At 34.7% G+C, this 281520-nt stretch overlaps 31 protein-coding genes, 1 long non-coding RNA gene and 1 pseudogene across 42 annotated transcripts; 21 read left to right on the top strand and 12 right to left on the bottom strand.

The window, feature by feature from the left end:
* Positions 1 to 1616: 1616 nt before the first annotated feature.
* On the top strand, positions 1617 to 7771 carry LOC145575997 (riboflavin biosynthesis protein PYRR, chloroplastic-like). The gene is made up of 9 exons (XM_081633783.1): positions 1617 to 2092; positions 2226 to 2360; positions 2897 to 2996; positions 3137 to 3262; positions 3362 to 3675; positions 4926 to 5045; positions 5798 to 6043; positions 6520 to 6645; positions 7250 to 7771. Exons 1-9 carry the CDS (start codon positions 1733 to 1735, stop codon positions 7508 to 7510), a joined length of 1788 nt encoding a protein of 595 aa, XP_081489909.1. The 5' UTR covers positions 1617 to 1732; the 3' UTR covers positions 7511 to 7771.
* Positions 7772 to 25722: 17951 nt separating this feature from the next.
* On the top strand, positions 25723 to 31483 carry LOC145574274 (putative protein phosphatase 2C 33). The gene is made up of 6 exons (XM_081632027.1): positions 25723 to 26246; positions 26461 to 26999; positions 28076 to 28462; positions 28541 to 28658; positions 30466 to 30689; positions 30782 to 31483. The coding sequence occupies exons 2-6, from the start codon at positions 26748 to 26750 to the stop codon at positions 31202 to 31204; spliced, it is 1404 nt and encodes a 467-aa protein (XP_081488153.1). The 5' UTR covers positions 25723 to 26246; positions 26461 to 26747; the 3' UTR covers positions 31205 to 31483.
* Positions 31484 to 31713: 230 nt separating this feature from the next.
* LOC145574273 (serine carboxypeptidase-like 20) lies at positions 31714 to 41371 on the bottom strand. Its single transcript, XM_081632026.1, has 14 exons — positions 41150 to 41371; positions 40039 to 40202; positions 39812 to 39888; positions 39336 to 39458; positions 39106 to 39208; positions 35487 to 35524; positions 35005 to 35109; positions 33329 to 33409; positions 32987 to 33238; positions 32757 to 32822; positions 32515 to 32633; positions 32307 to 32420; positions 32138 to 32183; positions 31714 to 31995 (listed from the first exon to the last, which is right to left on the bottom strand). Exons 1-14 carry the CDS (start codon positions 41302 to 41304, stop codon positions 31912 to 31914), a joined length of 1527 nt encoding a protein of 508 aa, XP_081488152.1. The 5' UTR covers positions 41305 to 41371; the 3' UTR covers positions 31714 to 31911.
* A 3485-nt stretch (positions 41372 to 44856) lies between these two features.
* Positions 44857 to 45975, top strand: LOC145575996 (uncharacterized). Its single transcript, XR_014098304.1, has 2 exons — positions 44857 to 45003; positions 45808 to 45975. It is a non-coding gene; the product is annotated as an uncharacterized LOC145575996 (long non-coding RNA).
* Positions 45976 to 50177: 4202 nt separating this feature from the next.
* Positions 50178 to 52237, top strand: LOC145574272 (uncharacterized). Its single transcript, XM_081632025.1, has 5 exons — positions 50178 to 50501; positions 50645 to 50871; positions 51162 to 51242; positions 51346 to 51696; positions 51965 to 52237. The coding sequence occupies exons 1-5, from the start codon at positions 50339 to 50341 to the stop codon at positions 52064 to 52066; spliced, it is 924 nt and encodes a 307-aa protein (XP_081488151.1). The 5' UTR covers positions 50178 to 50338; the 3' UTR covers positions 52067 to 52237.
* A 145-nt stretch (positions 52238 to 52382) lies between these two features.
* On the bottom strand, positions 52383 to 60033 carry LOC145574271 (aspartic proteinase 36-like). Of its 2 annotated transcripts, XM_081632023.1 has the most exons (11): positions 59355 to 60033; positions 58073 to 58202; positions 57736 to 57983; positions 57363 to 57587; positions 56197 to 56353; positions 56064 to 56088; positions 54288 to 54336; positions 53410 to 53506; positions 53125 to 53200; positions 52914 to 52985; positions 52383 to 52652 (listed from the first exon to the last, which is right to left on the bottom strand). In XM_081632023.1, the coding sequence occupies exons 1-11, from the start codon at positions 59573 to 59575 to the stop codon at positions 52501 to 52503; spliced, it is 1452 nt and encodes a 483-aa protein (XP_081488149.1). In that variant the 5' UTR covers positions 59576 to 60033; the 3' UTR covers positions 52383 to 52500. The 2 variants fall into 2 exon arrangements, with proteins under 2 accessions (XP_081488149.1, XP_081488148.1); XM_081632022.1 differs by lacking the exons at positions 54288 to 54336; positions 56064 to 56088; positions 56197 to 56353 and having other exon boundaries at positions 59355 to 60027.
* A 4669-nt stretch (positions 60034 to 64702) lies between these two features.
* Positions 64703 to 66968, top strand: LOC145574270 (thioredoxin F-type, chloroplastic-like). The gene is made up of 3 exons (XM_081632021.1): positions 64703 to 65165; positions 66440 to 66539; positions 66646 to 66968. The coding sequence occupies exons 1-3, from the start codon at positions 64840 to 64842 to the stop codon at positions 66778 to 66780; spliced, it is 561 nt and encodes a 186-aa protein (XP_081488147.1). The 5' UTR covers positions 64703 to 64839; the 3' UTR covers positions 66781 to 66968.
* Positions 66969 to 69974: 3006 nt separating this feature from the next.
* Positions 69975 to 70805, top strand: LOC145577083 (uncharacterized). The gene is made up of 2 exons (XM_081634761.1): positions 69975 to 70582; positions 70706 to 70805. The coding sequence occupies exons 1-2, from the start codon at positions 69975 to 69977 to the stop codon at positions 70803 to 70805; spliced, it is 708 nt and encodes a 235-aa protein (XP_081490887.1).
* A 675-nt stretch (positions 70806 to 71480) lies between these two features.
* LOC145574267 (membrane-associated protein VIPP1, chloroplastic-like) lies at positions 71481 to 77653 on the top strand. Its single transcript, XM_081632019.1, has 11 exons — positions 71481 to 71821; positions 72220 to 72344; positions 72459 to 72569; positions 72684 to 72748; positions 72845 to 72926; positions 74598 to 74672; positions 75353 to 75423; positions 75596 to 75678; positions 76356 to 76420; positions 76683 to 76757; positions 77301 to 77653. The coding sequence occupies exons 1-11, from the start codon at positions 71692 to 71694 to the stop codon at positions 77406 to 77408; spliced, it is 990 nt and encodes a 329-aa protein (XP_081488145.1). The 5' UTR covers positions 71481 to 71691; the 3' UTR covers positions 77409 to 77653.
* A 382-nt stretch (positions 77654 to 78035) lies between these two features.
* On the top strand, positions 78036 to 78929 carry LOC145574269 (protein TIC 20-II, chloroplastic-like). Its single transcript, XM_081632020.1, has one exon. The coding sequence runs from the start codon at positions 78102 to 78104 to the stop codon at positions 78765 to 78767; it is 666 nt and encodes a 221-aa protein (XP_081488146.1). The 5' UTR covers positions 78036 to 78101; the 3' UTR covers positions 78768 to 78929.
* A 704-nt stretch (positions 78930 to 79633) lies between these two features.
* Positions 79634 to 88257, bottom strand: LOC145574266 (U1 snRNP-associated protein usp106-like). The gene is made up of 13 exons (XM_081632018.1): positions 88017 to 88257; positions 86920 to 86972; positions 84511 to 84679; positions 84360 to 84423; positions 83984 to 84063; positions 83701 to 83854; positions 83541 to 83602; positions 83382 to 83444; positions 82723 to 82781; positions 82316 to 82397; positions 80916 to 80959; positions 80512 to 80763; positions 79634 to 79978 (listed from the first exon to the last, which is right to left on the bottom strand). The coding sequence occupies exons 1-13, from the start codon at positions 88161 to 88163 to the stop codon at positions 79954 to 79956; spliced, it is 1254 nt and encodes a 417-aa protein (XP_081488144.1). The 5' UTR covers positions 88164 to 88257; the 3' UTR covers positions 79634 to 79953.
* A 1503-nt stretch (positions 88258 to 89760) lies between these two features.
* Positions 89761 to 94682, top strand: LOC145574265 (uncharacterized). Its single transcript, XM_081632017.1, has 9 exons — positions 89761 to 90318; positions 90843 to 90905; positions 90983 to 91078; positions 91629 to 91676; positions 91904 to 91975; positions 92685 to 92743; positions 93276 to 93363; positions 93446 to 93616; positions 94350 to 94682. Exons 1-8 carry the CDS (start codon positions 89776 to 89778, stop codon positions 93584 to 93586), a joined length of 1110 nt encoding a protein of 369 aa, XP_081488143.1. The 5' UTR covers positions 89761 to 89775; the 3' UTR covers positions 93587 to 93616; positions 94350 to 94682.
* Positions 94683 to 97196: 2514 nt separating this feature from the next.
* Positions 97197 to 101486, bottom strand: LOC145574263 (calreticulin-3-like). The gene is made up of 14 exons (XM_081632015.1): positions 101306 to 101486; positions 101044 to 101151; positions 100771 to 100963; positions 100310 to 100568; positions 100141 to 100197; positions 99985 to 100032; positions 99545 to 99631; positions 99391 to 99448; positions 99230 to 99297; positions 99011 to 99103; positions 98336 to 98392; positions 98134 to 98235; positions 98005 to 98040; positions 97197 to 97883 (listed from the first exon to the last, which is right to left on the bottom strand). The coding sequence occupies exons 1-14, from the start codon at positions 101442 to 101444 to the stop codon at positions 97872 to 97874; spliced, it is 1317 nt and encodes a 438-aa protein (XP_081488141.1). The 5' UTR covers positions 101445 to 101486; the 3' UTR covers positions 97197 to 97871.
* Positions 101487 to 102542: 1056 nt separating this feature from the next.
* Positions 102543 to 106617, bottom strand: LOC145574264 (acyl carrier protein 2, mitochondrial-like). The gene is made up of 2 exons (XM_081632016.1): positions 106284 to 106617; positions 102543 to 103021 (listed from the first exon to the last, which is right to left on the bottom strand). Exons 1-2 carry the CDS (start codon positions 106491 to 106493, stop codon positions 102845 to 102847), a joined length of 387 nt encoding a protein of 128 aa, XP_081488142.1. The 5' UTR covers positions 106494 to 106617; the 3' UTR covers positions 102543 to 102844.
* A 2292-nt stretch (positions 106618 to 108909) lies between these two features.
* On the top strand, positions 108910 to 113580 carry LOC145575995 (grpE protein homolog 1, mitochondrial-like). 3 transcript variants are annotated; one of them, XM_081633781.1, is made up of 6 exons: positions 108911 to 109160; positions 112013 to 112154; positions 112290 to 112486; positions 112571 to 112738; positions 113020 to 113148; positions 113299 to 113580. In XM_081633781.1, the coding sequence occupies exons 1-6, from the start codon at positions 109005 to 109007 to the stop codon at positions 113383 to 113385; spliced, it is 879 nt and encodes a 292-aa protein (XP_081489907.1). In that variant the 5' UTR covers positions 108911 to 109004; the 3' UTR covers positions 113386 to 113580. The 3 variants fall into 3 exon arrangements, with proteins under 3 accessions (XP_081489905.1, XP_081489907.1, XP_081489906.1); XM_081633780.1 differs by having other exon boundaries at positions 112013 to 112205; XM_081633779.1 differs by having other exon boundaries at positions 108910 to 109160; positions 112013 to 112486.
* A 1754-nt stretch (positions 113581 to 115334) lies between these two features.
* On the top strand, positions 115335 to 120428 carry LOC145575994 (uncharacterized). Its single transcript, XM_081633778.1, has 12 exons — positions 115335 to 115454; positions 115537 to 115589; positions 115676 to 115709; positions 116235 to 116333; positions 116417 to 116565; positions 117009 to 117047; positions 117174 to 117266; positions 117379 to 117477; positions 117696 to 117770; positions 118538 to 118621; positions 119389 to 119454; positions 120077 to 120428. Exons 1-12 carry the CDS (start codon positions 115385 to 115387, stop codon positions 120161 to 120163), a joined length of 948 nt encoding a protein of 315 aa, XP_081489904.1. The 5' UTR covers positions 115335 to 115384; the 3' UTR covers positions 120164 to 120428.
* Positions 120429 to 121970: 1542 nt separating this feature from the next.
* On the top strand, positions 121971 to 126351 carry LOC145574262 (uncharacterized). Its single transcript, XM_081632014.1, has 2 exons — positions 121971 to 122898; positions 124744 to 126351. Exons 1-2 carry the CDS (start codon positions 122241 to 122243, stop codon positions 125976 to 125978), a joined length of 1893 nt encoding a protein of 630 aa, XP_081488140.1. The 5' UTR covers positions 121971 to 122240; the 3' UTR covers positions 125979 to 126351.
* Positions 126352 to 127373: 1022 nt separating this feature from the next.
* LOC145574261 (peptide chain release factor PrfB1, chloroplastic-like) lies at positions 127374 to 131275 on the bottom strand. The gene is made up of 7 exons (XM_081632013.1): positions 131031 to 131275; positions 130576 to 130647; positions 129818 to 130038; positions 129326 to 129529; positions 128718 to 128933; positions 128102 to 128288; positions 127374 to 127785 (listed from the first exon to the last, which is right to left on the bottom strand). The coding sequence occupies exons 1-7, from the start codon at positions 131212 to 131214 to the stop codon at positions 127487 to 127489; spliced, it is 1383 nt and encodes a 460-aa protein (XP_081488139.1). The 5' UTR covers positions 131215 to 131275; the 3' UTR covers positions 127374 to 127486.
* A 1107-nt stretch (positions 131276 to 132382) lies between these two features.
* On the bottom strand, positions 132383 to 142756 carry LOC145575992 (endoribonuclease Dicer homolog 2-like). Its single transcript, XM_081633777.1, has 23 exons — positions 142640 to 142756; positions 142199 to 142304; positions 141565 to 141745; positions 141275 to 141388; positions 140947 to 141081; positions 140359 to 140443; positions 140176 to 140240; positions 139921 to 140058; positions 139562 to 139690; positions 139348 to 139480; positions 139078 to 139174; positions 137946 to 138141; positions 137622 to 137782; positions 137019 to 137237; positions 136692 to 136918; positions 136287 to 136561; positions 135744 to 136195; positions 135540 to 135643; positions 135092 to 135288; positions 134754 to 134963; positions 134214 to 134621; positions 133740 to 134018; positions 132383 to 132974 (listed from the first exon to the last, which is right to left on the bottom strand). The coding sequence occupies exons 2-23, from the start codon at positions 142267 to 142269 to the stop codon at positions 132627 to 132629; spliced, it is 4224 nt and encodes a 1407-aa protein (XP_081489903.1). The 5' UTR covers positions 142270 to 142304; positions 142640 to 142756; the 3' UTR covers positions 132383 to 132626.
* A 6290-nt stretch (positions 142757 to 149046) lies between these two features.
* Positions 149047 to 150141, bottom strand: LOC145577082 (uncharacterized). The gene is made up of 3 exons (XM_081634760.1): positions 150031 to 150141; positions 149284 to 149517; positions 149047 to 149214 (listed from the first exon to the last, which is right to left on the bottom strand). Exons 1-3 carry the CDS (start codon positions 150139 to 150141, stop codon positions 149047 to 149049), a joined length of 513 nt encoding a protein of 170 aa, XP_081490886.1.
* Positions 150142 to 153951: 3810 nt separating this feature from the next.
* On the top strand, positions 153952 to 159019 carry LOC145575991 (phospholipase A(1) LCAT3-like). Its single transcript, XM_081633776.1, has 11 exons — positions 153952 to 154315; positions 154540 to 154631; positions 155617 to 155744; positions 155864 to 155999; positions 156124 to 156175; positions 156293 to 156393; positions 156469 to 156654; positions 157047 to 157204; positions 157760 to 157814; positions 158126 to 158179; positions 158696 to 159019. The coding sequence occupies exons 1-11, from the start codon at positions 154099 to 154101 to the stop codon at positions 158861 to 158863; spliced, it is 1347 nt and encodes a 448-aa protein (XP_081489902.1). The 5' UTR covers positions 153952 to 154098; the 3' UTR covers positions 158864 to 159019.
* A 14578-nt stretch (positions 159020 to 173597) lies between these two features.
* On the top strand, positions 173598 to 180347 carry LOC145575990 (AP2-like ethylene-responsive transcription factor BBM2). The gene is made up of 9 exons (XM_081633775.1): positions 173598 to 173814; positions 174137 to 174761; positions 175110 to 175192; positions 175371 to 175379; positions 175586 to 175674; positions 176614 to 176687; positions 176951 to 177001; positions 178404 to 178480; positions 179127 to 180347. Exons 1-9 carry the CDS (start codon positions 173598 to 173600, stop codon positions 180008 to 180010), a joined length of 2109 nt encoding a protein of 702 aa, XP_081489901.1. The 3' UTR covers positions 180011 to 180347.
* Positions 180348 to 182569: 2222 nt separating this feature from the next.
* On the top strand, positions 182570 to 186498 carry LOC145575989 (uncharacterized). Its single transcript, XM_081633774.1, has 2 exons — positions 182570 to 185762; positions 185878 to 186498. The coding sequence occupies exons 1-2, from the start codon at positions 182777 to 182779 to the stop codon at positions 186228 to 186230; spliced, it is 3339 nt and encodes a 1112-aa protein (XP_081489900.1). The 5' UTR covers positions 182570 to 182776; the 3' UTR covers positions 186231 to 186498.
* Positions 186499 to 188009: 1511 nt separating this feature from the next.
* LOC145575988 (uncharacterized) lies at positions 188010 to 192500 on the top strand. Its single transcript, XM_081633773.1, has 2 exons — positions 188010 to 191194; positions 191296 to 192500. Exons 1-2 carry the CDS (start codon positions 188215 to 188217, stop codon positions 191634 to 191636), a joined length of 3321 nt encoding a protein of 1106 aa, XP_081489899.1. The 5' UTR covers positions 188010 to 188214; the 3' UTR covers positions 191637 to 192500.
* Positions 192501 to 193288: 788 nt separating this feature from the next.
* On the bottom strand, positions 193289 to 194970 carry LOC145575987 (mitochondrial import inner membrane translocase subunit TIM17-2 pseudogene; annotated as a pseudogene). Its single transcript, XR_014098303.1, has 2 exons — positions 194191 to 194970; positions 193289 to 193487 (listed from the first exon to the last, which is right to left on the bottom strand). The product of XR_014098303.1 is annotated as a mitochondrial import inner membrane translocase subunit TIM17-2 pseudogene (transcript).
* Positions 194971 to 197170: 2200 nt separating this feature from the next.
* LOC145575986 (gamma-tubulin complex component 2-like) lies at positions 197171 to 205589 on the top strand. Of its 2 annotated transcripts, none has more exons than XM_081633772.1 (21): positions 197171 to 197364; positions 197476 to 197513; positions 197654 to 197699; positions 197967 to 198101; positions 198270 to 198401; positions 199175 to 199258; positions 199368 to 199466; positions 199618 to 199709; positions 199905 to 199977; positions 200053 to 200205; positions 200324 to 200443; positions 200597 to 200650; positions 201345 to 201428; positions 201584 to 201658; positions 201758 to 201886; positions 203553 to 203678; positions 203775 to 203882; positions 204109 to 204171; positions 204776 to 204850; positions 205000 to 205166; positions 205248 to 205589. In XM_081633772.1, exons 1-21 carry the CDS (start codon positions 197281 to 197283, stop codon positions 205369 to 205371), a joined length of 2061 nt encoding a protein of 686 aa, XP_081489898.1. In that variant the 5' UTR covers positions 197171 to 197280; the 3' UTR covers positions 205372 to 205589. The 2 variants fall into 2 exon arrangements, with proteins under 2 accessions (XP_081489898.1, XP_081489896.1); XM_081633770.1 differs by having other exon boundaries at positions 197467 to 197513.
* An 88-nt stretch (positions 205590 to 205677) lies between these two features.
* On the bottom strand, positions 205678 to 217610 carry LOC145574260 (putative E3 ubiquitin-protein ligase ARI8). 2 transcript variants are annotated; one of them, XM_081632011.1, is made up of 16 exons: positions 217046 to 217610; positions 213878 to 214002; positions 213478 to 213583; positions 213225 to 213315; positions 212574 to 212746; positions 212006 to 212110; positions 211689 to 211777; positions 210746 to 210853; positions 210436 to 210526; positions 210238 to 210327; positions 207940 to 207987; positions 207205 to 207276; positions 207028 to 207127; positions 206821 to 206947; positions 206403 to 206560; positions 205678 to 206313 (listed from the first exon to the last, which is right to left on the bottom strand). In XM_081632011.1, the coding sequence occupies exons 1-16, from the start codon at positions 217211 to 217213 to the stop codon at positions 206303 to 206305; spliced, it is 1662 nt and encodes a 553-aa protein (XP_081488137.1). In that variant the 5' UTR covers positions 217214 to 217610; the 3' UTR covers positions 205678 to 206302. The 2 variants fall into 2 exon arrangements, with proteins under 2 accessions (XP_081488137.1, XP_081488136.1); XM_081632010.1 differs by having other exon boundaries at positions 205678 to 206560.
* A 1308-nt stretch (positions 217611 to 218918) lies between these two features.
* LOC145574258 (phosphoglycolate phosphatase 1A, chloroplastic-like) lies at positions 218919 to 223926 on the bottom strand. Of its 4 annotated transcripts, none has more exons than XM_081632008.1 (12): positions 223562 to 223926; positions 222682 to 222749; positions 222446 to 222538; positions 222295 to 222366; positions 221809 to 221880; positions 221070 to 221129; positions 220895 to 220947; positions 220233 to 220330; positions 219979 to 220078; positions 219588 to 219691; positions 219353 to 219491; positions 218919 to 219262 (listed from the first exon to the last, which is right to left on the bottom strand). In XM_081632008.1, the coding sequence occupies exons 1-11, from the start codon at positions 223842 to 223844 to the stop codon at positions 219385 to 219387; spliced, it is 1110 nt and encodes a 369-aa protein (XP_081488134.1). In that variant the 5' UTR covers positions 223845 to 223926; the 3' UTR covers positions 218919 to 219262; positions 219353 to 219384. The 4 variants fall into 4 exon arrangements, with proteins under 4 accessions (XP_081488134.1, XP_081488135.1, XP_081488133.1 ...); XM_081632009.1 differs by having other exon boundaries at positions 218919 to 219254; XM_081632007.1 differs by having other exon boundaries at positions 218919 to 219254; positions 219381 to 219491.
* A 1963-nt stretch (positions 223927 to 225889) lies between these two features.
* LOC145575985 (uncharacterized) lies at positions 225890 to 229627 on the top strand. 2 transcript variants are annotated; one of them, XM_081633769.1, is made up of 3 exons: positions 225890 to 226047; positions 226380 to 226844; positions 228954 to 229627. In XM_081633769.1, the coding sequence occupies exons 2-3, from the start codon at positions 226390 to 226392 to the stop codon at positions 229219 to 229221; spliced, it is 723 nt and encodes a 240-aa protein (XP_081489895.1). In that variant the 5' UTR covers positions 225890 to 226047; positions 226380 to 226389; the 3' UTR covers positions 229222 to 229627. The 2 variants fall into 2 exon arrangements, with proteins under 2 accessions (XP_081489895.1, XP_081489894.1); XM_081633768.1 differs by having other exon boundaries at positions 225894 to 226047; positions 226348 to 226844.
* A 1054-nt stretch (positions 229628 to 230681) lies between these two features.
* On the top strand, positions 230682 to 232324 carry LOC145574257 (protein RETICULATA-RELATED 3, chloroplastic-like). Its single transcript, XM_081632005.1, has one exon. It carries the CDS (start codon positions 230845 to 230847, stop codon positions 231901 to 231903), a length of 1059 nt encoding a protein of 352 aa, XP_081488131.1. The 5' UTR covers positions 230682 to 230844; the 3' UTR covers positions 231904 to 232324.
* A 5961-nt stretch (positions 232325 to 238285) lies between these two features.
* LOC145574256 (acyltransferase GLAUCE-like) lies at positions 238286 to 243675 on the top strand. The gene is made up of 2 exons (XM_081632004.1): positions 238286 to 238827; positions 242529 to 243675. Exons 1-2 carry the CDS (start codon positions 238369 to 238371, stop codon positions 243444 to 243446), a joined length of 1377 nt encoding a protein of 458 aa, XP_081488130.1. The 5' UTR covers positions 238286 to 238368; the 3' UTR covers positions 243447 to 243675.
* Positions 243676 to 244460: 785 nt separating this feature from the next.
* Positions 244461 to 247599, bottom strand: LOC145575983 (protein VERNALIZATION 3-like). Its single transcript, XM_081633767.1, has 4 exons — positions 247396 to 247599; positions 247110 to 247171; positions 246069 to 246109; positions 244461 to 244684 (listed from the first exon to the last, which is right to left on the bottom strand). The coding sequence occupies exons 1-4, from the start codon at positions 247597 to 247599 to the stop codon at positions 244461 to 244463; spliced, it is 531 nt and encodes a 176-aa protein (XP_081489893.1).
* A 24008-nt stretch (positions 247600 to 271607) lies between these two features.
* On the top strand, positions 271608 to 273450 carry LOC145577081 (uncharacterized). The gene is made up of 3 exons (XM_081634759.1): positions 271608 to 272431; positions 272480 to 272777; positions 273211 to 273450. Exons 1-3 carry the CDS (start codon positions 271608 to 271610, stop codon positions 273448 to 273450), a joined length of 1362 nt encoding a protein of 453 aa, XP_081490885.1.
* Positions 273451 to 281520: the final 8070 nt, after the last annotated feature.

The raw sequence follows: 281520 nt of genomic DNA, 5'->3' as shown, positions 1-281520 counted from the left end.
ACCTCTAATACCATTAGCAGTTCTATTTGAAAAACCTGTAATGTTTAGAGGTTCTTTAAATAGAACCTCTAATGGTATTAGCGGTTATATTTGAAGAACCTCTAATACCATTAGCGGTTCTATTTGAAGAACCTGTAATGGTTAGAGGATCTTTAAATAGAACCTCTAATTGTATTAGCGGTTCTATTTGAAGAGCCTGTAATGGTTAGAGGATCTTTAAATAGAACCTTTAGCGGTTCCATTTGAAGAACCTAAACATTAAGCCTAATAAGTTAAGTATTTTAAGTATAAACCGCTAATGACATTAGCGGTTTTTTTTTTAAAAATCCGCTATTGTTACTAGCGGTTTATAGCCTCGGATTTTATAACCCTACACTAATCCTACGTGTATGGTATCACGAGAAATAGTTTTAAAATTGACATATATATAGAATATTTTTTATTTTAGCATTATTTACGGAAATCGCTCTACTATATCATAATTTTGATGAAAATAAAAACTTTTAAAATTACAAATATTTTTTACATGTAATACTTATTTATATTCATGTATAATAGCCATATTTTAACATGTATAAATTACAAATATGTTTTATATAAATCGTGAATCGCACGAATTTTAGTCTAGTGTAAAGTAAAGTTAGTGAATATACTCCCTCTATTTCAAAATGAATCACACAGTTTGGCTTTTGCATTAATTATATACACTACTTAAACTAATGTTGGTGCTTCATACAAATGGTTTCAATTATAATTTTCAAAAACCATTTTTTACTAATACTTATTAATTAATAATTAAAAATATTATTGGTCAAACTTCACGTTGACAAATCTGTTAGTCAAGTTGAAACATTTGTTATAGAGTAATTTATTAATTTATAATTTAAAATATTAAAAAGAAACAAGAGGCATGTGAGAGTAGGAAATTTATGGACCATAATAAGCATGATAAATATGAAGTGTAATACACATAAGGGGAAAAAAACCGGAGTATGAAGTGTAATATAAACGGCCCAAGGAACAAAATATGTCTATTATTTTGAAATAAAAAGAATATACTCCGTATTAATTATACTTCGTATAAGTGGTTGTTTGTTGCATCAATTTGGACATTCAAACTTTCTATAAAATACACTAGAGTTATGTTGTTTGGTTTAACAAGAAGGAAAAAAAAAAAAAAAAAAAAAAAAAAAAAAAAAAAAAAAAACTGCATAGGAACCGCCTTCTTCTTCCTCCCTTTTCAAGTGTTCAAACCCGATTTATCCTTTAGGCAAATTCGCATCTATGGCTCAATTATGGGTGGTTTGGAAATTTATATGCAAGTACATGAGACCTAAGTTGATTAACATGATCTGACTATCCGAGTGTGTATAAGAGCAAGATTAGCCCCAAAACTTGGATGTGACATCATTTTTGGTGATTTCTATTGAAAATGATGTTATTAAATTATTGTTAAGACTCACTAAGATTTGTCCAAATTTATCATTTTAGCCCTAAAACTCAAATATATGACAATTTTTTTTTTTTTTTTGTTTTGTTTTTTGCTCTAAGAAATTGCTAACAAAAAAACACACGTGGGATGGCCAAAAACAGCGTGGGAAAAACCGTTGACGGTTCCAAAAACGGACACTTCCACACCATTCCAGTTTTCCTCATTCTTTAGGAGAGAGAAAAACATCATCCTCCTCCTTTACTACACTCACCAATTTTCAGAGCTCCTGAAAACCCTAAAATGGCGGCATTTATGGCAAGAGCTTGCATTCTCCCAACAATGTCAATCTCTTACCCTAATCCTAACCCTAACAATCTCCGTTCAGGCCGCTCACACTCAGTTGACGCATACTACATTAAACGCGCCGTCGAATTGGCCGACAAATCCGCCGGATTTTCATCTCCTCACCCGAATTTCGGTTGCGTAATTGAAGCCGGAAGAATCGTCGGAGAAGGTTATTTGTATGCTCAGGGAACTACTGCGGCGGAAGTTCAGGCTGTCGAAGCTGCCGGCGAGTGGTGTCGTGGTGCCACGGCGTATCTTAACATGGAGTGTGGTGATTGTCATGGTGAACGTACTGCTGTTTCTGCTCTTGTTCAGGTTTTGCTGATTTTTTTTTTCATGATTTTATCTTTCTTCAATTTGGTCGATTTTTTGCGGAATTTAGGGTTTTGATTTGTGGAATTGTGGATTTTGATTTTGAATTGTTGTTTGTGTGAATTGTGGTGAGTAGGCAGGGGTGAAGAGAGTGGTGGTTGGAATGAGACATCCGTTGAAGCATTTGAGAGGAGGAGCGATTCAAGCGCTTCGAAGTGAAGGAATTCATGTTGATGTGCTTGGTGAGGATTTGCAAAGCGATGTTGCCGAGGTTTTTTTTTTAAATCAATTTTTTTTTTTTTTTTTTTTTTTTTTTTTTTTTTTTTTTTTTTTTTTTTTTTTTTTGTTAAAATTCTTCATTCCTTGTTTATTATTTTTGGCTTTTTGAGCCAATTCATGTCGAGTAGAATAGAGTAGCTAGGCTGGAGTACTTATACAAGTGTTGGATGAAATGGAAGAACTTTTAGGTAAGCTGAGATAAAACCTCATACTACGAGAAGATGAATTTATTGAGTTAATGAGCTATAGAAGTTTGCCCTTGTTAAGTTGGAATGTATATCGACTCACTATTGCTGTGTGGTGGATTTTGTTGTCTGATAAAGACAAGGGCTTTAATGGTATATGAAATCTTTAATGGTTCGTTTGGTACAAAGTTTTAAAATTTCAGTATAGATGAGCTCCTAGGCAAGTCTGTTACTATTTCATTAGGATTGTACTCTTATGACCCATTTGAAATTATCTGATGATGTCTTGTAATTTTTCAAGTAATGAGGTGTTTAACCTCTAACTGAAGCCTGGCTCTTGCAGGAAGCTTTGAAATCTTGCCTTCTCGTGAATGCTCCTTTGGTCGTCAGGGCTGCTTCTCAAGTCCCGTACTCTGTTCTCAAATATGCTATGACCCTTGATGGTACATAACAGGTTTATTTTTATAGCAAACTTTCTTGACATTGCTAGTTACCAAAACTATCAAATGTGGACAAAAATCTGAATGGTGCTGTTGCTTGGCAATTATACTTCTTTACAGTCTTTTGTGTTGTCTCTTGTCAGGGAAGATAGCAACTAACAAGGGACATTCAGTATGGATAAGCAGCAACCTATCAAGGTGCCGTGTCCTTGAACTGAGGGGTCGAAGTGATGCTATTATTGTTGGAGGAAATACTGTACGGAATGATAGTATGGATCTGAGCTGTTAGTGCAATACATAATTCTTGGATTTATCACATATTTCTCTAATCATTCTTTTTTCCCTGTGTTTTCAAAATGTGAATGAAGATCCCCGACTAACTGCAAGGCAACAAGGTGGGCATTCGCCTGTACGGATTGTTGTGTCACAGTCTCTTGACCTTCCTGAAATAGCACACCTTTGGGATACTTCTGAAGTGCACACCATTGTGGCAACACAGAAAGGTGCTAGAAGGAGCTTTCAAAAATACCTTGCTTCCAAAGGCGTTGAAGTGATTGAGTTTGAGATTCTAAATCCTAGAGATGTTATGGAATACTTTTATGAGTGTGGATATCTTTCGGTTCTCTGGGAGTGTGGTGGAACATTGGCTGCATCAGCTATTTCTTCTGGTGTTATAAATAAAGTATGCATGTGATCTTTTCCCTCATCTTTTTCTTACTTCCCATTCATAATCTGTGAAGTGGTGTTAGACATTTTGTAGTGTACTAGTGTTGCTAAATTGCTGATTCTTATCAAGGTTTGACTTGTATGATTTTTTCTGTGTTGCCCCTCTATACATCAAATAGGATAATTTTGATTTGAAAGGGGCCTGCCTATTGGTTCACATCAATATAATTTAGGCAAACTTTTAGTGAGCTACCTTGAGCTTTAGAAAATATTACATTGGTATCCATTTTAATTAAGTTAGGCACTTTTATCGTTTGTTAGAATTGTGAATACTTTAGCATGCTCTTCAATAGAATCTGCCCCCCCTTCCCAAAACGATGCAAAACTGCATTATAGTAAAATCCATAGGATTGATCAAGAATTACCTCTCCTTCACTCTAACATATGGTGACTCCTTGTTTCCTCAACTCTTCCAAAGTCCGCTTGGATCTTGTGGATGAGTAGTCGCTACCTTCAAATGTTGTGTCTTCCTCTTCCTTGCTTTCTTGTTAGTGTTGTTACCTTCTTCGAACTCTATCTTGCATCTTTTGTCTTATCACTGTCCTCCCCAACTTATCCCCGAGGAACTGTTTGACAGCGGTGATGCTGACTAAGATAGGAGGTGAAGTTCCTTAGCAAAGCTGAGATTCTCTCTGTCCTCTTCCATTGTCCCCTCTTCAAAATCTCTCTCTCTCTCTCACTCTCTCTCTGCATGCACGATAGTGATTTCTTGAGGACAGGTGCACAGGTAGAGGAGGGAAGGTGCTGAAAGAAAATAATGGTATCATGGATTGGTGGTTTTAAAGGTTTCTCTTTCTTCTTTCTTTTTTTTTTTTTTTTTTTTTTTTTTTTTTTTTTTTTTTTTTTTGGACAAGTTATTTACATTAATTTTGATAAGTTTGGGGGTGAAGATATTCATATAATAGTCTGGATCAACTTTGAGAAAGGGGAGGCATTTTATTATTTAAACTTGATTAGAATGCGTCACTGAAATAGGTCAAACCTTATAGAACTAGCTTAATTAAAAACTCCAAATGTATTGCTGTCAACTAGCTTATTAATTGACGAGGTATATAAGAGGTGGTGTAATACCTGATTTTAAAACCTATTTTTATCATTGTCCTCAATGACTCCTTCCATGATCCTTAGTTATATATTTTTGCTGCAAGGATTCGTTCTGCAGATATTTAATTGTTATTCTCTAAGCTTGTTTTTTCATTATTTTAGGTCTATGCCTTTATTGCTCCTAAAATTATTGGTGGAAAGGGGGCGCCATCTCCTGTTGGTGAACTTGGCATGGTTGAGATGACTCAAGCTCTTAATTTACATGATGTCAGTTATGAACAGGTTGGTTATACTGTGATACTTTTGCCTACTGGTTATGATCCTTTGCTGTAGTTATTCTGTTGTTTTTTTTACCTCTGCCTCTGGTGATCTTGTCAATCATTATTTGGCTTTAGCTATTGTTTCTCTTTCAAATGTTAGTTTGATTGAGCGGGTGATGGTGCTTTTTCCTAACACTCAGAGATTCAGGGTGTTGATGAAGTTTGTGTTAATACTATCTATAGGCATGTAGCCTGTTTCAACAATATTACCGTGCATGGAACCGGGAGAAAGAAAAAGTCGTGTTTTGGGGGAAAGAGACTTGGGAAATTTGCTGTCATTTCTGATTGAGTTGTCTTCAGACATAGGTCACTAGCTACAATTAGTAAGATACTGATTGCGAAACATTAGTTCCACTTTCCTGTACATCTTAGACTTGTGTTGAGACGGGATATCATTTTTTTTTTAATTTTATGCAGAAAATATTTTGACATCATATATTACCTTTTAATAAAGATGAGGAAGCATAAAGTGTTGCCTCAAGTCCTCAACCATATTGCCCCACTACTGCAGTAGCTGAACCTTAGATATTGTCCACCGACTTTGATGCTCTGATAGTCTGATGTTGTAATATCCTATGCAAAAGTTAGATTGAAGGTGCAACTAATTATTGAGGAATGGTTAATTTAACTGGATTTTAATTTTAGAGAGGTATGATTTGTAGGGGAATGTCTCATTACTTGTTTTCTGATGCAGAACTATTTCTTTTATCTCAGGTTGGACCTGACATGCTTGTCAGTGGATTTCTTCAGCCCATTCCTGACTTGACACCGATCATTCCTTCTTTCTCTGAATTATCAAAAATTGATCCGTCAATTAACCCATATGAATCTAGCATCATATCCTTCTACAAGACTTGGGACCCTTACGGTTCTTTCTCCAATTTCTCACCTCACCCTATCCAGATGCCAGACGAGGGTGGCCATTATACAACCTGGTCAAGTGTCGAGCATTATTACCAGGTAATGCATTTTTATATCTTTTAGGAAATTCATTTGATCTATCTAATGAATATTTAGAAAATTCCTCTCCTTCACCTCATTCTGTATTACTAAAGAACATTTATCAGTAACTAAATTACATGTTTAAAACAATTTTGTTTTCTCTGAACAACCTTTAAAAGTTGTAGGCCTTTTTTCAAAAATGTTTTTCCATTTTCATCTATTTTCTTCCTAAAATTCTGTTATCTTTGAAAAGTACAGCTAAAGACCAGGAAAAAAAAAACTTCAAATAATATAAACTTGAAAATAAGGGTCTAAAGACTAGGGTATTGTTGGTGAACCCTAATTAAAATTACTGTTTGATGACTGTAGCCAGTTGAATAGTAGATAGTTTTTCTAAAAACTCCTTAGTCGTATTTGGAATTTTTTCCATACCATTTCTTACCTGTAGATGCATTGTATGGAATATGGAAGTTTTATATGAATTCCCTCTGCAGGCACACAAGTTTTATGGGGTACAAGATCCTCTAGCACAAGAGTGTTTTGAGGCTATTAAGTCAGCAAAAAGTCCTGAAGAAGCAGCCAGGATAGGAAGGAAAATGCAGAGACGAAGACCAGATCTGGTATGTTTCATGTATTTAGAGCTCAATGGAATTATCAAAACTGCTTGTCTTGCTCTATAATTGTGATGGTTATTACGGAGTATGGTTTTCTCCTGTGTCTATATTGTGAAAGAGAATGTCTAATCTCATCCTGTCCATTTTGGAATGTCTGAATTGAAAATCATATTCCTAATCCTTCTTAGGGGACCACTGCCAGTAGAAGCTGAATTTTCAGGATTCAGCCTTGGACAGTACCTTGAGCTGTCACCTATCAGCATAAATTCCCAAATTCGTTACAATGTGCTGTATTCAGTTTTATGTATGCCTAGATAGTGAAATTCATACTCCGTATTCAGTTTGTAGGTATGCCTGGATAGTGAAATTCATACTCCGTAGGCCCATAGCTATCTACTTATCCTTCAGTTTTTGTCGCATCTATGTGTAATTATCTTCATATTACATTCGAATTTTTTTTTTTTTTAAAATTATTGTCTGTGAATACACCTGATAGATATGCTAATGTTTTATGCCGTAGAACACATGATTTTGCTTGATCTCTGTTGTATTCGCATTCTAATATCCTCTATATGTTTAATATTTTTATGGCTTTATTTATGCTGTCCAGGTAAGGTCCGACTGGGAGGCCGCAAAAATTGATATAATGTACAGTGCACTGAAATGTAAGTTCTCAATCTACCCACACTTGAACTCCATGCTACTGTCTACTGTTGGGTCTATTCTTGTTGAAGGTTCACCGCATGATTTCTTTTGGGGCGGTGGACGTGATGGAGAAGGCCTTAACTATTTGGGGAGGCTGCTGATGCAGTTGAGGTCAGAGTTTGTGGGTGAATCCTCTTCACACACTGATAACCCCGATGAGAACTAGATTTTTGGAGAGTTTAGATTCTACAATCCACATATTTTTACATATAAAAGAGCTAAGTATGTACTATAATCCCCCCACAATACGCACACAAAGAACTAGGGTTGAGGGATGCAAAGTTTTGTATCGTTATCTACGGATTCACCTTCGTATATGTTACAGATTATGATAGATCATTCTGTAAGTTTGTGAAGTATTTTCTATGCAGTTATGTTTGATCTAAAATAAATGAGGGGCATAAAACTAAGTATGGCCTGATTATGTTTAAGTAATCAATGCAAGTGACTAATTGAGCACGATTACGGATTTTGTCAAATATGGGCCTTGATCCGGAGCTTCTAAGATCTAAACCCGCGTAACATTTGGATCTAGGCTTAAGTTTTTAGACACATTTCTGATATTTTGGTACCATTTAGTGGACTAGTGGTACCACTTTTAGGCCACTATGACTTTCTCAGTAGTATGGTTCTTACTTCTTACAACTAGTTACAACTTTCTAAGTTACAAGTAGATGATTTCTAGAGCTTAGAAAAACGGATCCTTGAAGGAATTTGGACATTTTGGGACGAGTGATTTTGTTTCCCAAGAATTTGCCATTTGCTACATAGTATCAAGGACTACCAACAAATGTGAATATGAAAATATATACTCTATACACGATGCAGTACTTCCTTCGGTTTTTTTTTTTTTTTTTTTTTTTTAATTTTGTTAATGTTTAACTTTGATTCTCAATAAGTAAAGTGATTTAGACATTGTAATAGTATAATACATTTATTTAGACTGTTCTATTAAGATCTCACATAATTATACTTTTTCATGCATATAAATCATGAATGGCTATCAAAACAGAATAGTGCAAAAGTCATATTGAGTCAAACGGTCAAGTAAAGAAAGCGGAGAAAGTAATATATAAAGTTAATCCTTTCTTTTCCTCCTATATGTCTTTTCTCTTTTTGATTTACCTCATTCACTGTAACATGTTGGACTGTTGGAGTAATAATCACGTACTTCCATTTTTAACTTCACAAAGAGATTTATGAAAGACCAGGCTAGTATACTACAAGAAAATGTGCCTTTGTCTTGATCGAGCAAATTCACGCTAAATACCAATTATTAATTAACCAATTAAGTATTTATAGTTATTTATACATGTATAATTGTAATGATTAAGTAAAGATGATTAACGTTATAGATCTTAATTTTATGCATTGCCTTAACATTATTTAAAGTATGATTGATATTCAAAAGTAGTTATACACTAGAAATTAATGATTATTAAGGGAGATTAAGAATGGTTAAGAACATGCAAAAAGATTCGTTTCAATAAAACTTTGAGAAGAACATGAATCATACTAAATTGAATAATAAAACAACTAATTATCTGCATAAAAATGATAAGCCAAATATACTTGTGAAAAAAAAAGTCGTGCATGAGTAGGATATGACTCATAGTCATAGCATACTTTGTATGTGTTACATGGTATGTTGGTAGGGACACATGCGGGAGACAAAACCTAATCTAGATTTTCTCGAATTTTTGTATCACTCCATTTGTTCCATGCTTATTTATTTTTTAATGAATGTATCATTTAGAACATTAATATCTTTAATTTTATTACTTTTTTAAATAAATATAATTGATTGTTAACTGAAGATTTCATATAAGTTGGTACTTCGTATTTAATTTTTGAAAAAAAATTATGATGATGTATTTGTTGAGAAAAGGAGATCAAGTTAAAGATTTTACCTTTGTTGGTATTCTATAAAAGGAAAAATTACTCCTATATATTTGTAGTCTTATTAAATTTGCAATAATATAAATTTCTATAATATTAATTAGTCTAATAAATCGAAGATATTGATGATTGAAGGTGTTCATAAAAAATATACGTATATGAAATATAAATGGGAAGAACTATATCATTAAAAGGAGAGAGTATTTTATTACTCCCTCCGTCCCTAAATTAAAAGATTTTTTCTTTTTTATTATGTAAGAAATGGTAGAAATAGGTTTTGTACTAAGAGACGAAGAGAGTAGTATTTCAATTTTTAGTTTTCAATTTTATCAAAAGATCAATTGCTGTGATGTCCAAGATTAAGTAGGCAAAGAACATGACAATAATAGCGCCGACATTCACAATATATAATAAATGGATGAGATTTGATCTGATGAAAACTTTAATATAGGTTTTATAAAATTTTGGGCAACAATTTTTTAGTTCAAAGTTGAAACTTTTGGGTGATCTAGCAGAAATGTTAGAATGTTTGAGAGAAGAATATGGATAAAGACAACTTAGGAAACATGATACGCAAAAAGGCCTTTCTGATAATTGCACAACCATTTTGTATGTATCATTATTACATGTTCTTTACCTAATTGACTAAAGGTTAGGCTACTTCTTTATTTATGTTTCTAGCATCAAACTTTATTAACTCATTAAATTATTAGTTTATTGCATAACTAGAAAGATTAGGATGAGAAGAAGCAAGTTAAAGGGATTCTTCCTTTATTTTAAGCTTGATCTTATCATCATTGTGTAAACAAACTCAACTGCGCTTGAAAATTACTTTTTGTTTGTTTGTTTGTTTTTCTTTTTCCTAGTTTTCGACTGACTTGAGACTACAAGTCTAAAAGTAAAATAAGGAGAGGGTTTAGGGCCTGTTCTAATTTACTAAACTGAACTGATTAGAGCTAAAGTGAACTGAATATTATATGAGAGAAAAAAAATTAGAAAATAAAGTGAACCGATTAGAGGTGAAGTGAATTGAATTGAAAATAATGTGATGAGAAGAAGCCCTAATTCGTTAATCATAATAACACAAGAACTATATACGAAATCTTGTATATATACCGAGTGTGGGGTACAACTTTCATGACTTGCGAGGTCGGTAAACAAATGATCTGACATGCATTGGACTGTTTCACTGAATAGTGAACAGATGCTCTGATCTAGGCGTTTGGATGTATGACCTTAATGAATAATCAACCCAAATTCAATTATACGAGTAGTTTGTATTGATGAAGCCAAAAATGGAGTAAGATATATTGGCACAACACCCCAAGCATTGCATACATGCTGCGCCTCGACGTAGCTGGCCATGCGCCTTAATTATCTACCGAGTTAACTATTCTCCATGCATTTTCACCAAAACACAGGGAACCTAGCTTAGCTTGCATATTATATTAGCACGGCCGTGCCATGCCGACTTTGATGCGTTTTTACAATATTACACATATATGTTGTGCTACTTGACATTGCTCGAGCACGCACTAATGTATAATGTAATATAATTTTTTACTGTATTTTATTTTTGATATAATAGTGATTGAATCGTGTGTGTTTTTTTAATTATATATAGCTTTATAAGTGATCTTAATTATTGATCAAATTAAAGATCTCAACAAATAACTCACTCTTTCGGTCCATCCTATTTTCCTATCTCTACACTACTAGTACTAACTATATATTTTAAGCCAAATATATTTTAATTGAGCCCTAAGTTTACTTAATTGCATATTTAAAAAAAATTAAAAAATAAAATAAAAAATAAAATAAAAACAAAAATAAAAAACTCCCATTGCATTATCTTTGATTATTTATCCTTGCTTTAAAAAACAAAAATTGAGAAATAACGTGTATAGTATAATATAAAATTGCTTCAAAAAAAATATATGTAATGTGAAAATGTATATAAAAAATATATGTAATAGTCCATATGCTACATTAATGGCTTTGTATGGGCATGAATTATTTGAGCATGAATTTATTTTTATTTTTTATTTTATAAAAATGTATAAAATAAAAAAAACGTGCAGTGGTAGACATATTGATCAAATTAATTAGTTGACAACAGCATAACATGCCTTGTAATTAAGTTGTAAAATTAATAATAATCTTTACTGATTATATTATGTCATCAACATGGATTATTATCTCATTGGTTCATCTATCTAATCACTTCAACTTTAAGAAATAAAGACTGTCATAATCCAAATTACTTCATCATTTATTCTACTTTAAAATGAGTAATTTGTCATTTACAACATTTTTACATCAAAAATAACTCTAAATACAATTAATATTCCAAATTTTGTAACTATTTATAGTAAGAAATGTATTAAGAAAAGGACCGTATATACCTTAGGTTATAGTTTCAACTAACTTCATAGTAAAAATGTAAAATTTAAACTTTGTAATCAATTCAATATAGTACGACTACTATATATTAACGTCACATACATAATTTATGCATGAACCACGCTACGATGACAAGCTCTGAATTTTTTGACAATTGGGATTATTTGAGAGAGATTTTGCATTCATTTCACACCCTTAATTCCTTTTCAACTTTTCTAACCAAATTAAAGGCTAGAAATAGGACCGTTAATTCACTACACCTCACCTAATTAAATTTGTGTTATATAATCATGGATAAATGCCACAAAATTCTCCCCTGGATATATACTTGTTGAAACCTCGTTGTACTTGTGAGTGGTGCACATTATTGAAAAAAAATATCCCGTTATAAGGTAGCGGATGAACTTATTACTGCTACTTTGTATCACCAATTTGTTTTAGAATCGAACCTCATTTAGACTTATATGTGGATTAAATATTCAAACGCAACAGATTTTTATTCAATAAGGGTCTGTTCATTTCAGCTTAATTTCAGTTCACTTCAGACCAATCAGTTCAGTCAGTTCAGACCAATCAGTTCTATTCAGTTCAACTCCTAATTTCCTTCTCTCATAAAATATATTCATTTCAACTTTATTCAGTTTAGTTCAGTTCAACTCTAATCAATTCAGTTTAGTTCAATAAATGTGAATAGGCCCTAAGTCTCACAACTACTTTTAATTTTCAAGTTTTTTATATTTACTTTTTTTTTAAATATATTTTTGGTCAGAAAAAATCCCTTGTATATAATGAAAAATTGAGGATCCCACTTCTTATTAAGAATGAGCGAGAATTAAACCCTTCTAATTCTTGTAGTGGTGAAAGAAGGGCCTCCAACCCCGAAGCTAATCCAACCTCGATTCTTATTTCTAAATTCCAAGTTGATGCTTCATAATTATTCTTATTACTAGATCGATCAAATCAACCATTTTGGACCTTTTTCTCATCACCATGATTCCCACACCTCCCCCGGAGTAACTTATGTGAGACAGATGTGAAGTGGTGCAGTTGTGAACTTTTCTTGTTCCATAAATTGAACAAAATATGCTTTCTTTCATTCTAAAAAAGAAAGGAAAATTAAATGAGTGAAAGGTCACTTCAAACTTTATTTTCTCAAATTATGAGGATGAAAATTATACAATGTAATGTTAGTTTCCATGCATGGTGGAAATATCGAATGTGAATGTGTGATTAAGCCGCTTACATGTAAGATTGTAAGCACCTTCTAAAGTTGTGTACCTATTTTAGAAAAACGTGTCAAATTTATTTATTTTATTTTCATAGATAATAGTATTAATTTTGATAAGCATTAATTTAGAATATTTAAGTTTAAATTTATAATTAATATAAGTTATAACGAAATCTAATAAGTTCGAATAATTAATTAGAAAAAAAAAGTTATGTTATACGAGAGTACTATTATACTTACATACGCATTTAACTACTACTTCCATTTCATATTATTTGCAACGATTTGACATAAAGTAGAGAGGAAAAATGTCTAATTGTTGCAAATAATATGAAACGGAGGTAGTATATTACAAGTTACAATATACTCTGACTAAGTGTTTAATGTCCTAAATGTTCTTAATGAGCAATTGATACTTAGGGTCTGTTCTGATTGACTGAACTGAGGTGAACTAAAATGAACTTATTGAAGCTGAACTGGACTGAACTGAACAAAATATTTCATGAGAGAGAGAAATTAAGAACTGAACTGAACTTATTAGAGTTAAATTGAGAATTGAAAATAATTTAAAGAGAACGGACCCTTATTAAGTATCAACTTTTCATCATTTATAAAAAGTTGCCTAATTGTAAGACAATTAACCAACATAATTATAAATGCGACGACTGCCCAAACTAGTTGACACCTTATAGTACCTAATGTCTTAATGAAGTCTAAAAACTACTGTACTGTATTAAAGTTAAATGAGAGTGCCAGAACAGCCATGTTGTTTGAGGTGTGAAAACTACAGTAATGCTCAATTATGATGTCTAAATCTCTCATTTAGTCACTTAGCAAAGTATCATAGTTAAATATCTTAGCTTAAATAAATACACTTTACATTATTCTGGCAACTAATTGTCCACAATATCTATTTCGTCAACGAGATTCACGTTACTTAATTGAGGACAAAACCGTCCATATCAAACTTCTCCCACTTGCAAACTTCGAACCACCCTAAAATGGAATTTGGGATTTGATTGTCATCACCTTAATATTCGTTTGGTTTAATATTCTCTCCCAATTCATACTAGCCTTAGGTCCACGGTTTTCTTTGTTCAAATTATCAAAAAAATATCCAATTTTTCATAATTGTTTGTTTATTTGTAATTTATATGGTAAAGTTAGGGAAAGATTTTTTTTAATTAAAAAACTAATATAAAATAAAATGCTAAGACTTTTTTTTGTTTAGTATTGGCCAAATACTTGAAAGTAGGATTGTATGTAGGGGGTAAGGTAAAGGGATCCCTACCTCGAAGAGTCTAAGTACCTTCAACTGGAAAGGTTATGACCCTAGATATACTCGTAGGATTAAAAAAAAAAAAAAAGACTCATACCAGGCTAAGTAGGTCAAGCTTTGTCTTGTAATAAAAATGATTCTAATTTCTAAATTGTTATAAGAAAACACTTTAATTTGTGTAATTTCTCGATGTATTATACTTCATTCGTATCAAAATTATTACAACTTTATTTTTATACTATTTACGTACTATAGTAGTGTAGCTTAAACCATACTTTAATCATTGCGACTTCTTATATTCTCTACTAATTAATAGATAATTCAAAATATTTATAATAAATATTGTCATGTACAATACAACACACCTTTAGAATGTTAATTAAATGTTGAAACTCTAAATTATCAACGTACTATAATGTAAATAGGTAATTGAAAATTACATGTTGATGTAACTACGTAAATTACAAATGTTATGCTAGCTATAAAATTGATATAAATTAACTATATGCATGCATCGAATTTGTAAATAGAGGACGTTATGATTATTATTTGTACTAACACCTAACCTTTTCAATTGAATTAAAATGATGATGGTGAATTGGTAATTATTATAATGAAAGAATATATAAAGTAATCACGATTTTCGAGTGGTACGTAATAAGATTATTTAAAGGTTAAAAAAATGAAATTTACTGTAATTATTTAATTATAATCTCTCTCTCTCCTTCAAAGTCATAAGCCATGAAGTCTTAAGGTTGAATAACTAGAAAAAGTACATCAAACCAATTATATAAATGTAAAATGTTATTGATCAAATTTTCAAAGATCATTTTGAGATCAAAAGACTCGTGAAAATGATACTAATTATATAAATAATATGGAATTTTGACTATAATCATGTTACCTTACTTTGTTTATAATGTAGCTTAATTAAAAATGGCGAAGTGCTAGTCAATATCGAATAGTATAATACATTAATACGTACTCTATCTTATTTGTTAATGTATGTTTAAGTATGAACAGCATCTTTAAGTTCTACCTTATGTTGCTTAACCTACCTTAAACAAACTGTGTTAGTTAAATTCATTGTTATAATTGACACACAAGGATATTTGCAATTGTAACTATTTGGCTAATAAATACTCCATATAATATACTACACCCGTTTTATAATGTCTTAACATTTTCTGTTAAAGTAAAGTTTTTATCATATTTGGTGATATTTTTTTTAAAAAAAAAGATAAAGGAAAAGGATTCTAACCGTACCTCAACCCTCATAGTTTTTTTAGTCTGATATTTGCGAATTAGACGCTTTGATAGTGAGGGGGCGAGAAAGGATAAGGGATCTCCATTCTCAAAGTGCCACTGCCACTAGTTGAGATTAAACCTAGGCTTATTAAATATATACATTAAAATGACAACACATTTTAAACGAATTTAAAAATTCATTACAAAATCACAGGCCGATATCAATGTTTTTGGTGCTTATAAACGATAATCTTTCATATTTAAGCCTCTTATAAATGTAGTTGTATTTATTACAGACTTACAGTATTATCATTACTCCACAACTCATCCACATGTTTATGTAACCCCACATTGTATTATATTTATTTATTCATTTAAAAAGAAAGATCCAGATGTATTCCCACGTGGCATCTCATATCTTTTGCCCTATTTTTGAAGCTTAAAATAAGCAATTAATATACACAATTGAAATCCCTATTTTTCTTACTCTTATTCAATCACCAAATGACATATATTGACCCATGAATCCATAATTATTAACAAAGTCTACGCATAATTAATAGCTTCAGATATTGTTGGGATCCGAATTAATTTTTCAACCTCAATTGACCCAAGTGGTCTTGGGTCAAGTCCAACCATTCATCACACAAATTAGAATCTCTAGTAAACCAAGTTGCTTGGAATAATAAATCCCATGATAAAATATATGAAGTATGTTTTAAAATAGACATATTTTACTACATAGTACTACATAATTAAAAGTGTGTCCACCTGCTTTAATTTTGTCATACAATTAGTTGTACCTTGTACTTTATAATCAAGGTTAATAATTTGTTTATTTGCTAATGTGCAAGAGCATCAAATAAGCAAATTAAATGAAGGTTGTATCATATATGGATGTTTTGATCAATGACTTAACCCCACTTAAAGGGCATGCATTGTCAAATTCATCACATATTTTCTAGAAGTGATCAACATCGGCCAAACTCGCTAGCCCAGCTTGAAAATAGCTAAGGTGGGTTTGGACAAGCCTAAAATCACATTTTTTTTAGTTACAAATTTGAACCCGGCCCGGAAAGACCGCTACATTTTTACGGGTTTGAACACTAAATATTATGTTAATGCTTGGGTTAGCCTAGCCTAATTTTTTTATCACCTCTAATATATTCGTCCTAACAATAACTTCAAATTGCTTTAACAACAATTGGTAAAAATCATGATAATTGACATTATTAAAGCTTAGTTGTTTACGAGTACAGGTAGCATGGAGGCTCCGTTACATTCACCTTATAATTTTCGATCCATTTATACAAAATATTAGAGAAGCTAAGTATAAGTTTTGATTAGTGTTGATAAGGGTTAATTAATATGACTATCAATTCCAATTCACAACTAAATAAAAAAGAATATAACATACCCTTAATTACTTGTCCAATTATGTACGGAGTACATCTCTTAGAAATAAATTCAAATACCGACATGCATGTAATATAAATTTTCTTACAACCACCAATATACATACTAAACATACATATATAGTTGACCTAAACTAGCTATATGGCTCTTTGAATTTTAATTTACAACTGCAAGCCAAACAAATTGATACCATTAATGTGTTATACTGAAGTAGTGAAGGACTAAACTATAGTGCATTGACTAAACATGCGCCCATTAAATATCTGAAATCACATAGTCTTTTACTCTTTTCCATTTTCATTTAAGAAAATATATTCTTAATTTCTGATATTTTAGCTCGCAAAGTTGCAATTCAAGCCTCACTTAATTAAGCTCCTTTTACACATGTTTTTTTTATCAAAAAATATATTCCATGATTCTTTTTTTTTTTTTTTCTTCCTCACAAATAGCCATTACACCAAGTAGAATCTAACGCAAATGTGCATGCATGCATCAATTCAACGGTAGTAGGTAATTAGGTATTAGGAATGAAGACTATATTTATTCTAGAAAGTTCTTAACGTCACCTTTAAATTATACAATATGTACTCCCGTAAACAAATTAATTTTGGGAAATTTTGTCAAGCTTTAAAACTATTTAGTACTATTTTATACGGATTATTAAAAATAAAATTAATAAATAATAATTAAAAAAAGGTAAGAAGGAATTATCATATGCTTTAAAATTATATGGATGATAATGTAGATTTTTGCATGCATAAGATAACAATTATATAAATTTTTTTTTTTATTTTTTTTTTTTTTGTGGCGATTGGTCAATGGGGATAGGAGAAACTAGGAAAAGTACACTTTATAAATTAAAAAGGCTTATTACCCAATAATGGTGGTAGATTACTAGACTAGTAGACGTATTATGCATGGTTCAAATATAAAAGTTCGTGGTCCAAGTTTTTATATAACAAAAATATCGATCACATGAATACTATTACTAATTACTCAACAACTTAATAATAATTTGAACTATTTCCTAAAAAAAAAAAAAAAAAAAAAACTACAGTAAAATTAATAAATTGGACTGTACTATATTCAAAATAAAGTAAAAAGTGATCTTACTTTACGATGATAACATTTCTACTACTTGTAAACTTTTTATGCTATAAAATTAATTTATTTAAAAAACCATTAATTTCAAAGATCAAACATTACATTGAATAAAAAAAATCTTATACTTATACTTGTATTATTCATGCTCTCTTTTAACTTTTATATTGTTGTTTCATACAACCTTTTACAAGAAAGTCAATTTACTGACCGATCTCAGTTTTAATTAGTAATCAATAATTGATTTTATATACTAAGCTGGTTGTAGGTTATATTAAGACTTTACACCAATTTATGTCATGCGTCCTTGTTTGCACAATCACACCTAATCGTCATGATTTTTTTTGGTCCAGATTTTACAAGCCAGGGTGCCGAGTAAATAAGGAAATTCACTCCTTCAAGCACCTTCATTTGATAAGATTTTATCTGAAGATTTAGGTAAGTATTTTACTAAGTAAGTCAAACATTACTTACCAAAGCACAGCTTGATCTGGATCAAATCCCACTAAAGGCACATTAAGGTGGCCGAGGGATTCCTTTAAATAACCCCCCACTCCTAAAGTATCTAGCCAGCTAACCCAGATTTCACTACCACAAAATAGGGAATAAGCAACACACAATACACAACTGTCAAGTTGGATAGGCAATCTCTAGAAATATACAGAGCGCCTATGTATGATAAGTGTTATGTATATCAAAACTTATAAAGCGCCTATCTAAGTTAACAGCTCTATATGATGTATCCAAATTTTACAATATACAATACAGATCGCCTCTCTTAATCAACTGTTCTATAAGTATTATAATATTAAAAAAAATGCATCATTTCTAATGACCCTAAGGCCCTGTTCTTTTGAGCTTTTGGGTAGAGTAGAGTAGGGGTCAACAGAGCAGAGCAGATTAAATTTTAGTAGAGCAGAGCCGAGCCGAGCAGAGCAGAGTAGATTTCAACATTATTATTAATACTATTATTAATGTTATTATTATTATTATTATTATTATTATTATTATTATTATTACTATTACTATGATTAAAAAATATTATTATTGATAATTATTATTATGATTAATAAATATTAATTATTATTAATATTAATAATTATTATAATTATTTAAAATAATTAATTATTATCATCAATACATTATTAATTATTATTGAAAATAGAGCAGAGCAGAGAAAATTTCTTTTGAGCAAAGCAGAGCAGAGCAGATTTGATCTTAGCAGAGCAGGGAAGGGCTCAGCAGAGCAGCTCTAAAGAACGGGGCCTAACTCCTTCATCTCCTTTCTAGCCGTCACTCACTTCCCTCTCCTCTTCCTGTGTTGGTGCTTTCTCTTCCTCTTTCAAATTTTAGAGCCGCCAAGAACGAACCAGAACAATTATATCAACCATCTTCATTCTTCTATCATCATTTTCAATTTCAGAGGAGAGAGAAATAGATAAGAAGATTGAGATGGGTTCCAATTCGGAGAAGAACAATTTCGAGGTTTTGCCATGACAAAACGTGGAGCTTATGCTGCCATTTCTTATATGACATGTGTTGGTAATTTGTTACTTTCTCTCTCCTATGGTTAGTTTGTGTGATTTTTTCGGTTTAATAGAATTGCTTTTTTTTATACTTAGGAAATTTTGTCAGAAAAACCCATTTATAACAACTATTTTGTTGGAAAAAAACTTATAAAAAAATTTTGGCAAGAAGAAACCAGATTGTAAAATATTTTTATTGAAGACAACCTAAGATCTCTAATCACTCAATTAATCACTAATTTCCCCTTAATTCTTCTAATTACTCATAACTCTCACTAACCATTTAATAATTAAGTTAATTAATAAATTTTTTAAAAAAAAACCACCCTCACCACCACCCTTCTCCCCTTCCCCCATCCTCAGCCGCCGCCTAGAACCCCTCACCCCCGCCGAACCGAACCCATCAGCCCCTCTCTGTCCCGCCGGCGACCCCGCTCTGACCTACCAGTTCAAACCCAAAGCTCTTCAATCTTCATCTACTTCCTTTCAATTTCATCCTCTCTTTCTCTCTCCTCCATTTCTCCCCCAAAAATGACATGCTCTACTAAAACTCCACCACCAACACTTTCTCTCTCCTCCACTGAACCCACCACCCAAAGGCCAAATCCGCCCCTCAATTGGGTCTCGCCTCAATTCCCCATCTCCTGCACTAATACACACTCCCTCTCCTTCACCTTCAACTTTGCTGGCTAAAACCTCCCCTGATCGTAGCTCAGGGAAGAAAAATCCGACCCACAAAAAATCCCACTCAATTTAGACGAATCTTCCCTTGATAACCCAGATGTATGCCCATTTCTTTTGAAGCTTATGAGGATGGCCCGATTAAGGCCCTAGATTTTGCAATTTAAGCGTTGAAATTGTTAGAGAGATGTGTAACACTCCGTCTAAAAACAGAAGGCAAGACGTTAGCGGAAATAACGTCGAGACGGTAATGTCACTCTATAGGTTACTAAAAAAAATAAAATAAAGGAAACAACTGAATAAATAAATTATTTAAGTGAAAGAAAACTCAATAAACATAGAAAACTTCAAACGAGGCAGAACAACCTCAAATCCATTTGCCCCCAAAAAAAAAATGGTCTAAAGATAACATAGGGAAGTCTATAAAACTGTTAAGAAACAAACTAAACACTCTGCTCTCAGCCCAGACTCAACAGAAGCTACTCTTCACCTGCAAATAACATTTAGGTTCCACAATCAGTGGGGAGTAACTAGCAGTTCTCCCAAAGACAAGGAGATCACATAGCAAGAATCAAGACAAGGTAAGAACAAAGAAAAAGGAATATGAAAACAAAGTCACAAGACATGAACTAAAAGAAAATAAAGATATTATAAAGAAACTAGTCAATGGAACATAGGGTTACTTAGTAATTTAAAACTTGAAAATGGAATAAAAATAATTGTTAAAATTCATATAATAATTCAAACAAGCAAGACAGGTTAAACAGTTTAGTAATAATATTTATATCATAGAAAATAAAATTTGACTAAAGTAGGATCGAACGCTAGTGGAAGCCCGCAGTCCACTTCCTAAGGTTTGTCAGGCGAACCTCCAGTCAACTCACAAGAGACTGTGTCTAAGAATGGCCAAACTCCCGGTGCCGGATAGAAGCCAAATATGGTCTTACACCTCCGAACCTCCCGGACGACAACAATTAACCCAGGTTATACTACTTGAATCCCGCAGCCAAGTAGTTGGCATGTTCTAACCATTGGAATCCCGCAGTCCAATGGCACCTAACTTACAGTCAATATAAGATTCGATAGAATAAAATAATATAATTTTAAATAAAATTATCAATGATCAGCAGAGATGCCACATATGGTCTTATACTCAAATATTATCAAATCAAACACCGCAATATGCATAGGTTAAATATTCTGTTACCAACACCATGAGAAGTCTTTTAATCACAAAATATGCACACTATACACATTCATATACATGTTGTCCAACTTATACAAATTTCAAATACATACTTCTATAAATCAGAATAATAAGATTGTTACTCTAAAAATTATCAAACTTGCACACATTGACCCACACATTGACACAAGTATAATAAGGTATAATAAGAGACATAACAAGGTTTAATCATGATTATACCCAAAACTGATCCCAACCAACAACTTACATAAAAGTTCAGATTTTAATACGACACAACCAAGCCAAAAATTCACATATTTTAATCACTAATCATAGTACAAATTACATACATGAAACACATCATGGTTTCTATGTGAAAATGACTTTTAAACTCACACTATGTTTATAAGAATAGCATACAGTAATTCGCTCCACTCACTCCACGAAACCAACAATACAACTCCTCTGAACAACAATCATGCTAGTTAAAATTATCACCAACCAAACTAGGAATTCAAACAATTAGATTTAATCATCATTATACATGAAAGTCAACTCTATAATACATATAGATTCAAAGGAAGTTGCAGGTCCAATATGATATAATGCACCAACACATGACGGAGAAGTAAACCGCAATCGAGTCCAAACAAATAGATATCTACTACAATGATCATTATTATACATGGGTTTTAATCCTTGAAATCAGACATAAAAACTAGAAGACAGTAGGCTCGTGATGCATATAATTCGCATAAAATCGGTAGGGGAAAACAGTTAATAATTCTGTCAAATTATAAATAGGCAACTAGCGATCGTACTAATTTTCGTCATACGACTTTCTCAATCGTTCTAGCCTAAGTCATGCATTCTAAACTAAGTGAAACCTAGTCTAAGGGATAGTACTAGTTACCTTGAAAGTAGAGTGCAAGATTGAGCACAAACGAGCCCCAAGGAACAAGAATCAATACTCCAAACGCCCTCCAATGGAACCCGCTACTTTGTGGACTTTTTTTGTGAGAAATTTTGTGAGTTTAGAGACTAGAATGCAGCAAGAATGATATAACATGGCTGGGCAGCGTGAGGTTAAAATAGAGGGGAAGGAGAGAAGTTTGAGGGTTAGGCAAAATTAAAGGGATTGGGGTTACAATCATCAATAGAGAGGTAATTGGGATGGGGGTTACAAGGAGCATTAGCAGCCAGCAAATCCCCTTTAATTCTCCCCTTTACGTGACTTAGTAAATGGGTCAACACTAGAGGCTAAAATAGTTTGGTCGGTCCAACACTCTATTAAACTAATTCGCACGCTTAACTTAAAATTACTACTACGACGAACTAGCACTAAGACGATCAATACTCAAAATAATATATATTATTTTTATTACTTAAATAAGAAAATAAAATTCATATTAATTTAAAGAAAATATTAGTATAAATATACATATTAAATAATACTTACGTCAAAAACAATATGGGGTATTACAGATGTGCGGTTGAAGGTAAACCCAGTTTGGATTGGCGATGGGTCTTCATGTTGTTGGATAATGCTTTAGCTGCGTTTAGGAAATCGGAGGTAGGGTTTGGCCGACGGGTTGGACGCCGGCATGGATGGGGGAGGAGGTTGTTGCCCTGGGAGGAGGAGAAGGAAAGGGTGGCTGACTGGTGGTGGTGAGGGTGGTTTTTATTTTATTTTTTTAATTTATAAATCCACTTAATTATTAAATAGTTAGTGAGAGTTACGAGTAATTAAAAGAATTAAGGGGAAATTAGTGGTTAATTAACTGATTAGAGATCTTAGGTTGTTTTCAACAAAAATATTTTACAATCTGGTTTCTTCTTGCCAAAATTTTTTTATAAGGTTTTTTCCAACAAAATAGTTGTTATAAATGGTTTTTTCTGACAAAATTTCCTTATATTTATTGGTAGTTTTTATGGCATGCGATTCAGTTTGAATTGTTAAACTGAATTTTGTTGATGAATCTATTGTATTGATTGTGTTGAGAAATATATGTGTGATTTGAATGTTTTCATTGTTTAAGCTTGTAATTCGCTTCAATTGATTGTTAATCCAATTTTTCTTCAATTGATCGAATTAAGCCATTTTTTAATACGAATTTTGGGGTTTTTTGGTCGAATTTTTGTGAGTTATATGGGTATTATTTCATATCTTGTTTTTTTTTTTTTTTTTTTTGCTTGATTTTCGATTATTTTGGGTTTGATTTTTGTTAATTTTGGTTTGTTTGTCGTTAATCTTGGGTATCATACGAAATTTTCGTTTTTTTTCATACGAATTTATAGTTTTGTTTTTATTTTCATATTAATTTGTGGTTTTTTGTTCAAAATTTTGTTGATTTTTGTGTGTTATATGGGTATATGTCAGGTCTTTTTTCTTTTTTTTTTATTGTTTTTTGTGGTTTGATTTTCGTTGCTTTTGGGTTTGATTTTGGTTAATTTTTGTTTGATTCTTATTAATTGGATTTGTGCTATCATGTAATGATGCTGAACTTTATGGCAGAAAGTAATCTAATTCTTTAATTCAACTTTGTGAATTTATGTGTGAGTAAATGAATTGTTCGTTTTAATAAGTTTCACTGAATTTTTGTTAATGGATTTGTTCTTATGTTGTTAAGGTATACCTTGCATGGCCGAAACCGTAGAGGACAATACATCCTGGAGTAGAATCAATTACCTAATTTTTTTTTTAAATCTAATTTAAACTTTATGTATATAGTATGTAATCAAATTTGTATTTTTTTTTTTTTGAAGGGAATGTAATCAAATTTGATCGTTATATCGAAGCAGAAGAAATTTGAGTATTATTATTATTATTATTATATAATTTTTTAAAAAAAAAGAAGGAAAAGAGAACTGTCATCTAAGATAGGCGTTCTCTATATATATGGATAGCGCTTTTCCAACGATGACCGTTTTCTTTCCCTTGTTTTTTATTTATTTTACACATGGAATAGAGAGCTGTTATCTTAGATAGGCGCTCTGTATCTATATAAATAGAGAGCGCCTAAAAGAGGCGATCTATAGACTTTATAGGGCACCCCCTCACAAGAGCGCCTCTAAGGCGATCTCTATTCCCTATTTTGTGGTAGTGTTTGGAGGACTTGTGAGAGATTCCGGCTTGATAGGACTATTCTCCTTAAATAAATAAATAAATCAAAAAAAAAAAAAACTTGATTATTGGTATACAAAATGAAGTTATGTATTATAGTTATTAATTCATACATGTTAATACTTGCAAACTACCAATGAACTTTCGGGAATATGAGGTGGATAGCGATACCACTAATCCACCAACTCAACCTCAAAGGAAGTGAATATCTAATAAGATTTATGATATTAAAAACACAAAACTTAGCTTAGCTAATTGTTGTATTGTATAAAATGCATAATAAATTATTCAATATGTCAATTACATTAGCTCATCTTAGCTTAGCTAATTGTTGATGGTGTTACTAAATTAATTATGGTAACACTAGGCAGATTTATAATAATTTATCATGTACTTATGGACCCTCTAATAGTTTCATTTCTCTATTCATCTTGTCATTTTACTTGGTTTAAATGTAGAGAGAAGTGTAACTTGAGGGAAATAAATGGAGTGTCGATTTAATTAGTAACAATTATCAAATTGACAAAAAAAAATTTATCAAACTTGCATAGCAAAGTTAATTGCTAAAATTCATGGTACATTATCAAATGGAATTATATGTTACTCTTATTTTACCAAATTGGCATTGCTTAATAATAATTCTTGATATTATTTACATATCATTATTTGAAATTGTAACAAAAACCACCGTTGAATCTTCACATGTTTTAGTAGACTATCTTACATCAGTTACATGACTCATATGTATAAAGGCCGTTGGAAAAACAAGGGTAACATGTTTCTTTGAGAAAAAAAAAGATGCAAAATGCTTCATATTTAAATAAGACGGTTAGATTTACACGTCACAGTTCAAAGTAAAATGTTATAAACCATATAACCTGAAATAAATCGTGTTGAAACCACTTTTTATACTTGATAAGAATTTATCATGTTGTAACAAATTTTCAACTCATTCACACAATATAAACCTTACAAATTGAAATACACGTTTTTTCAATTTTTCAAGTTCTGTCCGTTACAGCTCAATAATAAAATAATAATAAAAAAATCGTTACTAACCTTATTATTATTTCTCTCTCTACATATAATAATAATAAAAAAAATCACAAAACTATTCATCAATTTTTATTAATTTGATTTAACTCATCATTATCCATCCACATACACTCTTATTACCAAAAAAAAAAATATTATTGTTAAATAAGTTTTGGATAAATAAATATATTTTCTTAAAATGTTATATAAAAACATTTTCCATGGTGGTGAAAATAGAGAGATAGCAAAAAAAAAATATTTCTAGAGAGAGAAACCTCCTTTCTTCTTCCTTCTTCCTCCTCCTCCTCTCTCTTTCTTCATATATTCTTATTTTGCCTTCTCTTCTGATCACTGTTTTTTGGGTTGTTGCGATTTTCTCTCTCCTCTAATCTCCATTTTTCATTGAATTTTCAGCAATTTTTTCTTCACCATTTTTATTATTTTCTTCGAATTATCCATTTTCGTTTTCTCCTTTTTCGTGCTCCATGAACTCTTGTTGATTTCGCTGCAAGTTCTGAGCTCTGAATTTTTTGTGCTGAAATTTCAATTTATTTTGTTAATCTCTCTCTTAGACATTAATTGATCCGTGTTTAAAGAGGTTTAATGAATTAATTGCTTCATTGGGAGGTTTCATGATCATTAATTAAGTGGGGTTAATTGTTAAGAGAGATTATCGGAAGTTAGGGTTTCGAATTTGATTCGAAGAATTGCTGAAGAAAATTCGTCGCTTTTTTGTGAAGAATTTGGTGGAATGGAATGGTGGCGCTTCTGAAAAAGTAGGTGCTTCACTCTAACATTTCCATTGGAAATATAAAAAAAGTGAAATTGATTTTTGGTGATTTTTTAGATCTCTTACTTTATGCAATTTTTTGTGTTGTGGGAATAAAGGAAGAGAAATAAAAAAAGATTTTTTTTTTATTCTTCTCTTTTGGTGGAAGTTTATGATTCTCTGATTATTGTTAATGTTATAATTGTTATTATTATTTTCAGGAATTTGGGAGTATAAATTCGTAATTCTTTGGGTGTAAATTGTGCATTTGAAGAATCAAAGCATATGCTAAAGTTATAGTGGTTGATTTGATTGTATAGTTTGGTTTGTAATTGTTAGGGTTGAATTTGATTTGAATTCATAAATTCATAGTTTGGAATTTGATTAGAAAGTAAAAATAGAGGGTCATTTTGTAACATTAGCAGTGACGGATCCCTCAATTGAATATAGAGGGTGTGATTGTGTAGCTGGTCTGGAGTGCTTACTAAATATAATCAGGGCCCTGAGAATGGGGTCCTGCTTATCTGCGGAAAGCAGGAGCCCTCTCCCCGGTTCTCCGTCCGCGGGTTTAGGGGTTAGGAGGAAGAAGAATGCCAAGAAACGATTCGGGTCTCGGGGTAATTCCTTTGATCATAGGAAGGATGAGTACCTGTGCAAGATCCCGGGCCGGTTGTTCTTTAATGGTTCCACCGAGGTTGCCTCTTTGTTTACTCAGCAGGGGAAGAAGGGAACCAACCAGGATGCTATGATTGTTTGGGAGGTGAGGTTTTTAATCCAATTTTGTTTATGTTTATGTTTATGCATCTTTTTGTTTTGCTAAAATTTGATGTTATGAGATGTTGATTGTGATAACTATTGATTAATTGTTTCTGATTTACTGTAAAATTTGATTTTGATGGGTGAAAGTTAATTTATGCCTTTATGGATAAGTAGATTGTGTACGTAGTAATGAAATTAGAAGTGGGATAAGAATGTATGATTGGTTGTTTCGAAATCCGAGCTGTAGACATCTGGAATGACCATTTGTGTTTGGCTTCTTATAATTTGCTCATTAACTTTCATCACCTGGCATAATTAGCTCTTTGCTATGGCCCTCTCCAATTTTTTAAAACTAATTAATTTTTAGGCCTTGTTCTTGTTCAAATGGGTTTATTAAAATAAATTTATCATTATTCTGGTTGAAACATCACCTTCTCTATTTAAGCTTTATATTGTGTTTGAGTAATGATTTTATCATTATCTATAGTTTAGTATGCATTCCTTTTTGTATTCATTTAGTATTTTTTTGTATTATCCTATAATTCCTTGTCCAATTTTGTTTTCTCAGCTAGTTTCTTTCTTATCCAGTTTTTCCTCAATAATAGATAAGAAATAACTATATTCATCCTTATCCAACATGCATTTTAATATAGGTAATCTGCTATATCCGTTTGCCACTGAAACTCTAATATACATAATATTTCATTTTAGACCATGATTATTGCCACTGAAACTCGGCTACTAATTGCATACTAAGTAGAATTGACTTGTATGATTGGTAGTTTGACTGTGATGTGACATCCTGAATTGATTTGCATCTGACTAGATGTCTGAACCAACATTCTATTTTTCTATACTCGTATAGTCATATGTCTCTGTCTCCTTTGCACACAGTCTTTCCAAGTGTATTTCAATTTCATCTTCTTCTATGTCATAATGTGAAAGGAGATTCTTTTGAGATATTGTCTCTTTCACTCCAGACCTAGAGCTATTCTGTATGTGTTTGAGAATTGATGATGTTCCTGTAAAGTTAACGAGCTATCTTTGCTAATTACTTAATATTATCCTTATTTGCAGAACTTTTGCTCAAGAAATGATACTATTTTTTGTGGGGTTTTTGATGGACATGGACCATATGGCCATATGGTTGCTAGGAAAGTAAGGGATTCCCTTCCTCAGAAGTTACATGCTCAGTGGGAAGTGAATGCAAAAAGTGAAGAAGTTCTCAGAGAGATCAGTCTTAACTCTAGCAGCATGAATTCAGAAGATACTTCATTTATATCTGCTGATGAAGATTCCAGGGTCTCTGTTGATCTTGAAGAAACAGAGAAAGACCCAGAAATTTACCAGATCCTGAAAGAATCATTTCTAAAAGCTTTCAGAATCATGGACCGGGAATTAAGAGTACACACAAGTGTTGATTGCTTTTGTAGTGGAACTACAGCAGTGACATTTATAAAGCAGGTTTGTGGACAAAATTTTATTTGATACTTGTAGGATTCTTTATATAAATAAGTTGCTTAAGCAATTGACTATGATTAGGGGCAAGACCTTGTTATTGGAAATGTTGGTGACTCGAGAGCGGTGCTAGGGACCAGAGATGTTGACAATACTCTAGTTGCTGTGCAGTTGACTGTGGATCTTAAACCAAATCTGCCAGGTTTGTTTCTCCTTCATGACTCATTTTTTTTTAAAAAAATAATGCCTGCCTGTATGCTATGCCTATAATTTTGATTTAAGAAAGCATGCATCTCAATTCAGAAGCAGTAGCATGTGCTCTTTCACTGCTGTTTGTTTCTGTATATCTTAGCAACAAAACACATGCTTTATCAATTAAACGCTTGCATTGTTCATGATGTTCTTTATTCCTAAGAGATTCTTCAGTTGCTGTTATTTTGTTTGATATGGATCAATTTGAACTTCGCTACTTCTTTCTTTCACTATCTAGTCCATGAGATATGTGATAACTCTGATAAGTAATTTCTGTTGTTGAGTCCTGGTGGACCGGTGAACTGTCTCAAGATAAATGCTTTTTGATACGGTTTTTAATTTAATGTTTCGTTAGAAATGTTAATTTGTACCTTGATTTTGGTATTGTTTTCTGAATAGCTTAATGCTATGTGGCACAGTTTCTTTTTTTGTGTAACTTTGTTATCTTGGATGGATGCTATCGCTTTCTAAATAGTGTAAATGTCTAGGATGTATGCTTTTGTTTTATCTCTCCCTCTCTTTTTATTGATGTAATAAATGGGTTTTCAGCTTAGGAATGCTGTGAATTATTGAAATGGGTTGACTACTTGACTTCAGTGTTAATGCACATGTGGATGAGTTGATTTCGTTCTAATAAACCATATGGAGTATAAATATTTTACGATATCTTCAACATAGTGAACATGGCTTTTACCTATGATGGATTTGGTCAGGCAGTTGTTGAGATAGTGTGGTGATTTTTTGTGGTCCAGAAACCAGAATAGTAATTCTTGCTGATTTATTTTTCTGCTTTCTCTTTGACGATGCCTATTTTTAATATTATCTACCCTTGAAATCATTCTTTCAGTTAAGCATTTGTTTTATATCAGTCACATTTTTATATAGCTATTTATTAGCTATGGAGTATTTGATCAACAAAATCCACCGGTGGAGCCACTGACACTTGTCAGTTAAAGTTTGTCATGCGACACTTGGAGTTTTTAAGAATAAATTGTGGAACCCAGTACGCAATCTTAAGCTGTTATAGAACACAAACAATTTTTTGGTGTTTTGGCAAATACCTTAGTGTTTTCTGAGCTGATGCTTTGCATTAGATGGTTCTCTACATGGTTGTACTACCCTGATGCTGATGCTTTGCTCCCCATTTAGAAGACAATAATACAAGTAGTGTTTTTTCAGTGATGGTTTCGATGAACATGTCTAGTGGAGCGAGTTGCTTGTGTGCATTAGGTGTTCTATTAACGATGCACCTGTTTAGGAATAGTTTTTTGAAAAAAAAAATGCCAAGAGAACTGGATAGAAGTCTAGGAGCTGCAGTACCTCAAATCATCAGACCAATTAGGACCATGTATTTAATTAGTTTATTGCAAATCATTGATATTTGAATTTGAAAGTAGCTTGTATCTGGTATATTACTTGTACAGCTTTAAGCAGTATAGAGACTGCAAAGGAGCCTTCTTTATGCATTTTTGTGTAGGATGACACCGGGTGATAATTTAGTTGCCATTTGCCTTATAATTTGGCAATAACAAAGAGGGAGAGGGGGGAGGAGCCTGTGTGATGTGGCTCCAATTTAAGATAGGATATGCATGTGTTTTGGACATTGCAGACGGCCAAACATGATTGTTTCCTAGTTTCTCTGGCTTTTGTCGTGGAAGTCTTTCACTATAGGCTTACTGTGCCTTTGAAATTTAGCGTATTGCAGCATTTCTTGAAGTTTTTGTTGTTCATCATGTATTTGTTTTTCTTCATTTCAGCGGAAGCAGAGAGAATTAAGAAGTGTAGAGGTCGTGTTTTTGCACTTCAAGATGAACCTGATGTTGCCCGGGTTTGGCTGCCAAACAATGATTCACCGGGCCTTGCCATGGCACGAGCATTTGGAGACTTCTGCCTAAAGGATTTTGGCCTTATAGCGGTGCCAGACATATCATATAGGCGCCTCACTGAGAAGGATGAATTCATTATTTTGGCTACTGATGGGGTATGACTTATGTTCAATGCCAACCACTTTTCTTTTTATTCCTTTGTCTCTAACCTTTTATTAATTATACACCATATTGCAACTCCTGACAGATTTGGGATGTCCTCTCGAACAAAGAAGTGGTTGACATTGTAGCAGGAGCCCCTTCACGATCCACTGCTGCTAGAGCTCTGGTTGAAACAGCCGTCCGAGGATGGAAAATGAGATACCCGACTTCTAAGACAGATGATTGTGCTGTGGTTTGTCTTTTCCTTGACTCAAACACAGACAACATATCTTCTGCTTTTGCTTCCAAAGAGAAAGATCATCCAATTTCAGCAGAACCAGCTCAAGCTGGGGCTGATAAAGAGCATGCCAATGGCCCAACCACTGTTGATCAGCAAACTAGCGAGGTCGATGAAAAGGTTGCTACAGAGGATGACATGCTCTTGGATGACTATTCAGCCTTAGACGGTGTTACCCGGGTGAATACCCTGTTGAACCTGCCGAGGTTCACACCAGGGAAAGTAGGATAAGAAAACTTTGAGACGAAGGCTCTGAACAATGTAAGAGTAGGAGTGTCAGCTTGGCTGTAAACTTTTTATTTTTCTTCTCTTGCTCTTTTATTGTCGTCCTGTAATTTTTTATAGTTACTCAGTTACTATATCTATCTACAGAAGTTGTAATTTGAACAGGATAGACTTGCCCAGTAATATTAGGGTCCTGGGAAGTAATCCTCTATAGCTGTAGTCGGTTAGCCTTAAATTTTGTAAAATCATTAAAAAAAAATAAAAAATATTGTAATTTGTTGATTATATTTTGCCCTTCTGATATACTGTACAACCTGGTTTGATGTGATAATTGTTGCATATTGCAGCAAGCGATAAATGATTATGTGATGTGTGATGAGTTCGTGTTGTGAGGAGTTTTCTTCTAGACTTGTGTTGTGTAACCAGTGAATATCTTCTTGACATACGAGTTCTTGTTATATTTATCTTAAAATTGATCTCTAAACACAATTATTTTTCTAGTTTCGCCATTGTAATAGAGCAACACATGATTTTCATTCAAGTAAGAAATTTAAACTGTACCAACATTCTTTGGCACAATCTCAGGATACATCTTTGTATTTATACAAAGTGAAGTTTTGCAGCTATATCATTGAAACACAAATCCTAAAATCTTTGTTTCTTTTCATATTCTTTTTACCAAATTTAAAGTCTGTAGTTTTTGATGGTTTCCATCAAATAGACTTTCCTTCCAACCAACGGCTAAAAAAATCTAATGCCTCCCTTGGCTTGTACTCTGGAACCGTGTGTCCTGCTCCCTGCACCCATGCACAATTTGGACAAGAGAAATACAATTTGTCACAAAAACGACATTTCGAAGTGTAAATTAAGATATACTTCAATGGAAATTAGTCAATCTTCAACCATGTACGGAGTATAAGACAATAGATCGCGACTAACCTTAATGGTGATAAAGGTGAGATTGTGCTCGTATGCTTGTACATACCTGTAATGATATACATACACGAAAGAAATGAACATAAATTCTAAAGAAGCCATATTTACTGCTGGAAAAATACATCAATTCGACTTAAAGTGATTGATAACATAGAAATATATGAAAATTTACCCTGCTACTTGATTATTAGACGTCCAAGGTCTCCATTCATCCAAAATTTGATACCCTAGTGAACTAGTCCATGCTTGTGTGCCGGTGTAAGGAACACACAAATCATGATCTCCACTGTAAAAAGTAAAACAAATTAAAGTTGTTAACCAATCTATAGCCTTTGATAATCCAAATCATAATTAAATCAAGAAGAACCCATCTCATTTACCTATATATTAGTGCTCTGTAACCTTGGGTAGTGAGGTTTCGGTGGTACTTAATCATGCTTCCAGCGTCATGATTAAACACTAATGACATGCATAATGACCAAGAACCTATCTCATTTACCTATAAACACCATCATAAAATTTCATTATTAAGGTTACCTAATTAGAAAAAGTTGTAATCTAATAAATTGGAAATAAACTTTGTAAGAAAGACATTTTAACATCAACAAAATAACAATCATACCGATTTTGCATGGATCGCCTTCCTAACTGATTCATTGTTTAGCCAAGCAGCAGCAACTTCATCACTCTGCATAGTAATTTTTTTCATCACATTATTATAAGCTGTACTGTCAAAAAGTAGCTCATTAAGGTTATAAGTTGGTTATTACGAAGTATGTACTCGTAGTACAACCTACATAACATGTTACATGTGTACAACATTAGATTCGTGACAAGAAAATAGGGTCTTACAGTGCAAGGAACAGAAACTCGACGATCAGTTTGTAAGGAGTTAAGCTCGGGCCATGAAGGAACAAGGCCATCTTTGACAAGCATTTGGTAAGGCCAAGCACGGCCGAACATTCTTTTCCTTACAGGATGTAGTTTGTCTGTCACACCTAGTTGTTTGAAGCTGTTAGGCAAGCTCAAATTCTGTGTGTGCTCATTTCCTGGGTTATGGTAGCATGGCTCAAGAATATCATAGATATTTAAACCTTGTATAGCCTGCAATTTCAATTGGAATGATTTTATTTGCAAATTAATTAATTAATATGTATGGAAAAATACATTTTTTTTTTTTTTACAGAATTATACCTTATATAACTTGTCTCTGTAACCCTGGCACTCAGGAACGCCGTCACTCTCTATGTCCAATCCACAACTGTTTGTGAACTCCTGAAATAATGCATAACATAAACCATTTTACTTGCATTACGAAGTAATTATTAAAACGTTTTGATTTTTGCATCATTCTACTCCGTAATCTCATCGGATGTTACCATAGTGATTTAATATAATGCTACTCAAAGGAGGCAAAAGTAGTTAAGTTAGCTACCATTTTACAGTTTACTTTCCTCTTAATTTATTGTGTTTGGGCCTGCTTAAGTCTTGGTCCAATTACTAGTACATTGACAAAACATATCCTACCTTAACTTAATCAAGCTTATTTCACTAGTAATTTACTAATTCTCTAGACCTCCTCTCTTTCGAAATGACATTAAAGACTTGACTGTTGTATAAACGATACAAGGAATGTGAATACCTCTAAAGTGTTTAACTCTCTTTTCTTTTATAAGCCTTCAAACTAATTTGAAAGGGTAGCGTTCGTCTACACTAATTAAAACATCGAGCTAAGATTATCCCCCATATACCCCTCGTAGATTTCAACACACAAATTCCTATGCATGATGAGGCAACATCATCAGTAGGCAGTTCAGCAGTTTGTTAAATTGTACAATATGAAGTAAATGCAATTGACATCATATTAGTACCAGTACTCCTATTTTCTTTATATTTTTTCATATTTCTTTTTCTTGATAAATTGTAAAAATCTTTATTTTGTACCGACTAAAAGAGAAGTCAATTTCAAGATATCATGCTTATCAACTAATTTTGGACTTTTATCTAACAACTTGGTAGTGGGCCAAAACCTCTCTGCAATTGAGGCCAATGTCATCAAAATAAAGCTTAAACTAATTCAGTTTTTTGAGGTCAGTGCGAAAGTGAAAGTTGTCAGCAATTTCTATAAGAATTTTTTGGGGGTTTGTAGCAATTCTGCCCTTGTGGGTCAATTGAGCACAATCAACCATTCTTTCATACTCTCTTTTTTAGATTTGTGTATCTCTTTATAACCTTTTTCTACCCCTTTATAGATCCATCAACTTTGCATTATCAGACACCCGAATATGGATAGGACACCCCCGACCTTTCATATATAGGCAAAAATAATGAAATTTTAGTACAATATAGTCGAGTTTAACACTTGAAAACATATCCAAGTCTGACTAGTATAAGTTATATTTGAAAAACTACATACACTACTAAGATTTGAAAAATTACATGATTTCAAAAATATATTTAACCTCGTCTAATTTGATCCAATACAGAGTTTATATAACTAATGATTAATAATTTTTACAAATTAATTAGCAACAAAAATCAATAATGAAATTAAAAAAGGAACTAAAAGCAATACTCGCATGTTTAATATTATTATATGTTTTGGCTTATCAATGATTATGGTCTACCAAATTTGACTATCATTTTCAATAAGTCACTCAAGTTCGATCTAAAGGAGTACAAATTGGCAAAACTACTCATATAACATGTCAACTTTAAAAGTCTTAACAAATTTAATCATACATCAAAACTATTCATATTAAATTGACATAGTTTTGACATGCAATTAAAGTTTACCACCTAATTTTTCTAGCATGTACAGGAGGGTGTGGTCGTGTGGGTTGTAAATATTAGGTACATATTAGGCTTACCCTGTAAAGATCATCTGATATCAATGCCATCCCATGTGCAAATGGCAACAAAGCATTCCCATCATATTTTTGTTCTGCCGTTACACCGTTTCCTACCACATATCCCTGCATTTAAAAGCCGAATTAATCCTGATTAATGGTTACATTGATAACATAAATTGAACTAATACTGTGACAATTAAATTTGGACAGATAATGTTGTAGTGCAAAATATAATAGGGCACTTCTCGGCCATGAATGTGAATTTGTGAGTGAGATCAATGTCACCCACCTGGAAGTGGTGTAGTACAAAAATTAAAATAGTTACATTCATAATGTAAAATGAATTAATATCGTGACAACTGAATCTAGAAAACAGATGTATTATAAATTACTATATTGATTAGGCCACTTCTTGGTGATAATTATGATTGAGATTAATATCAACCACTTGGAATTGAAGTGGTGTTAGTCACAAAATGATGATATGACAATTTTATTACCTTGAAATTGATAGTGGGATTAACTTTAGCTTTAAGCCCTGCAATAATTAAAGAGATAAAATTGAATCATATGCGGTAGAAATTGATAAAATAGTGATTTGAATAAAGATTTTAATGACAAGTAAGAATAATGAGAAACTTCTTAATGATCAATCAATCAATCAATCAATCAAAGCCTTAATCCCAAAAGTGGGGTCGGCTAACATGAACCAAATTTGATTATTCCGTGTAGTCATCAACATAAATCTTTCTCCTCCATCCCTTACGATCCAAAACTTCATCCTCACGTAAATCCATGCACTTCATATCCTTCCTCACTCCTTCCAACCAAGTCATCTTTGGTCTCCCTCTTCCTCGTTTAATCCCTCCATGGTCCCACTCTTCCACTCTTCGCACCGGTGCACCCTCGGGTCTCCGTCTTACATGTCCAAACCAACGCAGACGATTTTCCCTTAATTTATCTACAATGCCCGCCACACCTACTTTCTTGCGAATAACCTCATTTCTGATTCTATCTCTTAAAGTGTTTCCACACATCCACCTTAACATGCGCATTTCCGTAACCTCCATCTTTTTAATATGCTCTTTCTTAGAAGCCCAACATTCTGTACCATAGAGCAACACTGGTCTTATGGCAGTCCTGTAGAATTTTCCCTTCAACTTTAAGGGAATGCTGCGGTCGCATAACACTCCCGTGGCCGCTCTCCATTTAAGCCACCCTGACTTAATCCTGTGGGTCACGTCTTGATCAATGTCACCATTCTTCTGGATGATCGACCCTAGGTACTTAAAACATTCACTCATGGTCAAATCCTTTCCATCCAAACTCACCACTTCATTGCTTGTCCCCCTCTGAGTGCCAAAACGACATACCAAATATTCAGTCTTACTCCGACTTAGCTTAAACCCTCTAGATTCCAACCTTTGCCTCCATTGCTCCAACTTGACATTAACCCCATCCTTAGTCTCATCCACCAAAACGATATCATCTGCGAACAACATACACCATGGAACCTCATCTTGAATTGGTCTAGTTACTTCATCTAGAACCGTTGCAAAAAGAAAAGGGCTTAATGCAGACCCTTGATGCAATCCGATTGTAATAGGGAAATCTTTTGTCAACCCTCCGCATGTCCTCACATTTGTTGACACATCCCGATACATATCCTTAACTAGGTCTACATACCTTCGTGGGATACCTTTCTTCAACATTGCCCACCAAAGTATCTCTCTTGGCACCTTGTCATATGCCTTCTCTAAATCAATAAAGACCATATGAAGATCTTTCTTCTTTACCCTATAAAACTCCATCATTTGTCTTATCAAATGGATTGCCTCCATAGTAGATCTCCCAGGCATAAAACCAAATTGGTTATCTGAAATGCTTGTGCATGCCCTCAACCTTTGTTCAATCACCCTTTCCCACAACTTCATAGTATGGCTCATAAGCTTAATTCCTCGATAGTTAGAACAATCTTGAGCGTCTCCTTTGTTTTTATAAACCGGGACCAAGGTGCTCTTCCTCCAATCTTGTGGGATCCTTGTAGCCGTCCATATCTTGTTGAAAAGGTTTGTTAACCAATCAATACCAATCTTACCCAAACACCTCCACACCTCTATCGGTACCCCATCAGGGCCAACCGCCTTCTTAGGTTTCATCTTCCTCAGTGCAATCTCCACCTCTACTCTCCTAATCCTTCGCACATACTCCATGTTGATTTCTTCATCACTCATAGAGGTATCTCCTATCACAACTCCATTACTTCCATTAAATAATTCATCGAAGTACCCCTTCCACCTGTCCTTGATGCCCTCCTCTTGCACTAGGACCATTTGGTTCTTATCTTTGACACACTTCACCATGCCAATATCCTTCCTTGCCTCTTGTCTTCTCTTTGCCATCTTATAAATGATCCTTTCTCCCTCCTTGGAATCAAGCTTTTCATAAACCTCCTGATATGCCTTTTCTTTTGCTTGGCGAACAGCTGCCTTTGCCTTACTCTTAGCCTCCTTATACGCTGCAAAGGTTTCATCACTCCTACATTTTCCTAAGGCTTGATAGCATTCCCTTTTTTGCTTAATTACTGCTTTCACCTCTTCATTCCACCACGAAGTATCTCTCTGTACCGAAGTTCTTCCCCTTACTTCCCCTAAGACCTCTTTGGCCACTCTTAGGAAACAGTTCTTCATTCGTAACCAAGTCATGTCCGGATCCACCTCTCCATCCCAATCCGCTTCTTCAATTACCTTTTCTGTAAAAACCTTAGCTTTTGCATCCCTTAGGGTCCACCATCTTATCCTTGGTTCTTCTTGTCTAACTTTTTTCTTCGCCTTCTCTTTCAGACGAATAGTCATTACCAATAGCCGGTGTTGGGTGACCACACTCTCCCCTGGGATAACCTTACAGTTTATGCAACTTTGTCTATCTATGCTCCTTGTGAGCAGGAAGTCTATTTGAGTTGCATTTGCTCCATTCCGAAAAGTTATCAAGTGTGAATCCCTCTTCTTAAACCAAGTATTAGCCAAAATTAAATCATATGATTGGGCAAAATCCATAATAGCTTCACCACCGGCGTCCCTCTGCCCATACCCAAAGCCTCCATGGACACTCTCATAGCCATCTCGGCTCGCCCCAACGTGCCCATTTAGATCCCCTCCAATATATAACTTCTCTGAGTGGTGGACACCCTGCACCACCTCGTCTAGGTCCTCCCAAAATTGTTGTTTCTCTTCTGCATCTAAACCCACTTGGGGAGCATAAGCACTGATAACATTCACAATCTCCTTGCCACATAGCAACTTCAGCCTTATCAACCTATCGTTCTTCCGATAGACCTCGATCACCTCTTTTGCCAACCTCTCATCGAGAACCACACCAACTCCGTTCCTAGCTCCACCATTCCTTGTTCTGTGGCTCGTTTCTTGCCCAACATACCATACCTTATACCCCAAAACCAAGCCTCGAGCTCCTTCTCCTGTCCATCTTGTCTCTTGGAGGCACATGATGTTCACGCGTCGTCTTTTCATTACTTCTACCAATTCTGCTGATTTTCCCGTAAGAGACCCCACATTCCAAGAACCAATCCGCAAACTAAATTCTTTTCTCCCACGCTCCCTCCTGATCCCAACTCCAAGCCCTTGATTATTTGACACCACAATTGGGCAATATGGCGCGTCGCTTCTGGGCGACGACCTAGCAACCCTTACATACTTATCACTGCACCCGGGTCTGGGAAGTGCAGCGCGTCGCTCAGTAGGGAACGCCCCAATGGCACGCCCTTGCTCATTTGACACCACACTCGGGCAATGTGGCGCGTCGCTTCTGGGCGACGACCTAGCAACCCTTGCATACTTATCACTACACCCGGGTCTAGGAAGTGCAGCGCGTCGCTGAGTAGGGAACGCCCCCACGAAAATATCTGTTTGGCTCATGTCATGGGATGTGACGAAGTTTTATACTGGCTGTCACTGGCCTACCGTAACCCTCCTCCTTTATCCAGGCTTGGGACTGGCAGCGGGAAACCCACTGGCGGAGTTGCTATTATTATCAATGATGATCAATGATAATTAGTACGACTAATCAAAAAATAAATAATTGCTATTATTATTCATCATTTACCTTCTACTATTTCGGATGCAAGGGTTGGAACATAGATTCCACCGTATGATTCCCCAGCTACGTAAAAATGATTTTTACTGAATTCCGGAAATTGCTCAAACCACTGAAATTAATTGTATAAATAAGGTATTAAAATCATCGTGACAACTATTTCCAAACAACACACAGTTAGTCAAGCTGATTATGTACTTATAAAAGTTACAAAGTTTATTTTAATATAATCACGTTACCTTTAAGAGAAAAGTATGAGTATCACGGGCTGTTTGTACGTCACCAGTTTGGTACTTGGTTTGATTTTCGGAATATGACAATCCAACTCCCGTTGGAGAATCCAAATAAATAATGCTCGCTACCTATAAAAAAAATAAAATTATGTCATATAACAATTAAACCATAATTTTAAATAAAGGTACACGTACAATAGCTAACGTTGGTCAATTAGTTTTAAATTATCTAAACAATATTGTCCATCAAATAAAAGTTAAAAGTTAATAACTCTAGTTTATTTTCCACCGAGTACTATTTTTGATGCATTAGGAGTTTCGATCCCTTGCTAAGAAGATCTCCTAACAATTTATTTACGATTATATGAGTATTTAATTTCATCACATTTATAGGAGAACATGCCTAGAATCAATTAAAATCATACTCCGTAGTACGAAGTATAATATAGTATAATATAGACAGTATAGTTAATATTTAGTACCTTGGACCAACTATATGGATTGGGATGCAACAAAGGAAGGCTGTTCTTGGTTTTACCAGCCTGAAAATTAAATGGTCCTGCAAAAACAAAAATTCAGAACAGAAAATGACATTACTATTCCCTGCAAAAAAATCTACATATACAAAACTATACCTCCTAGCTAGTTTATATAATAAAATTAATACTCGTAATAATAATAAAAAGGAACAGAGGGAGTAATAAATTACCGTGTTCATAAACAAACCCGTCAAAGCTCGAACATCCGGGACCACCATTTAACCATAATACAACAGCATCCTTGTCTGGATTTCTTTCTGATTCCACGAAATAATAGAATAGATTCTTTGGTGGTGATGTTTTATTATTTTGACGTCCGTCTAATGTGATGTACCTTAATTTGTATACAAGGAAACACAATTATGCTAAAATCGATGGAAGTTGTCGATTTCGAGTATAAATTATTACGTACGTAGTAAGTTGGTTTAGATGCAATTATATACATTATCTTAGATAATAATAATAATAAAAAAAAAAACTCGTTTTATTTGATTAATGGTAATTTTCTTTCCCGTCAAGGTAAGATAAAATTCGAAATTTAAATCAGGAGAATGCGATAAGTTGGTGACTTAACCTCGACTACTAAATTATTATTTTAAATTGAATTTGGAGTGTAACGAGTGTTTGATGCACACTTGTCTCCCCAATAACATGTATTATTACTTATTATTAACCATTAATCAAACAAATACAAGAGACTAGGTAGTTATTGAAAAATTACGGTAGTTACGAAAAAAGAACACTAAAATTTTGTATTTTAACATTTTATAATGTCACTAAAAATACAATACAATGAATTATTCAACTACTCCCTCCGTCCCCGAAAGAACGATCCAATTGGGTTGATTATGCGGGTATTAAGAAAGTTAAATAAAAAGAAGTAAAAGTATATTGAAAAGATAAATTTACGTGATTTTTGTAAAAAAAATAGAGAGAGAAAGTAATAAAATTACATGGAAAATCAAATTTTTATATGAGGAAGCTAATTTTGCACAAATATTGTTACAAATTGGTAGGTGTTTTAATGCAAATGGGTCATTCTTTTTGGGACTAAAATTAGGTCAAATGGATCGTTCTCCCGGGGCGGAGGGAGTATATAATAAAACTCTAAAAACACAAGAAAGTTTTATATAAGCCGATATTGATTATATCTCAAATCTATAGCACTTTTTCGATGATTTATAAAAAACGCTAAAACTGTTCGATGTACAATAAATAGATATATAGAACAAGAATTACATGAAATCGAAGAAAAGAGACATACATACAACATACACATACCCTGAGTAATGCTTAGAAGGGAAAGTGGCAGAAAATCCAGGAAGTTGAGTAATGAGAGAATTAGGAGGAGCAGCTTCAGTAATAATGATAAATTTACCATAATTAGAAACTATGGTAATTAGAATAACCATGCAAAATAGTACAAGTATTTTCATGGCTTTAATTTCTAAGGAGAAAGAATGTTAGAGAGAGAAAGAGAAGTTCGACGAAAACGAGGAGTTTAAAGGAAGAGCTAAATACTTGGATTTTTAATGAGTTGCATAAGATAGTGACAAAATGCCAAAGGGTGTGACCGTATTGTATTAAAGTTGGCAAGAATTTAGTTTTTTGTTGATTAAATTAAAATTAAAATTATATTAAGAAATTAGGAGAATTTTTTTAAAAGAAAAAGACTAAAACTGTCCATTTTATAGGGAGGAATATTCTAATGGAAAGCTGTGGAATGAGATAAAGTGCATTTAAAATAAAATTTGAAAAAAATGAGGTAAAGTGCATGCAAAGCACACATTTCTTGACCCTTGATTTGTTTTGCATACATTATTCGTCAAATAGTCATATGATTTTTTTCAATCCAACGGTTCAAATTCCGATTTTCTTTTCCAATTTCTCTCTTAAATTTTGATTAATGTACTCTGTAATATAAATATGTATATTGATTGATAAACCATTAACAAATTTTTAAAAGAAGCATTATTAGCTCTATCAATTATTAGTTTAAGAAAGAAGAACTCCATAGAAGTGATAAGTAGTTGATGATATATACAAATGTATGAGCTCACACTACACATTGATTGATGAGAATTGGAGTAGACAATAATTTTGAATATGTATAAAATGTTTGTATGAGCCCTATAAGATTTATACATATAATATATTGTACTGTTGTAGTACACCTTAACGGAGTAGCATCGCTCTTATCATATATCATAACTTGAGATAAGTTTGCAAGAATTCTACATGTGGTAGTAGTGATGATACACCGGTGACTTTTTTTTTTTTTTTTTTTTTTTTTTTTTTTTTTTTTTTGAGATTACGTAATGCAAAAAAAATTGTACTTGTATAAATTTATTTAAAATGTTAATAATTAATAATTATACTTCAAAACTTCCTAATATCCTATATGTAAGATTAACTAGGCGTAAGAGTAAAACATTTGTGGACCAATTCAATCATCTAAATAAAATGATTGAAGACTGAGGAGCAAGTATTAATAGAATTAGAGAAGATTCCTCTTTTTTTTTTTTTTTTTTTTTTTTTTTTTTCCTTTCTTGGGTTTCTGGTTTCTCTCTTTTTCTTCCACTATTTATGACCAAGTACTCAGTAAAACCGAAAATATTTCTGATTCCAGGATCACCCCTTGTCCTTTGCGTGGATGGTCAACACAGCAATACTCAATCATATAGTTCTTGAAATTTGTAGCATATAGTTCTTGAAATTTTCAGGATTACTTCATTTCTCCACCTATTTTTTAATTGGATCATCAATTTTATTAATGACAATTTTTTTTTTTTTTTTTTTATGGATTCAATTAAGAAGAACCATTTATATATGTTATAAAGAATGAAATGAATATTCATCTATCTATACTCTAATATGGGTATATACATTAAGTAAGATAAGTTTGTACTTATATCATATATATTTATATATATATTGGAGTTCAAATAAATATCAAAGGTTAATATAAACTATCGCGTAGTATTTTTTCAATAGTCTCGATAAATCTTGTTAATTTAAATTAAGTCGAAATAAAATCTATGAAACACGTCCACAATAAATCCACGAGTTACTCCAAGGTGCACCTAGGATGCATAAATATATGTAACCGTTTGGTATATGTCAAATAATGTGAGACACACCTCTTAAAAGTATTAATTTCAAAGATAAAGGCCACATCTTGACCTTGATGTGGTTGGTTACTACTATGTTGACCGTACGTATAGTATGAATTTTCTTTTTCTTGCAAGTTGGGGCAATCTCTCTTGAAACAAGAACCACAACATTTTCAATGAGTTTTTAGGTTTGTCTTTCTCTCTTGCTTCTCCTTGTTATTGGAACATTTTAGTACGTGATATTTAATTAAGGCGACGTTGCTTTGAATTTGTTTGTCTCACTTGTGACTTACCTTCGTTCTTCCGTGACATAGGCTGGAAACATCAGTTCCTAGCACTGTCAAAACGGTTTGACAGTTCGGTTTCGGTTCGGTTTGAAATCGGTTCGGCATTTAATCGGGTCGGTTTGGAATCGGTTTAATTGACTCACGGGTCGGTTTTGGTTCGGTTTAAATAGTTTTCGGTTCGATTCGGTTTCGGTTTATTCTTAAGCGGTTTTAATTCGGTTCGGGTTGTAAACAGTCCGGGTAGTAAACGGTTCGGTGCAGACGGGTTGCGGTTTGTTAACGGTGCGGTGTAAACGGTTTTTATCCCGGTTCAAACAGTTTGGGTTGGAAACGGTTTCGGGTTAGAAACAGTTCGGTTCTTTTTTGGTTCAGTTTATAACTGGTTCGGTTCTTTTTCGGTTCAGTTTTTAACTGGTTCGGTTCTTTTTCGGTTCAGTTTATAACTAGTTCGGTTCTTCGATTGTTTAACCACTTTAACGTTATTCATATCGGTTCCATTTCAAGTTTACTAAATTACGGTTCGGGTCGGTTTTCGGTTTCAAAAAATAAATTGTTTATCGAGTTGTTTGGATTCGGGCAGTTAAATGGTTTTGGTTTGAAATTTGATAGTACTTGCTAACCTTTTGCGTTCACAAGTTTTATATAAAGTCGCGAATCATTTCATATTCAGGCATCATATTATAAACAAATTCTCATTGATTTTATAAATACATATTATGTTCAATTTCAAGTTTAGTCATATTGATCTTACTAGTTTATTACGAAGTAGATTATAAGAGTTAGTGTATTAAACTATTAATGTATTATTGTTTTACAATTAGTTTATTATATGCTTCTTATTTAATCATTTATATACTACGCATAGTATCATAATCATGATTTGATGAGTTCTTGTGAAATGGAAATTTGTAATTTGGTAATTCGATACTTGATTAGTCAACAAGACTGTTAATTATGACTCGTTTATCATTATATATTTTCAATTTTTCATGAAATCATGAAGATATTACAAAGTGCTTTGATTTGTATAATGAAAGAAAACGCTAATGACTGATTAACAAGGTAATATTGATTAGTTCAATCGATCATATGTACACATTATTAACACATGGCATCTAACCATCTCATAGTTAAATATTCGTATCATCGTTATTCGTATGTATTAGTACAAAGTTATAGACTCGTTACTTCATTAGTGATCTTTTTAAATTTATCTATTTATACATTTCATTAATATAACGTTTTTATAATTTTTACGTGTATGAAAATAAAGATATACTAGTAGTTTAGTAGATGTTTTAATACGTGTCTTGGGCACTAATCCCGATCAAATGGAGCAAAAAAATACTAAAGATTTGAGGGAATAATATTTTTGTAGATGAATGTACAACACACAAGCACACACGGATCACCACTCTCAACCATAGATTAAAAAATCAATGGTTAGATGCTTTCTCCCACAACACACACGGATCACCACTCTCAACCATAGATTAAAAAAAATCAACGGTCCTCCTCATACTGGTGTTGAGATAGGGTAAAGCTTTTTTTATTTTTTGCTGTTGATAATTCCGCCTCATTCCTGATAACTCCCTCCTCTCATTTCAATCTATTGAGAGTACTCATCTCTTTCTCCCTCCTCCTTTTCTCTTTCCTTCTCATCCATTAATTTCCTTCATGTTTCTCTAAATTTCAATTACTGATATTTTCTCATAATTCAAGATCTATTGTCAAGGTGAGTTTGTATTTTTGTTTTTCCGTATTAAAGGGCTAATTTTCAAATTTTCGTTTTTCCTTAATGAAAATTTATTTTCTTATAATTGTATATAAATTTTGTTTTTTTTTTGAAAAACTTTGTTCGAATTTTCTTTTAGTTATGATAATTGAATTTTTTATTTAGTTTTCTTGTTAATAACGTGATATTAACAATGTTGCTGCTGAATATCGTGGTATTCTAGGTGAACTTGGAGTTAAACTTATTTTCTTCAAAATTTGTTTATGAGGTTTGAATCTTATGTGTTTTCGATTTTGTTTTGAGCTTTTTTGAAATCGATTTTTCTTTTTAATATTATTCCCTTTTTGTTATACATTTTTTTTAACTTTAGTTCTTTTATAGAGTTAGATCTAGTTTATAATTCTTTTTTTTTAAGCCAGATCTAGTTTATAATTAGTTTAGTTTATTTTCGATCACTTCGTTTTTTTTTAATTAATTTTCATTATTCTCTTTTTTTTCACTTCTTATGTGATAGTCAGATCTGAGATGTTGATGTATTTTATTTCTATTTTCATTATTCTCAATATCCTTTTTTAGTTCTTCAAAATTTTGTTCTGGTACTTTTTTTCGTTTTTAATATTTATTCTTTTGCTTTTCCTGCCAGTTCGTTATTATGCTCGTTTGTAAATTTATCTTTTTATTTCGTCGTTCGGTTGATTTTTTTTTTTTAATCTTTAATATCTGTTAGTATAATTTCTGATTTATATTACTATAGACTAATTTTGTTTTTTTTTTTTACTATGTCTATATTTGTTTTCTTTACAGGTAAAGATGTCTACAAGCTAAGTTTGGAGTGGAGAAATTTGTAATTGAAGATCTAGAAGATATCATTTACAATTTTTTTTTTTTTGCTTTGTGTATCATTATTGCTATTTGTATTATATTTGTAACACTTGAGATATACAAGTATGACATTTAAGAAATATTTTTGTATTTCGTAGGAGTATTTAATATTGCAAAAAAAATAAAAAAATAAGTAATATCGATAAACTTTTATAAATGTAAATGTAAAATGAAATAAGATTTTTTTTTTATTTTAAATGGGACTCGAGAGACCTGTTGAGCTTAATAAGCGGTCTCAAATTTTTTAAAAAAGAGACTGCCTATCTCTAGTACTTAGTCTTAGTTTTTCACAAAAAAGAGACCGCCTATCTTTAATAGGTGGTCTTAGTTTTCTGAATCTAGAGACCGCCTCTAGTCAAGCAGTCTCTTTCTCTTAGTTAGTGACCGCCGGTAAGATAGTCTCTTTGGCTAATTTGGACGGGTCTCTTTGGCTAATTTTGTAGTAGTGTTGCCTTGCTATTTTTAAAAAAATATTCTAAGATTTCTAATATTTAATCCATTTAATTATATCCCGTCAAAAAAAAAATCAAAAAAAAAATCCATTTAATTATATAAAATTTTTTGTAAACGGTTCGATTTAGAAGCGGTTTGGTTCATAAACGGTTCGGTTTATAACCAGTTCGGTTTACAATCAGTTCGGTTTTTAAATGGTTCGGTGCAAACGGGTAGCAGTTTGCTAACGGTTCGGTGTAAGCGGTTTTTTTGCCAGTTTAAACGGTTTCGGGTTGGAACCGGTTTCGGGTTAGATACGGTGCAGTTCTTTTTCGGTTCGGTTTTCATTCAGTTCGGTTTATATTCGGTTCGGTTTGTTAACGGGTTCGGTTCTTATACGGTTTAACATTATTCGGGTCAATTCGGTTTCGGGTTTACTAAAATACGGTTCGGGTCGGTTTTCGGTTTCAAAAAAATCGGTTTTTAATCGGTTCGGTTCTCATTTGGGTCGGTCGGTTTCGGACAGTTAAACGGTTTCGGTTTGAAATTTGACAGCACTATCAGTTCCTTATTTGCATTAGGTAGCTAAGCTAGTTACTCGACGATATTTCTTAATATTATATTTTATATCTGAAAAAAAATACTCTCTCTATTTCATAATGATGTTATGAAATCTTGATACTATTCATTAGATAGATGAGAGAATCTTCAATATAAGCCTATTATCGGCCACATATAAAGCCCCGTGATAACCTTGAGTCCAGGACGAGAGACAATTTTGTAATCAGCTAGATTGACGGTTAAGAGGAAGAGTAGATGGATCCAACTACCTATGCTAATTTAATGTAAAATTATGTATTATGACAAATATTGGCGGTCATTGAAAAACATAATTAACTAGGAAAATACTTTTTTTTTTTTAAAAAAAAAAAAAAAAGCTATGTAAAACTTATGAATGTAAGACTTAATTTAAATTCTCATCAAAATCATTAAATATTTGAAAGCAAGTATCTATTACAGAGTATTAGAGAATTCTTGTACATATAGACTTGGGTACAAGCTAAAGTTTATCCAATATGAGTAGTAATTTTTATTTTATTATTGAATAAAAAATACTCATCAAAATAAATGAGTAGAAAATAACTTTAATTAGGTGCACCATACACTTAAGTGTATATAAGAATTCGTTTTTCTGCAGTACCACACTACCACATAAGAACATGTTAATATCCTTTTACAATGTTGCAAGTTTTAAGAATAAGAATAAAAATTTCTGGTTTTCTTTAATGTAGTAATAATACCCAAAAGGTTCTTATCTAAAACAAGGATATCCAGTAGGATAGTAGTTCTGTAGGTGAACTTCAGAGTCGAGAGAAACAACCACTCAACAAATTTGATGATTCTATAATTGACCTTGCAATAATTTTGGAAAGCTTGTAGAAGCAAAGAATATACTCATTTATTTATTCCAAATAAAAGCTTCACTTCTCTTAAAATCTACTGAATTTTTCAATTGGATGAGATTGATTACCATTATCACCATTTATTTTATCTGTATTTAATTTTTATTAGCAAAACCCCTATAATTTCTCTTACTTTCCTAAAGATAATAAACTAAGCTACATTGTATATACATTATCTTATTTTGATTTTAATTTAATCCTAAAACTGTATATGACTTTTATTCAAAAAAGGAGAAAATGTAGTAAAATTATAATAACAATGATTTTATAAATGCATGCATGCGTAGTTTAGCTAAGATGGGAAATAACATGGATGCATCATGCATGCATGTAGTCATTAGACTAGCATAAAAAGGTTGCATAATATTTTATGTCGTGTTTATGCAACAAACCAAATTTATAATAATGTTGTTTGTTGTACTTTAATTATAAAGTTTTGTGTTTTTTCATCACCTACCTTTTGATGGAGCATCGAGCCTATCCCATTCTAAATTATTGCTATTGCATGCTTTTATTTGGCTCATATGAGTCAGAAATTGGTCATTATTTAAATAAGTGAAATAAAAAATTTAAATATCTTGTGTAGTAAAAAAAAAAAAAAAAAAGCTTATCCATCCACTATATTTGAATTAAGCTATTCGTTTGTTTTTCAAAATCTTTTGACTTTCATATCCCAATTTTTTTCAATTGAAATTTTAATTGCTTAGGATTTATGATTTTCTTTTTCTTTATACAATTATAGGGAAATGCTATTTACTCTAACATTAAAAAAAATAAAAATGTCAAATAATCAAAACATTATAGTATTACTTTTTTTTTAATGGAACATTATAGTATTAGGACCTGTTCTAACTTACTGAATTGGGCTAAACTGAACTGATTGGAGCTAAACTGAACTGAACTGAACTAAATAAAGTTGAAATGAATATTTTATGAGAGAAGGGAATTAAGAACTAAACTGAACTAATTTAAGCTATAATAAACTGAACTGAAATTAAATTGAATAGAATATACCCTTACTTTTACATAGATATCTTGACATTTGCATTAATTTTGAATTATAGATTAGTAAAAATCCAATTTTAATTATCTGTGCAAGACCACTATAAACTTTATAAAGTCAATCTTACTAAATGCCAAATTATCAATAATAATGTAGTTTGTTGTACTTTGTCCACAAATAAGATATGTCCCCACTCCTTTTAGCTAAGGATTAAGGACCCCCCTTACAACTTACCTTTTAAGTAATTAAAATTAAAGGGGTCGTCCCAAATTGGCACTCCCAATAATTCAATAAGGAATTAAGGACCACGTTATTATTTGTATAAAGTTTTTTGTTTTGTCATTGGTCACCTTTCTTTTTTAGGGGAGCATCTAGCCTATCTTGTTGCAATATTTGTAGGTATGATTCATAATTTCTTTATAGAATGTGTTCATGACCTAAAAATTGGCTAATATGAAACTTAGATTGTATAAATGGATGTCATGCACTCGTATGCATTATTTATGACCTTTATTGTGAGAATGTGAGTTATCTTCGTGTCATAATGTAAGATATTGTGTCATCTGCAATCCTATTTGTAATCCTACTAGTTAGTTTAGATGATATTTGGATGATGAGTCATTTTTCTTTGGCTTTAGTTCAGTTGTAATTTGGTAACATATGAACCTAATTTTGATTAATTTATTGGGATATCAATCAAATATCACTCACTTTTAGATGGGAATAATGTAAAATGGTGTCGAATTCGAGAATTACCCCCTAGTAGTATGTAGAATTCACAAAATTGGGAATAAAATCAATGATAGTTCTAGAGCTAGACAGAGTGGCAAAACCATCAAACAATAAACTTTACATCCACAACTTATGGCCCAAATATGTCATGGACCTTTTTCAAACTTTTTGAATCCTATTGTTTGGGGCTTGGCCCACATTTGAGGTTGAGAAATTAGGCTATCAAGATCTGGTGCTGCAGCCCAAAATAGCCTAAAAATTATTCATCAATTCACAACCAAAAAACGACATGAAAATTGGAACATTTTACAAATACATGACTAACATGAGTATTATTCCTAGAATTTTACTTAGGAGAGTGTTTACAATTATCCGTGTTGCCATGATTATAGGTCCTCAATTATACAAGATTATAAATGCTAATTTAATCTTCTTTTTTCCTTATGTATAAACATATATATAAGAAGAATTATTTCCGTAATTAATTATCGTCCTTGATCCTCAATTAAATGTTTATCAAGTAGTTAAAACTTCCCCCAGCACACCTTGATATTGACCTCTCACCCTCCAAATACCATATAATATATCATGGACTTCATATGAGCAAGTTGGAACTTGTTATGCCACAAAAATTAGTTATGACCTGGCGGATAGCCAAAGCCTTTCCACCACTTAGAATCCAAACCAACCCAACTCACCCCACCTTATCCTAAAAATAGAGCCAAAAATAATTAATCACAAAAATCACATACCCTAAAAAAAAAAAAAGTTAAGCAAACAAAAAACAAACTTGATCAACATTTTTTGAGGATGGATAGTAGAGATGACCACCCTTGCAACCACCACCACCATCAATTCAACCACATCCAAAGTCACGGCCTCCGGTACACCTTTTCCTACCTTCCCCGGCCACTACCAGTGTCGGAAAAATTTTCTCTCCACTCATCCTATCCATACCAATCGTCGAACAATTTCTCTACCACATGGTAAGCTGTTAACGCGTACAACATACCACTGCTAGCTAGTTTAGATGGTAAAATTCATTAGGATTTCTTTTAAAGCGTTACATTAAAATCTACTCGTATTAATTATAAGATTATATAATTGATCATTGGTATGATTATGGCAGTAACAAATGATCAAAGCAAGACAAAAGTGACCTCTAATTCAAGGGTTGGAAAATCAGAAGCAGATGAAATAGTGGATGGGATGGAATTTGGGGAACTATGCAATGAGTTTGAGTGCAAAAGTAGTCCATTGGTTGAATCAACTGCTAGACAACTTGTACGTGATATCTTAGAGCTTAGGGAAGGTAATCGTGCACTTGGCACTTTTGCTGTTTCTGTTAAATACAAGGTAACTACATTTTTATTTTTATTACTCGTATTTTATTTATTGTATTATACGAAGTATAAAGTTATTTAATCTGACTATTATATGCTAGATTCAATGATGATCATACAAAATATTGACTGTCATTTTTATATAAGATGTCTACTAGTTTAGTTAGTAAAGCGCTTATGAGTAGACCTACAATCAAGATCCGAGACCCATTTGCCTTCCTTTGTGACTCTCTATGAGCACCTCCCCTGCCTCGTGTCGAAAAAGGTGTGAGTACAGTGATGACCTCTTGATGCAAAATGCAGGATCCAGTTAGAAGCTTTACTGGACGAGAGAAGTACAAAAGACCACTTTGGATAACTGATGCACTAGACAATCCTAAAGTGGTAAAATTATTAAACTACTACCTAGCTAGTTTAATTCTGTTTCATATTAATATCAAATTTTTTATATAATTCTGTTATATTGTTGGTTGATCATAATATATAGACAGTGCAAGAAATGATGATGTTGTCAACAAGTGTGCTAAACATCAAATGGACTCTCAAAGGGAAGCCTAAGTCAATCTTGGCTAGCATAGGTGGAGATTTGATCATTAAGGTGACTTCTAAGTTCACCTTAAACCAGATTAGTGGCCAAGTAATCGAGCACGAGGAATCCTGGGATCTATCTGCATCATCACGTACAGCACAAGCATACTTCTGGGCATCACGCCGCCTCTATGCAACGAAAGAAGCTGGGAAGGATGTGGTGGATTCTGTTAAGGAACTCGGTAGCAAGGTTTCTGCCCCTAAGGAAAACATTGAGATATACCCTGATCCTTCTGGTGATCCCACCAAGGTAACTTCATTTCCTATATTATCGATTAAAACTTGTCCTTAATAATTTATCTACGATGTATATAAGTTGAAGATGACAAGACCTTAGCTGTTACAGTCTGTATTTTACTTGCTATCAACAATTAGACATTATTGGTCATAAATTGGTCATAGAAGGTAGAAATTGACGCGATACAATATAATGTAACTAATGGTAGAAGATTGATGCATGATTTTCTAGGGTTTTTTAGTTAATTGAAGCTTGACAATGTTTGTTTTTCATGTTACAGTTCTTTCAAAGGGATGACTCCTACCAAAGGGATTTGTACCAGATTGCATTATTCCTAGCACTTATTTACTTCGTTGTACAGTACTTGAGGAACACTTTGTAAAATTTACATGCTCGAATCGTTTATACTTTGTATGTCTTTTTTTTCGAGTAAAAGAAAATACGCAGTATATTACTATAAATAAGTATATAGCATATACTTGGTACTTATTTATTATGTATTTTCTATATTTCTAAATCGATTATAAATTACCATTTTTATATGTAAAATAAAGATTCAGAAATTGTTGCAAGTGCTAATACAGAAAGGTAAGCCCAAGGCCAGAAAGTGTGAAGGTAGCTGGAGCTTCCTCTTTGTCCACTCAGATCATAGGTATTCTTCGCCGCCATGAAAGCATGGAAAATAGAAGGCATTAGGAGAACGATGGTAAATCACATTATACATGTATGTAAAATTAATGAATTCGAATGAAAAATCAATTGATAACAGCTCCTTTGCAATATAAAAAAATTCCTAGAAAAAAATTAATGGATTTTTTAATGATCAATTGTGAAAAAAAGGTTAATTAGCACAAACAAAAACAATAAACTCCTCCCAGAAATTAAAGAGTTGGCTGAAGAAAGATCATGGGCGCCTACAGTATACACAGCTCCTGACTCTGAATCTTTTACTTTGATGCTCGACGAGCCTGTAATTCAGCAAGAAAACAGTTCAGACAGAGATACATTTATAAAGGTGACATTTGTATCGTTTTTAGAATTTTTCAGACAGCCTCGAAATTTTCGTATGAAATAATACGAATGGCTTTGAATAATTGGACCAAAATTATACAACTATTGGTCTGGAGTGAGACCGGTCTCATACAGATCTTTGCACAAAATGATACTCCTTATTTCTTTTTTCAAAATAAAAATCATTTGTGAGTTGAAGTGGGGGTTATGAAACTCACAATTGTATTCGGTCCATCCAATAGTTTGATTTACAAGGTCATAAAACACTACTTTGCCGGAGAGTACAATATCTGTAGCATAGCAACGAACCATTATTAGAAAAAGTAAAGAAGCTGTAAGAAAACAACCTTGTTTACAGGGGCAGAACTTGCAATATGATAATTAAACACTGATTTTAGAAATTGCTATGATATACAAGTATTATTATACCTCCCAAGATAGTAACATCTTTACCGTCTCTAGACTGTAATCCACTGTTCATCCAACCTACACACCACTTATTTTCCTGAAAAACAAAAATGAGCACATTTAATAACACAACTGATATGCAATGAGGTGTAAGATATAAACCTAAGTATTCTACATTTTAAAGTTTAGCACAAGCTTTGCATGATGAGTAGTACTACACACCATACAAAATAATGAAATATTACTTGCATTCTACAACAAGCCCCTTTTCCGAGATAAGAAAACATCCAAGGTACATATACTTACGCCTTCAGTGAGTGGAAAAAAATATTCATGGGGATGTACTGTCAAGGTGAGGGAATTTGCAAAACGGAAGATAACATTGGGGAATCCATCGTCAATTCTGGAACACAGGTGAAACAATTAGTTACTCAGAAAGTAAGTAAAGCTAAGAAAACTAAGAAGCATTTGGAAACAATTAGTTGTGTAAACAATGTAATAAACAAATCATAAACAGGTATTTACAACATGTGGAGAACTATTAGTCCACGGTTTTTTAAAATCAGAGTTTGACCACTATTTCCTCAACAAATATAATGGTCAAGACCTCAAAAATGTAGATGTCTTGCATTAACAAACAGAGGGAAATCAGTAATCAGAAATATTGATCTCAAGGAATCTTTGGCTTTGGCTGCAGCACTTCAATCTGCCTATAAGTATAATTTACTTTAAACTTGGAAAAAGAAAATCCCATATGACTATCTCATACTTAAATTAGGTACTACCTCCGTTAACTTTTAGTTGTAACTTTGGGGTATTATTTGTGAGATATAAAATATTCCAAAGTTGCAACTAAAAGTTAACGGAGGTAGTACATTGTTTGGAAGTTATTTTCTTCTATTACTTAGTTTAGACATAATTTAATCCTATTCAAGCTTGCACTATCATCTATCTTTGACTCCTTGTAGTGTATTCATCAAATTTCATCCGAACACACCCTTGTGACCTGGGTATCTTCCGGATTCAAAATAATAAGATGGAAATAAAATTTAAATTATGTTTTTCCTACCAAGACTTTTTACTCTGAAAGATAAAAAATGAATATAAAAGAGCACATAAAGAAACAAGTAGAGTCTCCAATTCAGAGAAACCCTATCATAAATTTCAAGCAAAATGAGACTTACTTTCCAGAATATTGAAAGCATTTGAATTGATCCTCTACAGTATGTAATTGTAGAGGCAAGGAAGGATATTGGCATGGTGAAGTGTGTCAAAGATAAGAACCAAATGGTCCTAGTGCAAGAGGAGGGCATCAAGGACAGGTGGAAGGGGTACTTCGATGAATTATTTAATGGAAGTAATGGAGTTGTGATAGGAGATACCTCTATGAGTGATGAAGAAATCAACATGGAGTATGTGCGAAGGATTAGGAGAGTAGAGGTGGAGATTGCACTGAGGAAGATGAAACCTAAGAAGGCGGTTGGCCCTGATGGGGTACCGATAGAGGTGTGGAGGTGTTTGGGTAAGATTGGTATTGATTGGTTAACAAACCTTTTCAACAAGATATGGACGGCTACAAGGATCCCACAAGATTGGAGGAAGAGCACCTTGGTCCCGGTTTATAAAAACAAAGGAGACGCTCAAGATTGTTCTAACTATCGAGGAATTAAGCTTATGAGCCATACTATGAAGTTGTGGGAAAGGGTGATTGAACAAAGGTTGAGGGCATGCACAAGCATTTCAGATAACCAATTTGGTTTTATGCCTGGGAGATCTACTATGGAGGCAATCCATTTGATAAGACAAATGATGGAGTTTTATAGGGTAAAGAAGAAAGATCTTCATATGGTCTTTATTGATTTAGAGAAGGCATATGACAAGGTGCCAAGAGAGATACTTTGGTGGGCAATGTTGAAGAAAGGTATCCCACGAAGGTATGTAGACCTAGTTAAGGATATGTATCGGGATGTGTCAACAAATGTGAGGACATGCGGAGGGTTGACAAAAGATTTCCCTATTACAATCGGATTGCATCAAGGGTCTGCATTAAGCCCTTTTCTTTTTGCAACGGTTCTAGATGAAGTAACTAGACCAATTCAAGATGAGGTTCCATGGTGTATGTTGTTCGCAGATGATATCGTTTTGGTGGATGAGACTAAGGATGGGGTTAATGTCAAGTTGGAGCAATGGAGGCAAAGGTTGGAATCTAGAGGGTTTAAGCTAAGTCGGAGTAAGACTGAATATTTGGTATGTCGTTTTGGCACTCAGAGGGGGACAAGCAATGAAGTGGTGAGTTTGGATGGAAAGGATTTGACCATGAGTGAATGTTTTAAGTACCTAGGGTCGATCATCCAGAAGAATGGTGACATTGATCAAGACGTGACCCACAGGATTAAGTCAGGGTGGCTTAAATGGAGAGCGGCCACGGGAGTGTTATGCGACCGCAGCATTCCCTTAAAGTTGAAGGGAAAATTCTACAGGACTGCCATAAGACCAGTGTTGCTCTATGGTACAGAATGTTGGGCTTCTAAGAAAGAGCATATTAAAAAGATGGAGGTTACGGAAATGCGCATGTTAAGGTGGATGTGTGGAAACACTTTAAGAGATAGAATCAGAAATGAGGTTATTCGCAAGAAAGTAGGTGTGGCGGGCATTGTAGATAAATTAAGGGAAAATCGTCTGCGTTGGTTTGGACATGTAAGACGGAGACCCGAGGGTGCACCGGTGCGAAGAGTGGAAGAGTGGGACCATGGAGGGATTAAACGAGGAAGAGGGAGACCAAAGATGACTTGGTTGGAAGGAGTGAGGAAGGATATGAAGTGCATGGATTTACGTGAGGATGAAGTTTTGGATCGTAAGGGATGGAGGAGAAAGATTTATGTTGATGACTACACGGAATAATCAAATTTGGTTCATGTTAGCCGACCCCACTTTTGGGATTAAGGCTTTGATTGATTGATTGATTGATTGCTGCTTGGCAAGAATCTGTGGAAAAACAAAAGAAAAAAAAAAAAAAAAAAGTCTTACATATTCAGCTTCCACAATAGCAAAATCCACCTTCCTATAGAATGGACATCAAGACAGAGCACCTACTGTGTTAACAATCTTGTCATAAACATCATCTGGGAGATACGCCAAAGTAGTACCACTGTCAATAATTGCTCCCCTATCGCTCCCAGTGGTATCGGTATCGAGTTTTACAACCTCGCCATCCACCTCTATACTTTTCATGACAACATTGTAATGTGCCCTAAGAGGGTAGTAGCAGTCTGATTACAACATACATAACAGGTCTCAATAAAAGCCTAATTAAACATGCAAACATGTATATTATTTTACCACAGAAGTGTAGTCAATCATGTTCACGTAGTCCTTCTAACTACATTATACATATTGAACTTGAGTAAAAACCTAAATAAATTTCCTCTATCCAGAATTAATACTCACTTATACCAGTGTTGGAATCTTAGAGTGATCCAAAGAAACTGTTACCCTATAATAGCAATGGAATATTATTGCCTTTCCTAAAATACCTCATGACGTCATGATGATAGACAGAGAAGAGTGTGGAAATGATTTAATTAATAGTGCCTGTAAGTAAGATAATGCAATTTCCTTGATTACCAGCAAAACTGGAAGGCTTTTTATAAAGAGTAAAAAATTTACACTGTAAAAGAATCATTTATTTTTAACAAGAACATAATATTTCAACCAAGAACCATTATTGCAAGAATTTAATCTGCAAACAATAAACTCAACTACCTCAAGTCCCCAATATCTTTCTCCATTACAGATATCATTGTCATGCAACATTCAAACAATACCTCAGGGATCATCCTCTCATAAGACCAAGTGATTCAAATCTAGCTTATAAAAAGAAGACTTAAAAAGGCCCTAACACAACAGAAAATAGAGATGGAAAGGAGGCAAAGTTTTTTAAGCAAGTAACACTTCAATCACATCCCATGCAAATTAAAAATAAGCATTAACACAACAAAGCCAATGAAATCACCACTTATAACCTATGTTACCCAGACTGTCCATTACATCTCAAGTATCCTTGTCAAATACTCAACACCCAGCATGAGTATGGACACTTCACAAGTAAATAATAACATAGATATGGAAAAATGAAGAAAAAAAACCCGAGTCAAACATTTACATGTGGACATGTACGAGCACCTTGGAGCAATATTATGCAAGTGATTCAAAAGCAAGTATAAAAATAAAATTTGACAACAATAGATAGCATGACATACTGGTTTGGAATTAATGGAGTATGATTCATCTTAGGCTCGATAACATGCCCAATGGAAAATATTCCACCACCCTTTTTATTGTCCAGGCAGTGAGAAAACATCTTCTGCACCTTTCCTGAAGCTGCGAGCTGTGACAGCACAGACGAGTTTGCTTGTCCAAAACCCATTATCCCATCAAGTGCTTCATCTGCTGTAATGAGCTGACCGGATTGTTTAGCACCACAACTGATAGAGACGATACAATATTCTCAGAAGAGCATCATTTGTAAATTGACAGAAAGAGAGCATAAGTAGTTATAAAGTAAACAATGTTTGACTGTTCCCATCCATTCACATGAAAAATAAAAAAACACAGTTCTAAACAAGTTATTACCCGAAAACAATAGAGCCATTCCCACTTGTTGTTTGCAAATTCCCAGAGACCCTATCATAATGAAAATCATCTTCAACAAAGTATCCAGAAGTTGTGCTCCCATCACCATAAGTTACTTCATATTGACAAAGCATATCTGGTTGGCAACCAGATAGAGTACCCTGGTATATCATGGTACATTGAGAATCATCACAGTTTACTAAGTTGGCCGTAGATGAACTCTTTGGATCATAGAGATTCAGCTTTATCTGCATGAACACAATAACATGAGTTTCCAAAGCTGACAAATACAGATTAATAAGGTCAAAATTGGTTCAAGAGATTACGCATAACATACTCCAAGCCCACTCTTCTTGGGGCACTTTTCGCATCCCTCACAGTTTATCCACAAAACATCACTTCCTGTATCAATCTGTACATGATACTCCTTGGGAGGCTTTCCAATCTTTATTTTCGTAAAGTACAGCCTACAAACATAAAGATATTCTAAATATCAATAATTTTCTTGTTATGTTAAGGATTTTATAGACCCATGAATCTCCATACACTTGAGAATATGATGTCATAAGTTTCCTACTATTAAAGCAGCATATCACTGGTAATCTTTTAAACAGTTTAAGGGTCAACTTGAATTTTTGAGCCTGTTAAAGCACAAAAGTACGAGTTAATCCATCTTCTCTACATTTTGTTCTTAAATTAACAGCTAGTGAGGAATTACACGTATTACCAGAATATCTCCAAGAATGAGTCATTTGTCCCACCTTAAGATACAGAGTACTTTGTATTATGCAATATGCATCATTTAAAATAAACTAAAGAGTTGAGCTATTTGCCAAAATCTTAGCCACCAAGAACTTGTAAGGCTAAAAATAGGGAAAGCAACTTTACCCTCACATGTCCATACCTCTTCACTTTTATGATTGATTGAAATAAGGTAAAGTTGATTTTGCTATCATTTAGCTCTTTATAATTTTCTTTACACGAAGATAGAAATACTTCAGTTCCACCTCTCCCCAAAATTCCAACCAAAGGTCAATTAATTTCCCAACTTTAGAATACCATCTACATTGCCCTAAAAGTTAACACAAATTCTTTAACTAGACGGTCTGAAAGATTCAATTCATTTTCGAAACACAGTCAATATTCAAACCTTCACCAAAATACAACTAACACCTAATTTACCAATTCTTGTATTAGATGGTCTGAAAGGTTCCATTCAATTTTCAAAACACAATCAATAAAACCTTTACCAGTTTACCACAAACACCTACTTTACCAATTCTTGTATTAAGCGGCCGAACGAGTTCCATTTCATTTTCGAAACGCAATTAATCAAACCTAAACAATCTACCACTAACACCTATTCAACCAGCCAATTCTTGTATCAGACAGTCTGAAAAGTTCCATTCCAATTTCGAAATACCATCAATTAAGTCCTTAATTTAACCAACAATAATCAAATAAAAGCAACTAAATGCATCAAATCAAACAACACATTAAAAAATATACAGTATAATATTTACAACTACAAATTCAAAACCAATTTTTTAAAAAAAAAAAAAAAAAAAGATAATTAAAATCATGATAAATGAGAGAGAAAATAAAAATAAAGAACAAACCCAGCATCAGAAGGCTGCCCATTACCACCAAGAGGCAAATCAACAGCATCAAGCATTCTACCATGGCGACGAACATCATGTGCTCTAAGCTCCTTCAATGTTCTATTCCCACCTTTAAATTTATGTTCAACCTCAAAAAAAGCATTGCCTGAAACCATTAAAATCTCATTGCATTGCCAAATACAAATTACACCCAACACCATTAAAACTCTTAGATCCATTGCAACCCAGAAAAATTCTGAAACAACCCACAAAAACCCAGATTCAATTTTCAATCTTTTTTTGTATTTTTTGATTTTTTTTTTTTTTTGAATTTTATTTTTTTTGGGTTAATTTAAAAATTGAGTTAAATTTGAAAATGGGATAATTTTGAAAATGGGTTATTTAAGTGGAGAAAAGGAGAAGAAGCTGGTGCTCCATTGATTGACCAGGTTCCTTAAATTTGAGGGAAGAGAGAGAGAAGAAAGACAGAGAGGAGAGAGAAAGAAGAAGAAATCAGGGGAATAAAAAGGAAAAGGTAAAGGAAAATGAGAGATCTGGTTTGATGCAAAATATTGAGACTATTTTTGATTTTTGGCTAAATTTCTTAAATATAGGAGACATTTGACTGTCAATGAAATATTCCGATTTTGCTTCCTCTACTTCAATTCTTCTAGTAACATTTCTTCTCAATTTAATCGAACCTTCTTCTGTTTCTCAATTTAATCGAACCTTCTTTTGTTATAGGGCTATAGTAAATCGTGTACTTTATACTCCCCTACTTTGACATTGTATTTACTTTCTAGTTGTTTTTTTTTACGGGATACTTTGTAGTTGTTAATCCATCATATTATATATCTTATTAATATTAAATTTATATAATGTTTATTGGTATAGAAATGAAGATATAAAAAAGAAAAAAAAATGAAGATGATTAATATGAAGTTTATATATTTACATAATTTAACTAAGACACGTCTTGAATTTTGATAATCGAAAAGTCATATGGGACAAATAAATAAGGACGGAAGGAATAATATGAAACGCTTTTTAGTCCCCATTTGTAAGGAACAATAGAGGATGTGATCTGAATTAAGTTGTGTGGCGCCGATTCTTCTTAATATATTGTTAATATGGTTTAATGACGCCGATGGAGACGTGGTTGGTGTGTCACTAGATCGGCAAGGGAATATTGTAGTCCTTCTCCCTCAAGGGGGAGTTTCGGAAAATGGTGAATTAAGGTAAAGTAGACTAATGAACATGTAGTCATGCGAGTTGATCCGACATGTGGTCGATCAAAGGAGTACAGTCTCATTCGAGCAAAAGAACGTGACTTTCTTCTCGGAGGGGACATTGCCCGTGCCAAAGACGAGCCCAACTGGATGAATGACTTCATTTAGATTAAATCTTAAAAAGTCAAATAGAACAAATAAATAGAAACGAAAGAAGTATTATTTATACATTATATTATTAATATGGTACTCCGTATTATTCATATATTAATTTTGTAAGATTTGCTTATAAGAAAAAATCGTCCATATGACCAAATTGATATGTCATTCCAAAAAGGCTAGAAATTCAACTTTTTTGTACTCGTACATTTTTTTTTTTGGTCAATTAAACAACACCTATGATAATGAGAATAGAGGTGAAATAGGGAAGATTGAAGAGAGTACTATTCCAGGTGTCTCAAGTAATTTGGTATCCACTTTAAGCTGGTGATTGTAAAAAGAAGTTACTGCTATATTTGCTTGATTTGTCAAAAGGGTAGCTTCTAGATGGCAGGTTCGTTAGTTTACTTACCTTTTTATTTCTCTCAGCAAGTCAATTTTTTAGACAGCCTCGTGAGTCCTGACAAAGGAATAAAAAGAAAATCCGCATGACATTTATTTATACGAGTACATAAACATGACGCTCAACACATGATTTTCTTTTGTGGAAGTTATCCCACCCTTTTTCTTTTCACGTGTTCAAGCATCATCATGCTTAGCTTCTTCATTTAGTTTCCTATGGATCCAAATCTTGACCTCTTATGCTGGGTTACTAACACATTCAATTTTGAAAATAAATAAATTATATGGAGTACAAATTTTATATGCGGCTGATCATACTGTATGACCGAGGTTACTCAAATATTGAGTGATTCTATCAGAGATTACTTGAAGGGATCGGTTAAGGGTTACTCGAGGGATTCGGTCAGGGGTTACTCGGTCAAGTTTGAATTGCTTTAATGTTGTGTCATCTTAATCTGGTAACAGATTATCCGATGAGTTGGGGTCACTTTTGTCGGCCCAAACTTACTTCACATATTTAATCTAACACTTTTGCGATAATTTTCATTACTCTACTCACAGAGGAAATAGTAGCAATTTATATATATTTGTTTAAGTACACCACAATCGTCAAATTTTTTTTAAAGTCACTTCTTAATTATTTGATTAATTAAACATTCATTATCTAGGGAGATTGTATTAGATAGAATATATATTTTGGTAACTTTTAGGTAACCTTTTTTTCTTTCAATTTAGGAAACAATATTACAAGAAATTAAAAACACAATCACACTACACTAGACCATCTATGAAACATCAACAGATATAGACAAATGCCAAATCTGAAGATGCAATACATGGCCTATTTATTCAGTTCACAATACACCCAAAAACTTGAGGAAAATCAAAGCAAACTACACATATTCAGTTACAACATAGAGCGATGATAACTGCTTGATTTCAGAGTTTAGTCGCAATTGCAAGGGTCACAACTGCAGTCATCTCCACAGCCACACTCAGTCCTTGAATACATCCTGAAATTTAAGAAAATAAAATTATTAGAGACATAACGTTGTCTAGGAATGTCCAAAATGTACACAATCTTATCCTTACGGTTTTACTAGCACAGTTGAAAACGTACTATGTAAAGTCGCACAAAATAGAGAGAGACTTTATATATAAATAAGTATTTTATACATTTGAACCACCATAACAATTTACATTACTACTATATATAGTGTAATTTCTGAATGCCATTATAAAACATATCATAACCGCTTGCACAAGTTACATCTATTTGAAGTATACACCATTCAATTAGTTTCCAATTTGGGATTATTATATTTCATGGCAACTTCCAACTTAATAGTTGTCAAATTAATGTCTCCTTTACTAAGGAATATTAATAGAGGGAGGCCTTTCAATAGGGTTAGTTGGGGTCCACCCCCATGTAATAAATTACTTTAATTAATTAAGTATGTGATAAGTTATGAGCGAGAGGCAGAGCTTAGAGATTCAAATCTCGGACCCTCGTATATTTTCACTAGAGAAGATCATAATATAGAACTAACACAGGGCATATTGCAGCAAGACAGCTACAATTATGGCTGAATACCTTGCATACCATTACAGTTAATTAACAATCTATTCAAGAAGCTAAGGTGAGTTATATACTCATGTATACCTGTTGCAGTTGCAGTCGTCGCCACAACTGCAGTTATCGCCACAACCACAACTTCTTTGTGCCATTTTCGTTCTCAAAGAAAGTTGATTACGCTTCGCAAGAAAGGTTGTAAGAGAATTTGAATTAAGAAAAATACAATTGTATGTGATGAATGGAATGGATGGACATTGACATCTATTTATAGAATGTTTGAGGCATTATAAAAATGTGTAACATCACAATCATACACTTCTAATGTGTTAGATTATGTTATTTAACTAACCATGTCAACCGTACAATATGTCAACACCAGCAATATTAATGTGTAGCAAAGGTACGGTCTTGTATGATTCTTTGATTCTTTCTCCACTTAAAGTGTGAAAAAACTCATCAAGGTATCATTCTTCAAGCAATTAACCTATGTGGTTTTGTATTTGGTCTATGGATATGATTATCGTTTTACAATAATAATTTTGAATAGACATATAGTATATGTGATTATTATTTACTGTCGACAACAGATATGTATAAACCATCTATCACTATCATTCCGTCTAATTAAAAAAAAAAAAAAACGGAGCATGTACCAAAAAACTGATTTTACAAGTTTGTAAAAAGGTTTTTAAGAAATGTTCTTTTTACATGTTAAATCATTAATTAATTAGCTAAATATTGTAATCCCTGGTATTTTAGATTTAAAGCAAAATACTTGATATAATACTTAATAGATACCTTATGAATAAATTATTTTTCAAATATAATGAAAGTCAACATTGAATGATTCTAGCTACATTAAAACAGCATGAAGAAGGACTTCTTTGCAAGTTGACATCAAATAATTAAAACTATAGATAAATACACTCTAAAGATAAGAAGTAAGACCTCTTCGTATGAATCATATCTCCTAATAGTAGATTATTGGAATCACATTATTTTTATTTGTAAGATTTGGTAACCAAAAAAAAAAAAAAAAGAAAAAAAAGCTGCCATTAAAAAATAATATAGTAACAATAATTAAGGTTTACTAGAATGGGTTGCATTTTTCTTTCAAAAAAAAAAAAAAAAAAAAAGTAGCTTGCATTTTTAATGCCATCCATATTCTTTCATTATATCCAGCCCAATAAAAAAGGCCAGATTTTGATCCAGGCCCAATTAATATGAGGCCCAGGTTCTAAGTGAGCTGGTATGGACTATTTTGGATCAAAATTTTGAAATCTGAAATTTATGGTTGCAAATAATTTGCTATCATCAGCCAATCACCACTTAGATACGTAGTAGATAAAATCTTTAACATTTTTTTTTTTTAGTTTTTGGTGTTTACATTTAATTAAACAATTAGTCTCTTCCACAATATTTTGTGGATAAAGCTCGATATCCAAATTAGGAGGAAATCTAGCCTTCAATTTGTCATAGTAGACACTTTTCAAAGATTTAGCCTTTAGGCTGAAGGTGATGATTTTTGTTTTCTTATGTAGAAGAAATTGAGAAATTTGATAAGGAACAAAATTTGATGTTATAATGAGTCATATTTGATATTGTACTTATCTTTTGTTTTCCATTGTATTTTTGTAGCAGTTAAATTACCATTGTTATACAAAAAATTAAATAAACTACTCTTTTTGCCATAATAATAGTATAAAAATAACATCTAATCGAAAATAGATTTATCAAGGTCTAATTAGTTGAAATATGGTCGAAATTGGCTCATATAATTCACATTATCACATATTACGTACATGATCTTTGCTATTATACGCATTTTAAATAGTTGATCAAATAATATCGACATATACCATCACATGCATCATACACGTTAGCATATACAAGATATAAGTACTACACTTGTCAATTGGACCATGATCTATGATATAATGATTGTCCTACCAATGAAGAAACTAGATATTTAAATACACATTGCTTTACTACCACAAACTACAAAGGCATATAGAACAATCCCTTTTCTCATTCTTTCCTACAAACCACAAACCACAAAACACTTCACTTCATTCTTCACTCATTCATCTCTCAAAAACCAAAACTTTCCCAAAACAACAAAAAAAAATTTATTTCAATGGCTCTGAATCTATCCCTATCTCATCAATCTTGGACATCCGCAACTAATCCGATCGCCTCATCGGATCCTACCCGATGCTCGGCCCCCGGAAGCCGGTTGCCGAGACGGGTCGAATTTATTGGGAGTTATCATAAGAGTAAAGGGGTTTTTGTGAAGAGGAAAGATAGAATGAGAGGTCAAGTAAGAGCAAGTTTAGAAGCAGTGGGTACCCAAGAAGTGGAAGCCATTATTGGGAAGGTTACCCAAGTTAATCAGGACACTTTCTGGCCTATTGTTAATGCTGCTGGTGATAAAACTGTTGTTCTTGATATGTACACTCAATGGTAAAATTCTTTAACAATTACTCAATTGTTATTTATTTATTTATTTTTCTCAATTTTTTGAGTTGGAATTTTCTACTACCTCCGTTTCATATTATTTGCAACATTTTTCCTCTCTACTTTATGGCAAATCGTTGCAAATAATATGTAACGGAGGTAGTATTTCCGCTATTTGCTTTTGATTGCTTATGTTAGTTGTTAGTTTGGCTTTGTTTGTGTGATTGACTTGATTTCACTATAATGTACCCGTGCTAATGATATATCCTTACCGAATAAAGATTCTCACTACGTATTTATCACAAGACTGAGGATTGAGGTTTTGGAGAGCCCTTCTAAAAATCATACAGGACTATTTTTCCACACAAGTTGGGATTAATTGCTCTTTTGTAAGCATTTAATTAGTTTTGGATGGTAATGTGAAATGCTATTTTGAAAATTGGGATTGTTCAAAGCATTCTTATTGAATAGACTATAGCTAAAAAGCCTCAAATCAATTAAATGAGTAGCTAAAATTGGTGATCCTACTAATGCAAACTTTGGTGGAGTTTCTTGTAATATGGATTGAAGTAGCTTGATTGCAACCTAGCAGCATTATTGCCCCCCTCTTTCGCGGTGTACTTGAGAGCACTGCCCTGCTTGAGAGTCTTGTTACTGTGATTATTGGCGTAGACAGGCTGCTTCTTTGATTCTATGATGTTATATATATTCCGAATTTCTCTGGATTGTCGAAGCTAGACCAACTTTTGGATCATTTGGCTATGTATCCTATGTTGCATCCCTTAACTTGTGAAAATAGTATGATTATGTGGTATTTCCCAATTGAAATCACAGCACATGTCATGTAATCTATGAGTTTAAAACTAACTGTTCTGCGGAGAAAAAAAAGTTGCTGATACATTCAGTCTGAATGTATTTGCTGTAAAATTTCTGAACAAGTTTTACGTGGTATGATGGTGCACCAGCTGGCTACTTCCAGTCTTCCACTTCCTGCTATTGTTATGAAATTGTTGCGATCTAATCTTCAGATTGTATCCTAGTTGATTTTTATAGTAGATTCTATAGAAATGACTTGCTATTGCATAACTCATCCACCTTCCAATTCCACACTGTCGTGACTCTTGGAATTGTTGTGAACTTGTGACCTTCGAGTAGGCAATGTGCTTGAATACAGAGATCGATTTGTGCTGCCTATAGCTTGTATACTGTGATCGTTGTCCCTCAGTGTCAATACTCTAATGATACCATTAGTTCTAACTCGAGTTTTACAAACTGTGAAGGTGTGGTCCGTGTAAAGCAATGGCTCCAAAGTACGAAAAGTTAGCAGAGGAATATCTTGATTGCATTTTTCTGAAGCTTGATTGTAACCAGGAAAACAAGGTACATACCGGTATAACTATGTTTAGTCTAAGCTGATATTATCTGTCAATGTTTCAAAGAGAATTATAAATTATAATGATGATGTGATTTTTGTAAACATGGGCAGTCCTTGGCTAAAGAATTGGGCATTCGAGTAGTTCCTACTTTCAAGATTCTAAAGGAAGGCAAGATTGTGGAAGAAGTGACGGGGGCCAAATATGATGCATTGGTAGCAGCCATTCAGACTGTTCGAAGTAGCTGAACAAACACTCTAGTGTGCTTGTGTATATATGCTGTATGATCGTCCTTGCAACTGACTCAGGAAGTGGGAAATGAGACATCATCGACAATGGCTAGTACTAAGTTGTAACCACTGTCTGCTGAGAAACTTGTATGAACAAGAGCTGTAATTGTATATTTTTATGAAGTAAAGGAAATTTGAGCGCTCTACTAGAAGCAGTTCCTTGTTAAATTTCTATTCTTTTCATTGACATTTGCAATGAAGTTGTGCTTTCTTGCCCTGGACTAGTAAGATCGCAAACGCCACCCCCTTGGTAGGATAGTGATCATTCTGCTTAATCTCTACTGTATTAATGAATTGGGTTCAAGACGTAACTAGTTAATTACAGAGTATTTTAGACAAAAGAGCTTGATTCTGGAGCTCAAAAATCCGAAATGAAGGCCAATTGAATAGCTCAAACTTAGTTTTAAAAAGAGAATAGCTGACAACACGGCATACTCTTTGTTTAACCTAATTCATTTGGAGTGTCGTCCAAAATTTGAAGATTACCTAAGCATCTTCAATTCCAACAATGAAAGTAGTGACTTAGAGACAGGATTAACTTACTAATAACGTTAAAATGTTTCAAAAAGGTGGTTCTTTTGAAAAGTGATCTTTAGGTAGATTCTAACAAAACAATCTGAAGGGGGGGCTGATACTTCCAGAAGAGAAATTCAAGCTTTTCGGATACTCTTGAAGCATGCCAGTTACGTGATTTGGGTTTCGGAGGCACAGTATACTTGGGAAAGGGTGAAGGAGGCTGGGAGAGTCGTGCGTGAGCGATTGGATCATTTCTGTGGCAATGCAAACTGGTGCTCGATGTTCCCGGAAGCTCAGGTCGAGCATTTAGTGAGGTTCAAATCAAATCACACCCCGATCCTTGCTAGACTCAAACGGCCTAAGCGAATAAGGAAGAGAGGAAAGAAGTCTTTCAAATTTGAAACCGGGTGGCTTCTTGATAGTTCTTGTGAAGCTACAGTTCGGCATTCTTGGGAGGGATCTTCGGGGTTGCAGATGACGGAGAGGATGGAATTAATGATGAGTGCCTTAAGGAAATGGAGCAGCAAAAAATTCGAAAATTTAGACAAACAGATTGATGACACGGAGAAGCTGCTAAGAGAGGCGCAGGGAATGGTCTTGAGCGATGAGAACTTGAAGCTATGATCTTCTCTTACTGCTAAACTTGATGATCTTTTTGACAAGCAGGAAGCGTATTGGTACCTTCGATCCCGATGTCCTGAAATTAAGGATGGTGATCAGAACACCAAGTACTTTCATCATAAGGCCTCCCAGAGAAGGAAAAAGAACGAGATCACAGGTTTATTTAATAAGGATGGGAAGTGGTGCGACGAAGAGGAGGAGTTAGAGTCTATGGTGACCGAATTTTATGAGGGCCTATTCACGTCTTCGACGCCTTCCCAAGATGGTGTTTCAAGAGTCCTTGAATCCGTGAGTCAGGTTATATCTCAAGAGCAAAATGATGAACTCCTCCGACCATTTTCGAAGAAGGAAATCTTTACTGCTCTCAATGCAATGTATCCCTATAAAGCTCCGGGCCCGGACAGTATTCATGCCATTTTTTACCAAGAATTATGGCACATAGTTGGAGATGATGTGACTAATCAGGTGTGTGGAATTTTGCATGGTAATTGCTCACCGAAGCCGATAAACAAAACTAACATTGCTCTTATTCCGAAGATTAACTCTCCCACCGATATGTCTCAGTTCCAGCCTATTGCTTTGTGCAATGTTCTCTACAAAATTGCTTCGAAAGCAATTGTGCTCCGTTTAAAAATATTTTCTCTGGGGTCATTTCAGAAAACCAGAGTGCTTCTGTTCCGGGAAGACTTATCACTGATAATGCAATCATAGCTATGGAAATCTTCCACACTATGAAAAAACAAAGCACAAGTCGGAAAGGGTCGATCTTTCTCAAGTTAGACATGAGCAAGGCCTATGACAGGGTGGAGTGTTCTTTCCTCGAGAATTTGCTATTGAAAATGGGATTCTCCTATGCCTGGGTTAGAGTTGTCATGAGATGTGTAACTACAGTTTCGTATTCTTTCATCATTAATGGTGCAGTCTATGGTGACTTGACTCCTTCCAGAGGCCTGCGACAGGGCGACCCACTTTCCCCATATCTATTTATTTTGATTGTGGATGCCCTTTCAGGCATGATTCGAAAAGCGGTTGAAGATAGATCCTTACATGGTGTTCGTGCTAGTAGAAATAGATCGGAAATTTCTCATCTCTTCTTTGCAGACGACAGTTTACTTTTTGCTAGAGCCAACCGAGTGGAATGCTAAAAAATAGTTGATATTCTCAACTTGTATGAAGCAGCTTCCGGGCAAAAAAATAATTATGAGAAGTCGGAGGTCTCTTTTAGCAAAGGTGTATGTGAGTTGAAGCAATTAGAGTTGATTAATATGTTGGGGATACGTCGTGTGGATGAACATGAAAAATACTTGGGTATTCCCACCATCATTGGCAGATCCAAAAAATCTGTTTTTACGGCCTTAAAGGATCGAATCTGGAAGAAGCTTCAAGGGTAGAAGGAAAAGCTATTGTCTAGGGCAGGGAAAGAGGTACTCATCAAATCTGTCATCTAGGCAATCCCAACTTATTTAATGGGAGTTTACAAGATACCCTCTGGAATTATAGATGAAATCCGCTCTTTTACAGCAAAGTTTTGGTGGGGTAGCTCGGATGGGAAAAATCATGCTCACTAGCGTAATTGGGACTCGATGTGCACCCCTAAATGCCTCGGAGGCTTGGGCTTTCAAGACATGGTTGTCTTTAATCAAGCTCTATTGGGACGCCAAGATTGGCGTGTAGTTCAATCACCAACCTCTCTACTTGCTCGTGTAATGAAGTACAAATACTACCCAAACTCATCCTTTTTAGACTCCTCCTTGGGTTTGGCTGGAAGTTACTCATGGAAGAGCATTTGGGGCTCGAAATCCTTACTTAAAGAAGGTTTAATTTGGAGGGTGGGTGACGGGGCTAGCATTGATGTGTGGAGTGACCCTTGGATGGCGGATGACCAAGGACGTTATATTACGAGTGATTGAGTTGATTCCATACTCAAGGTGCACGATCTTATAGACACCCAATGCAAGGAGTGGAATTTTAACTTGGTATCTTCCCTCTTCAATGAAAGGGATGCTAAGTGTATTATGTCTATTCCACTTTGTGAACGTGAGACAGAGGATAATTTGACCTGGGCTTTCACTTTGAAGGGGATTTACTCTGTTAAAACTGCATACCTCCTTGGTAAATCGTGCAACATGGATAATTTTCATCGTGCCTGGGTCTCAATTTGGAAGCTTGAAACTACTCCGAAAGTCCGACATTTCCTGTGGCGATTATGTACTAATTCTCTTCTTGTCCGTTCTTTACTCAAGAGACGCCATATGATTAAGAACAACTGTTGTTCGTGGTGTAATTGTTCACAGACACTTCGGCATTCTTTGTTCGATTGTCATGCGATTAGAGACCTTTGGGAGGAGACCTGCTGTAAGGAGATGTGGGATAAGGCTGATGAAATGAGTATTACTAATCTGGTGGCCTCGTGGGACAAGCTGGATGGCAAAAAACGCCAAGTTGGTGCTGCTCTCATGTGGCAGATTTGGTGCAGGAGAAATAATATAGTTTTTAACAATTCTAAGACCCCTCACTTGATTATTCTGGGCAGAGTCCAAAGGCTTGTGGCTGATTACAACAAGTATACTACCAAAATATATGGTAGTATTTCTAAAAACCAGAAGCACAACCCAAAGAAATGGTCAGCTCCACGTGGAGAGGTCATTAAAATTAATTGTGATGTCTCTCTACTGGAGGAGGGCTAGGTTGGCCTTGGGGCGGTGACAAGGAATGCAGAGGGGACTGTTTTGTTTGTTGGATGTAGGCGCATGAGAGGTTTCTGGACACCAGAAGTTGCTGAAGGAATGGCTGTTCGTTTTGGTGTGAGTCTAAGGAGCAATTTCGGTTGCAACAAGTTGCTGTAGAGTTAGATTGCTAGGGGCTGGTTTCAAGACTACAAGCTGCTTCTACCTATTTCTCTGATCTTGACAAGATTTTGGATGACATTTTTGTTTCGAGTCTGCATTTTGATTTTATTAGTTGATCTCATGTAAAACGCGAGGGCAATTTTGTTGCACACCACCTCGCTAAGTTAGTGCAGTTTAGGGTCGAGTAAATTTGGAAAAATCATTGTCCTAGTGAAATATCCCCGTATGTACTCATGGACGTATTGTCTTTGGATCATGATTAATAAAAGCACTAACGTGGTTTCAAAAAAAAAAAACAATCTCACTACGTTTTTTTAAGGTCAACACAGTGTATTGACAAGTCAAACGGTTACGAATATCCAAAAACGTAAGAAATAGATGGATTTTTCCATTTACAGATTTGATATAATTATATAAAAATGGCCAAATAAAGCACTCATAAGTGTTAGCTATTGAAAAAAAGTACTCGTAAGTGTTACAGTTATTTAAAAACGGATGGAGTTTTCTTTCAAAAAAAAAACCGAATGGTGTATTTTAATTCATCGGGTTTGGGTTTGGGTTTGGCCCATCATTGTATGGGATCCATGAGCCATCCTTTGGGAAGTTTGACCCACACCCACCCAATGTCCAAAGGATTACAAAGCAAATCAAAAATGTGAAAAATCCCATCATCTCCTCAATCTCTAACCACAAGAGACACAAAACCAGAAATAAAACACATACACAAAACTGTTTAAACAGCTTTTGGGAGTGTGGAACCAATTTTACTCGATCAAATTATTCACTCTTCCCAAAAGCTTCAACACCCTATTTCCTCCTTCATTTTTCATAATAATTTCTGGGTTTTTAATTTTTATTTTTATTTTTTGGGGAAGCTTTGAAAATGGCTACAAAAGCTCCACCAATCACAGGTTTACGCCTAGCTGCCTCCGCGCCATCTACAACAAGCGCTGCTTCTCATAGGCTTTCTGTTGTTAGAGTTTCTTTGAGGTCTTCCTTTTTTGGTAACAATGGTAACTTACAAACCTCCAATTTTCTCTTCAATTGTTATTTAATTTGATTTATATGCAAATTTTGGCAAAATTAATGATTACCCACCTTCAATTTTCTGTTTAATTTGATTTTCATGCAAAGTTTAGCTTCTGGGTATATTGAGGTATTGTCAAATTTTCATTTTTGGGTGTTTTGTGATAATTTGTTATGCTTTTTGAATTGGTAATTTGTGTTTGGGGTTTGATTAGTTTGGTTTGATACCTATTTCATGAATCGAATTGTTGCATTGATGGTAAGGCTTGATAGTTTTTTTGTGGTAAATTTGATGGATTAAGCTGAATTTGTGGTTTATGATGGAGTAAATGTTTAATTTTGTAAGTGTTAGCTCCTGATTAGATACATATTACATTGCTTGCAGTTGGAGCATTGAGATTGAGTGGAGTTCAATTACTACATTCCAATAAGTCTAGGTGTAACGGCCTCGGTGGAGGTTCTCTTGGTTCACAAATGAACCTCTTTGATCGATTTGCTAGAGTTGTCAAGGTTTGAGTTTGAAGTTACTTTTTTGCAGAAGTCAAATTTCCTGGCTTTTGTATCACCTTATCTTGTTGATTAATGACATTTTTCCTAATGGGTTGTCATCTTTATTGGACTTAGTCATATGCAAACTCAATTCTGAGCAGTTTTGAGGATCCCGAGAAAATTCTGGAACAAACTGTTCTTGAGATGAATGAAGATTTGACGAAAATGCGCCAGTCAACAGCGCAGGTACAGTGCTCTCTTCTTAAGTTGCTAGTATAAGTGGATGTTACATGTTTTACTTCTCACCTTGCTTTATTTTCCCATTTGGTTAAGTGTTTTATACCTTTCCCTTTTATGAAGGTATTGGCATCTCAAAAGCAACTGGAAAATAAGTGTAAAGCCGCACAGCAAGCTTCAGAAGATTGGTAAGCTGTTTATGGGGCTTAATTTGAATGCATTGTCAGTTGCTGCTTGCTTCCCCCCCTTTTTTTTAACCTGATTTGTCTTTCATGGGCTATAAGGTATAAAAGAGCACAACTTGCACTGAGCAAAGGGGATGAAGACCTTGCTCGTGAAGCTTTGAAGAGGCGGAAATCTTATGCGGTAAGTTTCATTTATCTTGTAGACCATCTTTCTTTTTGATTCGGCTTTCCCCTTTTGTTTTCTACACCTTGTATGCTGATGTTTGTGTATTGGAGGTGGTGTATTGATTTCTCCAATAACGTTGAAATCTACTCTCTCCCTACTCCCCGTACCCCCACCACCAGCCCTCAAAGAGTTAAATTTTAAGTCTCAAAGGACACAAGGAAGTGGTATCACTGGCATTTGAAGATTTTCTTCAGTGGTGATCATTGACTAAAGCTGGGTTAGCTGTTGTAATTGTCATTCTGCATTTTCTTGCCAGCTGAAAGTGTATTTAAATGTGATATGATATCATTACTTCCTCTATCTTGTCGATGTTGTTGAAAGAACCCATCTGTGTACTAGCCTTTTTGAAAATCACTTTTTAAACACCAATTTGTGTTTGCTTTTGGTGGGGAAGTATTCTGATCCTCACTTCCAAACTGAAGATCTAATGTTAACCCTCATTTTCTTCCAATGTGCACATTAGTACCAAATCTCAATTATACAATCTTATTGTGCACTTTTTAAGACAAAGTATTCCTTGATTAGTTGCTTATTCTTATCAAGTGTATTTAGTCAGCTTAGGGCCCCTCATTATGTACAGGAGTGATTTTTAATAAGTATAGATTAAGTCATACTTATGCATTTCCTTTTTTTTTTTTTCTTTTTTTTTTTGTCGGGGCTGGAATTAGCATAATCATCAGCTATGCCATGTCTTTTTAGGTAATGTAGGTCTTTTAAGGTTTGTCTTTCCACTATGAAGTACAGAATACTTAATGGTGTAATGTGGAGGAAATCTGAAAATATTTTGCCTTATTAGCAAAGAATAAGCTCTATTAACATTTATTATTTTACAAGGTAGGATTACATTAATAGTGTTCTTACTCTTAAAGTTGAAGGATGATGATTTTCAGCATAACTCTGGCCATGTTGCTCGAAGTTGCCTTTTTCAGCCATAGCTCCCTACCCATGAGTCATTTCTCATATACTTATTTGTGCCTGATTGTTCTCCTGATTCCTGAAGTCTAAGCATGAATATTGGCAGGGTCATCTGCCATACCTGTGTCTGACTGTTCTTCTGAAATCTAGGCATGGGCAGATTCATCTGCCAGTGAGAAATGTTTTATTTGTATTTTTCCTGGCTTTAGATAGGCAAGATTGTGCAATATGAAACAGTGCTATATAGATTGTGCCATTGTGGCCTAGTGATTGTCCCTTCAGATTCTTGCTTTCTTTTTGTTTCCAAGTTTTGAAATAATGTTGTTTGCAAGCTTTTGGTTTTCTTTTACAAGTATATCGGAACTGAAGAATTTAGGCTTTTTTTAGAAAAAGGAATTAAAAGAAAGAGTTATAGATATGGAAAATGAAGCTAATTTATACAGCTGCAAAGAATATATAAACTTGTAGAGGTATTTTATTATTTAGACCTTTTTCCTGTGACATATTACTCTTTCAAAATGGAAAATGGTTGTCTTATTATTTGTAGATGTATAAATGACCCCTTTGATTCAATTTGATCTGTCCTGCTGTCCTTAGGATGTACCAAGTTCGATGCTTCTTGTTGATGCTATTATCATGCCTAAATGAATTGAAGCTTCAAGAATCATAATTCCTTTCTCACTTATCTATATACACTCTTACCATTTGCAGGATAATGCTAGTGCTTTGAGGGCTCAGCTTGATCAGCAAAAGAATGTTGTTGAATCGCTTGTCTCGAATACTAAGGTGTGCTGCTATGGCTCATGAAACATGCTTCATTGTCAGTTTCTCCTGTGTTATAGATATATAATTGATTTTCCACTTTTTGATGACTTGATAGCGCTGATATGGGGTTTGCTCTGTGGCCATAGTTTAATTTTGGTTGTGCAATGATAGATTGAATTTATTGTGTCGATTGTAATACCTGCATGCTCAAATAATTCTCATTGATACGTGAAAGACTTTGGTTAAGATATCTTTTTTACTACTTCTGACATCACCTATTATGTGAAGCTCCTAAAGGAGATGAATTGATACTTGAGCAATAATATAACTGTGTGAAGGTGGATTATTTCTGTTCTTTGGGAACAGGCCTGACAGGATGAGGAGCCCTTCTAGCCTATTTAATCTCTCTATTGGTTGGGGAACCATCACCTTGGAGGGTATACTAATATACCGTGATATATTGGTGGAACCTTTTCCATCAATGATGCTCCTTTTCCATTCTGCTTGTTGTCGTAGTACCGTAATACCGGTTGTAATTTAAGCCCTTAAAAGGCTTGTCTGGCTTGTTGCTATTGCATAAATGCTCTAGTTGGTTTGTAATTTGATTGCTTCATTGATTGGTTGTCTAAGTGATCAAGGCTATTGCAACTGGAAAGGTAATATAAGAATTTTTATTGAATTGCCTCTTCCTTCCCTGGCAGCTCTTGGAAAGCAAAATACAGGAGGCAAAGTCAAAGAAAGACACGCTCAAAGCACGTGCTCAATCTGCAAGGTTTTGCATCTATACCCTATTTGTCATTAGTATCATTGAAAGGTTTTTCTTTTGTCGTTCTGCGTCTATTTGCTCAAAGAACATATTCAGTTTGCAAAGGTTTAACCTTTTTATTTTTTTTTATCCTGGTGTATATTATAGTAAGTTCTGTATTCTATCTTTGGTTTTCCAGGACGGCTACTAAAGTAAGTGAGATGGTGGGAAAAGTGAATACAAGCGGTGCTCTTGCTGCTTTTGAGAAAATGGAAGAAAAAGGCAAGCTTTATTTCATTTCCCTTCATGATGTTATATGGGTCTATTGTGAATTGTATCAATTGTGTAGATTACAGGGATATTTGGGGGGGTCCTTATTATGTATCATTAGTTTCCTTAATTATCCCTTAATTGAAGACAGCTCTTATTCCTTGGCCAAAGTTCCTGTGCCCGTCTCATAAGATGTATGGAGTCAAATCTGAGACACCATATTCAAGTTTAAGTTAATATGCACATTCATTAGGTACTGATAAGTTGACTGTATATAGAGTTTAGAGAGGTTCTAAAATGAAGTATGCTGAAGAGATTGAGTACATAATCATCTTGCCTGCAATAATATCTGATGTATATCCACAAGCAATCTTTATTATTGTGAATCATCATAGGTTATTGATGTTACTACGCCGCGTAATTTGCTTTGGGATTAAGTTTCTTTGCTAGCTTCTTTGAACCACCTGGCACTTTCCCAAATCATTCTCTTGGGGAGATATAGGGGAATTGGGTTTATCTATAGTTTTTTTTGGATACTTAGTGAGGAAACCTTGTCCTTCTGTATTAGTCTTTGTGATAATTTATAGAACATTAATTCTTTTTTTTTTTTTTTTTAAACAATGGTTAATTATCATGCAGTTAGAATGTTTATTTTGTGCCTTGTGACTTATGGCCTTCTTTTAATACAGTAATGGCTATGGAATCAGAAGCCGATGCACTTAATCAGTTAACCAGTGATGATCTTGAAGGAAAGGTAGGCCTTCACCCCCCCTCCCCTTCTCTCTTCCGGAGTATAAAACATTATGAATGATTGTTGATGTAAATAGAAAAATCAAGGTGATTCACACATGCACCTCCACACACAAAAGTTATGAACTCGTGCAGTACTCTTTTACCTCATAATAATCTTAGGAAATGGTTTGTGAGAGTGAGAGATTAATTAAATTGAAATTTCTTACAACAGCTGTAGTTTATTAATTATTTATACTGAGTGCTTCTCTTTATTTTATTGTCAGTTTGCGTTACTGGAAGGCACTTCTGTTGATGAGGACTTAGCTAGCTTGAAGAATGAATTGTCCGGGAGCTCAAAGGTATACTAATGAATGGATCACTTGTTTTATCATCTCGGATTCATGTTGGTGCTAGATTTAATTTATCTTACAAACAAAGTCATAATAAGTGATAAGTAAAGAGAGGATCATTGTCAAGAACAAGCATGCAACGGATTTTTAATCATGCCCCTCCTCCCCGGTCTCTAAACAGTAGGTCACATTTGGAAGGAATTGAGTTAAAAACTTCCTTAACTATCCTCTAGTGGTTGAAAATTTACATTTCCACAATACCAATATAGTCTTACTTTTAAATTCTTTGTTAAGGCTATCATTAAGGGCACAAGATTTTGGAAGTTCCCTATTATTTTGGGACAATAAGTAATTATTATTTGCTGGTTAACAGCAAACTTAGCCTATAGTGTGGCTAGACACTTCTACTTGTGGTTCCATACTGAAGTTGTTCAAGAATTGTATGGGTAACTATCAAGTAGTCCATTCAGTGTTCCATGTTTTTTCCTGTATTAATTTTTGAGGAGGTTGCTGACTTTGCCCTTGTCTATTGTTTTGAATGACCTTGAACAGAAAGGAGAATTACCTCCAGGGAGAACAGCGGTTGCCAAATCACCCTTTAGAGATATGGAAATCGAGTCAGAGCTGAATGAGCTCCGAAGAAGAGCCAGCGATTATTAGATATTGATTTATAGTTTCCATCATTTTCCTTGTGTAAATTATTTCTTAATCTAAGCCAAATCACGGTTTTTTTGTAATGCTCACACATTGTTAAGCTTACAAATTAGGAAGAGATGCAATTTACTATACAAGCTTGTGAAATTCAAGTAATCATTGACCTTTGTAAATGCAAAAGTATTCCCAGTGCTTTTCATGTACGCTCATCTTTATTTATCAAGGTTGTAATAAACTTGTATTTTCATGTACGCTCATCTTTTCATGATACGCCGGGAATAATGATTAACAAAGCTGTCAGGTTTATCAAGGTTTATAAACTTGTATTTTCTCAACATCAAATCATGGATGCAATTTAAATTTATCAACCTTTCATTCCTCATAACATGAAGTACATTAGAATAACACCTTTTGAAGAATTTTCGTGACATTGTATATTTGTATTTTTGTGATTTATACGAGTATAGGTAAGTAAACATAATATTAGCATGTGTGACAAGTTTGACTACATGAACTCTCGATATAGAATATGTAATGAATGACCGAGATTGTTATACACTACAAGGGGAGTAAAACTAAAATTTAAATAAAAAATAAATTAGGAAAAAAAAAAAAAATCTCTATTTTGCATTCTAAAATTTCCAATATAGCTCAAATACACTCTCTCTCTCCCACACACAAAAATCTCCCCCAAAAAAAATGGCCTCAATCCCACTTCTCCGGCTTTCTCTCCTCCCCACCTTCACAACAACCACCACTCACCACCGCAAACCCACCAAATTCCGGCCACTCTCTCTCCTCTTGCACCCTCTCAAATCCTCCCCACTCACCAAAATCACCTTCCCAATTACCACTCAAAAATCCAAAACCCTAAAACCCCAAAAATCAAGCATAACAATGTCAACAACCCCAGCAACAGACCGCTTAATCTCCTCCATTTCCTACTTTCTTCCCTTCATCAATGGCCTCCATTACGGCCGCTTCCTCTTCGCTCAATACCCACCTCTCTCTCACCTCTTCCAACCCCTTTTACCCTTTTTCTCTCTCTACAAATCAATCCCATATGCTAGTTTCGTCTCCTTCTTTGCGCTCTATCTTGGGGTTGTCAGAAACCCTAGTTTCTCAAGCTATGTTCGATTCAATGCAATGCAAGCTCTTGTTCTTGATGTTCTTCTTGTTCTTCCTTTGCTTTTGCAGCGGATTTTTAATCCTGGAAAAGGGTTAGGATTTAAGATTATGGTAATGAGTCATAATTTTTTGTTTGTGTTTATTGTTTCTTGTTTTGTTTATGGGGTTGTTTCATCGATTTTGGGTAGGACTCCTTATTTGCCCATTGTTGCTGATGCTGCTGGTAGACAAATGTAATCATCAATTTCAATTGGGGTTTTGATCAATTCAAATAAGATTCAAGTTTTTGTTTTTTTTTTTTTTTTGTTTTGTGGGTAGATTTGATTCGGAAGAATTAGATTACTAGTGATGTAATTTGTTCTTTGTAATGATTTAATGAAATTGGAGAAATTTTGATAACATTTTAGTTACCACTTACCAGTATTGATTTCTGCTATGATGTAATCCGTAGTACAATAATTATGGTATGATTATACAATCAATAAAATACAATACTCCGTATCATACTTATTTGTTCATAATTATTACGTAACACTCGCTGTAATTTGAACTAGTAATTTGACTACTTTGATCGCATTAGAAGAAGGCTGCCATTTAGAGCTATCGAAAATTGATCGAAGTTTTGATTTTGATCCATGGTAGCCTGGTAGGCTTAAAAGTTAAAACATGGTTTTGTGGTTGGTAAAAGAGGTCAACCTTGCCCTATTCCATACAAGTATAACACCAGAAGGAACAGGCTCGAAAACGAATGCCATCATATTTGTCAAGAACTTGTTTGCATATTGCAGGACTTCGTTCCATTATGCAATCCACAACGAACAAATGTCTGTCTAATGAAATTGTAGGCTGGCTGGCTTGCATAATTGAAAGAACAATTTGATCATTTTGCCAACATTAAGATATAATCAAGGTTTATATAGCATCAACTTACAAATTTATATACATTTTTAGAAAGACAGATTTATTATGTGCCATTATTTAGGAAGTCGACAACCATGAGGCAGAACCCCTGATATCACAATCATTTGACACTAATTTTATAAAGCAAATGATTGTGTCAAATGGAAAACTTGAACATTTGCATATCATTATTCACAATCAACTAAAGACCAAAAATAAATTATATAAAATGAAAAATAAGGCACAAAGCAGAGGTTAAGCAGAGCATCCATCTCACCATAATCAAGATTTTCTTTTCATACATCCTAAGCTATTACACGGGAAAATTACCGTACTCTTTCTTCAACTAGCAAAATAAGCATCTCATTCGTTCAACAAACCAACCTAAGTGATGAAGAAACGCTAAGTCCACAACCTGAATACTCCCGGGTACTTTGTCTCAAAGAAAGATGAAAAAAAAAACAACATAATTTTACGCAGCAAGGGTAAACTTGTTCATGCTGAGAATGCAGTACATGAAGCTCTAGTATCGATCTCGGTCATGACGCCTGCAAGCAAAAAACAAACCAACTTAAGAGTAGGTATGATAAAAATAAATAAAAAAAATAAATAAAAAAAAAAAAAAAAGCAAGCTCTAGTCAGAACCACAATCAGCAAAAGTGGCAAACAAAAGCACAGCAGATTTTAGAAATCACAACATGTACTCGTATTTCCTTAATAATAGAAACTCACAACTCATTATGCTCCTTTAATAACAAGCTGCTCTTAAAAGCATTGACACAAAAATAACTTAACTTGCTTTATATTCTCATCCCCAGAACAAATTAAATGGAGATTAAACCGCAAACCTAAATGAACACTGCTAATAGCTAAAAGCATTGAACTTCATGATGCTGCTCTTAAAAGCATTGACACAAAAATAACTTAACTTGCTTTACATTTTCATCTCCAGAACAATTAAAATGGAGATTAAACTGCAAACCTAAATGAACACTAGCTAAAAGCATTGAACTTCATGACTCTAAGCAGATGTCTAAGTCACCCAAGTGCAAATAAAATAATCAGATAGGACTTCAACTACCTGCTACGATCATAGTCACGGCCGTAATCCCTGGAACGTTCTCTGGACCGTGAACGAGACCTTCGGCGACTTCTTGAATCATGACTGCGGGATCGCTCCCTATCTCTTTCACGTTCACGGTCATAACCACGATCCCTGTCACTGTGCCTATCACGGTCCCTGCTTCTCCGGTCATAATCCCTTTGCTGACTATCACCTCTTTCCCTGTCCTTACTGGGTGCACGTTCTACTTCACGGCTGCGCTCTCTGGACCTACAAGATAGTTTCAGATCAGAAGAATCTTTGAGGATATACAGCACAAGAAGAGATACCAAGAACAAAAGTGCTACTGGCCATGTAAGAAATTTAGACAGCAACAACAAATAAAAGAGAAAATGATGGAAGGGAAGCTAGAAGACATCTACCTTCTATCTTCTTCATGAACCTTGCGCTTCTTGTTTTTTTCTTCCTGAACATTAGTAATCCAATACAAAATTTATTCAACACCTCGCATTTAGCAAGCCACTCACAAGCAGATCTCATTTATGCAACAGGTATCAAGATACCAACACAATTTACAAGACAAAAAATTTGGTATACTACAAACTCGTAATGAATGATTCAATTAGCATAAGCCATGATGGCCATGAACACGTGGGGAAAATATGAACAAAATATGGTCTATCAAGCAAAAAGGTTATGCATAACAATCCAACATAGCTTTCAAACACCGTGCACAATAGCTCAAGCCACATAGACAAACATATAGCTATGCCAGGAAATGTCAGGGAGTAAAGGGGACCCTACAGTGAGTGTAGTGCCAGATAATTAGAAACCTCCCCCCCCCCCCCCAAAAAAAAAAAATAATAATAAAATAAAAAGAAAAAAACAACCCCACCCCCCCTCCTCTTTATTAACAGCTTGTCAGGTTCAATATAAAGTCACTTAAAAGCTAGCTTTTGGAATTAAAATTAAAAATAATAATAATAGTTGAACAAGTAGCATAATAGGCTGATGCCAAATGTTAAGAAAAGCAAAACAGTACCTGAGATTCGGGGAAGATTTGAAAACCAAAAATCAATCTCCTTAACTAATTATAATGCCATGTCCAAAGTCTAGCAATAAAAGTGTTGATGTCTGATAGAAGTTGAACCAAGGCAATCATAAACCAAATACATCTCAAACCTATGTTGGCATACAGGTTAAAATAACATTTATTAATTTATGACCCAAGCCATAACTTGAGGTTCAAATTCTTTTCCTTTTGTACCTTTTCTTCAAAATATAATGGATTGGTCACCATTCTCTATTTCAAGTCCGGTTCTAACTCAAAGGTGAGAGCATATATACCAAGTCAGAATAATAAATTGCAATAACCACTCTTCTAAGTAAAAGAAGAACTCACAGATGGCAAAATCGACCTTTTACAGAAGAACAATGTGATTACAGACCAGCACCTGGATCACATATTCACATAGTCTTGAGAATTTCCCAATTGGCACAAATAAAAAAGAGCAATGCCAGAAAAATAATCAAATCCCAATTGTTTACAAATTTACTTAGTTTACCTCCACACCTACTAACCCAAGATTAAAGAAATCACTTATGAGCAACTACTACAGAAAACCAAGTAGATGACATATTAAAATAATACAATAGATATATATAGGACCCTGCAGTCTTCATCTTACCAATTCTAATGAACACCCTACTCATACCAATATAAAATAAGTACACTGCCCAGGTTGACTCTCTTTTAAGCCACATAGTAACACATTATTTGAGTTTTACATAACAATTTAAAATAAAGCAATTGTAGACGTACCTGAAGCTCAGCTAATTTCTCACGAATTTGCATGTAGCCCAAATGAAGCTTTCCCCCAAAATGATCTGCTAAACGACGGTCACTGAAAACCACACGCAAATATCAAACTCATCCATTTAATAGCATTGAGTAGATTGTAGCATAATTTAAACACTTCATAGCACTCCAACAAGTATCTAGCTAATAACAGCATGATCTACAAGCATAAAATAAAAGACGCACATTCTTTAGCTGGAAAAGTTATCCTCGTAAAACTGGGGCCAAAAGCCTGCTGGTGACAAGGAGGTATAATTACCGGTCAAAAGCTGAAGTACTTGAAACCCCAAAATACTAATGTTTTGTCACCCTCATAAAATAGTCGCCAAAGAATTATCACATACTTGATAACAGAGAAATGCAACCATTACCTATCATAAACACTCAAGAATGCTCCACAAATATCACAGACACGTAGCTTCTGATCAGTCTGCCAAAACAAAGGATCAGGACATTGCATAGTTAATACAATTTTTTATATAAATAATAATAAAGATTAAAAAAAATAATGCAAACATTGTAATGGTAAAATTGAAATTGAAATGGTATAGACCACAGTACCAAAGAAAAGGAATTCATATACCATACATCATAATGATTAGAAAAATGGATTATAGTGATCAAGTTGTTTTAACATTACATAGTATTTGATTTATTTCATATAACTTGGGATGAGAAAGAAAACAAGGGACCTGCAATCTGACAATGCTCTATAAGCCAACATATACGAATCCCAAACCAAACATTGACAATATAATCGAGGTGGCAAAAACTTGGCTGACAATAGGTGTAGTATAAAGATTAATTTCATGCCTTGAAGCATATCCTATTCTTTCTATCTATTTTATGTCAAGTTAAATAGTTCTCAAGCACTCCAATAAAACACAAGTTCTAAAGTCTCTACAATAACTCACCCAGGCAAGCAAATCAAAGGATAGGTAGAGCAAAAACAAAAACTACAAAGTTTTTTTTTTTTTTTTTTTTTTTGTACAAAAAAAAGAGAAAGAAAGTACTAGAGTAAAGGACTCACAATGCGAACATCAGCGGCAGTATACTTTGCTGGATCTGCTGAGGGGTCCGGCCTTGGCGCAAGCTGGAGCAACATGACACAGGTTCAGAAGAGAACAAAAGTTGACAAGAATGGAAGTATGACATTCAAAAGTAAAGCTGAGTGAAGAAAATAAAGTACCCTCTTTAACGCTTCAGCTTCCTCTAATGCTTTCTGTGCTTCATCAACCATCCCTTGCTCACCTGAATAATATACAGAGATTTCAGAACTTAGAGTATCAAGGGAGACCACACCAACACAATAACAATAAAATGCCATAAGCAGCCACACTCAATCTTACCTAGATCCTCTGCTTTCTTCAGTTTCTCGTTTATCAATTCTTGAGTACGAGCATCAGGAGCAAGCATAGGTAAAGGAGCTAATGGGGGAGGATTGGGAAGTGGCTGCGGTAGAGAGGCTCTGTCTTTGTTGAAAGCGTCCAAAAGAAGCATAGACTGCAAGGAAAAAAAGATACAGTAATAAAAAATAAAAAAAAAAAATAAAATAAAAAAAAAAAAAAAAATAAAAAAAAAACAGATCTTTGGTTGGGATAGTAAGATACAGTAGACGACGAAACAACAAACCTGTTTATCAGCTCTTGTTGTCCTTAATTCTTCAAGTTCTTCCAAAGCTCGAATTTTAAGATCTGTTTTGCCTTCAAGATCTGAAAATGCAATAATCCAGGACAGGCATTAATTAAATACTTGAATAAGTCACAATAGGCCACGCCTATGAATTTCATACACCATAGATGAACTAAATATATACTGTGTCTAACTTTAAAACCTAAAATCAGCCATAAGCTCGCATCCCGTCTCTAGCTTAAGTCTAAAATGCAAGCATTGCAGCATACATATAAAATATAACAAGTAAAATTACAGAAAAAGTCTATCTAAGATGACCTAGGAAGTTCAACACCAAAAAGAGTAACCATGCTTCCTGAACAAAATAATAACTTACCCGACTGGTCAGCTTCTTTCAACTTCTCTTTGATCTGCTTGGATAACTCTATGATCTCTTCTGTCTACAGCAAGTGACCAACATAAATTTTAAAATAATAAGCATACCAATGGGGAAAAGGTTAATCTTAAAATAAAGGCTTCATCGTTACCTGGGTAACATCAGACACGGAAATTGCAATAGCAGCTTTAGCATCCTCATCTGCAAGACGCTTGAGAGCTCTAGTAATTTTTCTGTCACATTCTACAATGAGCCTGTCTATGACATCCTCTAAATCCCTGTCGTAGTTATCAACACCCTTGGCCTTTGCTTCTTCATATCTGATATGAATTAAGAACTAAACAGACGGTGCCAAGAAGTATTCCAATCAATCAATCAATCAATCAATCAAAGCCTTAATCCCAAAAGTGGGGTCGGCTAACATGAACCAAATTTGATTATTCCGTGTAGTCATCAACATAAATCTTTCTCCTCCATCCCTTACGATCCAAAACTTCATCCTCACGTAAATCCATGCACTTCATATCCTTCCTCACTCCTTCCAACCAAGTCATCTTTGGTCTCCCTCTTCCTCGTTTAATCCCTCCATGGTCCCACTCTTCCACTCTTCGCACCGGTGCACCCTCGGGTCTCCGTCTTACATGTCCAAACCAACGCAGACGATTTTCCCTTAATTTATCTACAATGCCCGCCACACCTACTTTCTTGCGAATAACCTCATTTCTGATTCTATCTCTTAAAGTGTTTCCACACATCCACCTTAACATGCGCATTTCCGTAACCTCCATCTTTTTAATATGCTCTTTCTTAGAAGCCCAACATTCTGTACCATAGAGCAACACTGGTCTTATGGCAGTCCTATAGAATTTTCCCTTCAACTTTAAGGGAATGCTGCGGTCGCATAACACTCCCGTGGCCGCTCTCCATTTAAGCCACCCTGACTTAATCCTGTGGGTCACGTCTTGATCAATGTCACCATTCTTCTGGATGATCGACCCTAGGTACTTAAAACATTCACTCATGGTCAAATCCTTTCCATCCAAACTCACCACTTCATTGCTTGTCCCCCTCTGAGTGCCAAAACGACATACCAAATATTCAGTCTTACTCCGACTTAGCTTAAACCCTCTAGATTCCAACCTTTGCCTCCATTGCTCCAACTTGACATTAACCCCATCCTTAGTCTCATCCACCAAAACGATATCATCTGCGAACAACATACACCATGGAACCTCATCTTGAATTGGTCTAGTTACTTCATCTAGAACCGTTGCAAAAAGAAAAGGGCTTAATGCAGACCCTTGATGCAATCCGATTGTAATAGGGAAATCTTTTGTCAACCCTCCGCATGTCCTCACATTTGTTGACACATCCCGATACATATCCTTAACTAGGTCTACATACCTTCGTGGGATACCTTTCTTCAACATTGCCCACCAAAGTATCTCTCTTGGCACCTTGTCATATGCCTTCTCTAAATCAATAAAGACCATATGAAGATCTTTCTTCTTTACCCTATAAAACTCCATCATTTGTCTTATCAAATGGATTGCCTCCATAGTAGATCTCCCAGGCATAAAACCAAATTGGTTATCTGAAATGCTTGTGCATGCCCTCAACCTTTGTTCAATCACCCTTTCCCACAACTTCATAGTATGGCTCATAAGCTTAATTCCTCGATAGTTAGAACAATCTTGAGCGTCTCCTTTGTTTTTATAAACCGGGACCAAGGTGCTCTTCCTCCAATCTTGTGGGATCCTTGTAGCCGTCCATATCTTGTTGAAAAGGTTTGTTAACCAATCAATACCAATCTTACCCAAACACCTCCACACCTCTATCGGTACCCCATCAGGGCCAACCGCCTTCTTAGGTTTCATCTTCCTCAGTGCAATCTCCACCTCTACTCTCCAAGAAGTATTCCAAGTACGTTTTTATTACTGTCTTGTATAATTGTCGACTTTAGTTCCATTTGACATGCCAAATTGTCACAATGCATGTAAAGAATCAGCAGAAAAGCAAAGTTCCATAAAGCACCAGGACAGCAGATTACAAACAACGAAATAGCCATATAAAGTAAGCTTAAATAAGTAAACAACAATTTAATGTAGAAAGTGTTGAAAATTTTCTTTTATATAAAAGGCAAGCTTGAAAAGGGAAACAATGATCCAATGTTGGAAGTCTTGAAAAAAATTTTGTTTAACTAAAAGAAAAAAGAAACAAATTAGATAAAGAACATCATCAGAGTACTACTGTCTTGCCAACTAGCAATTATTAACACATTTAGAACGACCTGAGAAAAACATCTAAAGATTTTTTTAAGCGCAATCCTCTCATTAATTACAACAGTCCAATCACCAAAAATTATCTCATTAAGAAAGGAACTATATTCATATTCCAAACCAAAGAAATCATAAGATCATAGAAACAGGGCTAATAACGATAATTCATATCCCCATAATAGCTATTCCAAGAATACAAAACACCCAAAAACTAGTACTTCTAGTACTTCAGCCAATACCCAAACCGATAAAGCATGAAAGAATAACGAGCAAAAGGATACTCTTTCCGTAATTGCAACGAATGCACCTTTGGACATGGCCCCATATCCATTTTCTGAAAAAACAAAACTTAGTTAATGTATAACCAAATCATAATAAAGGACAACATAGAAGCATTAACTTAGACACTAGTAAACATGCAACCAGTGCTAACTAATTCCCATATTCCACGTGAATTGCAATCTGAAAATGGTGAATTAATATGTGATACTGTCTCATTTTGCCCTAATGTAACAAAACTAGGCAGTGAATTGTTCTCCCTTACCAAATCCCATATGGCAACTCAGTAATGCCTATACAAACTAAGACACTAAACAAAACTATGACCTAGTATGATATGGTATGCCACAACCATCTCTGAAGCAGACATAAATAAAAAATTAACCGAAAGTAATGAATAAGAGATTATGAGTACATAGGTTGGAGGATAATCCTATGCCTTTGCGTCAACAAAAGATGGGCGTTAAAGTCTCCCTTTTTCAGATTATCCTATTTGTATTCCTCCTTTGGGGGCAGAGGGTGGCTAAGTGGTTCCACTGACCCTTATAATGAAAGTTGTATGATCAAGTCATTGCATCATCGATAATTCGATATACATCCATGTAAGGTACATAAAATAATTCAAAACAGACCAGAAACCTTCTTTTGTTCTGGCTAATAGTTCATACCCAAAACTACACCTAAAATCAAATTCTTGGTTCTCAAATTTACAACATTCAACACAAATCAAGCTCAGGCACTCCTTTCTTCCATGTTATCGACGTTTCCCCGAAAACAATGTCACTAAAATTCCCCATATCACCCATACTCAAAACACTTTCATCTCATCTATTCAGTCACCATCAAGTCAATCACACTTAATTTTATGAAAAGAAAATCACAATTACACTTATTAAACTAACATGCAATCACATAATAATCAATATTTCATTATTTAAAACACGAAATCAACATACAAATAAATTAAGTTGAGTTACAAAATTCAAATAATTCAGCCCAAAAATATACTATAACAGCTAATACATTTGCACGCTAAATTTCAGAGCAGTTGAACAAATAAAAAAAAAACGATGAAATTAGGGTTTGTTTGAATTAGTACCGTTAACTGGAAAAGTTCGTGAGGACAAAGACCAGACAAAAAGAGACGGCAAACATCTCGATCGAAATACTTGCGATTAACTTCAGTAACATCTCCATTGCGATTAGCACCCATTAACACATCTAATTGCTTCCGAAACGCATCCATTTTCTCTCTCCTCTGAAAAAAGGAGCGAGTTCTTCAAATTAGGGTTTTTGGGTTTGAGGAGTTTGTGTTTCGAGGGGGAAGATTCCGCACTTATGATGTGATGTGATGTGATGAGATGAGGAGTTTGTCAAAACCTCAAAGTTCTAACACTCCTTTTCCTAAGTTACGACTATTTGGGGGATTTTTATTACGGGGTAACCCTTTTTTTTTACTCGTATATGAGAGAGAGGATTACTTCGTATTAACTTAAAACCGATAAATCGAGTAAGATCTTGTTCTTGTCATTTTATATTTTTTTTTTTTGGTGTTTAGAGAGCCATAAGAGAAGGGTGAGAATCGATTCCATAATCTCTAGGAAACGGGAGAAAATCTCTAATCATTTGAGCTATCCGTCACTCTCTTGCCATTTTATATTGGGCTGAACTAAAATTATTTTACTAAGTAAAATTTAATTTTACTGATATATTGTTGTTTGATGTTTTTGATCTTTACTTATTATAAATTATTTTTATTGAGCTGAAGTTATTTTAATAGTATCTTTAATAATCATGATAATAAGTAAGGTTATAAATTATGACAACTGAGAAGTATAAACAAAGTTGAGTTTGTAACGATGTGTAAAAGATCAATGCGAAGTACAAGTACTAACAATCGTAATGGAGTACTAGCTAAGTTTATGTCTACAAAACAGCAAAAGGAAGTTATTAACGAGATCTCGTGATGGTCATTTGTAGATGACTTACACATTTAAGGCTATCCCAACTCCCAAGTATAAATAACACGGCAATACAATCGAAATCGGCATGACACGAACACGAAGTTATTGAGAATGTGAGAGAAACACAAAAATCGACACAACACGACGTGAAACCAACCTGAATATGACCCATTTAGTTAAAATAGTCAAAATTATGTAATTTTCTTACCTCTTACATGGTTTTTGATAGATTTTGTGAACAACATGAAAATGATAGAAAATTATGAGACCAAATACAAACAGGATATGACTTATTATAGGCTATAATTCTAAGTTCATAAAATCATAACCCATACAAATACGATTATATGAATGATCAATGTGCTTGGTTATAATTAAAGGTGGGCACGGGCCGGCGGCACGGGCCCGACATGCCAGCATGGCACAGTGACCAAAGAGTGGGCCATGTGATGTGCCATGAACACGATTTCAAGAATCCCGCACGAGCACGACACAAACCCACAGGCGACACGGTAGTTTGGCCCGTCAGCACGACACGCTAGGCACGACCATAAAATAACATAAACAATAATAAAGAATTATAATAATAAAAATAAGAATAATAAAAAGAACAATAATAATAAAAAAAATAAACATAAATTAATAAAATTATTTAAATAGTATATCTATGTTAAAAGTTATACAATAAAAAATAAAAACAAATAAAAAAATTATGGGCAGCTCGGTGCTCGACACAGCACGACACGCCAGACACGTGTATTAGGGTGTGCTAAATGATAGTCCGATACGCCAAGATGCAGGCAAGGCACGAGCCACCACCAGACACAACTCGCGACGGTCCATCACGACACGTTGCCCACCTCAAGTTATAATGCTTAAAGCTAAAGTATTGGTATGATAGCCGTGGTATCGTTTATTATCTCCGTTTACATTATTGTCTTTGTGGCCCGTACCCCTCGGCCCGCCATCCCACGTCTAATATTCAACATCCTCACTCCTCAGTCTCCTCTCCCTCTCTCTCCGGCGACATCAAACCACCCCTTTTCCACACAACAACAAACTCTCTCACTTCTCACCTCCCCTGCTCTCCCACCATCACCAGCAACAATGAAGACTTCATTGTCATTGTTCCTCCTTCTCACCCTCTCATTCTCTCTCCTCTTTTCTCAATCTCTCTCCTTCCAATCTGACGAACTTCTTCTCGACGACGATGAATTCGAAGGACTTTCAAAGCAACAATCATCTGAACTCCCACGATCCTCCACTCCTTCTCCTCCTACCACCGCTGCTACACCCACCACAACAAGGCGGAGATCGTCGGATTCTGATATTGATTCTAAGCTTCAATTCAATGTTGAACATGCTTTCGGAGATTCCCAATTCTCCCATGCTGGAACTTTCTCTGCTCGTCTTAAATCCTGGTCTCATGGTGGTCAGGTCCGTTCACTGTTTTTGGTTCAGACCCATTAATTTGATTTTTCTGGGTATTTTTGAATTGATTTTTTGATGCAATCTGGGTTTTTTGGGTGGAGGAAATTGAATCCGAATTACGGGGTTTTGTGGGGTTTGATGGGTTAGAGGGAGATGGATTTGATCATAATTTCTAGGGTTTTGAGGATTGTATTGAGAATTTAGATTGAATTTAAGTCTATAAATTGATCCTTTTGAGCAAATCTGGAATTTAAGGTTTTAATTAACTAAAGAAGCAATATTGTTATTTTAGCTTTGGTAGGATGTTGACTTTGAGGTCTGTAATGGCGAAAAACTGGTTTTGTAACTGAAAATACTCTGGATTCTGTAGAATTTTGTTTTATTCTTAGAATATGAGTTCAGATACCAGTGCAATTAACACAATGGCTAAATTCTTATTGTAAGCTTGGGATCAAAATGTATCAAGAAATTCTAGTTCTTGAAGCGTCATAGCAATACGGTTGTTTGACATTATATGTTGATGGTAACAGACTCTAACCAAATTGCGGTTTTCGAGGAATACCTTGACAAGCTCAGAACAGGAGAAATTCAAGGTGAAAATTGATATATCGCTTGTGCTCATTCTATACTTGTCCTCTATAGCTTATTATAAATTTATCTATGTATATAGGAGCTGTTGCAAACAGATGATTTCTATAAAATAAGACTTCCATCCAACGTCTTGAGTCCTCCGGGAAGGAATTATACTGTTTCAGCTGTAAAGGCGGTAAGCTGCATTAAGCTACTTCCTTGTTATATCCCTTATGTGTCTTGTTAAGAGAGTGGTCAATAACTCCAATTACTTTTGTTTGCAACTCCGTTTCTTTAGGTTAGGTCATAATTTCATGTGATTGTGCAGTATATTGATTCTTGAGTCTATATTTCTGTTTGATTAATACTGTTAGTTTATCTATTTGGAATGTTAGGAATTTTTCACCTTGTAAGTTGTAAGTAGGGCCATCCCTTAGCACGTTAGCAGATTTAATTAATTCTTGTGTATCACTGTCTTGTTGCCTTTGCTATTATGTTTTGGTATTCTTAGTCTCTGGCTCTCTGCTGTCCCTGCTTATGTACTGCAAGCGGCGTTGTACTCAATTGGTGCTTATTGCGAAAGTATTAAGGATCCCAGCTACAATGTATATTATGTTAAGGTTTGCTTGATTCTTCCAGTCCAAATCAGAGCATGTCAGTAAAATTCATGATGTTGACTACCAGGTGCTTTTGCTATTATGCAATTGTTTTTCTTTCTATGCTAATCTATAGCTCTTTTGATGCAGAGATGTCTTGCTAGAGAGGCTTTGGATGAACACTTTGTCATACACATGGTATGCATCTACATATATTTATCTGATTTTCTTGTTGATCTTGTCATGTGATGTGAGTGTTGTTACCAAAGTTTGCTGCTGATTATCTTTCTACTTTCTGTATTGTATGTAATTCTAGTCCCAGTTTCACTCAATTAAAAGATTCAGGTGCTTCTGTTTTATGTAGTTTATTCATGGTCTATGCTTATAAATAGTTAAATCCTCTTTCTTTTATATTTGGTCTGTAGGAAGGAGTGAACATATTGGCTGTCAACTATGGTTCTTTTGGGGCATGCCCATATCCTCGACATTTAAAATTTGTAAGTTAATTCCTTTTTTTTTTCTATCCTTTTTGTTAGCTTATAATTTTTCTCTATTCTGCCTTTTATTATTGTTCCTGCTGTTAGGTTTTCTTCTTTTTTTTTTTGGTAAGATTCCATGTTAAGAACAGATATTGTACAGATTCCTCAAACTTTGAGCTGTAACTTGAATGAAAGTTAACTAATAAATACCCATTAACCACTCTACCCCTCCCCCTTTTCCCTGCATGTGGTATAACGTAGTCTTACATTCACATGAACGTCAATGACCTCTTTTTATGTACAGTTAGTATTGCATTTTATATTCTAAGAGGAGCATTGTTTCAATTTTGCAACTGTAGCAAGCTGGTGTTATTAGCCGTGTTACATGCCTTATTAAGAGATTCCCTGAATGCTCACTGAATAAGCCCATGTTCTTCTCAGCTTATTTCTGTGTAGTTCAACTTATGTTTGCTTAACTAGACTCATTGAATATATTTAGTCGAGGAGAACAAAGTGTTTTTTTTTTCTTTCTTGTTGGCTACTTTGTGATCTACAAGTTGCTTTTTGACTATGTCTTTGAAGAACGAAACCAAAGTTGTGTAGAGTTTTTCCCAAGCCTGCTTGCTTGTATCCACTCAGGCACAGCTAGTTATATATTCTTCTCTCTCTATTTTTTTTTTTTTTTGTTTGACAAGCGACTGAATTCTAGATGTTGATGATTTTTCAGCCTTCCAAATGGTCTTTTAACTCACATTCAGTGTTGAAATACAGCGAACTGGCTCCAAGGTATGCCTATTTATTGGTCTCTTGTACTTGCTCCTATTCCTGGTTTAAAGTCAAGCAGTTGGAAGTCCCGGGACAAAGATTTGAATATAGGTTTAATTTATAGAATTAATTTTATTAAGCTTCCATCAACCCACACACATAAAAAATGCAGAAAAGGTATACAGTGTTTTGTTGCTTATTAATAAGTGATGCAATGCTAGGGTAAGGTATAAGGAATTTGTTGCTTATTTAATAAGTCATACAATGCCTAGGGAAATGGCACATCTCATTGCCCGTCAATTGTTTCTTATCATAAGTTCTTTCTTTGTGTTCATGGCATGGTTACTTTGCATTTTATTGGCAAAGAGAGTAAGAAGTATGAGGTAGCAAGCAGAAAAAAACTGTTAGTGAGTTTTTATGTCAGGAATTTCTTTGATCCAAATAATTGATCCTAGATCATGTTAACAAACCTCTGTGAATTCCTTTATATCTTTTGCTCAGTACTTACTGCTCTGCCTCTTGCATATGCTCAATGCTGACCTTTGTTCAACAGAACTCCTGTTTTTGTTGAAGAGACTCCTGAGGAGATTGCAGAGGCTGAAGCAATGAATCAACCAGAGAAATCCTTTTGGGCAAAATATGTGAGTGATTATTTGAAAAAGACTAGCCGTCCTTCCTGGTTAATACTTTTTGACCAAATATTCTTGAAATCTTTTGTTGCAGTGGATGTATTTGATCCCTCTTGGGCTGATGATTATGAATGGTATGACACAAGCTTTGAACGTGCCAGAGGAGGCCACTGGCCAAGCAGGAGGGGGGCAACAACCAGGAAGGGCTCCAAATGCAGCTGTACGAAGAAGATAGTCTATTATTGGAAGCTACTGATTACTTGAGGTTTCTTAGATCTTATTCCTAATCTTTTTAATCTCATATCAGCTTAACAGCTGTGATATAGGGCTAACATTCTTTTGGGAATGGTTTAGTAGTGTATATGTTTAGTCCTTTACATACTTATACTGTTCATGAACTATATACATTACCAGCATTTTTAGTCAATCAAAAGTCTCACTTGATTGTTAGTTCATGCGCATTGGTGCATTTATATTAGGGAAAGCTGGTATATTTACCTTATCTGTTATCATGCACAATATGGTTGTCACCCTACCTTGATCTACATGTTCTAGTAGTCTGCCTAAGGCATTAGATTAGCTGTTTTAGGCACCTTTGAAAGTACATTTACCTTGTTGGATATTATCATATGCTACTATGCAGAATTTTGTAAATAAGAATATCATACGTAGGCCCTATTTTCTGAATTTCCAATTTTTTACAATCAATCTAGGAAAGTCAGTTTTAGTGTGCAAAAATTTGTTTGGTGATAGATAGAAACAACACTACACTCTAGTATAGTAATAAAAACTCGGTTTAGTAAGACTTGGTAGAATTGAATAGGGCCTTGGTTATGAAAATATGCAATGATTTCGGACCAACTACCTTAACTCAACTTTAGTGATACTGATGTGTCTTCAGTTTCGAGGTTTACTAGAACCCTATGAGCCCAAATTTTAACTCATGATATCATTTTATTTTTTTATAAGTAATAACTATTTGGTATTTTCTTCTGCAGCTGTAATGGGCTTATGTGGTGCAACTAATCATTAACCAAGTTCCTTGAAGAAATCAGGAGGCTTTTGTCAAAGACCCTCAAGTTTTGTTGGAAAGCATATAGTCGATATAGACATATTTATGTCATTGGAAGTGTCTGAATTCCGAGTCACATCAAAACTTGATTACTATATGCATTTAGCCTTAGGAAGGATATCAATATGGCTCAAATTCTATATGGTGATTATGTTTTGATTGTGACTTTAGGTTCCATTTTAGCACTTGGCCTTTGTAACTTGGACCAAATTTGACTTGGTACTTCATAATTGTTTAGTCAATGAATTTTGTTTGCTCATTCAAGTCATTATTCTTTGCTTAATTTTTTTATGATGGTAATTCTTGTCAAAGAATTTTCCTTGCAATTTTACAATTGATATATGTATGCATTGAATGGTATGGTTGGCTCATTTGGTAGTTAGGATCATTGGCCTTCCACATCCTACAGTCGTGGGATCGACTCTTCATCTCGAAGGGATCAGAGTTATTATGTACATTCCAAAAGTCTTATTACAAGTGAGATTTGCAAGTTCACAAGATTTGTAAGATATTCATTTCATATAAACTAAAAATTTGGAAATACAATCACTGATAATACGTATAAACTGCTTCCCCTCAAAAAACTAAAAATAAAAACATGATAAACTGAAAAAAATTGCCTCTAGTTAGGACCTTGACAAGTACAAATTAATATTAGTGCTAATACATAAACGTATATGTCAAAGTCACCAACCTGGAATACTGACTATGGGAATGCTTTCTCAGTAATATCCCTACCTTATAAAAAGTATAAGAAAATTTTTATGAATAATGCATGGACATTTATATTCCTAAAAATGTTTTTTTTTACCTATTTATCCCCATTGAATTCAAAAACCTTTAAATTATTTCTTAAATCACTAAAATCGATTAATTATTTGTGTTTATTTCAATATTTAAAGCATTTTTTAGATTCTCCATTTTTTACAAAGTGTATAATTATATGATGACTGGTTTAATTTGTTCAATTTGTCTCATCAATAAGTACTTAAAAATCACTATGATATAATAAAATAGGAAATTTTGTCAATTTAGATGGTGATTTTGGCTATCACAAAGTTGTAAAAAGTTTAAGTAGCACTATCACTCTAACAATTTTGGCTAGAATCTCCGGCATTTGGGTCTTACTTTTTACCTTAATGAAGGGTAATTTAGTCAATTTAGATGGTGATTTTATGAGGTAAAGGTAAAAATTGAAACTTACATACCGAATATTCTAGTTGAAATTTAAAAAAAAAAAAAATATGTATTTGTTTTCAAAACACGCGCTTTATTTGGTAGTTCTTGACAAAATTTCTCAATAAAATACCATACAAATATGCATAAGACATAAATACCACCAATAAGAATTCTTTTTAAAAGGTTAGCCATCTGCACGCATCATCAAAATTCAACTTAGAAGTTATTAATTAAAAATCAACATTGTTGAAAAAATAAAATAATATTCAGGTTTGAAAAAAAGTAACATAAAAGATACCGAACCTTTTTTTTTTTTTTGACGGGAAGATTAAAGATTTCATTTATAAAACGACACTAACAATCAATTTTTGAGAAATTTAAAACTCCAACAAAAATGTATAAAACCCTAAAAATAACAACATCGCAAAATCGATTGATACCAGGCTTAACAAAAAACTTCATCCAAAGCAATACAATCTGTGAGTTCGCTCTGATTCGGCAAAAGATCTGTAGATGCATAATTTTATGGATGAATATACTTCCGTGGTCTTCTAAACTCCGGTAGTTATTGCGAAACCTTCGATCTTCATTCTTCAATAAATAAGTAATTAAAACCCCTACCAGGAACACCATCTTAAGGATGGTATCTTTTTATTGAAAGCAATTAAAAGAGATTTTGGGGCTTTTCATCGGTAAAAACCAGTGGAAGCCCCTACAAAATTCACAAATAAAAATCAAGAATGAAGGAGATGAAGAGAAGTAGGGAAGGATTGAAGAAAAAACAAAGAAAAAACCCTAGCAAAAAAGGCTAGGAAAAACCCTCCCGAGAAAAAACCTAGAGGGAACTATGATACCAAACTTGTAAACCAATACAAAAAATTGTTTAATGAATTAATACATGTTTTGACCACACTTACATTCAATTAAAATAGGATAATTAAAAATTAATTGATAAAAATAAATCATATCGTTCGGCTTACAACCCAAGTATAGGGAACTTTCTTGTTTTCTAAACTCAAACTATGATGAACTTATTGTAAATGGTCATCAAAAAATTAAAAAGCAATTTCAAATCAGGTTAATTTAAAAATAAATACCAATTATCCAATCCCTTGATCACTAATCTAATTTATATTAATTCCCGTAATTTGTTAATTTATAAATAATTTTAATATAATTTGATTCATGCATATTAATTGAACCGACTAATAAATTTGGTAGATTCGCCACTGTGAAATAGTTCAACTTTTGTAACCAGTTTCAGAATCATTATACACAACCATGCAACTATTCCTTCTAATAATGAATTTCGTTATCTAATAATTGTTAATTCTTCGGACAATACCCATTTGTTGAATAATAATATATCGATTTACCAGATTTTTTCCAGATACCGTGAATTACAAGTCTGTTCATCAATTCAGTCGACACTCTCAAATTCTCCGGTATGTGATTATCAACGTAATAAGTGGATGGCAACGAAAAACCCACTCAGTAAATCGTCGGCTTCGTCGCCATTTTTGAATGATAAACAGAGTTCACAATATGAGTTCAAATCTGAATAAAACAGGGACTTCTTGAAAAGATTTAAAAGTAGAAAATTAAACGACTAGATTTCTTTTATAAAACAGATTACAGGTTTTTTTTACATTCAAAAACAAAGTACTAAGGTTTTTTTATATTAAAAAACAGAGTACTTAAAACAGGGTAAGTGGGTAACCGGTGATGTTCGAAAACAATTTTTACAATCTCGTAATGGGTAAGCATTCGGATATCCAGACCTTTGGTATTGGCAAATTTCTGATATCCTTACACATTTTTGTTCATGTATACAATTCTATCGATGCAATTCTATTTATTAACGCAATTCTATTTATCGACATCTACGTTTACAAATTAATTTACGTTTATTCCAATGTCCACTAAAATAACATAAATACTAGCTAAAAAAAAGTCACACTTTCAGTCTGGCTCATTAGCAACACTACATTGCTTTGCGCACGAGTTACAACCCTAGTATATATATATTATATATGCAGTTCAAAACGGAAATCATTCATTTATGAATAGCTTCAAGTAGCTATTGTAAAAAAAAAAAAAAAAAAAAAAAAAAAAAAAGAATAGCTTCAAGTATCTATTTCTTAGAAGAATGAGTATCTCAAAACCCTGGATAAAAAAAATATATCTGCCTTTGACAGGAAATATGATGATAGGAACAAAAATGCGCTCAGAAAGCCACTGTGTGATGCAAAATACTCTTGTACAGCCCTTACAATTCATCCTGCAAAACCATAATTTCACATTTTAGTTGTTTGTTTGGTATGCCAAAAATTCTACTAACTTGTATATGACTGATTATCAAAGCAGGTATGCATAAACAGCCACTGTTAATAATTGCTTACATGATAATCATCATCAAGATAGTCTCGGCGATGATGCTGCAACAAGAATAAACATTGTCAGCTATTAAACCGAATATGATCAGCTGAGAGTTCGGAAAGTGAACAAACTTTAAAATTATGCATTCATACCCGTCTGTAACGCTCTCTGTGGCGATCCTTGTGTCGTGGATGTCGATCATAACCCCTTTCTCTTCTCCTTCTTTCACCTTCTTCTCTTGCTCTTCGAGATTCCTGCAGAGAGAACACAGAAAATCATGAAATTATTGTTTAGCATAATTTCAAAGCCGACAATGCTGGAAATAAAAACAATAGAGAATGGATCATTTCGTACCTCCTCCTCTTGCGCTTTTCTCACTTTCTCTGCTTCTTCAAGCGCCTCCTTTTCAATCTAGCATGGTAATGAACAGGATGAACAACATTTAGGTGCTGTCAATTCAGATAATTATTAAAGTGTATGTGCATTCATCTTAAGGTGGATGTTAAAAAGATGGAGGTTACGACCAGTGTTGCTCTATGGTACAGAATGTTGGGCTTCTAAGAAAGAGCATATTAAAAAGATGGAGGTTACGGAAATGCGCATGTTAAGGTGGATGTGTGGAAACACTTTAAGAGATAGAATCAGAAATGAGGTTATTCGCAAGAAAGTAGGTGTGGCGGGCATTGTAGATAAACTAAGGGAAAATCGTCTGCGTTGGTTTGGACATGTAAGACGGAGACCCGAGGGTGCACCGGTGCGAAGAGTGGAAGAGTGGGACCATGGAGGGATTAAACGAGGAAGAGGGAGACCAAAGATGACTTGGTTGGAAGGAGTGAGGAAGGATATGAAGTGCATGGATTTACGTGAGGATGAAGTTTTGGATCGTAAGGGATGGAGGAGAAAGATTTATGTTGATGACTACACGGAATAATCAAATTTGGTTCATGTTAGCCGACCCCACTTTTGGGATTAAGGCTTTGATTGATTGATTGATTGATTGATTGATGTGCATTCATCTTAAACAAATACCTCTCTATTGGCAAAAACTTCATCAACTACTTGTTTCGCGTATTCCGGATCATCACATATCAAAATGTTGTCAAATACTGATCCTGCTTTTACCTGCATTCGGAATGCACGTCACTAAAGCCCCGTTCTCTTCAACTTATTGTTAAACGAACTAATTTTAATTGAAATTTTGCTCGATTTTTACTCGTCATTAAGACAGTTGATGGGTTAGTTTCCTACCTGCCAGACTTCTATACCCACATACTTGATAGGCTTCAGTACATAAAGATCAGGATCATCTTCAAACTCTGAAAACAACAAGATGTCTCATTAAATCTCTCTATTTTGTGGCTGTACTGTATTTTGAAATACGAGCTTATTGAACTATTGTTTGATTATACCTGGATTGTCAATCCATGGAGTCTTCCACTTTCCTTTGTAGTCGGGGTTCTTGATTTTCTGGTAAAAAGAACGAATTTCAGAGCTAATCTAGTAATAATGAAACACTTTATCATAGCTAATATGCAGTATAAATGATATGAATAGTTAGTTTACCCTTTTCTTCCATGGCCCCCTGTATTCCGGGTTTGGTATTCTTGGAGGTTTCCATAAGCCATCCTCATCCTCATCCCAATTAGGGGGCTGTCCAAACACGAAACACAAACGAGACAAGATTTGTTATTCAGTTTTCGATTTCAAATATAACCAAACTTTGTTTCACCATTACCAAGAGTACATTAGCAAAATTCAAGACATTAGATGTTACTCTTAGACTGATTTGTCTGATTGCCATATATCATTATATGACTCGGAGAATTCTCTCCAAATGATCCGTTTGCCACCTCTACATACTTCGCTTAATGTTAATTGGATATAAGAGACAATATTGACTTGTTCAACACTTTAATTGGTCCCAAATATGCTGTAATTGCCCTACATATGCTTTTTTTAGACACTCCCACATAAAGAAAAAAGGTGTTAAACAGTCAAGTCACCTGTTTGGCATTCGGGTCAGGAATTTCGGGTGGTATTGAATCATAACCCTGCAATTCAGTCATGATCATGTAATTATACAAGTGATTAGCTTACAATAGTAACAATTACATAATACAGAAAATACTACAGTTTACAGAGAAATGAAATCATTGTACCTCAGGTTTGACATGATTAGGATCATCAATATATTCTTTTTCTTCCCAATCAGCAGGCTACAAAAGTTTAAAGCAAAACAGTTGTCTTAGAAAATGAAGAATAATTTTACAGTGTTATAATTCAGTCTTGTGCAATATTCATACAATGTAATCCTGATAAATTTCTGACCTTTTTAGCTTTGACATCCTTGATCTTTCGCGGAGGAAGGATATCCCAATCCGTGTAAAGACTTCCTGAGTCTCTCTCTCGATTGTCAACAAGGAGGCTGTAAGTAGCATCTGGCCGAAGTATGAATGTATAGAAATGTGTTAACTTGTCTGTTTCGCATTGCAGGTCCTTCTTTACAGGATAGTTTTGGCCTTGGTATGATAAGATAAGATGAAGCTTTTTTGTATCTGAACCACATATGTCTGGTCCAAACATCAAACTGCCAAGAAAAGAAAAATTCCAACTTATTATTCAAACTTCAAATATAATCATAAAGCTTTCATATATAGGTTATGTAATGTATGCTACATGATTTTTTTAGCTTAAACTTGAAAAAGATTTTGATCAGAACATAATATGACCCGTCTCTAATGACCTTTTTCCACCTCTAATAACCGGATGATTGATGTGATAGGGCAAACCTGTAAGGAGTATCTCCACCAAATTTCTTCTGATTGACAAATCCAGATAGAAGCTTTATATAACCACCACCACATTCGATGTCCTGTTCGAATTTGATGGAATACTGAAGGACCAATGTTCTGTTCTTGTTGGTGAATTCTGGTATCTTTGCAGATATGGCAGAATGCTTTGCATCAATTGAAGTCTGAATTCCTGCCAAACAAAAAAAATCTTGGTATAAATGATCTTTTTATATTTAGTACTGTAGTTTTCAATGGCATGTAGATACCTACCTTTATCATCAGGATCAGCAGCCCATCTTCCTGCTGTGTGTTTGAATGTGCCTGCTTTTCCCTCGCTTCGTTTCCAGTCTGATACCACCCACCTGCTCTTCCAGCCATCTGCACATTCCGAAAGTTAAATTTAGACTCAAATATATCGAACACAGCAGCATAATAACAAAAGTAAAGCCCCTGTGCATGGACTCCTGAGCTCATCCATTGTGCATGTCTGCATGATCAATATAAGTTCAAGTGAAATGTAAAAAGAGAGTACCTTCAAATCGCTCTTCGAATATAACTTCTGAGAGCGCTGGATGGATAAAAAATAACAATTGTAATACAAGCAGCAGAGAAAGTATTAATAATGGAAGTTCAAGTTTCGAAGGCGTTACACCAAACCAAGCCATTGGCATACTGCTAGTGTTGTTGCTGCTGCTGGTGTGCAGCAAGAATAGCTAGTTATAGGAAATAAATAATGGAAATGGCTCAAATTTGGCTTGTATTTACAGTCTTACCATTGGCCTTCTTTTTTTTAGTAGGGTCCTAAACTATTTAGGAATATAACCAATGAGAATTGATGGAAATATTGCAGCAACCAATGAATTTGAGTCTCCGCATCGTGTGGGGTTCTTGAGTTTCCTTCAAGTTGTATTCACATACTAATTCAAAGTGGAAATTTTCATGACAAATTTTACTACTATTCACATACTAAGACAAAGTGGAAATTTCTTTGACAAATTTTATTACTATCTTCGTTTCTTTTTAGTTACAACAAAGTAATAATATTTGTGAAACATAAAAAATTAGTTTGTTGTAATTAAAAAGCAACGGAGGTAATAGTAATTTTTCTCACATTTTCTCAAGCTAAAATAAATATGTGTAAAAGAGTTCATGATTTGAGAACTTTGTTATAAAACAATCCAATAAGGCTATGACGTTGCCATATTTCGTTTGATTTTATGTTACATATGTTATCGATTTTCTTTTTGTTTTGGGAACACTTCATATAGTAGTAAGAGCGGTATTGAAATTCAACTAAAATATTTCTCTATGCAACAATCATATCAATATCTGCTTTCAAAGACATTGAATTTCTAGGATACAAGAGGAGAGTGAAATGACTGTTTTAGTTGTGAAATTACCCAGGTAACTTGATATCTGAAATTATAAAAGTCATTTTAAGAGTAAAGAGTATAACAAGCATGATTCACAAGGATCACAAATATTAAAGTAATCCTGTAATTTCCACCAAATGCAAACGAATATTTTTCATAGACTAAGAAGAGAAGACTTGGGGCGACTTTTATTAGAATAGTCTACTTCAAAGTCTTCCCATAAGATCTTGACTTCTGAAGTATATAGCGGGGAAAAGGAAGCAACACGGCAAGCTGATAGAGATTTCAAAGAAATTTCAAAGTTGGAGGCTAACAAAGTGACAATGGACCACCAGATAATAAATTATTAGCAGCAGCACAGTGTTAAAACATGAGTTAATTAAGAATAACATAACAAAGCATGAATAAAAAGTCGATTATTACCTTGTTCAAGATGTACAACAATTATTCTAAACTCTTGGCGGAATGATACCATTGTAACACCAGCCTTGCAAAAATGGTCTCCAAATACAAGAATCACACACATAAAATGCAACAATAATGTATTTGGATAAGGGGGAAAAGACCACCTCAAATTTAAGAGGGTATGACAAGCACGTTAAATTGTTTAAAAGTGAAAGAACAGCCCTAAATATTTTCTAAAGCAATATCCATATCAAACCAGAGATCAAAGAAAAAGGGCCCTCAAAACTCTCCATCTATTTTGCCTGAGGGTGAGATGCAATGAAGTCAACTGCCATATTGATGGAGTTGATCTTGTCTGCTTCGTTGTCTGGAATCTCAAAGCGAAATTCTTCTTCAAGAGCCATCACAATTTCAACAGAATCCAAACTATCAAGCCCAAGATCATTTTGGAAGTGTGCATTGGGAGTAACCTGAGGACATAAACAAGCATAAGCGATAACATATAAGCAAAAATGCAAAACAAATCCTCCCAGTACAAGTCCTGATATTGGAAGAGAGTCATGCACTCAAGGGCATAAGAACCTTAGGCATTAAAACCAATTGAATGTAAGAAAAAGGCATTGTAAGACAAATTGCAAGTACAGCCAATATACAAATGCAGATATAAAGAGCAGAAGCAGGTGATTGAGGACCTGAATCCAGAAAATATCTTAAGCAGGTTCAATCTCTAATACTCCTTTGATACTCCAAAACATGCACAAATTCTTGTTCTTGATAAGAGTATTACCTAAGTCCTAAAGACTGACTGACTTTGTTTTTTGTGTTAAGGCAGCCAATAGGTGCAGTTTCTAAAGTATATCAGGTTGAATTCTGGACAACACGCTGGGTAGACATGGGCATTCGCATGTCCGACAAGCAAAGAAATAGATAAAGAACCACATCTGTTTCTTTATAAAAACAAGTGCTCACATACTAGCATTTTAATTCTAATAGTTGTAACATTTCCTTGCAATTAACAGGCTAGGCAATCGGCAGTATTAGCAGCCATAACTCACAACACGCATACATTCACTTGATGCACATGGGCAGTTATGAAACTCAGGCGAAAAAGATAATACCAACAGGGCATCGAGCATTTCCTCTAGATTCAGCTGAATGGCTTGTTGGGCTAAAGATTTTCAGACGAAGACACCAGCATACCTTGTAAATGCTCCAATCCAGTGGATTACCAGAGAAAAAAGGAAGAATCACAATAGTAAGCAATATATCTGGATGTTTGTTGACAAAGATCAAAAATAGCTATTGGGGAAAGGGATAGTAAGCGATAGGATGCAGGTTAGGATGGGAATTGGTTCACTGTAGAAGAAAAGGAGCTACTGATGAGAGGAGCAGTATGAACCACTTGCATATAGTCATTAAAGTAGAGGAATAAGCAAGCCATTAGTCGGGATTTCTCTTACATCTAACCTAGGCAAGTATCTTGGTGTTCCATTACTCCATGAGCGAGTGACCGAAATTAGACATATACAATTGATAGAGTTCGAGATAGATTAAGTGGATGGAAAATCAACCGGCTTCCCTTGGCAGACCGAATTGACTGACTGAGTAAGGGTGATTTGGCCCTACCTACATATATAATGCAAACGGTTAAGCTGCCAACATTGACTTATTAAGAGATTGAAGCTGGCAGCTTGCAGCAGATCTTTTATATGGGGGTCTACGCATGAGAAGAAGCCCCATCTTGTTAAGTGGGAGCAGGTTTGCCAACCAAAGGTCAATGGGAGTTAAGGCATAGGGAGAATAAGTAATGGGGGTACAGGCTTAGGGAGGATGAGTCGGAATAATGAAGCATTTCTTATGAAGTTGGGATGGGGAATATTTACTCTTCCTAATGCGCTACGGATGAAGGTGTCACAAAGTAAATACATGAGAAAGAAGGTTGGTGTTCCTCAACCCGTGGCCAAAAGTAATGACTCACCTCTTTGGAAAGGAATTTGCAAGGTGTGGGATTATTAAATGTGCTGATAGCCCGAAAGCGGTGACTCAATCGAAAAGATAAGGATGAAGTGGGTAGTTGGCAATGGGTGGATTCTAAATTTATTTAAGGATTCATGGTGGATGGGAAAAACCCTTGATAAAGCTATAGCTGCAATTCCTCAAGAGGACTTGACAAGATGCATGGATTTTTTTTTTTTTACAATATATACCAATAAGAGTACCTAACCAATTCTCAAAAAAATAGTATTTCTATAATCATTCCGCCTTACTTCATAGTCTTTTCCTTATAGAATAACTATTATGTCTAATTTGCTGAATGCTGATAATATGCACTATTCCAAATTGGGGACATGACTAACAGACTCCATTGCAAAATTGCAAAAGCATATACCTCCAATCCAAGATATATTACAAGTATGAATAATCAAATACATTCTGTGTGACCAAGTCTATCTATATTATTTCTCATAGTCCCTTTTTAAATGAAATGTAAAAAGCTAACGGCACACAGAACAAATAGGAAAAGACCAAAATCAAAGAAACATAAGACCACTTATAACCTAATACCAAAAAACACATAACAGTCATGGAGTCACCCATAGCCGTGCTGCTAAACAAGCAAATGGATATGGTTAAAAGTGAAATGGGGAAGATGGGTAGTCATGTGGGACAATTGTAAAATTATTGTAAGCTATAGAGTTACATCCTTCACTCTTAAGTCCTAATGCCAGAACAACCAACAAATAACACCCACATACAAAACAAACATAAACTATCATTCATAACCAGATACTATATGCCAATCTAGCAATAAGACATCTTAATAGAAATGAAATTTGTTAAAACACAGTGATACTGATATAATTCTTAAGACAAGAAATAGAAAAGTGAAAATTGCAGTTCCAGACTACAACATACATAGGGAAAGAAACCGAAACTAAATATGCTGGTCCTATGAGAACATACAGGGCATCACATGCTTGACCATCTGGACAGCTCAATAATATATGATAAAGATTGTGCAATTCCCAAGTCCCATACGCCCACCCCTGGCACCCTAGGACAGTGATGGACTGATGGTGTGGCGCAGTTGGGGGGAAGCTCTCTATATCATTAACTCGTGTAAGCAAACATACACAGCATGTCCCAAGCGAGTGGAAAGACATTCGGAGCCTACACATTCATCAATTGCCCTGAAAAGTACTTCCCCAAGATCACACAGCGAAACATAAACTAATGCACCTGCCCTCCTATTCCACTTAGGATTCCAGCTTCTAAGAGAACAATTCTTTCTTCTACTCTACTAGTTCCACATGAATGTGAACCAACAATCATCAAAATACACACAGAACACTTTCGATTTCATACCCAGTAATCAAAATTGACCCTGATTCTAATTTATAAGCAATTTAAACTCCCATTTCGATGCATATTGATGAAAATCATTTCGTCAACTCTTTACGATGGACACATTTAGGCAAGATCTCTAATTTAAACTTACTCAAAATCAACAACAAAATTAAAATTAATTGGAAAACCCTAATTGGTTTATTCAAAATCCAACTGACCAAAAATCAACACAATAAGATACAAATCCATATAAGTTGAATCAATTTGACCTAATTTACAAACATAAACAATATAAATCAACAACATTTTAACCAATAAATCGAAATAGTCAAGATCGAAAACTGAAATTAGAATTTAGCAGATAGATAATAAAAATGAAAAAACCTTTGAAGGGTCGACTTTCTGGAAGTTCTTGACGACGGTAATGACACGATCAGCAACCTCGGACTTGTCGAGGAAAGAACCTCGTACCTCATCGGAAAAATGGCGGCGAGAGAAGAGTGAGTTGAAGGAAGATGAAATGGAAGGGTTTTGAGCGAGAGGTCTAACTGGAAGCCTCATGTACTTCAAAATTGCACTGCGAGCAGCCGCCATTGTTGAGGGATGAGAGAGAAAGAGAGAGATGGAGGTGCGACGATGGTGGGGTTTGCGGAGGGTTTTGTGGCTGCAGAGAGAGACCTTCTTCTAGGTTCGGGTGTTCGATTCTTTGCCTTTGCTTTTTACTAGTATATCATTCACTTTCCTCTTATGTTTATTTTCACTACCCAAATATGCACAGTTTTGTGAACAACTATCCGTTTTGGGGAGAAATGTTAGTGTGAGCCCACAAACGGTCAAGGGTCTGTTCACTTCAACTTAATTTCTGTTTAGTTTAGTTCTGTTTAGCTCTAATCAGTTCAGCTTAGTTCCAATCAGTTCAGTTCAGAACCTAATTTCCTTTTCTCATAAAATATTCATTTCAACTCTATTCAGTTCAGCTCCAATCAGTTCAGTTCAATTCATTTCAATTCAGTTCACCTTAGTTCTGTAAATGTGAACAGACCCTAAATTGAAAGAAAACTGTGAGTGGGTGGTATTAGATAAATTTTTCACATCTTTGGGTAAATATTTACAAAATACGAGTAGTAATGATAATAAGAAGAAGAAAAACGAGTAATTGATCACAAAACAGGTTATCTTTAATCTTTGAGTAGTTCCTTTTTAGTCAATACCTCTTCCCATTCTTCACTAGACAACCACAAGGCTTCAAATCGAAACATTTCCCTTTTTCTCCTTGTTCATAGTAGTTGCTAGCTTTAAGCATAATCATGGCATGACCTAATCTATAAATAAAAAAATGACAAACTTTAAACCATTAGACACATAGAAAACCAATTTGAATCAGCTAAAGATGTATCAAGACGCTCTCTTATGAAAGTCTACGATGAATTCCCCTATGTCGTGTGGTCGAATTCCCAAATCTCTCAACCCACAAGGCTGTAATCATCAATAATCCCTTGAAAAACATCCATAAGTCTTCCCCAGGTACCCCGCCATCTTTTACAGCCATAGAAATAATCTCATTAAAGTATCCAAACATAATACACGATATTGAACTCTCCGACTTCAAACGAGACATCAAAAACCTAGTGAGATGTTTATTTTCGTGCTCTGGCCACCCATAGCTCTCCAGACCGGATTATATTTATTGTTAGGAAATTTTGTCACATAACATCTTTTAAGAGTGATTTGTTGTGAGAAAACACCTAATAAATTTTTATTTGTGAAAACACACCTAATACCACTTATTTTTTGTATGATAACACCTAAGGGTGGTTTTAGGCGTGTTGACTTGGTTTAACGGCGTTGACCACCACGTGTGAGTCACATACGTTGATTTACCCCCCTCCTTTCTAATTTTTTACCCTTTCTTTCCCTCTAATTCTATGGTATCTCTCCTCTCAATTTCTTTATCTCTTCTCTCAATTACTCCCTCCCCTGATGCTACTCATTATCATATACCCCACCATTTGCTTACCCTGCACCACTCACACACACCATCCCCTGCTCGCCTTGCTGCTGTTCAAACCAGCCACCAACTCCATCCATCACCAAATGAACACATAGCCATCAACCACCAATCACACCCTCATCACCTCCCATTTCTCCACCCATTCACAATAGCAACTCACCAACTCGCAACCCGTCACTATTGCCAGACCACCGCAGCCAACGCACTATCGGCAGCAATCGCAAGTCGTCGCCCCACCTGCAATGCTCCTACCACGGATAGCAGCAAAACAGAGGCTAACTGCTGCAACCACCCCTCCATCCTACAAAACATTGTTGGGATTAATTAACCCTTAAATCAAAAACCCTAATTCGAATTTAAAACCCTAATTAACGATAATTCGCAAAATCAACAAAATTAATGGAATAAGTCTTTAATTAAAGCTACTTACATACCTCGTAATTATGCCAATTGAGTAAATTTGCAGAAATTGGATCTCAAAATTGGAGTTCACCTTCTTCAAAGGGGAGCAATGGAGTTTGGGTGGAAGAACAGGGGAAATAAAATGGTTTAATTGGGGAAGAAATTGAGAGGAGAGAGAAAATAAAGTTGGAGGAAAAGAAAAGGTAAAAAATTAGAAGGGAAGGGGATAAATCGTCGTTAATGCCGTTAAACCAAGTCAATAGGTCGGAAACCACTTTAAGGTGTTATTTGATAAATAATTTCTGGAATTAGGTGTGTTTTCATAAAAAAAAATAAATTTATAAGGTATTTTCTCACAACAAATCATTCTTAAAAGGTGTTATCTAACAAAAATTTCCTTATTGTTATGATTACAAGTGGGAGTTGTGACTTGTTCTCAAACCTTCTAAACCCTTCCAAAAACCCTCACAAGTCGCAACTCCCACGTATCCAAATCAAATTATTCTCAAAAAAAACTCCCAAAACGACGAGCATTAACCAACTTTACCCCAATCCGACGCCGTTTCGAACCCCTCTTTTAGCTTCTTCTCCAAGAACCTTCTTCAACCTTGAGACAATTTCTTCCTTCTCCCTCAATTCATCAACCTCCATTTCTTTCTCTCTCTAGATTTCTCCATCACAAACCACTGAAAATGTCGCTAACTAGGGTTTTGGGAAGAGCGTCGAGAACTACGCTTTCCCAATGTCGGGCCTACTTTCTCTCTCCTCCTCCTCCTCTTCATCAACTCAATTCCCCTTTTTCTGTCCTATGTAATCGATTTCACTCTCTTCCCCACGTTTCCAGCAAGGTAATTTACCGCCATTTTTGCTGAATATTTGTCTTTTTTATTTTTGGTTAATTGTTTTAGCTATTATCAGGTTTCATTTTGTTCAGCAGGGTTTTGCTAGGGTTTAAGGAATTACGCTAGATTCTTTGAATTCAACTTAGTTGTTATTTGTATGCATATTTTGCTTAATTATGAATTTCAAGAGCAACAATATTGTATTGAAATGTCAATTTTGAAATTTTAGAACTGATATCTTATTCTGCGATCAGTGATTTGAGGATTGGAGTAAATTTTTTGATATTATAACTCTTATTTTGCCTATTTTCGCCTGCTTGTTGCTCTATATAATTGGTTTTTTCTTGGAGAGTTTAAGGCTTTAGTTGTTATTTATCAATTTGGAGCAAAATTTCATTAAGTTCGGTCCCATACCATGGTAAAATTTTGGGTTTAAATATTAGTAATGTACTTCGTATTGTTTAGGATATGCTGATTGATTAGAATATCTCTAAATAGCAAATCGTTAGCTAATACTCCATCCATCCCTCTTTAATAGGCTATATTTGGGTAGTGGGTGATATTCTTTCGACATGTCTTAAATGTTTTTGATGATACATACAATTTTTGAGAACAAGCAACTTACTATAATATTATGGATCAAGTCTTTAAATAAAGTAAGAGAACCATTTATATGAGCATTTTCATAATTTAACTAGAAGATATGCGGCCTAAATGTGGCCTATTAAAGTGGGATGGAGGGAGTAATAGTTAAAGGAAGGGAGGGGAAATAAGGAACGGTAAGGAAAGAAATATTATCTTCCAATGTTTGGGTTAATGAAAGGAAACGAAGGGAAGAGAAAGGAAAATTGATTTACAACTTTTATTTTTCTATTTACAGTCAAATTCCTCCAATGGGAGGAAAGGAAAGCTAAAAATTTATAAAGAGGCTTTCCTCCCACTTCCTTTCCTTTAGTTTCCTTTAAATCCTCGTGTCATTTATCAAACCAAACATGAGAATATATTAAAACCATTTCCCTTCTTTTCTTTTCCAGCAAATCCCTTCAACTAAAAGGGCCTTAATGCACTAGGCAAAGTTAAAATATAAGGGTAAGCGATTAGAATTTAACTTTCATCTCGTTATCTTGCTCTTGTTAAGTGTTGGGGCTAGTAGGTTGCCAAATAATGATGCATATTAATTTGTGGCCTGTATCGTAGGCCGTAATCTGATGGGTTTTTTTGCATTTAGCAAGGGAAGTTTAGTGACATTGTCCATGGTACCCTCATGTTTTATATGGATACTTATATTTCATCACCACCCATTACTACTTTAGAAGTGGTATTGAGTGGTAGTGGAAAATTATCAAGAAAAACTTGTTGGGGACAGAGTTGCATTACCACAAACCATGATATGGGACTTCTCTTGCAAAAAATACGCTACCCATTACCATTACTCCCCCCCCCCTCTTTTTTACAAGGTCATAATTGCTTTTGTGACAGGGAATTTTGGGATCCGATCCTTTATTTTATTGACAAATTATTTTTCTTTCTTGTTGACATTCTGCCTTTTATTGCTGGGTAGTAGTGAATAATCTAGTGGAGTTTCTGAGTTGATAATTCTTTGATCAAACTTGGCTACTAGTATCATGGATTTGGGCATGTTAATCGTGAATGGAGCTTATTTTGGGTTATCACTTGGGAGGGGAAAACATAGTTATACATTAAGGTCATAAAGGATATAATGTTTACTAGGGAAATTGAAAACATAGTTTATTTCTTCGTTATTGAGGGATTCCCAGAAGGTAGTGAATAATCCAGTTGGGTTGCTGCGGTGATTCTTTTCGACCTAATTTGGTTTTAATGTTATAGAATTGCTAATAACACTCTACATTTTTAGCTTACCCTTTGCTTTACTTTTTGTTTGTCAATGCAAGTTTGTGCGCCTTGTGATAAGCATAATCATGTAAGGATCAGAATGACCTTTGTTCTCTTCCTTGCCCCTATGTCTTTTACGGTATTACTCTGAAGTGTATCCAGTAGATGGGTGCCTGTGTTTTGGATTTCTTACAGGGTTGATTGCTGGATTTTGGCTAGACTTTGTAGTATTGAAAACTCAAACATGAGTTATTACATGTTCAAAATGAGAGTGATTTTAGATTTTCCGCTTAAAGTTGTTTTCAATTATTTGCCAAAGTATTTTCTACTCCCTTGTTATTTGCCATCAAACAGTTTAAGTATTGAGCGTCTGACATTCCCTTCTAAAGTGAAGGTTGTTATTTCTCTTAAGATATCTTACCTTGTCAAGAATTTTAACGCCTTTCATCACCATTCATACATCTATAATATAACTGTAGATTGCATTTTTGGGGAATTCATTGTGGAGATGTGACTACTACCTGTGTTCCAGCCTTTCTTGTTTCAAAATTTTATATATTACTTAAGTAACAATGCATTCTTTATTACTGAATTCAACTTGAGAGCTTTTAAGTTTCTGGAATCTCTTAAAAGAGGTTTTTCTCAATTATCATTAAAATCTGTGGTGGCCTGTAGAGTTGTATACTTGTATATTATGTTCATATGGTGCTGCCATGAGAATTGGATTTTAGGTGTCCATGTATGATTGTCGTGCTACTGCTATCTGATTCAGTAATTTGTACATGTGAAGTCTGCTTCTCCTATCCCTAACACCATTGTAGCTAGATTTTAAAGTGAGAATTGAGAGGTTTAAACCTTTATGTCTGATATGGACCTTACTAAACGCACATTGATGGTGAATTTGCATATTTATTTTTGTTTTTTGAAATGCATGCTAATCTTGTCTTTGGCTCTCTATATATATTTTAATTACGAAATCAAGCTATTTTGTATGTTTTGGCCAGGCATCTCCTTTGCATAATGGACTATGTAGTATTGTTGCTTTCCCACATCGTGGAATGTCAACCACTGCATCTCCTGAACAAGAGCAGGGGATATCTGCTGAGAAAGGAGATAATGGTGGTGCTGACGGTGCAACGCAATCAGGTGAGGGATTTAATGCAGACAGTGAGACTTCTGCACAAAGTCAGGAAAAAGGTTCTACTTCAGAATCACAACCTACGTCTCAGTCTGTCAAAAGACGAAGTCGAGGCACTAAAAGAACTGCCTTTTCTGATTCAGATTCCGAGGAAGACATGGATGACCTTTCCAAAGAAGATCTGGTAAAACTTGTGCTGGAGAAGGAGAAAACCCTGGAGAACAAACAAAAAGAGTTTGCTGAATTTAAAGACAAATTTCTTCGTAGTTATGCCGAATTAGAGAATTTAATGGAAAGAACACGACGCGATGCAGAGAACTCAAAGAAATTTGCAGTGCAGGTTTGTGTCTATGATTCGGATACTTCATTTTCTCTAGTGGCACATCTGAAACACTTTGTGACTCATTGTGTGTTCATACTGCAGAGTTTTGCGAAGAATCTACTAGATGTTGCAGACAACCTTGGCAGAGCAGCTTCTGTTACCAGAGAGAGTGTCAATAAAATTGATGTCTCTCAGGATAATGTTGGAGCAATGCCACTTTTGAAGACCCTGCTGGAAGGTGTAGAAATGACAGAAAAGCAGCTTGGAGAGGTGATCTTTCCAGCATATTGTAGTCACCACCTAGTTATTTGAATTTTATTCCATGATTTCCACCCCCCTCTTCCCCTTATGATCTTCGTTTAAATTTACCTGTTTACTTGTAATTTTTATACTGCTGACTTTGTTGAATGTACTGGTATCATGTTTCTCCATTTGCCACATAAAGTTTTGGTAAATCTGATCTTGATCACATGATTGTATAAATTCATTTAATTTTGGTGTCCACATCACTTGTACATATTATTCTTGCTAAGAGAGCATTATTATTTCAGGTTTTCAGAAAAGCTGGTGTTGAGAAATATGAATCTATCGATGAGCAATTTGATCCGAACAGGCATAATGCTGTGTTTCAAGTTCCTGACAATTCTAAGCCTCCTGGTACTGTTGCTGTTGTCCTCAAGGTAATGTCCAGTGCTCTGATCTAGAAATAATGTTAGAACGTTATTTTATGTGATGTGGTTTCTTGGTTCTCAGGGAGAAATAAATTTAGCTCCTATCTGTATCAGCTTGCCTTGATTATCTGTGAAGTAAATTATATTTGGCATATGCAGGCGGGATACACACTAAACGACAGGATCATCCGACCAGCTGAAGTTGGTGTTACAATTGCTGTAGAAAATGACGAGGCCAACTCTTGAAGCTCAGATTATCTCAGCCGAGCCCCTTCATTATACTTGAGAATTTTGTCAATGCTTGCGATTGTCTAATACGAAGTATATTACAACACTTTTCTGAAATTAGGTTTGCATAGTTGCCTCCGTGGTACTATTTTTTGTCTCCTTCCCTTGAAATTTATTGCAATTACAACATAAATGAGCTTCAAAGCAACATTTTAGCTCTACTTTGTAATTTATGAAGTGATCACAGGTTAAGTTTACCGGTGACTTTCAAGATAATCTTCGGGATGTTGAGTCAATTGGGTGAAAAGGTCAATTATTAGAACCTAATTAAGGTCAATTATTATCACCAAAAGTTGGTGACACTCGTGACGTCACCACTTAAGCAGGGGCTCCAATTTACCCCTAACATATTACTCTAAGGGGCCGTTTGGTTCCACGGGGTAATCGGAATGTAATGAATAAAGAGAATGGAATGAAAATACCTTATTTTTGCTTTGTTATTTGTTTTAAAAACAAAGGGAAACAATCCCACCACAACACCACCGCATATTTCATTAATTCCACCTTTTCCAGCCACCAAACAAGTCGCTGCCCTTCGCCAGCCCTCCCCCACTCCTCGCCGCCCTTCGCCACCCTTCCCCAACCCCTCGCTGGCCCCACCGTGGCTCATCCCTCCCTCGAAAAACCTCCCTTAGGCAAGAAAAACCCTAAAAACTCCCTTCCTTCCCCGTAAAATCGTCAGCCGCCTCTCCCACCACCCTCGAAACCTTAGCGCCTAGGGTTTCTAGGGTGGTGGGAGAGGTGGCTGACGGTTTTACGGGGAAGGAGGGGAGTTTTTAGGGTTTTGTAGGGCTGGGGAAAGTTTTACGAGGGAGGGGAAGGGCGGTGGAGGTGCGACGAACGATCGGAGCAGGTTCGGCGAACTGTTGGGGGTGGAGCGGCGGTGCAGTGGCTGATTTCCTGGTGGTGAGTGTAGTAAGAGGGTGGTGGTATGGTGGTGAGATGGCGGTCAAGGAATGGGAATGGAAAAGTCTAGGGGGGTGGGGAATGAACTTAGAGGAATTTGGGGGAATGAAGAGGGTAAAGGGAATGGGAAAAATGATCTAACAAACAACAACAAAGGGAATGAGGGCAGATGATTCTCATTCCCTTTGATGATTAACCCCAACCAAACGACCACAATTATGAAGAATTTTGATAATTACTCCGTACAAGATAAACGTATATGTATGGCATCTTATTAAGTTTTCTTTCTTTCAAATTATCAAATTTTAATACTTTCTAATAATGCATAAGTGAAAAATAAATACTCGTACTTAAATATATTAATTGAAAACTAAACAAAATGACAACTGAGACGAATAAAATGAAACGAAAAAAAAAAATACATAATACCGTACTTTGTATAACAAAAGATATATCCCTGAGATCTAGGGATCAAATCATATCTCCTCCCCCCTCTCAAATGAGCCCCATGATGACCTAAACAAGTTTTCTAAACATACACTTCGATTTGATCCAATATTAACTTACAAATTACTATTATTTTTGTCTAAATTGATGTGGTTAACGCAAATATGATTTTAAACTACTTTTGTTTTCTTTTTTGGTATTGTATACCTCATTTGGATAAAAAAAAAATCTTTTATTTTCTTTTAAGGAAAATGATAAACATAACCCTAAGAGTTATGTATAAGAGCTCAAAAAGGAAAAATTCAGGAAAATTTAACATTAATTACACCGATTTGCGCGTGATTTTGTCATGAATTTCCAACTTAATTCTATTTTGAAAAGCATATTTAATGCTTATACATATCCCTAAACGCTACATATATCATTACCCTTTTTATAATTACAAGAGTATTATTTATGACACGTAAAAAATTACTTTGTCACCACTAAAAGGAAACGATGGTAATAATAAGAACGGTGATTTGTAGATGGCCCATATTTTTCCTTTTTAGTACCAAGCTACGAGTATTTGGATATTGATTAGGACTTGAGTTAGAGCGCAAAAATGCTGTCTCTCTATATCCTCTTTCCTATTCTGGTGATCCTATATATCATCAAATTCGCCGTTATTGATGGTAATTCTTCTTCTTTGTTCCCAAATTATGCTATGAATCTCTTAATTTCCGGTTTAATTTTGTTCAAATTCACTCTTTGCAGCTGATTTCACCCTACATTCGAAGAAGCTTAAACGCCAGGAATTCGAAGATAAGGTAATTGTTTGTTTTCAATTGGGTTGTGAATTTGTATTGCGCATTTTGTTAGATTAGTGTAATTTTGATTGGGTTCCATTGTTTAGGTTGTTTGGATTACTGGAGCTAGCCGCGGAATTGGTATGTGATCAGTTTTGATTTATTTGATTGATTATCATCAAAATTTGGAGTATTAAATTATTTGAAGTATGTTGAAATGATGTGTATGATTTGAATAACAAGTTCGAACTCTTGATTTGTTGATATTGTATTAGTTTATTTATTGTGGTTCCAGATTGGAGTGGAATTGATTGATTGATCACAAACTCTAGAATGATTCTATCTCACTCGAAATAATCTGCAACAATGCCAAAAATCTTTCTATGTATGACTAGTATGAGCTACTATTCGGGTTAAAATATCGTACGAGTGTCAACAGTTAGCTTATTGCAAGACCATCTTACCCATAATTCCATTAGTTGTTATTGGATTAATTGTTCATAACTATGTTTTAAAGTACTCTTATTAGATTATGGTACATTATTTGGTCATATCTCCAACAATTACTGCCCTAATCTGAAATAAATGTTTTACCATTCTCCATGAGAAAGAGGAGGATTGGAGAATGTTAAGGCCCTAACATCCATCTCCAATGTGATTTTGAAGGGGAGGTTCTTGCTAAACAGTTTGCAAGCTTAGGGGCGAAACTTATATTGTCTGCACGAAATGAAGCTGAATTGGAGCGCGTCAAAAGCCAACTTAGCGGTATACTTCTAACACTTATTTGTGGTATCAATAAATATGAACTTATTATATATGTTCTATCAGGTCTTTTAATTCTGTTTTAGGTAAGCATGCCCCAAACGAGGTCAAGATTTTACCTCTTGATTTGGCATCTGGAGAGGAATCCCTCAAGGAGGCTGTAGAAAAAGCAGAAGCCTTCTTCCCCGGTATTGGTGTTGATTACATGATTCACAATGCCGCCTATGAACGTCCTGTATGTAATAGTTAGTGTTGATACTTGAAACTGTCTTGTATATGCTTTTGAAAATGAGGTATCTCAGATAAATGAGTATATATATATATGCTAAGTCAATACTATTTTCGAAACTAGTATGGATGACTGATAATGCCTTAGATAAATTCTCAATCTGTAAAAATTATAAGAACAACTATATTCAGTTGAAACTCTATCTAGAAAACACCACTTAGTGTTTCATAAAGTGTAGCTTGGAAAAGTGTATTGGGTGAACCTACCTTTTCTCAATATCCTAATTAGAAATAATGCTGAAGGGTAGTTTTTATTCTGTAATTATTAGACTACCCCCATCACCCCTTAGAATACAGTATTTTACCTTATGCTACTTTGTAATACAGAATTTATATATGCCCTTATATATTTCATTTTATCTATAACCATGGTTTGGTTAATCTTTGCAGAAAGCTGCAGCTGTAGATGTCACAGAAGAAAGCCTTAAGGTATTTTTGGTCAAACTATCACAAACAATCACAACCTTCCCAGTTTAGAACACATTGCTTCAAATAGTTCACTGTCATTGGGATATCTTCATTTTACAGAGCTGATTAATATGTTTATTCGTATAGGCTACATTCAATGTAAATGTTTTTGGGACAATATCTTTGACCAGATTACTTGCTCCCTACATGCTGAAGAGAGGGAGGGGTCATTTTGTGGTGGTATGTACCTTAAAACTTTTATTATAATTTAAGAGTGGTACTTTACTTTCAAATCTCTCTAGAGGAGAGGAGTTTGTGACTAAGTGTAATCTGATTAGTTTACATCTGCTAGATGAGTAGTGCTGCTGGGAAGACACCTGCACCAGGTCAAGCCATGTATTGTGCTTCTAAATTTGCCTTGAATGGGTACTTCCATTGCTTGCGCTCAGAGGTACTCTACGCTTCCTCAATCAAAAATCCACTGTTTATGTAATTTTTTTTTTTTATTATTTTTTTTTAATCACAGTTTATATATTCAACCCCCAGAACTTTTTTCTTTTTACCTTTTTTTTCCCCAAATGGTACATAATTTTTTTATGGGCTGATTATAGACTATTGCATTATCTCGATTTCTGAAGAAATTATAAATGTCTGGTTATGCACATGCAGCTATTTCAGAAAGGAATCAAGGTAACTGTTGTTTGCCCTGGTCCAATAGAGACATCAACTACTGTTTCTACTGAGGTCAGTGCTACTGTTCATTCTATGGTGCATTATATTATCATATTGTAGTTTTTTCATCTTTATTTTGATGTTTTCTCTTAGCACATATCATAAGTATATGTGATCACTTTTAGCCTTCTATTTGTATGTAAAATTAGCATGATTTCTGTTTTGTCGCTAAATATATTTAATTCCGTAATGAAAAAAATTATGAAACTTTATTAAAAAAAAAACATTAATATAAATCTAATAAGACCCCATTTTATATTTTTTCCTTATATATTAGTGCACATATAAGGTCAAAGGTTGGTAAAATCAGACAATTTGATACATCAGAAATAATAAGTTTGGATTAGATAGGCAAAAATAAGGTGAAGTAAACATAGCCTAAATCACCACAAGATGGATGGAACTATTGACCATACCGAATATGCTTGATGTGAGAATCAATTTATAATTTTGTATTTGCTCTTACTGCTACAAGGTCTACAACGGGTCAACAGCAGTGCTAGTGTGCCACCCCCACAAGGCAGACGGACAAATTAGTTAATCACTTTATTTGGTCTCTGTTCTAGTTTACAAATTGGTTAATTTGCAATTTTGCACACTGATTAATGCTTTTCTGTCTAAACTTTCTTGTTTCCCCTAGCATTTTTTTAAAAATCAATGATTCAGTTAGCTATCATTAAATTGTTTGAAGTCACCTTGATCTTATTTCAAAGACTTTCGGGATTTCGTGTTGTCACCTAGCTTTGAATTTCATGGCTCTAACTTCTAAGTGGTCGCAGAAGCGTCTCTCTGCTGAAAGGTGTGCTAAACTCACAATAATTGCTGCTAGTCATGGTCTGAAGGAAGTTTGGATATCATATCAAGTAAGTTATTTTTTCTGTTTTCATTGAGTTTGGGCTGTCAGTTATATTGTTTTTTACACCTCAAGATGTGAATTGTATTCAGTTGTGTAGCTGTATTTGTCTTTACAAAGAATTATTGTACTGGATACTTTATTGTCCTTGAATACTTATCAAATGTTGAAATCCCCTAATCAGTTAGTAATACTAGTGTATTGGTCTTAAGGTTACAAATCCTAGGTACAGCAAGGTGGCCTTTTGCCTGACTCAATATCATTCAGTGTCGCATGACCCACCTCCTCTTCTCTGGGGGGACCTTATAGGGCAGTGGACTTAGGTTGCAGGGTTATTCATTTGACACGTGATAGATGGATCTAAATGTCGTTTGAAAGAGGAGACTCATAGAGTCATAGAAGATTAAATGTGTTTCTATAGGGCAAGATGGTTACACTTGCAATTAAAAGAGTGCAATATACATGCAGCTGGTAGCCTTGGAAAGGCATCATGTGTCTGGTTTTATGTGGAAGACTGGAAACTAATAGTAAGAATACACTTGCATCCAGACCTTACTGTACTCTTATCATCTATTTTGGATCTGCACTGAGCACCTTTTGACTTGTATAGTACATTGTACATATGTATCTTTTCTTTGCAATAAGACCTAATTTTGTTTTTGCACAATAGATATCATGCTTTTGATTGATGTCACTCATGTTTCTTCCTCTCTTCAGTTAATTGGACCTTTGTACATTGGTTTGGCTTGCATGCTAACTTTTCCTTTACTTTCTCAGCCCGTGCTTGGAGTGATGTATTTGGTGCAGTACATGCCAACAATTGGCTTTTGGCTCATGGATAAGGTATTGCTTTTTTCATTTTATGTCATTGGTTTCTCACATTGTCCTTTCTTTTTGTGGTCGTCCCTGCGACACTTGAGATGAGCTGATGGCTCAGTTGCTGGTTAAATTTTTGCGTACAATAATAATCCTTTAATTAAACTGCTGTGTTTATAGGACTCCCCCACACTAACACTATGAATTTGTTCCATTTTTTTAAAGTAAACTGCAACATCCCTAATGTGTAGTCTCCCTACCTCAAAACAATGAGTGGACTTTCATCTTTGTCCAAAGGTTCCATTTATCACTCTTTTAGACATTTGCATATTTTGACTTGTTAGAAATTACAGCTGCAAGCCTTGCATGTCAAAAAGTTAGATCATTTCAAAGCTTGAAACTATAATATCTTATGTTTTCTGTTTGCATGTGGGATATTAGCAGGTGTGCATGTCATGCACTTGTAGATGTTGTAATAGAGATGATTCATAGCAATTGATTTAGTTTCCTTTCTACTCACTATGACTGTTGACTTAGCGTCTCTTTTTGGAGGCCGAGGACTCAGGAATTTTTATTTTCTTCCTTTCCCCTCTCCTCATTTCATGCTGCTATTTCCTAATTGCTGATCTGGCAATTTTGTCACTGCAAGATCGGTGCAAGACGAGTAGAAGCAACTGAAAAAAAGGGGAATATATATTCATTGGGATTGCTGTTTGGCAAGTCAAAGAAGGAATGAGTTTTTTGATTGAATCTGCGGACTGCACCATCTTTTGCTGGGGCTGCTAGATGAGAGGAGTCAGATTTTGGACTTGTTTATTTTGATTCAGTGTTAAAACATATGGTGGAACACTTTGGTTTCATGTGCTGATGTACTTAACCAGTATCTCCATGTAATTTGTAAAGTAGACTTGAATGTCTGCATTAGCACCTTGTTAATACACATGGTACATGGCCTTGATAAGTTGGCCGATTGGCCATGCACTTATGTTAGGTTTATGAAACTCTATATCGTGTCTGCACGTATATAATTGAATCTCAAGAGGCCAACTAGTGCATCTGCATTGTTGGGATGGATGCTTACCTAAAGAGACTAAATATAAACTTGCTGTGCAATGTTGGGTGGCTGCCTAATTCGGAATTTTTTAGGGCAGTCTGAGGTTATGGGACTGGTGCACAACCATTTTATTCATTTGGAGAGTTGGAGCTGATACATGTGGGTTTGCTACGGCGTCTTTTTCATATTTCTAAAAAATATTGTCCAGACAATCTTAGTGTCTCTAGTAGGAATTAAACCCTAAGCTTCAGGAAGGTATAATCCTTACCACTAGACCAAGCTAAGTAATCAATGTATCATACAATTGTATCAATTCATATTAGTTGACCAATTAATAAATCGTTGTCTAATTGTCTTGGATGATATGACGGAGTATCTTACAAATAAATAAGTACTTGTATATAATACAGATCTACCCATTGTATCAATTATTTATTCCTGACAATTTTTTTATACGGAGTAATTATATTTACTCCTAACGAATTAATTGATGACATTAAGAAAAAACTTTAAAACAAAGTTTCTTACTCTAATTAAATTATCCCTCAATAAACAAAATCAAAATTAAACTAAAAACTCTATAGTAATTTTTATTACTACCTCTGTTAACAATTATTTGCAACAAAGGGGGTCTGTGCGGACTCTTAGGCAAAACTTCTTAAACATGATTATTAAAAGTTATGGACAAGTAATTAATTATTAATCAAATTTATTAAAAAAACAAAAAAACAATTGCAATCAAACCAGAACCGTCCAGACCACCACCACATGCCACCCAGAACCACCACCCCTGCCGCCCAAAACCCATGAACCACCCACGTCACCCACAAATCGCCGAAATCCACCTAAGAACCACGAAAACCACCCAAAAACCACCAGATCTGAAACCCAAAAACCAAACCCAACCACGAAAATAGCCGCCAGCAAACCACCTAAACCCACAAAACAGCCACTTGCGAACCACCTAAACCACGAAACAACAAGCCACGAACCAGCCACGAAAGCCACCAACACCCACGAACCACCAACACCCACACACGACCCACTAATACCCACACACGAACCACCAACACCCACAAACCACCAACACCCACGAAATAACCACCTACCAGATCTAACGAAACCCATTCACAAACTAGATCTACTGAATCCACCCACGAAACAAGTAGAAATGAGGGATGAGAAATGAAGAAGGAAGAAGATGGAGGAGAGAGATGGTGGATAGATGAAATTAGGGATGAATCAGATTTTTTTTGGATAAAAGTTTAGATAATTGAGTTAGATTATAGTTATAATAATTTGTAATTATGTGTAATGTTATGTGTTAATAATTTTTAAATGAGAGTATTTTGATCATTTTATCATAAAAAAGTTACTATATTGAAAAAAAAATAGTTTTGTTGCAAATAATAGTTAGCACCTGTTTTTGATAAATGTTGCAAATAACGTTAACGGAGGTAGTACATCATTAAAAACAATTTTTATTATATAAGAGGGTGTTGTTTTTTTTTTTTTTTTTTTTTTATATTTTTTTTAACTTGAGATATTTATACACCAATTTGGCCAATTTTTGTGAAGTTTCCAAATTTCATAATTTCAGAATTTTCCCGTCGTCCCAAATCTCCAAACCCTAGAAGACGAAATTCAAGCCTATGAAACAAATTCAAGCCCTAGACACTCAAACCCTTCTTCGAAACCTTAAATAACCTTCAATCTTCAAACTAAATTTCCCGCTAAAGGTTCATATTTCAGTGAAATAATGGACGAAAAAGTGGCAAAATGGATACTAGAATTCCTCTTGCGAAAACCAATTGACGAGAAGATCATCAATGGCGTACTCTCAAGTCTTCCTTTCTCCAACAAAGATAGTCGCTTGAAGAAGACGATACTTCTGCGAAAAATCGAATCAGAGACTTCAAATGGTTCAGTTTCCGAGAAACTTCTAGAATTGCTTGAATTTATCGAGGAATTGAATCACAGAGCGGGTAAAACGGCGTCGGATTTGATGAAAAAGGCGTATTGTGCGGTTGCAGTGGATTGTACGGTGAGATTTTTGGAGGAAAACGTGGAGGAAAACGGGAAGTATTTCGAAGCAGTGGAGAGAATTTGGAGGAATAGGGTTTGTAAAATGGAGGGTTTATCGTCGGAGGAATCGAATCAGTGGTTGGCGGATGTCGAAGCTGCAGTTTGGGATGCTGGTGTTTGTGAGAAGATTTTGATGAGGAATACTAGGAATGAGGCTTTGAAGGCTGTTAGAGGGTATTTGAAGGAAGCTTGGAAGAGTATGGGACCAACATTTCTTGAATTGGTGGCGTCCAAGTTTGGGTATGAGGTGGAGAAGCTCGGTTTTTGCGAGGATGGTGGTGGTGATGTCGTGGGTTCGGATAATCCGTGTCGCGAATTGGCTGCTAGTCAAGGTAGAATTTGTTTGATTTGGCTAATTGTTGGTTTTTCTGGTTGTGTTATTGGTTTTTGTTGTTTATTTATGTATGTCAACTTATAATTGTAGAGTAGCTTGTTTGATGAAGAGTTATAGTGCTCTACTATTTTAATCAGCAATGGCATTGCATAGATTATCAAATTAAAAGAAAAATGCCATATAAAGAACCGGTATTTGATCGAATGAAGTTTGTGATACTTTTGTTGAGAAATGAGGGAGCTTGAAGGTTTACCAAATGCCTTTAGGGATCATAGACTCAGAGTTGAATTCTGTTTTAGCACTCCTTATTACATTAGAGTCAATTTAATCTGCCCACAGAAATTGGAATCGAATGTATTCAACCTTTACCCTTGTTATAACAAATACGGAGTAGCTTTTTTCTAGTTGACCCTTCATCTGTTTAATGCCATAGTTGACTTTATACTATATAAGAAGGGTATTGTCCTATATAACTCAAAATCTGGTAATAGGTATTCTTCAATTGAAATAGGCAGATAAGTGGAGTCCTAGTATTGTTTTGAAATATCCTTGAATGGTTACTGTACCTTTTTTTTTTTTTTTTTTTTTTTTTTTTTTTTTTTTAATGGGGGTGAAAGGGAGTGGTACCTTATGACAATTCATGTAAGGCGACCCAAAATCATTTTGGGACTAAGGCTTTGATGTCGTTGTTAATGGGGTGAAAGGGATCAGTGTCATGTTGCTGCCTTTAGTGCTATGGTGCCCTCTGATTGCCAATAGAAGAGTTGGTTATCCCTCTTGATTTGTAAATAAAATCAGGCCACCAGCATACTATATTGATTACAGAGAGAGAGAGGCATGAAGCACATCTGACTAATGGTATTGTACTATGAGGGAGCTTGTAAAGTTGATACATTTAATAACCTTAAACCAGCAAGGAGTAAATGTGAACACTGCACATTATCATGATTTTCCAGCTCTATGCTAATCAATCGGTAATTTTACTGGTTTTGTATCTGTTTGAGCTGTAGGTGATGGTTTTCTTCTCCCTTGAATTGGTTTTTATGTATGTTTTTTTTCTTGGGAGGGAATGGTTTCCATGCATGCTTAGTACTCTGTAATTGAAAATTAGTATCATATGATCATATTTTTCAGAAAGATGAATCTGATGTCTTGCAGAGCTCCTTAGATACATTTCTATGTGTATTTCTCCACTAGTTTTTGGTCCCTTTTTGGGGTAATTTAGCCACAATTATGACTTTGAAGCAGGCAGATGCTCTGTAATTCTGTTTTCAGCTCATGTGCTTGTTGATTATTGATCTTGAGTTCTTCTAGGACCTTTTGTTTACATACTTGTGGACAAATGTTGAACTAAAATGGTTTTTCTTCCAATGCACATGTTTCTGCAATATTGTGCTCTCTCTCTCCCAAAATAAAAAATAAAAGTCTCATTTGGCTTTTGCACAAATTATTAGGAATGTGAATTGAATAACAAGATAGCGGGGTTTGTTTGATTACAGGTAAATATATAAAAAAAATTTAAAAAAAAAGAAAAAAAAAAAAGATAACCGGTTTTGGTTGATTAAAAAAGTGAATAAAAAAAAGAAAGAGGGGTTTTGTTAATTAAATTTGAATTAAAAAAAAAAAGGAAGATAATGGGGTTTGGTTGATTGAAAATTTAAATTGAATAATTAAATTGGTAAAGGTGAAATGAAATTTTTTTGGGACAAGAATTTTGAGTGAAATGAGACTAATTTGACGGAGTAATACAGTTTTCTTTACAACTTTGATTTTTGAAATCTTGTAATATTTCTCTCTGATTTTGATATAGGTTTCAGTATTAAATAATCTGTATTTGTTTTAGGTTGGCTGCCGAAAGGTCAGACTTTAGTTCGGCGGAAACATGTTGCAGTGAAGACTAGACGTCCCAGAGGTGCAAAGATTTCTGAAGCTAATGAAGAAGCTGAATCTTCTATGAACGTGGTTAACGATGTCCCGACCTGTGAATTGGAAAAAGTACAAGAAGCTTTTCAATCCAATTCCTTGCAGCCTCATGCTAATGTGAGTGATTTTCGTGCTGGAGCTTCACAAGCAGCTCATAATGTGTCATGCAAGGACAATGATGTCCTGAACCATGGAACGGGCAAAATACAAGTAGCACATCAATCCAACTCCTTGCAGCCGCATGCTGCTGTAAGTGATTCTCATGTTGGAGCTTCTCAAGCTGCTCATAATTTGTCATGCAAGGACAATGACGTCCCGATCCACAAAATGGACGAAGTGCAAGAAGCACTTCAGTCCAACTCCTTGCAGCCACATACTGCTGTGATTGATTCTTGTCTTGATGCCTCTCGAGATCATGACCCGTCATCTACAAAGGCAACAGACAACACGAGTAGTGTGAATGCTACAAATAAGCAGAGACGAGTTCCTGTTGTACATGTAACACCTGAAGTGAGGAGAGTGCAAGAAGCTCTTAAGACCAGTTCCAGGGAGCTGCATGTGTCTGTGACAGATCCTCTTCCTAAAGCTCTTGAAATAGCTAAAACCTTGCCTTGTACAGGTGCTGCAGGTAACCATGATACCAGTCATACAACTGCTGTAGAAAATCATGACATGAACAACGATGCCGTGTTACCAAAACAGACACAACCAGTAATCCATGCACCTAGAGAAACCACTGAGAATAATACCGAAAATGTGGAGAAGAAAGATAAGCTTACAGGAGATGCCCGAGGCAATGAGACTCGTATTCCAAAGGAACGGCCTAAACGTAAGTGTAGTTTAATGGAGCCCAATGGCACTAGTCATACATATGAATGGGATGATTCTGATGATAATGTGGGCAGAGGTGGGTTATGCTTACCTACTAGTCCAAAGAGGAGTAGGGTGTCTGCTTTGGATCCGTATGCTGAGAAAAAAATTTATGCAATGAGAGAAAGGAAGAAATGGACCCCAGAAGAAGAGGATAAATTGAGGGAAGCAGTAAAGAAATATGGTAGGAGTTGGATAAGGATCAGGGATATATATGATGACATATTTAAGGGAAGAACAAATGTAGACTTGAAAGATAAATGGCGGAACATGAGTAAAAGCTAGCTTTGATGATATTTGAGATCTGGCTTTTACATCTAACCCTTTGGGAGATGCTTATGCCATCGTCACTTTAACATCTGTAATCTTCCTGTTTTTGTTGTTAATATGTAATCATTTTGTTATGTATATGGTTTTGTACATGGAACAAATCCTTTTTTGTTGAAGTTTCTAACCAGCTTCTGAGAACTGAGAAGTGTTGGTACCGATGTGGCAAGTATACAGAGTAATATTAATATATTATCAGTGGCAAGCCTGAAGCTTAATTTTCAGTTGTCATTTCTAAAACGCTTTCTGTTCAATTAGATTTGGAGCTTGACTTTTGTACCCAGAGATTTTTCAGCCAAGTATATATTTTACTGCATTTGTTGCCCCTTAATTACTGTCATGTATACAATTTTTTTTTTTTTTGGAACGAAAGAGGAGATTTTATTAATTAAACAGAACCAAGTTACATCACTCTCTGCTAAGGTTACATAGAATGTTCTAATAAGCCTGTGCTTGTGTTAGATTTTAAAGTCTTGATTTGCTGCTATTGTATCTGTCTCAGAAATGGGTCTTTGTTGGGAGAGCTTCCATCCCATTCACAGTCTCAGGTTTGCTTCAACTGTGTATTGGTTGTTATTTTATTTCTATTTTTTTTTTTATTCAACTGAGGTTAAATACCAAGAAAGCAGAAGCAAAAACAAACAGAGTTCAAGCAAAAATCAGAAAAAAACGAAACAAAAAGCACAGCTAGGCTACGGAGGGACTAGACGCGGTAAAGCCACACTCCTAGCGTCCTCCTCTAAAATACTTTGTACGGTTGTTATTGATAGTCTGGTATACTCTGTTTTTAGTAGCTGAAATCTTCAGGAATTCTTTGTTGCTTAAGGTATCATGTTTTATGATCTTGGCTTTCAGATTTAATGCCGCATTAAGACTCATGCTTTAGCTCGCCTGTAGTTGATTTTTGATACAATTGTTATACCACAATGATCAAAGTATTGCACCCTATGGGATAGTTGATTTGCGCAGGAGTTCAGCTTGTAAGCTCTTGGTTGCTGCATTTTCTGCTGGACTGTTTTCACTTGGCAATTGTGTTTGACAATGAATTATGCAACATCTCAGGGGAAGTTGTGCACGGTACATTTTACTTTGGTGGTCAAAACTTACACAGTTACACTTAGACCACAATTTTGTCAAAAATCATGCATAGATCTCAGGTCTCTCAAGTTCATTTAACTGCTCTTATTCAGAATTAATGAAAATAGTTTCCATGTACTTGAACTAGGCTGATAACAATGTAGCATATGATACTGCAGGCAACAGATGCTATACATTTTGCGGAAGCACTCAATTGAAGCCTTCTCCACATACCACTACATCAGCCAGGATAAATAGCGGAAGATATAAGATATTATATATATAATCATTATCATTAAGATCTGCATCCAACTACGGGTACTTGTTATACAAAATTCATTATGTGACATCCTTGCTACCACAAATCAGCAAAGTACACAAAACCATCTCTAACTACTTGTTGAAAGCATCTGAGTGTACTTATATTTCAAGTAAGACTTAATGAATGGATCTAAATCACCATCCATTACTGAGGTGATATCAGAAGTCTCGTAACTTGTACGCACATCTTTCACAAGCTTGTAAGGGTGGAATACATAATTCCGTATTTGCTGGCCCCACTCTGCCTTCACAGCATCTCCCCTGATCTGCTTGATCTCAGATGCCCTTTGCTCCTCAGCAATGACTAAGAGTTTGGCTTTCAATCGATTCAGAGCCTTTACTTTGTTTTGTATTTGGGATCTCTCCTCTGAACATGGCTCCAATAGTATTAGTATTAAAAATTAATGGATTTTTCAAGCAAACAAAAGGATACAGATACCTCATGCATAGCTATTAAGCAGTTGTAGATTTGTAGTTAATTTTAAAAAATTAAGTCATCTACCAATTTAGCTCGATTAAGACTATTTTCTTTTTCTATCATTTGCAAGGATGTTTAAGTTGGATCTATTCTGATTGCTACGGGATCAAGCCTAGTTTTCTTTGCAAGTTACAGAAATTACTACAAATAGCAAAAGGGTTATCTTGATTCGACATGTAAAATAATTTGAGGGGCAGAATTTAACCTGAGCATCGGACCGCCACACCAGTGGGAATGTGAGTGATTCTAACAGCTGTTTCAACCTTGTTTACATTTTGACCTCCTTTTCCACCAGCTCTAGTGAAACTTATTTCCAAATCTTCTTCAGGTATATCAACATTTAGTGACTCTTCTGGAAGAAGAGGCATGACTTCAACACCAGAAAAGCTAGTCTGCATGCAACATAAAAGTTTACTAATACAATGTTAAGCTTAATGCATGAAAAGTTGTCTGCATAAAATGTTAATGTTTACTCAGACAACCACTCCAATTGCATACGTTAACAGTCTATTACACCCTATTTGAGTATACTTTGCCCTCTATGGACTTTGGTGGTAAAAATTTGTGAACTTTCACCTTTGAGCCATCAAGTCCATATAAATGGTATAAATTTAGGATGTATAAAACTCAACAAAAATTGTACTAAAGTTTTAAACAAAATAGTCATTGCTAACATATAGAGTTGAGAAAGAAAGTTCAATGTTTGACACTATGGACTCAAAGATCATTAACTATAATATGGGATGGAGAGAACATGATTATGTAATCAGTGTACTTCAGTCTCCTTGAATGCAGAACAGACATGTAAAAGGAAAGATAACCTGACGAAGACCCTTGGAATTAAAAGGTGACTGCCGCACTATACGATGCGTGCCCTTTTCTCCAGAAAGATAACCATAAGCATAACGACCGTCAACCTCAAGTGTTGCAGATTTAATCCCTGCTTCTTCTCCCAAAGATTTATCAACCACTCTAGCCTTATACTTCTGTTTCTCCGCCCATCTCATATACATCCTGAGAAGCATATCAGCCCAATCCTGCACTGAAATACATCAAAGAATTTACAAAAGACTGGAATACGAAAACCTGGTCTAGCTTAATATTATAATCGACGGATTATTTTTGTTTGACAGAGGAGAAGGTCCAAGCGTAATAAGTTGACTGGTTTTGATTTACGAGCTCTGCATTCAAACACTTAGCTCATGTGCAGAATAAGTAGAAGGAACAAGATGAATTACATGATTCACGAGCCGATTTAACGTACTATAAAGCAACTCATCAATCAGTCATCTTTTATTGTAAGTATGTTACTGAACTTCCATACACTATTCCAAGGGGAAAAAACAGACAAAATAGGGGGGGAAAAAAGTGTAAAACCCAATATATGGAGAGAAAAAAATGTGTTAGACAGTTAAAAGGATTAGCATACCTGAGCATCAGTCCCACCAGCACCAGCTGAGATAGTAATAACAGCACCCTCTTTGTCATAAGGACCAGAAAGAAGCTCTGTCAACTCAAAACGATCAAGTGCTTTGTTCAACTCCTTAATAATGCCGGCAGCTTCTTGAAGAAGTGCAGTATCAGTAGAATCCATCTCTTCAGTAAGATTAACTATCGTTTCTGCCTCTTCAACCTGCAGGAAATAAATGAAACCAATAAATCAGATAAAATCAGCAATACGTAAATAACATGACATGGTTGACATTTTGTTTCTGTGGTATCAATGAGCCATGCAGTGTGATTCAACATCTATGTAATTTTTTTCCCGGTGAAATCATCTCTTCAGACAGAAGTGCCAGCATTAATTGGTTTGCTTTGCAGACTAATACATGTAAGATTCCCTTGGATATATTGTCTTTTAGTTTCATAAGATCAAGTTCGCTTTAGTACTGAATGGATCAGGGAGAGAGGGAGTCGAGACCTGTGTTTGGAAATCTTTGAGAAGTTTAAGTTTATCTTTGACATCAGTGAGAGCCGAAAGAGTTTCTTGGGCCTTAGCACGGTCATCCCACAAAGTGCTATCAGTTGATTTGGACTCCAATGCTGCAAGCTCTTTCTCCAAGTGTTGCAATCCAGCAGAGACTACAATCTCTTCCACACGTTTACTTGTATTTTCTACCTCTTTTCTTAATGTATAGAAATCTGCACGCAAAGTAAATTAAGACAATAAACCATTGATGTTATTGAGGCGTGATACCATTTCCTTAACTCTCCTCCATCCCTCACCTCTACTTCTCTTTCCATTTCCTTCCCTCTTTTCCTCTATGAATTATATTCACACGAAGCTTTACATAATACCATAATTTATCTAGTTTACTTCGAATCTAAACCAATAATGTGCAATACCTACCTAGAGTTAACACAAGAAAATTCCAACTTATACATTATGGGAATGAGAGTATCTTAATTATAATTATAACAATGCCCATGATCAATGACTCAACGTTCCAAGCCTTAAATCATAGAACATGAAAAGTAAATCCAATGAACATAAGAGCTATAAACTAAATGATGGTATGTTCATTGGAGTTTATGTTCTTTTGTTTCAGTCTTTATGTTCAACGTGCCATCGAAATCTACCAATGAGTCACAAGACTCACAACAATCACAAGCTTAAACTTATGATTCTGTACTTACATATTAAGAAATTGATCATAACATCAGATATATGTCACATACCTTGCATTGCCCACTCACTGGTTTCAGTGCCGACCTCAATGCTCAATTGACTATCTGGGGTTGCAAATTGAACTACATTCAAATTCAAACATACACACACAAAATAAACACATTCAGATAACATTATAACATCAAACAAAATGAAAGGCAGCAAAGTTAGAGATTCAAGCAAAAACCCAACATTATTCAATCAATGAACGATCCAAATAACAGTCTGAACTATACATTTCTCATCATTACCCATATTTATTACCGCCTACCAAACGAGGCATAAAAATTACTACAACAACAGTACATAGACAAAGCTTATGCGAAAAGGAAGCATCAGCTAAAGAAATCAATACAAACCCACCAAAGCAATTCAATTTATAAATTCAATCAAATATAATAAAATACATAAACATAGACAATTCAATTCATAGAGAAAAAAAAAAAGAAAAGATAGAAATAATTACCAAAAGAAGGAGGGAAGCGAGATGGCATAGAAAGGTATGAAGAAAAAGAGAAGGTGGGGTTTTGGGGAAGAGAGAGAAAATGAGGAGAGAGAAAGGGAGAAGGAGAATGAATAGAAAAGAGGGGCATTTTAATGGAGGTGGGTACTTTGAAATTTGTGCAGAAAATTTGCAGGGTTCCATCCATGGCTCTCACCACTTCACCCAGGAAGAAATAGAGGAGGAAGAAGAAGAGGGATAAATCATGGATAAGCTTTTTGTTGTGCTATTCTATTTTGGTTTTAAACGACAACGTTTGAGCTCATTTTTACCAATTGTCAAATTTTTTTGATGAAAAAATAAAAGGAAATTTTGACTTTTACCAACAAAAAAAAAAATCAAAAAAAGGTTTTTTTATCACCAAAATTTCAAAAACTTTTATTTTACTACTAAATAAAAAATAAAAAAATTTATTTTTTATTTACCTGTCGTCAAAAACCCAATGGAATTTTTTAAAATCTTCAATTTTCGTGTCAAACACATCTCTTTAGGGGTTTTGGGGGGCATTTTGGTTCTTGGGGTCCAATTTGAGGTTAGAATTGACAAATAATGATCGGAAATGTCTCGTTTTGCGTGTTTAAAAATACCTCGATTTGCGTGAACATGCAAAACGAGGCATTTTCGATCATTTTTTGTCAATTCTAACCTCAAATTGGTCCTATAAAACCAAAATGCCCCCCTAAACCTATGAAGAACATGTTTTGTGCACGAAATTCGAAATTTTTTTTTTTAAACCGTTAGATTTAACGGTTTTCTTGACGTTAGGTGGTAAAAAACAATTTTTAGAAATTTTTTTGGTGGTAAAAAATAATTTTTTGATTTTTTGTGTGGTAAAAGTCAAAATTTCCAAAATAAAAACCTTTTTACAAAGGTAAATCATCTTAACATTTTTTTTTTCTTTTTCCAGTAGAGTTTCACATTTGACAACGTACAATTATACTCCGTAACTCTTAAAAAATTATAATCATTATATTTAATAAACTACAAATTAGATTTACCTTTCCGTATAAGTGAATAGCCCCATGAGGTTGGATTGAGATTAAACAAACCAATTTTTTATTTACCTAGTACGAGTACCTAGTACGAGTACTATTTAATTTTGTGATTGTTCTACTTGATTTGCCTATCACAGGCACAAAAGCACCATACTATAGAAAAATATAGGATTATCTTCATAAAAAAATTAAAAATTAAAAAAAAAAATCGCTTTTGCTAAGATCTAACATAGCTACATGTCTACCTATTGTTATGTACGAAGTATAAATCACAAATAGTAGTCAAATAAAATTGTGTAAATAGTGGGCAAATAAATTAAACTTCTGAGTATATACAAGTAACTTTTGTTTGGCCACAAAAAAAAATTCAAAACATAAATCAACTTCATTTCATTATTATAAAATATGAGTTGTAGGTGGTTAATAGTTTTTCATGCAGCCTTACTACATACATATGGGAACTAAATTATGCACATTCATGTACTCTTCCCTAGTTTGGATCACTAAACATCAGAAAAGAAAAACAAAAAACCCATTTTAATTCCCTAAGCAAAACTGTAGAAGCTTATAAGTCTATAATGCTTTCTTTTAGGGACTTGAGGATAGCTTTACAGGCAATTTTTTTGGCCATCTTCTTATCAGAAGCAGTGCATGTATGTTTTTGTACAACGCCATTTGCTTCAACCTCAAGCGTTATGGAAGCCACACCGTTTTCACAAGTTCTAAACCTTCTCATAGCATAATGATGTGTTTGACATATATGATTTAGCTCTCTCACAGGATTCAGCTTAATTGTTTCTGGAGTGATGAGGGGCTCCAAAAGAGGTGATATACTCTTGAATACAGCCTCTTTGTTGAATCCAGAATCGACGAAGATAGCTCCAGCTAAAGATTCTATTATATCTGCTAGGACCTGTATTATTCAACCAGAAATCACCAATGAGTAATTCAAATAAAAGATAAGGGATCCATCATAAAAGCAATTGTGACAGAAAAAAAGAAATCGACCACAGTAGCACCCAAATGAAAATTATAAATCTGCTATAAAAGAATCCAAACTAGGACTAGTTATGGGTTCAGAAAAAAGAGTGTCAAATACAGGAACTACAGATATTTACCCCTCTAATCTGCTGCTAGGCAATCATCCGAAATCTTGTAAAGATACGATTATGTGATTTAAAAATCAGTGAACCAGTAAAAAAAAAAAAAAAAAAAAAAAAAAAAAAAAAAAAAAAAAAAAAACTCAATCAAATATAAGCAGGCAATCACTTTTGTATACACCCGGTTTTCAGTAATTTACTGTACATCGGGTTCACTTTTGTCAAATTTAGTGTCACTTTTATCAAATTTAGTGTCACTTTTGTCAAATTTATCAATGAAGCATAAATAACTCTTATATATGTTAGAGTCACTTTTGCGCGTTTTAGTGTAACTTTTGCGCATTATATTATTACTTTATAACGATTTACTGAACATCCGTTTTATTTAAAAGTTTGTCTATAAGCAGGTGAGTATGCGCAAGGGGGCAGGCCATATGAGCACAACATGACTGGTCATTTCCTCAATTCTCATTTCCTCTTTTCAAACATAAAGACATAAGAAAAACAGAAGCATGTAAAAGATATAGAAGTTTAATGACCATAAACAAGACATAAACTCGGCATTTCTTGCAACCCACCTTGGGATAATTTGTCTCAGACTCCCATCCGAATGTTGACTCTAAAGATAAATGCTGAAAACTTTCAACAGCAGCAGCCATCTGTTTGTATAGGATTTGCGAAGCATGAAGTATGTGCTTGTGAAGTCCAGCACGGATGGCAGATAGAGCATAACATTCGTTATTAACTGAGGCCGATCTTAGATCAGTCAACAGGCCAGGAGACATATCAGGATATTTAGAGTAAAGGTGAATTGTGATCAGATGATCCAACACCGCATCTCCCAGAAACTCCAAACGCTGCAAAAGAGAACATTTTCAGATAAACATGTCCTTTTCAAAACTGAATAATAATTTAAAATTAATAAGTATAAGATGCTTAGAAGATCATAGTAAGGAACATCCACATTAGTCACCACCAGATAGTATGGTCCAAAAATTTCTAAAAAACAAAGAGAGAAGAGTAATGCTTAGAAAGCACAAGTGTAAACTTACTTGATAGCAACGAGGAACTTCAGGTAACATATATGAACCATGGGTAAGTGCTTCAACTACCAGTGAGGGGTCCTTGAATGAGTACTTCAAAATGGACTCTACATGTGTAATGTTTACTAGCAAACGGGGATTTATAGGGATGTTCCTCTGGTATGTTATACAGGAAAGTTCCACCTCTATACCAAGCCAGTTCATAAACATCAAAGCAGCTACTTGTCCACCAGAGCTCAAAAATGCTCCAATTAGTGCTTCTACGACATCAGCAACTCTCTTGCTTTTGATTTTCCGTATTCCACCATTGTAGACCTTATAGGTGTTACAAATTAACTCTTTCTTTAGTCTACAGTCTCCAGGATCACCGGGTATGATCCAATTCTTAGGATCAAAGGAATCATAACGTATAAAACCCTGCATGAATCAACTCATATAAAAATTAAACCCCAACATTCAGAAAGGAACTTATGCATCATCAACCATCATTATCAAAGTAGCAAATATGGGAATATTATACAATCTATTAGGTAACGAAACAATTCTTACCGGAATCTTGCGTTGGCACCCTAGCTTGCACAGTGCAGCATTAGATATAATTCTATCTTTTTTTATACTAAGAAGTCCCTCGTGATTACTTTGTTGAGTTTTAAACAGCTGTTGGCAGACAGCATACTTCAAAAACGAATCACCAAGGGTCTCAAGGGATTCCAGATGGAATCTCTCTTCACAACGTTTAGTTGTAATTGCTTCTAGAACCTGTTAAAGCAAATAATTGACAAATCAAGGGAACTCAGGACCAATAAAACAGTAAATAGAAAGATGACACAATAAATATTTCGTGCTGAGTGGAAATATAATCTGTTGAATAAGAAATGTGAAAGAACCTTGGTGGCTGGAATAAAAACATTTTGCATGCAGTGATCCAAGATAATGCCTCTCAAGTTGGCACTCAGTAGTAAAGCTTCAACTTGATGCATAATAGAAGGAAGAAATGAAAAGGTATAAATCGTAGCAACTGATATGGGCGACATGATGATGAGACATAGTTCAGGAGGCAGTTCAACAGAAGCACCACTTGGCTCTGCAACATGGAAGACACTATATCAGCCGAAAGCAGCAATTTAAAAAATTGAATGGCTTCCATAAAGTCATCAAGTTTTTAGGGACAATAAATGGAAGAACCTCATGAAAACCACTAACTGAACAAAAGTGATTCTCAAAATTGTGATTCTTCAGAAAACTGAACTGTAATTTGACTAATCTTTGAATTTGGGATTTGAGCATAATATCAAAATTCAGAAAATAATTGCAGAATGCAGATAGATAACACACCCTTCTCCCTTCTCTGCTTGCACCTTAGAAGGTAATTCTTCAGTCGGAAAACCTGCCTCCCACAAAGCAGGGCTTGATTTTCATATTTCAGGTCAATCCCATGTCTGAATCATTATCATTAAACATGTTAACCATCTTACATGCATCCCATGATCCCAAAGAAACCAACTATAAGATGTTTAAAGACAAAAAAAAGATACATACTTCATTTTGTAGTAACTCTTGTAAGTTTTTAATGTACCATCACTCAAACTCAAATGAGAGTTCCCATTCATGCCATCTAAAATTCCAGAGATAGAATAGATGTAACCATTATGGGGTGTGCACACCAAACAATTTTCCAGCACACTACGATGTAAAAACCCGTTCTTGGTGTAGACATCATCTTGATGTGCACACTTGCGTTTATTGCAGTTAGAGAAGGAACCTTGAACAACATCGCGTAAAAAGGATGCAGAGCTTATACATTCCAAATCAACAAGTGAACTTCGATGAACCCATTGTCGGGGGAGAAGAATATAGTCATAATGTGAAACAGGCACATTAACATTTTTCTCCCATTTATAAAACCCCTTCAACGATTCCACTAGCTTATCAAAACTACGATCTCTTAGAACTCTCAATAAAGCAGCCTGATATTGTCTGCAAAGAGTTACCTGGCCACATAAGTAATGGAGACTTAGCTTAAGTAAACAGACAGATGTGTTTTTTATATTTCAACACCAATTAGAAGAATAGAACTTTTACCTGTTCATCACTGAGATTGATCATTCCTGCATATTTTATGTCCACTGACATTTTCCCCCAGTCAACCTCCATGTCAAATTGCATGTTTCCAACATCGGAAGCAAGCTTAGATTTAAAAACCACAATTATGTCATGCACAGGAATGTCAGAATAAAAGTCCTGCTTCAATTCCATTGAGTAGCTGTGGTATGTCAATGTGTCTAAACAACGTGGTCCATCACCGACAATTTCTGGTGGAATGTATCTTGCTTGGTCCTCGTCATATGGTTCACGCTCTATATCACAAAAGCACACATAAAATCATGATGCCAAGCCCACCAAGAGGCAAAAAATAAAAGGAGACCCACCAGCCAAACTCTCACTCACATGCAAAAAATCATGGGTGCTAAGTACAGCAATACATACCAGTGTCTTTCATTAGACCCTCTTCTACAACAATATCAGGAACAAGTGAATCTGTCAAAGCACCCTTCTCATGCAGCAACTTGCATGCTTCCAGGCAAGCAAGTTTCTTCAAAACTTTGACATTGCCTTTCATAGTAACTGACTGCACTGGACAACTATTTGGAAATTGTAGTGTACAGGTCTCCAAAGCCTCATCAATGGTGCAGCGAGGAGCAGGTTTAAAGTATCTAAGTAAGCAAAATGCTAATGGTTCAACATGTATGAAACCAAACACATACGGAAAAGTCAAATAAATCAGAACAGATTGCAAAGTTTCATGGAACAAACCCATCGGAAGGGAGACGTGAGCAGTAAAAGTATATCAAGCTCACACTAGAACTCAGAGTAACAACTGCTCCTGTGCTCGGTACACGATAGGAGATCCCATCAAATTCATCGAATTCTACAGGTTGACAAGGAAGCGAAGCATGGCTCAAACTTTCCTTGCGCATCACATCACCAGAGTAAAGATAGTTTTTCATGCGCGATAGCTCATCTTGATCACCACTGTTTTACATCAAAAAATTACAATTTACAATGAATCTCGCTTGCATAAATCTCAGTGTACAGTAAAAAAAATCATCCTATTCAGTAAATGCTAAATCAATCTATATCAGGGACTTAAAATTGAATAGAAACAGCAGGTCTGTAAATTAGTATCACTTATTAATGCCCAGTAAATCAGTAATGCTGCACGACTGCAATGATAATTCAAATTCCCTTTACCCACAAAGTTTTCTTTCTTATTTCCCCTGTCCCTTCATTCTTTTAATTTTTTTTTTCTTTTTTCTTTTTTGTGATGGGAATGAGAGGGAGAGGAGGTTAGTTTTTATGGTCTCTGGTTAGGGAGTAAAAACATGTTATATACTATCATAAAGATTGAAAAATTACCTTTTCACCATCAGCAAGAAATCAGAATTTTGCATCCTAGCGCGACCTCTAGACTGAATGAAACTGCAAATGTTGGCTGACGGATCAAAACGGACAACCAAGTTGCAACTTTGGACATCTAAACCTTCTTCTAGGATGGAGGTAGCAACAAGAATGTTCACCTGAATATTAGCAAAAACCAAATAAACTCAAAATCAATATCATATATGTAGAACAAAGTACAGAGGATGTAAGTTTAAAAATAAAAAAAATAAAAAAATAAAAAATAAATAAAAAATAAATAAAAAAAAAAAAAACGGTAATACAAAAGAGAAAGAAACCCACAGCCCCTCGGCGAAATTCATCAACAAGATTGTTCTGCTCCTTCCTGCTTTGGGACTTTAGTGCAGACTGATTTCCAGCAATGTATCTTGCCTTCCAGCCACTTGTTTGAGAAAGTAATCGATCCAATATAGCCTCAAAAACCATTGCAGTAACTACCCTTTCGACAAAAATTATACACCTCAAATCTCTCAAACTCCTATCATACAAAAACCGAATTCATAATGTTAGCTAACAACTGAGTAAAAAGTATGATCAATCATTTAAATCAGAGATTAACTAATACGGAACCAGGTAAACAGAACAGGTTTACTCTCTCCATAAGGAATAGACTTGTCATTGAACAAGCAATCAACTATTTGCATGTTTCATAACAAATAAAATAAAATTCCGGCGAGAATATAAACAAATTTGGCTCAGTATAGAGCATGAGTTATGATCAATCACTAAAAGCTAAGTAAGAAGTTAAAATACTCAGCAACTAATTAATGAAAACCAATAAAAACCAGTTATATGATTTCAGCAGAAGATATTAGAGAAAGTAAGTAGATTATTTTTAAAAGAGCTCTGAATTAACCATGGGAAAAAGAACAGGAACAACATAAAATTTTGTCAGGTAAATTGAGGGGGAACAACCGAACAAGCATAAAATAAGAATTCATGTACAAGGTTAACAAAAAAGGGTAAAGTTTGTTGAAATCTCAGTAATGACTCTTTCTTGTGCTTAACAATAGTTCCTATTGCACCATTTTGCTCGATAATCCTTGTAATAATACTTCAAGTTCCCTGCCTTGATGACAATCTGTCAGAACTCAGAAGAGAACTCAGTACTTTTGGAAAAAAGAAAGTTGATGGAATTCAGTTTCTAGATGCAACATCAGGTGGATGGTGGGCCAGTTCCCAAAGTGTAATCCTATTCCATAAAAGTCCCTGAACCTTTTTAACCTTTTCATTCAGGTACCAAAATATGAAGTATATTACAATAGTTTCCAATCTTGCCACCCAAAAAAGAGAGGAGGGGGGGGGGGGGGGGTGTGGATGTCTTTAAATCATAATGGTAGAGATAATTCCAAAAACTAAAATGTTGTCTTCCAAATGACTACATTAATTATATTAGGAAATCGCAAAGTCTCACCTATACCGAAGGAGAGATTCCACTAGACACAATAATTTTGAAGATATAATTCTGGAATCCAAATTTGCCTTTATATCAGAGATTGACCAATTGCAGCCTAAATGTAAAAGAATAGCCGATGAATAAATGCATTAAAGATATTGACCAAAAACAAAATGAAAATATTATATACTCCGTATATATATAGTGAAGCAGCATGTTAAAAAAAATTATGAAAAAAAAAAAAAAAAATGGTGCTTGTTTGAATAAAAAAAAAATTAACATAAATACCTCCAGATGGGTTGTGGGGTGCTAAAATATTATGCACATCAGAATTAAATGCTTTTATAGTCGTCTCAGCGCGAACATCCAATTCACCCCAGCTGAAAATGTCGGTTTCATTGCAAGACACAATTTCTCCAGCCTAATATCAAAGGACATCTTCAGATGCCTTAACAGTTACCAGCATCTCCAAAAGACAATAGAATGCGAAGTTATGATATACCTTTATTGCTGCCCAAAGACCAAGCTCATCCAAACAGAACCGGAAAGTATTGGTCAGCTTCTTTAATTTGTTACATATAGATAGTTCTGTCGATGCTTCAGCACCCAACTTTCTAACAGCAGATATGTGCTGAAGGTGAATATGGCATTAGTATTATTCAATGACAAAAAAAAAAAAAAAAAAAAAAAAAAAAAAAAAAAAAAAAAAAAAACTACAAAGAAGTAAACAATAAAGTTCATTAGTCATGCATTAAAATCAGGTATACACCAAATAGTACATATTCTTAATAATAAACCAAATTCACAACTCATGTGATGACTAGAAGATAAAAAAATAACAATAAATAAATAAAATGACACCTTTTCTCTCAGCGAGTTCAAGCCATTGATCAGACTTGTTTGCAATGCATTTGGACCATCCTCATTATAAAACTGAGCCTTAGCATTTGGGATAGGAACATACTCAGCCAAGTCTGCCTCGCTATTACTGGTATAGACCTTCATTTTAGAGATAGCATTCATCAAATATGATAAGATAAAATGAAATGGAATGGACAAAAAGCTGCTGCCTCCAAAGCTAAACAGCAAGGTTAATAATTATAACTGAGCAGTAACCTTAGAATGCATGAGGTTTTCCAGGGCACTAATATCTTTCCAGTAACCATTTGAGTCAGACGCACCTACAAGCAGGAACTAATCAAATTAAAGTCTCCAGAACAAGCATGCTAAATGTAACAGTAAAAAGTACAACTTGTCCTAAACTATACTTCGTATATACAAACTGATCCTACAGTTCACCTTTAGCTTTCGCTTTGATTGGAGAAGCAGTCATGCCAAAAATTCTGGGGACGTCATTAGTATGCATTTGTTGATGATAGAAGTCCTGCAGTATAAGAGGTTCCATAATTTTATCTATATTGCATGCCTCATACAAAATAAAGTGAATTTCCCATGAACAATAAGATATACACCCCCCAAAGAACATGTGATCCATTACTACGGGAAGGAAAAAATAACCTTAGATCCAATATTAACTGAAATCCATTATAAAAGGTGCAAATGTACAATATCATTGGGAAAATAAAAGAGCACGGTAACAAATTGCTAAATTATGCGCCACTCGAAATAATATTCTAGAGCTAATTCGTTCTTCTTTTCTCTATGCACACAGTTGGTTTATAAACATTTCAATTACAGCTAAAGAGCTAATAGCTCATTAATCGATAAATTTAGAGGTCTACATAGGTTCCCCATTAGTCCATTACAGAACGAAAACATAAGGTACAGCAAGTGATAAAGGAGAAAGAAACATCCAGAAGCACATTTAAGAGTTTAAAGCAACACAGCAACTTCTGTAATAATTAGTAGATGGACATGCATAGTCACCTTCATGATGCGAGCATAGGGATGATTTCCCCTGGCATTATGGCATTCATCAAATATCAGAACTTTTATCTTGTCCAGTTTGATGTAAGTATGACTCAAAGCATCAAGCAGGATCTTTGGTGTCATCACAAGGACCTACAACACAAAAGACAATCTAATAATTCATCCCAGTATGATATCAGGTGAAGCTAAAGCACAACTCCAAAGTAGCCAAATATATAACACCGCTTTCCCTCCTCTTAAGCAATGCCACGTTTTATCAAAGTAATGCATTTTCTCATCCTCTTAAGCAATGCCACGTTAACTGAAAACGGTACAAGTGACTCACCTCATATTCATCCAGCTGTTTCTGCCAAATAGTAGCATCCCAAAAATCAACACCCATGTCTCCCCAATACTTGCCAACTTTTAAGTCAGTATGCAGCTCAATAACTTCGGCTTGCTAATCAATAGTGACAGGAAAGAGAACCATGGAAACATAACAATGAGCAACTCGAGTCGTACTTATACAGACCACTAAAACTAGTTTCTTCTATTCGGTTTAAATCATTGTACTTATGTAATACTTATGTAGATACATATATTTTTTTAAAAAAAAAAAAAAAGTATAAACCATACTTGTTTAACCAAAACAACAGTAGGCACTAAGAAGACTGCAATATTGGACTGTGTAGGGCGGCGAAGGAAATATGCATAACTACGAAGAAGCATGACCGCAATCAATGTCTTCCCTGAACCGGTCTCCAAGAACACAATAGTATTCTGCTTCATGGCTTTCTCCAAAGCATCAAGCTGGTAGCTATAATTATAAGCAGTTGAAGTTCAAAGTCACAATTACTAAGAAAGCCAAAAAATATAAAAATAACATATAAAACATTACAAAAAAAAATCAGCACACAAGCAACCTAAGCATATCAAAAACTGACCCAACACGAAAACCTGACCCCAAAATCCTCATTAATCTAGTCTAGAACTAGGTTTATTACCAAAGTCGAAAAAAAACTAGATAATCAATATCCGAAACCGACCCGACCCAGCCCAAACACAAATTTTCACAACCCTGTTCAATAGGGCTACTAACACCAATCTCAATGGAAGTTTTCAAGAAAATACCCCAATAACAACAGCACTAACCAAAAATCATCACATACAATATAAATCTATATATGCTGAAAACAGCAAACATAGAGAAATTGCATTGAATTTACAACAACAACAGCAACGATAATTGAATTGAAGAGATGTAAACTACCTTCTTGCAAATGAAAGAGCGGCAGACGAGTCATCTTGGGTCCCACAAATCTCCATACTCACTGCTCCCATTGTCTGCCCTCCTCCTTGTCCTTCTTCTCTTTAACCTGAAAATAAAAAAATCAATCTTTCCACAAATTTTTTAACCAAAATCACAGATTTATTTCAGAATGTCGAAAAACAGGGATATGACAATTTTTATTTTATTTTTTGAACCCTCTATGATCAAACTACCAATAAATATTCATGATCTATGCATTACTTGGAAAATTTAAAAATTTCGCAATTACCCAGAAGATAAAATTACCAATTTAATTACAAAATGCATGAATGTAACACGAAAAACTAAGAAAAATTTTAATGGGTTTTTTTTTTTTTTACTAGGTTGAAAAAAAAAATCAATGGATAAATAAATAATGCAAAGATTTAGCAAAATACTAACCGTTAACACAAATTCAAATTCTGGGTATTCTTCAACTTCTGCACTTGGAAATCATCAACATTAAATTGAATGATGGAACAGAATTTAAAAATCTGACTCTTTTGATTCTTCTTTTGGTACTACTAGTATTGAAATGAAATTGAAGAAGTAGTACACATTTTAAAGGGGAGAGTGTGGTGTGACTAAAGATGGGCACGGGCCGTGCCGGCACGCGGGCGGCACGGGCCCGGCACGACTCCGGCACGGCCCGGCACGGGCACGGTGGCCGGCACGGCACGGCACGGCGGCACGCCGGCGTGCCGTGGGCCGTGCCGTGAACAACTTTTTTGGGACCGGCACGGGCACGGCCCGTGGCACGGCGGGCGGCACGGTGGCCGGCACGTGGGCCGGCACGCCGGCACGACCCGCCGGCACGGCACGTGGCACGGCCCGGCACGGCTAGGCACGGCTAGGCACGGCCCGGCACGGCCAGGCACGGCACGGCACGGCACGGCCCGTGCCACTAGCCGTTGGAATATGGCCGTTTATGGCCGTTTTCCAACAGCTATAAACGGCCATATTTTCCACCCCATTTCCCACCCAAATCCCCTATAAATACCTCATAAGAATAAGGTGACAGATGAGTTTTTTAATTTATATAATGTTTATGAAAGTAAATATGGAACCGTGTCTCGATTTGCCCCTTCTCAAACATCCAAAAATGTAAGTAAACGGACCAAAGGTTTATTTGCACAAGCTGCTAACTTGATGTCTAAGTATTCAGGTACAGAATCATCATCATCTAGGAGAACTCAAAGCGATGTTTCGGAGTTGCAAATGTACTTAAGTTACGACTTCATGAAAGGCATGGACGATGAAGAGAAGTTTGGCCTCGACATCCTCGATTGGTGGAAATCACAAGCCGTGAAACATCCAATTTTGTCGTCAATGGCTCGTGATATTTTTGCTATCCAAGTCTCCTCCGTTGCTTCCGAAAGAGCTTTTAGTGCGTCGGGAAGAGTTCTAGACGATAGAAGAACAAGACTAAAACCCGAAACACTTGAAATGTGTGTTTGCTTCAAGGATTGGTTGGATGCCGAAACTCGTTCTCAAGATCGTACTTATGCACAAAACGACGACGATGAAGGAACGTCGACTTCTTTTAGTTCTCAATCCACTCAATTGGCGGATGAACTTGAACCTCTAGGAGACGAAGACGAAGATGAAGATGAAGACGAAGACGAAGACGACCAATAATAATTACATGATTACATATTTACATTATACACTATTGTATTCTTTTTGTATTATCGAACTTCGTATTCCGTATAATAAATGAAGTTATTCAATATTCATACACTATTGTACGATTTTTAATTATCATTACTTATTTTGTAATTTTGTATTATTGAATTATCGTATATTCGTACCGGCTAGTCGGCTACCGTCATATAATAAAATAAGTTATTCTTCAATTTTTTGTGTTTTCGGATTATCGCACTAGTATTTTTTTTTATTATATGCATTTTTGTTTTTAATTCGTTTTTTTTAACATTTATTTTTTTTTTTAAGAAAAAAAAAAAATAAAAAAAAAAATAAAAACGGCACGGTTTGGCCCGCGGCCCGGCACGGCACGGCCCGCTAGGCACGTGGGCCGTGCCGTGCCGTGGGCTGGGGTGTGCCAATCCCAGGCACGGCACGGCACGGCACGCCGCGGAGCCGGCACGGCACGGCACGGCACGGGCACCACCCCGGCACGGCCAGGCACGGCCCGCGGCGGCACGGGCACGGCCCGTGCCCATCTTTAGGTGTGACAAAGGCTAGCTGAGTCAACTCGGTCTTAGTGTAGTCTTCGCAAGTACACTTTATTAATAGGATTATTAATTAAGGAAAAATAATGAACATACTTTTAAGAAATCAGAAGACAAAGAAAGTTAAGAAACTCTAAAAGATGGAACTACAAGTGTAAACAAGAAAACACTAGTAGGGCATCTATTGGTTATGTTTAAAAATGGAGGGTTTTTGTTTAAACTCAAACTCTCTTGAGTTATAAATTGGTCAAATATTTTCTCATTTATTAATTTATTAATTACTTTTATGTACTTAAACATACTTCTTGTTTTGGTTTAATTTCTAACAATACATGTCTACATTATTAATTTTATCTCGTAATATCCCATATGATGCGTATGGATCTTGAACGATTGATTTGGATAATTGAATAAAATCTAAACTGCAACGTATCCCTTGTGTTATTAACAATCCGCAAAGATTTAATGTAAGTAATTTTCCAGATCATATAGTGCCCACTTGATCTTCATCATGTCTAGAGGTGATCAAGATGATCCCAATCCGATCTTCGGTAGGACATGGACATAAATATCGGCCTGAAGTTGGGCCTAGCCCAATCCGAAATTAGAAATTATGTTGGCGAAACATGACATACATTCTAATAAGTTATTAAGTTGCATAAGGAAGTTAAATTAGTCATACTTATACAATAGATCAAAATTTCGGCCAAGTCAAGCATTAACATAATATCTCGTGTGTAACCCGCAAAAGAGTAGCAAGCTTTTCAAGCCAAAATCGGATTTTTACCTTAAAAAAAATAATAAATAATAAAAATAAAAAAATAAAGGTGCTTTTAGGCTTGCCTAATGTCCCAAACCGCCTTATTTTCAGTTCGGGCTAGCAGGCCAGGCCGATGTTGATCACCTCTATTATACGGTTATACTTAAATATGAAAAAGGTCATACGATGTTGTTTTAAAACACGACTAACTAAAATTGCAATCTAGTATAAAGGAGGAATCAATTGTGTAAATGATAATTAAATTCTAAAATATGGTATACTTAATTTACAATAGTAATACTCATAGAATGATTGAATCTCGTTTACATTATTTGTCATTAATAACTTTTTCTGCATAGTATGAAACTATGAACAAACAAAATATAGAATAAATTCTCACCAAAGAATTTTGTACAAGCAGTACTATACATAATTTATCAATCAATCAATTTTTATTCTTAAGAATGATTAAATTGTACAAGGAATAACATGACGGATGCTAAAATATTAGCATTGTGGTTTTCTAGCAATTTGCTTCGTGATGAAGGAATGGGAATAACAATTTGAATTTTGAAGAATGACACTTTGTGATAAATGGACCAACAAAAGCTTTGTGGAATTCAAGCTTTTTTGTCATTACTTCATGTACTATCAGTCTATCACATTCACTCGCCCTACTTCGCAATTTTGCTGTTTTGCATTTTGCGGTTTAGCTGGGTGCTTGGGTCCCAACTCATATATTTCCAAGTTTAAAGATTCCAAGAGTTTCAACTTAATAACAATGACTTATTATAGACTAATGAAAATAACTTACAATCCCAATCTCTACTTAATTCTCTCACCCATTTTTCTTACTTCATTGTGAGGAATCAAGCAAATTTCGGCATGATTATAAACTTTATCATGTTATATTGTCCTACACGGCTCAACAAACATAATTACTTAATTAGAATATCCAAAAGGAAGAGAAAAAGTCACAATTTAAAAATTGTTCAATCTCTTGAAGGGTAACAATCACCTTCCTTATCTAATTGAGTTTTAGTAGCTAGGTAGTAGATATAATACCTCGTATTTTTAAACCAATTTAATTATATATTAATCATATTTATTAATTTAATTACGTCTGATTTCTTTCCAAAGTATTTTAAATAATATTTAAATATGTTTTTAGATAATACAATAGCATTATTTAACTTGTCATTATATAATTTTATGGAAATAATAATCACATTCATAAAATATTTTTTATTTATACGTATGAGTTCCAGAAATGTAATACTCGAAAATCATATTTTTCTACTTTGAGTATTTCTTTACTCCAAGTCAAAGGACCTAAGTCCATTTCTTACTCTTAAAGCATGACCAAAGTCATAAACTTTCTCTAAAAACTTGAATTCTTGACCCCCAATTTATTGACAAACATCATACATGATGTCAATAGTGTTTTCAAACTCTATAAATAGAACCCAAAGTTTAGTAATTTTAAACTAAAAGTCTCTTGCTCTCAAAGCTCCATCCTCCTTTTCTTCTTTCTTTTTTCTTATACCTCTCATTTTCGTATTAGTCCGGCCTGTATATGTTCCAAGCCATTTTTTTTACCACTTTTGATCATTTTAGCATTCTGCTGTTTGAGACAAAGTTGTTCCTCTCAAAAAGTCCTTGAGGTTAGGCTCAAGAATCACCCAATTCGAAATTATATACTATGAGATATGACCTTTGCAAGATCTAACTCCTTCTTTTCAACTTGAACTTTCATGTGAGCTTTGCTACTTAAGATTGTTTTGCGGTTATAAAACTAATATCTATTTTCAATTTATGATTTTTATAAGGTTTTTATATTTGATGTTTATTTAAAATACTCCATATCGTTTATTTAGAAGATAGTTCGTGGTTCTAAATCTAGGTGGAATAGTTGTAAAGGTCAATGTACGTACTTGTCGCTAGATCTTTAAATATGTGATTTTATACAAATGTGTTTTGTGTTTGAATAATGAACTATGTTTGAATGTTGAACAAGGATTTATGAATGTTTATAAAATAAATTCTATAAGCATGATTAAATAAAAACGATTGTTTAATCTTAAACTAGTGTGTGACCGGGCTTTGCCCCGGGTGGTACTTAAATTTGAATAATTTCATTTTTATATTAGTCACTTTAAAAGACTTACAGTATTAATTTTTTTTTAACGTGGGTATAGAATACAATGACAACAATAATTTAGTTTGGTTTTATTTTACATTCTAATACATGTAAGTATTCATAAATAAATTTGGATTGATAGAACATGAATTAATTCTAGCTAACACGGTAATACGTGTGGTTTCCATTCAATGAGGTTTGGGGTTCAAATCTCTTCGTATGCATTTTTAATTAAGATCATTGGATGTGGCATGACCAAAAAGGTTGTTGAATGATGCTGATGTGGCGCTATACTGATGTAAGAAGGGATACACATGGCACATACACAATTTTATAAACTTCAATTTATCAAATTTTTATGACTCCCATTATGCAGAGATAAGTGATAAGGCTATGAACTATGTATGATCTAGCCCTTCCCCCAAGTATAGCACTACGTAAGGAGTCACTAACTTGGAGGTGTGCACACTTATGTTGGGAAAATGGTTTACGAAATCATTGATCTTCCATTTTTATTGGAATCTATTTTTGGAAAGTCGTTGGCTTTGAAATGTTGATAATTTTTGGAAAGTTTCTAAACGTTTCTAAATGTGAAATTTCTATTTATAGAATATTTTGAATGAATATTATTTATAAATGTCAAATCTTATGAAAAACATGTTTAAGTAACTAAATTGATTTTACATATCTAGCAATCTAGCATTGATATGTACTTAGTGTTTTTGCTAACTTATACTTCTCTTTTTGTTTTGGCTTTGCCTTACTTATCATTCATTGATGAGTAGTTAGGTGTTTTCAAGCGTGGATGCTAGTTGCTACACTGGGGGCCTTCGAAAAGTAATCACCTAGATCAGGGTTTTCACTATTGTGGTATTTTGTTGAAGTACTCCACTATATATATATATATATATATATATATATATACTAGTTGTTATTTTGGATATTATTATTCATATTATTAATACAAAAAAAGGTTAAGTATGTATTTCTTCCGCTGCAAGTCTCTGTTTTGAAAAGCCTTACATAATAATGTGGCGATAATATCTCTAAGTTACTTTTTAAATCATGTTTTATAATAATTATTATTGGAGAGTAATCTGGGGTGTTACATTACATTACGAACCCAAACTTAGTTTCAATGCAAGCACGAAATAAGCCAACTACCCTTTCCTTTCAATTAGTTGGATTATTTTTAAAATCAAATCATTTGAAATGGATCAAACTAGACTTTGTGTGTTAATATTTTGATGTTTATATGATGAGTGGCAATATTCAATCAAACATTTCAAATTGAAATCAAAAGGTAAAGTTTAACTAAATTTGTGAATTAAAATGAGTCTTTAATTCATACATTATCATTTATTTAATACTAATGGTTATATTACATATTATCAAACATATATTAACTACACGATATGATATAATCATATTGATTATTAAGTATGGTACATAATACACCTGAATTAAAACCTACTATTCTCTTATACAGAAAAAAAGACCATATTGAATATGCACTTCCCAGTTCCCACAAAGTCAATCAACCAAACCCATTGCTACATGGCACCAGTTTAAGATCACAATGTAAATTCTCAACTTTTTTTTTTTTTTTTTTTTTTTTTTTGGGAAAGAAACAAGAAGTCAGGCTAGTCTTAACTTAAGACTGTAACCCAACTTATCTGAAGCAATAAAAAAAGAAAATTTACTATCTAGAAAAGGATCAATATCCTGCGCGTGTTTGCATGAAATGACCTAAAGAAGCAACATAATCTGCTGCTCTATTGCCCTCTCTATAGATGTGCCTGGATTCGATGGAAGAGAAAAGACGAAGGAGCTCCCTTATATCTTCCAGCAATAACTGAATCTTACACGGGCACCGAGCTTTACCCTGCAAAATATTAATTATAAGTAAGTTATCCCCTTCAATAAAAATACGGGAAAAACTGTGGGACCGTACAAGTAAAAGACCATTGCGAAGGGCAGTAGCTTCAGCAATAAGAGGCGTACTTGTGCCAATATTAAAAGACCGACTACAAATATGATTACCCAAGTGGTCTCTGATAACTACACCTGCAGCACCTGAGGTATCGCGTACAGACCCTTCAAAATTTATCTTAACAACACCATGATGAGGAGGAGACCAGGAAATCTGAATGGTCCGAGAATTAGCTTTAGAAGTAGAAGGAACTAACTGATAATATATTGCATAAGTACTTAGTAGTATAATGATAATGTTTGCATTTTCCAACCTTGAGGTTGTGGGATCAAACCCTACTAGAGGCACTTTGAGGTGAAGATTCCCTTACCCTTTTTCCCACTCTAAAGCGTCTAACATGCTAACTTGGAACAAGAGGACCCGTGAAAGATTCCAGCCCTTCTGTAGCTTTATATTTTGGCTTTAGTAGGGTAATAATAAATCGAGTCAGTTTTATTGGGTCTATATATTTGGACTACACTTGGATTTGGTGCATGCCATATTGCCATTTGCAATAGAATGTTAGAAAATCAACCAAAGCCCAATATAAAAACGTTTCGCTCAACAATACAATTGGACAGGAACAAAAACTGACCAATTTGGTCCAAATAAAAAAACCCAAAACATAAACCCATTAAAATAAACCAGGAAATTAAAACAAATAATAGGGACAAAATCGGAAACAACCAAATTTAAAACTAGGGTTTTTCACAGTCACAACTCACAAACCCTACATATACTTCTCATCCGCCGGAAAAGCAGAGGAAGAGGAGAGAGAATCATCAGCTCTAGCGGATACCTGGGTGTCTTGAGCTGAGCAAAAATGGTATAATTTCTCATTTTTTCTATTTTTTTTTTATTTTATTTTATTATGTTGTTCTTTTAGATCTGTTAGATCTGATGAATTGTTTTTGATTTCATTAAAATTTATCTGATTGTTTGTTTATAGCATTTTGTTTGATAATGGGTCTTAATTATAAGCAAAATTTGAGCATTTAAATGTTTAATTCATACATTTGTGGAATGATTTATTGAACATTAGAGCTTGATAGTGTTATTGATGCTGTGTTTCATGGGATATTCACAACAATTAAGCTTTTTTCGCTACTTGTTATTGAAATTTACTCTGTGAATAATCTGTGCAAATTTGTTCTGGGCTTTTTTGTGTGTGAGAGGAGATTAACTTTTCATGTTAATCTCAGAGATTAACTTGAATTCTCCCTTTTTATGGGTGAATATGGTTGAGTATTTTCTTAGCATTTATTGATATTAATTTAGCATGATCGTCAAATTTGTGCAAATTACTGCGTCAGATCGAGTAGTTTTATTCTTAAATTAAAGGGTACTAGTTTTTTTGGGCTTTGATAGTAATGAATCTTATTGGGAAAAGAGTGGTTAGCTTGTACTGATGCAATGAGGTTATTGATGAGTAGCATTGGTTTTGGATAAAATTGTCAAACTGATTCAAAACTTAATTTAGAGTGTTGGTATTTGATGTTAGGATTAGAAATGAGATTTTTTTTTAGTATATTGATTAAATTCATGGTGCACTTAGTTTGATGAAATGTAATGCGTCGAAATACTGATTACTAGCGTTTAACTTTATAATGGGGTTATGTATGAGCCGATGCGAAATTGAGCTCCATGTTTGAATTTGTTAGGGAGAGGTTGTATACTCTTTCCTTTTCTCATTCAGGGATACATTTGACAATCAATCATTCCTTCACTCGTTTGTAATTGCTTTATGTTTTATGTTATTAAATTTGGGTGCTGTTGATTTGATATTAGACTTTGATGTAATGCAATGCGTCGAAATACTGATTACTAGCGTTTAACCTTATAAATGGGCTTTATGTATGAGCCGATGCAAAATTGAACTCCGCGTTTGAATTGGTTAGGGAAGAGGCTGTATACTCTTTTCCTTTTCTCATCCAGGGATACATTTAGCACTCGTTACCCCCATTGGGGAGTAACACTTGGCTAGCTTTTCAGGCGAATGGGAAGCTTAACTGGTTTTACAAAGATTAGAGATTTGATGGATCTTCTTAGTTTTGTTGATTCAAAAATTGGATGCAACACAATCCATTTATTGCGTCAAAATACTGATTACTAGCGCCACATCTTAATGGGCGTTATGTATGAGCTGACGCAAAATCAAGTCCACCTTTGGATTCTTTTCAGGGAAGAGAACTTGTGGTTACTCTCTTGATTTCTTCAATCGTGGATACATATCACTTGTTTTCTGTCATTACACTTAATTTAACTTGTTCTGCTTGCTTCTTGTTGTGTAAAATTCACCATGGAATAATGTGATTTTGTCATTTGGCTGTGCATTTGTGAAATGTTGCTACAAGCCTTAGTAATTTCTAAGTCTGCCTTGGTTTTCTAACTAAAATAAGCATGTTTTCATGTCAATTCAGTTTGAGGGTTTTTTCAACTGTAACTGATGTTTATGTTTGATCTTGGTTTGACAGCCGAAGCAGATCCATGAGATCAAGGACTTCCTTCTCACTGCCAGAAGGAAGGATGCACGTTCTGTCAAGATCAAGAGAAGCAAGGATGTTGTGAAGTTCAAGGTTCGCTGCTCCAAGTACCTCTACACACTTTGTGTGTTTGACTCTGAGAAGGCCGACAAGTTGAAGCAATCCCTTCCCCCAGGTATTTTTTCACATACATGCATCATTGGCTTGTCTGTTAAATGATTAGAAAAAGTCTGAAATTCTTTGATTATCTATTGCTTCGTGCACTAAAATTTCCTTCCCTTGGCAGGTTTGAGCGTGCAAGATCTGTAGATTACATGACAATGGAGTGTGATACCTGCAGTTGAGACTCAGAAAGTTTTTATTTTTTGCATCGCGAGTTTAGAAATTTATGTTAATGGATTACTGTATTCCAGAGAAAAGAGTATTAGTAGGTGCTTTTTGTTACATGGATTGTTGCGACTTTGCGAAAATACAATGGATTTCTTGTAGGATGCTGTTAAGTTTCTTCTTGTGTTTTGCCATTAATCTAGCACTTCTCTTTACAAAGTTTTCCATACCTAGTTGATGATTTATAGATAAAAGAGTTTGACCTTGTAGAATTCGTATTTGTAGCTTCATTCGTGCTGTTAAATTCGTGTTAGGAGATCTAGACCCCATTGTTGGCACTTGTAGTTTCATTTGTGTTGTCAAGACTTGTAGTTTAGCTCGAACTTCGGATATTCTTATAGTCATTTAAGGTTAGCCAAATCCATTGATATTTGATATAAGTCATCCAAAAACCGAACCTGAGCCCAAGTATACCCAAGCTTTGTTGTAATTTACGATTGTTCTCCAGTCTACTATCATTCTCTTACGTAGTTACGTGCAAGGATGTGCTTCAGCTTTACGTGGCTTGGGCAAATTTAGTTGAAGAAATTGTCTTTCTATGAAAAATTCTCGGATATTCTAATCTAAGATACCTGTCACGTATAATGTATACCTAGATTTTCTGATTTTTAATTTTTTTTTACTCTTATAGTATTATTTTATCAATTGGCAAAATTTCTAGAACTTTGTTGTGTAAATGACTGGATAAGTGAATAGTGACACCAATCATTATCAAATTTTTTGACCATTAGATTATTTACTTCTAATCTTTTCTAACCATTCCTTCAAAAACAAAACAAAATAAAAACTTTTCTTCTGTCTAATTTTGGACTTTTAAGATATTTCAACTACTCTTACAATCTTTGGAAAACTTAAGAGCTTATCTTCTGTCGGTTCTGCTAGCATTTTCATCTAATCTTTATCCACATTTAGTTATCGTGTTTTCATAATCATAATTTCTTGTTATGAAAGATACATTTCTGTTTCTAAATACTTGTTACATTTAACCATCGTTTGCTAAGCTATGGTGACTGAAAAATATGTAATGGATCAATATAAGACATTTCTCTTACACTTTTACAGTCTTACCTACCAAAATTTTGCTAGGGTAGCAAGTGAATATTTTGAAGAAAAAAAAAATGTGACATTGATGAAGAAAGGCAGATAAACATGGAGAAAAGGAAAGTGGACACGCGGAGCACGTGGCACATAATGTAATACGGAGTAGTTCACCCTTATGGCTCATCTACTTCAAGTTATGCTTCTTTAGTCCCTTGCATGATTAAGAACCAAGTTATCAAGCACCTAACATTAATGACCTTCTCTATTTCATCACCTATATTCTTAAGGGCTAATTATTAACATTAATATTTTAAAATAATTATTCGAATACTTAACTTTTTAACCAAAATATTTCAAATATAACCATAGTACCATCACACAAAAATAAAGGGTGTGCAAACAAAATTTGAATAATTTAAAATTTCCTCTAATAGGAGTATGACATTTATTTTAGTTTTTTTTTTCTTTTTTTTTTCTATGGAGAAAGTTACAATAATAATAAATAATGTAGACAATATTCAATCTCAATATATCAACTTAAACACATTAATCAACTACAGATAGTTAACTTCTACAACACGTCAACTTAATTCTCATAACCTTGCATTCAAAAGTTATTTTAACGACCCGATTGCCACCACCACTATTGAAGTATTTGTAAGACGGGGTTAATAATTTTACAAATATGACAATGTAAGGGTACCAAGAATATATAAAAAAAAAAAAAAAAAACTGTACATTGAGTTTGTAAGTTTACCGCTTTATTAATACACAAAGCAAAGGATGAGAAAAAATGGCAAAAATAACCAATAACAAACCACCATTACTAGACTAGACTAGACTATACTACCACCTTCTTCAGTCTTCCTACCATTTTCCATCAAAAATGCCGAGCCATATTTGTCCCTGTTTCTTTGGTAGCCGAGTCACTGACTCGGCAGATAGAGACCCGGTTGTGCTAGTTTCCGGCATGGGTGGGTCCATACTAAACTCAAAGTCCAAGAACAGTTTTTTCAATTTCCAAACTCGGGTTTGGGTTCGGATTTTCTTGGCTGATTTGGAGTTTAAGCGCAAAATTTGGTCTATCTATAATCCCAATTCTGGTTTCTCTCTTTCTATCTCTTGATTGATTTCTTGGATTAATGTTATAGTATTTAATTCGACTTTTATGTGATTTGAGATGACGGATTATGTTGTGTACAATACACCCGTTGTACACGAGTTTTTCGTGTTTTTGGGTTTTGAAAAATATTGGGGTTTGGGAATCATTTTTGGAGTCTAGTGTTTTTGGTTGTTAAAAAGATTTAATTTGGCAATGTTTGATCAGGGTATACTGAGGAATTGGACAAAAATTCTGAGATTGTAGTACCTGATGATGATTATGGATTATATGCAATTGACATATTGGATCCTTCACTGGTAAGCTTCTTAATAGTTCTTGATTTTTTTTTGTGGCTTATATGGACACTTTTGGCTCATTTATTGATTTTATCTTTTTGACCAATTTTGATGATTTTTATCTTTTTGCTGATTGTGATTGTCAACTCTAGTATGTTGTTAAATTTGATATGGATTCAGCTACTATAGTTTATTTTATTTTTTAAAATTGTGGTAATTGATGCCTTTTTGGTTGATTTACAAATTGTCTCCATGATTTATGAAATGTGAAGTAAAAATGTGAACTTGGGTAGTTTATCTTCTAATGAAACCATAGAGACGGCCTTATCTTGATTTGTTCGGTCCGTACTGTGTTTTAGGTGTGTTGGCCCTGTTGGGTATGGTCGAAGGAATCGTAATGGGATGAAATCGAATGAGAGAGGGAAAGGGTAATGATAATCATTACTTTATTGTGATGGAATGTTAGTGAATCAAATGAGAGAGGGAGGGAGATTGAGGCCCAATGTAAATATGTGATGTGTTACTACAAGTTCGGGGAGGGTATCAGGTTTTTGGAATTAATTACCTATGTAAGGGAAAGTGTTACATTACCCTTCAAACTGAACAATCTGTAATGCAAATGTTTTCGTGATTCCGTTTTCATCTCTTGAAATCTTCATGCCAAATATGTTCTTAGTGTATGAATAAGGTGCGCCAATGATACTAGATGATCTGCTGCTAGTTGCAATGACCCTGTGCTCTTACCATAATTGGCTAAACAATTACTTGCTGTTAAACAAAACGTAATAGGCTGCTACTCTAGGCTCTCTTATCATGTTTAGCCCCTTTCCCTTTCGATTACTAAAAAGGAATAATAGAAAAGAAATACCTCTGCTGTATACTGTTCAAGGTTTTTTGTCCAGCCTTGGGGCTGGGATGGGTGAATTCTATGCTCAAGATTGCTTGATGAATTAGTATGGTCTAACTCTTCAACTATCTGACTAAGGTGTCTTCTTTACTGCTTCAGTTTGTGAAATGTATCAACCTGACAGATGTGTACCATTTCCATGAGATGATTAATATGCTCGTTGATTGCGGATATAAGAAGGGCACCACATTGTTTGGCTACGGTTATGATTTCCGACAAAGCAATAGGTAAGTTCAGGTTTCATTTGGTGGACTACGACTACCATTAGTTGAGTGTATTCTACTTGAGTTTCTACCAGTTTTTTGCGTGGCTATTTTGAAGATTTTCAGCAACATATTTCTTGCAGGATTGACAAGTTGATGGATGGTCTTAAAGCAAAGCTGGAGACTGCATATAAAGCTTCTGGAGGAAGACAAATTAACTTAATTTCACATTCTATGGGTGGAGTATTGGTCAAGTGTTTTATGGCTCTATATCCTGATGTGCGCACATATTCTCTTGGTGACAAGTTGAACTATCACCCATTTTCCCATTTGATTTTCTTTATTCTAGATATCATATATCTGAGGTATGTTTTCAAAAGATAATGCTTTCTCTATCTTGCAGACGTTCTCCAAGTATGTTAACAAATGGATTTGCATAGCTTGCCCTTTCCAAGGTAGTATTACTAGCTTCCTTTTAAACATGCCCTCATGTTTCTTCTTACTAGAATTTGTAAGTGACATGGTAAGTGGTAAGGCTAGTAACCATAATTATATTGGTGCATTTTTAACAGGTGCACCAGGATATATCAATGATGCACTCTTAACTGGAGTGCAATTCATTGAAGGTTTTGAGAGTTATTTTTTCGTGAAAAGATGGACCATGCACCAACTGGTAACCTTATAATTCAAAGTTGTCCAGACAAATCTGATTATCTACACTTGTATGATAAATTTAATCTGCCTTTAGGTAGTTGAGTGCCCGTCAGTCTATGAGATGTTGCCAAATCCACTGTTCAACTGGAAAGAGGTCCCTAAAATTTGTGTTTGGCGTAAAGTTTCTTCGGATGAAGATGACTCCTCAACTGCGAAGCTTATATCATATGACCCACTGGAAAGCATCAATCTCTTTGAGGAAGCTTTGAGGGATAATGAGGTGTGTACTCTGAACTTATGCAGGCTCAAGCTGAAGCAACATAGAGGTTTTGCTGTCCAAATAGTTGTTGCTGCATATATAGTAATTGTAGCTTGGGTTCATTACAGATTTACTGGAGTATTAGTGATGCTGTTATATGTAGGTGGGGCATAACTCGTTAGATATTATGACTATAGGCTTAGAAGGGGGTCATTTTCTACTTATTCTACACCTAGATGCAGACTAGTTACGAGTCTTATGACCCAAAATTCGTTGTTGTTTGCTTTACCTTCACTCTTTCTATACTTGAAGTAGTTGTACATTATCATTAGTAGGTTTGACATACTGTTGTCTTCAAATTTGACCATATTAGATGGAGAAGTTTATACCTAATTCAGTAATCTACTATGCAGCTTAACTACAACGGTAAAATGGTTTCTCTTCCCTTCAACCATGCTATTCTCAAATGGGCTGCTGGCACTCGTGAACTCCTCAACAAAGCAAAATTGCCAGGAGGAGTTAGCTTTTATAACATTTATGGAACTTCATTTGACACCCCTTTTGATGTTTGGTAAGTGACGAGTTAATCCAGAAAAACTAGGATACTTTAAAAATTTGTTATGACTGAGATTGTAATAAGGTAGGATGAGCTGATGTTGGTCGTGTGGTTGGTGGAAAATATTTTTAAAAAATGTTCGAAAAAAGAAGAAAAAACAGAAGAATTTGTCATGAATTGATCTGCCCTAAGTTAACAACCTTGAGATTGTTATAGTGTTTGAATTATTATGTCTAATTGCCTGCATTACTCCATAAGTCATGCTAGAATTATCTCATTTAAGTAACACCGTCGTTATTAAGAGCAGATCAGCGACAGCAATAGCCTATATGTCAATAACCTGGCTGCCAGTTTTGATATCATAGTACTCTTTACAACAGGTTTGATTGTAGCTCAACTCGTGAAATGAATTCAAGTAAAAGAGAGGGGAGGGAGGGGGGGTAACTTCATATTTTCTTCTAACCATTTAAAACTTGAAAATCTTGGCTGCTTGTTTTTAGCTACGTGCAATGCATTTCCCATATTTTGATTTTTCTTCTCTTCTGAAATTAACCCATTATTTACATGCAGCTATGGTTCAGAAACTTCTCCTGTTGATGACTTGTCGGAAATATGTCATTCATCGGTGAGTAGGCTTATTTTTCCACAACATGCTTCCATTGTCTTATGTGCATGTCAATGTTGCTAATCTCATAGGGATAATGATTACTGATTCCTCCTTCCATTAATCAATTCTCCCTTTCTCTCTTTACACCTTCCCTTACTTTCCAGGCTTCCACTATTGTTATGTAACGTGTTTGAAAATTTTAAGTCTCATGCTCTGTATTTGTGTAACTATACAAGGGATTATTGGTCATTCAGTTTGGTTTGAAGAATCCGAGTTGCATAATTTGTATATTGTTTTAATAATTATTGTGTTTATTGGCCTTTTTTCAGCCTGAATATTCTTTTGTGGATGGTGATGAAACTGTTCCAGCCGAATCAGCACAGGTGCAATTTCTCTTCTTTCAACCCTTCATCCTAAACACTTCTTTGTAGATTCTAAATTGTATTTACACCTTGGATACCCCTTCTGAATTCTGATTTACCATTTTGGAGTTGGGGAAAGGACAAAAGAATATCATTTATCAGAATCATCACTATATTTTTCACTTAAAGAGCGGCAATATTAGTGATCTATAATGTCAAGACTCCTCCTAATAGGATGGTTAAATTTAGAATGTTTCATATCTTTATGGACAGAAGAAAGTGGCAGGTTTTGGAATGTCACTAAGCGATTTTTTTAAAAACAATCTTTTATATATTTCGAAATCCATATTCCATATAGGATATGGATTAAGCCATTAACCAAGTGGATCAGTATTATGGAATGTTGCTCCGCCCTTGACAGCTTGATAGTATCAGTATTACGCTTTACAAGTTTACATGGTTATAAAGCAAGTATAATACTTCGTATTGTGGATGGTTTTGTTATGTAGCTTACTAACTTCACAACTCAATGAACAGGCTGATGGATTTGATGCTGTAGAAAGAGTTGGAGTTGCTGATAACCATCGAGCGCTTTTGCAGAACGATACAGTGTTTGAGCTCATTCAGAAATGGCTGGGTGTAAGCAGCCTCAAGCATACGAAATCTTCAAGAACAGCGAAAGTCATGGATGCTGCTGTATTATGATCTGTAATAAAAAAAATGTAAACTCTTGTAACAGTGTAACATTTACTAGGAGGCATAGTCATATATACATATACACTCAACCATTTTAGGTGGCTAGTATTATTCAGATAGGAAGTGAATTATATTGATCCTTGGAAAAAAATCTCGTATAAGACGGTCTTAATTATACTTATCGTGTTAATATATGACAATCATGACATGTTACATTTAAGGAGTAATGATTTACGAAGTATGTGACAATATATTGAGTTGGTCTCATCTAAGTCTGGCTCTTAATTCATATACTTCGTATTTTCTAAGATTCAAGTATGTTTTGGTAGGGGTGACTAGGTGTGAAACAATTCCAGATTTGATTTAAGAAGATTCAGCCATAGGTATGGTAAGTCAAGAGTCATCAGGTGAAGCTACGTCGACACTCCTACCAAATTTGCCCGTTTCTTCCCCTCTGCAGACATCCGTACACCCAACAGCGTCCTCTTCTGCATTTTTGTTGGGTTCTGTCTCATCTTCCCGTCCCAGGTTTCAAAGGAAAAATGCCACTCTTCAAAGTAGTTCTTCCGTGTTTTTTACTAACTCTTTGTTTTGCAGGTTAAGCGGCTCTAAAAGAATAGCATCTTGTCCCATCGGGTATACTTGGTTTCCTAATCATAAGAAGTTATATGGTCCGACCCCTAATGTTCTATCGTGTAATCTTGCTTTCTTTACTTAGTTTAGGTTGTAATTTTGCTTTTCATTTATAGAAATCTTTGTCCAAAAAAAAAAAAAAAAAAAAAAAAAATTATGTTTTGGTGAATAATATTAAATTAAAGGGGATAATTGGATAAATTAAAGGGAAATAGTATAACTTGGCTATGTTATTGATATTTGGGCTATAAATCAACAAATTACCAAACTACAACAGTTGGGTTGTCGCAGCCCATTTCTCATTAGAAAGTACTGTTACCAATGAGACAACAGTTGTTTCTCTTTTCATTTCCGAGATTTGGTTTAGTTGCCAAAACCTTATTTTCTCCTAACGTGATTTACAAAAGTGATTTTATGATGATAGGACGGTGTTACACAAATATTTCTCCGTGAATGAAAAATCTTTACATATAGATGATGAGAAATAATAAAACACTCTTATCAGTCCTTATATATGTGTCTAGACTTGGTCTAAGAGTTCAAAAGGTGACAACTTTATCGTAAATTTTAAAATAGTACTACGAATTATATGGAACTACGAAGTATTACGTTTGAATAAAACGAGTACATACGATACTGTTAAACCATTGTTTGTAAAACTTCTTGCATGGTGTAAATAATCCCAACGCAAAACTTTTGGTGCCGAGACTCGAGATACAAACGCTTGATAATGCAAGTACTAGGTACAAGGTAGAACAACAATCCTACAATTTCAAGTCGTTGATTAATCAATAATCTTGTCATTTAGCTAATTAATCATGAGGATTATCAAATTAATGCACTATTATGCAAAGCTCGAAGTTTGAAAGAGAAGTAAATATGGATGTCTGATTATGAATGAACATCGATGTTTGATATTTGGTTTGTCTTTTATCAAGCAAAAGCTGAAAACCTGGATTAATAGTTTCTCGACTTCCTTAATCTCGAGTTTTGACCATTGTTTGGCACTCATGGACGTGAAATATAGTGATTAGTGAATGCTAGATTGCTAGGACATTGATTTCATTTTTTGTTTCGGTTTTTAATAGTAATTTAAAAAGGGCAGGAAATAGTATAAGACGAGTACATTTTTAATTTGTCAAGTTAGAAATTAGGGTAAAGAAATTAAAGAACAAATAGAGTTGAGGACAATACTTTTCTCTCCCTAACGCGTGAGGTTGGGGTGGATAAGATTTCAAAATCAAACTACTAGCAGTAAATAAAGTTTCATTTCAAATCTCCTTTTACTAGAACTTGAATTTCGAATTAAAAACAAGACCAACGACGTACAATTATTAGTTCTATTTTCGTGATAACATAAACGCAATAATCGTTATAGTAATAACTCACTTGAATTATGAAGGCCGCGATTTTAGCTCATGGCCTCAATTTCTAATGTACATCTCTACACCATACTCACCCTTGTATAATTGTACGTAATAGGATATCAATCTAGTCAACATTCAAGAGATGCAAAAATTGGATACAAATTAACAAAATTACACAACCTAGACCAAATCAGATTCACAATTTCCAAGAAGAATTACTTTCTCATATATGTTCAATAATTATCTCACGAAATTAACATTATAAATTTGAATTTAATCTCTCGAACACTTCATTCCAATTTGGATTATATGAATGACAAAACTTGTAGATTTAACTAGTGGCAAGCTGCATTATGGAACGGATCTAGCACACGTGACTTTCTTCATCTTAAATCACACGCAATTGAATGTGTCTAAGCTTAATTATAATTTATAAAACCCAATTAAAACTTCAATAATTAAGTTTCTTTTGTGGTTAAATTGCATGGATCAATGTATGAATGCAAATTGCATTGAGAGCTCATATGCCAAGGGAGATCAACTTAGGCCCCGGGATATTCAACAATATATAAGATTTACATATTTAAATGTCTTATATAGTAATAATGTTTAAGATTCAAGATCAATAAGATTGGTACAATTGATCTATGGATTGCAAGATCAAGATTCAAGACTTATTAAACAATGGATAATATTTTTTCCGACTTTCGAACATTATAATAATTTGGAAAATATATAGCTTTGTCGCGCAATTGTTGAAGGTAGGGCTCGCTATATATGTTTAGGATGATTGTTTGAAAACTAACAATATTTTATGCAATATTATTTACAATCACAATAATTTTAAATCTCTTAAAGTATAGAAAAACTTTTAATAACGGACATGCATACATAAAGTAGAGATTAACCACGATACATGAAGACCCAGTGAAACTCTATATTAAATTTAACAAATTGACAATAGGTGGAGCAACCACTAGACTTACGATATACTATATATCTATACTTGATCATTTTCATCAATATGGGATCTTAGCAAACACAGTATGATTAATTTATCAAATTATAGGAGTAGTTCTTGGGGAAAAACCCTAGTAATTAGGAGGTTTGAATCCCAATTACTGTTTCCCGTTGGATTATGAGCATTTCTAGGGCAAAATGTTAAGCAAATAAAAATGAAAAGAATTTAGTAGAAAATTATAAATATAACTATATAAGAAGATAGCCCTAGACAAGCATGAGGCAAAGTGCATGTTATTGATTAAATCAAGAAAAAATATAAAAATAATAATGAAGCTCTAATCCCACACTGATTAGCTTAGCTTTAATTTTGTCTCTTTTATCTTTCATAGAGCCACAAGACCTACCCTCTATGAATTAGCAGTCATAAGACTCATAACTAACCTTGCTTTGTTATGAAATAAATTAATTTAATTAAGTAATTAAGTGTACAATATTAATATTATGTTAAAAATATAATTGCAATTAAAAACCCTAATATTTTTGCAGATAAATAGGGTATTACTTTAATTTGTATGATGATCTACAAGTTCTTTATCCGCCTACCTTTTCGATAGGATGTCGTGACAGAGATTGTTCTTTTATGTGCAGAAGATTTTCATGTAATTGTTTGAGGTTTGACCATAATTTGGCCAGGTCATTTTTATCATGCATTATTTAACATTTTAGCAGATATTTTTATGTGTTTATTTAAAACAAATAATAATACTTCGTAGCATGTTATGGGTTTTTATTTTTGCATTGATTGATGATTGCGATTTGAGGTACGGGTGATTGGAGTTATGTAAGATAGCCAGATAGTTGATGTAATATAGAGTACTGTACATGACAAGAGTATGTGTTCGGAAGCATATACAACGTAACCTAGTTTCTAAAACTAAGAAAATAAAGGAATGAAAGGAGTAAAGCGTCATCAATTGATATATTATGACTATATTTGGAGCTACTTTAATTTGTTACGTATATGGTAAACTTTATTGGGCAAGTTCATATCAAATCGGAGGAGAGTATGATCACATATACGGAGTAATACTTAACAGAGTTCTATTCTAAAATCAATTGACAATAGATGGAGTAACCCACTATTATTATTTTCTATTGTTAACTATTCATTCTCTATTTTTTCAATGTGTGATAACTAGCTCAAACTCACATACGAGTCCATGTCTTAATCATAGATGGGCGGAGCTGAGGCAAGGATGGATTTTTAACACATCAATTCATATATTGTTAGATTCTTCAATAAATGTGTATTTTAAACACATCTATTCATATTATCATATTAATGAAGAATGCAAATAGAAGAGATATAGATAAGGCTTAGGTTGCCAATGAGGCATTGCATGGACCATGCAAAAAAGGCACCTTATTATATAAAAAAGTGTAACTTTTCATTGGGGAAGCAGTAGCACTTGAGTTATGGAGATTGTGTTTGTGTTTATAGAGTTATTCTTTTTCTTCTGAGTGTAATTATGCATGTAATTAATTAATAAAAAAAGTAATTAAGCATGGATAATAGTGTTAAAGAAAAGGGGGGATTGACAATATTCGCTAATATTGTTCCCAAGAAGGCACGGGTGCTCCGCTGATTTCTCCCATGCAAATTCCCACTTCCCACTGCCTCCCTTCCTCTTTCCCTCATTTATTTATTATTTTTTTTTCAAATCTTTTTTGACCATACTTCTTGATCAATCTTACAAGTATAACAGTCCGTCTTGTATGTGGCTGACTGGCTGACTATACTATGTGTCTGATGGTAAAAAGTATAAAGTAACTCATGTAAAACTGATCGTATAATAACTCCTATAAGGCTATAACACTAATTAACAAAATAACCCCCATTATGGTATGGCCAGTCACATATAAGAATTTGAGTTCTTATAATTTTACTCTTATTTTAATAAATTTTAAGGTAATACAGAGTAATGTTTAGAATGATTTTTAACATATGTTAGCTGAGTTAAGCAAAATATAGGAGAGGATTGTAAATTAAGGTGATAGAGGCATTAATAATGGAGAGGAAACATTATATATATAATCCAATGCCTTAATTTGCATTCAATATAATTAAGTCAAAGTGACAGCCAGGTTGTTGCTGAAGATCTGTTCACTTGAAAAATAGCAAAAAAAATAAAAAAATAAAAAAAAATAAAAATGCTAAGCTTTGTATTAGCCAATCCACGTTTATGTCATGCAATTGCAAAAGGAGTTCCAAAGATTTATGTTTCTTGCTTTAAAATTAGGGACACGCTATTTTTTTTATAAGCTGAATCAGGGATAAATATTCTTATTAAAATGCACCTCAGAAATTTAACATTATACGTACAAACTAGAAATTTATCTTCATTATAAGGGTCCCTAAATTTGCACAACACAAAATTGAATTATTTATGAAATAAAACAACCAAGAATTTCGACCCCCTACCCCCTTTCCATATAATAAAGAATTAAAAATACTTAATCTAATACGATTTGGTGATAAAATTTATAGATGACTTTAATCCAATTTACATTGGATATGAAATTAAATAAGTAGTGCATAGTTCATTCCATAAACAATGAATAATGTTGGACTTTCTTTTGCCATCTAAGCCTTACACATTTAACACTTGATAATCATATAATATAAACTCAACTAACTGACCCCTCTCTGCTGCATAGGTCAACGCTTGAGAGTAAAGAGACGAAAAAAGGTAAGGGACTTATTTGCTCCCAATTACAGGTAAATGATAAGACTTGAACTCGCGTCGTGATCTCAAAGTTAAAAGGTGAATTTTCAACTGCAACCATTTTTAATGAGCTTGCTTGATTGGATTGCATTTTCAATGATTTACAACTTCCATTCCAATATACCATGTCTACAAAGGACACACACCCGCGTAATAATAATGTATGTAAGAAGTTTGTAAATGGAGGTGGACCTATAATAACTCTGCAAGGCAATAATAATAATAATGTTGATGATGATGCATGTTCTTATATAATCGAAGAAAAAGATTTATAATTGAAGAAAATAGGGGGGAATGAAGATGAAAGAGGAAGAGGCATGCTGAAATCACATGGCACAATGCATGAAATCAGAAAAATAGCCCCACAACGAACCCAAGTGTGCATGCATCCACAGATGATGATTAACTAATAACTGGCCTATGTGAGCCGTTTGATATGACATCCCTTATCCTACTTCTTTGTATCACCTCAATATCATATGATTGATCATTCACATTATGGGTCTCTCTTAACTCCTCCAAGAGAATGTCCTCCTTAGCTTTCTGAGCTCAATTCGTTAATTAGCTGCTACTTACCAAACACTTTATTAGAAGAATTGAGAATATGTTATTTTTATGATATAAAATTCACGTTAAAAGAATACTACCCCGTGTGATCTTTTAGATGAACAACGCGATAATATACATTATTTTTAAGATCAAGTAAGAGTTTTGTAGGGATGGATGATCATTTGAAGCAATAATGAAGTACAATGGTCTCTCTGCAATATTATCGTGCAGTAATAAGACAATAGCCACCTACTCTTGATTAGCTTCATGTTAAATAAATAAATAAGCATATTCTAAAAATTAGACGAATACAATGATCAATGTGCACCTTCAATTCCACAGTTAGCCTCCTTAAATTGGACACACAAATGCGTCGGTGTGAAGCGACACTCAATCGAGCAATAGCCATATGGGCATGGTATCACATGCATGTTTGTAAATTTGATTGCAATTTTTTTTTTTTTTTTTTTTTTTTTTTTTTTTTTGTCAAAAAGTCTTACAATACTACATAAGGCATGCACTCGAACTTGCATTTAAACAAAATTGGATACATTTTTCAAAACAAGCTAAGGAGTAGTACGTGTCATTGTGTCAATAAATGGTGTAGAACGATAATAAGTGGGGGTGAGCAAAAATTCAGGGTACCCTGACATGGAATCGGAACCTGAAAATTTTGGACCCGTAACCTGTAGGGTACCCTGTTAGTACAGGTTTCCTATAGGGTACATAAAACCGGAATCTATCATTTAAGCCCAAATATAAAGCCTTATATCAAAATTATATAAAAGCAATCACCTACCTCTCTTTCTCCTCTTATTCATTTTTCATCTTACTCTTAAAATGTTTAATTAATGGTATTAATACAAGTATTTATAATATTGTATCAAATATTCTAGACATTCAGTATTGGTTTGTTATATTTGTTGTTAGTATTAAAGTTGTAAGCTTTTATTGTGAACATCCATTTTTTTTTTTTTTAATTTTGTTAGAATTTATCAAGTAATTATTAAGCTTAATTTGAAGGACAGGGTACCCTGTTTGAACCTGCAGGTTCCAGTTCCGATTCCCAATTTTTAGGAACCTGTTGAACAGGTATAAAGCCTTATATCAAAATCGTATAAAAATAGGAACCTATTGCAACAGGTTCCGGTTCCGGGTCCTAAGATTTTTACAGGGTACGCTCACCCCTAATAATAAGTAGGTCAATTTGCCATGAAAGTGAACTAATTTACATTTTGCGATTATCGCTAAAGGAAACAAAGGGTCGAGCATGTAAATGCTAACTAGGTAGTAAGAGTATGTGAGCTATCATTTGGTTGTAAGTCACTGGACTCATAATTTATATTTGAGATCCTTGCTCAGCTCATTCTAATAGAAAGATTAGGGTAACATTTCACGACAATGCTATATAGGGTATATGATTGTACTTGAAATTGTTATAATATGTTAACTACAGATATTTAATTACAACATATATATTGAGTAATAAATCGCGCAATATACATTGACTTTTATATTATTGCCATCTTTTGATGATCGAAGTCATCCACAGTAAGTGTTAACGCTGATATACAAGGACACAAAGAGAAGGGACAAGAGAATAAATTGAAAAAACCTGCTAAGCTTCTCTGTATGAAGACATTATACTATATACTTGTACATGAATCATGATGCATCGTATCCACCTCAGGTGACTTGTTTCCTTAAAAAAAATTGGAGTATTATTCACTACTTCACTCTCATGCATACTAATGTAATCTATTTACCCGTGTACTTGGTAATATAATGGTAATTAATAATAGGACGGTGAAAAAAAATATTATGAAAGGTGGAAAAAATTCAAAAAAATTACTCGTAGGTGAGAAGAATGGTCAAAAGTTGGTGCAACTCTCTTTTTTGTCTATAATGGCAACCTTCTTTGTTCCCCCCAATAGGCTTAAGTTTTTGGGGGTATGATTACGATGAGATTACCGAGATTTTGTCTTTCTTTTGTTTTTACCGTTTTTCATTTTAAATACGTCATGCTAACATTTTTTTTTAGTATAGAAAAATAACACTCGTACAGTAATTTATAGTCATAAGAAATAAAAGCGTTATATAAGAAGCTTAAAAAGAAAAAGATTTATAATTATTAATTTTGACAATATTGATTGTATTTGCATATAAATGCGATGAATATTATCATAAAATTTCAAAATTATATGAAAATACGGAGTATTAAATTAAAAAATACATTTTACTAGTATAATGTTTGTATACACCTTTTAAGCTAGCTAGGTTATATACAATGTTTTTTTTTTTTTTTTTTTTTGAAAGGCTATATACAGTGTATATCATGTGATTTCATAAGATTCAAAATTGATTAATAATATAATTTATTGTTAATTAATTTCACATTACTTCTTAATTTCAATGACTTAGTTTCAAAATCATCAAATTTATTATTGTTTATAAATAAATTCACACCGGGAAGGCAAGAATGTTTTTACTCCTATAAGGCAAAACCCTATGTATTTAATCTTCACATGATTTTGATTGATTTAAAATTAATTTTACTAGTGGAAATTGATTTTATGTATGTTTATTGATGTAGAGTTTATATTTGACCCATTAACTCATTAAATTATTGAATTTAATTGATCTGATTTAAATTTTACCGAATAATATTAATTGAAGAGAAATTTCTATATGAAATGAACGCTATTAAACCTTTTTATATTATACCGAATTATATAAAAGACCAATTTCCCTTAATTTAATTAAATTACGAACTAATATTGCCGGTATCATTTATCAACGCAGTAAACTCGTAATTTAGTAAATATACAAGGTATTGTATTAAATACTCAATCTAAAACCCTAATACTACTGCTTGCTTATTTATTTAAGATATTAGAATAAGGCATTTTTTTTTTACTGGAAGCATTTTTTTTTTTTTTTGTCTTTAACTAATTATCACATATCATTATTTGTACTCGTAGTTGATTAAGTTGAATAATTTACTTCATGGACAAACAAAATCATACTATGTCTATTTTTTTGCACGAATTTATAATCTTTTACTCCGTGCTTTGTAGATTAAGAGGATAGGATAAAATAGTTTTTCCATATTTACTGCAATCATATCGAGACAATAATAGATAAGATAGTAAAAAGATACTTTCCTACAATTGGAGTGTAAACGCAACTTCACCTTCCCATTGTGTGTCGTACGTGTTTGTAATGTGTAGTGTGATTCTATGAATGTAGTAGTATACTGTAGTAGAAGTAATAGTTACTACAATTAGTAAAGTTAAAAATGGAAAATAAATTATAAAGAGAAATCCGTCGTCCCATGTGAAAATTACCGTGTGTGTTTCCTTTATTGACGGTCAAACTCAGTGAATTTGAAGGAGAAGAGTGCGGGTTTGGTCTTATGCTTGCTCCCATCGAGGTTTACACCTTACTTTAACTATTGTTTTAAGCTTAATTATTATCTACCTAAAATTAATTAAACTTAATTTAAAAAGTTACATTAATGTATACTATGCATACTCCGTATTAGACTATTAGAGAGTGAGGAAGATTTGATCTTTTAAGAGAGATCGAGATCAGATGTTGATACAAAGGTACGAGGACAAGTAACCAATATAATTAATTAAGCATCACAAGGCCGATCGAATAATAAGATAGTACGCTTTAAAATAATTAGTTCTAGACTTGTAGGAGATTGTCTCACAATTTCGTTTATTATGTTAATATGTTATAGTGGTCAGTAGGTTTAGTAACAAATGTTGAATGCTATGGAGAAAAATGTTAAACTAATAATTGTCTCTACAACTATTATGTTACGAACTATGACACTATTTAAGGGATCAAATTGTGTTATGTGGCTAACATATACTTTGTATATACTTCGTTGCTGCGAAAACTTAACCCTTTGTAAACTTGTAAGATTCGCTGATTTTGCTCTAAATATTTTTATGTTATAACTCTATTTATGATTAAATAGTGTTTCATAATCAACTAGCTTAGTGATGCTATGTTTTTTTCCTTGTTTTCATTGATTAAATTTTGGTCAAGTCATTATAATATAAAAATGGTATATGTCAACCATAATTATTGCTACAAATTTTATAATAACGTGTAGTACAAAAACCATTAATCAAATGGATCATCAAGATATCATGTACCTTATTTTATATGGTATTGCATTTGTCCGTATAATTTAGGTTCTTTATTAAAAAGGGGATAAGTAGATGGCAATAAGCCAATTATTAACTATTAAGATGCATGCATAATGTACCACAAAATAAACCAAATCTTTTATACAACTATACTTTATAAAATTAATGTAAATTGAATTGTAGATAGAGTATGAAGGCTAGTTACTATAAACCATAATACAAGGTTTAATGTCTCAATTTAGGGGTGCAATCCCCCCTAGTTTAGACTCTATACATGGAAGTCGTAATTACTTCTGATTCTTTTATGCTCTTGTCTTATCAAGTGAGTCAATACTTTAACACACTTTGTTGGTACATGTATGTACATACAAAGTACTGCATAACAAAAATAGTTATATTCATATGTGACTATTACTTTCGAATAAAGCGAGGTACCCTGAGCATATATAGTATCTACAGTTATGGCAGTACATAAACACATACATAACTTGAGTCGTACTTGATTTCATCAGGTGCAGTAGTTTGCATAGTGAAAAAGTGTCAGTCATGCATGCATTATAGATATACGTGCACCCAGCCACCCATCACAGAGACTCCCGGTTCAACCGGGGGAGCACTGCAGATATCACCAGGTTGGTTGATGATTAGAAATAAATGAATTACCAAAAAATATACAATAAAGTTGAGAAATATATATAGAATATATATATGTAGCAGCAGCATTATATTACTGGCATTTAGCATGTATACAAATAAATAATAGGCAAGTAAGATATGGGAAAGAATGTGATAAAGTTATGGGTTTTTGAAGGCTGTTATTATGAATTTTTTTCTGCCTTTCAGGAGGTTGTTATAAAAAGTATAATAATTTTATTTGTAGTACTATAGTATAGTTTTATATATTATGATTTTATATGAATGAATGAATGCATGCAGATTTCAGAGATCATGTATGTTGATGGTATAAGTATACTGACAAACTGATGAAATAAAGTAGCTAAGAATTGAACTTGATGTTTTCCAACGATATTTTTCAATTTAATAGGTGTGGGATGGTTTGCTTCTCTTTTGCATTTTTGCATGCATGCCCCTACGGCCCTACCCAATAATATAACAACTTATTAATCCATCTCATACTAAATCCGTGTTTTGAAATAATGGTTACACTTATACTGTTTTTCTATATTAGCCTTTTCAAAATAATAGTTACGCTCTATATGTTTCTATTCATCTAAATGTTTCCAGACCACTTTTTTCTTTATTATTATTATTATTATTATTATTATTATTATTAATTTTTTTTTTATTGACGTGTGATTTAGTCGCACATTCGTGAATTAGACCCTATTTTTTTAGTTTCTAAGAAGAGCTGATTTCAGCAGAATAGAGCATATTTTAGCATAGCAATATTGAGCAGAGTAGACCATGGAAACTCAAAAGAACAGGGTCTTAATACCTCAAAGTATGTATTACCGGCCAGTCTAAAAAAATTAAAAGAGCATATTTTAACATTACTTTTATTTTTACTATTGTTTTATTTTTAAATCTCTTATAAAATTTGGTGAGTAGATCGAAATAGTATTAAACTGAAGTCTCACAAGTCTATTGAGCAACCAAACCAGCAGGCTGATTATATTTTGAAAGCTTGAACCCAACCCCGGGAATTGAAGAACTGACCATAGTTGACAGAATTTGAGCCAATTACACCAAATTATATGCACATATTTATATATGCTCTTCTCAAAAAACACAAAATATAATATTAGAAAGAATCAACCATCAATCATTATCTTAATTTCGCCCGTTTTGCTTTGGATTTTTAGCATGAGTTGTTGTCACTCTGTATGATAGCAACAACAATCAAAGCTTGATCTGATACTATTGCCAAATCTAGAAGTGTAAGTGCATGTTCATGCCTTCCTAGAAGGTGCATGGAGGGAATTGTCACCATGATAATGTTGAATATTTGGCGATTAGTAAATTAAATACTTATGCGATATAATTAGCGTATTTAGATAAAGATACTCTACTAAAATAGTAAATAACACTTTTATCTAGATGTCTAGAAAAATTAACTTTATATATATATGTCTGTCGTATTAAGATATAATTATTCCAACTCAAATTTCAATTCATGAACAAAATAATCTTATCAAATGGTCCAACTTATATCCAACCAAACTCGTTAACCAGATTGATCCATGAATCCATCCAATAACCATGCCTAATCGTTTATACTAAATCATTTTGGTGCAATCTGCCTGAAATGTTGCACGTTGCTACTGGCGACATTATATATTAAGGTTTACGATAGCACAACATGGCTGTATAGCTTGAGCTAGCAAACCCATGTGTTAGGCTTACTAATTAAATTAAGTTTATTACCCAAACATACATTGCAACGTTCTCTACTTAGCATAAATTCGGCATGCGATAAGGTTAACTTGTCTCTATTTTTGGGCTAGACTCAAAAGGTGACTAGAATTAAAGCTTAAAATATCACTACGTACATATCTTCAATATTACCAGCAATCCGGCCAACAGAGTGTTACTTTTGTTCTATCTATTTGTCTGTCTATGGACTATGGTCTATTTATCTATCTACTTTTGGATTAGATCGAGTTAATGTTACTCGTGTTTTTCATTTTATGTAGATTAACTGTATTAAATCTTTAACATTCTGACTTGTGACATAGATATGAACCCTTAAACACTTTATACTAAAATTATAAAAGTATTCTTAAATTTTATCAAGTCAGACACTTGAACACGAATATATATATTTGCCTGACATACATGATCACCCGAGTTTGAATAACAAAGTATTATTAGAGGAATATATTTAAGCAGAGGGATATATTTTTTTTTTAAGATCATACTATTAGCACACCTAGCCAGATAACAAATTAATTACTTTAATTGCTGCTAGAGTACCTTTTCTATATACCTCATTTTTTAAATACAAGTACCTTAATTTTCTGATAGACAGAAAGTCTTTATTGCACTTCCCTCAATAGACATAGTACTTTGTATAAAAATTTGCATCCCCTTCCCCAATCTCTCTCCTCCACCTTTTTTTTCTCTCTATCCTTTTATTTTCAAATTCATTGAATTTATAATTTCAAATGACTAATTAAGATAATTACGAAAAAATATTACTCGTAAATCTTTTTTTCATCATACGAGTAGTAATAATGTACATACATTCGTGGTACTCCTAGTATTAATCATGTTTGTAAACAAATTAATACCAGTTCAAATCCCTTTTTTTTTACAAGAATACTATGGAGTAGTTCAAATCTAATCACATGTAGTAATATTTAAAATTTAAAAGCAACAAAAAAAAAAAAAAAAAAGTGAAAGGGTGCAATTATACATTTTTTGTTGTTTAATTAAATGATTAAATATTTAAATTTTACAGTAACAAAAAACATTGTAAAAGGGTGTGATTATACATTTCTGGGTTTAATTAAATGATTACGAAGAAGAAATACTTTACGAGTATATTATGGAGTATTTATCTTGCCATAACATGCATTTTGTTGTGTTTTAATTATGTTTCATAATCGTCAACTTAATATTACTCTGTAGTAATTTAATCGTAACAATCAGATATATATAATTTTTATATATCTATTCAACATGCTTACATGCATAATTTTAATTTACGGCAAAAGGAAAATCGAATATTAGTTACACTTAATTAAGATTATTATATTCCCATACAACTTGATTAATTAATCATAATGTTCATAAACCATTTCCCCTATTTTTAGCAATCTTTTTCATTCAAATTTATTCACTACTAACCAATAAACACCAATATGTATATAGTGACATATAGTAAGCTATATGGTACCACAATAGGGCGAATTTCAGGCTACAACTAGTTGTACAATTTTCAATTACACTTGACTTGTACGGGTGCTACAAACTTGTTTAATTAAACTTACAAATTGAGGAGAGAGAAAGAGAAGGAGATTATATAAATGTTAGAATTGCTTTGAAACAAACAATTTTCTCTTCATAATTTTGACCATTCCTCTTCTTCTCCTTTCCTCTATCTTCACCCTTTTTATATTTTCCTTAACAATGGTTTGTTCTTCTTTTTCTTCTCTATTATTAACCCTTAAGTTTTCTTCTTCATTCATGCATGAAACTAAGCTAGTTTAAATCTAATCCCTTTTTAAACACTCTCTTAACAAAGAAATTAAACTAACCCTACCTTATATTATCAAGTTTAGTTAATTTTCTTTTGTTGTCTAAGATATTTATAAAAATGGCTTCAATGAATTGGTTAGGTTTTTCTTTATCTCCTCAAGAAATTCCTTCTCAATCTCCTAATCAAGATCATCATAATCCCTTCACAAGCACCACCGGAGAGTGTTTTGATCTCGGTACCGACTCACCGCCCGGTCATCCTTCTCTCAATCATCTTCCTCCTCCCTTTGGCATCCTTGAGGCCTTCCATAGATCAACAAATAATCAATCCCAAGGTAATTTTAATTTTATTTCTAAATCTAGTATTTTTTTTTTCAATTTTTTTTTTGTTGGTCTTATATAACAAACCTACAAATTCATGCCCTAGATTAATTAGAAAATGATTTTTTAGCACTTTAGATGGTTTAAAATGTTTATTATTCTCATATCACAAAACCCTAATCCAAAAAAAAAAAAAAAGGATTAAATGAATCAACCTCATCTAGTAGGATTTTTTTTTATTATTTTTTTTTTTTTTAATTTTTCTTGTTTGTAATAATTTATTTTCTATTAAAAATGAAAATTTTTAAAAACGGAGAGTTTGTGATGTTTTTGCAGATTGGAATTTGAAGGGAAACTCAGAGATGAGTATGTTAATGGGAAACCAAGAAGTTGAAGAAGAGCCAAAACTAGAGAACTTCCTAGGAAGCAGCCATTCTTTTAGAGATCATCAACAACAAAGTAATGGAGATCACTACATGTTTAATACAACACAAGAAAATAATAATAATAACATGGCAAACCCTAAAGACACTACTACTAGTAACAACAACAATAATAATAATGGACTCAATGTTTCCATGATCAAGACATGGTTGAGATCAAACCACCCTTCTCAATCAAATTTAGTCGACGGAAGTGGTGGCGGTGGTGGGCCCGGGTTAACAAATGCGCAAACATTGTCCCTTTCGATGGGTACCGGAGGGTCACACTCCGCCTTGCCGCTACTCGCGACAGGCGGAGGTGGTGGAGAAATAATGGAAAGTAGTTTGTCCGATAATAGTAGTAGTAAACAACAACAACAACAACAAAGTGATGGTACGACGGGTGTATGCAATAATACGACTAGTAGCAGTACTACTACTAATGTCGAAGTTCAAAGTGGTGCACTTGTTGAATCCGTTCCTAGAAAATCTATTGATACTTTTGGACAACGTACTTCCATTTACCGTGGTGTAACAAGGTACATTATTCTTTTTTTCTTTTAAGTTTATCGAAAAATAAAAACAAAATATCTATTATCTTTCTTCATATAATAATATACTTGTATTTAATTATTATATGGTTTTAAAAAATTTCTTAAACTTTGCACCTTGGGTATCCAATGTACTCGATAATCGATCTTTAACCATTTGTTTTTGTACTTAATTTCTTGGTTAATCGATAATTGAGTTATTTTTTTTTCTCCCAAGGCCTTTGTTTTCTTATTTTAATTAATAAAATTATAATAGTCCAATCAATTTTATAAATTTGAAATATTGTTATACTTTTATCTTATTATAATTTACTCGTATAATATATGGTTTTTCAGACATAGATGGACAGGAAGATATGAAGCTCATCTATGGGACAATAGTTGTAGAAGAGAAGGGCAAACTCGTAAAGGAAGGCAAGGTAATTATTTTTAAGATTATCAATAATAATCTTAGTTATTTTCTCTTCATAAAATTGATTTTTTTGTGTTCTGATTAATCTGAATTTGTTTATAATTAAAGAAACTAATTATATGTTTCCTTTTTGGGTGTACAACAATCGTGTGTTTGATGGTGGGCAATCTTGCGGAATGTTGCAGTTTATTTGGGTAAGTAATATATAGTGGAGAACAAAAAGTTCCTTTTTTGAGCCCTTTTAATTGTTAATTATAGTACTTAGATACTCTTACAAAAATTTTATTTTTAATAAGAATAGAATCTAATAGATCTTATCTAATGTATAATTTATATACTATGGTATATAATTTAATTTTTTCTGATTTTATTCTCTCATTTTGTGTATATATAATTTTAGGGGGTTATGACAAAGAAGAAAAAGCGGCTAGAGCTTATGATTTGGCTGCATTAAAATACTGGGGTACCACTACCACCACCAACTTTCCTGTAAGTTTTTTCATTTTACATTATTATTATTATTATTATTATTATTATTATTATTATTGATTAAATTCAATTATTTCATCTTACACACGATTCGCCGAGTTATAACTTTGATATGATTATTTAGGAATAATAGGGTTTACGGACATTTTAAATGTTGATCAAGTATGGATTAGTTTTGGGTTGTTTGGGTTGATAGATTTTACAGTTCTATCGTACTTGCATATCAAAGTTATAAACTTAGATGTACACGGATTTGCATTTAAGCATGATAAAACTCCTTGATTATTTCTACTTTAGTGTCTTATAAACTTAAATGCATGGTTGTGTATGCAATTAACCTACATAATAGTACTTTTTCATTTCAAATATGGTGTCGTTTGAGGCTAAAATTTACTTGCTAGAATGAAACTTTGGCAGTAGTTACATTAATTATAATATTCTAACGTGATTAATAATAGTATTGCATGAGAAATCTAAAAACACAATCAAGTAATTATGAAGTATATATTAATTGAAGTATGTAATTGAAAGTGAAAAGAAGTGGAGTCATTAATATTTGCTTTATTATTATGTTTTCTACTAATTAATAAAGTTTAAATTCCACAATATCATATCCCGGTTTTTCTTAATTAATAATCTTTCATGAGACAATATTTATGCAAAAGCTTTACTCAAAGTGCAAACATTTTCACTAATTAAGTGCACCATAATTAAGGATTTTATGTCTCTATTATCTTAAACAATTAATTATTTGATTAGGGAACATGCTCCGGTGCTACTGGTGAAGTTTTGCACTATGAACTCATTGTTAGTGGAAGCATGACTCAGGAATTTTGCATTGCATGTCCATCTTTTGTATTAATAACATCATTAACATTATTATATATTTAAATCACTAGTCTATTTTTTTTAATAATTATTTTTTCTTCAATAATTCAGATTACTGATTATGAGAAGGAAATTGAGGATATGAAGCATATGACGCGCCAAGAATATGTTGCATCCCTACGAAGGTAATGTGTTTGATTTATACGTAGTACATTTTAATCAAATTTTGTTAGAGGGGATCGGAAGATTGAAATAGGTTTAATTTGCATGGTAATGTGTTTGATTTATACGTAGTACATTTTAATCAAATTTTGTTAGAGGGGATCGGGAGATTGAAATAGGTTTAATTTGCATGGTAATGTGTTTGATTTATACGTAGTACATTTTAATCAAATTTTGTTAGAGGGGATCGGAAGATTGAAAGCATTACTCAATTCTCTTAATACAGGAAAAGCAGTGGATTCTCTCGTGGTGCATCAATTTATCGAGGAGTAACAAGGTATTTAAATTTTCACTTTGTTATATACAAAGTATTTGTTCTTCATGTAGCTTTAATTTGTTGTTTTAGCCTAAAACTATAAACTCCTAAAGAAATAAATAAGTTTAAATAAGATCAAACAAGTTTAGTTAAGGACTTAAAGTTTTCATATATTACTAATTCAAATAAGTTCTTGTACGATCTTTTAAGCGTATAACTTAAATAAAGAGAATTCATATAAAAATAACGAAGTCATATTGCATCAAGTTAGGTTACCATCATTAGAGAAAACTAATCTTCTTCAAATAATTTAAAGGAGCTTAATAGTTCAATACCCTTTGTAATTACTATATAATATAACCTAAATGACAGTAAATATTTCAGAAAGTCACCTTATTAATTAAATAATTAGTAATTATACTCTCTTTTGGAAGTTCATGACATGAACAGGTCTGACTTGTTTTAAGCAGGAGTAGTGTACAAGGTAAAGGCTAATAAATACACACCAAATTATTGTTTTTATGATAAGATACAAAAGCTAATGACACCAAAACACTTTAAATATATGTTCACTAATAAAATTATATTATGTCAATTAAACTGATTCCTTTATTAATTTTGCATTGTATTATTAATTAATCCATTATTGGAATTGCAATTAATCAGAAACAGCACTTAAAGTAGTAGTGTTAATATTCCAGAATTAGTAAGGAATTTCAATTGAATGCATAATATTATTTTTTTTTTTAGTTCTGTCTAATTAACTATAATAAAAATAATCAAAGCAAATCAAATCAGAAGCTTCTTCATCTTTAAGTTATATAAATAGATTGAATTATAATTTTCGAATTTTGACCACATTCTGCAAAATGCAATCTTAAGTTGGATGTATGCATATGAGAATGTCATACTACCCCTATATCCAAATCTTAATTAATATATTCCACAAATTAAAAAATAAAGTATTTAATTGAATGACCAAATCTTTAAGTCTCATTATTTATTTAATAAAACTTTATAATATAATGATTTTGATTGTATTCTACTCTTACTACAATACGTGTGGATAGGACATAATTTATTCACTTAGTTCACATGTATCCTTTTAAGTACTTTATAATATAAAATTTATAATATAGTTTAGAATAATATGAAAATCTAATTTGACTGGAATAAAAGACCAAGTTAAAAGGATACAGTCTCATGTGCCCATGTGAACTCTGCCTGCAACTGTTGCAGGAATTTTGTAGCCTAATGTGCCTACTTTTACCACCAAACATGCACATAATTAATTAATTATGTAAATTCTAATAGTAAAACCCTAAGAAGTACAAAGTTATTAAATGTTAATTATAACTTTAATGTATTAATTATGCTAAGTTTATGCATGTCTTGACTAATTGTTATTGTTTATTTTGGTTAGGCATCATCAGCATGGTCGTTGGCAGGCTAGGATAGGCAGGGTTGCTGGTAACAAAGACCTCTACCTGGGCACTTTCAGTAAGTAACAATTATCTTTATATTGCTTAAGCTGGTATCGCGTAAGGGATAAGACTGCATACACCCGATAAGGTTTTTAAGGGAGTTATTGTACCTTGTGTTGTTGTGCATTAGTATAGATCATTAGATGGTAATGAAACGGGCTTAACTCGGAACATTATTGTACATTGCTCCAAAACCATCAAGGCCAAGACTCTTAACACATAGGCTTGTATGTCATGATGTGCAACATTAGCCATACTAATGATACTATACTAAGAAAAGAGGAATGAGGAGATGCCCCCCAAGTGATGAGTGTTCTATTCCTCATATCCCCCCATTCCTGTGATACGGTGGGGGGTCCTCCTAGTAGTTTACCAAAAAAAAAAAATAAAAAAAAAAAAAAAAACAAATGTAAAACTAGGAAAAATTCATTAATGTATTACCAAACCATAATTGTGCTCATCATTACAGAACTGTCCTGTATATACTAAAAAATACCCTGCATCAAACTAGCCTTTTTTTATAATCTCTGCATGCATATATACAATACTTTTCGGACTCTAAATGTTGTTACTACTTTGATGGTAATTGTCTCATAAAAAAAGTCGCTAGAGGGCTGTAACATATTTTGCAACATTATACTAAGGGCTTTCAATTGTTACAGGCACACAGGAGGAAGCAGCAGAAGCATATGACATAGCAGCAATAAAATTCAGGGGACTAAATGCAGTAACTAACTTTGAGATAAACAGGTATGATGTGAAAGCCATCCTAGATAGCACCACACTTCCTATTGGTGGGGCTGCAAAGCGGTTAAAAGATGTTGAGGAATTAACAGCTGCACCAGACAAGCAGATCATTAGGGCAATTGCTGCTGTTGATGATCATGAAACTTCTCAGCTTACTAATGCTGCTTATGGTAATGGGACTCCTAACTTCCATTCGTGGCCCGGGATCGCGTTCCCGACAGCCCAAGCTCAACCATTGGCAATGCACTACCCTTATGCTGCATCCCAGCAGCAGCAGCAGCAGCAGAGGCTGTGGTGTAAGCAAGAAGTACAGGACACTACTCATGACTACCAAGATCATCTTAATCAGCAGCTTCAGTTGAATAATGGGACTCATAATTTCTTCCAGATGCATAATTTGATGGGGTTGGAGAATCCTTCCTCTAATTTGGAGCATGCCTCAGCAGGGTCAAATCCCGGTGTTTACGGAAATGGGAATGGGAATGGGAGTGACAGTGGTGGTGGCTATGGATTGCCATTTGGGTTGTCTACAGTTATAGCTCATGAAGGGAATAATGGGAATGGAAATGAGCAAAGTGGGTATGAGAATTACTACTATTACTCACACCAAGGAAATAACGCTACTAACAATGGTACTGGTGTAAGGGGAGCTGTTGGGACTTATGATCAAGGGACAGCTTGTAACAACTGGGTCCCAACCGCGATCCCAGCACTCGTTCCGAGGCCTAATAACATGACTGCTGTTGGTGGTCATGGTGGAGGTGCAATCCCTACATTCACTGTGTGGAATGACACATAAAATCAAAAGGAAAGAAAGGGTGAAGAGTAATAAGATGGAAGGAAAGAATTAAGAAGGTTTTGGGGTGTACACAACTCATTTCCTAGGTTTGAATATTTTTACTAGTATTTATTTCTCATTCCTCCCATTTTGTTATATTTACTCCATTTAACAGAATTAACTAATTAGGAGGATCAAGTTAGATTTTTTTTTTCCTTCTTTATTTCAGATCTATATTATAAGGAAATTGCACAGGGATCTAGCCTGGAGTTCAGTAATAGCAAAGGTTTTGAGTTGTTAGCTCACTTTTGCTATGATTTTGGGAACTTTGGGTGAATTAGATCCTCGGAAAGGTTTTTTTTTTTTTTTTTTTCCTTACTCCTTTGACTACACCATGCTTTGTAATTTTGAAATAACTAACATTATGATACAAAGAATGGGCTCTCATTTCTGTATACTTTCTGTTTTCTGCAATATTTTACTTTTAGTCAATATTTATTTCTGCTTGAACTTTTCATTATTCCCAATTTCATTGTGTACATATAAAATTGGGTTGGAGGTACTAATGTGCAGTAGTTCAGAGAATTTTAGCAAACAGAAGTAACAGCAAGCAGGAATTGAATCTTCCCTGTTATTCTGACAGTCTAAGACAAAGGTATAGGGAAGTTAAAATACTAGTTTCCTTACTCATGCTATAGATCCTGGAGTGAAGACATAATCTTCATATCTTTTATATAATTGCAGAGTGATTTAACCACAACCCTTCAAAAGGCCAATTCTCAAATCTCATGCATTTGAGTTTTTTTTTTTTTTTTGGTGGTGGTTATTGTTGTTCCTATAACCTCCAATTAAATAACTTTCACTTCATTTTTTTTTCTTAATAACTTCCACATCTTATAACCGCGCGTTAGCACGGATACAATCTAGTTTAATTAAATTAAGACTTCTATTTCTAGCTTATATAGAAACCCTAACATCAGGGGCTAGGCGGCATGGCACGTACTCAGCCATTATGCTGTACTGTTGTGCTTATCAGCCATCTCAGGCTCAGGTTCAGGCCACATGCCTACTTTTGTAATGAGTGTGACCATAGCTCATGGCTAAGTGTTGGGTTCAATTTGGCTCAGTCATGGCAGGGGGACCTTACGTCGTGCTGACCTATGTGCCAACATGGCTCACTCCTGTCCACTTTAGGTGTGACAGTAGAATGAATTTGCTAAAATCATCTTATATTTGAGCAAATATTTGCACGAAGCAAATGAAATGCCATCCTTAGGTCAACTGATATGTACAGTTTTGTTGAGGAATTTATCTTTAGCTGTGATCACTGACCATATGTTGACAAAGGATGACATGTTAAAAGTTATGTTAAATTTGTTGACACCAAGTTGAACCCCCCAACTCTCTAACATACATGCTAAACTCTCAATAAGCATCCAATTGAAGCTTTTCAAATGTAGATTAGAGTCGATCATACCAAGCTTAACGCGTACTATAAGTAATCCTCATAATACACTAGCTGAGAAAAGACAGATACAGTTGTACATAAATCTTACCAAACCATAAATATAAGTCAGGAAAATGAAGTGGTATAATTAAAATATCTTGTGTATAGACTAATGATGCAAGTAAACTTGCTAAAAGCTTTTGAATGATATAAGTAAATATGTATGTGCCATCTTGGCACGTGGACCATCTTGGACCGAGACAAAATGTCACAAGCCCAACATGTCACGAAGGGCCAATATAATTTAATGTTGAAGTGTTATAAATAACCAAAAAACAAAAATCTAAAAACTCTTTACAGGGAACCGTCACTCCACCAATATGGCTTGACATGTGAGTCAGGTCGTGTATAAATCAATCAATCAATCAATCAAAGCCTTAATCCCAAAAGTGGGGTCGGCTAACATGAACCAAATTTGATTATTCCGTGTAGTCATCAACATAAATCTTTCTCCTCCATCCCTTACGATCCAAAACTTCATCCTCACGTAAATCCATGCACTTCATATCCTTCCTCACTCCTTCCAACCAAGTCATCTTTGGTCTCCCTCTTCCTCGTTTAATCCCTCGTTTAATCCCTCAGGTCGTGTATAAACCTTGTTGAAAATTTGGCACAACACGAAATTTACGTGGCCGGTTCAAGCACATCACAACTCCGCTGGCAGCCAAACACATGAGTTTGTACGACCCGCCCAATCCCCACCTCTAATAAGAATTTAAGGACGTTAAGGTAGGAAAGATTGACCTGGGTCAGATTCAACAAGTCCAAATCTTAAGCATTCTCCAACTGATCCGGGTCCACGCGCCCACCCGCTCAACTACTTGGAATGAGAAGTCCTCAAGAAATCATTAGAGTAGGACCCGCCGTATCATCTCACATTCTCACCTGCAACATGATATAGCAGGATATATTAGTTTAACATGTGTATTTGTAGTGTTAAAACTAAGATCTATTGATTCAATTGTCTTAATCACATAACTACTCTACTAATTAAATCATACAACAGCTAAATAACACATGAAACTCATTATTAACTGTTAAAAAAATGGAATTTTAGAAAGGTCTTGTTGAATTCTGAAAGTGCGTTGAATTTTCAGGAATATAAGCATAAACTTTACAGCAAAAGTTCTCAGAAAATCCAAGAACACAGCAGATACAGAATGTTTTTCCTTTCTTCAATCAGAACCCAGTTCTGACTCCCATACTTTAAGAAATTCTCCAAATTACAGGTAAAAGTTGCTTCTTTTCATTTCTTGCAACTTTTACATTTTTGAGTTGTCATGGAAAACAATAAGAACTTGATCATATTGTTATTCTTCTTTGTTATAACTGTTCTATTCAGTACTGTTTCTTCTTTGAGCTCTGATGGGCAGGCTTTGGTATCGCTTTTAAGCGAATGGGCGGTTCCGAAATCTGTTAAACATAGTTGGAATACTTCCCAACTTACACCTTGTTCATGGATAGGTGTTGAATGTGATAAAAAGCAGAATGTTATTACTCTCAACCTGTCCAATTATGGCATTTCGGGTCGTTTAGGACCCGAAATTGGTCAATTAGATCATTTACAGACACTTGATCTTAGTTTCAATACAATTTCTAGTTCCATCCCTGTTGAAATCTCCAACTGCAGCCTTCTTCAGCTGTTGGACCTGTCAGTAAACAATCTCACCGGCGAAATCCCAGAAAATTTTGGGAACTTGCAGAATCTGCAGGCCCTCAACTTATATCAGAATTCATTAGTGGGTCAGATTCCTGAGTCTTTGTTTCAGATCCCAAATCTTCAATATGTTTTCCTCAGTAGTAACCGGCTTAGTGGGTCTATCCCTTCAAATGTAGGAAATGCAACTGAACTTTTGAGTTTTTGGGTTAATGATAATCAGTTGACTGGTACTATACCGCCTTCAATTGGACATTGTTCAGAACTGCAAGAGGTTTACCTTACTGATAACCTCCTGAGTGGTAAGTTGCCATCGAGTTTGATTAATCTCGAAAATTTGGTTGTTTTAGATGTAAGCTCAAACAACCTGAAAGGTAGCATTCCTTCTTTGGGTTCCGGTAGCTGCAAGAATCTGCAAACTTTAATCTTGTCAGTAAACCAGTTTACTGGGGTCATTCCACATGGCCTGAGCAACTGCAGTAGCTTGACAACCTTCGCCGCCATGACAAACAAGCTGACTGGAACAATCCCATCTTCACTAGGGCTGCTCACTGAACTGTCAATACTTTATCTAGCTGAAAACGCGTTGTCAGGGAAGATACCCTCAGAGCTTGGTAATTGCAAGTCTCTGACAGAGTTACTTCTAAATGATAATAAACTTGAGGGTGAAATTCCAAATGAACTTGGGATGTTAACTAGGCTAAGCCGCCTTCAGTTGCATAATAATCACTTGATGGGTGAGTTTCCACTTGGTATATGGAGAATACAGAGTCTTGAGTTCATTCTTATATACAATAACAGCTTACTGGGGGAGCTGCCTGCTGAAATTACAGAGCTAAAAAACCTCAAGAATCTTTCGATATTTGATAATCAGTTCTCTGGGATCATACCTCAAGGCTTGGGGATGAATTCCAGCTTGGTTTTGATTGATGTCACGAACAATAAGTTTACTGGGGAGATCCCGCCCCACCTTTGTTTCAATAAACGATTGCAGGTGCTAGACATGGGCAACAATATGCTCAGTGGAAGCATACCTCCTGATGTTGGAAGTTGCACTAGTCTGACAAGGTTAAGGTTTGAACGAAACAACCTCACAGGGATGCTTCCAGAGTTTAAAGAAGATCATAGCCTTTTATTCATCGACTTGAGTGGAAATAAGATTGATGGAAAAGTGCCTGTAAGCCTTGGTAACTGTCAAAGTCTCACCTGGATCAATTTCACCATGAACAACCTTTCTGGCTCTCTACCTTCAGAGCTCGGAAACTTGACTGAAATTCGTTCTGTTTATATTTCTCGCAATAATTTGGAGGGCTCCTTGCCACCAGAACTAGGCAATTGGCTTAAGTTACTTAAGTTGGACTTGTCTTTCAATTCTTTGAATGGATCAATTCCATCAAGTCTTAGAAGTTTGACAGCCTTGTCTTACTTAGATCTGAGTGAGAATCGTCTCACTGGTGGAGTTCCTCCTTTTTTGTCTGAACTTCAAATGCTCCAAGAACTTCATCTTGGTGGAAATCTACTGGAAGGATCAATTCCTTCCTCAATAACTGCATCAGAGAATTTGATCCTGTCTTCCTTGAATCTTAGCAACAATCGTTTGACAGCTCACTTACCGACTGACCTTCAGAGATTGGCCAATTTACAGCAGATAGATTTATCTCACAATCATCTGACAGGGTCGTTGGAAGCTCTTTCTCATATGCCTAGTTTAGCTACTGTGAACATATCTTATAATCTCTTCTCTGGTCCAATTCCCTCAACTTTGTTGAAGCTGCTCAGCAAGTCACCGTCTTCCTTTCTAGGGAATCCTGAGCTTTGCATGGACTGCAGTCACTCCAGTGGTTCTAATTGTGAAGCAAGCGGGAGTATCAAAATATGTAATGCAATGCAGAATAATCACAAGAAAAGACTCCGCGGTGTTCAGATAGCAATGATAGTTCTTGGTTCATCAATCTTCACAATTCTTGCTGCACTTTCTCTGTTTTATGTACTTGTCAAGTGGCGAAAACAACAGAAAAAAGATGTTGAAGCTTCAGGCAAGGGAAATTCTTCTCACTCATTCGGAAAAATAATGGAATGCACAGGAAATCTTGATGACTCGTACATCATAGGGAGAGGAGGCCATGGAATTGTCTACAAGGCAGTGTTAGGCTCAGACGAAGTTTATGCTGTCAAGAAGCTTGAACTTGGTGGAGAAAGGAGAACGAGTATGAGCATGATGAGAGAAATCGAGACATTGGGGCAGATCAAGCATAGGAATTTGGTGAAACTGAAGAATTTTTGGGTAACAAAGAATTATGGCCTAATACTGTACGAGTTCATGGAAAATGGTAGTCTTGGTGATGTTCTTCACAGGAAGAATCCACAGGCAATAATAAGGTGGGATGTTAGGTACAAGATATCTCTCGGAACAGCCCATGGATTAGCTTACCTCCACTTTGACTGTGATCCTCCTATTCTACACCGTGACATTAAGCCTGAGAATATACTCCTCGACTCAGATATGGAGCCACACATCTCTGACTTTGGCATTGCTAAGCTTCTACATCAAACCTCCATTTCAACACAATCATATGCAGTTCCTGGGACAATTGGCTACATTGCTCCAGGTAATATTTTCTGATGATCATTTTAAATACTCCATACTTGTTTTTGTCAAGAAAATTCCCCCTTTATGTTCTGTATTTTATGAATTAACTTTTGTCACCAAATTTTATGGTACAGAGAATGCCTATGCAACAACATGGAGTAAGGAGTCGGATGTATACAGCTACGGAGTGGTTTTGCTTGAAATGTTAACCAGAAAGAAAGCTGTGGATGCAACTTTCCCAGAGGGAATGGATTTAGTTGGATGGACAAGATCGGTGTGGCACAGCTCTGAACAGATTGATAAGGTGATCGATGTCACCCTCCTAGAAGAGTTCCTGGATTCGAAAGTCATGGAGCAAGTTTATGATGTTTTCTTCATAGCTCTAAGATGCACTGAAACGGAGCCAAGAAAAAGGCCAACCATGAGAGATGTTGTGAAGCAGTTAGAAGATGCAAATCCTGCTGTAAGAATGAAAAAAGAATCCTAGCAGTTCTTTGCTAAGCTATCACATATTCACATCTTTCCTATTCTGTAATTTTCTAGCATCTCTGAATTGTATATAAATACATAGTGTCTATAACATACGTGTCAAATTTTATATTTCTTGTCAAACATTGACATGGTTGACAAGAAACCATTCAAACTGTTTTCTAGATTTTAGTCGAGTATATACACAGGAAAGTGTTGTAACTAGAAAGGTATTGGCTTTGATGAAGTAAAACAAGAGACAAAAAAAAGTTTTTTGAAGGTGGAAATTTCCTCAATTGAAAAGACTATAGAAAACACCCTTATAAGAGATCTACATTTCTATACTGAATCAAAATGTGTGTTTACAAGAGACTTCACATCTGCTAGACTTCGGTGCTGAAACTCGTGCATCAGTCAGGCAACCGAAGCAATAAAGATCACTTATTGCAACAGATGACTTCCTTCCCGCCTAAGTGCCTACTGCCTAGGCAGTAGGCACTACAGCACAGCCTGCTCAGGCAAATCATCAAGACTTCAAAATCCAACCAGCAACTCTGTTTCAATAACATCCCAAGGTTTCCGCCCTTGTGTAAGTTGTGCTTCAGCACATGCACAGAACCACAAGTCTCCAAGTTGCACTCAATCAACTCCCAACTTTAGTTTTCCCGTTTGTATTTTCTAAGATTCTTATGTCATCAACATTTCGGTATAAATAGAGCATGTACTCGTTCTAGTCCTTGAAAGAGTCAAGTGAAACGCCAATCTTTAGGTCATTTAACAAATAGTCTTTTTGAGAAACAACAATATTCAATATACGATTATGCATTGATAATTTTGGTTTTTGTGGAAAAATGATCTGCCCTTTCTCACTAAGCAGCACATTTAATAATCAAGCATACCACTAGTCCACTAAAAATATGACGCTTCAAAGAAAACATAATTTAAGGCAAAACAATACCTCCAAGATACACGACAATCATCAACAACGCTTCCATTTAAAGCTCGTCGAATGCATGAACAGCAACATCAATTATAATAATGATCAGCTTAAGGCATACATGACGTTCTATAGTATTGACCTGCTCATGATAATAAACCAGATTAGATAAGTCCAAAATACCAGTATGCAAAATCTTACAGAACATTAAAGTAAGATAACAAAATTAACTAGAGTAGATTTAAGATTATAGGAAAATTTTAAGCCATGCATAAAATTCTACTCTCTATATATGGACTCTAGAATCTATTATTACCTCCAAGTGCATGAATCCTATCGGAAATTAGTTAAAGTGTTAAGCCACGGATTCGAGCCATAGCACATGCTTACATAAAAGCATATGATAAGTAAGAAGGATGAAAACTTTTGATAAGCATGAAGGGTAACTGAACAAGAGAGGCCTGAACCAGATGACACAGATTTTTCTATTTTTTTTATGTTGACGTGAAAACTCCACATCACCAACACACTTCAAACGACCATAATATTGCAAAGTTGATTCAATTTTATATGTATTTGTTGTTTTTTTCCTTTTTCTAAAGATGTCGTATGACTTTTGATTAAGGAATTGATTTTTGTTCAAAACAAAAAAAAAAAACGGTTTCATTAGAGTGAGACCCACCTGCAACTTGATATAGTAATAAGCAGTACTACTTTGAACAGGGAAGATTAGATGTCCTAATCTTATCCCAGCTCATCACACTTCATCCCACTAACTAAACAAAATGCTTTAAATATTGTAAAACGACTAAAAAATACACATGAAACTCATTGACCCATATAAAAATGAAGGAATAAAAATAAAACATTGAATTTGCAAAAAGTCCTTTTTTGAATTGTGAAACTCAGTTGAATTTCTGTAATATAAGAATTCATTGAGCAGCAAAGTTCCCAATAACAAGAAGACAGCAGACACAGAATGTCATAGATTTTAATCTAATTCCAGGTTAGATTCTTATTCTTTAACTTCTCTTCCAAACTTGAAGATTCTTATATTTTACTTTTCATGGCAAAAATAAGGAGCTTCATCATCTTGTTATTCTTCTGTATTATCACTGTATTATTCAGTACTTTATCTGCTTTGAGCTCTGATGGGCAAGCTTTAGTATCGCTTTTAAGCAAATGGGCAGTTCCGAAATCTGTTAAAAGTAGCTGGAATTCTTCCCAGCTTACCCCTTGTTCTTGGATAGGTGTTGTATGTGATGAAAACCAGAATGTAGTTACTCTTAACTTAACCAGTTATGGCATTTCTGGTCCTTTGGGGCCTGAAATTGGCAGATTAAGTCATTTAGATACACTTGATCTTAGTTTTAACGCGATTTCTGGTTTTATACCTGTTGAGATCACCAACTGTAGCCTTCTTTGGCATATGGACCTATCAGTAAACAATCTCACTGGTGAAATCCCAGAAAATTTGGGGAACTTGCAGAATCTGCAGGGTCTCAGCTTTTATGAGAATTCATTAGTGGGTCAAATTCCTGAGTCCTTGTTTCAGATCCCAAATCTTCAACTAATTCTCCTCAATAATAACCGCCTTAGTGGGTCTATCCCTTCAAATATAGGAAATGCAACTGAACTTTTGAGTTTTTGGGTTAACAATAACCAATTGACTGGTAGTATACCGCCTTCTATTGGAAATTGTTCAGCCCTCCAAGAAGTTTATCTGTATAACAACCTTCTGACCGGTGTGTTGCCATCGAGTCTGATTAATCTTGCATCTTTGGTTGTTTTAGATGTAAGCACAAACAACCTGAAAGGTACCATTCCTTCTTTAGCTTCTGGTAGCTGCAAGAATTTAACGAAACTAGCCTTGTCAGTAAACCAATTTAATGGGGTTATTCCACAAGGCCTTGCCAACTGTAGTATGATATCAGAATTCTCTGCCATGACTAACAAACTAATAGGTACAATTCCACCTTCTATTGGCCTGCTCACTGAATTGTCAATTCTTTACCTATCTGAAAACTCACTGTCAGGGAAGATACCGTCAGAGCTTGGAAATTGTAAGCTTCTGTCGGAGTTGCAGCTAAATGATAACGAATTTGAGGGTGAAATACCGAGTGAACTTGGGAAGTTAACTAATTTAAGACACCTTCACTTATATAATAATCATCTAACAGGTGAGTTTCCACTAAATATTTGGAAGATTCAGAGTCTAGAGCTTGTTCTAATTTATAGTAATAACTTATCAGGGGAGTTGCCTGTTGAAATAACTGAGCTCAAAAACCTCAAAAATCTAACTTTATTTGACAATCAGTTCTCTGGAATCATACCTCGTGGCTTGGGGATTAATAGCAGCAGCTTGGTGATAATTGATGTCACAAACAATAAGTTTACTGGGGAAATTCCGCCCAACCTTTGCTTCAATAACAAGCTGCAACTTCTGCTGATGGGCTACAATATGCTGAGTGGAAGCATACCTCCTGATGTAGGAAGTTGCACTAGTTTGACAAGGATGAGGGTTGACCATAATAATCTCACAGGAATGATTCCAGAGTTTAAAGAAAATCATAACCTAACCTTTATCGACTTGAGTGAAAATAAGATTCATGGAAAAGTTCCTTCAAGCCTAGGTAGCTGTCACAATCTCACCTGGATCAATTTCACCAGGAATGATCTTTCTGGCTCTCTGCCTCCAGAGCTCGGAAATTTGACTGAAATTCAAGCTGTTTTTTTATCTCATAATAATTTGAAAGGCCCTTTGCCATCTGAACTTAGCAATTGGAGTAAATTGCTTAAGTTAGATCTGTCTTTCAATTCTTTAAACGGATCAATCCCAGAAAGCCTTAGAAGCATGACAGCCTTATCAACATTAGATTTGGGGGAGAATCATCTGACAGGAGGAGTTCCACCATTTTTGTTTGAGCTTCAAATGCTCCAAGAACTTCATCTTGGTGGAAATTTATTGAAAGGATCAATGTCTTCCTCAGTCACTGCATCGAAGAACTTAATCCTCACTTCCTTAAATCTTAGTGACAATCAGTTCACAGGTCACTTGCCCCCTGACCTGCAGAGCTTGACCAGTCTACAGTGGATAGATGTATCTCACAATCATTTAACAGGGTCCTTGGATGTTCTTGGTTCTATGCCTAGTTTAGACACTGTAAACATCTCATATAATCTCTTTTCTGGTCCGATTCCCCCATCTTTGTTAAAGAAGCTGCCAACAGCCTTTCTTGGAAATCCTGATCTTTGTGTCGACTGCAGTCACTCTGGTGGCTCCACTTGTAATGGAAGCAAGAATATCAGAATTTGTGATTCTAAACAGAACAATGACAAGGAAAGACTTCACAATGTTAAGATTGCAATGATAGCCCTTGGATCATCACTCTTTACAGTACTTGCTGCACTTTCTATATGCTATGCACTTGTCAAGAGGAAAAAACAACTGCAAAAAGATGCCAAAGCTTCAAGCAAGGAAAATTCTGCTTACACAATCAGTAAAATACTGGAATCTACAGAAAATCTTGGTGAACAGTATATAATAGGGAGAGGGGCCCATGGAACTGTTTACAAGGCTGTGCTCGGCTCAGATGAAGTTGTTGCTGTTAAGAAGATTGAATTTGGGGGAGAAAGAGGCGCAAGTATGAGCTTGGTGAGGGAAATTGAGACACTAGCACATATCAAGCATAGGAATTTAGTAAAATTGAAGAAAGTTTGGTTGATGGAGAATTATGGTCTAATGCTGTATGATTTCATGGAAAATGGTAGCCTTGGTGATGCTCTTCATAGGACAAACCCTCTGTCAGTTATCATGTGGGATGTGCGCCACAACATAGCTCTTGGAACAGCCCATGGATTAGCATACCTCCACTTCGACTGTGATCCTCCTATTCTACACCGTGACATCAAGCCTGAGAACATACTCCTCGACTTTGAAATGGAGCCTCGCATCTCTGACTTTGGCATTGCTAAGCTTTTAGATCAATCTTCCATTTCAACACAGTCATTGGCACTTCCTGGGACAATAGGCTACATTGCACCAGGTAATACTTTTGAGTTTTTGATGTTTTTTTTTTTTTTCCTAATCTTTTATGGTGAAAATCCAAAGCTTAGAGAACTTAATTTAACTTATTGAATGGTACAGAAAATGCATATGCTACAACAATGAGTAAGGAGTCGGACGTGTACAGCTATGGAGTGGTTTTGCTTGAAATGTTAACCAGAAAGAAAGCAGTGGATGCATCTCTTCCTGAGGGAATGGATTTAGTTGGATGGGCGAGGTCAAAATGGCAGTATTCTGCACAGATTGATAAGGTGATCGATTCCACCCTTCTAGAGGAGTTTCAGGATTCCAAGGTCAAGGAGCAAATTTACGATGTATTTTCCATAGCCTTGAGATGCACTGAAAGGGAACCGAGAAAAAGGCCAACTATGAGAGATATTGTGAATCAGTTAGAAGATGCAAGAAGTAGGAACAGGTCCTAGTATTTCTTAAGCTATCATATCCATCCAGCTCTGTGTGTTATCCTACCACCTCTGTATGTACCCCTGTAAACATAAATTGCAGTTATTTTGCGTCAATTATACATATTATACGGAGTACTAATTAGAGTCTGTTTGGTACGTGGGCATGTGACTTGTCTAAAGCATATGTGTGTTCCTATTGAGTATTGACCTATTTGATTCTAAAACTAGCAAATATGATTCTAAGCCTATTGGAGACATATTTTTTAAAAAAAAAAAAAAAAATAAATAAATAAAAAATAAAAAATTGGTAAACACACCCGACAACTGAGAGGTACTGAAAACTTGGATTAAACGATGCTAGCTTGTACACCAAAACAGCAAAGCTCGATCCACCAGAAGGACTAAAATTCTATCAATGAACTGAAAAAAAAAATTGTTACTCATTAGTAATTTTGACATTCAACTACACAAAACTTAGCTAGGGGATAAGCATCAGTTAATATCGTTTATTACAAGCTCTAAAAAATACGGTCATACAATTACAAGAACACAAGAATATGTATGTTGGTCTTACGTGCATAAAATGCGGGAAGAGACCTCGGCCTCTTCCCCTCTCCCACATGGGGTGGAGGACAAGTCACAACCACAACACCGGTGGTAAGGATGTAAGATCCCAGGGTAAGTGATCAGAATTCAAATTTCACGAGTCACGACCACAAATTCCGGTGTAAGATCTACGGCTACCAACTGAACTACCCTTATTCATGATCAACCTACAAACGCTATTAACTTTATTTATTGAAAATAAATCAAAAAGGAATTAACATGTCAATATGTTGCAACAGTCATTGAAAATCCAGCCAGGGGCGGGGCAAAGAATTTCGGGGCCCTGTGCGATTTTTAAACTTGGACCCCTTTTTTTAAAATTCAAAAGGAGGTTTCAGTTAAATAATACTTTATATAAATTAATTTTAATTAACACATTACATGTTAAATTACAAGAAATAAAACCATAACATTTTCACGAGTAATTTCAAGGCCAATTATCTCAAATAATAATTCAAAAATATAGCAAAAGACATTGTATAAAAAATTTAGAGCAAGTTGTATCTAAAAACTTTGGTAATTTAATTCATAGACAAGATACGATATAAAGTTAAAAAAAATAAAATAAAATAAAAAATCAACCAACTAATCATTAATTGTACTAGTGAATTTGAGAAATAGAAAATTAAGAGTATTTTTATATAAGAAAGTAAAGATAATAAAGAGATAAGATATATACTTAAGAATTAAGATAGCTTAAAAGTAGTATATAAGGAATAGAAGGAAAAAAAAAGTATTGTAGTTTTAATCCCAAAAGAGAGTAAAAAAATAAGGAAAAAAAAAACACATGGGCCCATAGGTTACAGGCCGTACAGCAAGTGGCAAACCAAGGAGATTAAAAAAATTGATGGCAGGGGGAGTCGATACTCTGATTTTCCTCACAAAACTCATAGCTCTAACTAGCAAGTGAAGGAGATTTCTAGTGTATTTAGTACTCATAATAACTATATATATAATTTTGGGGCCCCAATATTTAGGGGGCCCTGTGCGGTCGCTCAAGTTGCGCCGCCTGGATTGAACCTACTTTGAGTATAAGTGTGTAATTCAACGCCATACAATTTAATCTGGTTATAATCCAATTAGTTTTCCATCTAATGCATAGAATCAGTCGCAGTGTCATACAAGCTCAGTCACTGTTACAGTTCCCCAATGCAGAAATCTTCTATTATGTCAAATACTCATGTACCATGTTGTGGCCTCTGTTCCGGTTCTCCAATGCAAAAATCTTCTATTATGTCAAATACTCGTGTACCATGCTGTGGCCTGCCAAGCAAACATGCACGCGTATGAATGTAAGAGTGCTAGAAAATAAAGTGCAGTAACAGACCCTATATCAAAACCAGCTAAATGTTCACAAAACATAGTTGCCAAAGAAATTATGAGCATCAATTAACAACAAATAACAAAATATGAAATCATAAATACACGTGATTTATGGAACTTCAGAAAGTCCACAGGATGAGGATCCGTTCAGAGGGGGAACAGACGTTCATATATCAGTTATTTTTCCTTAATTGATCCTGATCCTTGGTCCTAGCCATGTCTGAACTACTACCTCTGTTTCTTTTTATTTGCAACGATTTAACATAAAGTGTGTAGAAAATGTCTACAACGCAACAAGCATTTCCATTAGACCATTAGCATGAAGGTGTCAATGCAAGGCCAAACTAGTCAAATACACCAGAAATAAGCAGATTACTTCTGAATAGAGAGAGAGCAGTCCATACATGATCACAACATATTGGTATTGTAACCTTAAGTAAGGTATATTAAGACTTATTGTTACACATTCTCATCAATCACATATATACTGTAAAAATTTCACCTTGATATAACCTAATACTACCAAAATTGTTGACAATTTACATAAATTCATAACCAAATAACAAATTCAAACACAAATTCATAAATACAAATACTAGCAATTACTATACTCCGTATAAATTATACTGTTGTTTCTCCTTACATTGAAAACAAACAAACCCATCATTTGTAGTCAAAATTAGGCATAGGAGTAGGCATATCAAAGCTCTCCAACACCGATTCGCCCCCGCTTCCGCCGCTACTCGAACCACTCCCCTCCTTCTTCCCTTCAACACCAAACCACCCAGCAAAAAACCCACCACTTTGACTCCCCTGCTCAGACCCACCACCAGCACCCGCACCCGTTTGAGCATACCCATAATGCGGGGCCGCACCAGCACCAGCACCAGCACCAGCACCAGCACCAGCACCACCCATTGTCATGTCCGGCTCATCATACATAACCTGGGGCGGCGGCGACACAATCCGATTAAACATAATCCCAGCCCCTTCAATCAAAGCAAGAAGAACCCCACCAAAAGCGGCTGAACGAGCAGATGATCTGAGACCCTGACGCATCTGAAGGAACCCACCAGTGGCAGCTCCGGCGAAGATTGAATTCCAGGGATCTTCCTTCTGACGAACATACACCATACCACAGTCGAAGTCGAGAATAAACCACCCCAAACGGCGAACCCACCACCAGTTCGAGGTGCGCTCATTCGAACGGTGTTGACCCCACCAACGAACCGCTCACCTTTAGGGGAATTGTAGGCTCCCTTTATGAAATGGAACACTGAACCTCCGACGGCTCCCATGGCAAACGCGCCGCCTATGTCGTCGAGGATTCGGTCGGGACATGGTTCTCGAGATGTTTCTGGTGTTCCCATGGCGCCTGGAGCTGTAGGAGAGAGAAAAAGAGAGGGGAGAACAAGGGTTTATGTTTGAGCAAGGGCTTACGGTTTTAATTTCGAGTAATTATTAATTGTTTTAAGAAAAATATTAAAAAATAAATAAATTAAAAACGTTACGATGCCCTCCTCGTAGGGTACTCCCAATGTAAAAGAAGAAAGAATTGAAAATAAACTAGAGTTATTACAAACACTAATATTCATACTATCAAGAACTAAGTGCCCCACATTACTGATTCAATCGACTTCACGATTCGCTTCTTGATAGATGTGTTGGATACTCCGATTATGAAACTGAGTGAGAAGAGATAGAGTGTCTTTGATAAGATACTCAATCTGCCAAGGGACCGTCCATATGCCTTTTATTGCGTTAATAACTAGAAAATTATCCCCTTCAATTTAAATATTTTGAATGCCACAATGAAGAGCTAGTTGAACTCCTTTATGGAGCACTACAAGTTATGCAATGAAAGGTCTAGTGCTCCTAAGGTTAAAAATAGAAGCCTTAAGAAGAGTGTCGTTGTGATCTCTAATGATGATTCATGCTGCTGCAGAGTTGTTACAAACCGATCCGTCAAAATTGAGCTTGAAGAAGTTGATGGGAGGTGTCTTCCATAAAACTAGAATGGAAGCTGGGGAGAGAGGATGAGGAGAATGGTTGTGGGTTATTGGAATGGGAAAACCAATAGAGGAAAAGGTATCCATGAAACATCTTTGGTTCCACTCATTGAACGCGAATTGCACTCGGTGGTAAATCCTTAAAGAGTCCATAGTATCATTACGGAAGATTATAGCATTCCGCTCTTTCCAAATACTCCATATAAGAAAAATAAATTTCCTTAGAGTATTGGGACGTTTTATTAGAACCTGAAATAAGTCGATTAAATTTACAAAGGAAATTATACAACCTAACCATTTTTTTTATTAGAGGTTGAATCTACGAATATCTTATTATAGAGCAGTTGAGGAAGAGATGATCAACAGTTTCATTATATTGATCACAAATAGGACAAGCTATTAATGGGATAACGTTTCTTTTATGAAGAGTGTTTTGGACACTTAAACTATTATGAAAAAGTTGCCATAAGAAAATATGAATTTTGGGTGGAATGTCTATTTTTCAAATTCAGGGCCCAAATATTATCTTCAGGATTGAGATTATGAGCTAACCAAGTGGCTGACTTAACTAAACTATCACTTGTTTACTCTGTACAAATATTACATGTATATACAAAATATAATTTTTTATTTTATTATTATTTTTTTCTTTTTTGACAAAAAAAAAAAAGAAATTAGGGTTTATATTGGAAAACAATATTTTTTATATTCCATGAATAAAATTGACAGTACAATAATGACAACTAATAGTACGCCAAGTGAATGAATACCCAAAATTTCAATTCAGTGAATTCAATGCTGATAACGATACCCAATTACAACTTTTTAGACTACTTTTAAACTTCTCTCTCAATTTTTAAATACTTATAATTGATACAATCAAATTTAACACACATGCAAATGTATTAACTTTGCAAGTGTATCAATTTCTCTTCTGAAATTGGGAGAAAAGTTCTAACCACTTGAGTTAACCCTTACTCTTTATAGATGATAATAATGTGATATTACAAAATTTTGGTGGGTTGGAAAAAGATACTCATATAAACCCACATCATTACATGAATCTTTTCGGACATTAATCACAATACTCTTCTTCAAGACTAACAAATTAAACCCTCCTCGACTTGGTCAAATTTTTTTATTTTATTTTTTCAATAAAATAAAGTACTTTTAACATTCACTCGTGCGAGTATTTATTTATTTTCCTCTATCATACGAGGCTATCCTCATTAATCAGCTTGAAATGACATAGCTACTTTACCACAAATTATACTATAACTATCCATTTATGATTTATCCCTTGATATGCATAAATTGTATACCAGGCATATCAACTTGTCCTCCTGGCATTTTTTTAAGAATGTCCACTCGGTTCATCGGATCTCAACTTTAACTATATCTGGATATGATTTGTGTTACACACCTACCTCTATATTGGATGAGTTTCTGGATACGGTGAACCTTGAACCCAAAAGCCAAAACCTCCCAACAAGAGTTTTTGCATACGGTATTTCCTTCCTAAGCATTTCCATAAATACTTCAAAATTGAACAAGAGGAAAAAAAAAAAAAAGGCGGGTTAATGAGATTGAATACAAAAATAAGAAAAATACAAGAACAGAAACCCACTCTCTTCATATCCTCACTCACTCTCACTCTACTTTCTCTCTCCTTTACAGAGATCTGAGAAGAAACTCAACGAAAATCTTTGAATTTTTTGTTGAAAATGGAATCGAATTCTTCTGCAACTGCACCAAATACTCCTCGTTGGAATTCTGATAGACCTTTTCTTACTGGTCGATTTCATCAGGTTTGCCCTAATTTCTCTAATTTGCTCAATTTCTTCAATTTGATTTTAATTGCTTAATTTTTGGTTGCATATTGATATTAATTTTTGTTTTGAATAACCTAGGAAATTAAGGAATCATTAGCCAAGGGTTTCTCCATGGATTCCTTCAGGTACTACTCAATTTTTTAATTCTAAGTTTTCGGTGATTCCTCTAGTTTCGGAATCAATAATCTGAGAAATTTATGGCATTTGATTTAGTTTTTGTTTGAGTAATTTATATTTTTTAGTTTTATGTATGATTTTTATGCAGTCCTGGAGTGGAAAAAGCCATTGGATGTTACCATGCTTCTGTTCAGGTATTATAGTTTTCGCTGTTGTCTCTTTGTTTATATCGATTTATTGTCGAAAAACGATGTTTTTTGTTGATCAATGAATGTTAAAGACCGTAGTAATCAATTACCTTTAGGATTTGTGTGATTATGAAAAGATTAGGACTATTTTGATGTCAATCTGATATAATTGGTAGATTTCGAGGTGATGCAAACTTTGGTACTTAATTTTAAATTTATGAAGGGTGAATATTAATTAGAAATTTGTTGATTACATTATTTGCTTTGGTGTAGGAACTCATTGTTATCGATGATCTCCTTTCTGCTTTGGTTGGAATTGAAGGACGTTACACTTCGATTAGAAGAGCCCACGGAAAGGAGGATAAACTTACCTTCCAGGTTGATGCATCGATGGATTTAGCTCTTCAGGTGAGAATTTGTTACTCCCTGCAAATCTTTTTTTATTCTTATATGGAGTAATGTATTACTATTGGTAAGTTTAGATGATTTGTAGAACGCTGATCATGATCATTGTTTGACTACTTCAAGAATTGCTTGTATGTTGAGCGCTAAAACAGCTCACTGAAAATGTTGCAGGAGTTAGCAAAACGCATATTTCCATTATGTGAGAGTTATTTATTGATCGACCAGTTTGTTGAGTCAAGATCACAGTTCAAGAAGGGACTGGTTAATCATGCCTTTGCAGCTGCAGTTAGAGCACTTCTTCTGGTATGTTTTATGGCCTTCTGCTTTTATTCTGCTGCCACTTGCACCTTCCTTAAAAAGGGAATTTTAAATGTGTTAGTGCAGTTTCTTCTGTCTGCATGTTTTTTGAGAGAGCTTTTGATTCTAGGTATTCAAGAAAGGGAAAGGGTTTTAAGAGACTTCATTCCCTTATCAGTTATCACGTGTTTGTTTCACCTCTCTTTTTCCCCCATTCCCTTCCATTAGCTTCCTTCATTATATTATACCAAGTTCTTTGTATCCTGATGACCTTCACACAGTCACATCATGGGGTGTTAGAAGCTACCCCAATATTATGACTTTATGAGGATAATCAATCAATCAATCAATCAATCAAAGCCTTAATCCCAAAAGTGGGGTCGGCTAACATGAACCAAATTTGATTATTCCGTGTAGTCATCAACATAAATCTTTCTCCTCCATCCCTTACGATCCAAAACTTCATCCTCACGTAAATCCATGCACTTCATATCCTTCCTCACTCCTTCCAACCAAGTCATCTTTGGTCTCCCTCTTCCTCGTTTAATCCCTCCATGGTCCCACTCTTCCACTCTTCGCACCGGTGCACCCTCGGGTCTCCGTCTTACATGTCCAAACCAACGCAGACGATTTTCCCTTAATTTATGAGGATAATGTGGCTCTTATTTGCAGACTCTTTCGGTGTATATTATAACTATGCATTAGAAGCTGAAAGTCTTTCCTTGTTCATGTTTAAACTTTTAAATGGCTGAGATTTAGCTTCCCAAACTGTTGATCAGGATTATCAGGCTATGGTAGCTCAGCTTGAACACCAATTTCGCTTAGGAAGACTTTCTCTGCAAGGATTGTGGTTTTACTGTCAGGTCTGAGCCTTCTATAATTTGAGCTTTGCAGCTTTCCTTATAATGGATTTTCTGTGAAGGAAGTTTAAAGAATGTTCTCTAAATGACCCTCCTATATATCTACTTGTAGCCAATGATGGGATCGATGAAAGCTTTATCTTCTGTGATCCAGAAAGCTTTGTCAAATGACTATGCTGGTGTAGATGTTCTTAACCTATTGCAAAGTCAGGTGAGGGTTTAAGCTCTGCACCAAATTCAAGAGGGATCGTGAAGTACTGTTAGATTTTTCTCCTGTGATTAATTTTGATCTTTCACTTCCTTTAACCAGTTAGATGGAAACCATTATCTTCTTGGTTCATATTGTTACTGTCCAATTGCAGGCTAAAGCTATGGCTGGTGATCATGTTGTAAGATCACTTTTAGAAAAAATGTCAGATTGTGCTAGTTCTGCATATCTCGAGATGCTAGAAAGGTAAGCCTTTAGTATTTAGTATAATCATCATGCTCTGTATCTCCCCTATTTTGTAGGATTGAGAAAACATCAGGACTCATGTGTGTCAGTGTGTCACAGTGGCATTATTTTTTGTTTATTTGGAATTTGGTAGTTGGTATTATCTACTTCTCCCCTTTCTCATGTTGTATGTCTCTCATCAAAAATCTATTGTAGGTGGGTTTATGAAGGGGTAATTGATGACCCATATGGCGAGTTCTTCATCGCAGAAAACAGATCTCTGCAAAAGGTGTGCTCATCATAGAGAGTGCGAGCAATGAAATTTCTTTTTTGGAATACTCATATTTTTCACTCTTTATTTCAGGAAAGTCTCACATTGGATTATGATGCAAAGTATTGGCGACAACGGTATAGCCTCAAGACCAGCATTCCTAGCTTCCTTGCTGATGTTGCTGGGACAATTCTGACAACAGGGAAATATTTGAATGTCATGAGGGAATGTGGCCATAATGTTCAGGTTTTGCTTTGTTATCATATCTATATGCATGGCTATTATTATTTTTCATTTTTTGTTCGCTGGGTGCTAGAAGTGTATAATATTTCAGTAGACTGCTTTGACAAACACGATTTTGTAGGTACGAGTGTCAGAAAATTCTAAATTGCAGAATTTTGGTTCAAACCATCACTATCTTGAATGTATAAAAACTGCATATGATTTTTCCAGTGGCGAGCTGTTAAATCTAATCCGTGAGAAGGTGCATTTCTGTCATCGATCATTTAGCCCACTTGCCCTGTTCTCTTTCATGCTTGTTTGTGTGTGGGAACGCTGAAAGGTGTATCACCTTTGCATGTGTTATATGAGAATTTCTAGTTCCTTAGATTTTTTTTTTCTATCTTTCTGCATGCAGTATGATCTGATGGGAAAGCTGCTATCTATTAAGCATTATCTTCTTCTGGACCAGGTATGTTTACATTTATTATGCATTTGAATAGTTGATATGAAATTTGTGCAAATTGGTTTCCTAATTGTTTGCTTACTTCTGCCTTCTTAATTTCTTACACAGTCTCACTGCACTGTGCTATATCTCTTTTCTGTATAGTTAGCTGTAAGTTTGATAGCAATGCATGATGTGCTGTGTCTAACTCAGGGCTGTGTCCCAGTGTGTCAGACATCTCATATTGAGGATCAACCAAATTTTCCCTTCTCCGCTAAGACACACTATTATATATTGTTTCAGGAGTAGCTATTTTGTAGACGTTAAACTCTACATTATGTAGGAGCCATCCATATGTTTGCATGTATTAAATGTTTTAGAACATCAATAACAAGAACCCGTTAATTTCCATAATTCCATGTCATTATTCTGGAGAGAGGGGGCAGGGTGTTCTTCTCACTTAAGATGTCTATTGCCTTTCCCTGGTGATTTAACTTTTAAGGAGACTCGTTGTTAGACCTTTAATTGAACATTAATTATTCTACAGTTTCTTAATTTTGAGCCACCAATTTGGTGAAAAGTTGATTTAATCCAAGGATAAAATTATGCAACCATATGTTGCTTTCAGCTTAGTTTGAAACGGTCTTTCCTGTACGCGTTGGTAAACTTTTTTTTCCAGATTTTAAGATTATGTTTTGACGAAATTGCTTAATCACTGCAGGGGGATTTTCTTGTCCACTTCATGGACATAGCTAGAGATGAACTGACCAAAAAGACAGAGGAGATCTCAGTAGAGAAACTGCAGGTCTCTTGACTTTATATTCTTCATCAGTTCTTTCTGCATTTGTTCTGCCTGGTTGTGTACTTTTCTTTTTCTCTCCCATTGATATTCTTTGCTCACAGATTCTTGTATTTTGAGGGACTAACGTATGATTTTGGAACTACCTTGTCATCTTATAGTCTCTCTTGGACCTTGCTTTGCGATCCACAGCAGCTGCAGCAGATCCGTGTCATGAAGATTTGATGTGTTGTGTTGTAAGCTACTATAACCCTTTTTTTCCCGTGCATGAACAAACTTCCTTCAGGAGTGCTATTTGGTAACCTGACTTTCTTGTTGGTATTGACATCTTTCAGGAAAGATCTACTTTACTGAAAAGATTAAGCATGCTGAAAGATCTTGAAATTAGTAAAACAATATCTGATAATGATCTTGAGGAAACAACAAGCATCACTGGCCTGGAGACATTTTCCTTGAGTTACAAGGTACTAGTAAATATAGATTGTAATTCTTGATCAGTCTTCTTGTTTAAATACTCCCTTCTGTGTAATATTGTGTCTGAACTAGATAAGTTTGAGATGCATGTTTTTCCACATGTTTGATCTGATGTATTGGGAGGGTGAACTCAGAGTACCATAGACCTCTTGTGTTATCTACTCATGTCACTACTCTGCTTGATGCCTTGATGTTGAAAGGTCTAAAAAGCTTTGTGCCACTATTATATGTAATTTTTTTGTCTGCGACTTCATGAGAAGTTTGTTGGGTATGACTAGGCTTTGTAACCAATAAAGCTCAGGATTACTTCACGATGTGACAATTTCATGGAGAATTATGGAGAGAGAGGTATCACTATTCCTCATGTCCCAACTGTTATCCTACAAACAATATTATTGCTCCTGTAACCCTTCTTAATCTTTACTATGAATTACACCACCTGACACCCAGCAACAAAGATGGAAAAATAGAAGCCTCTAGCAGTTTAGCCCCCCTAATAAACGTATTAGGTTGTCAACTTATCACTACATACAGCCTACGATAAACCATGTGATTGTCCCCTAAACTCTTTATAGTTTATACATGAAACTGCACCACCTGACATTTCCTCATCAAATTAAGGGAACTGAAAAGCGAGTTCTCTATCTGCCAAAGTCCCAAGCAACCTAATTGGTTACAAGTATTGGAAAGTTCATTGAGAAGATTGATTAACTACTGCTTGTCTCCTAATGAGACACCTAAGGTAGTTTAGGATGCATTTTTATGTAATGAACTTGCATAAAACTGTTATTCAAGGTTACACCTCAGAAATCTATTCTGAAGATTTGAGGTTTTTAAGAAATCTGAAGGGAAGCCTCCTTAGGTGCCAATAAATTTTTACCATCTCTCCAATGGCCAATATCAAACTTCTTTTATTGATCTTATTTTAATTCTTTTCTGTAACCCTTGTTGAGCGCCACAACTTTGTTGTGCAAGTTCATGACTTATAGTTTTTAGAAAAATGATGTGAAATTACTGCCTATGTCTTTGAGACATGTACCCCACACCAGTGTTGGATCTCCTCTCTTTCCAAATCTCTGTCTGCTACTCTGCTCTATCTGTCCCCTCTACATCCTTTGATATTCTTTCTTTTATTTCTCTATGTTTCATCTATATGCGAATTACAAAGTATATAGTTATAAAATAATCACTATTATTTCTGATTGTCTATGCAAATAAAGTCTGAATAATAAAACAGAATAGGTATAATCCCAAGAAATAAAGAATAGTTTTGACAGTTATTTTTATCATTCAACTTTGCCGATCTTTATATTAAGATAATAAAAAGCCCCATGTATTTGACAGTCAGACTGCTGTTTTTTTATCTTTTGTGGAACATGATTTGCTTTTTGTACAATTTTTCTTTCTTTTCTTTGTATTGTTAACATATGCATGGGATCAACTAACTCGTACAATCCTGAAAATGTATTAATTATATATTCTGAAGGTTTGTCTAAATTATCCAATGATCACTGTCTTGTACTTTGAAATACTAATAGCTCCTGTTATTTATACCCCCGATTAACATTGTCAAGACTCCAGACTTCCATTTGATGTCTATGGAGCTAGATATGGCATGGTATATTTCTTATGTTTTGCCTCACATTTTGTGCTCAGGTACAGTGGCCAATGTCTCTTGTTATATCAAGAAAAGCCTTGACCAAGTATCAATTGATTTTTCGATTTCTGTTTCACTGTAAACACGTCAGCCGCCAGCTTTGTGGAGCCTGGCAAGTGCATCAAGTATGCTGTTGAAGTCTTTTCTATGCTTTCATGCTTGACATGTAGATGATGCTGTTTGTTTATACTTTTTAGTAAAGATTGGGATTCATGTTGCAGGGAGTTCGTTCTGCTAATTTAAAGGGAACTGCTATATCTCGTTCTTCTCTTCTTTGTAGAAGCATGCTGAAGTTTATCAATAGCCTTTTACATTACCTAACTTTTGAGGTAAAACACTGGAGTTTTATGTGCTTGATTTTCTATGGAGTATTACATTGTCATTTTTTTTTTGTTGCTTTGTGGAATATTCTGCATCACATTTTGAGCATACTGTACGTCATATTTGTTACTCCTTTTGCTATATGCTCTTTTGTTTCATCCAAAGAATGTTTATGTTTTTTAGCTTGTAGATAGACTTTTGCATAGCCTAATTCTTCTTGATAATATGAATCAGGTCCTTGAACCCAATTGGCATGTGATGAATAATAGGCTGCAGTCAGCAAAGAGCATAGACGAGGTATGATTTTTTTATAATTTTCTCGTTAATGCTCATCCATGGCTGCTAGCATCACAATCTCATTTTAGCAATTAATTGGTTAAGCTTGAGGTTTATTTGTGTCACATAGAAATAAAAACAGGGAGTATGTAGTTTTAAACTTTTAATACGGAGAATGCCAAGTTCAAAAAGGTAGGAATCATTCAAGCATCCAGAATGTGGCCATTAATTTTTCCTTAAAAATAAAAAATTATAACCAACCTTCATACAAGTTAACCAGGAGCAAGGTAGATGAGTATTTTTGAATGAAAAGATAGATTATGAAAACTTAAACTGATCAATACTTGAACAGGTAAAGGCTGAACGTACAAAATTCTTATTAAAAAAAAAAAAGAAAAAAAAAACCACGCACATCAACTTTCTTAAGTGGTCGCTAAATTGTCAGTTTTTGAAATGGAAAATGAATCTATTGAGGATATTATAAACTTTTTTTAAAAAATAAAATAAAATAAAATTTCTGCAGCAATGTTTCTTAAGGGAGATGGGGAGAGGAAAATAGTTGAGAGCAAGCTTGTTTTATTACATTTTCTCAATTCTCACTTGGTTTGCTGATTTTGATAAATAGGTTATCCAGTATCATGACTTATTTCTTGAGAAGTGTCTCAGAGAATGTATGCTGCTACTGCCAGAACTTGTCAAGGTTAAGTACAATCTTCTATTAAAGTTCTTGGACACGATCCTTTCACTTGAAAAAACATCCATAAATGCATATGCTTGAAGTAATATATTAGATGCTACTTCTATATTGATGACATATTCTGATTGTTACAACTGGCTTGGAAAATGCAGAAGATGGAAAAATTAAAACTTATTTGTCTTCAGTACGCCGCTGCTACTCAATGGTTTATATCTTCCTCCATTGAAATTGCTGAGCCACAATCAAAAGAATCGAAGTGTAGGACTTCATCCAAGTCGCTAAAGTTCATAGAAAACACATCAGTTACAGATTCTATACAGTAAGTCATTTGTTACATGTCCTACAGCTTGTCATGTCTGTTCTCCCAAGTCCAACTCATTCATCATATAAATGGTTGCAGGAAATTCGAAAGAGAATTTAATGCTGAACTCCATAGCCTTGGGCCAATCTTGAGTAGCCGTTCACAAGCAGAACCATTTTTGACACATTTAGCACAGTGGATTCTTGGAGTTGGAAATGAATAGTACTTTGTATAAAAGAAAGGCAGGGTGTGTATGAGTATAGCCGTTCATACTTGCGCATGTTCTTGGTGTGACTCACATTTCTGTATTTGGTTGAAAATAGTTATATCGAGTAGAATTTGTACTAAGCTTCATGGTGATGCAAATGTAAAATTTTGTGTAAAGATTCACTTTGTGCAGCTCCGAGTCAATTATAAAAATTAACTTGGTTCTTGTTTGATCATTTTGAAACAACCTCAAGGGTAATGTTTGATGTATCAAAAAACAGTGAGTTTTTCTAATCAGTATACCCAAAAACAAAAGGGAATGTACTCTGGTAAAAAGACTAACATCTAATAATTAAAAGTATAATTATATACAAGTATTAAAGCATGATATTTTGTACACATTATATATACATAAATTTAGAATGTTGAGAACGACTAATCTACATCATTAAGGCACACTGGCACAATAACATAATTGATGATAGATTGAAAAACTTTATTGACAATGACTCAATGAGGATCGTCAAACCGGCTTGTTACAAGTACAATTTTTCACTATTGTACAACTATTTTTCTTTTTCTTTTTTTTTTTCCAAGGCTGAAAGGCTCAAGCCATTGAACAAATCAAGGACAACTAGATAATACAAGTTTTTCCGTCAGGATCCAAACGCAGACACAGCAGATGGGAACTATATACAGCTGAAATTATGACATGATACAAACATTGTACCTCCCCAAACCATTATCACCGTCTGTTATTTCTGTCTGTATGAACTCAGGTTATCACCTCATATGCATAGGAGGTCGGCAACTAGTGAATTGCAATGAGATCATTAGGCATCAATTATTGACATCTGATGCCTTGGCCACCATCGATGAGTTTTTGGCCTCGACATTTTGTCTTCGCCTTCAGGTGAATCCAAGTATAGGAGGCTGTTCACCTTCTATTATGACACATCTGACAAATGGTAGCGGATCTAACATTAGCAAATGTACAATGTTCACATGACCAGTGGCTTGAATCATCAATATTCCTACTGGAACTACCAGATTTTGAAGAGGTGCCTCTGCCCCTTCCACTTTTGCTCCTGCTTCCTCCCAGGCTTTTTGAACTTGTGGTTCGGCTGCAAGCACCATGCGAATCCACATCTGCTAAACCATTTTCTAGGGCACGCACGAGGTTTTCAAAATAATTTCTCGTTACACTGTCACCAATTTAATGTACAAGTCAGGGAACAATGAAACATTATATTGTAAGTTGCAGTTTGTGAATCTTTACTCCTTGCCCAACCGGCATAGTTGGAGAGGACAAGTCGAAACAACAACAAAAAAAAAGTAAATTAATTGTTATTATAGAATAACAGGTGCAAGGGAGGCTTATATGTTTGAGTTACTTAAGCATCAATTAATTTCATGTAATGACGTCACAAGATATCCTCAAAACTCAATCAATTAATTGCAATACCTTGTCAGACCAGCTAGCTTTGTGCGGAACTCATTGAATTCCTTTGATGGACCTTCTGCATTAAGGTACACTTGCAGCTCCTTCTCAGCACATTGATGAAGTCGCTCCAAACCAGCCTCTGCTTCTCCTGTAAGACAAAGATAAAGCTTATCAGCAACCAGAAGACTTATTATAATGAATGTACAACCTCAGATCCAGCTGGCATACCCTGCATATACTCAAAAAAACGTCTCTTTGCATGTTCGTGCTCAGGCAAGTAATAGCCATATGCATACGTCCATTTTAGGACACGTCTACATTCAACAATCTGTGAGCACAGCTGCACTCATTAGAGAGAGACTCCAAATTTGGGGGAGGTAACAAAAGACAAAATCTACAACCTACCTGTGACCATGCTTCAATGATAAACTTCAGCTGTGACTCTGGCTGACATTGTATGTCACTCAGCTTCTCTAGCTGCAGCATGCAAACAAACATCAATATTTCATGGCGATACTACTCAAAAACATTTATGAAGTATTAGTTAAGGAATTAATCCTTGTAATAAATGTTACCAATGCCTTTGAAGAGACATCATTCGGACGTCATTTCAAATCACACAGCAAGGAGTCTTTCCCTGACGTTTATTAGTTATTTGAGAAAAGGAATAAGTGAAGAGATAGTAATTTACTTCAATAAAAACACTGTGTATTTGTGTTTCAAAAAGAGAGAGAATTGTATTGGAGCAATAACAGACTACACAATTATCCACGTAGTTAGCTAGTGGCAATGGAAACAAGGAGAGGTATATATATATAATAAGTAAATATGAATAAAGATGAAAGGATCCCAGACACGACACATGCGGTTATTGGAAATTGAGGGGGTTGTCAATGAGACTAGGATTTCAGCTCTACGTGGAATATTTATATCTCCAGCCAACTCCTTTCGATAAATAAATAGAAGACACTATTCACATACAAGACATTAATGTTTAGAAGTGTATCAAATAACTATCACTTCAAGGCATTGCCATTGAAAGCCTAGCCCAGCTTTACCAGTGCTATTATTTTCCTTCTATCACAATTCACAACCAAATTACAAGGCCTATAAGCATGCATCAAAAGAGAGGACACTTACGTGCACACTTTGCATCAGCTGAAGGTCTTGAAGTGCTTTCTGCCTAGACTGCACAAGCAAACCAAATGTATCTTAGAGATCAAAAACTCAACAGCTAGAGACAACGGACCAACCAACAAAACCATAATTAGTCCCATAATTAAGATTTGATGATCTATACTAAGTTTCAACTTTCAACTAAAGATAAAGCTCAGAATGTAATAATTAATGACAAGTAGAGAATGACCTTTACTGGAGGTAAAAAGTAAAATAGAAGATTGCTCCGTTCATTCATGTCAAGAGAATAAACCCCGATAAGCCACTGAGAATGTATGGAAAATTTACCAAATCCCACAAAAGGAGAAGAGGTGGACCAAGTAAGAATAACAAGAAAACAGCGCGACAAGGCCCATGCTCAATTGTTCATCTTCAATAGAAACTATCAACACTTAGAAAACCCCTAAAATGGGATTCTCCCCTACTCGTTATCACTTGTATGTTCACTTTCTTTCAAAAGGGCTTCTACTTTTCTTGTCTAATTAAGGAGATGAGTTATATAGTTGGGTTACATGTTATTTAATAATAATTGGTTAGGACCTTACAAAAAAAAATGTGTTAAAACTATTATGAATGGAAACTGAGGCTATTCAAAATCTCTTAAATTCCGCTAAAACAACACACACCGCATGATTTCCATCAAGTGTTGCACAAGTCCACAGCCCCTATATTTAACATACAGCCGAATAGCCAATCCATGAACTCTTAAGGAAAAACCCACAATTCCTCATGTACAAACCAATTACCTCCTCCAGAGGTTCTTACCACGTCAAAATGTAAAAAATACAAGTGACTAACATGGATTAGAAGTATCACCAACAAGCAACAGCCCAGCGCATACAATTATGTGACGGATGACCAAATCCAACCTGTGATACTGGAAAAAGTCATTAGTAGTAATCCTACTCAATGCTAGGGTCAATATAAAAGCTCTCACTTTTAGAGGAACCCTCACCTCTCAAATAGAGTTTGTTGCCGGATAAAGTTAAAAACTCAAAGGTTGAGTCTAAGAAACAATCTACTACAAGTATAAGACCTTGATGAGTCCCTATCTACACCATAATCCAGAATCCACCATTGCTGGCTTGCTGCTCATTAAAATCCAAACACCCCAAGGAACAAAACCCCTCTTACTTCTTATTACGTGGTGGCCATAGGAAATGTATATCTCAATTATCAATGTGATAATGGTGCATTATGAGGAGAAGAGATTGAATAACCAAGAGAATTAAAAAGCCTGATCTAGTGATCTCTTTGAATTACTTCATAAAGATATGCAGCCATCCATTATTTAAAGTTAACCAAAAGCTGAGAAGAAAGTGAGCACACTTGAATTAACTTCCAAGAGTAGGCAAGGTGTATGTCACTTTCACAAAAGCAATTTCTAATGTACAACCGGTTGAACCTTGAGTATGGTACAACCAAGACTATTTCTTTGCTCATTTAGAGCTCACATGTTCTGCCCAAATGAGCAAAAAAATAGCCTTGGTTGTGCCATGTACATGATACAATCGGTTGTACCATGGACACTTAATCTCACAGGTAAAGCCCACTCATTTTGATGAAACTTGTAGTTTCTCTTGATAATTCAATGCCAAAAGACATTATATCACAAGGGAAAGGCCACCGCCATTTCCCTACATGAGCAATATATTTAGACACAGATAATGTCCCATTATATCTCAATAAGGTTATGTGATGCTTAAATCTCACAGGTAAAGCCCACTCATTTTGATGAAACTTGTAGTTTCTCTTGACAATTCAATGCCAAAAGACATTATATCACAAGGGAAAGGCCACGACCATTTTCCTACATGAGCAATGTATTTAGACACAGATAATGTCCCACTATATCTCAATAAGGTTATGTGCAATGTTTCCATTACTTCAGCAACACACACTAAGATCACAATTAAAACTACTGCAAATGGGTAAAGTATGTGTATAGTGCACAAGACAAACTACTGCAAATAAAAAGTGTTGGAAGTAGAAAGAATTGAATGGAATGAGAAAAAGACGACAGACAGGGAAGGGAAAAGGAAAGGGAGGGAAGGAAGGAAGGGGGGAAGAGAGATCACTGAAAGAACAAAAGGGGCAATGACCACAACTCCCCACTTTTGTAGCCATTTTATCATCCACATCTAGTTGACTAATCTAGAATGAAACAGGTTTCAACAGAAAAAACTTATCCCAGCCAAATTTGTGTAAAAAGATAACCACGGAAACAGAAAAAAAATATAATTTCAAAAGGCAACTACATACCGATTGGTTGCTTGCCCAACGTTCATAATAATGAGTATATCTCTCTAATGAATTCTTGGCCATCTCTCTACGTTTCTCAGACTCATCGTACTGTGACAAAACAGGAAGAGGGTATCTCATCAATACAAATGCATGCCACACAAATCGGCACTAAAGGAACATGTGCATCACAGATAGTTGAAAATCAGGTGTTCATACCACTCCTTCCTGCTTTGCAGTTTCATAGCGATTACATGCATAGAACCCACCTGTCCTCTCACCATGATCAGACCAAGCACCAAGACAAAGCCTGCGAGGCAAAAAAATAAAAATCTAGTCAGATGACTTGCCTTCTAGATCCCCACTTTTTTCTCCTTTTCTTTTCTACCAGGACCCAGGCAGAGTGTAAGGAAATTGAAATAACAACTCAGTCAACAACTTTAAGATAGAACAAAAGTGCAAGAGCAGTAGGAAGCAACAAAGAGCTTAATTCAGTAGAGGCCATGCAAATAACTAACCATAAGCTTACCAGCAAAATTCAAATTTACAGGGAGGTGTACACGTGATATGCATACATCCTTGGTTTTTCTCAATTGGTCGCTTGCACTTTGGGCATGGCTTGGAATTAGCCAATATCCTATAAATATTAAATCACCGTTTCAGCAATAATGACAACAATTTTTTATAAAATAGAGCAACTCCAACAATGATACATTAAAGTTGGCAAGCAATTATAATACAAGTAAAATTGCTGCAGTAATCAGTCTAAGCATATGTCAACTGAAATTAAATTAATCCAATTGCACGCATAAACAAGAGAAAAGACTAACAGCTGCCACTTGCCACTTGCCAAGAAACCCCAAAACAAGAAACTGACCCTAAAAGCATGCAAACAAAGAAAAGTACAAAAACACAAATATGATAATGGTATCACCAAAATAAAAAAAAATTAACTAACCAAAAACAGATATCCCAATCCAATATTGTAACTTCCTGTTAATTTAATCAGAATTCAGGGAGAATTAGCCAAATAGGCGTACAAACTCAACAGGTCACCGACAACTCCAACATTCACACAGTTGTTGAGGCTTACCACTTTATCATAACTGAAAAGCTAGTCAAAAATAATTAAAAACTTGTGACGCAGGTTGACTTGTGACTCAAGGTGGCAGCATACATTATCCTCAAAACTTCACAAAACATAACCCATAGCTAATACACCTTTACGGGATTCAATCTCAATGAATGTAAAGTTAAATTAAGCATCAACACCACTACTGATGACAGCAAGTGTTCAGAGATTCCATGCACCCATCATTAAACAAAATCAAACTGTCTATTGATGGGATGATAGAAACAAAAATAAATAAATAAATAAATAAAAAATCAAACTGTATACTACTATCTTTCACCCTGTAACAGACAATCCCCAATAAGGCAGCTAATTAAGTAGAAATCTTGTGATGCCATACCAGTTCATATTTTCAGACTCTGCACTATTTTTCATGATCCACTTGCACACTGTGCCACAATCAACAGGTCGATGAGCTTCTTCAGTACACTGCACATCAGAAATACATTACTCAAATTTCAAACACTTCCCCGGTTCCCCCCAACCCCAATAACAAATTGGAGTGATGTCAGATATAGGTGTTCTGACTTCAAAAGATCTTCATGATGAAAGAAACAAGTTTGCAAAGTAATCTTCCAAAACCAGCTTTATCCACATAAAAACTGATAATTCCAAGACAAAGTAACAACAGACAAGAGAAGGCAAAGGATAGCTTACACTCCAACAAAATCCATGTGAGCAACGACAAGTCACATCGTAGTTCCCACTGCCAACAACGAAATCAACTGCATAGTCACAGCCAGGAGCAGGGCACCATTTGGCCTACAGTATTCCAAAATAATCATTAAACCAATATCCCAGAAACAAAATACTTTACAAAAGTGATAAATGTGAGCTGAAAACCATTAAAAAAGTACAGAAAAAACGTCAAGTGCACCAGTAATGAAGTTAGAACTGTAAGACAGTTTTCGAACCTCAAATAGCAAGGTTTAACATAGATACAACAGCCTCTCCAACTAAATGGAAGAATCGATTTCAATTAAAATTCCTTTGAACAATCAAAACAGATGTGATAGCTACCCGGAAAAGAAAAATCAATCTCATAAAAGAATTTAGCCTTTCCATATAATAGAGGCAACATCAAATGTAAGTATGAAACACTATGTCAGCTACAAGCTAACGTTTACAAGGCTTCACAGCCAAATTCATTGAAACAAGAACAACCAAAGCTAGAAAGTGTCACTTGTTTTTACCATTTAACTGAACAAAATTAATCCAAATATACCTTCCTATTGTCTTCAATGTAAGATCGAAGAAAGTAACGTGCATACTTCTCTCTGTCCTCTTCACGAGCCAGTGTATTTATCATATCTTGACCGACAGCAGCAGCACATGATGGATCAGGGCATCGCAAAGTAAGGCATCCAGGGCCGTCATTAATGGAAGTACCCAAGTAACCTGACCCAAAACACAGAGAAAAATTAGGAGAGAAATTTTCCCAGAGATGCCTTTTTTGTTTAACACTACTACAGACCATGTAATAAAAAGGAGGGAATAAGTGTGATTGCTTTGATGCTAGAAGAAGCAATGGAACTGTCTAATCAACTAACCCAGCTAATAAAGATCAGTTATATAGAATAGCTAATCTTTTCAAAACCAAACTTTGTGTTCAAATCCATTATTGGCAATATATTCCCAAAAACAATAAAGCATCAACACAGACAAAATACTACAGGTGACCAATAAAAAATTACATTGCTGATAACTCACTTTCAAAGTTTCAATCATATTATCAATTTTTTTTTCCATTTATCAGGAGAGAGGAGGGGGGGGGGGGGGGGGGGGTCTTGAAATTCTGGAGAGATGGACAATAAAAATATTTCTTTGGAACAAAGAATGCAATATGCAATCATCAGGATAAAATTTCAGAACAAACCAGCCCAACATGAGTTACAAAATGGATGGCCACACGCAACTGCACTCATCATAGCACTTGGAAAGTCCTCAAAACATATCCCGCAAGTCATCTGTTCCATTAAGCACATAAATATGAGAAACTTACTTTAGAAAGATAGTGAAAGCAGACAATCCCATAATTCACATATTAACAACATTTCATGTTCTACATTAGTGGACAGTATCTCAAACATTTAAATAGAGTAAAATAAGATCTTTTGCAGGTAACATACTTCTCTTGCATTAGGGAATTCAATAACAGGCCTTTCCAGTAAACCAACTGTGTTGCGGACCTTCTCTTCATCAGCAAACCATTCATCATGTACTTTACTGACACTCCTGCAAGGTCACATATAAAAAAAAAAAAAAAAAAAAAAAAAATCAGGACATGCAGGCATGCATCACTCAACAGGTCGACTCAAACAGTCTAGTCTAATACAATAATACCATAATCAAGATAAAACCAGATATGCAAGATAACAGGTAGGAATAGTTAATAACTAAGATTGCTAGTAATGACAGAATCAAGTGCTGTAATCCTGGAGCACACGAAAGAATGACATAGAAAACAGCACAAAGATTAAATCAGAAGTTGATTGCTTCCTTAAAAGCTTAAGACGTAGCAACAATTACCAATTATAGTGGCGTAGAAGAATGCCAGCTTCAACCTTAGAAATTGATAGCACAGTTGATATCTTCAAAATATCATTCTCTTGCCATTGACGAATATCAGCTTCACTTAAAATGGTATAGTTTTGCTACATAAAATTGGTAATACGATTAGAAACCCGGCAAAAGAATTGCAAACACAAAACAGGTAGACCACCACAAAATGTTGCAAGCATGTATGGGCATTTTATTCAGAATACCGTGGGGCTAAAAAGAACAAGGCTCACATTGATCGGAGTTCACTGCAGGAGATATAATTGCATATCTAACCAAACACAAGTCACAATTATAAATCATACCACTTCTATTTCTGTATTTCACTATAGATTTGGACCCGCCTCTAGATCAAGAACCGGTTTGGACCCGCTGGGTATGGGTATGGACTCAGAACTGGTTACATTGGGACAGGGTATAATTACAATATCTAGAAACCGGTCTGAACTGGTTCCAATTCCAGTTCTTAGTTTTTAGGAACGGGTACCCGATTAAAAAAAAAAATTATTTTTTAAGGTCTAGTACACACCCTGTTAGACTAAGTTGAATTTGGGGTTTATAAAGTTAAAATAAACCCAACCCACCTCAAGCACTAAAACACCTATACAATAAGTACCTTCTTTTTCCTACTTTTCTTCACCAACAGCCATATCACAAAACAATGACACTTTTACTCTTATCATTTACCAGAGACCCAGACTCATCAAAACCTTAATTTTCATCATCTTCTTCCTCAATCACCCATGGTGTAATCTCCTCCCACCTCTCCTCAGCACCCTTGCTTTCTCTCTCCTCTTCCCTGTAGCTCACTTCATTTGCCGTTTCTTCCACCGCCTTAAACGCTTTGATTCTCTCCTCCTCATTTTCAAATATTTTTTTATTTTTTTTGGAAATATAAAAGGGATATTTTCCAAATATAACCAAAAAACAAACAAAAAAAAAAAAAAAATCGCTCCCCACCAATTCGAAAATCATGGACCCTTTTTGATCGGTTCCGGTACCGAGTCCTTGGTTTTATTCTGGGTACCCAATTTTGCTCACCCCTAGATGCAATGTTTTGACTTTTTGCACTATTCATTTATAAACCTTGACTACACTTCAAAAACAATAGTCATTTTACTCATCTAACCAAGACCAAATCATGGAACCACATAATCTTTCCAAATCTAGCATCCTCTGCTCTCCCCAACCACATCTACTTTTATATTAGTGTGTGGATTCATACTTTCAAAATTACAACGCCCAAAAGGAAAAAAATATTGCTAAACTGTCTCAACTCTATAGCTAACCATCCTTCATCAACTCATCATGTAGAAAATCTCTCTCTCTCTTTCTCTCTCTCTCTCTCTCTCTCTCTCTCACACACACACATGTACAAACAAAAAACAAAAACAAAAACAATCCTCTAAATATAAAGTACAAATTCAAGAGATGCACACTTGTCCAAACTTTCACTCAAACTTTTGGAAATGACGTTTCAAACATACATATTCATCACTAATGAAACCATTGCAAATTGGAAAGAAAATAATAATAAAAATACTAACCTATCGTATCTACTCTCTTTGTTCCTTATAAATCTCCCTATTTACATTACCACAATCTCCAAATTACATCTTAAACCATAAATATCCTTCAATTACTTACTACGGAGTAATAAATATTATGAAAATTTGATGATTAAAGCATTCACATCGTACCAGATTTAACTTTCACATGATGATATTTTTCATAATAATTAGTAACCAATTACGGTCAAATTTCTAAATATGACCAAACTAACACTTAAAGGGAAGATCTCTAAAGAACAAACAGAGTATATTTAGAGAAAAAACGATGAAGAGAATGAACTAGTCAATTATGGCTTCCACAGTTCAACAAATATTGCAACATGTACGAGGTGTGCGGATAAAAACCCATTGATTAGGGAAGAAATGGAGAGGAAGAAAAATAGGGAAACATTGCAAAGTATATGAAACTTCCAAAAAAGGGAAACATTGCAATATTTGGATCAGATGATGTATATATATTATCTAAAGAGGATTTAAGTTACTTGATACGAATATATTTTAAATTCACTTCTATATGGTAATAAGTATAAAATTAAAAGGTTTAAACAACTCATTTTTAGTTGGATAATCCACCTTGTATTCTGTGAATTGTGTTGGGTGGAAATAAACTAAGGCCATAAGCCTGGAAATGAGGTGGTGAGTTGAAAAAAAATATATAAGTACAAACTTAAATAGCGATACATATCCACTAGCATAAAGAAGCAACCTAGGATTAATTTAAGCATACTAGCAATGCCTCATCTTCAGACATTATGGATAATCGAAAGAGAATATGCCCTTGATCGACTTTGCTACATGCTCATATACTGAGTTTTTTACCTGCTCACATCAACTCTCATGCCCTAAATTCAAAATGGTCATACAAAAAGCTTCAACCCAAATGACCAAAAAAATATGGAAACATATAGTATAATGCACCATGTAGCATGTCCCAATCGTACATTTTGGGTTGTGGTTCATCACGGCGAATTAGGTAACATTGGTGCATAACAATGACCAAGGACTCGAGGATGTCAATCAACTCTTAAAGATAAGACAGACATGGATGCATCAGCATAACCGAATCAATCACCAACACCAACAGTAGGTATCAACTGCTAAACAACACTTAAAACTATAATTTGAAATTGAAGATTGTGCTGCCAGCAACTTCCATTCAATTGTAGCCTTACACCTAACAAGAAATACGATAACTAGCCGCTCTCAATCCCGTATATCAAACAACTTAAGGGAAATGATCATATGATCCTGATCCACCCCAAACCAGCTAGTTATACTCTACATCAAAGCAAACCAAAATTCAAACTTTATACCACTACAATGCCACAAAGATGAGAGTATTCTCTATAATTAAAGCATTTCCTTGATTATTTTCACCTTATATCCAAAAATGTAATTCATTTCGCGACAAAAGAACATAAACAAAAACAGCATTTAAACACTCAGAAATAACACTCAACATCATCAAAAACAAACATAAACTTAAATATTACATCAAATAACACCATGATCAAATAAAATAAAAATTCAGAATGCAATAATTTAGACAAAAATTAGAGGAGCTAACCTGATTACGATGAGAAGTGAAATCATCATACTCATCTTCCGAATCGTTATCAATGAATTCATAATCGCCATCAGCAGCATCATCGGAATCGATAGCGGTGTCACCACTGTAAAAATCTTCAAGCGATTCAACATCGTTGGCATCATGCATGTCATCCTCCGAATCCATTTTCAATTTTCCAGAAAAATTCACCAAAATTTCTCCAAATCAAAGATAACAGATTTCCCTAAACCAAATATCCTCTAATTTAATAGATACAAGATAATCTAAATTAATCCGAGTTCTTAAAAATTAAATTAACAAAATGAAACCCTAGAATTTAGGGATGAGACAATCGAGCAAAGAGAAGAGAGAAAATCAAATTTCTGAACGAGTTAATGAAATTAGGGTATGAAATTGGATGAATTTGTGAAGAAATTGGGGGAATTTGAGATCTCGGAGATTGAGGAGAGAGAAAATGGTTGCTTGGTGTGAAATGATGGGAAGAGGAAAGGCGAAGAAAATGAATATGCGGGAAATTGAATGTAAAAACTACTTGCTCATGTCTGAACAAGAGAGTTATGTCTCAATTTTTGCCTTTTTATGGAGGAAAAAAAAAAAAAAAAAAGTGATATATTTTTTTTTTTAACAAAAATCATTTGTGATTTTGTTTGTTTTAAGTGTGATTTGGTTTATCTTGTCTGCTGATCCTCTTGTTCTTTTGTTCCATTCTTATTAGGAAAGTTATAATAGGAGTCGTACACTTAAGTGTATTTTGCATCGATTTTATTTTAGATATATTCAGCAAGTACGTGATAAGAATCTCTCAACATGTGCAACCATGAATGTTACACTTTAGCTTATGTGTTATATACATTATTAAGTGATGGTGACCCTATTTCACCCATATGAGGGATAGTAGGAAATCATGATTTGAAGAAATTTGGATAGAATAAAGTATTTTTAGAATAAATAGAAATAGGTAATAAATTTTTATGGACAGCTAAATAGTCATTAAACACTAAGTAATCAAGTTAAGAATATACATCAAAAATTCGAGCAAGAAAAAATATTTCGTTCTTAAGTAGTTGTCTTCAAATTGGATAAATTTAAACATCAAATACTCGAGATCTATTTAACCCGACTATAATAAGTGGGTATTATGACAAATTTTGAATAATTTTTCTTACACCATTAGATATGACCTAGAAGTAAATTCCTATCTATATCATACATGTGTAAAAATCTTTGGAATAAGGAATCCTTCTTGATTTGAAATTATCCAATATCAAATGCATAGTATATTGTTCTTGATTTGAAATATCAAATAAATTGTACTAGAATCTGTCACCTTCTTATCCTCCACTCTACGTGGTATCTTATTCTGGATAATACTTCGAAAAATTAGTTTTTTTTTTTTTTAACGACACTAGCTCTTATCGTAATGATCTATTATAGATTATAGCTAATGTATGATATAGCTAGCAAATGAGATAGCTATAACTAATACCCTCTTACGCCAGTCGGCATGGATGTAAATATTGTATGTAATACGAGTCCCATTAACCTTTTCAACAAAAGACATAGGGAGTAGGGAGTTACCATAGGTTACACAATCAGAACCTTTTTTTTTTGGGGGGGTGGGGGGGGGGGGGTGGTTATGGACCATTCATATTCTCCCAGAGTACTACACTACGACTACCCTAATTCGAGTTCAACACAGTAAACCCACCATCGATCCCACAATATAAGTTGCATACCGTTCGAGTCCATGATACTAATGTGGCCTATCACTGATCACATTAAGTGAGCTTCAAATGAAAAGAATTACTAGCAGCAGCAGACAGTTACTATTCTTCAATTGATTTTTAGTGTCCAACAAAAACAGCCTCTCTGGCAGAAAAGATTTGTATATATCAGCATGGACTTAGAAGTTGTTTACTGCATACTTATCAATTTCCACCAATGTCATTGAGTTGTAAACAATGGAGATGTTTTATAGAACATATACAGTTGTAACATACAAGTGAAAATGAAAATTTTGTGACAATTGAGTGATTGACTGATAAACTACACTGCTAGACTTTAGCTGCTTTCCAGGAAATAGGAAACCTCTTGTGTCGGAAAATCAGCTGGAAGCCGGAAACCATATGATTATAAATTTCAAATAAATATAAAATCTTGTATACCATACATCGGATCGTTTTGTTGTTCACTTATTGCTCCTAACCTGCATCACTTCAATAAAGCAAACTTCACAATGATGCTGCTGAAGAGAGAAGAAAATTCAAGAAGTTCACAAAAGGGATTTAAAGTTACACAAGATACCAGGAAGAAAACAGCTTCAAAGGCTTACATGCTCATACACTGGCAGCTTTAATTGAAAGAAAGTCCGATATCTTGTTAGTGTAGAAATCTGGCTGAATAGAGTTGTTGGGGCTTTGAAGTGTTTCCAAACTAGTCACGCCTATTTTCCAAAACCATCAAGAAGACATAGTTATGCTTATGCATCTAGCAATTAACAAGTTCATGAAACATGAGTAGACATGCATGGCTATATTACCTGATAAAACAAGGAGTGTTTTGCAGCCACCATTTTGGCCGAACAGTATGTCAGTGTCCAATCTGTCCCCAACCATGCATATTTGGGACTTGGAAATACCAAACCTATCATTTGGTATGGTCAAAGAAGTTAGATATAGAGATTTAAGACTCTAGACTGTGATAAGCCTACATTAGAAGGTTTTTTTTATCAGAAGCTTGACATTGGATTAGACATTTAGAAATACAGATTCCCACCTACCAATTTTACATGGGTGGATGTAAGTTGTTTAGATGAAAATGTAAATTGCATGAACAATGCCTGGTTAAAAAAAAAGAAAAAAAAAAGAAAAAAAGAAAGAAAGAAAAGAAAAGAAAAGAAAAGAAAAGAAAGAATATTCAGGCCACCATACTCCTTTGCTACATAGTCCATCATAAAAGTAGAGGGCTTCCCTACAACAAGAGGCTCTCGTTGAGTAGATCCACAAAGAGCACCGACCATTGAGCCGCCGCCTGCACATAAAAAAAGAAACAAGAAGCTCAGTCATCAGTAACTATCATTAACTGAGAAGGGTGGAGGAGACATGTTAAACACAGTTGTGTTGGGGTGAAATTTATAACATAGATTCATAAATAACCCCAGTAAAGTGATTGGAGAAAGGTAAACCTGCCCATTCTTGGGCATCGGTAAGATGAGTAACAGCATCACGGTTTGTAGCAATGAAGAGACACCCAGGATTCTCACGGATACATAGTGTTCCGTATCTGAAGACAAGATAAAGAGACAATATAAGAATAAACTGTAAAGCTTGGTAGCAAACAGCATTAAGCATTGTTAAATTACTAAACCAAGTGGAGTTGCAAAGTTGCAACAGCCATCTATAAGAGCCAGAGACAACTACGGGAGCAAGTAAGCTGTAAACATAGCTATTGAAAGTTTTTTTTAAAAAAAAAAAGGTGAAAGAATAGTGCTTCCGTAAAGTAGAATGGTGAAGGTTCTACAATTTCAAGTTTACAAAAAACAGTTTGGTACTTGGGAGCATTATTTCACCAGGTAATAGAGATCAGACTAACCAAGAGTTTCCCAGATGATATCATGCTGATGTGAAGTTTTTCAAGATGGAGGAATTGTGTTCTTGTGATTTTCAATGCTAAGTGAATCACTGATTTATCACTGAATTACAAAGCATTGTTCAAATCCCAGCAGAATTTTCAAGCAGTCAGGAAGAAAGACACTGTCTCTCAGATGTTTCTATTTTCTACCTAAGAGCAGAAGAGTATTGACAAAAACAACTCTGGATACAAGGAAAACTCTACAAAGCAACTTACTGGACTTTGTAGTAATTAAAGAATCGATCAAATCCAACCACAACTGCACCAACCTACATTGATTGAAGGTATTCATGTATAAGCAAGACTTCAATATATAAACCAAGTCAGCCAGCTTTTCTGAATACTAATTATGGTCATGTAATGGTTCTTATATAAGTCTAGGAGATATTACACTTTCATCATGCTCCATCAAGTAACCAGGCTTCAATTCTATTTTCTTACTTCCATCTTCCTGCATGAGAAAGTACAGATACAACAGTCATATTCACATTCGTGAGGACAATGATGAACAAACAAGACTTAAGCACATGACGAGAGTGATTGACACAAAAATTCCCTGGTTTCTGCTTAAATGAGCTTTTTATGAAGCCACTGGATACCTTAAGCTTACACAGACATAGTTTGTCTTTTTCTTGCAAAGCTAGGTCACCTTTTCTCCAATTAAGATGAAGGACAAGTTTGATCTTTGGTGTTAATGTCGGTTATAAAGAATATATCGCATAAAGCAGTATATAAAATACCTCAACTTCTATGACTATGTCGCCTTTGCCTCATACTAGATAATGAAGCAAGTTCAATCTTTAATTCTGACCTGTATAGTTTGAACTTTGACAAGCTACAAAGGTTATCTTACTCAAAGCCTTAAATTGCCAAAATATGGAACTCTGTGGCTTTGTTGCATTTGTGGTATACTACTACTAATTAACAAAATGGGTATGTTGACTAGAGATTCTACACTAGTTCAATGTATAGCCCATTTTGTCTAATGAATTAGGAATGCCCAAAACATAGCAGATCAGATCCAAGTATGATAAGAGGGAAAACCTAACCTATTACACATAACACATAATAGGCTGTTGAGAATGCAATGCAATTTCCAAAAGTTCATGCTACACAGAAGAAATTTATACCGGACCACCAAGGTATTGGAATCCGGCAAGCTCAAGCTCCTTCAAGATGCCTTCCTCACCAATTACATAGACCTGTGAGATGTAATAATCATCAGTAAACAGCCAAGATATTAAATTCAATAAATTGATGATAAATGGAAGTTATTAGTGAAACGCTAAGTCATGAGCCAGAACCTGGTATATACAGATTCAGAACAACAGACCACGGACAGTGATGTTAATAATATCATCTCAGCAAACTTAATTAGAGCTAAATTGTACTTTGTGACACTACATGGAAACATATACAGGTAGTTCTCCGTCTTTAGAAATAAATTAAAATTTATCTACCACAATGTTATAGAGAGCTCTAACTAACAATACTTTGGGTTTTTAGCCCTTGGCAAATGGGAATGGCACATGCATTCAGGTCATATAATTTGGATAATTCATGCTCAAAACATAAAGTCTTCCTTGTAAAATTAGGAATTCACCTCAAAGGCATACCTTTTTATCTTTCGGGAAATCAATTGATTTAAGGTAAGCCGCAGCAGCAAAAGATGAAGCGAAAATTTCCTCCTGAGGGGAGTGTTTTATGAGTTTAGTAAACAAGTTCACAAAGAATTCAAAAGTTCAATACAACATATCCAGAACTAACCTCAGTGACACTAAGGCCAAGTGTCTCAAACTTCTTTCCATATTGCTTCCTAGACTTGGTTGAGTTATTGGTAACAAATATCAGTCTTTTACCCTGTGGGATAGAGGAAGCCATTAAGTACGCTAACAAAATGAAGAAAAAGCTGGTCTTACTCCAACTCACAATGTACATCTCTAAAGTAAAGCACATAAATAGAAGTATTAAGTAGTCAGGCTTAATAATTAGGATATGCAAACCTTTTCCCTTAGCAAGTCGAGTGTTTCTGGGACTCCATCAATCAGTTTATCCCCTTTCCATATAACACCTACAAACATAGAGATGTATTAACATCTTTCACAAGAAGATCATTTTATATTGACTTTTTCATCAATCATAAATATTAACTGGGGCTGGCTCTATTTGTAAAATGGGCAGGTCGGATAAGAAGAGTATGATCACTTATACGCCCAATTGAGTCCCAGCATAGAATCAATTGGCAATGGTAGGAAATAGGAAAAACAACCCGATTTTATAAGATGGTTAGTATCTCTTCTCTTCACCAATGTGCCGAATAGCCCACAGTGAGGTGCCAAACCTTCCCGGACAACTCACACGTGCACACGCATAATGAGTTGGTCTCAACATTTACCCCTACCTCCCACACAACACCACCAAAATCACAAAGAACCGAGAAAGCATGAACAAAATGGTTCCGATACCGAGATTAACCCAACCAATGTAAATGCCTAGTTCTCTGGGCAAGCCAATATACACATCAAACAGTAGCTTTTGCAGGAATTACATCATACACTATCATAAAACTTTTTCCCATCAAATATTACTTTCAGATCACTAAAAATGAATTTGATACCCTCATTGTGAACAAATTTATAATTTAAGAGACATTTTATAAACTATAAACATTTATATTCATCACCATGTAAAAGTTATCAATCATTCATTTATTCTTCTCGTAATGTCAACTAGTTTAGTCGGTAAAGTCTACAATATTGACTCCAAACCAATAACACTAAAAATCCATCAGCATCATATGTTCACCACAATAAACAATTTTCCAGCAAAATCAACAACAAAAAAACAATAGCAAAGAAGGAGAGATTGAGTTTAGCATCAAACCATCGCAATCGAAAATGAAGGTTTCAACGGAATCAATAAGTTCATCAGGATTCTTCAATTGCTGAGCAGAAGCACGAGGAAATAAATTCGACGCCATTCTACGACTACTACTATCAAAATTCCTGCTACTGTAGCATTTGAGAGTGAGAAAATGGAGAGATTGGCGGGAAAATGAGGAAAGATTTCTTGGATTGGAGATGAAATTGGAAGAAATTAGGGTTTTGGAGAGAGAATTAGAAGCAACGGAAATGGCTGCTCTGCTAGTGCTGCAACTACTCAACATCTTGACTGCAATGAAGGATGATGATCTGGTTTAAGTGATTTTGTGGCCGTTATGTTTTTTTGGAAAAAAGGGCGGGGGTGTGGTGGGGATAACATGGTTTATGTGAGTGGTTATAGTTGTAGTTTCATTTATCTTTGATGAATGACGAGTATGGGTCTACCAAATTCATGTAGTTCATTATTCGGATTCGTTTTATATCGCCCGTGATCTTAGTCAAAATCTATGTAGTTTATTATTCGGTTTATTTTATATCGCGTACGATCTTAATTGAATTATGTTAATCTTAATGATGTTAATGCTATTTGATTTAGAATTACAAAAAATTGATCTTATATTTAATAATTTGAATTTAACCGCCTCGTAAAATGATTTAGGGTTAAATGAGAGGATGTTTATAATTAGAAAGATGTGAAGATTTAATGTTTATATATGTGTTATAAATATCCATTTTTACTGTTTTTTTTTTTAACTAAATGTATAAAAATAAATTGCACATTTAATAAAAACTATATGGACATCTAGTTCAAATTATATGCACATTGATCCTTTTCATTTAATCCTAACCCGTTCACAATGTATGTTTTTTTTATTGTGTTCACACAATGTGAGATTTTATCCCTATTCACTTTTAATGATTTCAGCCGATGAAAAACCTATTGTAGCAAGTAACCTATATATGTATACCTTGAACCATTGCCAAACCACCTTCTCCTCCTCCACCCACCTAGACATCTTCCAATCCTCACATCCACTAGTGACCTCCTTTCCCTAAACAACGACCCCCTATCCCCCTTTCCTCCACCAGAAAACTCCATATATATCCTCCCTACCACAAAACTAACTTCACATTTTCCTTCCCCGCCCATCACTAATTCACTATGTACCCTTTACCGATGACCACATCCCTTTCATCCTCTTATATCAACGACTTATACGCTTGTAACCAACACCTCCTCGTTTTCCCTCTTTCGCTCTCTTCCCTAACTCGTTGCCAAAATCACAACCACTTGTCCTATATCACTATAAGTCTATAACACCGTTAAGACCACATCTTTAGCCCTTGGTTATCTTTTCACATGTTCCGCCATTGAAAACCTTATCTATCTTTTCCCTACCACCGTATGGCGGCTTTGGTAGTGGGTTAAGGGTGGTGTTGATGGTTTTAAGGGTTTGAGGTGTCATCATTGTGTTTTGGGTTGTCAAACAACATTGTGGGAAATAAATTTGTCAACAACAACTTTATAAAATTTCAACTTTTGCGAACAGTTACTGTATACATTAAATTTTGTAAACAATAGTATGAATAGCTCTTACAAGCTTAACTCTAATCCCATACTAATTGGATTATCTTGTATCTTATTTGTGGCTAAAATATGAAACACATTGACCTTATTTGACATCGTAAAAAGGTCAACCGTGGGACTGAGTTTGTTTGTTTTGTTTTTATATGTGTAAATACCATGAATCATGTGATGTGTTAGACACACTATAGGAGACATTTCATGCAGAAATGCCCTTTAACCAAATCCATTCAGTGAAAAGTTTTTCAAAACTCATTTACACCACACATTAAAACAGGAAAAGTCCATTTTTTTATATTGAGATAAAGACTTTTATTTTCAAAAACGAATAATCAAAGTTTTAACCCTTGACTACTATAGTAAAAAAGGTACTCTTCATGTTCTAGAAAAATAGATATATTCGACTTTTTTCTCACTTTAATTATTTTTTCTAATTAATATGTATTTTACTTCATAAGTGAAAAAAAATAAAAAAATAAATAAAATTGTGTCAACTATATTTTGAGTTACTCGTACGGATTATTTTTGTTCCTAAAAATTTATTGTCCACCACTCCACCGACCTATATATCTGGAAATGCGCAGTAAAATTTGTTGTCCACCGACCTAACAGCTTCGATTTTTTTCATACGGAGTATTTACTGAAATTTCTTCAACTAATCTCCAAATGTAAAAAGTAAAAACCACTGCCATCATTACCGATTTCCGAATATTTACTCAACCAAAAAAAAAAAAAAATAATAAAAAAAAAATTGTCATCTTACTGTGTCTCACTCCAAAACCACTCCATTAAACGGTTAAACCCTCTCCCTCTTTCTCTCTCCTCCATTGAAGCGCGTGCTCTGACTTCTCCATTGAATCAGCTTCAGAGCTTTCTCTTTTTCCATTGAACCTTCTTCTGAGGTAAGATTTTGTTATTAATTTTTGTTATATTTCCTTTTTTAATCATCGAATATCAATTTCATAATCTAGGGTTTATCGTAAATTAATTGTCAGTATAGTCGATTTAGGGTTCTTGTAAGGTGGATTATTGAACGATTGTTTATAATTATTGGAGTTATGAAAGATTATAACAAGTGATTTTGTTGCTAGAATTTTGATTTGTGCAATTTATGTTGATATTTATGATCGAGAAGAATTTTATGTGATTTTTGGAGTTTAATTTTTATAATTGAGTGAAATTCGATTGAAAATGTGTTGCAGGCTGTTGATTATATTCCTTAATTGTTGGGCAGAACTCTGGAAATGGATCCTACCGACGAGGACGCGCTCCTTGCGAATTCGAGGTACTTAACTCGGCAGGAAGTACTAAAACGGCGAGTTCGTCGACTGAGGCGACTCGCTGATTGTTACAGGGATCATTACTGGTCGTTAATGGAGGATGTGAGGCGGAAACACCGGGAGTATTACTGGATGTATGGGAAAGGCCCTTGCAGGGAAGAAGATGATGAGGCCGAGGAGAGAGATAATGGCGTCGGTACTAGTAATGCGATCAATGGCAATGGTGTCAATGGTAATGGTAACAGTGAAAAAGGTGGTAGTGGTGATAAATTAGGGGTGGAGTATGGGAGAAGTTTCAGTTGGTGCTCTTACAGTGGGTGTGAAGGGAAAGCTATGGCGTTAACGCGATTCTGTATCTTGCATATAATGAGCGATAGCAAGCAGGTGCTCTACAAAAAATGCAAATATCCACAATTGAGGTCTTCCTCTTTCTTTCTTGTTAACTTCTTTTGGTTTTTGGTTTTGACTGATGGTTATAATTGGTTGATTGTTGAATTATTTAGATTATACTACCCCTGTTTTTTGATATTCCACACATTTGACTTTCAAGTTTGTATATGCAAAACAATTAATATCATTAATAAAAAAAAATTGATATAGTGAAACTATACCTCGAAGAAACTAATACTACACCATTTTTACATACTGACGTTTGTAAATTCTGAATATAGGAATTACTTGTACATTTTTCTGGCTGTTTGTTGTTGATTGTTTGTTTTTCTTGGGTTGATTACACATGTAGTTGCGTTATAGTGCTAGTTATTTTTTGACAAGTGCGTAAAGCTAGTGAAGACCGAACAAGGAGAGGTTGAGTTAGTAAATATATTAATATAATCAATTATGTGGTAAATGATGAATGATATGTGAGGGAATAGAAAAAACTGAAAGGGTGCTAGTGTTTTATTTGTTGGAATTGGAAGGATTCTAAATTCTGGTAAGTTATTATAATAGAGGTTTTGAAGAAGTGAAGATTTAGGGGAGTATTTCTCATATTGTCATTAGCTTTCCTTTTACTTACATTTACATTTTGCTTGGATAAGAGGAGGTGATGAGCAAGGGAGGGAAAGGAAAGGGAGGGGAACAAGTTTCTTGGTTCAAATAAGATGGTTGAGGAAGAGAAGGGAAGGGTAAGAAGAGTGAAGGGAGAGGGAGAGGTAGAAGTAGAGGATGGGGTTCATTTTCCCTCCCTCCTTTCTTTCCCCTCCCTTTCCATTTCCTTCTATCTTTTTATCCTAACAAATTCTTAGCCACTTTGGGAGGAAAGAAAGTGACATTTTAGTATAGGAGGCTTTCTTACCACACCTTTTCGTTCTGTATGAGCTCCCTTAAAATTATAAGAAAATATTATCATGAAAAGTTACTTTATTCCGTACCCTTTCTCTTTCACCTAGTTTCTTTCTATTCCACAAGCTGCTTATGTATATGTCATATTTGACTAATTTTTGGGAAATGATATAATCATGGGTCTCTTGGCCATTTAGTTATGATGCTAATAAATGGCTTCTAGATTTTCTGGAAATTAGAGTCATCCATGAGTTTAAGGTATTGGGGCTCTTCATTTGAATGTGCAAAGGAGTGGGTGATGCAATAGCCACTTCAGCTGTGGTACATAAGTAAATCTCCTCGCGCCATTTCTTTGTACTAAAGCAACTTCCTTGCCTTTTGGTTAAAGATACAAATAAGAGAGTTTGTCTATGCAAAGAAAAGAAGTGAAAACCTTTGATGCACTCTTGTATAAAATTAAAGGACCCCTTTTTAGTTTTAACCATTCTTCTTCCTTTATAAATCAGCCAAGTTTTCCAGGAAATCGTGACTAGCTACCAGTTATGTAGGTAGAAGTAAAATTTTCAGTTCAACTCATCAACTAAATGGTGTTTGCTGCTGATTTCCACTGACTGGTTTAGGATTCAAACACAACTCTAATTATGTGTGTGTGTGTGTGTTTTTTTTTCCCGTCTGTAGTAGAAAGAGTTATTCTAGCCTTCTAGGTATCATGGAAGACATGCTTTAAAGTTCCACTTTTGACATCTTCACACTTGTAATTTGAATATGTATTTATCAAGTATTTATTCTATTCACCAACTTTGCCAGTAAGAAAAAAAAATCTTTGGCGTAGATATGCTTGTGCAGTTGACTAATTTTACTTTGTTTCAATGCGTTTTGCCAAATGTCTCTAGATGTACTTTCTAATCATGAAAATTGCTAGATATTGTAGGGTTTTGGAGTCATTCTTTACTTGTTTCTTCATGAGTCCGCATCTGAAGCATATTGCAAAAATGCACAATGTCAGCCACCAGGTGTTCTATCTGATATTTGTTTGGGGTTTAAACTACTGTGCCATTTTCTTTTTTTTGTGGGCAACAGTCAGCTGCCTTCTGCTTAGTTTTGTTACAGCTTCATATGGAAGCTATTGCCTTTTTTTTGGGCCAAGTAAATATTTCAGGTGCAAAATTTTACTATATGCAAAAATGGGTACTTATCCTAATTTTTTATCTTGTCAATAATGTGTTAACTTTTGCTCTGAACAGAGACGGCGGGCGGATTGGTTCCCTTCTTTGTAATAAGGCTATATTAAGCGCTACCACTCCGACTCTCTGCCAGAGACATGCGCTGGATGCTAAGAGGCACATCAGCCAGGCTTTGAAAAAAGGTGGTGTTTCTGCTGCCTTGTCTAACAAGGCTGCTACCAAGTTTCATCTTGTGATAAATGAGTATGTCCAATTGATTCAAACTAAGAGAAGATTTATTGCAAGAACTAACAAAGACAACATTGCAATTGAGAATGGCGGTAATTGAATATTCTAATCTACATTTTATCAGTATATAATCAGCATTTTAGTGTGGTTGATGGAGCACAACATTTGACATATACCGATCATGAAACTATGGGCCTCGTCTCTGCTACACCAGACCAGATGTTTCCTTCTCCCGCTGATCTATAGTGTGTATGATGTTTCCCCTACCCCCTCCCCCGTCTGCCTTTTACTGTTCTTTTCCTGAGAGATGATCTGTTACTTGCTTTGTTGTTAGGGGAGTGAATCTGGAGCAGTGCATGACAAATGATCACTTTATCAGTCGGTGCTGTATATAATTGCTGTATAGAACATATTCTCCGCTAAGGCTTGATACTTTTGAACTCTTGTAATTATTGTCACGAGCATTAGAATGTTACGATATAAATGTATAATACAGCTCCCCCAAATCTGCCCCTTGGGTCTTTAGGCTCCCCACCCAATACTCAACTACGAGTCCAGGAGTATATTCAGAACGGAAACTAATGCTCGACATTCTACTTATAAATAGTTGGTTGAAATTGTATTTCCAAGTATGAAGAGACTAACCTTTCTCGGCCTTTTGGCTAAAGATCAGGTGAAGTATGAAGAGACTATAAGACTAATTGGTAATGTACCTACAAGAGTACAAGGCTACAAGTTACTAGACCTAAACTCGATAAATAAGATGGGACATATCTCTTTGATCTTTGTTAGCATTAATCTATTTCCCGAAGTAGATTAGTAAACAGCTTATCTCAAACAATGGACATCTCAATTTAACAAATATATATGATACACATTTCTAAACCCCCCCCCCCCCCCCCAAAAAAAAAAAAAAAAAAAAAAAAATCATCAAACAAATCGTGCAATTTGTTTGGAAATTTGATACAGTATAAGTGTATAACTGTAAGTTGCTAATGTCATTTGAGCCTTTTTGTTTTGTTGTTATTTAGAGAGCCACAAGAACTCGATTCTTGTCATTCCTTAATAAATTGATAAATTTAATTCCATTTTAGTAATACTTACAACGTATATTAATTCATACAGAGTACGAGGCAATGTATTCGTATAATATAGAAATTGTTTCATAAATTGATATCGTAACCTTTTTCATTTTAGTAAGGAATTTAGCATACACTTTGTAATTAACGCGAAGCATTTATTATAAAATTAAGTTCTAGTACTCGTACTTAATACCACGTATAAGACTTATTTAAATTATTACTAGTAAGTAAGGATGTGGAGTTGGCTTGATGGTAGCACTCCCATCTCGTAACCTCGAGGTTACGGGAGTATATTCTATCTACTTCGTATTCTACTATATATTAAACTTAGACTACTCAATTCTTCACCTAACTCCAAGAAATTCCATACTTTACAATATAAAAAAGTTACTTAAAAAAGGTTATTCCTCTTTCTCTCAAAATTAAAAATATACTCCGTGGTTGATATTTTTCAATTTACTTTTCTTTTATTTCATAAAAATCATCAACTTTTTCGATTTATTCCCTCTTGTCAAAAATCAGTCTTCATTCACCCAACTTTTCCACCTAAAAAAAATCGCCAATTTCCTTCTTCATTTCCTTCAGTCTCTCAACAACCACAACCGCCGCCTCCGCCATTGATAGATCTCAAAGCTCCATCAATGGCGTCGTCTTCCTTAACATCACAACTCCGTTATTCCCCTCTTTCTTCTTCCCCTCGTCAATTCTCATCCAATCGCTTTTCTTCTCCCAATTCCTTCTCTTACCCTCTCAATCAAACCCCCAATCTCCGATTATCCTCCTCCTCTGATAATCTCCCCCACCTCTGCTTCGCCTCCAATGGCGGCGACGGCGGCGCGGGTTTCATCGGCGGTAATGGAGGCGGGAAAGGAGGAAATTGGAACTCCGGCGATGGCGGAGATTCGTTCTCTGAGTCCAACGATGGAAACTCGTCGTTTTGGGAGAATCTAGGGTTGATTGGGATTTTCATCAAAGGGTGGAAATCTAGGGTTTTAGCCGATCCTCAATTTCCATTCAAAGTATTAATGGAAGAACTCGTAGGTGTTACATCTTGCGTAATTGGGGATATGGCATCTCGCCCTAATTTCGGTCTCAATGAACTCGATTTCGTTTTCTCAACATTGGTTGTTGGATCGATTTTGAATTTTACCCTAATGTATCTTCTAGCTCCTACTGCTGCTTCTGCTTCATCTTCGTTACCCTCGATTTTCGCGGGTTGCCCGAATAGTCACATGTTTGAGCCCGGGTCATTCGGGCTTATGGCCCGTTGTGGCACCTTCGTTTACAAGGGTGCAATCTTTGCTGCGGTTGGTTTTGCAGCTGGATTGGTCGGGACTGCAATGTCTAATGGATTGATCGCAATCAAGAAGAAAATGGACCCGGGTTTTGAAACCCCGAATAAGGCGCCTCCTACGCTGTTGAATGCTGTTACTTGGGCGCTTCATATGGGGTTGAGTAGCAACTTGAGGTATCAGACTTTGAATGGGGTTGAGTTTTTGTTGGCGAAGGCGGCTTCGCCGGTTGTTTTCAAGTCGTCTGTGGTTGTTCTGAGGTGTTTGAATAATGTGCTTGGTGGGATGTCTTTTGTTGTATTGGCACGGATGACTGGCTCGCAGAGTGTGACACCCACGGCCGCGGCCGTGGGTTCGGGTTTAGATGATGGAGAGGAGAAGGAGAAAGAGAAGTTGGTGGCAAATTAGTCGACTATTAATGGTATAATCTGGTGTTATTGGTTAAGTGTTTTGCAGTTATTAACAGTTGGATGAATTGAGGAAGATGACTAATAATCAGTGATTGCTAATGTTTTTGTCATATGACAATTTAACTTTCTCTGAGGATTTGGTTGTTTTTTTGTTAGTGCTGAGAATAAACTTGGGTTTTGGTTAGTTTTATAGTAGGTTTCTTTTGTAGAATAAGCATTGAACAATAATTTAGTACACCAGTACAAATCAGCTGAGCTTGGTTTCTGTTTGTTTCGCTTTTGGTTTTTATTGTAGATGATCATAATATTATCCGAGTAGTCATCATCGTTCATCGTTTGGTTACAAAGGAAGTATCGCTTCTCATGAAGTTGTAATTCAGACGATCATACCAATGTATTGCAAGGACTAATTTTCAGTTCATGGTTTCGTTTATAAGAGAAATTCATCAATCATTCAATCATCAATTGTGGTAGGTTTATAGAAACCTATTTTATTTGGATTTTTGCTAAAATGTTCTGCAATTACAAACAATCTCACATTTTCACTTGAGAACAATCTGTCAGTTTTCTTGTACTAAATATGGTTGACTGAAACAAAATTTGATTCAGACATCAGAACTGGATAAGTTTGACAGCTATCAGAATATCAGATGGTTACTCAATCTTTTTTGTCAGTTCTCCAAAGTATATATGGTGAGTTGTTGAGATAATTTGCCTTCCTCTTGTGTGCATGTATGTGTGTCTACTTAGCAATCGATCCAAGTTATCCAGGGTCTTCAGCACATGAACACTTGAGGCATGTCCTTGTCAGTTAAACGTGTTATCGACAGGCATGGGCCTTCTGCAATCGAAAGTTACAAAAATGTTCCTTTTTGAGGTTCATATCGCGTTCATCCAAAGATCAGTATACTTTTGCATCCTCTAATATATGGTGTCTTGTACACATGATCAGTTCGAACCTCCCTAGTAATTGACTAATCGGTCATGATCATAATATTCTTGTTGTCTCTTGTAGTTTGCTGTTTGTATGCTTCTTGCTATCTCAATGGGGATGGACAATGTCACAATGGTCAATTTTATGTGAAAGAAGTGAAAATGCTGCTTTGTTCTTGTCTTATGAAAACTGCTTTCTTTCTTTCTAGGTTAACCTACCAATTTGGATTTTCTGTGTTCAAGCTCTCCATCAATGTCACCAATCTAATTACGTATATGAATAATTATGTCTCTTTCAAAAACCTTAAATAGTAATCACACACTTGGCACCAACTTAACCCCTAGCAAAAAAGAAGATCCTTGTACTTCAATAGGGGTGAGCATAACAGGGTACCCTGTAAAAATTCCAGGAACCGGAACCTGTTGCAACAGGTTCCTCAAAATGGGAACCGGAACCGGAACCTGTTGAACAGGTTCCTAGAAATTGGGAACCGGAACCGGAACCTACAGGTTCCGGTTCCGATTCAGGGTACCCTGTATTATAAGATACTCACTAACTTTTTGTAGATTTTTTAATAAAAAACTGGTTAGTCACTAATTTATAATGTTTACAACTTGCAAATAAGACAAACTAATAATAGTTGTCTTACAAATTTAATGTATATATTTTTATAATTGCAATTTTGATATATATTATTTAAAAATTGAGTACAAATTAGTGTATAATAAAAAATTAAGTGATATTTTTATCAGGTACAGGGTACCCTAAAGGTTCCGGTTCCAAAAAATTGAGAACCTGATCCGGAACCTGTTACAACAGGTTCTCCAATTTGCTACCCGAAACCGGAACCTCTTGTACAGGTTCCGGTTCCGGAACCTGCGGTTCCTAACAGGTTCCGGTTCCGATTCAGGGTACCCTAATTTTTTGCTCACCCCTAACTTCAATAGTGTGATGTTTTCATGTTTCAATTTGATAGGTCCATGGCATCAAAGGATTACTAATCTCTTAATTTTGATTTTGGTGGAAAAACACCACACACGATAGCAAATTAGAGTCGTCTTAAACATATGATCCCTTAGTATTTGAAAGCGGGGAAAATATTAATATTCAAAATACTATAAGCAAAGAGTGAGGGATAGCTCAAGTGGTTAGAGCTCTCCTTCCGGTTTCAGGTTACTTAATTTCGAGTCTTCTGCAATTGGACTGTTTGCACACCCGAAAAAACTCGAAACCTAGCATCGCAGTTAATTATTGCACTCTTGATACGGAAAAAACTGTTTTTGTCAATCCTACTTCACCGGCACCACCCTGGCAGCAGTGCCCCTCCAAGAATTGAGAGTAAACCACCATCAATGAAGTGATCCTGATCTAGCCAATTGTAGTCAGTTTCAGTTAAATGTTCTGACATCTGACAACAATGGGCCCAATCAGCATTACTGTGGATCACATTGGGCCCATGCCAACTGTGTAAGGCCCAAAGATGGATCTTGCTGTTGGAGCCCTGTTAGTTGGCCCATGTATTAAATAAGTCAGGCCCAAATCAGATTTTGATGCTGAGCTGAGCCCTTCTGTTGTGAGTTTTACCAAAGCATAGAGTGTTAATGCTATGCATGATAAATTTTCATGATTTTGTCAGGGCACTTTCACAACGAATTTTTAAGAAAAATTGTACACCCATGATCACAGCACTTCAAGTGTATGGTTAACATCAATGGCCCCGTTGTAATTATTAGACGGTAATAAATGACGATAATGATATTGAATTTGTAAACGAGTTTATCTGTGAGGAAAATCGATTGATGTTATTAAGAATAATGTATTAATGTTACTCATTTCAGTTGAAACAATAGTTCAATTGAAAAAAAATCTTAATGTGGTTTGGTCTTCACCAACCATTTGTCTCACTTTTCTCATTCTAATTAATGGGGTTGTTGCTAAGATGGCTGCCGGACCTTCCACCGGGGTCATTAGGGGCCAGATCCCCCTTAAATTATTGTAATTAATTAGTTAATGAAATTAAATAACCTATATTTAATTATAAAACTAGTGCATTATCCGGGCGATGTCCCAGGTTGCTAGTTTGTACTTGTTGGTTTTGAGTTTAAATCTTGCTATAAACATTTTTTAGTTGTCAAACTCAATCATTACATAATGGAAACAAATAGTATAATAAAAACACCAATTAACTTATCTAAGTTAATTATAATTTTGTTGAATAAAAAAACAAAAATAATAAATGGCTAAGATGGTAAGACTTGTAACTTAAGACTTGTTGGTCTTGAGTTCAAGTCTACATGTTGTGAAGGTGACATGTCATATTTATAGTGACATATGGTACATATTGCTTACATGTCAAACTTAAAAAAGGTGACACGTGGAACCTATTCTGTTTTAGGAACGTTTTTTAATATATAAGTATAGATATTAGGGTATAGTGATTAGTTTTAAACAAGAGGTAAAATATTTAAATCCCGACCCCTCTAAGATTTTCGGCCAAGATCTGCCCTTCTTTGGCTTTAGAGACAAGATGGGGACTTAGTCCCATGTGATTTCAATTTTTTGGGCAACATTTTAAAGACCATTTTCGACCATTAAAGTTCTACACCAATCTTATAAATAAATAACAAGAGATTTTTTATTGAATCGTGTACGACAATTCATATTTATAGTTTCAATAGTTAGGTAGATAGAGTTGCAAAAATCTCCCAAAATAGACTGATTCCTACAATTTGTTTTAGCCTCTCTCCCATGCCATTTTAAGACATTGTTCTTTTCACTTCATAAAAAATGAATATAGAATATATTTTACTAGCCTCTCTCCCATGCCATTTGTTATTGCAGGTTATCTGGGGGCTAGTCCTTTTGTGACCATTGTAGATAATAATAATAATAATAATAATAATAATAATAATAATAATAAATAAATAAATAAATAAATAAATAAATAAAACTCACCAACCATCTTAAAGCATGGAAAGTCAGCTAATTTTTGCATATGCCAAAATAGATCAATTGTACAGTATAAGAGAAGATCAACATGGTATGGTCAAAAGGGGCTTTGACCCAAAGCATTAAATTTAATTTAGTAGGTTAGATCCAATACTACTACTAGGGTTTGATTGAGGAATGTTTTTTTTTTTTTTTTTTAGATGAATTAGATGAATGTCATCATAAGGATCCAATCGATCGATTTCATGAATTTAATGTTACAACTTGATTGCATATTTACATATGAGGTATGTACATGGTCGTGTTTATTTAGATTTAGAATGTAGTATTGGAATAGCTTATCAGTTACACAGTACACTCCCTCTATCCTTTAATGATTTTCTTATATGATTGTATCTCGATAAATTTTATTTAAGACTTGATTGGCAAAGTTCACATAAGTTGGTAAATCCTCTCTAGCTTAGTTTGTTGTTTTCCCATTGTAACCGCTGTCTAAAAAAAAAAAATACCCTAAAAAAGTACATTGAACTATCTTAAAGAGGCGGAAGGAGTGTCTATACCAATAACCTAGTTGAAATAAAATTGCTTCTAAATATCATAATTTGACAAATTAAATACTAGTGATTTTACATTTAAAATTTTGAGTATTGTTTTTATGTGGTTTTAATTTGAGACAAATGAACACGAAATACTACTACTAATAATACGAATTAGTAGTAGTAGTAATAATAATAATAATAATAATAATAATAATAATAATAATAAGAGGAAGAAAAAGAAGAGTAGTGTAATGAATATATTTATTGTTTCCATTTAAAAAAAATAAAATAAATTATTGTTCATATAGCCTTAAAGACTAAAATTTCAATTTTCTTTTCGGAAAAAATCATAATCTGATCTGACGTACATTAATTATACATTATCATAAACAGGAAGTAGAAGTATAATTCATATTTATTTATTTTTTATATAGCCTTAAATCTATAATTTCAATTTCCTTTCAGGAAAAAATATAGCCTAACGTACATTATCATAAATCTGGGTCATCATGATGAAACAATGGCTATAAGCTCCCGGACAATAACCTAAGTGATTAATTGGAGTGAAGACATTTATGTCCTTCTTTAAGTCTCCACTACTACCCACCTACTTAGCTAGTACGTAACTACTTATACTAAAGAGTTATAATAAAGTGAGTTTATGGATCTCCGTCGCTATCATGATTTATGAGTTTTTATTTTAAGGTAAAGGATTGAAAATGAGATTGATCATATCTTGATCACTAATTTAATATTTACGGGCTAAATACTTGAAACTCGGAGGGTTGGGGGTAGGGAAACAAGCTTACAAGGTGAACCCGTCTAACTAAGCTACACCAAATAAGCTTGGTTCATGATTCATGAGTATGATGGCTATGACCATAGAATTGTATTTTTATAAGTTTCAAAAATATTTGGAGTATTTTGACTTTTACGTGTGATAATAATCTATCTTGACCTTTAATATAAGTATTAATTAAACGTTAAATTTTGACTATTGTAGAGTAATATCTTTAATTATCAATTACTTTATTTATCTCAAATTCTCAATCTAGCATGTCTCCTTATCTAAGCTCAAAGTATATAATTAGGTGGTTAATTATCAATTATGAAGTATATTTTATAAAAAGGTAGACATGATGAGAGGTAGTGTGATATTTTTCAAAAATTGGATTAGAGAATGTATAGGTCCCTAATACTTCGATTTTTTTTTTTGAAAAAATTTATTAATATAAAGTCATACAACGCCCTAATTTGTAATAGTGAGAATAGAGAAGTATTCAAAAATTGGTGTTCTTGCCAAAAATACAAAGTGAAATCAAACTAATTGGGGCAAATGAAAAGGAAAGTATATCGATTATTTGTTTGGCTCGAGACATTCACCTTGTTGGGCCGCAAGCACACTCAACTCCACATTGGTATGATATTGTCCGCTTTGGGTCTAACCAACATGAATTTGTCTTTTAGCACCTTCTCAAAAAGCCTCGTGCTAATTAATTATGGTAATTAATTATGGAGTGTGCTTCTACTTAAATGAAAGTTCTTTATTTCTTCCTTTTCTTCCATGTGAAATTTGGGATGAACAACCCCAACACTATTTAGGACAGAGGGATAAAATGATAAAGTATCTCTTAAAGATAGACCTTAACCCTAATCTATAATCTTTTATGCAATATGAAGAAATATATTTATACATTCTTATTCCAAAGCTTTTTTTTTTTTTTTTTTAATTATTTATTTTATTTTTAATTTTTTATATTAAAACAGGGTCAAAGCTAATACCAAGTTACCAAGTATATTTTTTTATAGCTTAAGTTTGTAACATTAATTTGTAAGAGAGTTTTGACAGTGAAAAGTCCATTCTTGACCAGTACAAAACAGCTCGCACATTAATTTGCTTCAAGAATTTTCATGATTTTCCTATCTACTTTACGTCTATATATATCAACACTTACACACTCTTGAAGTAGAAAAATATAACACATCAAAACAACAACAAAAACCTGAAGGAAAAAAAAACATACTTTAATTTGCTACTATTATGGGAACCCTATACCAAGCTCCTCCACGATTACCTCAACACCTTAAAGTCACCATCCAAGATTCATGTTTAATTTATTCACCCCAAGAAAATGAACAAAAAACCATGTTTTTATCCAACATTGATCAAGTCCTAAACTTTGATGTTCAAACCATACATTTCTTCAATCCAAACCCTGAATTCCCTCCAAAAATTGTGTTTGAAAAGCTTAAGAACACGTTACAAAAGTTGTTAGTCCCATATTATTTCTTACCGGGAAGGATTAAGGTTAACACCGAGACCGGTCGAATTGAAATTGATTGCAAGAATGCAGGGATTGGGTTTGTGGTAGCTAGTTGTGAGTATACATTGGATGAACTTGGTGATTTGGTTTACCCTAATCCTGCTTTTGAGGAACTTTTAACAAAGGAACTCGATGCTACCTTGGGGGCGGACGGTCACCCTCTTTGTATTGTTCAGGTACGTTATGTTACGTATTTTCTTTTGTAAATGTCGTATGACTTACTATTATGTACTTTTTTTTTTTTTGTTAAGTCCGATGACTTTTATTTTAAAAAAAAAAAATTTAAATGTTATTTTAAAAGTTAATTGATGTGTGAATTGAAGTTTGTTTTTGGTAGATTTAGCCTATATAGGTTGACTTGATTTTTAAAATCATTTAGATTAAGTTTGAGATTAGCACAAATTTAAAATATAAATTAGTTAAGATAGTTTGGTCTTGAGTGATAGATCTAGTTTCTACTAATCCTTAAAACTTCATGTCCAAAAGCATGATAAGCTAGTAATTGTGTACTTTGAAGTAAGTCATAAGTAATGAAATACAGTACTCGTTGAACGACAGATTAAATATCAAATCTATTTAACAATATTGTCATTTTTTTTTTCTCATTGCTGAAAAATAAAATTATATCATACGTTTTTAATTTAATATCAAAATTTTTACCATCTTATAACATATTAGTAAAAATCAGTGGTCATAATTTCAAATTTTCAACCAATAATGTATAAATGTATTTTTTTTAGAGGAAAACCAAAAAGTATTTTAGTGTGTATATTTGTATTTTGTCGTAAGGTAGATTATGCCAAATTTGACAATATTGCAATTTCTATAAATATATCAATTTATAGTTTTATACTACACTTCATTTTCAAGAGATAAATTTCATTTGCATTATACTAAGTACAATATTTTTTTATTTTTTTATAAACACTCTATATGTTAATTAAAAACAAAAATTAAAATACGAGTACTAATATGCGAAGTACTTCGTATATGTATAGGATTAATAGGAAATAATATATACTATACTTCGTAGAATCGTAGTACATTTTTTTTTTTACAAGATATACTTCATATAAATCAATCATGAAAGAGTTGGGCCCTGTTCTCATCAAATTATTTTCAGTTTAGATCAGTTCTAATAAGTTCAGTTCCGTTCAGCTCCTGATTTCCTTCTATTATAAAATATTCATTTCATTTCAGTTCAGTTCAGCTCTAATAAGTTCGGTTCAATTCAGCTCATTTCAATCAATGAGAACAGGCCCTTGTAGTTCAATCAACTCAGTTTGAATGTAATTCGAGTTCCATTTAATGAAAGCAACCTAAGATTTTCAGCTTATTATTGAACTTATTTAATGTTATTCCTAACTTGTCATAACACGACCTCTATCATCTTTAAAAGTTGGCATTTACTCCCTCTGTATTTAAATATTTGTTTCACTTTTCATTTTCGATCGTTTTTAAATACTTGCTTCACTTTCTTATTTAGAAAGATTTTATAATATTTAAGGCCTGTTCACTTCAGCTTAATTTTAGTTCAGTTCAATTCAGATCCAATCAGTTCAGTTCAATTCAATTCAGCTTCTAATTTCCTTCTCTCATAAAATATTCAGTTTAATTTATGTGAACAGACCCTTAATTCATTTCTCTAAACTAGTAGGCCCAACATAAATCATGCGGAGTATTTTATTAATTTCATATTCTCTCTTCCAATTCTCTCAATTATTTTTACTTTTTACAATTTTTTATTTTTCCATTTACCCAATTAGCTCTATATTTTATTATTTTCTTTAATTTCTCCTAAAACTTCGCGAATGCAGAGAATCAAGTATTTAAAAACGTAGGGAATAGCTTCTCGGATCAAACTCCAAATTTTCAGTATTACCCATACTTTTGTGCCTATACTATACACTGTTTACGTACTTACTTTAATATGTTGTGTGATTTTTATCGGGTCAAAAAAAAAAAAAAATGCAAGTACTGTAACTTTTAAACGCCAAGGTATGTCATTGTTACGAATTTTAATCAAATTATATATCCAGATAAGACCAAGTTATAACTTAGCTTTCATAATTCATGCTGTACCATTTATTTATTTTGACTTAAAAGTTTTGTACATAAACACATTTATGAAGGGAGAAAAATTCAATTTCTATTAATGATACAAAGCTAGACAGTTGAAGGATTTAAAGCTCGTTGCTTTTTACCTGTCATTGGCAGTGTTTACTGTTTACACCTGCCTTACGCAATAGTCTATCAATCGTTTTATTATGTACTTATATATTGTACTAGTAGCACAGAGACTATGTTTTAAGACCATTTACATTAATTAAGGGATGGTACTCAATAACTTTAACACCATTACTTTTATATTGTACTGCATTGCGGAGATTAAAGTAAGGAGAAAGTCTTACCAAGAATATAATAAACCTCGCAAGACTCCTTAAGAGTGGTGGAAAGGATGGGTAAGAAAATTTCCACCGCATCTTATAGAGCCCCTAATGAATGAAATATAATTCTATAATCTCATGAGTCATGACTGTGAGATAAGAGTATGGAGTATTACCCTTTTCAAAGTTAGAAACGTTTGTACTCATAATTTATAACTTTATCATGTATTCATGTGTCTAGTTTACCAATGTACTCGTAGTCAAGTATGATTTGTACGAATAATTTATACAGAGTTTTACCCTTTTTAATTTTCAACACATTAACTCTATTTACAACGGTGTTTTTAACTACAATTTTATATAAAATATTTAGCTAATTTAAAAATAAACGACTTTCTAAACCAATGTTATATAAATTGAATAACAAAATTATTACTCGTATTATTTATTTAGGAACCGTGATAGCTATAAGTAAGGCAAAGAAATTATATCATCACATTAAATATATTTAAATGTGTAGTTTACCTATATGTTGAGGTAAATTTCATTGGTTATTGTTGGTTCCATTATATTGCTTTGATGATTTTCATAAAAACCATGTGACTTTAATTTCCAATATATATTCCGTCAAAAAAAAATTTCCTCTATATATCATCATTCTCTTTCCATGATCACCATCTTTTTTTGTACGAAATTCACATGAAAGTACGAGAATATGCTTTACACCAACTCTTATGTTGTGTCAAGATAAAAAGAGATTAAAGGTTGGTATAAGACATTATTAGTATGTGGCTCAATCACACTTTTTTTTTTCCTTTTTTGGTTCATATAGCATATACATTGCTACATTAAAAATCTATGATTAGTAGATACTCAATATTATGACTAAAGAGTAAAGATGATACGGAGTATATTCGGATTATAATTCAATAAATTTTAATTTGTAAAATTAGTGAGATTAAAGTCCAATCTCAAAAGTTGTCAACACAAAACTAGTACAAAAGTTTTTAACATGGATTTGAGACATTTTCATCTGTAATTCGAAATTTTTAGCGTTGAATAATAATTTATAGCTTGGTTTCAATGTTGTCAACATACTACATCGGTTTCACAATAGATATAACATTTTGAATTTTTAGATTATTTATTTAATTTACTAACTTTGAATACACTTTTAATTAAATGGAAAAAAGTCAATCATTATAGTGTATCTATTGTGAAACGGAGGTACTCCCTAGTAAATTATAGGAAGAAGTTATGAAGTTAAGTCACATTATTGTTATAATTTGTGTATTAAGTGACATTTAACCTTGGTAATGATATGAAAATGACATTTAAACTGTTTCTAGCTAGTAGTTAGTTGTACACAATATTTCTCCCTTTCTTTTAATTAGTTGTCTAGAGTGTTACTAAATTTGTCAATTCTTTGATGTGAATGTATGATGTAATTATCCTCTTAGTAATGGCATAACAACTATTTTTTTCTGTAGATGACGGCGTTTAAATGTGGTGGGTTTGCAATGGGTCTCCAAACCAACCATGCAATATTTGATGGTACAAGCATCAAATACTTGTTACAAAATTTAGCAGCCTTAGCAGATGACAAGCCTTTACCAATTGTACCATGCAATGAACGTGAGTTGCTCGCGGCTCGTGATCCGCCACGTGTCACATTCCCACATCCCGAGCTCCTTAAGCTTAAGATCCCAATTGGCCAAGAGGGTGAAGGTGAGCAAAACCCTACTATCTTCGATACCACCCCTCAAGACTTAAACTTTAAGATATTTAGCCTTTCGGAAAAAGACATATTTGACCTTAAGGCCAAGGTGAAGGCAGGGCCCACCAATGGAAAGGGTAAAATAACGGGATTCAACGTGATTTCAGCTCTAGTTTGGAGATGCAAGGCCTTATCTAATAGTGAAAATGATGAAAACAACTTATCAGAAAGGTCATCAACCATGCTATTTGCAGTTGATATTAGGGCAAAGCTAAACCCTCCTTTACCAACCTCATTCGCCGGTAATGCAGTATTAACCGCGTATGCAATGGCTGATTGCAAGAAATTAGAGGAAGCTCCACTCTCGGAGCTAGTGGATTTGGTGACAGAAGGAGCAACAAGGATGAACGATGAGTATGCGCGATCAGCCATAGATTGGGGTGAGTTATACAAAGGGTTTCCTAATGGAGAGTTCTTGATGTCTTCATGGTGGAGACTAGGGTTTAATCAAGTGGAGTATCCTTGGGGAAAACCAAAGTATTGTTGCCCTTTGGTGTATCATAGGAAGGACATCATACTGTTGTTTCCTGATATTAATGAATCCAATGCTGGGGTCAATGTTTTGGTTGCTCTTCCACACAAAGAGATGGCCAAATTTCAATCTCTTTTCTACAAGTTCCTATCTTCTTAGTTTGTTACTTGTATTAATATAAAATACTACCAAGTATGTATTTGCGTGTAAGTTTGGTATGAATAGATGTCCTACCGAGCATGTACTGTAATGGTGTATGATACGTTTAGTTTTTAAGGTTTTCATGACTATTAGGATTTGCTAAAATGTTAAATTTAGTGTGATTGTATCCATGTACTAATTATTATGTATTTCATGATGATATTAGAGTGTTTTCCTTTATTAGTAATTATATTATATGTAGATTAAATCTTGATGTTTATTATTATTTTTTTTTTCATACACTTGAAAAATTGAACTAAATAATATGGGTACAACATTCTGTAAAAGCATGCTGCACTGTCCAAATCTAATGGGCTTTTGGGTCCGGTTTTAAAAGGTGGGCTCAGACTAATTGTAAAATGTAAATGGGCTGCACCTTGATCCAACTCCGAAATATATGTAGCACAATTTTAAGTGTTATTAACAATAAAGCAAGTAATTCATTCACAACAGTGAGAAGACCAAAGAAAACATTACATTATTTAGGCACCCCTGAAATTTTACAATACCTAAAAAAAAAAAAAAAATAAAAAAAAAAAAAAAAAAAGAAAAACAACAATGACAAGGGAGAGGGAGAGGGGCACAACTCTAGGCGAAAAAGAAAAAACTAGTACACATTAACTAATTTGTAACAGATTACTTTTTAAAATAAATACCTTATAAACTTATGTAAATACCTATCTTTATAAAGACATTTCTTTTAGAGAAATACGGGAATAATAACTAATTTTAATATTTAACTTACCGCCGTATGATGATCAAGGGTTTAATTATTAGTTATTAGTATTACTTTATTATTCTAACAAAAATGTCTTAAAAGAAGGTTGTTTGTATAAGGTACTTGTATTTTAGAAAGGTGCTGCAATTGTTGAGAGATTCTCCTCATTATTATCAATATTATTAGGCAGAATGTTAAGAAGTGCAGTCGATCATGTCCAGTGATCACTTCACTATAGAGGGAGTGTAGATAAATTACAACCTTCTTCCACCAGAGCCTCCCTCCCTCTGGCAATTGAAATAGACGGAGGCAACGGGCAAGCCGAGGTTGTAGACTTCAGCAAAGTCTCTAGTGTTGAAGTTTTGGCGCCACCCAGGAGGATACACAGTTTGCCTTCCGAGTTGTCGAAACAACACAAAGATGAATCGATGTATTCCCACTGCTGGTCTGGGGTTCTCATAGCAAACCATCTCTTGGCCTAAACAAAAAATAATGTCATATTCAGAGAGTAGAAATCGTGAGAAAACTTTAAGACCAACATCAATGTTACCTTTTATATAAACAAAGTAAAGAATGCTAATCTGTTAAACTAAATTATTTTTACTTATATGTACATAATTAGGAAAATAAGATGAAAATATGACAACAAGAGCACTGAATTGGTAAAGGCTAAAAATTTGAATTGTTCTGAAGTAACTTTTTACAATATGAATCAATGCTCTATTCTCTCATCTACAAATATTATTCTTAAAATTGTACTTATTGCTATGAAATGAGGGATGATGATTGACATGATCATAGTACCAAGATCAACTTTAATCTTATTTTCTGACCTTTAATAAATATTCTAGATTCAAATATTCTAATCATATATTTTGTCACTTTGGAAAGCAGAATTCTCTTTGACATGATCATAGTACCAACAAAACTTTCTTACACAAACCAGAATTGAGTTCATTAAGAGACAGAGTACAAATTATTAGGTCACACGTAGCTTTGCAATCTTCACTCTTTCTTCACAGATCTACCTTTCACCAATATACACTACAATTCAAGCTAAGCTTAAAAAGAACCTCATGATCAAATAGCAACTCCCTTAAGATTACTAAGGCAGTCGAAAACGAACCTTAAGGAGGAGCAAACAAAAGCAAATGCTATTCGTGGTGAGCATTTAAGTACACAAAAGGTGAAAAGGAGAATGGGAAATTTAAAAATAAAGCAGCAAAGGATGCTTAATGAATTTCAGATGTTTGGCTCAACAAAGAAAGAAATTACTCTTTTTTCATTTGTGTGGTCTTTTCTTACAAGGAATAAACCTCCAAGGCCTCAACTTCCTCCCATGTAATAAGCTCCCACACCCACCTAAATTAACTACCTTTTACTGTTTTTTTCCCCTCCACCATCCTCTCGCACCTTTTATCCCACATGATCAGCACACCATGCCAGATATCACATAATACATCGATGAATTTTGTGGCATCTACGGCTGTACTACTCAAATTCGATTACTAACATAGTAACATGTAATGTACTAAGAGTCAAACTCGACTATTTTGTCAAAAAATTAATAAGAGTCACATTTCCTCATTGTATCAAGTACTTGAGGTAAATCTGTTCAAAAAATAAAAAGCACTTAAGGTAAATCGAAGAGTCTAAGCTAGTAAAAACAACAGTACTCTCCGGGGAGTCAATGAGCAATCAACACAGCACCACAAAAAAGTAAAACACATGTTCATGCAGTATGTAGAGGCCTTAATACTAAACAGAACTTCCTAGCTATAGTGCCTAAAAACTACATCAAACAAATATTCAAATAGGAACATCCGATGCTTGGATTTTGATTAATGATAAGGAAAACTCACCAAAGGATGCACCTGTGGACCCAGGAATATCAGTCACCAACCTTTTTTACCAAAAAAAAAAAAAAAAAAAAAAAAAAAAATCCAGTTAGGCAATAAACAAGATTGGTGTATAGAGTATGTGCAGCTAAAGCAGAATTTTTAATAAAAAAAGGGGTTGAAAAAATAACTATGGCTGTAAAAAAAAATACAGTACATAATAATAAAATAAAAACTTAAAAATAAAAACTAAAAGCCATTCATTTAATTGATTTCAGAATCATTTGTAGGAAAAGCGAAAAATAAGTGCCAGGAAAGGAGAGGTGGGTACGTACATGATATGTACTTGATGACGTCATCTTGTGATATAAGGCTACTACAGTCTTTCAATATACCTTACATTTTAAATTTTCACTTCTTTTATGAATGCCTTTGTTAAATATAATTCCTAGTACCCGTCAAAAATATATATATATATATATATATATATATATAATTCCTAGTATGCTAGAGCCAAGCAAATAATCTCAAGGTTCCTAATCTTCCAATGTCCTAAGAATAATCGATCAATCAAGTGAGAATAGTTAAGAGGATAATAACTTTTGTCGTTATTAATTCATTACCAAACAACTAAATCATAGATAGTTTCATATTCATTTATGTTTGCGAGTTATAACACTCAAACTCCATATTTGATAAACTCCAATCATATATGATACTCTCTCACGTCCATGGTCCATATCCTTTAAGAAAAATGATAGATTTTGAAATGAAATCAAGGTTTGTAAGAGAAACAATTATAATGATATACTAGGAATGCTTTGTATCAGAAAATCCGAGCATGGAGAGGCAAACACCTTCCCCACCCTCCCCGCATTTCTTCTCTTCCTACCCCACCAGACAAGTAATTAATATAGAAAACTGCAGTATTTTACGTTTCCAAATCAACAAAAGTACTCGTACTAGGAGAAGAGGGTTGAGAAAAAGAACGGTAAATTTTACAATGCAAAAGTGAAAAAAAAAAAAAAAAAAAAAAGGGGTTAAACATGAAAGGAGTGTACTCACCAGTGCAAGTACTCCCTCAGGTTTGGATTACTTGGGCTAGGAGCATCGGGGTCCACCATAACCTACAGAAATTAACGCATTTAGAAAAGAAACCACTATCAAATTTTCCTTCATACGAATGAGAAGATTCATTAAATAAAAAAAATTCATGTAATTAAAAACATGACAATTGTTTGGAAATGATGAAGGAAAGGGCTGAAAGAAAGAAGACGATGTAATATTAACTTTATTTACAATGGATTTTTATTCTTTGTATTTTCATTATTAGGTCAGCTAAGGGACTTACCAAGGTGTAAAAAGTCCTAAGGTCATCACCTCCAATCTCAACTCTTGGTTGATTAACAACCTGAGAGGGCCTGAATTCACATCCATTATTAACATCTCTATTGTTATAGCTTACCCTGAGATCAACAGTCCTATTGAAGGGATCCAAGACGTCGCCGATAACTCGGCCGACTATTAGAGGATCTCTTGGTGGTGCTCTAGGCATGATAGGGAATGGATTTCGATCTCTCTGTTTCTACAACTTACGCTATGTGTGTATATATATATATATATATCCAGCTGACTCCTACTATAAGAAAAAGGCCAAGAAGTGTTGGGTTGCTAAGAACTTGCAAAGATGAAGTTATGCCAGTGAGTACTTATATACTGAGTCCTCAACGCAGGTTCCCATCATCTATCATCGCATCTCATGTTGCATCAGTAGCAACTATATCTTCATTATATGTTTTAAGCATAATTTCTTTATTTCCAGTTATTTGCCTACCAAAAAAATTAAAAATATTTTTAGGATCAAAACAATAAGGGGCCCACTCTACTTTCATTACTGTAATACAAATGTGGGGGCAGATTCTTCTCAGAAGAATTAAGCACCCATTGGTTCAAAACTTTGGGAAATTTAATGAGGTTGCAAATAAAGGGTAAGCTTTATTACTTCAGAGTATTTTTAATTGGGAAATTAAAGTAGTTAAATCTTTTACAAGAGAAACAATAAGCTTCTTTTTAATTTTGCCTTTTTTTTAGCGGGGCAGGGGTAGTGGGAGGGGGTGGGGCTGGGCGTGTGTGGGGTGGGGGGGGACTCGATAAAGAATAACATTCCTGCATAATATACGGCTATTGATACATGCAAACAGATGCAACATAGGCATGCAGTCAGGAAACGATAATCAACTTATACTAGCCTATTAGGTAGTGATATACTGATATCAATTAATGAATGAGTATGTTATCAAATACTAATGGGCTGGAATGGTTTGGGACTTTGGGTCGTGTTTAGGTGACGAGTTATTCAATTCGAATTTTGTTACGATAAAATGAAATTGAGTATTGTGAGTTTGTCTGTAAACCACACATGCATATTGATACTCTTATCATGAATTTTAAGGAAATACTTGGGCTATATGATATCTTATACTTCATACATTGAATGTTAAAAGTCCATCCAATTTACACTTTGGACCTTGGTTAGCGTTTGATACCTTCACTAGAAAACTATAAGATTCACATGAAATTCCTAACAAGGTGCACTAAGACCTTATTATCTACTACGTAAAATAATCTTTTGCATACTACTAAAATAATCTATTACATACTATGTAAAATGTGCCCTTAGATTATTTTACAATCTAAGGGCACATTGTATTACTAAAAAAAATCCCATCAAAATTACTTTTTGAAAAAAAAAAATCATTGTTATATAAAAATAAAGATTGCATTTATATTATAACTTTTATTTTATATAAAATTTATAATGACTTGCATATTATAACTACAACATATTTAAATATTTTATCTCACATGTTTTTATTATTTTAATATATTTTATGCATTTTAATACCTGATAAATCAATTCCTTATTTTGTACATAATTATATTGTTATTTTAATTATTCAACATAAGTATGCTTTATGAAGCACACCTTCTAAACATAATTGACCTATTTTGACAATCAAGTGTTAGCTATTGATTGTCAAATGTCAAGCATGATTAGTGATTTACTTAGCCCATTTGATTAGTTGTATTAGTTTTAAAGTGTGGTTCGAAAATTAAATTTTCGTCGGTTCTTTTTTATGTTATCCTAAATGGGAAAGTAAAAGGTGACATAAACTAGTTGCTCAAGCTACTAATCGATTGAACATTCATTCATCAAAATCATTTTCTCTAAAGTAAATCATAATATTTGGAATTTCAGAGAGAGTTTTTCAGGACTTGGGTGAGGATATGAAAGAAAGAAATTGAGTGGGATAAGAATTTGTAAAATTCATCTACCTAAAAGAAATTTGTAAGCATTCTAAGTAACTTTTTAAAAAGTCAAAATCATTATCCTGGTTCTCAAATCATTGCTCAATAATAAAATTATCCTATTCACCATCATGTAAACGGGATTCAAATAACAATGAACCAATACCTTTCTCATGGACTAGAGATGATGCAATAAACAGCAATTAACGTTGCGTTTTTTAATTTCTTTCAAACTTTCAAAATGCTGTAGAAATAAACTTAATTCATCAGAACTCAGAAGTTAAAAATGTACCCTACCGGCTAGCTATCTTTCCCTGCTTACCCTCTCCTCAAATACCCTCACCTCCACCACCATGACTAAACCATCACCATTTTCCCTCCCCACCTAATCACCGCCACCACGCCCTCTACTTTCTCTCTCCTCAGTTTAGCCTTCACCACCACAGCCATCCAATGAGGGCTAGGGGTGGAAATGGTGATTGTGACACTGAGATAAGCATTGATGAGAAAGAGAGGTAAAGGGGAGGAAATTAGTTTATAACAGAATAGTTTAACACTATATGTATAATCATTTTCAAACAGCCATCCAAAATTTATTACTCCCTCTGTTTTTTTTTTAAAATGCATCACTTGAGTTTTTACACTTGTCGAGACACAACTTTGACCATTAATATCTTTAATTAGATATTAGCAAAATTTATATCAAAATTATATTATGATAGTAGACATTGTAACAAATCCAACAATATATTACATGACCATGTTTATAAATTATATAGTAGTGAAAAAATTAAGTCAATTGTAACATATGAATAGTGTAAATTCTCAAATGATACATTTAAAAAAAAACGGAGGGAGTAGATAATTATGGGTTAATCCAAACTTGAGATTATTCTTGTCCAATTTTCAAAAGGGAAAAAAATTAGTTCAGAATTAGCCTGCTAGTTATCAAAAAAATATCTAGAATATATTGGCTCTCAAACTAAAATCTCCCTCCGTCATTGTCGTTGTATATGTTAGCAGTGAGATCAAATTACATCACCAAACAAGAAAATAAAAAATCTTCTAAAATGTCAAAACTTCAAGCACAAGTGTCTATGGAGCACATTTCGAAAGTTCCCAACTGGGGCCAATCTCATGTCAGATAAGAGATCTAAGCATAATTTTCATCAATAAAATCACCAAAGAGACAAACTTCATGCAAATATCTCATAACCAGTCAAAAGAGAAAAGGATTAACCCCTTAAAATTTTATTCGTTTTGAAAGGTTTGGAATCTTGAGTCTCGGTCAATAAACGCTAAGCAACACGAGGTTTAAACTTAAACTAGGCCAAGAATACACAAGCACAAGCTTACGTAAAACTTTATAAATTTCAAATCAATCAATCATACTTTTCGTTAAACACCATCACGTATTTATAAGCTAAATAATTAGCCTAAAAATTGTATAAAACAAATTCTAATCTAACTAGGAAACTAACACTAACTTGAAAGATAATATTTTGCAAATATGATACTTTTAAGGTTATCTTCTACTAACCGAATTAAACTAACAAAAATATCCTAATAAATTCGGTCACCTAATAATAAAATAAAAAATAACAATAAAAATAATTATAATAACAATATTGATGCCTTGGAACCGCATCAAAGACTGTGTTATTGTGTCCAATTTACCTACATTAAAAAATGGAGGGAGAGAGGGTTAAAGATACAAGAATAATAACTCAAGCCAATTTTTACACGTAAAGTCAACGAGGAAAAAAAAATACACAGATTTGTACGTAGTAAAAACATTTTTACCTAAAAAAACCTAAGCTATTTCTGCCCAACATTCAGCTTTATAAAAGGGTAGTATAGTCATTGATATCATATTACAGTTTTAGTTGTTGACATGCTAATTTTAAAAATTGTTGGCTTATTTGGATAAAAAAAAAAAAAAAAAAATCCAAAACGCCCTAGATCACCATCATTTGTGTTGAAATCTATTATAATAATACAAAGTATAATAGAGTTGATCATGGACGAGCTAAGCCAAGTCGTTGCAAGAATAGGCCCATAAAATAAAGTCTGACGTGGATATAATAAGACGAAAACGGTAAAATATATTCACAGTGCCGTATCCCAGATAATGGTCTGGCCAATATGGTGTTTTTGCTATACTGAGTCTTCTTCCTTCCATATATTCAGTAATATTGTTCCTTAGTTTTTCTAAATTCTTTGATAATCAGCATTTACTACGAGTACCATAATATTGAAGAATACCTACAAGCTACAACTCTCAAGACTAGAATTAATGTGAGCCAAGTTCACTTAAGAACTTCTCTCTTTACTATGATTATAAATATGTTGCAAAATTCCAAAATATTTTTACTCTTACAATGAAAAGAGAGTGAAAGAAAGCATCTATACTTACTGAAAATTTATGAAAAATTACTAGTATAATTTTGGCAAAACTATCGGTTTTCTTCCTTTGAGATTATAAAACTACTACACTCCGTGCATCTTCTTTATTCCGGAATTAGAGGACCGGTAAAACATACCATGTAGAGATTCTTCATTCAAAAATTAAAAAAAGTGAGCAGAATAAGAAGTGAATATAATAAATTCAGGTAATTTTATAAATGAATTTTCATCCAGATTTTTACGTACAAAATTTGAAGTTTCTATAGAATAAAATCACAGAACTTGTCTTTAGTTGGATTCAATTGAAGAACATATGACAAGTGGAAATTTTTTAGCCAAGAATTCAAAAGGTAGAATGAATGCTAGAGGGTGTTGAAGGTTTGAAGCTTATATTTTTTCTAATAAGGCAAAATTTCAAAATACTTGAATAAATTATAAAAAACATAAAAATAAAAATTTAAAAAAAAAAAATTGAAGGAAAATAAAAAATAAAAACATAAAAACATAAAATTTTGACCACCAATTATTAATAGAATATAAGTATTGCTAATGCATATTTATATGGTTCATAATATTAGCATCAAACAGCATTCGTTCTTATAATTTAAAGCAAACATACAGAGTATTTAAATCATTACTCTAGTGCAGTAAAATATTTATTAAATTATACAAAAGACACAAAATTCAATTAGTGAAAAGTTGTTGACAAAATGAAAGATTCTTTTCTTTTATGAGACATATCTTAATATTTTAAATAGTACTAGCATAGTATAAAATAATTTAATACAAAGTATAAGATAAAACACAAAAGTTCAATAAAGAAAAAATAATACTTGTAATAGTGATCTCAAACTCTTAAAAAGAATTTAGGTAACCCTTTAGCCACTCAATTGGAGGACAATGCTCTAAACAAATAAAGAACATCTAAAGTCTATGCACTACCTCTATTTTCTTAAATTCTGCTCAATTTATTTGGTTTTTTTTTTTTTTTTTGGTGTTTAGAGAGCCACAAGGGTGGAGGTGAAAATCGATCCCAAAATCTTAATCCTAAAATCGGGAGAAAAACTCTAATCACTTGTACTATCCCTCACTCTCTCTACTCAATTTATTTTAAACTTGTTTTTTATACTCATTTTTACATTAAGACTTGTGGTGATAACTATAAGTTCTTTTTTTCCATGTCTTACTCTCCAATACCCCCAATGGCCCAATAACATGAGACCTAATATAGTAATATCACATTATCAGAATATTTAATAAATTCATTATTGATAAAGAGCAAGGGTTAAACTAATAAAAAAGTTTAAATAGTAAGAACATATAGACAGGAAGAGGAAATATATAAATTAAAAAGATAAAAATTCACAATTAGCAAAAGATAAACAAAAAAGATACACCTTAATCAGTAAATCACATTTGTGACTAAATAATCCAGATTAATGGGTTAACAATCACACCATTGCGTTTTCAAGCCATATTGATAGCCCAATAAATCTAGACCTTGTGTTCACCATTTAACAAGAGAATGACGCGTGGATCAATTTTGAGCCAAGAAGAGAATTGAAGGCTCAAAAACAATGAAACATTTGAGGCGACAATTTTACGTCCTTCACTTTTTTGGGGTGATATTTTAGTATTTGTGGCTCAAAAAAACCTTGTTGTGTGGAGAGCAAAAGAAAATTCGAGGCTAAAAAACAATTCGTATAAGAAAAAGAAAAAGGGGTTTAACAACTTTAAGGATTGTTGTTATCACTTGTTTGTAGACCTGCAATCCTGATCCGACCCGAATGACCCGATCTGTAATACGAAAGTTGGCTCGAAACCATTAACCCGAAAATGACCCGAATTAAACCGACCCGACTCAAACCCAACCCGAAATGGAGTTGACCCGATGACCCAAAGTACCCGACCCGAAACCCGAAATTAACCCGACTTGAAATGACCCGAAACCCGAAGTGACCCGACCCGATTTTAACCCAGATTAATTGATCGGAATCGACCCGACCCGAATTGACCCGAATCCTAAAGTGAATAGGGTAAAATAGTGAATTACTTAGTTTAGGGCTTCTATCTTTCCCAAGTAATAGATATTCACGATTTTTTTATATTTTTTTAACTTTACTTTATTTTTCCAATTATTTTTTTAGGTGAATTTATTTTGGTGACCTGACACAAACTTGACCAGAATAGACCCGACTCGAAATTGACCCGACCCGAAATTGACCCAAAAATTAATCCTAAAAATTGACCCGACCCGAATAGACACAACCCAAAGTGCTGACCCGAATTTGACCTGAAACCCGAATCGACCCGACAGAATATTTGCTGACCCGACCTTGACCCGACCTGAATGATCCGATTGCCAAGTCTACTTGTTTGTCATATGGCATAAAAAAGGAAAGCATTGCTCATGAACGTATCTAAAATCTTCCTGCCTCATCCTTTCTTTTGCCAACAAGATTCCATAAGTAAGTACAAATTCTTAAATGGACCTGGTTCACACTAATTTATTGTGGACCACTAACATTAGAGAAACTATGGCTGTTTTATTAATAAAAAATAAAGTCACTATAATAAAATGAAGGTCACTATGTTGAAAAAAAAAGTCATTTTGGTAATATAAGGCTATAGAAAGTTAATTTTTTTAATGAAATATTTTATAAGGTCAATATAAATAATAAGTCACTATGTTAAAATTAGGGTCGTAACGCCGTACTTCAAATAAAGGTCACTATGTTAAAAATAAGGGTCATTATGTTCAATATAATGCCAGTTGCGTGTGTATAAACCTCGGGTCCACAATAATATTATTGTGGACCAGGTCCACGCAAGTATTTCTGATAAGTAAGTCCTATTTATCACTTTTTAAGATTCAATCCCTCCACTTTGACACCTTTTTAATCTGACTATGTTTAACCCTTTAAACTTTATTGAGATCGAAAGAAAAATCTTTTTCCACGAAAACTAATTAGTTTTCTCGTTATTCTTTATTTTTTGGTTTGTAAAGGGTGAAAATCATTTTATTACAAAACAATTGAAAACTACCTTAAATAAAATCAAGGTCATTTTTTTTTTCCTCCATATCCGGTTTCATCCTTCGGAACCATATCACAAAAAATTCCAAGTCAAAATCAAGCAAGAGAGGTAAGCTCAGCTTGAATATAGAATGCTCAAGATAATCTTGGCTTGAGCTAAAATTATGTTATTCAGACTTAGATACCCATATCCAACACGGGTACGTGTTTAAGTGTCCGACTCGGCTATTTTGTGAAAAATAATCTATAATTTTGAACTACCATGAAGTGTTCAAGTGCCATATCTATATTCTAGTGTCAAAGGTCCGACACGAATACTTGAGTATAATGAAGAATCCAAATAACATTGTTAAAAATGAGTCTATTTAACTAATTGAGCCCTCCACAATAGTTAGTTTAGGCTTTAATCAAGCTCAAAGTCTCGGTAATTAGTTAGGCTCTAATTGAGCCCTCCACATACCTCTTTTTCTTATCTAGTTTTTCTACAAATGAGTCTTTTTAACTAATAAGGTTTTGGCCTAGTGTCAAAAATTAAAAGCATGTGCACAATAGTTCAAAAGTTCATAATACCCCCACCACAACACACCATCCATTTGTAATTTGTATTTAACTAGGGAGTCATACTCATTTAAAAAAATAAATAAATAAATAAAAAGATAAAGTTTAGTCCAAAATATGTTTTAAATCAATCACAATCTAAGAACCACAAACAGGTAGAGCCTCAAAACACCATATATTTTATGCCTAGTTCACTTGCCATTGGTAATACTATGCTTGATGCAATGGCACTGCATACAACTGGCCCATAAAGATGCTATACTTTCAGATAAATCAACGCTTTCATCTTTAAGAATGGGAGAAGAAACCACAGTCCTACATTCTCTTAAAGTGGCATGATTAAGGCCCTGGTCTTATTCCTGTAACTGAACTCACATGAGGAAGCTTCTCTAGGACAGACAGGCAACTTCAAAAGTAAAAAAACAAATGAATAAATGGAAAACAAAGAATAAAAAGCTTTATAAGTAAAAGATAATATGGTGTGTGGCTACTTTTGATGAAATGAGGAACTCACTCGCTCTCTTTCATGTTTTGACAAAAAAATATTCATGCTAGAATGATATAACAGTCGGAATGTCTGTGGATAGTACTCAGTGATGCGAAATAGGTTTCACATAGATCAAATTCATTTCACAATAAACGACGCTTCCACTATCAGAAACAGTCAGATCACTTGGGTTGTGATGCTTGGACAGACAAAGGCAGAATGCAACAGTAAGTTGACGAGCCAGGCGAAATATCAGGCCTGACTTTTTTGAAGAATAAATGTCACACCAGTACAACCAATCTAAAATAAAGTGAGGAAGATTTGATAGCTTTACCATGTGAAAAATAAACAGATTAAGTGCAGAACGGGACATTGGAAAATGATGGGTTGCTTGTTCAACAGATGCATGATGCTTTCACAGACCGACTTCTGCAAGAAAGGAGCCTTGATAATTCAGATATAATATTCTTACAAGTTAAATATAAAAATACCTCAACAATTTACAGCAGTAATCTCTAATTGTTCTCCTACAAATTTCTTCTTTCACTCCAAATTTCAATCTGTAACAGCACAGTTACTATATAAGTGCTCTTACATTCCAAGCAAGATGTGCAAGAAGATTTTTGAAACTTGGGAATGTTAATGGCAATTCCAGTAAGGTAAATCCATTCAGACTAATGTACATCAAATCGAGTCACTAACTATGCAAAGTTTATTAAAGATTTGCCATCTCTTCAACAAACTAAGGATGTCTAAACAAATCCCAATTACAGGATCTATAGGCTTATCTGTTGGAGGTAAAATCCTCTGTACAAACAAGAACCTACCGTCAAATCATCAAATATTTCAGAACAGCTATGTTATGTTTACTCAGGGATATCAAATCAGACGTGAACGAGTGTCAATCTCAGTGATTTAATGAAAAGGTTTGAGATTTTGATCCAGATGAAGTGTCAAAAAAATCCATACTCATGTCATTGTGTCGGGGATACAGCATGGGTGCTTAAGGTAATTAAGGAATTCCAGCAATGTAGCAGAAGAGTATTAAAAGCAGAAACCCATGTTAAGCATACTACACAAACTTCCAAATAGGATACTGCTTATTATTAGAACAAATCTGAAAGAAAATCTTTGCCAGAAAGGAAAAGCACAAATGTACACATCCAGAAGAAAACTAAATAATGTGAGCATCTCATTCATAGCAATGGAAATATCAAACCCCCCTCAGGAATATAGCTCAGCTAAATTACAACCTCTAGCTGCAATCTGCTCCTCATATTTCCAAAATACATGCACCATATAGAATTAATTTAATCAAGTACAGCCGCTAGTAAAACTTGAGGCAACAAAGTTGCAAACATATGAAGAATAATGTCCTTGTAGCCCCTTTTTCCTCTCCTCTTTCTTCATCTAGAATCTCATTCCATTGGCCATATGCCCACAGTTTGCTCATTAGGTGTCCATATTGTCATTCTTAAATACGTCAATCTTAGATAAGCAAATACTTTCTCTATATGCTACTTACTAAACAGCCACATATACAAGACTAGATAATAGGCATTTGATTCGGTTACGACTACATCAAAAGTTGCAAGTATATAATTTGCAGAGATAAGCCGTACACCAGCTTAAAGTATTACATATTCTACTTAAAGTTGCAAGCCCAGAGTACGTTGATCTTAGATAAGCAAAAACTGATATTTTGCTCATGCTGCACACTAAACAATCAAGTATACAGTATCAGGCCAGGCAACAAGCACTCGGCTCAGGTCTAGCTATAATGCCTTAGGTAAATGGAAAGAGATTCCCTAAAATGGCTCATCAATCCTGTCTATAATTCTATATATCTTCTAAATGATTTAGTTAGACTCTTCGATACATAAAGGGGGAAAAAGTAGTCTGAATAACTAAGAAGAAATAAAAAAGACAGTTACAATGACTAAACCAGGATATAAAAGAAGACTGATGACATTTTAAAAACCCCTAGTCTTCGAAAGCTTGTTGGTTGAGAGACTTTGGCATGGAAGACATTTTTAAAAAAAAAAAACAATGCATGGAAGCTAGTTTGTTTCAATGAATACAAGGGAATTGAAAGGAAGGAAATTGACATGAATGTACAAAGGTCTCCTTAATAAATGTCTCCTCAGGCCTTAAACTTTACAGCCAAATTTTATTAAACCGGATAAAAAAAGAAGAAAAACTAATAATGCTCGATCTTCAAATTTATTTGCAGTTCTTTGTAAGGAGTTGACAGACAAAGGAATGAAGGATAGCTATAATTCTTACTACATTGAACAATAAGACAGAAATGCTACTTCCTACCTATTCTTGCTTTACAACTCCATTCCTTCCTTTTGCCTTGTCCTTCACCTCCTTTGTAAGTATTGTAACCATTATATAAAATTAAGCAAGGCCATATACTCGTATAGTTTCACTGTGACAAAATTTCAGCACTAGGAAACTGCTAGGAATTAGCTCAGGTCAGAAAGATTAGGGAGAGTTTAAGAAGATGATTAAGCAGAATTTAAGCTAAATAACGGATATTTGTATTGAAGATCAATGTAATCTAACAATACAATTACTCTTCATTCGAGAGGAAGAGTAGCTCTCCCAAAACTAAGCCAAGCTTAACAATAATTTTCTGGATGATCATTAACCCTCCTAATGAGTCCTATTTATAGAAAAAGTCTCATAACTAACTCTAACTTATTCCCCAAGACACTACTAATAGGCTATGACTAATGTGCCCCTCCGTCAAATATTGATTCCTTGCATTACCCGCCGCCCAAACATTCACCTTGTCCTCAAGGTGGTTTATAATCGGAACTGGATTACTGGCCTTGGCAACAATGGTCACTGGTGGTAGAAAAATCTGAATAATGCACCAGCATGTAATGAGAGATCAGTGAATTTTGGGTAGAGTTGGTCTTCGTTGACTTGACTTGTGCAAGTTGTTGAGAAATAAAGTATAGCTTGGTCCTTGGATCTGGTTGGAAAACGTTTGAGTGGGTGGGGTTGATAGAGATAGGAATGGGCTGAAAAATCAAATGAGAGGAGTGGGATAAGTAATCTGGTTGTGAGAGAATGGGTTGTGAGCTAAATGTTTTAGTAATGGGCCTTGTGAAAGATGAGCCCATTTCCTCCCTTTTACCCTTTCCAGAAACCCATTCAACGTTATGGTATGAAAAGGACCCCCAAGGATTTTCCTCAACCATGTTATCATGAGCTTGGTAATTGACAAAATTACCCTTACTAGCATAAATCATTTTTGACTTCCTCTCCAAGCCAACAAAGGACCCCAAGCTTCTCTCATACTCCATTGTTACTGGAAGTTTCTGCAACGAATTCCATGGTTCCTTGCCACCCACAAAAATCGCACCACCAGTGCACACACCCGGGCCACCACCAGATCCACTCCCTCCGGCACCACCACGCTCGAACTCACCCCCTGGTGAATTTCTTGCGAGACCATTACATCCAGTACTCGATTTCTCGCCGGCGACACCTTGACCACTGCTTTCCAGTCCAGCAGATGCTCCGGTGGTAAAACCACCTCCACCAGTAAACTCGATGTTACCACTGCCACGACATCTGTCGTTGCCTCTGCAACCACTCACCGTCAATCTCGGGCCCTGATTTGAGCTCTTCGACCGGAAGCCAAACATCCCATCACCACTACAATTTTCGACACAACCTCTTGGACCACCACCCGAACCACAGCCGACGCCACCTCTCTCAAATATTCCACCATACAAACCACCTATCTTATTACTCAACCCACTGCTCTCAAAATCAGTGCTAACACCACTCGCAAAAGGCACACCACCATCGATAAATCCACCTGCAAACTCACCACGGCTTCCACCAGCACCTCCACGACATCCTCCACCCAATTTCTCCACCATCACGCCACCAGAGAAGCTGCTAATGATGGAACAAAAGTTTTGCTCACATCTGGAAATTTCCTCACCTATGGAAATGGTGGCTGACTGCAACTCCTCGCCGGTGAATATGTTCTCTGGAACTTCCTCCTCCTCCATTAAATCTGCTTGGTTCTCTTCATCCTCAAGCTCTTCTTCCATTTCCTTCAACTCCAATTTCATGGAAGAGAAAATTGGAGAAAATACATCATCAAAGATTTTCTCCAGATTTCTTTGAAGGTTATCAACAATCCTCTTCGTTGATTCCTCCATCCTTTCGGAGACTTGCTCAAGTGACCAAATCGGAGCTCCAGCGACCTCCATTCTCTGTGTTTTTTTTGTTTTTTTTAAATGGCAGAAAACCGAATTTCAGGGGCTGATTCTACCAGGACAGAACTGCTCTGATACCATTTGATAGGAATTAGCTCAGGTCAGAAAGATTAGGGAGAATGTTATAGGACTATCCATTGCAAGGTATGGGACTTGAGTCCCACATTGGTCATATAGGGGATTGATGTGGGATTTATATAGGACAATGGGCTCTCCTCCCCTTGAGCTAGCTTTTGGGGTGGCTCTCCTATTGTCCTATATCAATGATATCAGAGCCGACCTCGGAGTGGTGGCCCACGGAGTTGGTGGCCCATGGAGTTGGTGGCTTGGAAGAAACCAACCGTGACCAAACATGGTCGTGACCAAACGTGGCCGTGACCAACGAGGACATCGGTCCTTTAAAGAGCCAACCTCGAACTGGTGGCCCACGGAGTTGGTGGCCTGGATGAAGCCAGTCGTGACCAAACGTGGCCGTGACCAACGAGGACGTTGGTTCTTTAAGGAGGGGCGAATGTTATAGGACTATCCATTGCAAGGTATGAGACTTGAGTCCCACATTGGTCATATGGGGGATTGATGTGGGATTTATATAGGACAATGGGCTCTCCTCCCCTTGAGCTAGCTTTTGGGGTGGCTCTCCTATTGTCCTATATCAATTCCTTACTCCTCCCAATGAGTCCTATTTATAGAAAAAGTCTCATAACTAACTCTAACTTATTCCCCAAGACACTACTAATAGGCTATGACTAATGTGCCCCTCCCTCAAATATTGATTCCTTGCAGAAACTTCATACTTAGAAGCATCCTGCAGAACCATAACTTGAGCCTTAATTGGACCAAATATATCCAGGACATTTAAGTTTAACATGATTTCAGTCTCGAAAATTCAATTTAGCTTTCTAGGCAAATACAAAAGTTTGATTAGTCTTTTGACAATCATCAATAGCCTAAGACACACCATAATACATGCTATACACTCTCAGGTCCTCCATGTACTCTTGAACTTAAAACAACATAGGATTATGCTTCAGCTTCATCAACCATCTAAACCAAAAATTAACTTTATTTTGTTTGAAACGAAACCTAATCCATATAGAATAAGGGGGAAAAAATGGTATGACTGATTCAAGATAAACAGCAGAAACAACAATATCTGAGTCTTAAACTCAATGATGAGGCAAGCGCTACAACCTACAGGAAACAATAATTTATCTCATGTAGTCAGGAACCAAGTGCTATATGCTACTGTAACTCTGTAAGCCCAATTTCAACCTCTTCAAACCTTGTAGAATTCAATGTTGCTTCAATAAGATGGGAAAGCAATCATATATAACACCACTCACTCCAAAAAAATCATGTTAAAATTGTGTTGGTGATGCACTATTAGATATTTCTTTCGTGATCCCTCCAGAATAAACAACATCCTAATTTCTTCTTTACTTGAAAACCAAAATTACCAAAATTTTGTACTCCGTATTCCATTGCTCATGAATTCCAAGTTCCAATGACTTACAAACTAAACTACTAGCGATCATATCAATTTAATAATGTAATGTTGGTGACAATACATACCATGAAATGATCACTTAATGACGAAAACATCGAATTTAATTTACACTTGATTGACTAAGCACTGCACTTGGTAACTCAATATTACACCAAAGAAAGACGGATATTAAATATCATTTGTGATCAAACAGTAAACCATCATTTCCACCATTGCATGATATAATTACCAAATTCCAGCAGATTCAGTCATAACAACAATTATCATCCTAATCGAAACCCTAATCAAACTCTATCTCCAAATTCCACAAACTAATCCGTTGTATCATGGAAAAAAGAAAAAAAAATTGTCAGAAATTACAGACTTACGTTCAGTTGAAGCAATCATCAATTACGATTTAATCCTCGCCTTAATTCGTCGACATCACACTGAAATAATTGATTTCATTTCAACCAAAAATCATGCCAAAATTCAAGCAAAATCAACAAATTTCGACTATGATCTGACAATAAAACAGTGATTAACCTAATAGAAGTTCATCCGACTAATACATAATCAAAAATTCAAAACCCTAGCTCTACCAAAAATTGTACGGAGATGAATAAGAGAGAAAAAGTAAAAACCTAGAAATTGGATGCCTGAATGAATCATTCTTTGGCCGACGTTGCAGAATCAGAGCTTGATTCCGATTAATCGCCGCCATTGATGCGCAATTTTCGCCGATAAACACCGTGTTTGGGGGTGGAAGAATTGTTTATTTTGATCTGGAATTTTTAATTCGAGTGAAAAAATGACCGAATTTGGCTCCAACAAAATCCCGCCGCATATCTTTTTTTCCCTCTTTTCCACGTATGCACAAATTAGAAGAAAAAAACCGCGCGTTTCTATGGTTTCAAAATATAGGTTGGAAACTTGAAATTTTTCACACAATTTTTAAAAAGGGTTTTCCTAAACTATGCTCTCTAATTTTTTCGGTTTCTAAGCTGTAGCTGTGTTATTTTATCAACAATGCATTTTCAAAGTTATAAGTTGTGTCCTTCACCTCACGATATTTTATCAACAATATCCTTTTACAGTCATATCGGTTAACGAAAGTTAAGTTATTTTATCAACAATGGTGTCGTGACGTTATTAATTTGACACGTATCCCGTTCTAATTAGTTTAACACTTTAAAAAAAAAATTAAAAATCAGAAAATAAAATAATAAAAAAAAAGGTTATTGTTAACGTCAAAGGTTATTGTTAATAAAAATTAGCGAGGTTGAGGGCACAGCTTAGACGTTTGAAAATGCATAGGCACAGCTTAGAAACCGAAGAAGTTTGGGGCATAACTTAAAAAACCCTTTTAAAAATTATTTTAGTGTTCAAAGTGTAAACTGTAAAGTGCGAGAGGTTGTTATATACACCCGGGTGTACTGTATATCCATAGGTATTTGTTCTCATTTTGATGATTGTTTTTCATTTACTCCCTCTGTTTTTAAATACTTGTTCTACTTTCCTTTTCTGGCCATTTTTAAATACTTGTTTCATTTCCTTATTTAGAATACTTTTATAATATTTGATTCATTTCTCTCATCTAGTGAACCCAACATACATCAAATTTTATTAATTTCATATTCTCTCTCCTCCAATTCTCTCTACTAGTTTTGTTTTTTACAATTTTTTATTCTTCCACCTACCCCACAACCTCCATATTTTATTACTTTCTCCAATTTCTCCTAAAACTCCGCGCATAGAGAATTGGAGCAAGTATTTAAAAATGAAGGGAGTAATTATCAAATGAAGTGCAAAAACTAACCTTACGTTAGTTGGGTGTATATAACAAATTCTAGTAAAGTGCGGGTGTGAATAATTCGGGAAAAAAATAATTTAAGAAAAATTGTGTATGTAAATGATGTATATATCAATAAATCAAATACAGTATTTATTTACTGTGATTTAAAAAGGATACATGAAACATTGTTATAAATCGAGGGTAGAAGAGAAAATATGAATAAAACTGTAAATGAGTGGTGTATGAAAAATTCTTGATTTATAAAATTGGTTATTAACAAAAGGTATAACCGTATAACTAGGTTTGCTAATAAGGAGATACATCTAGCTAGTGAGCTAATTAAGATTGAATGCTATGGATTAATATGCTATGCTCGGCTAATATTTTATATTAATTTGAATCTTAGTTGGAATTGAGTTTATTGTTTGTGTAAGTAGCATTTTATTTAAATTAAAGGAACAATCAATTTTTTATATTATATTTTTATATGTAGATATTAAATACAATAATTTGTAGTGAATTTAAAATATTATATTACGCCGAAAAAGATACGAAGATGAATTTGTGGCCAAGGGTGAAAGGCCAACCAAGATTGTGTTTATAATAATTTACCTAAGTTGCTGAGGTTGAATTTAAATGAAAGGACCTTCAAATTTCAAGCTCACAAGTCTTTAAGATGTTGAATTTGATGAGTATGGCTTAAATAAGAAGCTAGGTTTTTCATTTTCAACCGAATACACTTCCTTTCTCCCCAACAAATTGCATATGCATTATATAAACTCCTTCATACTTCGTATGAATTTTTCATTCTATAATTTCAACCTGCCAAACGGTCGTCCATCACATGATACTAGCGCACCCATTGAAACTTACTTCATTATATTTACAAATTTATGTTTATAATAAATGGCCTTAACTTGTTGAGTTTTAAACTTAAAATAAGGAACTTTTCATATACCATAAATGCATATGATTGCAAGTACGCTATGTTACACTTTTATGATAAAATTCAATGTCATAGCCATGTAATGACATAGTCGATAATCTTCTTACACCTAAACATACATGAATGAACAAAAATACAGGATTATCTCTCTAAAACGAGAGTTTCTCTCACTAAAAGTGAGTTTCTCACCTAGTTCAGCTAGGGTTCATAACAAGTCTGTCTTCTTCAAGCAAGTTTACCCTTTAAAGGTTTGCTAAGATTATTTTTCTGTTGTTAAAAGAGTGTAGGTTTTCTTTAGCTCCTATTAAGTGGAAAAATCCTTCTGCTGGTTTGCTTCTGTTTGTGGATAATCATCCACTTTTCCTTTATCCAAGGAGTGGCTTTATCTCGTTCTTGCAAACAACTCCTCGCCTTCTAGAAAAGATTTAATCCTGTCTTACTTATCTTGATTCTGTCAATACAGTTGTTGGGCTTGGTGCTTTGGCAACTGTATGCAACCAATGACACTGGTGCATTTATTGTCCTTATTGCTTCCTGGTGCAGATTATTATAGCTAGAGGCGGCTAATTAGGTCTGCATATTTATTTCTCCAGAGCTTGCTCCCCATGCTTGTAAAAATGCAGCTACCAAAGTGTTTTGTTGAGCTATAAATGTGAAAAACTGTAGGGAATATTTCAAGCATTACCCCAAACTTGAAGCATGGTGGCGTCCAAAGGGAAGGAAGCTAGAGCAAAAGAGTCGCCAACAAGTTTTAGGAACTTGTAAACCGTTCACAGGGTGAAGGTTACACCCCTTAACGATCCAGGAGATCGTCAACTCCAATAGGTTTGGAACCATGACTGGTGTTTGGGGATGAAGGTACAAATCCAATCTAAAAGAGAAAGAACCTGCCCTAAGAATAGGCCTCTACTTTATTCTGCTCGTATTCATGTGCGCTTTTTGACTAACATGCAATCAACAGATCAACCCTAAACTTGTTTATCTATGTTGGTTGAATATTAATGCACAGATAAAACTATTATTGGCAATCACTTGAATTATAATCATATTAACCCTAAACAAGATTATTAATTATCTTATTAAGCGTGATTACAAGTACAAATTCTCTTTAAACATGCATAAAAGGCGTGATCAAGCAATAACAATAAATATAATATAAGATCAAGCAACATAATAACAATCATCATAATTATAAAAACAATAATTATAACAATAATAATCAGGTTAAAGCATAATATTATTAGCAAGATCCTAGGCATGATACTAACAAGATTAATAACAAACCCTAGCATGTCACTAAGCAATAAAGATCAAAGCTTTAGCCCTAACATGATACTAACATGATATTGATATGATATTAGAAAGCATAGGAAGCACCCTAAACATGATACTAGAAAGCAATAATAACATCCTAAGCATGATGCTAGGAATTAATAAATAACAAACATGCTTTCTACAAGAATAAAGCAATAAGACTACATACTTTGATGCCTCGTACCTCTTTCTAATAACAAAATACACGCGTTAGTAACTTCAAGGAAAATATAAAATCAAACAATTAAATTAAATAATGGAAATAGAGATTTTGGGACCAAACCCTCAGAAATTATAACCTTTCACGTCTAGAGCGAACTTGGCTAGGTGTGTCTAGTGCTAATGAATGTGGAATTTTGTTTGTGAAAAGTTGGTTTAGAAAGAGAGAGAGAGTATCAAGAAATTCTTGATGAGAGTTGGTAATATTTTTGATGAGAATTGATGATTAAAAACGGAGGTTTTAAGGAGCTATTTATAACGAAAACAGTCCGGAATATGATAAAAAAGGAATCAGAGTTCGAAAAGGAATAAAACACGACGCTGTCGCCGCAATAGCCCCTGTCGCCGCGCGACAAGCCTGTCGTCCGGCGCCGCAAGACAGTTTTTGCGGATTTTGTTTTTATCATATCTTTTGATCCAGAAGTTCAAATAAGTCATATAATATGTCGTTGGAAAGATCTTGAAGTCTAATTTGCAACCCAATTAGAATCAGATTAAAATCTTTTGTAGATAAAAATATATGGCCGAAATAGTGGAACGGTGTCAGTTTTGGATAGAGTTTCGTATTCCTTTCATATCTTTTTCGTTATAGCCCGGAATTAATATTATATTATATCATTGGAAAGATAATTTCAAGATCTATCCAACCATATAAGATTTGGATAAAAATTATGAGGCACGAAAATAATATTTGACTGTCTTTGAACATCTTTAAATTCGAATAGAATTAGGACTTAAAAAAGGAAAGTTTTAAAAAAGGAAAGTTTTTATTCAATTTCAAATTCTTTGATTTTATCTTTTCAAAAAGGATAATTAAGATCTTTTAGAAACTCATAGAAGCTTCTAATTAATCCTAATTAGTTTAGGAATAGGATGAAACCTTTGGACCCTCCACATGATCATTGGGCCGTAGGTAAAATCCGGTTTGAGCTCGGTTTAGTATTTTGGCCACAACTTCCTCATTCTTCATCGAAATTGGGCTTATAATATATCGTTGGAAAGGTCTTTTCAAGCCCCATCCAACTACACCATTATTGGGCCCATATAATAGACCAAACTAAACTGGAATGCACTTTTTTCATAAATAGGGTAAGAAAAGAAATATTTTTCAAAAACAGAAAGAAGAGATATTTTAATAAAAACATCCTCATCACTAGACTTTTCACACTTTCACTTTATTCGATTATGAAATGACATGAAAGGTATTCATCACTGGGTTTGGTTTTGGGGAGACACATTTGGGTGTCTACAAGAACAAACTTCAGCTTAACTCGACTTCTCTTAATTACTCCTGTTTTCTTCTGTTCTTTAGTCTGTTCTTCTGAAACATTCTCCTTAATCTTTCCTTTTCTTCTTCAATATTCTCTGAGTTATGAGTAAGCAAACAAATTCTTCTGATGCTCATAAAAACGAGCAACAGAACCTGGATCTGCGTGGGGGACCCCTTATTCCTCCTCCACCAGATTTTGATATGTCTAATAGAAATATATTTTTTAACTCTTGTGTTATTGGTGTATTTGTTGGACCCTACCCTCCCTCAAGCACATTCGTGCAACTTATTGTTAACTCAAGATGGATAAAGAAGGGAGAGATTAGGGTCCATCGATTTGGGATATATTTTTTATTTGAGTGCATGAATAGACAAGACCAGGAGGGTCTAATACGCATCAATACAACAATCATTGATGGTAGGATTATTAATTTTAGGGGGTACCAAACCGACTTTGTACCTCAACAGATGAACTTCACTTTAACAAGGCTATGGGTAAGGGTTTATGGCCTACCCCTAGCCTATCTTACAACTGGGTGGGCAAAACAAATTTTTTGACATATTGGGTACATTGAAGAGATAGATCAGGAAGGGGACAACCTACCTCTTCAAGCTGAACTCAGAGCAAGAGTGCTAATTGATCTATCCATCCCTTTAATTCCAGGTTGTTTTATACTATTGGAAGGGGATAGGGTGATTTGGGTTTACCTTCGGTATAAAGGTCTCTTCATATTTTGTAAAATCTGTGGGTGTGCAAGGCACACAACTTTAAAATGTGTGACTCATCCTACTATTGCAAGGAGAAGGGTAAGGCACAAGCTTGATGAGGTCGAAGCGGATGGCATACGGGTATTATTCGGACCTGCTGAATATCCTTTTTATTCTAACCTTATTCGAGGTTTGCCGGATAGTGTAGACACCCATTTGTGTCTCCCCAAAACCAAACCCAGTGATGAATACCTTTCACGTCGAACCATAAACGAATGAGGTGAAAGTGTGAAAAGTCAAGTGTTGCGGTTAGTTTTTATTAAAATCCTTCTTTCTGTTTTCGAAAACCCACTCTATTTTATGAAAACGTCCAATTCAGTTTATTTTGGTCCATGATAAGGGTCCAATAATGGTGTAGTTGGATGGGGCTTGAAAATACCTTTCCAACGATATATTATAAGTCCAATTCCGATGAATAATGAGGAAGTTATGGCCAAAATACTAAACTGGGCCCAAACCGGATTTTACCTACGACCCAATGATCATATGGAGGGTCCAAAGGTTTAATCCTATTCCTAAACTAATTAGGATTGATTAGAATCTTCTATAAGTTTCTAAAATATCTTAATTATCCTTTTTTGAAAAGATAAGATCATGGAATTTGATTTGAATATAAAACTTTCCTAATTCTATTCGGATTTAAAGATGTTCAAAGATAGTCAGATATTATTTTCATGCCTCATATTTTTTATCCAAATTTTATATGGTTGGATAGATCTTGAAATTATCTTTCCAATGATATATTATAATATTAATTCCGAGCTATAACGAAAAAGATATTAAAGATATACGAAACTCTATCCAAAACTAACACCCTTTCACTATTTCGGCCATATCTTTTTATCTACAAAATATTTTAATCTGATTCTAATTTCATTAGAAAGTAGACTTCAAGAGCTTTCCAACGACATATTATATGATTTATTTGGACTTCTAGATCAAAAGATATGATAAAAACAAAATCCGCAAAAACTGTCTCTGTCGCGAAACGACAGGCTTGTCGCCTCGCGACAGACTCTGTCGCCTGGCGACAAGATAAATTTCTGGCGACAAGGTCGGTTTGTTAGCGACAGCGTGGAGTTTTATTCCTCTTCAAATTCTGACTATTTTCTTATAAATAGGGTTCTCGGATCCCCGTTTTCATTCATTAACTCTCATCATCAATTCTCTCTATCAACTCTCATTAAGAATTACTTAATTCTTTCTTTTTCTCTCTCTCTTTCTAAACTAGCTTTTACAAACACAATTCCGCATTCACAAGATCTTGAAACACCTAGCCAAGTTCGAAGTTGCCTTCGCCCTAGACGTGAAAGGTTGATAATTTCTGAGGGTTTGGTCCAAATCTAGTCAAAACTTTATTTAATTTGATTTTGATTTAATTATTTAATTAATTTTTATTATTTTCATTGAAGTTTACTAACTTGTGTATTTTGTTATTAGAAAGAGGTACGAGGCTTCAAAGTATGTAATCTTATTACTCTCTTTCAATGTAGAAAGCATGTTTATTAATGTTTAATTCCTAGTATCATGTTAGGATGTTTTTAATGCTTTCTAGTATCATGTTTAGGTTGCCTCTTATTATTTCTAATATTATGTTATCATGTTAGTACCATGTTAGGTTTGAAGCTTTGATCTTTATTGTTTAGTGACATGCTAGGATTTGTTATTAATCTTGTTAGTATCATGCCTAGGATCTTGCTATTATATTTAAGCTTTATTATTAACATGATATTATTATTATGATGCTTATGTTGCTTGTTTTATTTTATTGTTATTGCTTGATCACACCTTTTATGATTGTTAAAGGGAATTGTATTTGAAATCACGCTTAATAAGATAATTATTAATTTGGTTTAGGCTAATGTGATTTTAACTCAAGTGATCGCCAATAATAGTTTTACTTGTGCATTAATATTCAACCAACATAGATAAACAGGGTAGGATTAATATAATGTTTGTATGTTATTCGAAAAACGCACATGAATACGAGCAGAACAAAGTAGAGGCCTATTTTATAGGGCGGATCCTTTCTTTTGTAGATTGGATTTATCCTCATCCCCGAACCCTGTTTGGTTCAAGACCTTATGGAGTTGATGGTCCTTTTGGATTGTCTTTTGGGTTTACAAGTTCCTAAAACTTGTTGGTGACTCTTTTGCTCTCTTTTCTTTCCCTTTGGAACGCCACCGTACTTTAGTGTATGATCACAGTGGGGTTCAAGTTTGGGATCATAATGCTTGAAATATTCCCTACAGATAGGTACAGGTTTCGGAACACGAATGCAGATTTGAAACATCACAATGCCCCAGAAGATGTTCCTTTTTATAGGAGAATCCCAAGGGAGGAGCTGGTATTTGAGGAGGGCCAGCCTTTTGATCAGGAGCAGGCACCACAAGAGAGTGATGAAAATGATGAAAGTGAATTTTTTTATTCAGGGGAAGAAGATCTTTCGGAGGGGCAATCAATTAATGAATCTGAATTGGTGGAGGTTGAAAGAGCACAAATTCACCCAGATGTGGCTCTCTCACCTGGAAGAAGGCTAGGGCTTAGCAGTGATCCGTATGCCGAGTTCACTCAAAGAAGGGGAAGGCAAAATATGGATGATCAGGGAACTAATCAACAGAGAAGGTTGTACTTTGATCAACTAAGCCCGCAAGCTACGGGGTCAGGCTTCAGGCCATGGAGACCCAACAATAACAGGGCCTTTACCGCGCCACAACACGAATCAATCCCACCCCCGTCACGCCTAAATTTTGCGGGCTCGACGTATGAGGTTGGAGAACCATCTTCAGCCCAGCAAACACAACACCACCATGCTGGACCTAGTTCGTTGTTCCACACATTGGGTATTGTGGAATGGGCTTCTGGACCTGCGAATTATTATGGCCAGGATTATGACAGGGAGGGCAATATTGCTTATATCCCTATGATGTCAAGAATGCCGCACGTCGAAATGGGTAATTCAATCAGCATGTCAACAGAAAGAAGAGATGATGCGAATCAATCAGACGAGGAATTCGCGTGCATAATGGAAGCTAACACAATTTTAACCTTGGGTATAAGAACCACAAGGAGTCAGGGGAATGACAGGTCGTTTCGCAATGCACGGCCAGCAACACCTCCTTTCTTGCGATTGAATTCGAAGGAGCTTGCTGGAATGGTGAATCTGCCATTGACGGAGTTCGACCCTCCAAACACACCGGTATCACACTTTAGTTCCTTTAATTTCACAAAGTTGTTTAATTATGATGACAGTGCGAATACGAGGAAGAGAATTAAGGAAGCAACTCGGCACTTGCAACATTCATGTGATGGTGATTCCGTGAGAGAAAGTGAATCGGACTATACTTGGGTGGAGCGGAAAAGGGTTAAAAGATATCACAGATGGTCGAAAAAAGGGGGTTTCAACATTTGGTTAGGGGATGAAAAAGGTATGAAGAGATTTGCGTCAAAGGCGATTTCAGACCTGGATTTGGCAAAGGAAATCGGAGTTGACATCGATGATGATATTATGAGGAAGGGGAAAAACAAACGCTGCCTAGGGGATTCCTCCTCCAACTCTGATTCTTACAAACGTCAAAGGAGCAAGGAAGTGACTTCGGAGTTTTGACAGATTAGAGATGATATGGATGTGGATTTGCAAGTGACTATTCTAGAGTCGGTGAAGAGGATCTCAATGGGTGAGGGCACTGAACCAGATCAGGCCCCAAATCAGATATGACAATGGTAGCTTGGAATTGTAGGGGCTTGAATGATCCACACTCCCTTGCAATTCTGTATCTAGTGTGGCTCTATAAATCAAAATTACCTATGTTTATGTTTATTTCGGAAACAAAAACGGCTGATGTTAGTGCAGCTACTAAGTTATCTAGTTTAGGAGCTACTTCCGTTTTTAGTTGGGATGCGGAAGGAAGTAGCGGGGGTCTTTTAGTTGTAGCTTGGACTAATGATGTAGTAGAATGTTTGTACTCGACTAAGAACTTCATATTTTGTAAAATCTCGGAAAGTAATGGAAATGCTAAGTATGTAATGTTCTTTTACGGCGAGCCTCAAGTAGAAAATAGGGCAATTGTTTGGGAACAACTTCATTGGTTCTTGGAAGAATACAAGAATGTTTTGGTTATGGGGGATTTTAACCAAGTTGAAAGTGGAAGTGATAAGGTAGGTGGTAGTACTTCGATTAGAGGGATAGATGCATTCCTAGATTGGAGGTTTAGTAGCAATGTAACTAAAGTTCCGTTCTCGGGCCCGAGGTTTACATGGAGTAACAAACGGGAACAAAATGGTTTGATTTTGGAAAGGTTTGACCGAGCCTATATTACGGAAGAATGGTTCTACCATTCACCGGAGGGAAGAATTTTTCATGAGCCTATAATATGTTCGGATCATGCAGCTATTACCTACATTGCTCAACCTAATGCTACGAAGTTAAATAGGCCTTATCAAATTGATAATTGGTGCCTTAAGTTTCCGGAAGTTAGGGATTTGGTGGTTAATGCTTGGAAGATAGAAGCTCAAGGGTCGTGTATGTTTCAGCTCTCTAAAAGGTTAAAGCTCTTACGAACTAAAATTTAATATTGGTGTCTGGATAACAGGAAAATTTGGGGTATTAATTGGAGAAGGCTAACTAAAGATCTCAATAATTCAGGGATGGGTGTGACTTCAGTTCAAGGCGGAGAGAATTATATACACCATATTAATAGCCGTATTCCAGAATGTCAGTTAAATTTCGAATATTGGAGACAGAGAATGAGATCTAAATGGATCAAGATGGGAGATTGTCCTACTTCAATGATGTACAGACGTGTGAAACAAAGGCAACTCCACAGAGAAATCCTCACATTGAGAAACGAAGAGGATATTTGGGTGGAGAGACAGCATGAGGTAGAAGAGGTAATATTAAAATCAATTAAGGAGGTTTATAATCCTAACATCCTCAATAATCATGAGGAAGATATTGATTTGCTGCTTCGACAATTGGATATCCCGATGATCTCTTTAGAAGATAGAGGATAGCTTGATAGGCCGTTCACAAGTGAGGAAATTAGGAAGGTTATATTCGGGATGCATAGGTCGAAATCGCCAGGGCCAGATGGTTTTACAGCTAATTTTTTCCACATTTACTGGAAGGAGGTAGGGCAACTAGTCATGGATAGTGTTCAACAATTTCTGAGAACAGGGGTTATGCTAAGGGAGTGGAATCAATCACTGTTAGTCTGTTAGTCTTACTCCCGAAGGTTAAAGTGTCAGAACTGGCAAATCAGTTTCGGCCTATCAGTTTGTGCAATACAGTGTACAAGTGTATTTCTAAATGTCTGGTAAATAGGCTCAAGACTATTTTACCAAGCATCATCACCAGCATGCTTTTATTACAGGAAGGTATATGGAAGATAACATTCTCTTAAGTGATGAGCTTATGCATCTTATAAATTCGAAGAAGGGCTCTAACTTCACAGGGGTGAAGATCGATATGTCAAAAGCTTATGACAGAGTGGACTGGCTTTTCCTACTAAAGGTATTACAGGCTTATGGCTTCTTGGAACACTGGATCAAGATGATCTCATAGTGTATCTCGACGGTTAGTTTTAAAACTATTATTAACAGGAAAGCTACTACGGCCTTTAACCCGCGCTGTGGTTTAAGGCAAGGGGACCCCTTATCGCCATATCTATTCATCTTTTGTATGGACATTCTTTCAAGAATGTTATCTCTGGCGGAAGACATAAAACAATTCAAAGGGTTAAGGGTGTCAAGGCGCTCACCTACTATTTCCCATCTCTTCTTTGCGGATGATGCTACGTTGTTCTTCAAAGAAACTGAAGACTCTTGTCGGTGCATTAATGACATCCTTCAGAGATTTGGTAAGGCTTCTGGTAAGCAATTAAATCTACAAAAATCATTCGTGAAGTTTTCTCCGAGGTTGGATGAGAGAACGAAAGTGGTCTTGAAAGGTATCCTTTTGATGACGGAGACTAATAATATGGGAACTCATTTGGGGGCTCCAATTGACATACAAGGACGGAAAAGAGACTCTTTTCAATATTTGGTGGACAAAGTCTCAGAGAAAATTCTATCTTGGGCCTCTCTTAATCTCTCTCAGGCTGCAAAACTGATTCTCATCAACATTGTTTTGGTAAGCATTTCAGCTCATGTAATGAAATGTCTTAAGCTGCCTCAGAGTATAGCAAACAAGATTGATTCGCTAATCACAAGATTTTGGTGGTCAAACAATGGAAATAAAGGAATGCACTGGGTCAGTAGGGAGGTTACTCAGCTCCCAAAGAGCATGGGAGGTTTAGGCATTAGAGGAACGACCTTCTTAAGTGATGCTGTAGACACCCATTTGTGTCTCCAAAACCAAACCCAGTGATGAATACCTTTCACGTCGAACCATAATCGAATGAGGTGAAAGTGGTTGAAAGTCAAGTGTTGCAGTTTAGTTTTATTAAAATTCTCTTCTCTCTGTTTTTGAAAATAACTCTATTTGTTTGAAAATAGCCAAACCAGTTTAGTTTGGTCCATAATTAAGGTCCAATAATAGTGTAGTTGGATGGGGCTCGAAAAGACCTTACCAACGATATATTATAAGCCCAATTCCGATGAATATTGAGGAAGTTATGGCCAAAATACTAAACTGCGCCCGGTTAATTATTTACATACGGCCCAATGATCTAGAAGAGGGCCCAATGTTAATTATTATTCCTAAAATCATTAGGATTAATTATAATTTTCTGGAAGTTTCTAGAAAGTTCTTTTTAATTCTAATATTATTAGATTTAATAATTATTTGTTTTAAATAGACTTTTATTTGGAGTAAAACATTATTTTATTATCTTAAAAAATACGTATTTTATCTTCTGTACGGATTCCGTAGATCAAGTTGATTAAAGATCGGATTCTGTGTGAAGAAAACGCGCTAATACAGGTTGTCGCCAAACGACAAGTCTGTCGCCACGCGACAGACCCTGTCGCCTCGCGACAGACATTGTCGCGTCGCGACAAAGTCGATTCCTGGCGACAGCGTGTAGTTTTATTCCTTATCAAATTCTGTATTTTTCCGGACTATTTTCATTATAAATAGGGTCCCGAACTTCTGTTTTCATATCATCAACTCTCATCATTAATTCTCTCTATGCTCTCTCTAGGCAATATAGCTTAATTCTTATTCTTTCTCTCTCTTTCTAAACCAACCTTTTTACAAACAATATTCCGCATTCACAAGATCTTGAAACACCTAGCCAAGTTCGAAGTTGCCTTCGCCCTAGACGTGAAAGGTTGATAATTTCTGAGGGTTTGGTCCAAAACTAGTCAAAACTTTATTTAATTTGATTTCAGTTTAATTCTTTAATTATTGTTTATTATTTTCATTGAAGTTTACTAACTTGTGTATTTTGTTATTAGAAAGAGGTACGAGGCTTCAAAGTATGTAATCTTATTACTCTCTTTCAATGTAGAAAGCATGCTTATTATTGTTTTATATTCCTAGTATCATGTTAGGATGCTTTTAATGCTTTCTAGTATCATGTTAGGATGTTATTTTATGCTTTCTAGAATCATGTTTAGGATGCCTTTACCCTTTTCTAATATCATGTTAGTACCATGTTAGGTTTAAAGCTTTGATCTTTATTGTTTAGTGACATGCTAGGATTTGTTATTAATCTTGTTAGTATCATGCCTAGGATCTTGCTATTATATTTAAGCTTTATTATATCATGCTATTATCATCATCGTTGTTATTGTTTATTGGTTATTATGCTTATGTTGCTTGATATATTTTATATTGTTATTGCTTGATCACACCTTTTATGATTGTTAAAGGGAATTTGTACTTGAAATCACGCTTAATAAGATAATTAATAATTTGGTTTAGGCTAATGTGATTTTAACTCAAGTGATCGCCAATAATAGATTTATTTGTGCATTAATATTCAACCAACATAGATTAAACAGGGTAGGATTAATATAATGTTTGTATGTTATTCGAAAAGCGCACATGAATACGAGCAGAACAAAGTAGAGGCCTATTTTATAGGGCGGGTCCTTTCTTTTGTAGATTAGATTCGTACCCTCATCCCCGAACCCTGTTTGGCTCAAGACCTTATGGAGTTGATGGTCCTTTTGGATTGTCTTTTGGGTTTACAAGTTCCTAAAACTTGTTGGCGACTCTTTTGCTCTCTTTTCTTTCCCTTTGGAACGCCACCATACTTTAGTGTATGATCACAGTGGGGTTCAAGTTTGGGATCATAATGCTTGAAATATTCCCTACAGTTTTTGGCGACTCCACTGGGGAGGATTTCTATTTATATTCCTGAAATTTATTTTGGCAATTATTTAGAATGAGCGGATGAGACTCGAAAAATTCTAAGTATTTCATGTGCGTGATTTGATTAACATTATTGTCATATGCATTAAAAGGTTCTCATGGGAGAGCCCCATGAGTCAATACCTAGGAATTTTACATGTAGGAAATTTGAGAAATATCTTTCATGACTAGAATTGAAAAGATGATGCGAAATCTGGAAAATTCTAAGAACACAGAAACTTGCCAAGGCATTTAGGAACTAGCGTCTAGAAAACAGGGCTTGTCGCCCGTAAAAAGTTTCTGTCGCCTGGCGACAGTTCTGTCGCTTGGTGACAGAAGATTTTTTGCGGCGACAGTCCCTGTAGTCTGGCGCCAAGTTCTTCCAATACCGAGCCAGGGGTCTGCCTTCTTGCTTTGACCATTTCTAGCATTGTTGGCTTGATTTTACTTATTGATTGAGTCCTTTTCTCACTTTTCTGAACCCATATGTGTTCTACATATGGATATAACCCTCTGGGGGTTCCTGCTTCACCTGCCCAATGGAATAATCCACTATCATATGCAAAGTTCAAATTTGGGTACGTGCAAAGTTTGTGAATCCACCAAACCATGGAGTCGAGTTCGATTTCATCACGAACTCGCGGAATCCTGTCCATTCGCTCCAACCCTCACGGTAGGCTTGTGTGCAATGCATATGGATTCATAACCATGGACCTTTTTGACTTAGCCCATATCCTTGAACTTTAGAGAACTCGAGCCATGGTTAGGTTGCAAACTCATTGCATCATATTGTGACTATGTGAACTACTTGTGCATCCTTGTTTGTACATACTATATATGTGTTAACCGTTTATTTGACTTGTGTTCAAAACTAAATAAATTGACTAATAACTAAAAGGACTTTGTCTAATTAATTAATTTTGAATTAATTAAAGGCTAATAAATTAATCAATTTGACTTAGTACGACCCTAGGCATGTCCACTTAGAGTAAAATTACTGGAAACAGTCCAGATCGATGTTCCAGCAATGGCACAGAAATTTGGACTGTGGCGCTGCAGTTTAGTTCCTGTCGCCTGGCGACAATTTTGTCGTCTGGCGACAGGCTTTAAACAGTGGCGACAGTCCAGTTTTCTTGCTCGAGTCATCACGACGAGTCTAACTAACAGTCTACTAATCTGTTTATCAATTTATTAATGGTTCAAACCATGTTTAAGCCTTTAATTGAGTCTAGGCACATAAAGTCCAATGGTCATACACTAAGAGTCAAAGTAAGTCACTCACACACACACATAAAGCACACACATAACATGATTGTCACATTATGACCATGTCTAGAGAGTCTTGTATGCGTGTTTTCCGTCATTTTTTTTAAGGGGGGTAAGTCGGATATTAATCCTCCAATTAAAACTTCATTAAATTTTCCCTTAAAATGTATACCCCATTTTGCCTTGTCCTTTTTTAATTTTTAAACCATAAAATCAAGTCAAGTCAATTAGAGTCGAGTATTAAAACAAATATGGTTTAACTTACAGCGCGTGGACAAGAAAGGAAGGGCGTTTAATCAAGGACAACACTTTTGTTCAAGTCTTACTTTTTGACAAACCAATCGGTAGGAAAAGGAAAGCTAAGAAGGCAATGGCTAGTCAAGAAGAACTTAATGAGGTCAAGGGACAGGTAGCCAACTTGGCTGAGACATTACAAAACTTATCTCTGCAAATAAGCGACCCTGCAAGACAAAAACAAATGGACCTAATCCAGGAAAGCTTGGGCAAGCTGTCCAACGACTTTAGATTCCAAGGGATTAGCTCACAAGGGGTCTTGGTGGATAAGGACCTTCTCCCACGGAAGTTCAATCCCAATGACATCCCTAAATTTAAGGCTATGGATAACCCTTATTTTCATTTAAGAGCTTTTGAAACTATAATGAATATTAAGGGAATAGATAAGAAAGCATTCCATTCTGTATTTTCTTTGTCTTTAGAAGCTGTATGTCAACAGTGGTACTTTTCACTTGATAAAGAAAAGACCTCTAGTTGGGAGTCTATTGTAAGTGCTTTCATTGAAAGGTATAAATGCAATATACAAATTGAAACTGATCATAGGGAGCTAGAAATTCTAAAGCAAAAAGAAAATGAAGGTTTCACTTCCTTCTTTAATAAATGGAGGGAAACCACTGCAAAAATGGTTGAAGTACCTAGTGAAAAAGAATCTGTCAGGATGCTCATTAAGAACCTCTAAGAAAAATATTCTAAACATCTTAGGTACCAAAGCAATCTAAATACCTTTAAAGCCGTCTATGATATTGGTATTAATATTGAAGATGACCTCGCTAAACAAAAAGCTGCTAATAATAACTCAAATAGTGGCTGGAAAAATAAGAAGAACGACAATCCTTCTTCATCTAAATCCACCCACGCAAACAATGTTAGCACCTTTAATCTAAATGAAGTTCTAGCAATGAATAACAATCAGGGACAAAAGAAACCATTTAGGAAGAACTATACTCCTATTGGTATGAGTTATGACACCGCATTTGACCGCTTACATGCAAAAGGTCTTATAACTCCCATTGGACCATTTGGGGACCCACCTGTCGAAAGGAGAACAGCTAGCTGGAACCCAAATGCACATTGTAAATATCACCAAGGCAGGGGCCATCCTACGGAAAATTGTTGGAGGTTAAAGGAATCCATTCAAGACTTGATCGATAGTAACAAGCTCCCATTGCCCCCTGCAAGCAAGAAGCCAAGCATCAACACCGCACCGCTGTCGGATTCCTTGGCTATTTCTGACGAATACAATCAAGTGGACCCATCTAGCCTCATAGAGCCTATCGAGACCATTGAAGAAGAGATCTTCGAAGATGCTCTCGAATCTCATGACCAAGAACCTGCGACTAAGCAAGAGGTTTATGCGTTGACATTAATATTGTCAGACATGTACAAGTTGTTATCCCAAACTTATGAGGCTTTAAGAGAGAAAAATGAGTTACTCAAGAATAGGCCTCCACCCAAGGAAAAGAAACCCTTTTCTCTCCAAGTGATTGACACTCCCAGGAAAAATAATAAAGGTTATACTCCAATTGGGACGTCGTACGCTAATATGTTCAAAATGCTCTCCGAGAATGGTAAAATTCAACCTCTCGAACCGAGACCATTTGAGTCACTAAAAAGGATGGACAAATACTATTGTTCATACCATCAATCAGGGGGACATACAATAGAGAACTGCTTCAAGTTCAAAGACTTGGTTCAACGTTTGATTGATGAAAAGAAACTGGTTCAACTCCCACAAGATGCTACAATCAATGGAGTATGGGACAGTGATGATGAGGATGTTTACCTTAAAGATATTGAAGAGACTCCCTTATCAACAATATACCCAGTAAGTGACATTTGGGACAAGGAAGATTCGCCAATAGATGTCCTCACCAGGTCCGGAAGGATACAACCTCCCATTTCAACACAACCTATACCTACTATCCAGCAAATTCCCGTGCCTATCATAGAAGACAACGATGTTGTCAAACAACTAAAAAAGACTAAGGTTGAAATGAACGTATGGAAGCTCTTAGCCACATCCCGAGAGCATAGAGTTCCAGTCATGGATGCCTTGGCTAAAGTAGGCATAGATTCAGACACTACTCCTGAGGGACTTGCTAACTTCCTCGCAAGTGATCTTCCAAGTCCAATCAACTTGGTCACCTTTTCGGATAAGGATTTACCACCGGAAGGTGACAAACACAATAAAGCTCTAAACCTCACAGTGATATGCAAAAGGATGAACGTTCCTGTGACTCTTGTGGATAATGGTTCAGCAATTAATGTTTGCCCACTTAGAACCGCAAGAATGTTAGGAATAAGAGATGAGGATTTATCCCCATCAACTCAAGGAATAAGAGCTTATGACAACTCACGCCGTCAAGCATTAAGAACAATCACCATGAACATAACGGCGGGTGCAATTGAACATGCCACCACATTCCAAGTAGTGGATATCAAGGCATCTTTTAACTTGCTATTGGGACGCCCTTGGCTTCATGATCTAAAGGTCGTCCCTTCATCCCTTTATCAACAAGTGAAAGCCATAGTTGGAGGAATTCCAATTACCATCGATGCTTCATCCATGAGAATCAAAACAGTGGAAAATCCACTAATTAATGTGGAGCATGATGAAAATGATGAGGATTTGTGGGGCTTTAGCGAAGAGGTCTCCTTAATAGAGGAAGATGAAAGGACCCCTCTTCATTACGACCTCCACTCAAATATGACAACTAACGCTATCCTAAGAAAACAAGGACACTTTCCTGGAATGACTCTAGGAAAGAAAAAAGGAATAGCTAAACATATGGGATTACCTGGCCTCCCTAAATTGGATACTTTCGGACTTGGTTTTGAACCAACTCACGAAGACCTTAAGCGGGCCCAGGAAAAATCAAGAGCGCGGAGGAATGCTCGTGCACAAAAGAGGGAAATACCCATGGATCAATATCCTCTCACCTTAAATGGACAATTTATAAGAGAGGGAGAGGATTATCCTTGTCATGAATTTCCTGAACCTTTCGTTGTAAATGGCATAAGACAACCTGGGTTCGAGATCTTTTTGGATTGTTACTTCCTAGACGAGATCCCAGCTCCAATTTATAAGGAGAAAGCACCTCCTTGCTTTGACTTTAATGTCATGGGACTCCTCTTTGGAAGAGAAAAGAATGAGCCAAGATACGCGGAAGATGATTCTTCGCTCATTCAAACGGTCCTCCAAAGTGAAAGCTTTGATCCCTCGAAATTCATCACTCCAATAGAAGATCAAGAGCGTGGATGGCGCAAAACGGTGAAGATAACCACTACAAATGGAAGGAAAATTTCAGTAACTACAGGACAAGGGCCAATGTTCGAAGAATCGTCTGAGTCAGAGTCTGAGTTAGAGTCTTCCCCTATCGAGTCTTCCAAACCTTTAGTTATAGCACCCTCACCTTCTATTTCTACTCCTAGGATAGTTAACAATCAAGTCCCAACGGACATTTCTTTATTTGATGTAATGATTTCAGAATTCAATAATATGTCTTCTTCCCAGTATTCCTCTTGTTTTTCCTTATCTAAAGATGACGAGCATTGCTTAACTAATGATGAAAATGACAAAGAAATAATTAAAGCAATGGAAACACTTGAAAACAAGACACCAATAATTGAGGATACAGAAACGGTTGATATCTCAAAAGATCCAACCATTAAAAGAGAAGTTAAAATCGGACTAACGCTAAGTAAGGATGAAAGAACCGATTTAATTAATCTACTTAAAGAATTTATTGATGTATTCGCCTAGTCATACGAAGA

Source organism: Chenopodium album, chromosome 13 (genome assembly GCF_948465745.1).
Source record: "Chenopodium album chromosome 13, dcCheAlbu1.1, whole genome shotgun sequence".
NCBI classification, from domain to species: domain Eukaryota; kingdom Viridiplantae; phylum Streptophyta; class Magnoliopsida; order Caryophyllales; family Amaranthaceae; genus Chenopodium; species Chenopodium album.
This window is presented reverse-complemented; position numbering and strand designations above follow the sequence as displayed.

Coding starts and splice junctions, on each gene's coding strand:
- LOC145575997 (XM_081633783.1), top strand. CDS start 1,733: ATGGCGGCATTTATGGCAAGAGCTTGCATTCTCCCAACAATGTCAATC. Junction 2,997..3,136: donor ATATGCTATGACCCTTGATG/GTACATAACAGG, acceptor GTCTCTTGTCAG/GGAAGATAGCAACTAACAAG. Junction 3,263..3,361: donor AAATACTGTACGGAATGATA/GTATGGATCTGA, acceptor ATGTGAATGAAG/ATCCCCGACTAACTGCAAGG.
- LOC145574274 (XM_081632027.1), top strand. CDS start 26,748: ATGGGGTCCTGCTTATCTGCGGAAAGCAGGAGCCCTCTCCCCGGTTCT. Junction 27,000..28,075: donor ATGCTATGATTGTTTGGGAG/GTGAGGTTTTTA, acceptor CCTTATTTGCAG/AACTTTTGCTCAAGAAATGA. Junction 30,690..30,781: donor TTATTTTGGCTACTGATGGG/GTATGACTTATG, acceptor AACTCCTGACAG/ATTTGGGATGTCCTCTCGAA.
- LOC145574273 (XM_081632026.1), bottom strand. CDS start 41,304: ATGAAAATACTTGTACTATTTTGCATGGTTATTCTAATTACCATAGTT. Junction 35,525..39,105: donor TGCATCCGAAATAGTAGAAG/GTAAATGATGAA, acceptor TAATTATTGCAG/GGCTTAAAGCTAAAGTTAAT. Junction 33,410..35,004: donor TATCAGATGATCTTTACAGG/GTAAGCCTAATA, acceptor GCATTATTTCAG/GAGTTCACAAACAGTTGTGG.
- LOC145574272 (XM_081632025.1), top strand. CDS start 50,339: ATGACCACCCTTGCAACCACCACCACCATCAATTCAACCACATCCAAA. Junction 50,502..50,644: donor AACAATTTCTCTACCACATG/GTAAGCTGTTAA, acceptor TGATTATGGCAG/TAACAAATGATCAAAGCAAG. Junction 50,872..51,161: donor CTGTTTCTGTTAAATACAAG/GTAACTACATTT, acceptor TGCAAAATGCAG/GATCCAGTTAGAAGCTTTAC.
- LOC145574271 (XM_081632023.1), bottom strand. CDS start 59,575: ATGGATCTAAGAGTTTTAATGGTGTTGGGTGTAATTTGTATTTGGCAA. Junction 58,203..59,354: donor GGGCAGCCTTCTGATGCTGG/GTTTGTTCTTTA, acceptor TTATGTTTGTAG/GCTGTACTTTACGAAAATAA. Junction 52,986..53,124: donor AGATGTTACTATCTTGGGAG/GTATAATAATAC, acceptor GCTATGCTACAG/ATATTGTACTCTCCGGCAAA.
- LOC145574270 (XM_081632021.1), top strand. CDS start 64,840: ATGGCTCTGAATCTATCCCTATCTCATCAATCTTGGACATCCGCAACT. Junction 65,166..66,439: donor CTTGATATGTACACTCAATG/GTAAAATTCTTT, acceptor CAAACTGTGAAG/GTGTGGTCCGTGTAAAGCAA. Junction 66,540..66,645: donor ATTGTAACCAGGAAAACAAG/GTACATACCGGT, acceptor AAACATGGGCAG/TCCTTGGCTAAAGAATTGGG.
- LOC145577083 (XM_081634761.1), top strand. CDS start 69,975: ATGTCTATTCCACTTTGTGAACGTGAGACAGAGGATAATTTGACCTGG. Junction 70,583..70,705: donor AAGCACAACCCAAAGAAATG/GTCAGCTCCACG, acceptor TGTTGGATGTAG/GCGCATGAGAGGTTTCTGGA.
- LOC145574267 (XM_081632019.1), top strand. CDS start 71,692: ATGGCTACAAAAGCTCCACCAATCACAGGTTTACGCCTAGCTGCCTCC. Junction 72,927..74,597: donor AGAGGCGGAAATCTTATGCG/GTAAGTTTCATT, acceptor TACCATTTGCAG/GATAATGCTAGTGCTTTGAG. Junction 76,421..76,682: donor GTGATGATCTTGAAGGAAAG/GTAGGCCTTCAC, acceptor TTTTATTGTCAG/TTTGCGTTACTGGAAGGCAC.
- LOC145574269 (XM_081632020.1), top strand. CDS start 78,102: ATGGCCTCAATCCCACTTCTCCGGCTTTCTCTCCTCCCCACCTTCACA.
- LOC145574266 (XM_081632018.1), bottom strand. CDS start 88,163: ATGGATGCGTTTCGGAAGCAATTAGATGTGTTAATGGGTGCTAATCGC. Junction 84,424..84,510: donor CCGTGTCTGATGTTACCCAG/GTAACGATGAAG, acceptor CACTTGCTGTAG/ACAGAAGAGATCATAGAGTT. Junction 83,445..83,540: donor AAGCTGAAGCGTTAAAGAGG/GTACTTTATTTT, acceptor ATGTTGCTCCAG/CTTGCGCCAAGGCCGGACCC.
- LOC145574265 (XM_081632017.1), top strand. CDS start 89,776: ATGATAGCCGTGGTATCGTTTATTATCTCCGTTTACATTATTGTCTTT. Junction 91,079..91,628: donor CTGTTTCAGCTGTAAAGGCG/GTAAGCTGCATT, acceptor CTTTTGATGCAG/AGATGTCTTGCTAGAGAGGC. Junction 92,744..93,275: donor TACAGCGAACTGGCTCCAAG/GTATGCCTATTT, acceptor TTTGTTCAACAG/AACTCCTGTTTTTGTTGAAG.
- LOC145574263 (XM_081632015.1), bottom strand. CDS start 101,444: ATGCCAATGGCTTGGTTTGGTGTAACGCCTTCGAAACTTGAACTTCCA. Junction 100,198..100,309: donor AGGATGTCAAAGCTAAAAAG/GTCAGAAATTTA, acceptor AAACTTTTGTAG/CCTGCTGATTGGGAAGAAAA. Junction 99,298..99,390: donor TCCATGGATTGACAATCCAG/GTATAATCAAAC, acceptor TGTTGTTTTCAG/AGTTTGAAGATGATCCTGAT.
- LOC145574264 (XM_081632016.1), bottom strand. CDS start 106,493: ATGGCGGCTGCTCGCAGTGCAATTTTGAAGTACATGAGGCTTCCAGTT. Junction 103,022..106,283: donor AGAAAGTCGACCCTTCAAAG/GTTTTTTCATTT, acceptor TTATGTCCTCAG/GTTACTCCCAATGCACACTT.
- LOC145575995 (XM_081633779.1), top strand. CDS start 109,005: ATGTCGCTAACTAGGGTTTTGGGAAGAGCGTCGAGAACTACGCTTTCC. Junction 112,487..112,570: donor CAAAGAAATTTGCAGTGCAG/GTTTGTGTCTAT, acceptor TTCATACTGCAG/AGTTTTGCGAAGAATCTACT. Junction 113,149..113,298: donor CTGTTGCTGTTGTCCTCAAG/GTAATGTCCAGT, acceptor TGGCATATGCAG/GCGGGATACACACTAAACGA.
- LOC145575994 (XM_081633778.1), top strand. CDS start 115,385: ATGCTGTCTCTCTATATCCTCTTTCCTATTCTGGTGATCCTATATATC. Junction 115,710..116,234: donor TGGAGCTAGCCGCGGAATTG/GTATGTGATCAG, acceptor GTGATTTTGAAG/GGGAGGTTCTTGCTAAACAG. Junction 116,334..116,416: donor CGTCAAAAGCCAACTTAGCG/GTATACTTCTAA, acceptor ATTCTGTTTTAG/GTAAGCATGCCCCAAACGAG.
- LOC145574262 (XM_081632014.1), top strand. CDS start 122,241: ATGGACGAAAAAGTGGCAAAATGGATACTAGAATTCCTCTTGCGAAAA. Junction 122,899..124,743: donor CGAATTGGCTGCTAGTCAAG/GTAGAATTTGTT, acceptor TATTTGTTTTAG/GTTGGCTGCCGAAAGGTCAG.
- LOC145574261 (XM_081632013.1), bottom strand. CDS start 131,214: ATGGATGGAACCCTGCAAATTTTCTGCACAAATTTCAAAGTACCCACC. Junction 129,530..129,817: donor TCAAAGATTTCCAAACACAG/GTCTCGACTCCC, acceptor TATTTCCTGCAG/GTTGAAGAGGCAGAAACGAT. Junction 127,786..128,101: donor TGTGGCGGTCCGATGCTCAG/GTTAAATTCTGC, acceptor AGCCATGTTCAG/AGGAGAGATCCCAAATACAA.
- LOC145575992 (XM_081633777.1), bottom strand. CDS start 142,269: ATGGGAGCAGTGAGTATGGAGATTTGTGGGACCCAAGATGACTCGTCT. Junction 141,746..142,198: donor GCTCTTTCATTTGCAAGAAG/GTAGTTTACATC, acceptor TTATAATTATAG/CTACCAGCTTGATGCTTTGG. Junction 138,142..139,077: donor GAATCTCTCCTTCGGTATAG/GTGAGACTTTGC, acceptor TTTGTATGATAG/GAGTTTGAGAGATTTGAGGT.
- LOC145577082 (XM_081634760.1), bottom strand. CDS start 150,141: ATGAGAAATTATACCATTTTTGCTCAGCTCAAGACACCCAGGTATCCG. Junction 149,518..150,030: donor GGATGAGAAGTATATGTAGG/GTTTGTGAGTTG, acceptor ATATATTATCAG/TTAGTTCCTTCTACTTCTAA. Junction 149,215..149,283: donor TTCGCAATGGTCTTTTACTT/GTACGGTCCCAC, acceptor AATATTTTGCAG/GGTAAAGCTCGGTGCCCGTG.
- LOC145575991 (XM_081633776.1), top strand. CDS start 154,099: ATGCCGAGCCATATTTGTCCCTGTTTCTTTGGTAGCCGAGTCACTGAC. Junction 156,176..156,292: donor CATAGCTTGCCCTTTCCAAG/GTAGTATTACTA, acceptor CATTTTTAACAG/GTGCACCAGGATATATCAAT. Junction 156,394..156,468: donor GATGGACCATGCACCAACTG/GTAACCTTATAA, acceptor ATCTGCCTTTAG/GTAGTTGAGTGCCCGTCAGT.
- LOC145575990 (XM_081633775.1), top strand. CDS start 173,598: ATGGCTTCAATGAATTGGTTAGGTTTTTCTTTATCTCCTCAAGAAATT. Junction 174,762..175,109: donor ATTTACCGTGGTGTAACAAG/GTACATTATTCT, acceptor ATGGTTTTTCAG/ACATAGATGGACAGGAAGAT. Junction 177,002..178,403: donor ATTTATCGAGGAGTAACAAG/GTATTTAAATTT, acceptor TATTTTGGTTAG/GCATCATCAGCATGGTCGTT.
- LOC145575989 (XM_081633774.1), top strand. CDS start 182,777: ATGGAAAACAATAAGAACTTGATCATATTGTTATTCTTCTTTGTTATA. Junction 185,763..185,877: donor AATTGGCTACATTGCTCCAG/GTAATATTTTCT, acceptor TTTATGGTACAG/AGAATGCCTATGCAACAACA.
- LOC145575988 (XM_081633773.1), top strand. CDS start 188,215: ATGGCAAAAATAAGGAGCTTCATCATCTTGTTATTCTTCTGTATTATC. Junction 191,195..191,295: donor AATAGGCTACATTGCACCAG/GTAATACTTTTG, acceptor TGAATGGTACAG/AAAATGCATATGCTACAACA.
- LOC145575986 (XM_081633770.1), top strand. CDS start 197,281: ATGGAATCGAATTCTTCTGCAACTGCACCAAATACTCCTCGTTGGAAT. Junction 199,710..199,904: donor TATCTCGAGATGCTAGAAAG/GTAAGCCTTTAG, acceptor AATCTATTGTAG/GTGGGTTTATGAAGGGGTAA. Junction 205,167..205,247: donor TCAGTTACAGATTCTATACA/GTAAGTCATTTG, acceptor AAATGGTTGCAG/GAAATTCGAAAGAGAATTTA.
- LOC145574260 (XM_081632010.1), bottom strand. CDS start 217,213: ATGGATTCGGAGGATGACATGCATGATGCCAACGATGTTGAATCGCTT. Junction 207,277..207,939: donor AGCTGATGCAAAGTGTGCAC/GTAAGTGTCCTC, acceptor TGCATGCTGCAG/CTAGAGAAGCTGAGTGACAT. Junction 206,561..206,820: donor AAGCTAGCTGGTCTGACAAG/GTATTGCAATTA, acceptor AATTGGTGACAG/TGTAACGAGAAATTATTTTG.
- LOC145574258 (XM_081632008.1), bottom strand. CDS start 223,844: ATGTTGAGTAGTTGCAGCACTAGCAGAGCAGCCATTTCCGTTGCTTCT. Junction 221,130..221,808: donor TCCAATACCTTGGTGGTCCG/GTATAAATTTCT, acceptor TTTCTCATGCAG/GAAGATGGAAGTAAGAAAAT. Junction 219,492..219,587: donor AACACTCCTTGTTTTATCAG/GTAATATAGCCA, acceptor TTTGGAAAATAG/GCGTGACTAGTTTGGAAACA.
- LOC145575985 (XM_081633769.1), top strand. CDS start 226,390: ATGGATCCTACCGACGAGGACGCGCTCCTTGCGAATTCGAGGTACTTA. Junction 226,845..228,953: donor TGCAAATATCCACAATTGAG/GTCTTCCTCTTT, acceptor TGCTCTGAACAG/AGACGGCGGGCGGATTGGTT.
- LOC145574257 (XM_081632005.1), top strand. CDS start 230,845: ATGGCGTCGTCTTCCTTAACATCACAACTCCGTTATTCCCCTCTTTCT.
- LOC145574256 (XM_081632004.1), top strand. CDS start 238,369: ATGGGAACCCTATACCAAGCTCCTCCACGATTACCTCAACACCTTAAA. Junction 238,828..242,528: donor ACCCTCTTTGTATTGTTCAG/GTACGTTATGTT, acceptor TTTTTTCTGTAG/ATGACGGCGTTTAAATGTGG.
- LOC145575983 (XM_081633767.1), bottom strand. CDS start 247,599: ATGCCTAGAGCACCACCAAGAGATCCTCTAATAGTCGGCCGAGTTATC. Junction 247,172..247,395: donor TTAGGACTTTTTACACCTTG/GTAAGTCCCTTA, acceptor TAATTTCTGTAG/GTTATGGTGGACCCCGATGC. Junction 246,110..247,109: donor CTGAGGGAGTACTTGCACTG/GTGAGTACACTC, acceptor TTGGTAAAAAAG/GTTGGTGACTGATATTCCTG.
- LOC145577081 (XM_081634759.1), top strand. CDS start 271,608: ATGGTAGCTTGGAATTGTAGGGGCTTGAATGATCCACACTCCCTTGCA. Junction 272,432..272,479: donor ATGTTTCAGCTCTCTAAAAG/GTTAAAGCTCTT, acceptor TCTGGATAACAG/GAAAATTTGGGGTATTAATT. Junction 272,778..273,210: donor GACAGCATGAGGTAGAAGAG/GTAATATTAAAA, acceptor TCTGGTAAATAG/GCTCAAGACTATTTTACCAA.